The sequence below is a fragment of the Drosophila innubila genome, chromosome X, assembly GCF_004354385.1.
Source record: "Drosophila innubila isolate TH190305 chromosome X, UK_Dinn_1.0, whole genome shotgun sequence".
NCBI classification, from domain to species: Eukaryota; Metazoa; Arthropoda; class Insecta; order Diptera; family Drosophilidae; genus Drosophila; species Drosophila innubila.
Genome location: NC_047626.1, coordinates 16,903,773 through 17,159,683, shown reverse-complemented (window position 1 = coordinate 17,159,683; position 255,911 = coordinate 16,903,773). Strand labels below are relative to the sequence as shown.

Below are 255,911 nucleotides of genomic sequence, written 5' to 3'. Positions count from 1 at the left end.
TTTGCATTTCTCCCTCTCACACCTCCTCAGCAACTCCTGTTTCATGTATCTCTGTTAATATATGAAAAGCACCGCAAAATTAGTATTATTAGCATATTTACATTTGTCGCCCTTCAATCAAATGTTCATAATAAATTTTGATATTTTCGGATATCCGTAGAAACAAGTTTCAACTATATTCAACATGGTCAACTGCGGTTGGTCCATTAAATATGATCGCATCATATATTATGCAGACATTTAGCTGGCCCAAAATGCAATCAAAACTTTTGTCAAATCATTCCGAAATGATCAACTAATACTGGGACAAGTGGAAGCAGAGCTACCAATTGAAATGCAACCAAAACGGGTTAGAATGATGCATAATTAAAAGGACACTCTATGTAAAAAGTGCCAAAAGTGGGGTTGGGATAAGCGGGATGGTCAAAAGTGGCCACACTATGGCTGGCGGCAATTAAGACAACAATGACATTGGTAACAAAACTAAAATAATCAAATGCACACGGTGACAATTTAAATTGTTCTATCCTGTATGCAATTGCAAATATTGTATATTGACTTTGTGCAAGTTTATGTAGTCTTAAGAAAGGTTACACTTTTAAATTAATTCTATATTATGGTCGGGGTTGTTGTGAATATAGTTTTAGAATTTAAATTACTCAGTTTTACTTTACATATTCCGAATACTTTTTTAAAATCGGCTAATAAACACAAGAGTTACAGAAGAAATATAATAATAAATAAAATATTTTCGATATTTATAGTATGTATATAGAAATAGATACAGGGCATTGCGTAGTCCAATACTCTCACTTATCTCTTCTCGCTGGTTTATTATTTAGGGACAGTTTTGGGAGACAGGAGGAGCTGAAAGTGAGACCAGTCATGTTGAAAATGAACTCGAAACTGTTAAAAGCTGTAAGCATGCCACAAAACACACAATCTACACCACACTCGCATATGAAACAACAATTTGCAATAGTGCCACTGTCGATGGGAAATGCCAAAAAATATGCAATTAAAAAATTCATAACAGGAGGGCATAAAATACGCGTCGCGCAATTTAAGCTAGAATTCCCCTGTCAAAAACCGAGCGAAAACCAAAGCAACTAGTTGAATGGCAATCCCAAAAAGCAGTCAATGAAATGAAAAAAATAGAAAAGTTGGAAAAAATACAGCATTTGTGCAATGAATAGAGCATGAAAAGCGAATACGACTTACAAAAGGTTTACAACTGCCACCAGGACTTTGTCGAATGATATTTTTGCCAAATATTGTGTGAATGACTCACACATTTAAGTGCCGATGTCAGGCTGGTAAGACTGAATCGAATACGCATATTTGTAGCCGTTACTTAAAAAATAAGTGAGAGGGCATATTGTGCTCATTGGAATGTATTTAACAGGGAGAAGGAGGCATCTCCGACCCTATAAAGTATATATATTCTTGATCAGCATCAACAGCCGAGTAGATATAGCCATGTTCGTCTGTCCGTCCGGTGAGCGCTTCTATCTCATAGACTATAAGAGATAGAAATACCAAATATGGCACACAGATTCTTAAATTTTTGACACGCCCCCGCAAATCGCGAAAAACCACCACACGCACAGTTTTTAAGATAATACAGTTTTTATGGTAATTAACGGTATCAATTAATATTATCTATAATATCACTTAAACGCAGCAAAATCGGATAAGTAGAACGGGAGTAATAGCTAACCAAAGTTATTATTAAAGTTATTATTTCAATACAATCACCTAAGTGTGCAGTAGTTTTTATTAGGTAGTAATAATAAAAAGTAACGGGTATCCTAGGGTCGAGATGTCCACCATATCCCTTCCGACTTGTTTTCATTTAACATTAGCTTTACCTAACTGCACTACATACAAATAATATTGAATGCATTTTGTTTTAAGGTATTTAATAAATTCATATATCAAATTCAGCAACTCAAAATTAATTAAGTCCGCCAAATTTTGCAGCAAATTAAAATCGGAATAGAAAAGTGAAGTGAATTTCTAACTTCTAATAATGTTGTTAAAAGTAAGCTTGGAACAGTGTACTAATTAAATCAAATTGATTAACTTCCAAGACAAGAATGAATAAAATTAAAAAGCTCAAATAATGTCCTGATTTCTAGGAACTGGAGCTCAATAGTCTGCTGATGCTATATAATTTTCATGTGTTAAATTACTTTTTTAATTATTACAAAAAAACTTTCATATTTTTTGCACAGTATTCCAATACTATTCCTATTTTAACTCTGCTTTTTTAATACGGTTTCTTCACTTTAGCTCTTATTATTTGATCACAATGAAATTGCAGGTAAGATCAGGAAGGGAATAATATCTTTTAAATTAATTGTAGTCTTTGGAATAAAATAAAATAGTGATATTTAAAATTTTGAAATAAAATCAAGAATGCGAAGTACGCTTGCACAAAAATATAACAAATAATAACAAAGCTTTGCAAAACTGAGCACAGTTGATGGTTTCAGTAAAACTTTTACTGTCAATTGTCATGGAAATCAACTGTCTGAATTTAAGTAAAAAAAAAAAAACAATTCACTAAAATCAACTGATCAAGTGTTGATATTTAACAAAATAAATTTAAAATAATTGTAATAATATGTTATTTGTGAACTATTTATTGCGTTGATGGCATGTCTGAAGTAACACAAGTATTTGCGGTCTTATCATACAGAATTTTACCTGTTGGTATACGTGTTGGTGGCATGTTGTTATGTTGTTATGTTGTTGCTCTGACCGTTGTTAGAATTGCATAACTCAAATTAAAACGTGTAACTAACAGAGCAGTCAGCTTGACCGACAACAGCAACAACAACAACAACAGCAACTACAATAAAAATAAAGCAAACAGTTTGGCGACAATGTCGGACGGACCGTCAGAAACCGCAAATTGTTGTTGTACTCGTAGATACAGTTGCTGTTGCTGTTGCACAATCAATGCCAGCTGACAATGTCACGATGAGCTGCAGGAGCAAATGGAGCAGGAGAAGCAGGAGGAGCACGAAAAAGGAACACAACAGAAAAGGATGGCAATTGAGAAGCAAATGCGACCAAAACGAAACCAAACAACGAAACGCACGAATGATATTCGGACAATTTGTGGGATTTTTGCAAAAATACGCACGTACATTTTATTGTTATTATTTATACAACAAAATTGTATCCACGCTCTCGCGCCAAACCATCACAGTTACAACGACAACAAAAACCACAAGCGACGACGACAACAACAACAGCATGAAGAACTTCACAAAAAAAGGATAAAGATAAAGAATGGCCGCTTTTGGGCCAATGCTTAACATTGTTAAAGGCGATAACAACAGCAGCAACAACAACAACAACAACAACATCGTCAACAACATTGCTATGCATAGAAAGTTGTTGAAAATTTTATAAATCGAGTTAAAGCCCTCAACGTTCAAGCACTTGGCCATTTAAACATTTACCGTCGTTGCGTTTAAACTGTTTATGTGGTCGATTATGGCGGATGATAAAGTATTTGCCGCACGATAGGCTTAAAAATGAAAAGCTCATTGCTTTAAAAAATACACACTTTCTATACAAAAAATTTACAGATAGATAAGGTACTGATTTACTGTTAGATTCTCTAAAAAATAATGCAAAGATCAGCATTAAGAAATTATACAGTCTACAAGGATTTTGATATTTTCTGTATCGAAAAATGACACATAGATTATTTATAACATAATCTTTTTAAAAATAATTTAATAATACAATTTTAAAGCAAAAAATATAAATATGAATTCAGATATATTCTCACATATTTAGATTGAAATATTTTGTAAGTTAGAATAGCACACATTTGATAAAATCTTTTTGTAAAGATCAAGTTTTCACTTTCAATGGCTTAATTATCGAATGCTAGAAAACTTAAACTGGGATTTTGTTTATCAGTTATCACTGATATTTATCAGTTATCATTGGTATTTAACTACGAGATACTACAGCTTTCAAAATAAAAAGTTAAGAAATTTCCAAAGTAACCGTTTGTAGCAAGATTTGTCGATTTGTTGATCACACTTTATTAAGAACTACTATACATTCATGTATATAAATACATAAATATTTACGAGTACTTTACACTGTGTATTATATGCTACATATAACATATTCATAGATCTATCGAATCGTCACTTAATCACACGGGCGACTGCGGTTTGCAGCAACATTGTGACAAACGTACAAATGGACACATATATCATACTGAACTGAATAGTCGGCATTACATTAACCCTAACCCAGAGTCGAGTCAACTCCGTGCGTTTGTACAGGGTTTTCAATTTGCGGCTGCTCGAGCGGCTTTTGGTAGGCCGTGTAATTGTATGTAAAAATATTTTAATTGAATTGTCACCGCGATTTTTATTTTTATTGCAATATGCATGTGTATAATATGTATGTATGTTTCTGTATATTTTTTTTTGGATGTAGCCACGTGTCGTACAAACTCACACACCCAAACATATACTCTTTCCTTTGTTTTTACTTTTATATGTACATACAACAATTTTTGCTCATTTCATTATTTGTTAAGCTTTTAACTTTAATTTAATTTTTAAATACCTATTTGTTTTATTTGATGTTTAACGCTGTCATTGTCGTTGCCATTGTCATTGTTGCTGATGGTGGTGCCTTTGTCGCAGTGGTTGTTGTTGTCACCACGACAGTTGATGAAATATGCATGACATTGTTCGCCACCAGGCAGAGAATGGAAGACTGAGAGAAGAGGAAGTGATGCGTAAGGTAGCAAGGGCTGACAGTACCAATAATGACGTCCATAATAATGACAATGACACCGACAATGGCCAATTATGTAGCCTTCCCTTCCCCTCCCTTCCCTTCCCCACCCCACCCCAACCCATTCTGGCTCGCTAATTGGAAGAACCGCTAAAGCGTTTCCAGGCTTCCTCGTAACCATATGAGAAACTCATCTTAAAGGCTGCCTCGAGCTTAACTTGACAGTAAACGCAATTTTGTTTCATTTAATCAGCAAGACTACCGTTATAAAATAAACGTAACTTTAATAATATTTATGATTTCCTTGAAAAATGTTAATAATGAAAATAATGGCTAATATGTCAAGAATTATTCCACACATTTAAGGCGTGTATTAAATAAAGATCTTAAAAGCTTTTACATTTTAATTTTTAGCTTATCTCAGGACTTATATTTTAATTAATGTATTTAGCATTAGTCGTAGTCAAAGCATAAATTTGCAATCTATGTACATTGTTTAAATAAAGTCGCAGTTTCGTATACGCAATGTGGTACCATTTAGTTAAAAAAAGTTTATCTTTTTATTTTTAAAGTTACAAAAAATATTACTTTTAATTTTTGTATTTTTACAATTTTTTTTCTATATCAGCAACATTGAAAATTTTAGAGATTTGTAGCACAGTCTATTCAATAAATTTTTTGCTAAAGAATTTTCTTAGAAGGATAGTCTATGCGGCTGTATACAAATTAAAGAGTATTCGTGTGGTAATATTCAGATCAGTTTTTTGCTATGAATTTTCCGTGCATCACAAAACAGTCAAGAAATGTTTTGAAAATTCATAAGAAGCCGCAAGCAACATACAGACTGCAAAGCCGATAAACTAAAAAAACTGAAAAACTTCTTTAATACATATAGACACAGATGGAATAAACTACAGCTTGTTGTGTTGTGGGAAAATTCAAAGAAAAAAGAAAGGAGGAAGACAAAAATATGGAGCAGGGTAAAACCAAATCTAAAACCAGAGTTGAACCTGAATCCAAAACCAAAACCAAAACCATTTGCTTGAATGCAAATGAATGTTTCTGCACCTGCTCAATGAATAGAAGTACAGTTACTCGATGTGAATGATTATTCACAGTTCTACCAACATACGTACAATATGTGCTCTTACTTCTGGTCCTTAGTCCTTTCTGCGTTTTCGATTACCTAGCGGATATGACGGCATGATAAGTTAACTCAGATGCCACTCTTGACGCTCTTTCTTCTTTCTCCTACTTTGGGCGCCTGCTTCTTGTAGCCCTCAGCGGTTTTCAATTACCAGAAAGGTTTATGACATGGTTGCCGACAATACCGTACGCCATGCTTTAGCTGAGTGCCGGGTTTTGTGGTTGACAGGCACACAGAGTACGTTTATGCCATGAAATTCATGATATGCAACGATGAATTGCAGGGTATTTATCTAAAAGCTTACTATTCAAAGTTCATGCAATATAATTTATGAAATAAAAAGCACACATTAAGCTGCAGATTAGGTTGCCCCACTTAAGAATTTTATCTTGAAGGCTAACTAGTTAATCAGACTTTGATAAATAATCTAATATTAATTAATTTGATTAATGTAGTATGTAGTCCAGAAAGTTCAATAATTTTAATAACTGCCAAGCAATTTTCTTTATTTAAAAAATCATAAAATATAAATTTTTAATATGTACTATTTGTTAAAGGGTATGCAGATAGTCGCGCACACACCTTACTTGCATCTCTTTTTTTGTTGCCTGTAGCCGCATTTAAACTTTTAGCAAACACTGTGATATATTTTTTTTTTCTTTTTGTTCTTCTTTTTCCATTTTGGCGTTTATTTGTAATTGCAGCGAATACAATTCGTTTCAGTTTCAGCTTGAGGATTTTTTCTGTTTCTTGAAATGTAATTTCATTAAATCTTCACGCTAATCTGTAGCAGCCACAGCCAAATATGCAAATAAACAATTACAAAGGCAGCAGCGACAATAACAAAATTACACTAACAACTGTAGCGACAACAACAACAACAACAAACACAGCAACAACAACAACAATATGAGTAAAATACAAGTGCAGACAATCAACAGTCAGCCGCAGGTGGAAGGCACCCAAAAACCGCAGACATAATTTTCCCAGGCTTAGCACACACACACACACACACACACACACACACACACACACACACACATGCACTCACATACGCATATGAGCTGCCTTAAGATGTTAAGCCCATTTGGCATTTCTTTAATTTGAAGTTGAGAGGAATAGCATTTAGAGAATCGTGGCAAGGGAGGTTGCAGCATGATGAGCAAATAAAAACAACATTTTGAGCAACGACTGTAACAACAACAAGTGTGCACATACTCATACAAAACGCGTAATTACGTAGTCACATACCGGCAACAAGAAGAAGAAGAAGATAATGAACAAGAAGAAGAGGAAGAAGAAGAAGAAGAAAAAGACATTGTCATGCCTTTTGGCTTCAGTGCGTCTGAGTGGCGTGTTAAGCCCCAGCTCAGATCTCAGATCACAGTCCCTTGGTTTTGTGCCTCAAAACTTGGGGAGCTTACGATAATGCTGATATAACTACACACATACAAACATATTTCGTAATTTTTTTTTTTTTTTTTTTTTTAGAAGCCGTGTAATTCAATTTGCCGCCATGCCAAAAACTCAGTTACATGTGATGAAATGTCAACTTTTTTATGCCACAATAAACGATAGCGATAACGATAACGATTTCATTAAGTAACTCAAAAATAAAGACCTGACCGGACTTAACGGTTTTCCCCAATTTCGTGTCCTAGGAATCCAACTGCAGGAACTTTTTTTAAGTTTTGTATAAAGCTTTGATCTTTAAAATTTCTGGAAAAATCAAACACTGGTGACTGTGTCGAGTGAACTCGACTTTAGGATGTCCTGAGCCCAGGCTTTGAGATGCTGTTCGGCACACCGAAGATTTTATGACCTTGCATTGACAGCCACATATATGATATACTAAACCGATTTGAAACCAATTCGGTCACTATACGAGTACATGAAACAAACCCATATAAATTTGCTGTCAGATTGGTTAAGGTATCTATAAAAAAAAAAAAAGTTTTTTCATAATACAACTTGATTTTCAACCAATTGTTCATATGGCAAAAATATGCTAAAATGGTACTGTACTTTTTCTTAACAACGGGGTCAAAAAATATTGACAATCACAAGAATATTATTAAATACAAAATGTTAACTGCTCTTATGTGTTTATACATATATAAATAATCGTACGCATGTTACATGTTTAGACATGTTTTTACAACATTTTTAGATTTTAAAATAATTTACAGTTTTCTCACAATATGCACAGGGTCTTTCACAGTCGAGCTCGCTCCACTCTATCATTTCCAGCTAGGTAAAAATACAATTTGCATTCAATCAGTTTTACTTTTGTGTCCCCAAGATTTTCATTCAATTACTCAGTGCGTAAGTTAAGTTGATGATATGTGAGTTGTTCACGAGTTGTTTGCTTTAAGAATGGTGAGGAATGGCGATGGCGATGGGGAGGGGAGGGGGGTTGTGGGAAAAGCAACACTTAGTTTGCTTTTCAATCATTTGTCAGAGTTCCTTCACCCTCACAACTGCTGCCAGTTCCCATACTCAATTGATTCCCTCAGCTTACTTTCCCCATCGTCAGAGTTACGCGTGATTTAGTCATTTTTATGTACACTCTACACGGAAACACTTACACACGATTACATGTGTATATGTTTTAATATATTTTATTTTATTTTTCTTCATTTTGTTGCTGTTGGTTTTTTTTTATTTATTTTTTTTTTTTGTTCGGCTTATTCAGCCACAAAATTGTTGGGTAGGCGTGTGCAATTTTAAATATTGAATCTTTGATTCAATATAATCAGTCTTGTTACGGCCTTCACGCTCCGATGCCAAGTCAATGGCACGCCGTAACAGAGCACACGTGTAAGCTGCTTTTATAACTGTAGATGAATCTCTGTTTCACTGTGTGTGCGTGTGCGTGTGTGTGTGTGTGTGTGTGTGTCAAGTATGTGCAAACAGCTGTCGCGTGTCACCGGCTGCCGTTCGCTCAAACGGAAACGGAAATTACGTGCACGATGACAGTCTACAAACTGCGTCGACTGCGACAATTCATCGATGATGTTTTCGGTCTCAGTCGCCGTCGCAGCTTCAACCTTCCTTAAAAATGAAATAAAAACAAAAACAAAAACCAAAAATGTGCCCTAGCAGGACGACATGGCAAAGGCAATCAGGGAACGCCCTTACTCCGCCCCAGTTGCGCTTTAATTAAATCGCAAAAGACGCGTCGCACATAATGAAACTCATTATTTATATAAATGAGTGTATCTCTCTCTGTGTGTGTGTGTGTGTGTGTGTGTGTGTGTGTGTGTGTGTGTGGCCATGGTCAATTGGTCGAGCTGATAATTCGAATTCACGAGTCATTCCAAAATGCCAATTCAATAGCCGCCAATTCGCTCTGTGAACATTTTTGTAGCATACTTTTTGGAGCTCATCGGAAAGCGTGAAAAGTGTCCAAAGTAGCAAAGTTTCCCTTTTCTTCTTAAATTTTTAATAAATATTTGCATGCTTAAATTATGATTTTCAGCACGTGCCGCAAAGTGAGTTGAAAAAGAGAGAGTAGAGTTCGTTTTGCGAAGTGCATAAAAATATCAGTGCATGTGTTTGTGTGTGAGTGTGTGTGTGTGTGTATGCAAATGAGGCAGACACAAGTGCACAGCAAGTGGCAAGTGGCAACAAAGAGTAAATACACTTGTATTGTAATTTTCATTATTGGAGTAATTTACGAGCGTGAGCTTCCGCAGCGCCACCTGGCGGTAACTGTAAATGGACACAAACGGTTGGCATAAAGCATTCTTAAGAGTATCCTTAAGCTTCTCTCTACCTCCTCATTTAATCCACCTTCAGCTACGCATTCATTTTCCTTTCCCTATCCAAAACTCTTGTCGAAGCAACGCACCGGGGCGTATGAGTAATTTGACTGGGCGCACAATTAATTTAGCGTCGTTTCGCATGGCGGCCATTTAATTGTATCATAAAACACGCAATGGCATGCCACGCCCACTGCTCAATGGTAGGTGGGCGGTTGCGAGAGAAAGATTGAGGGGTTGATGAGAGAGAGTGAGAGAATCATCGTCAATTTGGATAAGCAATCAAGCAAGAACAAACAAGAAGCAAACTAAAGAGCGGACGGACAAAACAGAGCTGAAATAAGTAAGAAAGCTCAGTAAGTGAGTGGGCTAGATTACCGTATACCCTGTACTCAGTTACGTTACATAGATCTGTGCAAATGTAACACTGAACAGAATTACAACATAAATTATTGTACAAGAATACTATCGATAACTTTATCAATATTGTCTTTGATGCATTTTACATCACTTGGAACAAATATGAAATACTATCGATAGTAAGTAGCATTTATCTCATGAGGACGTATACGTGATATCTATAGACATATTCAACACAATTAAATGCAGTTTCAGTGACTCTATAAAACCTTAAAAGGATTTAATCGTTTTGAAATACGAAGAGATCCAATGACACAAACAATGATATAATGATTGGTCGAAAGGGTTTATTTCTGTTTCCTATAATGAGTCACAACTGCATTTTTTATTCAAACTGCAATTTCTTGCTTATGTTATGCTTATCGACGATACTATCGTGTCAGCCATTGTCATTTATTATTACTTTACGCTTTACATTTAATCCTTATAGGGTATTCACGATAATGCTGAGGAGTTACAGTTGAGTGAAGCTGCAAATCGCAGCTTGTTGGCAAATTGCGTTCATTTATTCAAGGCTTGAGTTTAATAAGCATTCAAATGAGATACAATAGATGCACATGAAATGCACTTCTCACAGGCATTCGAGCTGAAACAATCCAAAATACAATTCCAATCCAAATTAATGTGAATAATGGTCACTGACAGCATTTGAACAGCGGACTTATTAACAGTTTAATACCACACTCTCATATATTTAAGAGTGTGTATGCATTTATTTAAATCATTTAATCAGAGACAAAATGTCATAAACAATTTATTAGAAAATCTGTTTGGTTTATTGTTTAATTTTATTTATTTTGAATGCAAATGCAATTTTGTCAATTATTGGCATGTTGCATTAACAATCGCTGAATCAAAATCCATTAGAGTGATTTCAGCTGATTTGCATAACTAATTTCAATGAAAAATAATATAAATTACCAACGAGTCGCATTGAATTGTGTATTTGTTCTATAATACTGCAATAATTAAATAATTGCATCAAGTTGTTTTTGCATTAGCTGTACGAAAACGAACAATATATACATTACAGTAATATACCTAATTTTATTAAATACTGTTTCAAATTATATTCTATAATGAACAAACATTCATATTCACGGTATGTATAGAATATTTAAAACAAAGAATATACAAATGTATATCTATACTTACATATATGTATATATGAACACTATGAGGTCTAATAAAGAACATATTTTGATAAAAATAGCTTTTAGCTAAAATTTATTCAAATTTCCTGTTTATATTTGACAAGTAGAAATTTAAATATTTTTTAGTTGATTTTATTATTTCGTAGTATTGTATTATCCTAAAAAATTCAAATTGAACATCTGTTTATTTCTGATCACTTTTTCGGCCTTCATTAAAAACACTGTGAATATGATGTGCGACCAAGAGGAGCGACCTGGTTCCATCTCCCAGAACGAAGACCAAGAAAAGGCACGTGAAGACATCGAAGAAATGTTGGATATGATCTATAAGGAGAAGTCCGAACCGGGCTGCAGTGTCAACAAATGTCCAGAAGTCCCTGAAGATTTGAATATATACGGAACGAGTGAAGAGAATCCATTGATTTTCCCGGGTCGCTATGTGACAAAGGTGGTTTGCGTATTTCCCCTGGAGGTATCGAAGCGTTTTGTTCGACCCCATTTGACCAGCGATGGGAATCTGGAACCAAGTGCTGATTTCATTGTACACAAATTGTTTGGCATTAAAAAACTGGGTAATCTTTTACTGTTGATTACACCCACGCCAGTTGCATCGAGAAAAGTCGAGAAGTATATTGTGCATTGCTATGCTGTGGATACGCAGTGGCATCTGGGGGTAACCAGTTTGATTGGCTGCGAAAGGGATCTTATTAAGGACGAACAGCACCCGGAGAAGTATTCGCTGATATTCTGTTCGAGTTACATCGAACTGGAGGATGCCTTTATGCCCACTTCAATTAAAGGACAGCTCTTTGATGTGCTGCGAAAGAGATCGATTAATTCCACAATTACCTGGTACAAGGGCAACCAGATGACTCTTCAGTATTGGAGCAGCGATCCCCAACAATATCAGCTGGAGTTACCCGTCCAAATCAGCGCGTTTTCTCCGCTAACTCAAGGCAGAAGATCAGTCGCTGGCTGCGATAGGATGTGCGGGAGACGAGAGGGTGTCCTAACCACGAGATCAAAGCGCAAACCGACGGTCAGTGAAATGTCCAAGGTCAATGTGTCGAATGTCCGAAGTAGGATCAACAAGAAATCCCTAGCATGCAGCAGTCAGCCAAGTCGTTCCTCGAGTCAACAACAGCGCCATCCATTCACACATACTCCGATTCAGAAGAGGGGTCAAAGAAAGACAAAGAGTAACGACAATGTGAAGCACTCTCGTATTTCAGCAACAAAACTATCTCAGTCTACGCCCCATCCCAGCAGCATCCGTCATATCGCAGTCCCCACCAAAGGTAAAATCCTTGGCAGCTCGAACAAATCCGATACGCTGCTGCGACGTGAGCGGGAGTGGGTTAACTTTGTTGGACACAGTTCGAAGCGTCGACGTCTTCCAACTCGAAATAGGGAATAAATTTGGAGGATTAGCGATGCGTAAGAACAAATATATTGGGAAAGAGTTATGGTTAAAATGTCAACGAAAAAGTAGCAGAAGAAAGCAATACAAGTAATGCTATTATCGAAATTAAATAAAACAATAGCTCACAGACTATCTGAAGTATTTTCATTAGATTGCGACGAGAAAACAACAAATTACACGTATTTTTGAGCCTAGCAAAAGCAAACAACCACACACAGCAAATGCACTGCTTCGAGTCGAGATGCTGAACACAAATAACAACAACAAATTTACAAGCCTGATTAACATAGATTAGGATTATTAAATGCTACATAAATTTGATTAACGAATGACTGACTAACACTTCAAACTAAACTCCAAATCTAAACCCATAAGACAAGTATAATAATAAAATAAAATTCATAATTCTCAAAAGTAAAAAAACTTACTTTAACTTAATATATTTACCGGTCTTATTAAGCAAGTAAATGCAATAACATCGTTTACAAATTTGTTACTATTTATTTCCATCTTAAGATTAATACTCAATTTGAGCAGCAGATAATCAAAATGGCCCCACTGTGCAAGGCTTGGCACATTTCTTAATGTACTAAAAAGCTAGCACTGTAAATTAAGCTTAGCTATCAAAAAAATAAATAAAAATAAAAGGACTAGACTCGTTCAAGAAGAGAAACTGCCTGATAGAACCTTGAAACAGTGTAGAATGAAGAAGGAGCATAATTAGCCAAAGGGTCAATCCTTAAACCCCATTGCAGGTCATTTCGTAACTGGAATGAGCTTGTTCTATTGCCTGTTCTATTGCTTGTAATTTATGTTAAACTTTGCGGTTGCTCAGCGACTTGAGAGTGGGGAGTGTACAGTTAAACTGGCAGTTTGTCTGACCGTCTGGCACTGTTGGACTGTTTGTTATTGTTGTTTGGCTTGTTGTTGCCGGTTGGACGCCATGTTGTCAGTTGGTTTTTGTCTAGTTTTATCTGTTAACCAAGACTGCAACACAGTCAACATTAGCATTGTTGTTGCTCAGATTCTTGTCTATCTCCTTGTTGTTTTTGTTGTTGTTGTTGTTGTTGTCGCTGCTGCGCACACTAATTAACAGACTTGAAAAGTAATTAAGTCATTTGTCTGATCCCCAGACGGATTTGCCTTCAACCCAGCCACTGTCTCTGTCTCAGCAACCGTGTCTCTCTGTCTCAGCAAATGTCTCTCTCTGTCTCTCTCTCTCTCTTTCTCTCTCTCTCTCTGTCTCTGTCTCTTGTGCAGCAAAAGTGTTTGACTTGTTGTTTTGTATGCTTTTTGCGGTTGATATTGTTGTTGCTGTCGCTGTCGCCTCGCCTCGCCTCGTTTGGTAATTGTTGACCTGAAACCGTAGATAATCAAAAGTGGAAATCCATGTCTCCACGCGCCAAAACTTCCAGTTTCAGCTTCATCTCACAGTGCTAGGACTATTGCAAGTGCCACAATGAAGCTGACACTGCTCTATTTGTTTTGTCAACAACTTTTTGGCAATGCACACTGGTCCTAAATCAAACATTTTTTGCAAAAATTCTTAAAATATACAAATATTTTATATGCCTATACAAAATGCGGAAAACTTTAAGACCAGTTGATCATTATGCTATATTTATATATTTATAAATCGAGAATAATTCAAATGGTCTCCATCTACCCAGACGCTTTCATCGAGATCAGAATGGAAACATAGAAGTTATTCAAGAAACATGTGAATAACAGAATTGTATTATTAGAAACGACAATTTAAAAAAACCTTTTTATTTTTTTTAAGTACTGTTTATTGCATTTGACATTTTATTATCATTAAATAAAATAATGAATTTGTTTAAAAGTGTCTTTCGAATCGTAAAAAAAGTGAGTTTGTGACCAGTGTGCAATGTATGAGTGTGAGTGTGTGTGTGTGTTTGTGTGTGTCTGTGTTGTTGCAGTTGCTGAAAGAGTTTGCTCACTTTGACATGAAACTTTTACGTTAAGGCTATCAATTTACTGGCGCTCCTAATCCGACCGTTGAGATCAATTAGTGTGCAAAGGCATGAGCAGCAGTGAGTTAACTTCGTCTTCAGTTCATCCACCTGTCGACCCCTAATAAAAGAGCCCACGTGACACTTGTCGATGAAGTTTCGAGCAGGTCGCCGTTGCCACAGACGACACAGAAGACACAGACGACACAGAAGATGGCACAGAAGATGGCACAAAACGTGGCTAACATGTGGCAGCGCTATGGCTTATCTGGCAACAAGAAGTCATTGGCATTGACACACTGCCATAGATGGCATAGATGAGTTAAGAAGTTGTTGTTGCCTTGCCTTCAATACTTGCGTAATTCTCGTATATGCATCACTAAGCTCCTAGACAAATCCAATTACACCCAATAGAATGAATGGATATGGAGGTTAGTTGAGCTGACTTCTGATTTGGTGGGAATCAAACACATCATCGGCAATTTCTGAGCTCCTTACAAAGTATATCAGCTAATGCTGATAAATAAACACTTATTAAACAACCAACGGATACATAATAGTTTTGGTCTACATATTTTTAGATTTTCTTTAGATGGGAAAATTGTGCCAATAAAATAATGTTTAAATCATTCTTACAGGGTATGAAGATTTCGTTCTTGCATATAAATTTCTTATTAATAATAGTTGCATAATAAAAGTTCTCTACAAGTTTTTATCTTGGGGAATGCCAAAAGTAATCCTGAAATTAAATTAAGAAGAAATCTAATTCAGATTTGATTTGACTTGTTGGACAAGATAAATATGTGCCAAGTTTTATTAACTGGTGTTGATATTTTTACAATAATATTCAAAATAAATTATTAAAATCGTTAGTGAACAGAAAATATTTAAATTCAACATTACTTTAAAGAAAAATAAAAATGTTGAAAATCAGTTAAGAGCGGGAATCGATTAAGATTAAATCTATATATCGATCAAAGCAATCAATTTTTATTTAAAAATCATTAAATATCTCTTATTTTCAATTTGTATCGTTTAAAATTTAAAGTAATTTTCCCATTTTTATACAAATTACTTTTACATTTTTAGAAAGTATAAATTTTGATACACGAACGACTTATGACTTACAACTTATAAAACTTAAGCTGTGGACTGACTGAGTATTTTATGTATTTAATGATCATTATCAACAGGCAAACCAAATAACAGCATTCACCACATTAAAATCAACTTAATATTATTTCGTAAAATTCCGTTGAAAAGGAAGCAAACTAGTTAGAAATCTATTATATAATAAGTAGTACAAAGGTAAATAAATGCTAAGCGTAATTTAAAAAAAAAAATCCAAAAATTTCTGAATATTTATGACAGTAGTAAAAAACCTGCAATTTAGGTTCAAGTTAATTTTTAAGCTTTAAATTAACATTATGAAATGTACACCTACAGGTGAAAACTTAAGGCAATCTTACATTTCATTGGACCCATAATGATATCGAATAAAAGCACATTCAACAAAATTCAATATTCGACCAAAATATGTAACATTGACAATGAAATTGGTTAATTAGTTGAAAGCGTGCAATATGTTTAGAATAAACGAAGAAACTGTTGTCTGCTGCTCAGTATGAAAACTTAAATTTGTAGCCCAATTATTTGGCATTGTCCGAGAGACGGAGATTGTACTACTCGTACATTTTCAGCATGGCAAATTGCAATTAATATGTGCCGAAATTATGTGCCATACAAATTGGCAAGTGGCAGAGCGGTAAAATGGCAATGTGGCAAAGTGGCATGTGGCATGTGGCAGCAAAGCAAAGCGCATTATAACAAAAACAAAAAAATGGTAGGGAGAAAATCCCACAGCAGACAAAATGCTGGTCTGACTATGGCACTGTGGCACTATGCAACTATAGGGTGACGTTGCCACATAGGCCTCTAACTAGGGGGACCTAGAATTCATTCAGCTGCCCCATTGTTCAGCTAGACTGCAGTGGCAAACAAAGTAACAAAGTGCCGACGACGAGTGCCTGTTGATGCTGATGATGTTGCAGCTGGCCGAGCAGCAGCTAGTGCCACAAGCGGTGGCAGCCGCAAGCGCCATTGTTGACTTTGGACTCGACGGGCGCAAATTAACCGCAAAAGGGCCATGAAGGGATCGGGGTCAGAATCTGAGATGGAGTCGGAGTCAGTGTCGGACACTGACCGCCAACACACGTGACTTGAAGCGTTAAGCAATGTGTGTGTGTGTGTGTGTCAGTGTGCGTGTCTTGCCACAAATGCTGCTGTTTCATTGTACTTCATTACTTGTGCTTAAACAATCGAATTAGCCCCAAAAAAAAAAAAAAACAAACAAACAAAAGCAAGAGGCGTCAGCATCAAAGCAAGCCAAAAACAGGAATCAAAGCCATGGCCGGAAATGACCAAATGTAATTGCTATGCCTGACCTGATCCCATCAAGCAAAGTCCATCCATTCCCTCCTCAAGGAGTGGACAAACTGGCAAACTGTTTTCAAGTCTCTGGTTTTAGGTTGTCTGGTTGCGTGGTTGTCCTGCCCCATCCACTTCCTCCCTTGTCGTTTTCATTGAAATTTGCATTGTGTATCTACTTGATTAGAGTTACTTTTCAAGTTCCTTAAGTCTCCGGTCATTACATCAGACAGCAAACATCTGTGGCTGCCCTCAAAAGAGACGCACACAGATGGACCTGCTCAGTTTACGCTCTCATGCATTCAATTGCTCAATTGTTCAGTTCATCATTTGTTCTATTTACCACTCGGAAAGTCAAGTATAAGGAAAGAAACACTAATACGCCCCATTAGCCCTGAGGGGACCGACTACTTTATTGTTCTATTTCCCTTCAAGTTTCCCGTTGTAACTGCTTTAAGCCAACTTACACTTGTATCGACGTTGTAAACCAATGATAATGTAGCAGAACAGGTGTAAATTTCTCTTTTGTTCGTAGCTTAGATATTGCTGACATTTCTGTTGCATACTTTCTGGAAAAGTCTATAATAATGTCAAATATGGACAGTATTACTATGCGGACTTCTGATAGTTTCTTCACTAAGAACAGTTGCAAAGACGAATCATTTGGAACCAAAGCTTGCAAATTTTTTATAATCTACACTCGGAAAAATGACTGAAAAAATGCAAAACACAAGTGTTTGAAATTCTAGACCGACTCGTTCCATATTTTTTTTTTTTGTCAAATCAAATTTGAACAACTTGTAAATGAAGCATAACATTGACATGGCTCTGTGGTTAGAGTAGTCACTTTAGTTTGAAAATATCTGGGTTGGTTTCCCGCTATTGCCGGGGACAGGTTTTATGTTTTAAAATAAATATGTGAAAGTACACAATGTAATACAAATAATTTATTTATTTATACACAGTTAGGTACTATTTGCAACTATATGTTCGGGTCAACAGAAAGAATTATACACAAACCAATCTAGAAAAAAACAATATAAAAAACATTATTAATTTAAAGCCTGCCGCTTTTTTTTAATTGTTGTCTTCAGTACTTAAATCTTTTTGGTTTATATTTATATTAATTGTATGATTAAGTTCAAAGAACGACCGCTTAATGCTTATAGCCTACTACAACTCTGTAACGTAATTATACTAATTATGTTTCAGAATTATTCCAATGCGTTCAGTAACTACAAAAAACAGTGCTGTATTCACTTAAATATGTGACTTAATTTTAATTTTGTTGCTTAAACCCTAAAATTTAATTTCATAATAATTTATATCAATTTAGACTTTCTTTTACCCTTGATTATAGCGCATGGTAATCCTCTTTGTCCGAATTCTTTTATGCAGAGCTGACAGGCTTAGCTATGGGGTTTAGACATTGTTGGGGAAATTGATTGTGAATGGACTCGAGTAAATGATTATGAATTATCTAAAAGCGAAAAGCTAACGAAGCATTAACTTTCAATTTCATAATCACAATTTAAAATTAAAATGGCTTTTCACACAATTACTTATGTTGAACATTTATAGTTTTATTTTTAGAAAAGCATTTATTAATATTATCTCTTCGAGTTATTTTCAGAGGAAACAGAACGTGCTCACATTTAAAGACAACGGCAAACGGGGCGGCTACGTGACTTGTCGACCTGCTGACATATTGAGTCATCAACTTCAGGCTAAGAACGGCGAGAAGTCAAATTGGTAATGGTAATGACAATCGCCGAGAGCCCAAACCCAATGCCCAAACCACTGACCGGTTGCTGCTGCCAATGTCAATAAGCGGACACAACAAACACACAGACACACACACACACACAGGACTGAGAAAAGTGAACGCAGAGCGAAAAGCGCAATTTTTATGTTAATGAACATCATTTTTCTCCGTTTGCTTTCACTTGCGTTAAGTGTCGCAAATAAATTCATTAAAGTGGCATTTTTCAATTTTAATGATAAGAAGGTTTCTTCCTTTCTCTCTCTCTCTCTTTCTTTCTCTCTGTCTGTGTCTTTCATTGTAATGAACTTGTCGGTTCCATGGATAATATATATAAATACAAGTACAATGGGAAATGCGCATTCAACCATCGACATTGAACCACCACTCGCAATCCAAGTACTTGATACCACATCCAACCATTCTTCAACATTCAAAGCTGCTTAAATGCCGCATTATTAAATGAATTGCACTTTATTTATTACTTATTACTTGCCACTGTGATTTTCATTATTACTCCACCCCCCTCTCGACCACCCGGACACTAACTTTCTGCACAGTGGTAATAAACATTCTTATCAGTTCGTCAACTGTGAATTTCAGTGTAATGCGAGTTGAGATTTTATCACTTTGATGCTTCAAATGTTTAATGACCTTGCATTACAACTTGTGCATTACAATTTGTAAATTAACCCATTTCCATTAATCATGCAACTCATATTTTTCATACCCTGTACCTTAAAAACTGTCTAAAGTGGCTATTTTTAACTTGTTTAAAAAATAAGTTTGAACAGATACTGTATAATAGATGAAATTATTGAAATTGAAATAAAGAGACAGTTAGATATCAGGAGATCATTTTATTTATATAATTTATTAATATGTTTGTGTATCCATATAAAAAATGGTATATTTAAAAATATTTTTTTTTAAATAAAAAATTAGCTTTACCAAAAGAAAATAAAGGTTTCTTTTTGTTATCTGGTTCCCCTTCTATACCAAAATAAGTGTATTTGGTAATAGATAATTGAAAAAGCTCAAAGCTGTTACAGATTCAGATTTACTATATTACAAAATAAGTCTTATATGTTTAACATTTACTTTCTACATGATAATTAAATACAAAGCTTGTTTACAATTTGCATTTACACGGTATTCGAAGGAAAATGTTAAATTCTTAAATTTCTCAAATTATATAGTCGTTTGACTCTTATGCCAGACACTCGCTGAAAATGGAAGTTCATGTAGAAGGTGATAATTACAAACTTATTACTTCAGCTTTTGGTGTATCGACTTTCTCGCTTAACAGACAGCCCCCTCACAGGGGAGGCAGAGGGGGAGCATTGCCGCAGAGACATCGCAACTGGAGATACAAGAGTGGAAGCAGTGTAACCCTTAACCCGTAAGTCACAAAATGTAATCTGTAAGCCGTAAGCCATTTGCGGCAACGTAATTCGCATCTGCTTATCAACCTACATACGGTGGGCCATGCTCTTAGCCGGAGTCTGAGCCGTAACCGTATGCAGCGGCATTCTAGTGAGCTTATCCAATTATGAAACATTAAAAATACGCGCATATAAATCGCTTCATTTTTATGCGCAATTATAAAACGACTCTGACTACGGCCGTAGTCGTTAGTCGTTCATCTTTCATCGTTCATCGTTCATCTTGTACTGTTTACTTGACTGCGTCGTCGTTGCCGGAGTCGGAGTCGGACACGGAGATAGAGACAGACACAGAGAATCAGAGTTGGTTCCACTTCTCATGCTACTCAATTAAGTTAATTCCCTGTTGCATAAACCGGAGCCGGGCTGAAAGAGAGAGAGAGATAGAGAGAAAGATGCTGCTGCTCATTTAGCTCGACTCGCATTCCTCATGTATTTTTTATTTATTTTATATTTAAACGATTTTCAGCTCGCCCGCGCAAACTACTCAACCGTGTGCACTTTGGCCGAAGTGTCAAATGTAAGTGCGTTGTTGGACGACAGCGGAGCAGGTGAAAATGGAAAGCAGGAGCCAAAACGGGAAAAGGCAAAACGGTAAATGGACAAAAGAAGGAAAAAGAAAAATTAGCTGGCAACGTTCCCGCCCATTGTACAAGTACTTGGGGCAGTTGGGGCACAAAAAACGGCAAGAGAGGAGCACAACTGAAGACAAAGGAAAAAAGAGAAAGACAGAGAGAGAGAGAGAACGCGAAAGAGAGACAGGAATATACAGATATATTTATATATGTATGTATATTAGAGTGGGTCAATTTGTATGGAGTAAAAAAAATGCACAAAGCGGCTATGAAATTCGTAATCTGCGATAAATTCTAAGAAGAATTGCCCAAGAAACCATGGGTCTAAAATCAATATCTAGCATTCACTTTTTACAGAGAAGTTATAACTATTTCATATATTGGCAATTGTCTGTTAGGTAAAACTTACCTCTAAAACAAAAACAATTAAAAACCCACATAGAGGGCGATTTATGATGAATTTAGAGACAAGAATAAGTTGGCGGTTTCTTTTCAATTGAATTTTAAAATTAATGCAGAATTGACTTTTTTATTGAAACTTGAATGCTTAGGCTTAAAATTCAATTAAATAAAAACTAGTTAAGACCGCCAACTAATTCTTATCTTTAAATTCATTACAATTCGGCCTCTATCTGTGTTTTTTTTTTTTTTTAGTTAAGTTTTACCTAACAGACAGTTTCGCCAGACAAAACACATGAAAAAAGTGAAAGCTCGATATTGATTTTAGACATATGGGCAATTCTTCTTAGAATTCATGGTAGATAACGATATTTCTACTCCATTTTAGCGCCATACAAATTGATCCACTCTAATGTATATATATATATTTTTTTAAATGCTCTTACTATGGAAAATGTGTTCGTTTGGCTAATGCTATTTTAGACAACAGGCGCCTATCTGAGCTTGCAAGCTGAGCAAGTTTCAACTTCCAGTTTACAGTCCGCTTGGGCCTTCGTGTCCTGCTCTAATGGGATTACGATGCTGCCAGTAACAACAACAAGCCATAGAAGACGACGGTAAAGCAGCAGAAGAAGCAAAAGAAGCAGACGAAGTTGAAGTCCGACATCTTGACTTTGTAGCTGATTATCTGGCCACGCTGACAGTCAAATCAACGGTTAAATGGGAGGATGGGGGAAACAGAAACGGAAAGAGACTAGAGGCAACTGCAGACAGTGTAGGAGAAGGAGTCGCGGAGAAAGAGGAGATTAGGCTGAAAACGGTGGCAAGACAAGACGTTAATATTATTATACGCTTTGTAAACAAATTATGAATTATGTTGGATAAATAGAAAAACTTAATAATAACTTGATTGCGGCATTTGGCTGCCTTTTGGCCAACGCTGCTTCTGCTTCTGCCTCTGCTTTTACCTCTGACAGTTGGTCTCAACTTACTTCGTTGAAGCGCTGTTAAATGGGCGACAGAAAAACGTACACTTGGAGAAGTTTGGACAGTTTTAAAAATTCTTCAATTGAATTACACTACTTAAATATTACTGGCATGCACTCAATTATTTAGAGATATATTCAACTTTTGTTAGTCCAAATTAATTAAATAGTATTATAATTAAAAAAAACTTGAACAATTCATATTAAGTTACATATTAATTAAGAGAGTAAAGTGAAAAATGTATTTTAATAGCTTAAATAAAAGTAAAAAGATTAATGTGTATTTTTAAAACATTAGATAATTATTTATGTAAACTCATAGGTCTTTTTCGACCTACACTAAAATGTACTTTTAACTATTTGTGGCTAATAATTATAAATTATATATAAATTTTGATTTCACAGAATTTTCCCTAAAAAACCAAAGTCGGTTAATGCATTTTTACATACTTGTCATACAAAATGAGTAGGTCTTCAATTGCTTCTTCCGTTTTGTTTAAGAGAGTGGCGCCAGAGAGACGCACAAGCACTCAAACGCACAGGTGACGATCACGAGCAAGCTTACCAAATCGAATTATATATGTAAAGTATATCCTTTTTAAGAAACATCTATTAGCACTCATACTTATTTTTTTATTTTTGATTGTAATAATAATTTCGCTCAGTGTGCTTGTTCATATTTTTGTTGTGCTCGTAAACTAAGGGCATTTACTCGTAATGCTAGAGATTGGATCTAGGTATGGGCGTAGGGGTTGGCATTGCAGAGTGTGGGGGGAGTGTGGGAGAAAGGACGGCACGTCCTTGGATATCCGTGGGTCTCGGCCGCGGCCTCGGTCTATGTGGCAACTGTGGCAGCCGCGAGCGCTGGCTGCACGTTAATTATGGCACAAAAATGCCCAAATTGTGCAAGCAAAAATATAAAATGCTTACCGGCAGCGGCATGTTAGCAAGTGACGGGAATGCGAAAGCGGGAAGGGCGACGTGTCCGTCCGGCAACGGGATGTTGTACGGTACGTTCATTGCAGGTTGTTGTCGGCGGCGAATGAAAGAAAAAGTAAAAACAAATTGAAAAGTTTTCCACGATATAAATTTGCATTAATTTTGGGCGCTTTTTACTAGATTCCTTTCCCTCGGTTGCCGTCCGCTTCGAAAATGCCTGGACAGCGAGAGCTCTCAGCTCTCAGCTCAGCTCGTAGTTTTCAGTGCTGGTCTCACGTTTCGTCTTGGCTCTGGCATTAGCAGATATACTCGTAGTATGCATACATATTTTCCATACATATTGCAGCTACATACAGATAAACAAATTGCTTAAATCGAAAAAGTTTTCTCTTTTTGAATACCACGCAGAAACAAAATGAGAGGGTATAATACAAAAGGAAATAACTTCGATCTTATCTACTTATAAATCAAGTCAGCATACCAATTTTAGATTGTTTCTCTAAAAATTTGTTTAGTCCCATTTGATGCTTTTTTATAGAGATGGAATCTTTATTTTTGTAAAACTTATTCTTAAACATTACGCCTTTAATGCTTATACAAGTTTTATATTTAAAATATATTTAGGTTGTATAGGATTCTTCACAAAAAAAAATGTTAATGTATGTAGGGAATACCTGCTAGTCGAGTTGATGGCACTGCAATCACTGCTATAATTCTATATACCAGAATATACATATATTCTTTAGCGCGGATAACACCCACAAAGGCGATAACGAAGTCTGAGTTGAACTGAACTGAGCTAAGCTATGCGCTGAATAAGAAATCCTGTGCCTTGTAAGCACACCAAACTCCACAAAAGCCGTGAATAACAGTGTGAGCCAAAAAAAAAGGAGGAGAGTCCAACGACAACGACAACGACAACGTTAGCAACAACACCAACAACAGCAGCTGTTGTTGTGGCTCTTGTTGTCGCATTGTTGTAGTTGTTGTGCTACCTTTTTGAATATTTATGAAAAATTGAAACGTTTTAGCGCGCGGCCTCATGTCTGCCCGGATTTGTTCCCTTTTGTACCCTGTGCCATGGCAATGCCACACAATGGCTATACACAACTAAGGCGTGATCAAAGTAATTTCTATAAATAGATACTACATGTTAAGCAGAAGAAGAAAAGCTCGCCATATAAATAATAAGATAATAAATTATCAATATTTTCTATAGTATTTTATTTAAAATATTTCATCTATTTATCTGTTTGATTAACATTGACTTATACTATATAATTAAATATTCAAAACGTAGCTTAAAATTATGATTTAAGATTTCTAAAATAAATATAAATTATATATAATTTGAATTTATGACTGAAAGGATAAAATACAAAAATTTACGAACAAGAAAGTCAATGTTGCTAGCTTTCTTACAAAAGTTAATAGCAAATTATTTAAACTTAATTGTAAGGACTAGAAAATTGATTAAATAATAAATCACAAAACTTGTAGAAATATTTCAAATTGGGAAAAACAAAACTCTAGAGTCGCAATACACTTTTAAATTATGATAGCTGCTATCGAACAATGTTATCAATAATTCAACTGCTTCTTTTTATTACATGGTATCTGCTAGAAGATCATTTGGCATTTGTACTGTGTTTTTTTAAAGTCAGTTGGTGCCATTCCCGCTTGTTAGTTAACTAATTGTAATTTTTTTCTCAACTCCTGCTGCTGCTCGAATGGTTGCTGTTGTTGTTGTTGTTCCTCTGGCGGTTGCTGTTGTTGTTGTTGCGGTTGTAGTTGTTGTGGATGCTTTTGTTGCGTTTTGTGTTAGTGGCAACCGCCCACGCACAAAAATGATTTAAGTACGCCTTCATTAATTACGTTTTACCACAGAGCTTGGCAATGGTGTCGGGCAAAGGGATGTGCACAGACAGCGGCTGAATGTGTGCTTTGACGGGGGTGGAGGCGGGGCCAGGGCGATGACAGGGGGTGCCGTACCACCCGTGGTTGCTGAAACTTTAATAGACCGCATTTCAGCATAATTAACACGGCAAGCGTATGAATGATGCATGACAAATCGCTGTTGGGCCGATGATGCTGGCAACTCTGGCTGTCACCAGCCTCCCTCAGTCTCTCAGTCCCTCAGTCTCTCAGTCCCTCAGTTCCACAGTCTCCTTGCCAACATTTCTTCCTGCAATATTCACATTCTTCTCCATGAACGCTCAAATAATTGCAAACGGTTAAATGTAAATTGAGATTAAGTTAGGGAACCCTTCTCAATTCTCCTCAACCCCAACGATTTTTTTATTGCGTTTTTTTTTAAGGGTCAACATTTCCTTTTTTATTAACACCCCCATCAAATGAGCTGCGAATTGGCTGCGAGAAGAAGAGGAAACAGAAGAAGGGAAAGCAGAATCAGCTAATGGCAATTGTAAAAGGATAAGCGGGAGTTCAATTCCCTACAACAACCTTTAGTATTATAAAGAAACTTTCGTTTGCAACATTTCATAACCATTACAAATTCTCAGTCTGAGTTACAATTTAAAACACTTAAGATTATAAAGCTCAACTTGAATTTAACCTGATGCTGAATTATATTTTTTGTTCTGTTTACCAAACCCAACTTTTTCAATTTTTAAATTGTTCTCTGTGTTTGGACTTATTTTTATAAATTTTCAAAATTTTGTATTTCCTCTTAGTTCCTCTTAAAGTGCAATTGCATTTTTGATTATAGCCTATGATTGTCCAAATTCCAAATCTCTGACACATTGACATTTTGTTTAGTGCTTTTAAATGAAATTTTTCATTAGGTATTTAAAAATATCCTCAGTCAGCTTTTTTTTTTTTAATAAATTATAATTTTACTATTTAATAATTCCGAATATTTCCGGAACCGGTAATGAAATCGTTAACCAAAACGAATCGTTTGTACCGGTACGGTTTTGGAACATTTTTCCAAAAATAAAATAATTTTATATAATACAAAATAACAAAAACTTTGACTTGTAATAAGGACTAGGTCATAAGTTGGACCGACTTTAAACTTGATAACTTTGTGAAAACCAAACCGATTTTTAAGCGGATTGTCATTTTGATCATGGACTGAGTGGATGGATGGCCTCTAAATTTTTTCTTGAAAAAACTATAGGCTTCGATTTTAATGAATAGCTACGTTGGGAGTTTTGAAAATTGAAAATCTCAAGCTTTCACTATTAATCAAAATCTCATATCGTAATTATGTAGTATAAAATAACATTTTAAATTTTATTCTGAAACGTTTAATTTTTTTTTTAAATCATTACAAATTAGAAAAAAAAACTTTGACCTGTAATAATAATTTAATAATTTTATCAAAACTGAACTGATTTTAAAACGGCATGTCATTTTAATCTTGGTTTGACCTCTATTCATTCGATTTGTTTTGCATTCAAATTTATGCAAAGGGTCTCCCCTTATGTATTTGGAAATTTCAAAACAGATATTGAGTGAGATACAGCACTAGGAATACATTTTGTAGCTCTAGTGCAACTTTCAGCCTGAAAGTGTGCAACAGTTTAAGAGTATCTGACAACGCCTAAAAGTAAACCAAGTGGCAGAGTGAGAGGGAGTGAGAGAAAGAGAGAAAGAGAGGAGATTAAGAACCGGTCGATGGACTTCTGCTGACCCAATTAAGTGGCTAAGCTTACCGCATGGGAATGTTTATTAACGTGGTCCACACAATCGATTCTCAATCTTGATTTTGGCAACAGAACCAAGTACCAGTCCCATAATTTCTCGGCGGTGTCGGCGGTTGACGGTGGTTGCCGTACGCGATTTATCAGCCGAGGTGGTTGAACGTCATCGATGGCTCATCTGATGCGATGTCCGCGGTATTTAATCTCGCGGTAGCTGCAGCCGTAGCTGTAGATGTTTGGTTGATAATGGTATCTGGTAGATACTTGTTAAATAGTTTGCTTGCTGAATGACAATGCAAATTGGCATCACCGCAGTTGTCACTACCTGTCGAGGGGATGGATGGGGTGTTGATTTATATGGAGATTTATGTCTTTGCCCGACTGATTTGTTAACTTGTCGTGTTTAATCTTGCGTATAAAAGTGTTGCACACGTCGCAATGGAACGCATTTAACGCTGACCACAGCACAGGATTAGACACCTCATATTCACCCCACAATCCTTACCTCCCCCCCCTCCCCACAAGTAAGCATGGCCAACCAACTGCCAACTCCGTTGCTGCTGCTCTTCATTGGATTTAGCTGCATGGCCATCACAATTGGCCAGAGATTGCCGTTGCCAACACTTCGTCTGATGGCGCCAAGTTTCTCATATGCCGAGAGCTTCGAGCGCTTCGATTCCTTGGAGGATGATGTGGCAGATGTGGATGCCAACGAGATGCAGCGTGCGGGGCAACAGCTCAATGAGCTGGTGGGTCGACAGCTGACCAGTGCGGTGGCCCCGCTGTCAGCGGTTCCATTTCTGGGCTTAGCACGCCGCCAGCCGGGCATTGTGGCACCCCGATCTGGTGTGGAAGCGGCTCTGCGGTTTGCCGACTCCGGCAACTCGGAGGAGGAGGAGGAGTCCAGCGAAGAGGACAGTGAGGAGCCCCAGTCCGAGACGGATGCGGAGACCGAACCGGAGACGGATGCAGGCGCGGACACGGCACAGGAGCCGCACCCGCAGACGGAGTATAATCCGTATCGCGACAATTTCAATGACCAAAACGCGGATGGCAGTTATGTCTACGGGTGAGTCTCTGTCACAGCTCCTGCGGCTCCGCCACGTGACTGAACCACCCTTCCCCTTTCAGCTACTCGCTGCCAAATGGCGTCCGTCGCTGGGAACGTGGCTATCACTTGCAGCAACAAAATGGCCTCGTCGTTGAGGGATTTTATGCACAGCCTCGTCAAGTTGGCAATGGCAAGGGTGTTGAGTACGAGCTGCGTTGCTATCGGGCCGATTCCCATGGCTATCATCCATTAGCAGGTATGATGACGTCATCAGTCAGCGGTCACAAGTCTCCAGTTGATCTGGGCACACTAATCTTAATAATTTTCGTTGCAGTCGAGTATCTGGCACAGCCGCCACGTGTCCGTCGCTTTGAGTTACCCAATCTGCGTTGCTTTAATGCCAATCGATTGCGTCGATAACGATAAACGATTAACGATAGCAATAACAATAACGATAGACGTGAATGTGTATATTATGAGATACTCAACCTGGTACTTTTTTTTTGTGCACGTAATAAAATGAAATAATTTAAAACTAAATCTCAATTGAAACTCATCTTGATTTATCTTCTTACACCCCTTATTGAATTCAGCTTACAGTCACGATTTTGGTATGGATCACTTTTCTTTCATAATGTTACATGTTGGTAAAATTATGAATAGTAAATTTGTTTAGCTTTGTTTTGTTTTTGTTTTAACGTTTGGTACAAAAATGAAAGTTGTTTCCCATTAATAGCGATCAATTATAAATCTTGGAATCAATAAAATATATTAAATAATTAATAAATATTTCATGTTCGCTTTTAAAAATTAATTATAACAACTATTTAATAAATTTTGTGTTTAAAAAAAAAAATTTTATTTAATATTTATATCTGAACTAATACGGAACATGTTTTAGGGAATCTCTCAGTCTCTAAAAATCTAAAAATATTGGTACAAAGATTAAAATTAAATATTATATATAGAAGAGTTATGCAATAGCTTCTATACGAGATGTATAACATTTTAGAAATGTCAAGTCCATTTTTTAATACTGCCTTTGAAAAGTGAGCAAAATGAATCAGTTTTCCCTTGCCAATTCTGTTTAATTGTTGATGTTTATCTGTTTGACAGCTTCACGCGCGGAATATGCAAGTAGATGAGAATGGAACGGTACGAAACGGAACGGAACGAAATGGAATGATGCTGCTTCTGTGAAATAAATAAAATTTGCGGCGATACTCACCACAAAACTTGGTTTTCCTTTGTTGACTTAGGCAAATTTGTGTCTAAACAATGAAAACAACAATTGGAACAAAAAGGAGATGATGAAGGAGAGAAAGCACAACATGAATATTGACAATGGACGAACGGATGGGACTACCCCTTACGCTACCTAAAATCATCAAAAAAAAACAACAACAAATAGCAAGAAACAGAAGAAGAAGAAGCAGAGAAACAATTGCTTGGAATTTGCAGAGCGAGTTGTACTGCGGATGTTTGTGCGGATGCGGCTTCGGATGCAGATGCGGAGGCGGATGCGGATAGCACAAAAGGCGTCTCATCAACGCAACCAGCAACAATGACAGCTAACAAACCGTTAAGTGCCGCAACAAATCGCCAAAAATTGAAAACTGTGTGAATACCACACGACACCAGACGCTAGACGCTGGCCGCAAAGCCACAGAACCACAGAGCACGAGAATTCCCCCTCCGCCCCTTTTCGTACTCTAAATCTCTCTTCCAAAACAAAAAAAATCAAAAAGAACATTGAGAACACAATCAGCAAAGACAATAAAAGCAAATAAAAAGTATTTTGAAATGCCATTTGAATTAAACTTGAAACGACGCTGCAAACAGGGCTTCCAAAACAAGGAAGCGTCGTATTTTAACCAGGGCTGCCTTAAAACGAACGAGACAGTGATGACAAAACGGTGAAATGGACTATCACGATTATTAGTAGCGTGCTATGGACTTACAATTTTTGTGAATTTAAGTTAATTAAAGTCAAGTCATTTGTTGGCCATACAGAACTTTGAACACTCGCATTTCACCAAAAGTCTTTCATAATATAAAGCATATTTATTTTATAATTTTTTAATTGAAATTTGAGCAAATTTTAATAATATTAGAAACTCAGACTCGAGTTAAAACCCGAATTTGTTGAGCAAGAAACCAGTGCTAAGATTAACAATAAAATAGATATGCAGACTTTAATAGTAGATAGCAACTCTTTTAATATTGAATTTAGTTAATTGTTAAATTGTGTTTCGTGAAACGCTTGCGAATGCAGCACAAACAAGATTGCGAATCGGAATGTTCGCAAGAGATTAATTGCAAAAAATCGTAAAAAAAAAAAAAAAAAAGCGAGAGTATCTGCGTGACTTTCAACGTGATTATAAATTCTGTGACTTTCCGGCACTTCTGAGCTGTCACCAAACATTCGTCTAATGCTAACGGGAAACACGTTCAGGTAGAACGTCCAAAGACTGTGTGCTCGTCTCTCCCTCTCCCTGCGTCTATCTAACAGTAAATCCCAGAAAGCAGTAGAACAGCATAAACGCTTCTCAGTTCGCACTTGTTGTTGTCCATTGGCCAAGCCCAAAGCAAAGACCCCACATGCAATTTGCATAAGCTGTGCCGAAAGTTTTCGACTGAAACAAATTTGCCAGATGACTTTGGCCTAAACATCGGCATACCCGCTGCTGCCGCTGGCCTGCGTTAAAGCCGAAACAGCAACTCAAGCAACGTGAAGCGATTGTCAACTGACAAAACATGTCCCTGCTCATGTTCGTCACATTCCCATTGCCTACAGCCTATACTTTTCGTATGTCCTCTTGAAATACAGACATATATACAGAGTATATACTCATATTGCGTAGAGACACTGTTCAAAAAGTTGAACATTTTAAAGATCATCAAAATATAATAACATTTTTTCAAAACTTTCAAGGAGCACTTGCAATATGAAATTTAATATGAATAATATTTAAACTAAAAGTAATAATAACAAATTATTAATTATCAATAATTTGTGCCTCACTAATTTTAAAAGTCAAATACTAAAATACTTAAACATAAATTACTTGTCCACTATTTGAATTTATTTCAGTTATTCCAAAAGGGATTTTCAGAAAAATTTTGATATTTATATATTTAAAATATTTCTTAAATACCACAAATAGGAAGCCAAAGAAATCTTTAGGAAATTGTCGTGCCGAAGTATCCTTTACATAGCTTTAAGATATCCTAATCCGTTTTTACACACTCTTATATAATAAACAAATACACAATACATTTTATACACCATCAAGCACTAGATGGCGCCAGTGTTGTTTTCCCCAAAGAATTGCCGATTAACTCCTGTATTTATTATTCGTTTGTAATGAAATTCGTAGAATAAATGAATAACATTATAAAGTATTTTCTAAAGACCAATATGATTAAAATATAAACTATAAAATTGACATACAGATAAATGATATTACTTATCAAAAGATAATAAAAAGAGATAGTTCTATCAGATATTATCAGAGATATTATATTATTAATATTTATATTGCTTATAGAGTCGTAGTCTGCCTGTAATAAGGCTGCTTTTCAATGGAAAATAAAAGAAAAAACCGAAATGCATTGAATTGAAAGTGTTAGTTTTGAACTGTTTTGCTCAGTGAAGTAAGTTGCAAGTTTAGCATATTAAGTGTGGCAAGTGTGGCAAGTGTTGTATTGTCTTGCCCAAGTTGTTGGCTAAAAAGTGTTTGACTGATGCGCAAACAAGTATATAACTCAAGTTGCTGCAAACTGTTGAAGCAAAAATCATGCTAGTAATCAAGTTAAAGTGAAACTTCCCCATCAACAAACACACACACACACACACACACACACACACACACACACACACGCATACACACCATGCGTCGATAATTGAGCAATTTACACCACAAGACGATAGAGATTCCGAGAGTAGTCGGAACAGGAGTAGGAACAGTTGCGGGAACAGGAACTGGGGAACTGAAACTGACCCAAGTCGACACTCGTCCCAGGACCTTTGACTCTGTGCGTCGACATTGTTGGAATGCGATAAAAATGTTGAGATTATGTAACCGAAATACTTTCAAATCGAAATCGACCAATATAAATTCATGGCTTAGACACTTGCACATGCCAGCGTGCGGATCTGACATTGTGGAGTATTGGCTCTCGGTTTGAGGTCGGAGTTCTGAGGTCTGTTGGCAGAGAATTCTCATTCTCTATGCTGGATGTTGTATGTTGAATGTTAGATGTTGGCAGTTCGGTCTCGGCACGGAAATGCTGCCAAATGAAATATTGTACAAAATGCCAGCGCACAAACAAGCTGAGTTGCCATTTTGCTTTTTGTCCATTGTCCCTGACTATTGAACTGGGGGGAACTACGGATCTATCTAGACCTCAGGCCGCACAGTGCAAGCTTGAAACAATATTTTATGCTTATATGGTTAAAAATATTTATTAGTTTGTTGTTTACACTCAGTTCATCTCTCTCTCTCTCCTCTCTCTCTCCCTCTCTCTCTTCTCTGTCCCTTTTGGATTTGCAGTTGCAGTCAACATCCATTTGAATTCCTTTTTATGGCATTGCATTTCGCGACATGTGAAATGTTTTAGCCACGATCCCATTAAAAGGCCAACTGAGTGCCCGTCTTACCAACCTAACGGTGCCTCTCTGATGAGGGAGCCCAACTGTCAAAATGCCGCCGAATAAACGTTTAAATTTATTAATTGCGCTTTCAGTTTGACGCGCGGAATTTAATCTGACAAAGTGTCTGTCTGTCTGTCCGTCTGTCTGTCTGTCGGACAGTGTTCCCCGCGATAATTGCAGTCGTTAACTGACCAGACTTTAACCGGTATTCCTCAGAACCGATCAAAACACTTGGAACCTACGCAAATAAAGAGTCAGCCCAAAAAGAGATAGAAGTTAAATAAAGAAAGGTTGGGCGGGAGAGAAATGAACAAATATGGAGTCAATACTGAAGTTCTCAGTTCAATATCATCACATCAGTTATTTATGCGGAAATGCTTTTAAGAGTATAAATTTATTTTTAATTTTATTAAACAAAATTAGGCATTAATCAAGAGCTCTTCTTTTTTATGATAGGCAATAAAAAATTTCAAAAAAGGGAAAAAAAATAACAATTGCTAATCAGCTATGTTAATTATTATCCTAGCAGTCAATAAAACAATTCAATAACAAATATCACATGAAATTGAATATTTTTATGTTTATTATTTATTACATCAGCGGATAAAAAACACGTAAAAACATAAATAAAATTAGTCAAGCTATATGTATGTTTTTTTAGTCAAACAAAAAAGTGAACAACTTAATTAAATATTCAATTCACTTTAATTATCTATATATTGTTTCGCATTAATAAATCCTTTGTCTATACTCTAACGTTTAAACTGTGCGTACTTGAATTTAAAGGACATTAAGAAACATTAAGTTCTTTTAATGATGCATTTATATTTGTAAGTAACATTTAACTGACCATGACTCATTTCCATTTGGATTAAATGTTTTAATATGTAATATCTTTTCAATTTCAATTTTCAATTTTTCAATTAAAATATAACATTTTAATTGCTTTTTGTATACAATTGAAAGTGTGATGATCTTTAAGATGCTCTTAATAAAGTTCAATTATGCCAGGTTATCGGCATTTAAGCAATTTAATTATGAATAAAATTATTCAAATGTGGTCAAAATTCTAGCAAAATTATTAAGACAATTTATGAGAAATTCATGAATAGTAAAGCATTTCATTAGATTTGTGTTTATTAAAATTTAATTGACTTTATTGATTGATGAAGTTGAAAATACAAAGGCAGCTCGCAAATAATAATGGTACTCTTATTATTATTATTATTGTCCCGTTGACAAGTAATTGAAATGGATAAAATTTTTGGGCAGCTGGCAGACGCGTTGTTGTTCTGTCATCGAATAAATCGAATGCACAGCGTTAATAACAATGACGATGACTTTGATTGAGACCTCTCTCTATGGGCCGACTGGCATTTATCACCCATTGCAGTCATTGAGTAGCCGCTCCATTGTCAAGGACACACACAAGTGTTAAACATTACCAAAAGAAAAAAACAATGGCGAAAAAACAGCAAATAAATCAGCAAAACAAAAAGAAAAGAAAAGTAAAGTAAAGTAAAGAATGGCGCGAAATGAACGAGAAGCGTTGCACTCAACATGGACAGAGGCAGTTGTCCATATCGATGGCGATATCTCTGAGGCATCTCTGATGCTCTGGAAAAATGACACGACTCACTGCCCCGGTCAATGAACCGTAACACTGGCTTTTAATGAGCCTATCGAGGGGTGCAACTGTAGTTGCACTCACGGAAAAAAACGAAAAAAACTCCCACGAAAACGTGTATTTTGGATTTCAAGAATTGCTTGTATTTTTTGTAGCATCTTTCGTTTGCTTGTGCGTCTCTTTGGCGCCACTTACATAGTTAAGAGAACTGGGAGAATAAGAAGTTGTCTTAAGTAAGGTCTTTAGATTTAACTGTAATCTTATATAATTTTATATAAATAAATTGAATTTCAAATGCTTTTAGTTTCTTTTATGAGATTCACGAGAAATTTACATAGGCAGTAAATTATCCAGCTTAAACAAGTTTTGACAGCCTTTGAACTTGAGTTGTGTGCTCTTTTTGCTCAGTGTACAATGTACATATAGATGCATCTGCGGCCGACACACATTAGAGCCTTCGGCATCGGCATCATTGACGACACATCAAATGAATACAAAACAGAATGAAAATCAAATCGCGAGTTCGTTCAAAGTTTGCACTTTTGTTCCCCTCTAAATTGCTGTCAAAATCAAAAGACTGAACAAATTTGGAGTAAGAGATTTTTGGATTGAGGGATTGCGGATTGAGGGGCAGGGGTCTGATTTGGGTAGGAGTTTGCGAAATGCCAAATCATTGGCATTGACGTGCGAGCTCATTATTTGGCTTTCTTTAACTTTAGCACATTTCTCATCTTTTACTGACCGAAAGGCTTTATTCTGGGTATAAAAAGCCGACAGCAAGCTGCAAAAGGAATCAATTATTAAATTTGCAGTCAGGCATAAAGGTCTTGAGTGTCCAGAGATAGAGAGAATGTATCGTGTTGCAAGGATAATGTCGTGGTTGCAACTGTTGTTGCTGCTCCACGGTCTCAGCCTGTGGGTCGTTGAGGCACGCTGGACAGTGCGTCCCAGGCGAACCACTAGCACCACAAGCACAACAGCACAACCCGACCGACATCAACATGTGCATCATTGGCCTCCATTGATAGCTCCAAAGGCGCCAGCTCAGTCAACTCAGCCACCGACTCCGTCTTCGACTCCGACTCCGCCTCCAAATCCTGACTCATTCGACTCCATTCGCTTGATTGAAGACTTCGATCAACGTTCGCCGGATGGACAGCATGAATACAGGTTATATATACTGCTGGCAAATCCTTGAACTTTTCCATCTCACTTGTTGACTTCTCTCACAGATATCAGCTGAGCAATGGAGACACGCGATATGAGCGCACTTTTTGGATGCCCGTGGGCAAGAATTGGGTGCTGGCCCGTCGCGGCTACTACTCGGTGCCTTTGCCCAATGCACAATATTCGACAGTGTTCTATAGGGCGGATCATCATGGTTACCATGTGGATACGCGTAAGTATGGGGAGTTGTGCTGCGGGCGGTACAATTGACGCTTCAGTGTGTGACCGAGCGTAAAATTTTATGCCCAAAACGCAGACACATTATCCGGAGAGCAGCCGTTGTTGCCCCGCACTCTGGAGGTGCCCCACGACATGTTGCCAGTTACGAAGTCAACGCCAACAGCTAAGCGAAATTCAATAAGCGTGCTAGAGCGTAACGAGGATGCTCAGATGGCCGTGGGCAACGCAACCCAAACCCGGACTCGAACCCGAGCCCAAACCCAAACCCGAACCCGAAGCCAAAGTCCTACCGATGCCAAAGTTCAGGCTGAAGTCCAGATCCAGCAGCAGCAAAATGTAAGCTCTTCTCTACTTTCCTCTCCCTCTCCCTCTCGCAGCTATCTCTATCTTGACTGACAATATACGAAAACCATGTTACAATTGCAGAGGCAAAGCCAGAAACTGAAACAGAACAAAACCAAGCCATCAACTGTGGCCAAAGTCGACGACATTTTGGCAACTGAAGTTGGAATAGCAGCACTTGATGTTGCTGATGATGATGATGATGATGTTGTTGCTGATGATGGTGATATGACTGAAAGCCAGCAGAGTACAAGGATGTGAATGTGGATGTGTGGATGGATACTTGGTCGTAATCATGGTCGGTAAAGTGACATCAAATAGCTGCACGTGTGACTGGCAAAATGCTCCTGTTCCAACTGCTCCTTCTCCTGTTTCTGTTCCTGTTCCTGCTCCCACTTCTGCCATTGCCACTGTCCCAGCCAGTGGCTTTCCACATCACTCTGCTCAACTGCCAGGCTTCAGTTGCTCCAAATCAAATTGAAACAATTGCCGCATCCCCACTTGCAATTGAGCACAGCTGAGTTAGCCTGTCGAAAAGCATTTTGTCTGAGCTGCGTTGGTAACACAATTTACCACAGACCACCAAGAACTGACAGCTCCAAGGACCAGGAACCAAGCCAAGTCATCGACACCACATCATTATATCATCATCACTGTTCATGATCATATTGCCATCATACTTCAAATTCAATTTCAGTAAACAAATTCAATACAAATAATGTCAAATATATCCATAAATACGAGAATTTCGTAAAATAAAAAAATTTCTTTAATTCTGTAGCATATTCATGTTTCAATTCAATTAATCAAAGACAACCAAATCCATTTGAATTGTGTTTTATTCAAAAAAAAAGTTGTCTGATGGCAAAGCTATCAAGATATATCAGTGATAAGATATCAATATTTGAATGTAAGCGTTGAAACAACTTGTGAATTTATCAGGTCAACAAAAGGATACTCATTATACAGTTTAAAGTACATATTATCACGATGTCGACACTGAAAGTCGTTGAATAACCTCAGATGAATACACTTGATTGGAAAATTAATTTTTTTTAAATTAAAATATATCTTTTAAAAAATAAAAAGTTCTTTGCCAATTTTCCACTTGTCCACAACAATTTTGCACAACATCATCAGCAATATTTCAGCTTTAATTTGAATCAAACTGACTATGCTAATAAATTAAGTATACTATTTATTAATATTTTAATCAAAATATAATTAATTCAATTACAGTTCATGTTCGACATAAAAAATAAATAAGTAGAAAAGTTACTAGATATCCAACACAATTTCGTTCCTTCATCAACTACAACACACACACACACACACACACACACACACACATACACAGAGGAAAATTCACATAAAGTGTGGAAAGTTTAAAGAGAACTTTCGAGAGGTAAAGCTGTAGAAATGAGCGAATGTCTGTGTTGTCGTTAACTACATGGGGGATTTTATCCAAAGCTGGCAATTTGGGAGGCTCATCATTATCAACTTAATTATCAGCATCGTTATAAGTGTGCTCGACTCGGCATTATGCTCATGTCCAGTGCCAGCATACATATGACAACGGTTCGGTGCTTCAGGGAATTTCCAGTATCCTGAATATCAAAAGCCAAAAATCCAATAAGATGAATTGAGCGGGATGGAGAACGGGGATTGTGAGTGGCAATGCCAGTATTTGGCAAGTAGCTACGAGTATAAATTGAAAAAAAAAAAAAAAGAAAAGTGTATTGATGCTTCAATGGAAAACCAGATTGTCATTGCCATACCAAAAAATGTTCGAGTTCAGCAAGCACATCTCATAACTTAACCGCATTCTGAATCTGCGTCCGCCCCCATAATTTGTATTGCCCTGTGGGAGACTCAAACAATTTTGATGCATAGAGAGAACTGGAGAACATTTGGTCTTTAGTCCCAGGCGAATCCTTTGAAACTCTGCCATGTTCTCAGTTTCAGATGCTCCAAGTTGATGTGTAGGTCAGTCAATTTGTCAGCTGATTATTGAGTTGTTAAGTAATTGTAATTGTTTATTATAAATTAAATGATATTTTATATGAGAAATTAATTACACGTTGAATATAGAGTATAATTTTCAGCTATATATTCCCAACAAAAGATTACAAGGCATAACAGGCAAGTTCGAATTTTATTATTAAGTAACTCAATATACACATTCATATTTATTTATTTTATGCACTTAGATATATTGTTGTGCATTTATGATTGGTAATCAGAGTAAATAAAAAGTAATAATAAAGAGTAATAAAAAGTAATTTAAATGACAAATAATAATTAAAAGCTAAAAAAAATCATTTAAATAAATTTTTTTAAAGAAGTTTTAGATTAAGAAATGTACTCAGTAAACTTCACATTTATTAAGATTATTTTAATTACTATTAAATATTATTTTTGATAAATATTGCGAATATGTTATTCCCAATTTTACATATCTATTTCTATTAACAACTTCAAATTGTATTTATTGTATATTGTGAAATATTCATAATAATTAATTTTATAAAATTTTTGTTTTAATATTTCTAAATATTAGGAATATTAAATATATTATTAATTGCAGTTATTATTAGACCACATACTCCAATTAAATGTTTCAAAATGAAGTTTTCATTTGAAGTTGAATGTGGAACGTCAAAATGAGACTGTTTGGGAAATTATGTGTAATTATATTACTTTTGAAAGGAAGAGAGAACACAAAGAACTTAGAGTTGGGGCTGAGTGTGCTGCTTGTTAGATTTAAGTTGGGGTGGGGGTTGAGTTGTGGGTTGTGCTATAACCCGCACCCTGATTCGAGGCTGCTGCTAACTACCATAGCAACTGTGAAGCATAGCTGCTCCTGCTTGGATTCATTTGTGCAATTAGAATTCAAACTGTATAAGAACTAACTGCGCTTTTTATAGCACCAGACGTGGCCCATTCCCTTCAGTCCCCTCAGTCCCCTCAGTCCCTTCAATCTCTATACCCTGTGCGTTGCGCCATGTGCTTCAGCAGTTTCCAGTTAAGGCAACGGCTCGTGCATGAAAGCCAAAGATGCCTGGGGCAAACCATTCATTCCACCATTCGTTCATTCATTCGTTTAGTCATTCACACGCGTTGTGTCGCACTCGTTCCGGTTTTGCAGGGGGATTTCGGTTTCGGTTTTGGATTCGGATTCGGTTTCAGTTTCAGTTTCAGGCATCTTATTCATTAGATGGGCATGGACGACGACTCGTAAATAAACCGACGACGCCCGCATCGGATTAGTGGTAAAATGAATAGCTGCAGATACAGCATCGGCTTCGGCTTCAGCTTTAGCTCCCAGCATCATCTGCAGCTCCATCTCCAGCTTCAGTTTCCTCTGCAACTGCAGCTTCAGGTCGGTGTGCATTTAACGACCGTTTCCCTCATTTCTTCCATTATGGAAGGACCTAAAAGGATGACAAAGGTAGGCACTGCCTGTTTTATGAATGCACAACGATTTGCCGCTGACAAACTGTCCGCAACCAGACAAGTCTCCTCCTGTTCCCTGTTCCCTGTGCTCCCCTCTCCCATAGCCACAATTCAAGTGAGCAAACGTTACCAAATTTTGGATTTCTTCAACAGTTCTACCATTTAAATGCGAATGCACACAAGTTGCAGTTGCAACATTTGAAGTGCTGTTTTTGCCGTTGCCTCATAATGTCATGCTTAGGCCATCAAATGATGGCTTTATGCCTGCATCTCTGGCTGGCCTCATTCATTGAATGAGCCGCAATTGCTTTAGACTTGCCGTTGATTATGGCCCAATTGGACAAGGCCAAAAGGCAGCTGGGAACCATTTCAACTCAGTGATTACTTATCAATCAGTAGAGATTCAATGAAAATTATCATGATTATAATCAAATACATTTCCTATTATTATGACTTGATAAATGCATTCAAATGTATGCAGTAATATTTTGTTTCACCATATTAAACTTCAATCAGTGCTTGTTTCAATTTGCACCCTTTGGGAAAGCTCTTTGTTTATATGTATGTGTTAGTACTCAAAGACTCTCAAAGCTTACAGTGGGATGCGTAGGCTTTATTTATATTGAATACCGCACAAATACATTTTCTATTTTACTTCTTGTCTCACTTTTTTAGCCTCCGGTTTCACAGTAAACAAAACGCTATTTGTATATTTTATTTTCATTTTAGAAACTCCGTATCTGCAAAAATCTTTTTCTCCCGGGGGCAAACTTTGACAAACACTGATTTCAATAAAATTCATATTAAAGTGAAGTATAAAATATTTTAATTAAGCTCAAATCATAATTAAATGTCAAACTTAATATTTGAACTTAGTAAAATAAAAGCAAAAAAAACAATTTAAATCAAAATGCCATATTTACCTTAACTTCATATTTATTTTAACAATTCGCAAAAGCTAGTTAAATCGTATTCAACTTGAACATGTTGTATATTCAATTTTATTTCTTTGCGAACTTTTCAAATATTGAATGTGCATTTTGATTGGCTTGAGGTCTGGATGTATTTTTTATTATTACATTTGCTGATTTATCTGTACATCACGTTCACAAAACGCCAAAGGGGATTCCAAATCACGAGTAATAAAATCTGACTCAATGCATTTCCCAGAAATATATTAATTGGAAATATCCAAAGTTGTCGTTTAAAAAAAAAAAAAATTTGTTTAGCTTCAGCATTCTACATATGTGTAAACCATTATAAAGTGTTGGGAAGTGAGTGAATATGTATTATAGATGGGGTTTTTATTATATCCATGTATATACACATACAATAAGCAGGAAAAAAAAGTACATTACCAATTATACTTTATAAAAGAGATTTTTTGGTAGCGCCATTTATAATTCTCTTTGTTTTTTTTTTAAATACAAAAAGTATTATAAATTTGATTAAGAAATTGTTTTTCTATGGATACGTCTAAGCAAACATAAAATCCAATTTGAACTAAAATTTCTAGATAAATTAAATAGATTTGTTGAAAGGAACACAGTTAAGAAATAACGACTATTATAAAATGTAAACATAAATTGCTTAATATTTAATTGGGCATCAATCAAGGGAAACTCAGGTACCAAAAAAAAATAATAATCTAGTAATGATTGTACAACAAATTGTTCATCTAACAATATCAATATACTTATTTCTATGTATTTATTTAGAAATATATTTTGATATACTTATGCTAATCCAGAGAAACGAGTTTATTGCAACTCAATTCAATTCAATTCAATCGCAACAACAAAAGAAACCATTTGGGGGATCGATAAACTCGGCATTCAAGTCAACAAAACAATTTCAATTTGATTTAAATGCTGTCAGATAATAATTTCGTGTAGAAGGGTTGCCATTCTGTTGGCCGGGTCACTTGTGGCTATTTATAAGCGCAGATCCCAAGGGACAGCACCTCGGCAGGGCAGACTGGAAAAAAGGTCAGCAACAGGCAGAGATACACTTATGTATGCATACTCGTAGTTGTAAGCACATGATGAAATGTATTTCCAGATGGATGCTTAACCCCATCATTAATCTATCTTCAAGGGGGTTAAATGGGTCTGGATATTGACAGTGGATTCGGTAACATTGTGAATTCGATTCCCAAGCGTAACATTGGCTTTTAGCACGCCATTGTCTGGAGAGGGTAAAGGAGAAAGGTCAAACGCAGTGGAGTAATTCATAAATAAATAAACGGCCCACAAACAAATAAATAAATTGAGTAATTGCTATAATTGACATGGCCAAAACAAAATGCGCCAAACGTTGGCCAGGAGGTCAGCGGAGTGGGATTAACTCAAACACATGGACTTTGGCATTCTTCCATTTGGATTCTGACAACGTCATCGCTGCGTACGTGCGATTATCTCATGTTGCCGAAAAAAATAAGAAAATAAAAAGTAAAAAGTAAAACAAAATAAGTAAAACTGAAAACTGAAAACGTTGACCCGATTGTTGTAACTCCAGCCTCAGTTTCAGCTCGGAATATGTGAGTGACTTGTGCCTAATCTAAATTTATATCGGGTTATCAAGACGGAAAATCAAATAAAAGCGACTAAGCAATTGAGAGAGGGATGCAATTTTTTATGTTGCCTTTTTTTGTGGCTTTAAACACTCTTTATATTGGTATACTGGGCACATATCATTATCATCAGACACCCGCACAGAAGGCTGAGAGCGGGCATTAGAAACTAAGCGTCACGACTACACAGAAAAAAATTTGAAATAACTTTAAGCAATATTTCAGTTTTATTAAGCGAGATAAAAAAATAATGTATAATAGTTATGTACAACATATAACAATTTGATTACAAAACAAGGGGGCTCCGCCCCCTGCTCGCTTCGCTCGCCTACCCCCGGCTCGCTTCGCTCGCGGTGAGGTGCGGCTACAGTCGAGCACGCTCGACAGTAGGATACCCTGAGCCCATGTACTCTTTTATAAAAGTTGATTGTTGCCCATTTTCAATGGGCTCAGGGTATCAAAAATTACACACGCGAAACTATGAACAACTTTCGGTTTTCTGAAGTCACTGTGCTTATCACTGCAGACTACGTTATTAATGCCTCACTGAACTAATACATCACTCGATTACGATTACGACTTGCGATTTAATACTGTTGTAACTGCCTGTTACATACATTCTGCCAAACACATTATACCCTTTTTTGCCCATTTTCAATGGGCTCAGGGTATAAAAATTGGGTATAGACTTTTAATTAAAATAATTTTTAGGTTTATTAGGGCAGATCAATAAATAATATAATATGTGAATGTGAATCATTAAAAAAATATTTTTATTAGTTGTTTGTTAGCGGAACTTAAATTTAAGTATAGACTTTTTATTCAATTTCAAATTTAATGATTTAAGTGAAGTCTTATATATGTTAAGAATATTAAATGCCAAATTTTGATCATATAATCTAAAAATATATATATTTGAAATATTTTTAAACAATATTTCATATTTATTAAGCGAGATAAATAAATAATATATAATAATTATGTACAACACATAACAATTTGATTACAAAAAAATTGGATATAGACTTTAAATAAAATAATTTTTAGGTTTACTATGGCAGATCAATAAATAATATAATATGTGAATGTGAACCATTAAAAAAATATTTTTATTAGTTGTTTGTTAGCGGAACTTAAATTTAAGTATAGACTTTTTATTCAATTTCAAATTTAATGATTTGAGTGAAGTCAAATTTTGATCATATAATCTAAAAATTAATATTTAACATTTACAAATTTTAAAATTTTTATACTGTTACTCAGTACGAGCATATATACCATTTTCATAATTATTATTCGCTAAATATTCTCAGTGTTGGCAGGCCTTTATATAGTATGTACGTCTGGCAGATGTTTTGGACCGATGGCTGACACACGTCCTAGATATGTACAACAGATACGGGTGTGGTGCATAAACATTCGTATGCTTATCAAAAGCACACTCAATCTAATCTTGAGATTAATAATGTGGCTTTTTGTAAATTTCAATTGCTGCCAACTGGCCGAACTTTGCACAAAATGGCAATCAAGTTATTTTTGTTTTTGACTCCCCAAAAGCAGCCACAAAATGTTTATTTAATGAATGCGCCTGGCAGGTGAGATGAGAAATGGGAAAAAGGAGAGGGGAAAGGGGAAGGGAAAGGGAAAAGGGGGTTACGTGCCTGGGTCACAGCTGCAATTGGCCATGGCCAAAGCCCTGCCGCAGTCAGTAAGAGCCAGACTAAGGCCAAGCCAGAAAAAAAAACCTTTAATACTCGTAGTTAGAAATTTTATTGACTCGGATTAGTTTGCCATGTACTAAGTGTGTGTGTGTGTGTGTGTGCGTGTGAGTATGCAAGTGTGTATGCATATGTGTGCAGTTAAAGCTGACACCTAAATATAGAGCCCTTTGGCCATGCATAAATGTATCTGAAAGATGCAGCAGCATTGCCTGTGGCTTCATTGCCCAAATTGAGCATATATTGGTAATTGGCAATTGGCAATTGGCATTTGTGTTTTGGCTAACTGGTCGGCTACATAATAAATCTATGCCTGTTAAGGTACAAGTATATGTATCTATAACCATTTGTATACACATTTGTTGCCATAGATACTCGCCATGTATCTGCATGCGATACGAGTTGTACGAGTATCTGCAGTCCAGTAAATGTATCTGCGTGTGCTTGTGGCAAATTTGTGCTTACGCAGCAAGCCTGCAACAAGCATGCGGCTTTTATAATTTATGCAAGACACCAAACAAGACTCAACTTAAGTCTTACAAATTGTTTTCGAGATGCTCGGCATATCATAAAAATAAGCAAAACAAAAAAAAAAAAAAGATAAATAAAAATAAATAAAAAGAGAAACACAACTCTCTCACCAGAAATCTGAATCAGTTTTTGAAGAGTTCCGCAAGAGAGCGACGTGATTTGATGCGAATTATTCCGTGCCGAGCCCCAAAAACTCAAACTCAAACACAAACTCAAACTAAAGGAAGGCAACAGGCAACTTTGCCAGCTGGCAACCGGCAACTGGCAACTGGCAACCGGCAACTGGCAACTGGCAAAGCCACAAAAAGTGGGCAACAAGCAGAGCCGCAACCACAGTCACCGGTTGTAGGTGTTGGCCAAAAGGGAGGCAGGCAGGCAGGGATGTGGGCAATTCGAAGACGGAGACGACTTTGGCTGTGGCAAACAACAAGTTGAATCTCGAGACGTCATGTCACGTAGCACCGCTACATGGACCATTCATACAAATTTTGTTTTATAAGCTACTTTTATACATTATTTGTGTGTAACTTTGTCCATTCGTCTGTTCCGTGTGTTTATCTGTTCCGTTCCTCTTTATATGTATCTCTCTTTTTATACATATATGAATGTGTGTGCGTGTGTGTGTGTGTGTGTGTTTGCATGTGTGTATATACAAATATATGCATCTGTATCTAGCTCTGTGTGTTCTTTTATTTTGCGGGTGTCGTTTTTTGGTTGCCATTGTTCTTGTTCTTATTGCTGTTTTCGTGGCTTCTCGTGATTTACAGTGGTGCTAGACACGCAAACAAATTTGAATAAATATTTTGCATAATTTACTAATAATATTAATAATTTGCTAAATATTATTTATTCTTTATGAAGTAGAAATCAATTAAGTGCCAAACTGCTGTGCATAATTTGACATATTTTTGTTGTTAATTCTAAAATTCATGAAATTTCATTATAAGAGAAGCTTAAATAAATAAGCTTAAATTTAAGCTTCAGAGAAACTTGCACTTGATTTTTAAAAATTTATTTTTTTTTTGTGTATTTGATAGAGTTTGTAAAATTTGACTTTTCAATATCTTGCCTGCAAGCGGAATGCTTAAATGGCGTTATTCCAAGAAGACAGAGTTTAGCTTAGTAAATTAATTGTCGTTATTTTATTTTATTTATTTATTTATTGTCAGCAGACATGTGATTATTCATTTAAATATAATTCATAATACAAATTTAACAAAAAAATAAGCTAAATTTTTAATATGTATAAAAATGTAAATGTTCTTGTATAGTTGTCGTTTAAGCATTTCCTTAATGAAGACTTTTTGTAAATTTCATTTATTAATTAATATATTTTTTGTGTTCATACATACAACATATGATTCTTTTTAATGTTTTTATTATTTAAATTGAATTAATAAGATATTTATTATTTATTTTTATTTAATTGAATGTAACTTGTGAAAATGAGTTTTTATCAGAGTGTAAGAATCTCAATTACACTTGCCCCACTGTGCCAGCGACTTGAGCTGCCAAAGCTGTGGCACGTAGCACGCTGAATGCAGACGCTGGTGATGGGGCAACGACGACGACAATGGCGAAGACGAAGACGAAGACGAAGAGGAAGAGGGCAAGGACGACACTTTCAAAAGCATTGTAGCTGCTACTAGGCTAAACACGCAGCCAACAGCTAACTCGACAACAGCAACAGCAACCACAACAGCAACAGCAACTGTTGCAACTGTGCGCCCAAAAATAACTGCCGCCTGCAGGTAATGACAAACAGCGTTCTTATAACACAGGCGACACAAGACAGGCAAAGATACACAGCAGCAACAGCATCACCAACAGCAACAGCAGCAGCAACACTTCCTGTCACGCCGCCAACAACGCGATAACAACAACCACAACAACGTTGTCTTCGTTGTCCGCAGCAGCAGCTTTGTGATTTTTTGGGCCGTTGTCTTTGTCATCGACATCGGCCTCGGCATCGGCATCGGCATCGAAATCGACAACACAAATGACCTTGCCAGCAACTGTTGTCAGCAACGATTGGCGATTGCTGTTGGCGCTGCAACAAGTTTGGCAAACATTATGTGTATTTTTATTTTTGTTTTGTCTTTGTTCAAATGCGAAATGCAAGCAAATTGCCAGCGAATCGAATCGGAGTCAGAATCAGGAGTCAGAGATAAATTGCGTTTATAAATAAATCAGTTTACGAGTATGTCATTGCTTTTGGCCAGGATGTCGACGACAGTTGCTGATGTGCTTGTTGCCACTTTGCGCGCTTTTGTGGCCTCAACAATAGCAACAACATTAATAACAACAACTGCGACACTTACACACTGACTGACTGACTGACTCAGTGACTGACTGACTGACTCACTGACTGAGTGACAGCGAATGTCACTGTCAGAATTGGTGATGCTGTTGCTGTTGCCATCACTGTTGCTGTTGCTGTCACTGTCGTTGTCGCTTTAGCTGTCACTGCCACTGTCACCGATTCAGTGAACTGTGACTCTGACTGTTACTGTGACTGTTACTCTAACTGTGACTTTGACTCGCGCTGGCACGTTATAAATTTCGGGTCGCTGACAGCGACAGCAAAAAACCAACAGCAACAGTAGCAACAACAACTGAAAGCCAACAAATCAAAATCCGAACTTGCCACTTTATTCGCAATTCATATGGCAGCATTGATGCCACCGATCCCTTGCCCCAAAGCAATACAATGACCTTAGAGGTGTGTGCAAATTAATTCATCGACGATAAGAGCGCATCAAAGGGAAGGGAAGGGAGGGGAAGGCAAAAGCATCCACATCATTAACTTTGGCCGAGTGACCAAGTGCGGTTCATCCTCCAGGCGTCGAGTTGTCCATTTGTCCATTTGTCCACTTGTCCACTTCACCATCCTTTCGTTGAGTGGCCTGTTTGCTAAATCGTTGCACATTAAATGCAATTAAGAAATGATTGAAATCATAAATTATCCCTAATTGGCCATAGGAGGCGAACACTGTAGCTCTTCCTCTTGTTGCTGTTGCTGTTGCTGTTGCTGTTGCTGTGGCGGATGCAGGTGCTTGAATGCTTCACTGTGGCGGCTCCCTCTTTACCTGCCACATGCGGCACGTACTCAAACTCGTTGCACAAATTGTAGGGTGTACGGTAGGGTGTATTTTTAGCTACCGGCAACTACAGTGGAATATTTTACACAATTGATGCTGCGATCGCTCACTTAAAGAGGATTCTCAATGGTATTTACAGAAATGTTTAGCTAACATATATTAAAGTCAGATTTTAGTTAAGCTTTTTTACTAGCTTTAACAAACATTCTCATGTAGAAAGTGACAATAGTGGACAATTTAAAATATTATGAGAAATAGCCAAAATAAATATAAGTGTGCCTTGCTAGCGGTAACATTTTCACTTATATTACCCCACCCTATTACCAGGTTACCACGATTTACCTAAAGTACCTATTGATTTTGATCTCCTCCTTAATAACTTTTAATAAATTGTTCTTCTAATGCGTTTTATTTAAATTAAAAAACATACGTAGGATATAGTTGAACCCACATACCAAGTTTAGTACCTCTAGCTCTTATAGTCTAAATGTTCAGACCTGGCTACATCCAGTCGATTGTTAATGCTGAACACGATTTATACTCTAAGGGATCTGTTCATCCCCTTCTGCATGTTTATTTTTTAATTTTTTTACTCAAAAAACATTTAATATTTGTTCTATTCCATTCCATAATAATATCAAAATAAAAAATTTATTTTTCCAGTCAAATCAATGTACTGCCTTCTCACTTTGGGCGTTAAGTAACTTACTAAATAGCTATGATTAAGGGTAAGGAATTATGCTCGACTTATAAATAGATTATCAATTTGATGCTGAAGTTCAGCTGTGATTACTGGTTCATGTTCAACTTTTAAGTAGGTAATCCATTTGATGTTAAAGTTGTTTTATTTTTTTTTTGCCTCTCACGTCCATTGTCCATGCGAAAAAGCTGGAGATCAGTCTTAAGCGATTTGGCGCGAACAGATTCCAAAGCAAACATGCCGAAAGAGAGGCGCAGCCTAATTGCCCAGTTGGCAACCTGCCAGTGCTGCCTGATCCGCCCCAGGTACCGCCCTTGGTCACAGCATGGGTTGGGTAACAATAACAACAACTGTAAGTACATACAAACAACGTCGTATGTAAGTAGATGAAATTCTGATTTTTTTGTATTTTATTTTATTTTTATTTTATTTTTTTTTTTGTTTTTTTTTGATTAAACGTTGAGAATTTTTTGACGTTACCGACGTTGTCGCTGCCTCTGCTGCTGCGGCTGACCGCGGCAACAACTCATGAGACGGCGCAGTTGGTATGACAGCGTCAACAGCCGCAGCAGCAGCAGCAGCGGCAGCGGCAGAGGCAGCAGCTGAAGCAGAAGCAGAAGCAGCCGTCGCGGTTGGCATCGACGTAGCAGCTATAAAAAGGCAATGTTACGCAGTTTCCGAATTAAACAGTTAACACAGCAACGCGACGGCAGACAACGCACCGCCAACACCACCAATATCACCACCACCTACACCAACACCACCACCACCACCACCTTCACCATCAACACCACCAGTTACACCTACACAGCAGCACCTTTTCAGTTGTGGTTCCCCTCCAGCTTTATTCCCCGCACAACACACAACACACATTTGAGAATGTTTCAGAACTTCAGGTACTATCTAATACTGGGATTTGTCATGCTTCTCGAACTGAGCACAGCAGCGCCACCTGTCAGAGAGTCACACAAATCTGTGGAGGTGGAACCGGAGGGAAGGGGAGCACGATTATTGGATCATTTCAATAATCGATATCCGGATGGAAGTTACGAGTTTCGATTTGAACTGGACGATGGAACAGCGCGTTATGAACGCGGTTATTTTGCCTATATCGATGAGGTGAAGACCCTAATGGTCGTTGGATACTACTCTTATCGCATGCCCGATGGACGTTACATCACAGTCTTCTATAATGCGGATCAGTTCGGCTACAGACAGAACCAATGTGAGTAAATTTAAAGAATCTTAAAAAAAAATTAGATAGACTTTGAGATAGGTTCAACGATAATATTTTGAAACTCGCGATTGTATATCAGAAGTTTAATTTGTGAAAATTTATCTAATCATCTGAAATTTACATAGACTAAATTTTAGTAACTAAAATATATAGAAATTTCTTAACATCTAGATCGTTTAGAGGCAACAAATAATTATAACAATTATAATATTAGAGCAACTCGATCGAAGAAGGTCCTTCTGGATTTGTTTATGATATTTGTTGAATATACATATATATGAATACTTTTCGTTTTAACTGTCATATCAATCATATTTGAAGATCCGAAAAATCATAATTACACTTAAGTCATGTTACCAAGACTTCAGTTTTCCCTGTTGGTGACTCACTTGATACTTATTTTTCCAGATAATTCCTTAAATTTTATCCTCATGTTTAATGAATTTTCAAACAACCCATTAGAGACCGTAATAGCTAACTTTATTCTTATGTTATATCTATCAGCTTTTGTAATTTTAATTAACAAGAAAAATAAACTTATCTTGTGTTGAAGTTTATTTTAACCTTTAGATTTATTATATCATTTCGAAAACAAACTAAGGACTTTACTTTGATCTGATATTATACACTTTAAATCTTATTAATAGGTAGTTTACCTAATAATAAACATAATTTTTCCTCTTTCACACCTTCTATTCTAATCTCGAGCTCAAGTTAAAGCAAAACAATCATAAAAAGCCTTATAATTTTTATGATCAAGTATACAAAGTAATTTCTTTTGATTTTGTTTTTTGTTGCAACTGTTTCTTTTGCAGCCATAACACCTGAAACCTATCCCAATTTGCCGCGTTCCATTGAAGTGCCCGTGCTCAAGGAGACGACAACATCGGCAGCGGTGCGGCAGCCTCAACAACAACAGCAACAACAACAATTCCAGCAGGCAATCACAAGCAAATCCTCAACGTCATCCTCACTTGGACCAACGACATCCACATCGACGCCCAAGGCGCCCACTCGAAGGGGTCGCTACTGAGATCAGATTGCTCCATAATTACACACTCTCTCTCTATATTTTTTTTCTTTTATACTACTTATATTGCATTATTATGCTTTTAAAAAGTGATTTTCAATTTTTTTTTTTTTTTGCTCTTTTTTTATTGCAATGAAAAGGAATTAAAAAATAATAAAAATTTATTAAGGCAAAGCAGAAATTATGAATTTATTATTGACGACGCAGTTGTTATTATAATTGTTGTTGTTGTTGGTGTTGTTGCAACTCTTGCTTGACTTTTTATGGCCACTGGGCCACAGGGTCCGAACCCGTCCCGCTTTACATTGCACCAACCTGCCCCTTCCCACCCCGTATCCAAGCAAAGCCGCGATTTTGCGATATTTCGAAAGCCGCCGTCGACAATTTGGCAATAAATTCACCGCAAAGCGGCTCTGGCAATAAAACATACAAGTGCACAAATCTCTGTTTGTGTGCATGTGTGTGTGTGTGTGTGTGTGTGTGTGTGTAAGTGTAAGTGGCAATATCGATGGCATATATGTACATATAACGCAAATTACTAGTAAAATTTAGGGCAACATCGGAAGACAACCCAACGAAAGACAGAGAAATAGGAAGAGAGAGAGAGATGGAGCGGAAGAGAGCAAGCAAGAGAGGGGAAGAGTCAAACTTAAAAGCGAATCCCATGACCAAGTGTGAAGGTCCATCATAAATTTATAAGTGCAGACAGTTGCCAATTGGTTAACATGAGCCGCCAACTCACAATCTGTCTGTCTGTCTGTCTGTCTGTCTGTCTGTCTGTCCGTCTGTCTGTCTGTCTGTCCGTCTGTCTGTCCGTCTGTCGTATTTTGGGCCAAAAAGGATGTGGCAGAAAACTTCAACTTATTTCGCGCCTTAGCGAATGCTGCGATAAAGCCATAAAACAAAAATATGAGACCCTTATGCAGAGACAGATATTATGATTGCCGGTTTAATTGCAATCCGAAAACCACATTAAAGCCAACGAGCAATCGTTAAAACTGATATCATATCAGATTACACTCTGATAATTTATGTGTGCGAATATTGCCATGAAAAATGCTATGGCATTGTATGATATCATATGATATGATATATTATGATATTTCTAGCCAATCAATTCATGAAGCAGATCCCTAAATGCAGAGGAGGCACAATCTATACTATAAGTTTATATACTTGTATTCAAAGCTATAGCTATAACTAAGTATACTATCCTGTATACTTTACCTAATAGGTATTACCTATGAACTATATATCCTAGTATATCTATGTTTCTTCTACATCTAAATCTCTTTGCAAGCCTTTTTAGCTTTAATCCGTAGACTTGATTTGATTTTCTTTGCCATTCTGAATTACACAGAATGAGTTCATTAGAGAGTTAGTCATTTAAATTATTGTCTGAATTAACTAAAACGCAAAAGTGTGTCCCTTCGTACGAATTTGTTCCATTAAAACTCGCTTTGTTATTTAAAAAAAAAAAAAAAAAAAATAGATGTTAAGGCTAGTGAAGAGCGGCATGGAAATTCCAGCGGGACCCACAATAAAATTAAGAAATGAAGTGGACTAAAATGGCGCATTCCATGCGCAGATCTGCTCGGATTACCCTCTGCCGAGGGTGGTGCTGGTTATGCGAATGAGCACGGAATGGGGGAAGTTGGTTACATGAACAAGGATGTTGCAGTCAGAACGAGAGCCAAAAAATGTTCGCGCACAAAATAAACAAAAATGTCGCCGTCTACAGCAAAAAGACAAAACTGTAACCAGCCAAAATAAAAAGAATACAAAAAAAAAAAAATGAAAAGCATAAAGTGTAGCTAATCAAAAAAATAGAATTAAAATAAAAAACTTATTGGAGGAAGTGCTCAAAACTCGCTGCCATAAAAGCAACACTTGGTTCTTTTGTGACAACAGGGGAGCAGGAAGGGAAAGGAGCTGCCACGACAGAGTTGCATTGGTAAAATAATGAAAACTCAGTTTGAGCTATTGGTGCTGATGAATTTTAAGATACTACACAGTATCTTAAATAAATCAAAGCTGAAAATCACAAAGAAAATTTTTTTAAATTTAAAAAAAAAAAAACTTAAAACATATTGAACTAAATTAATTTTTTAATTGAGGCAATAAATACATTTTTATAAATTTATTTATAGCAAATACTGTCGAAATTTAGAATAAATTTACGTTTAATTTTAAGATTTGTGGCAAACATTTGACTGTAAGTGAACATACCCCATATCTGGTGTCCTTGGAGGGTATCCAAAGGCAAACTGTACAATAAAAGCAACTTTGAAAAGTGCTAAGTGTGCCTTTTGAGCTTAGCACGAACTCTAGATCCTGCGACAGGACAAAGGGAAGGGGAAGGGAACAGGAAGAGGAAGAGGAATAGGGTCGACGACCGGACGGACACATGTAGCTGCAGTAGTTAAAATTATCAATGAAACTTTACAATCACGACTTGAAAAGAATAGAATTGAAACTCAAAGTAACAGTTTTTTTTTTTTTTTTTTTTTTTTTGAGGGGTTGGAAACGGAAACGTGGAGAGTTTAAAACTGGCTAAAATGATCCAGCGCCAATGAGCTGAAAGTTAAAAGTGCAACTTTGTTTAACTTTCCCAAAGAGAAAATCCCGTCTAAACAAGCAAAACGGAAGGTGCCACGACATAGCCGAAGGCGCTTAAAGTGAGTGAGGGACAGGGAAAGGATACTAACGACTAAGGACAGCGACAAGTTTGGACTTTGGCAAGTTTTGTGCTCGACACACAATTAAAAAACTTGTGGCACTTAGTACTGAGGCCAGCGCCAATGTCAAGGCCTTATCTACATTCCCAATATTCACAATCCACATGCTTATTAAATGTGCATCAGCTGTGGAAGCGAAGGGAACTGGCAAAGGGGGGATTCTAAAATTGGTATAATCAAAACGCAATAAATATTGCAAATGCGACAAAGTAGCCAAAAGTTTAACGTGGACAACGTCCAAAGCCCATGAAAGTGAAAAAGGACCAAAAAAAAAAAAAAAAAAAGAAACCCAATGCCAGAGCCGAAAGGACGCCTACTTCCAGTCCCTGTCTGTCATAATACCCCAGACTCCTTCGTGGAAAACAACGCCAGGATATGGCTGCAAAATGTTTGCATGCTGCGGTAACACGACAGCAACAACAACAACAACATTAACAACAAAATTTAGCAAAGGATAAAGAATAAACAAAGCACACAAAAAAAGTGGCAAGCGCGTGGCATATGGAGGACCCTGCCAGGAGAAAAGGGAGTGGAAGGCACACCGCAAAAAAAAAAAATTAAATATAAAATGCAAAAATAGCTTTTAAGCAGCGAAAGTCGCGTTCACTGCTCGTTTTTTCATTTCTTTTTTTTTTTAGCTGCTGCGGATTGTGGCTGCTGTTTGGGGAGAAGGGGAAAGGTGACTGGTCGGTTTGGGGCGTATCAAGGGACAGAAAATACCGCCGACACCGTCAAGCGGCAGAACGTGCTAAAAGGACATTGCTGTTTGCCCCACTGTAAGCGTGTGTGTGAGTGTGTGCGCGTGTTGCGCTGTGTGGGTGTGTACACTTCATCAGCGACCGCAGCAAAAGGCAACTGCTATAAAACAAAAAAAAACATCAACAAAAAACAACAAGAATAGCAACAAAAAACAGCAGCAGCAAAAATGTATAAAAAATGCAAGCAAACTGAGCTGTAAACCATCAAAATTTATAGGGCTGAAATCCACCAAATAAGTAGTTTTTTAACCTTTAGCATAATCATAAATTTCTATGCTCAATATAGATTTTCATTAGAATGATATTAGAAATAATTTAAAAATTACAGAACTTTCAATGTATTTCTAATTAATACTACTAAAATTTACATGCGAGTATTGCATACTTTATGGAGTTCTCTAAGAGGTAATTTAAGTGTGGTCTAAGGTCTGACTTAAAACCAAATAAAAAGCCCCCTTGGGATAGTTGAAATATAAAGGCACATATAAACCAAAAAAATAAATAAAAATATTAAAAAAAAACCATATTCTTGTTCTCCCAAAAACGAATATTATTATTATCCGACTATAAAAAAATCAACAAACTTATGTAATTATTAAATGATTTTTTCAAACTCCCTCCACAAATATTACTCTGAGCAGAATATCGATTACACAAAAGAAATATGAAATAAATTTAAAAAATCCTTAAAAGCTAACTCGGGTAACATTATATCAGCTCTTCATAACGAAAGTCTCAGTTTCATTGAAATTCTCGCAAATAATAAAAACATATATATTATATACCTTATTATAGATCTGTAATGTATCTGCAAAAAATACGTATGCCAAAAATATATATATGTACTAGATTGGGATTCATAAATTGAGTTTGAAATGCATAAAGATTATTCTAAATTCCTTATTAAAATAAGTTTAACATTAATATCGACTTGTTAGAGTCAGAAAGTATATACTTTCTTTAAAATTTGTTATTATATTAATTTTAAATTATTATTAAATTTGATATACTTTAGTGGATTTAGATTTAAATTCATATACAATATATTTTTCATATTTGCACATATTAATTTAAACTGAATTTTTTAATTTATATTTAACGGACTGTTCACTTTATCAACTTGACAAACATTATTCGCCAGCCCTGGACAAATCACTGGCGAGCCTCGACAGTGTGCGACGCGCGAGAAACACGTGCCTCAACGGCGCCTTTTTCCCCGGATGCCGCTGCCCTTAGCAGCCGTAGCTGGAATGGAAACAGGGTCAATCCAAATGCTGTGCACACCCCTAACACCGTGGTCCACCGTTCTCCTCTGCAGTTCTCCTCCCCGTGCTGCCACGCTGCTTGCCTTGCTGACAACTTGTAATGAAATTTGCAATCCAAAGTTGTCCTAAGTCGCAGCTAAGCCGCGCTTCCCGAAAGAAGCTCGACCCCATGACCATGCCTCGTTCCGGGTTGCATGACAGTTGGTAGTCATAAGCGGGAGCCAACGGGTTGTGCCCCATGTGCCACACCATGCATATACACATGCATATATCGAAAGGAGAATGGAGAATGGAGATGGGAGAAGGGAGAAGACGGAATATTGCAACTTCAGCTAACTAACAGAGTAACTCACTTTGTTTACGGAAGCGGAAATTAATTATTTTACGTGCCCTGCGCAAATTATGCATTGCATTTCTACATTCCTGCTTTCTTTATGCAATTTTAATGCCACAGATGAAACTGACGCTGCCTTTAACTATTAACTGCAACACAATAACAGAAAGTCCACTTCAAAGCTAATTATTTTCGATAAAAAGTATTATTAAACATGCATGAACATATTATTCAGCTGGCATCTGGATTCTAAAGTGCTTATTCGATTACTATCGAATTATTAATCGATCGATTTATAATTATAATGAATAATTATAATTGATAATAAAAAAATTGTTTTTTATTTTTAGAAATTGAAATTTATTTATGATTACCCTGTGACGCATCACAATAGATAATGTGGCATTTGGACTCTATACAAATTCCAGAAATTATTATCAAATTTTCAATTATTAATGATGGTCTTATCTAATTGAAAATTATGTTAAGTTCTTCTAATATTTAAAGTCTTTTGAACTTTTACTCAAATTAAAATCACTTCCATGATTGTCATTAGAGCTTAGGATAATCTGGAATTTGGGACTCGATTCAAATGAATATTGTAAAGTTAAGAACTGTCTTTTCGAGTTCATGTATACCCTGCTGAAAAAAAGAAATCCAATATAATAGCTGAAAAACTATTTTCTTTACTTGTGAGTGTTTAAAGACAGTTAAGTTAAGACGGTCAAACAGAATTTGCTTTAGGTGAAAGTAAATTTAATATTAAGTACAGAAATATACATGTATTTGTACTTTACGATACAAGATGCATTATAAATGCAATCTGAAGAGGATAAGGAGGCTGGAAGGGGTAGACTTGTATTGCTTTGGGGCCGTTCAGGTCAGTTCTCTTTTTGGTCCGCCTTTTTTATGGCCTCTGTAATTATCACTTTAATGAACTTTGCTATTTTGATAGCACCCAGGAAGGCAAACAATGGCGATGAGCGGAAGGTCCACGAAAGAGTCAAAGTCCGAGTTTGGGAATGCGGATAGCCTGGGTGTTTGGTTTCACTGAGTCACAGCCGAGGGAATGCGGTAGGAGGCTAAGGATGGGGGAGTCCTTGGCTTACTACGTGCGCTAACTCCTTCATCCTTGCTGCTGACGGTGTCTCGGCTTTTATTAAGGAATAAAATTAGTAAGCGCGTGCCGAGCACGCCAAGTTGCAAGTTGCAAAAAAAAAGTTGCAAGTAGCAAGTTGCAAGTTGCCAGTTGCAAGCTATAGTTGTTGTTGCTGCCCACCAGCAGAAAGTAATGTGAAACGAATGTGCGCAAAATAGTACAAGATAAACGCGAAAATTTCCAACAACAAACAACAACTACAGCGAGGAGAAGATATTTACCTTCTCTCCAAGGAAGCGTCAAGGCAACGACAGCTAAATAGCCAAAGGCGCTGAATTTCTCTGCAACCAAAAGAAAAAAAAGCGACGAAAAAGAAGAAGAAGAATTACCAAATAGACCCCACCTCAAATGCCAGCGTAAATCCATCTATAGAGAGAGATTGCAAACTTAATAGATTATATATGTGGGTTCATTATAAAAAGAAACATACAAAAGTTATACGAACTTAAAAAATAAGGTATAGATACTTAGCAAATATGAGCTTAGTAGCTTTAAAATATTTAACTATTGGCATATTTTGCACAAGAACATAATTTATTTTTGGTCATATACTTGTATAATATTTGCAATAATTTTTAATTTACATTATAAAATTTCATATTTATTTTTTTAATTACTTTCACATTTTCTCAAATATTTTTCCAATGTCTTAAATGCATAAATTTGTATACAATTCAAAAGTAATATATTCATTCATATATAGTACTATCCAGGGAACAACAAACCGTTAACCAAAATCAACTGTCATAACTTCATGAAATCTGACCCGATTTTCAACCGGAATGCCATTTTGATTATGATTCGGTCTCTTAATTCATACTGCATTTAAATTTTTTGCATTTAGAAAATTTCATTATTTTTCGACCATCATAGCCATGGCTCCACGTTATTGGTAAGGGTCCCCCCTTTGAAATTTTAAAAATTCAAAATTTTAAATCTCAAATTTTTACTTTTAATCAACTCCTTATATCGTAATTAGTATAAAACGACACTTAAAACTTGATTCTGAGGCCTTTCATTTTCTTGTAAAAAATCATGTGAAAATTAAGAAATATTTTGACTTGTAAAGTTGCTAGATCAGAGGCTTGAGTAACTTTGAACTGTCATAACTTCGGCAATACTGTACCAATTTTTAAGCGGAATGCCATTTTGATCATTGTTTGGCCTGTATATTCATTCTGTATTCAAATTTTGTTAATTTAGAAAATTTTTTTATTTTTCGACTATCGAAGCTCTGGTTTATAGTGATGGTAAGGGTCCCCCCTTTGAAATTTTAAAAATTCAAAATTTTAAATCTCAAGTTTTTACTTTTAATCAACTCCTTATATCGTAATTAGTATAAATCGACACTTTAAACTTGATTCTAAGGCCTTTCATTTTCTTGTAAAAAATCATGTCAAAACTAAGAAATATTTTGACTTGTAAAGTTGCTAGATCAAAGGCTTGAGCAACTTCGGACTGTCATAGCTTTGGCAAAACTTTACCAATTTTCAAGTGGAATGTCATTTTGATCATTACCATTACCGGTTTTGATACCGAAACCGAAAGAAGAAAACTGAAATAGAACCTTCTGCCGAATATATCACGAAAATAAAGTTTAAATATTTTTAAGTTCGTCTGATTTAGCTGGAAACCCTGCTGTCAGGTGATTGATAATGCAATGCAGGATTGTACGAACATACCAAATAATTGATTTAACATACCCCATTAGCCGAATCTCAAATTTACAACGTATGCAAATCATTAGTTCATGCTCTCACCTGTAAAATCGAAACATCGCAAAGTCAAACAGAAAAATACGTAACCCAGAAGTGTGACAAACCTTTGCAATATGCATATAATATATATGTACAGTGTACACACTGAAGCGGGTATGACGGTTGACTCCCAACGGTTTTCATTTTAAAATGGCGACCAAATGAAATTGCTGCAAAATTAAAATGCACCCGGCGGCATTTTGTTTTTCACGCCACGAGGCGATTAATCATAAAAACAGATTTAAACATGGCACAGCCAGAGTGCCACCGACATTTGCATGAGTGTGTGTGAGTGTATGAGTGTGTGTGTGTGTGTGTGTGTGTGTGTGTTTCAGATACATATATCTGCTTGTTCTGTATTGTTGAGCTGAATTCAATTGAGTTGTGTTCTGTTCTTTTCTGTTCTGTTCTGTTCGGTTTGTTTCGATTCGGTTGGCCGAGCATATAAAATATGCAAAATATTTTGTAATGTGTTTATCAGTGTGTATATTTAGCTTACTTACCACACACGTACACACACACACACACAAACACACACACAGACGGACAGGAAGATGGAGTGAACATTGGCGGACAATGTTCCGTATATGAATGCATTTAAAGTGCTCTATCAAAAAATGAGCTTTAACTGCAGTGGGAAACTGCAAATAAATTCATTGAATTAACAAATAGCTTTATGCTCATTTTGCACAATTTTTCCCGACGCTTTTGCGGATTTCGTAACATTTACCCAATTTTACCAGCCTCCAAACGACCCTCTCCTTCTCCCCCTTTCCCCACTCCCTCTTTGCCACGCCCCGTTAACAAAGCAAACAAACAAACAAACAACGTGCCGAAGTTCAGTTCACAATGGGCCTATTTGTTGGTAAAGCTCTTAGTGGATTTTCGTTAAAAATTTATATAGACACAGACACATACGTATTCGCAATCAGTGCGCAAGAAAGAGCGAGAGAGAAATACGCATCCATATGTACGGCAGTTGTTTGCGGTTACATTTTTGCCACCATTACTTATGCACACATTTATATTTATCTACATACTATATGCACAAATAAGTGCTCATATGTATTTGTGTTGCACATACAAATGCAGTTAACTGTGTAACTGGAACTGACTTCATCGGGGATTCCGGAGAGGCACCGATGCCACCGGAAATGTCAGGCTCTTCGGCGATAAATTGTCCCTGGAGCTCAAGCAAAAATCAACCATGTACAAAATTATATTCCGAACGGAAATCACTTTAGTAGGGTCACAAATTGTTGAGGTCGTTGTTAAGCTTTCGATAGCATAATTCGATCAGCGACATTACCATTTCAATTATTAATAGTTGTGATAGTAAATTTAATCGTTTTTAATACTCGCGATAGTAAGTCCTCTCATTAGATCCGATTGCAATATATCTTACTAGTTATATCACTCACTATTTATGTTATACATCATTTAAATTTTCGTTATTTTCGATAGAACTGAAAATTCTATCACTCGAGTATTTAAACTATTAAAAAGCTTTAATAACTCAACATACTTCCATATTGTGAATCAAATATTGCGACTCTTAATTAAACGTTCAACAATGTCGTAATTTATGCATTTATTTTATTATATTAAAATTATTATTTAAATGCTAATCAACAAATTGTAATATTTAATATTGTTAAAATAATATAAAAAGCAAACATTTACCTTTTGAAAAGCTTAAGTAATTTTCAAAGTAAGGCTCAAAAGAAGTATAAATTACAGCTTTATATCGATCTATTATTATTATTAATTTGTGTTATTTGTTATAAAAAAAAAAATACAAATACAAATTCTAAATTTTCCTTTAAACGTATAATGTTGAGTACATTATTCTAACTTTAATATAATCAGGTAGTACAAGTATCCAAGTAAAATAAAACATGTTATAAAAACTATGTTGCCAACAATTACCAAGTCTTGTTGCAACCCTTTTAGAGACAATAATAAATGCGCTTACAGTCAAAGAGATATTTTAATTTCAACTCGTAGAACGTTAAGGAAATGTCGTTAAGAGTTTTGAAATGAATGTCCCATGAAAAGGCACTTAAGGACGGGCATTATGTATGAGAATAATATCTTTGCAGGAGAAATGCCTTAAATAATAAGTATAATAGAAGAGAAAACAAAGTTTCGATTGGTGCCAGCTGCCACGGGCTGACGAACAATGAAACTTTGTGGCGTAAACAACAAAAGAGGCAAAGATTTATACGTGAAAATGGCTAAGGAGGGTTGGGAGATGGCATGGATGGAAGAGGTAGAGGAAGAGGAAGAGGGAGAGGGAGAACGAAACCATAAACTACAATCGGAGCAAACAAAAGTAGAATCAAAGAGGAGAAAAACTAAATAAATAAATAAATATGCACACACTATACAGAAGAACATCCTTTCGATACATACATATGCAAAAATTGCAAAAGGATTGGCCAAAAGTGAAACACTTTGATATGCATCTAAATGGCATCATCAGCATTGACTGTGGCCCCAAATGCGACGACATGGCACAACAACAATAACAACAAAAACAAAAACAGCTACAACGGCAACTTTTAAGGATAACAACAAGGACACAAACTAGGAAAGCAATCAAGTGCCGTGCGATTGAGAGACAAACAAAGGCAAAATTCGAGATTCTTGAAGATGGCAGCAAAACAAAACCAAATAACACAACAAAAATAAAATCAAATACAGAAAAACAACTCAGAAAACTGCAAATCATTTTGCGGGCGTTAGATTTTATTTATTTTCCATCTAAACCAAAGTCAAGCCAACACCATTGAGCACGACCTACTGCGCACAGTGGGCTGATATCAGTGGCAAGGTGTAAAAATTGTATTCGATGAAATATGCTAGATACGACGTATAGTTAAAAGAGAATTTCCAGTACCTTATTTATTACCTAATATAAATAGAGTTTTAAATACTTCACAAACTAAAGACCATTCCATTTTGTTGATTTGTTAATTTACATTGATTATTATTGATAATATTGATTTACATTGGCGAAATCACAAGGTAATAAGAAATTATACATTAACTTAGCTTTTATTTAGTTTATCATAAATTTTAATTACCTTAAGTTTCTTATTAATTTTAAGCCATTTTAAAAACAAGTCCTAACCCAATTTTAGTTTCTCAGGGCCGGTTTTTCAATGTGTATTTAACGGTTTGATAACTATACAACAGATATTTTGACGTAAAATGTATAGAAATCAATGTCAAATTTGAATTTATCTATTATATAATTTAAGGAGACATTGAAAAAGCGGCTCTCAGTATCTCAGTTCGCTTTATAAATTTTGTGAAGTAATACTAATCTTTGTAGACAAAGTAAATGATGTGACAAACATTTATTTTCCATTTCTTTTATTATTAAAATTAAATAAACTCACATGTTTACGAAAGCAATTTACATTTTCATAAATTTAATGTAATGAAAATTCACACAAATGTAGTTTTGCTATTATCATGCCTGCTGTTACAAATATTATCATATAATAAATATCGATTACATAAATTTCGAAACGGCGTTTAAGAAGTATAACTTGGATTACTATAAAAAAAAAATTGTATTTACAGACATTTCAGATATTTATTTCATAATTAAGACTACATTATATGGGGTATAAAAAAAAATGAATAAATACAAAACACAATTCGTTTAAGCATGGTAAGGGGCTTCGTCCCACTGTGCGACACTAACAGTTAGTTCTGTATGCTCACATATGTGGCTTTATCGCTGGAACTTTTGTGGCTTTGTGATGGACTCGATTGGGCAACAGTGACGGCAAAGGACTTCGCTCAACTGTGGAAGGAAGTGCAACATTGATGATAATGTCAATTATGATGATGCTAATTTTTAGACTGTTAATGAAAGCTCACTTTTGTAGATATTATATCCACGCTCATCGGCTATATAGTGAAGGGTCTGGATCTGAGGGACAACTCCAGCGACGGGCACCGAACTGTAGCCCTCCTGCACATTGATCAATTTATTGTCCACACGCTTCCCGTAGAGCTTCATATAGTTGACCAGGCCATTACTGAGTATCAATCTGTGGAACAGATGGAGAAAAAAAACGTTAAGTCGCGTGATTTAGGGAGAGACAGATGTGTTATCTACTTATGCTCCTCGGTGCCATTCGGATGCTTCTTGCGGTAGTTCTCCACCACATATACTGGCTGTGATGGCTGCGCTGACGTTGTGGGTCTCGGCCTGGTTGTTGTCGACGTTGCCGCTGTTTCCAGCTCATCAAAGAAATAATCAAAATTTTCCTCTTGAAAATCCATTTGCGGAAATACGACCAATTGATCCTCATACAAAGGGAATTCTGAAGGTGTTTGTGTTGTCGCTTCGCTTGTGGTTGTTCTTGCTGTTGTTGTTGTTGTTGGTGGTGTTGTTGTTGGTGGTGTTGTTGGTAGTGTTGTTGTTGTTGTTCTGGGAGTTGTGGTGACTGCCACGTCCTCAATATCAGCCGGCCAAACAACCAATTGTAATTCATAGAGCGGCTGACTGCTGCCACCAGACATCGAGTGTCTCAGGACAGCCTCCTCCACCTGCTGCTGCTCCACATCCGTTGGCTTATTAGTGTTGCTGGTGTGCGGCACGTTGCAACCATTCGCCTGCAGCAGTTTCTGTTGCTCTAACGAGCCCATTGTTGCATCGAAAGTCAATTTACAGTCAATGCGCTTCGACTCCGGATGCGACTCCTTCTCAAGCACCATTTCGGTGGTCGTCAGCTCCTGTTCCTGTGGCATTGTTGTTGGCATTGGCGTGGCACATCGAGCACAAATCACGGACAGCAGGAGGATTAGTGTCAGCGACTGGGCGCCTTGCTGCCACATGTTTGATAACATTTCTGGCTTGGAATTGCGTCGGGGACTCACTCGCTTTTCGAATTGGACTTGGGCTTTGATTCTCCTTACGATGTCAACTCTTGTTGTTGTTCACTCAAATCGAGCATCTTATATTTATACCCAGAATACAAAGCGCAGCAGCAAAGCCAACAGCGGCAGCGACGCAAGCAGCGACGCTAGCAGCGACTTAATCAACAACTTTTTTTTTGAGAATTACAACCAAACACTTTATAACGTTACCGTTATGTGATAAATGCGAGAACAGCAATAACAACAACAACCATAAAAGCCAGTGAAGAGCGAAAGAGGAAGGGAGACAGACAGAATGCAGCTGAGGAAATGAGTGCGAGTGAAATGGTAAACGCAGCATTCTGTACGCATCTTTATGCATGCACAGTGGCTCACAACTTATTTGACCCACTACACTTTTAATTCTGATTTAACAAATATTAAAAAATATTTTGCTTAAGTTTATGCACTAATAGCAAATCTGAATTTCATTTACATCTTCTTAACGTTATTAAATATAAAATGTATTTAAAGTTTTTAAGAGTAGTGTGTTAAATATGTATATATGTATACATAAGTACGCAACTAAGCTACATATGTAGATCTGCAGTAAAAATATGCTAAAAATAAGCTTAAAATAAAATAAATATGCTGAAAACTAAGTTAAGTCTAAATGACCAATAATACACAAAATAAATTGTTTTAAATATTTAAATTTAATTTAAATATGCCGCTATAAAGTCAATTTCATCCTCATCTTCGTGCGATGTATTTTTGTCATTGAAAGAAACCATATTTAAATATTTTTGAGGCAAATCGTTAGTTTCACTTTTTTTTTGCACTCGTAAAATTTCGCGGCAAAGGGACTGGTTGCTTCATAATTTTTATCGATAGCAACTTACGCGATTATGTATGAACGATTTACGTAACCTTAGGCAAAAATGAACAAGTTTCGATTTTTGTGTGTTCGTAAAACATTTGTAACTCATAAAATACTTCATGTTGATGCAATATATTATTAAAGCTGAAGTCAGCTAAATGAAAAATAAAATTTGCTAGATTTCTGGCCATAAGCTATTCGTTAAATTTATAAGCTTATCCATTTTCAAAACTGCTAAAACTAGCCTGAAATATGCTAAACTGCCAGCACTGATGTATATTGATGCCATTACACTCTCGTTAATAAGTAAATTTGTTGGTATCCAAGCAATTAGTTATGTTTTTCTACCCTGCGCCTTAATGGAATATGATCAATAAAGGTTATAATGCCTATGCGCATATTTATGTAACAGGCCAAACAATTTTGTATTTCCAACTCTCGTAGTAGCTCGTATTTCAATAGAGTTTGCGCGTTTTAAGCAGCTTTTACTGTGAGAGTATTATAACTACAGAGGAACTTTTTAGTCTGCTTGATATTTACTTTTATGACTTTTCCGTCGTCAGCTTTAATCAAAGTTCAAATTCTCTAAGGAATTCACAGTATTTTTTTTCCTGAATAAATTATCTTAGTATCGTGTGCTTTTAAAAAGTTTTTTTTTAATACTTTCAAAGTATGACAAAAAAAATCCTTTAAACAAAAAAGTAGCATTATGTGTGTGATACATGTACACACGGTTGCTAAATTTGCTACATTTTTTAGTTCTCTTGTACGTTGTATTCCTTTTTTTTCAAAATTTGATTTACATGTGTAATATGAACAAACAATTCCATACTCAAATTGAGGGCTTTTAAGAGATATAAACGATTCATTAAAGCGGTCTTACTCATTTTCAGTCAGTCAAGTAATTGTTTGAACAAAATAAGAAATGCAATATTTTTCTCTATAATCGGGTTAAATGTTAATGTGTATGTGTAATGTGTATGTGCTTACTTATGCGCTTAACTGTTACATTGCTACAATTTTTATGGTTATTCATTAAAAGATGTGCAAGTCATACTGCAATATTCTGGCATACATATAGTACGTATGTATATATTTTAAGCACCCTATATCCTTTTATTCCTGTTGAACAGTTGGGTTAACTGTCATTTATCTGAACGATCTTTAGAACACAAACTCCCTCTCGCTTCCCTCTCTTTCCCCTCTTTCTGGCTTTTAACAACAATTTGCTGTTTTCTTTTCATCTTGCACTTGCCACTTTTTAGCGTTGTTCTTTACTTGCCGTTCTTTCGGTTATTTGGACAACATCATTTATAATAAGATTTTCATGCTGGACAGCGAGCTCAACTAACGCCAGCGTCGCAGCTGCAGTCAGCTGTCGGAGCAGAGACTGAGGCAGAGACTGAGGCAGAGACAGAGGCAGAGGCAGAGACAAAGTCGTCGGCGACCATTAACGAAGCGTTGCTGTTAACGTCGTGACGTCGCGTCGCTGCTGCTGGTATTGTTGTTGTGGTTGTTATTATTGCAGTTAGTCCCTGTTCTGTTGTGAGTAGTCATAAAATATATTTTATGTTGAAAATTATTTTTAAACTTTATTTTGTGCCGGTTTTTCGGTACATGTGCAATAATTGCATTTTTGACATCACTGACTGTCTTACTGACAAATCTAGAAGAAGAACGACAAACATTATTAATAGGAAAATCAACGAAAATTATACATATGTATGTACATATATGTAAATAAAAAAAATAAATCAATTAATTTAAATGCTGCTTGGTATAAAATGAATATTAACTTACAATGTGCATACATAAATCATTGCTAATGTTTTAGATTAGTTTAGTTTCGCAGTTTCAAGGACATGCTACTGTTTTGCATAATATTTGTGCATAGAAATTTAATTTTCTACAAGAACATAACACAATATGCGTCTTTAATGTGCAATTTGTCAAAACTTATTTGATTTATGAGCCTAGCAAGAAACAAGAACAACTTTGACCGCCCAACTGTCAAACGACAAACCAAAAACAACAACAAAGTTACGCCCTGTCCCCAATTGCGTTCCACGTTCCCTTCCCTTTCACTCCCCCCTCAAGCACAATCTCAACACCCCCTAGTTACAGTCGATATCTCAGCACGGCTGCTAATCGTCCATAGAAGAGAACTTTAAAGCACAACAAATTGAAATTCGCATCCACAAAAATGTTCAACGTCCAACGGTTCCTGTCCAGAAATATGTACATTTATCTACAGTTAGTCAAGTAATTGTTTTCACCGGGGTACAAAGCCGTAACGCATATTGGTTTTAGTTGGCGTTTTGGTTATGTTTGTATTTTGGTTTTCGGTTATTGGCTTGACAAAATCTTTGTATATCGGTTTTGTAACGGTTATGGTATGATTCACTTTCGAAATACCGACATGATTTTAAAAATATACTAATTTTTTGACAACAATTCTTTAATTTCAAAAAGAAGATCTGTTTACTGTGATAAATATTAAAATGAAAAAAAAAATCAAATTTAGTTTAAAAAACGATGGTTAACCGTAACATGAATCGGTTACGGCTATTTCGAATTGAATAATTTCGGTTTCGGTATAAAAAAAATATCAGTTAACCGTTATGGTTAACTGTTATGGTTCCAGTTACGGTTACGATTAAGGTTTTAAGCACTCAAATCACATATTTGTTATTTAATTCTCAAATTTGTCAAACAACAATCATTTTTAAATTATTTCCATTATTTTGGTCTAAGGCACTTTAATATAACAATAAAAAAAATGTTAGAAACCAAGAAAAGGTATTTTTTACAAAACGAAATAAGTTAATTTTATACTTTGTCAAAATAATTGCTTGCCCTACTGTTTGTGTTGAGCTCAGGGAAAAGCGTCGTTGTCGGGCGATAAACAAGGTGGTAGAAAATCAGAGTTTTAGTCCCTGTTCGTGGCACATGATTTTTGCCTAATCTAATTTGGCCTCTTTGGGGGCCCGAGTCGGGTTCCGGCTTTAATCATGTGACTGCTGGCGATTTGTCACAGCTGCTGGACAGCCTCAAAGGAAGCAAGGAGAGCAAAATCAGTGAGCACTTAATTTAATTTACATATTTCAATTTGATTGAATTTTAATTTAATTCAAGCCGACAAACAGTCTACAACATTTCTTGTGTTTTAACCAAGGCTGCAAACCGGTTCTGAACCGAGCCTCGCTGAACCGGTTCGGTGCGGGTTTTTAAGCAATCCGAGCCGGATCATGAGCTGAACCTTTGATATTATATACTCCGTGAACACGAACCGAACCGAACCAATTTATTAAATAAATGGTTCGCTTCGAAATAAAAATAACTACATACTTTTTGTTAGTGAAGTAAAAATACATCGTAATATCGACAACTTCATTTACGCGAAACCGATTATCGAGTACTTCGACTCGTAATCGTATATCGATTTCCATGAAAACATCGACAGTACACTGGAGTTTGGGTTCATCGTACTTCATTTGCAGAACTAAAGATCTGCAATTAAAACTTTTCTTGAAATTTAGTGCTTATCGAGAAGTGAAGTGAATTCATTCGCGCGGAAACAAAACAAGTTCACTTACAAAAATCACTTAAGCATAATAATATTAAAATTAATAAGTCATCTTAAAACAAATTTAGACTTTTAAAAAATTAGATTTTTATTTAAATTTACTTCGTTATAAAAGTCAAGAAATATTATATACAATAAAAATTTTTTTTTATTTTTTGCATAAAATTTAACCAGTTCTCGAACCCAAAGCGAACCTTTTCAAAAATGTTGGTGGTTTGCAGCCTTGGTTTTAACATTATAAGCCATAACTAATTACATATATATGTACATATATGTATATGGATGAAATACTTTTGAAAATTGAGGTAATTGTACAAATGCGTAAATACTAACAAGAAGTTTTCTCTGTAATTACTTGAATTCTTTGGATACATCAACTAAAAAACAATTGAATCCAATAATATCACTTTAGATGCCTTCCTTACAACTAAAATTTCGTGTCCAGAATCTTATTGAAGCTGGTACCTTCGATTTGACCCACTTTTTGGTGTAATGAAAATCGAAAATCAATAAAGAATAAATATATTGCAGGCTGACAACTGGTTTCAGAACCATTAAAATCATGAAACGTTGACCATAAAAGATGCTTAAATTCGAGAACACTAAGAAAGCAATCGTCATAACATTGGCATATAAAAGACCTGGAAGTTTTGGCCAATTGAACAGAGCTGGAAGAGCACTGCAAGAGAGATGAGAAGCTATCTGGGTTATATTTTGCTTATCAGTGCAGCTGCTGCAGTTGATATCTCAACGACCACAAAGCCGGAACAACGTAACAAAAGACAGCTGGCAAGTGAAGTTGGACCACAAAGGGGAATCAGCAATTGATTTTCAAATCTCTATTCCCAAACAGATTACCAGTTCCCTGGGCATTCCCATCTACTATGACAACTTCAATGCAAATCCCGGACTGGAGCCAGTGCAACCACTGCAGCCTGTGCAACCACTTCCACCACTGCAGCCCATTACGGTGGTTTCGCCCGTGGTTAGCAACACAGCGGGTGTGCAAACGCCTGGATTTTTGCCAGCATTTGCACAGAATCTGCCCATTGTGGGTCCGCTTTTAGCCAATCTGCAGCTCCAGAGTTTGCTTGGCGGCTTGGGTCTCAATCTGGGCAATTCGGGTCAGCCGGGTGCCTTGGGGAATCTTGGAAATCTGGGTAATTTGGGACAGCTTGGCAACTTGGCCAATCTGGGTGGACAGAAGCCACCTGGCGGTTCAACACCTCAGACATGTCCAATCACCCAGAAACTCACCTGTCGCTGTGATCCCCTTTTGCCATTGCAATTGCGTGAATCGGAATCCCATCTTATCAAGATCATCAAGCAGAATATCCGACACAATGATGATGGTTCCCGAGAGCTCCGTCTGGTGATCAGCAATGGCGTTATTCTCTATCATCGCAACGAGAAGGATGCCATTAAACAGCAGGGATATTACGCCCTTCCCTTTCAAAAGGAGCACTATTTAAACGTTCACTACAGCATTAACAAGACCAACTACACGGTCAAGGCCGATATCGGCAATTCTCCACCAAAATCTGATTTCGATTCCTGGACACCGAGTCAACTAGACATATTCTAGGACTACATCGTATTTATATATGTTTTCAGTTCTCTAAAGCGTAGCCTTTTTTTTTTTTGTATTTCTTTTTTAATTACATCTTTCTATTAGTAAGCTAACTTATGATTCGCTTGCAGCACAATATGTTATAAAATGTTTATGCTTACGATTACGTGTCCAAAAGCACACTATAATATATTGTTTTTATCCCATGTGATTGGGAAATACGCATTTTGAACACCAATGATTTTACAAAATACATTTAAAATGTTGGTATTCGAGAGTACTATCAAGTGTCATAAACAAATTTATCATATCTGGCTCTGGAAAAATAATATTTGAACAATTTTTTCGAAACTGTTATTATGTTATTATTAGCATATCTTTAGTAATTTTCGTCCGAACCGACAAGATTGGTATCAAAACTCTTCTCAGTACCAGAACTCTTAAAATTATATAGAATTATCCCAGAATTAAAGGACCAATTGTCCTTAAAACATAATTTTAATCTAAAAGCACAGCATTTTTTAGCTCAAAAACTCAAACGGAGACTCGGAATTGATTTTAGAACTACAGTTTCTTGGTGAAAACATCTAAGAATTGAACGCAGATTACGAATTTGGCTTACAATTTTTTTCGAAAAACTGGATGCACCCTAATGTGTATTCTCGTATAACATCTGCGTTTATTAGCTGATGGTTAGATGCTCTAACTTTTTTAATCTCTAAGACCTAAGCGCTTATACAGACGAGCAGATAGAGTCTCGAACCCAATAGCATTTTGAGTACTAGGCTAATAACTTTTGTCTCTTCTTTTCCTCTCTCTCTCTCTCTCTCTCTTTATCTCTATCTCGCTCTCATACTATCTCTATTATTTTGCCCTGCAGCTTAATTTCATTAATTGGACTTCCTAATTTGCATTACTTTGAATTTCTTGGTTTACGCTCGAAATTCAGGAATGCGAACAAGAATTTTCATAGAATAGAAGAAAACTGGTTGAATTTGGCATGCCAAAAATGCAACAGGAAAAACAGTTTCCCCGATGCACTCAATTTGCGAATGGCAAATGGAAATCAAGCTGCAATTGCAATGCCAAGTTCGAGTCAAGCGGAAGCAAAATAACGACGACAACGGAGCACAACGATGATGACAACTTTAGCAATAAGCAATTTTGACAGGATGCCCTCGAAACTCAGCTCGAATTGCCACCGTTGCTCAACAGTTGACGACATGACGATTTCCTTGCCATTTCCAGCCACGCCTCGTGTCGATTCCCGCCCACCGTTTCGCCCTGTGGCAACTGGGATACTAAACGTTTAACAAAAAATAAAAAATAATGTATTATAATAAAGAGATGTAAAAAGAGTTTTGAGTAAGGATATGCAAACATAGAGATAGACAAATTTATAGATGCAGATACGTGTATATCTGCATACATTTACTTTTACTTATTTTATTTATATACATATAAAGATATTTTCAAAACTATTAATTTTACTTGAGCTGTAGCTATTATTCGTTTTGATTGCTCTAATTTAATCTGAAATGAGACTAAAGTTTTTTATTTATTGAACCGCACCAAGTTTTTTTTTGTGAAGCTTTGATCGAGTTGAAATTTTCAGCTTTCGTAGTACACATTTCGGATCTTAAGCCATAAACAATTTTTTGTATACAAAAATGTGTATTAATTAAAATTTTACATTTAAATATTGTTTCTATTTCGATGTGCAAGTTAAAATTATTTAGTATTTTAAATATGATAAGGGTCAAATAAGCTGTGAGTCAGTTTAAAAAACAAACCCGGTCAGAATAATGTACAGAAAAATGTATGTTAACAAGGAGAAAATTATTCAATTTAATTTGGTTTGAAAATATTTCACAGCGGCGGTGTTTTGAAATTTTGAAGATTTGCTGGTCTGCTTACTATTATGGAATTTGGATTACCAGAATTAGCATCGGGCGACTGCAGCTATTGGCAATTAGAAACCTTTGGAAATTCAGAAGCCAATTCTATACTAATCCCCCACTCTCTTTATGCAAGGCAGAACCATAAATGTTGGCTATGCCTGGAGCAATAACTGTTAGCTGTGCTGCCAGTTATATCCTGCAGAGCAAACCGCATCGGTAACAATTGAAAGCGCATTTGAGTTGGCTTCAAACAGCTGCTGGGTGTGAGGAGTGAAGCGTAATTAACAGCTGACTGGCAGTAAATAGCCTTCCCATCCCCTTGACCATCTGTCCAGAACCTTTCACTCATACGTTGGTTGCTTTAAACCTGGTTTATAGAGAGCATCTTCAAGTATGGCGCTGCTGACTCGAAGTACGCATCATTAATTCGTCTGAATGCTTCACATTTTGTAGCTCTGCTAAAGTGTTGTTCCAATTTCAATTGCAATTGAATATGTTTTTGTTGTTGATGTTGTTGTTGTTGTTTTTTAATGTGTTGTTGCAGCTGGAGCAGCAGGTCCTGCATCCATTAGCAGATATGCCGTACAGCTGGCGCAACCGCAGGCCAATGTGAGTAACCAACGTTAGACCCTTTCATCCAGCAGAGCAACAAACAGTCTTCCCCTCTATCTCTCCCTTTCTCGCTCCCTCTATCTCTATGCAGAGAGAGTTACACCACAGTAAATGACCGAGAGACCGAGAGACCGACCAACCAACCAACCGGGACTCCAAAACTGCCACATTGTGTGGCCAAAGCAAAAACCGCGACTCAACTGAACCTGGCCATGACGTTCGTTCTGTCCGACGGATGTGAATTGAGAGCGGAAAAGCGTTACAGGTAGCCCCCGCTCACACGGACCCACTCCCGCACACTCCCGCACACTCCGCTCACTCACTGCCCACAGTGGTACGTCCATTATGTATGCACTTCCATTTCGAATGCGAGAACGTATTCCACACTTCAATTTACGGTTAACAGTTCATGGTTTAAATCAGCGTCAATCACTTAAGCTGTTTCACTTTACAATGCCGATTTTAAAATAGCTTGAACTTATGTTTGGTTAAACATAAATTTGTAAGACTTAGTTATATATTTTAGTTCTAAATATGTACTAAAATCACGTCTTTCTAAAAGTATGTTGGATTAAAGTTAAGCTCTTTAATATTTGATTTACCGCTTTCATTATATTTATTTATTCCAAATATGTACTTAAATAACATTTTTTTTATTATATATAAACTTAATTATATTATTCTTGACCCGAATGTATGTATTACTATGTATATGTATTTGTTTTGAATGTTATAGCTATTGTTTAGTTGATTGTATAATATAGAGTTGTCAGTTTTTGTTTTTTACTAAGAGTATTGCTAATATTTGTTAAGTCTTTATATTTATAATTAAACTTAAAACTTATCTTGGTATATCTTTAAATTTGCCTGTTTTGAATTGAGATATAGCCCTTTTTAATTTAAATTTAATTTTTCTAAATAATAATGTCGTACAACTTGGAGCACAATCAATTGTTATCTGAATCGGTTTGGATTACAATTTAGCTTGATTAGATAACACTAGGTAGTAGTCAGAATCTTAATTTAAAACCAAGAAAAAAAGCATTGGATGTTCGCGTATTAGTATTTGTAGAATATTTAACATTTTTAAATAGTAAACTCCTTAGAATTTTCTAAATTTAACTTATTGAGCTACAGATCTTTTATTTCAATTTAAAATTTTAGAGAAACTGAAAGCTTTTTATGATTCGTAACTACAACTGTTCGGCTTAAAATGTTTCTACATAATTCTCTAGCTGTTTCCCTTCAAAAGGAAAGTTGCCTCTGATAGATTAGCTTTGAGCCACTGTGCGCAGGTGCATCCTTCCGCTACGTCCTTCCAAACCGCCCAGAAATAGTTGTAAATTGTCGAAATCACAAACAAAAGGGACTGTACAAAAACAAAACGAAAACATAGTGAAAAATCAATGGACAGCCACAATAAGAAAATGAAGAAGAAGAAGCGTAAAAGCAGCGACCACTAAATAAGTGGAGTGCGTGGAAAAAGAAGTATACGAGAAACAAACGCAGCCAGCGAGTTTCAAACAAATAGAGGATCAACAGAGCTTTGCTTCTCACTAGGATTTTCGGTTGCAAAACTGCGCTACATTCAACTAGATGAGCATTCAAATTGGCTTAAGGTAGCGAATGTTTGAAAGTGTATTATTATTATTTTTTTAGAGAAAGTGTTAAAAAAAAATTTAAGACTAATACTTTGCATTTAAAAAATGTTGTAAAAAATAAATTTAAAATATACATGTATAAAAATTATAAATAAAGCAAAAAGTAGGAGATTTGGTAGTCACCTATGCCTGTAAACTAGATTTTAAGATAAAAATAAAAAGAAAACTTTGTTTTGTTTTCTTTTATGTTATGTGTTTATAAAGTTTGTCACATTCATTTTAGAGCAGAAGATTTCCTAGTCGCCTATGTCTGACTATCTCGTTCCCTGTACAGCAGCTTCCTTTTGGTGAATCCCCACCTTCCACGCACGTAGCAAACTTTTACCCTACTTTTCACTCAGCTTTCGCGCGCCAAATAAAATCAACAGCAAATAATTCATTTTCGCCAGATTGTCTCCGTCTTTTTTTATACGATTTCATTTCATTTTTTTTTTTTTTTTGTTGAAAGTTGAAAGGCTTAAGGCAATTTTTGTTGCGTTTTGTTTGAACTAATCGCTGTGAGTTGCCGACACAAAAAGGGCTTTGAATTGAACTATGTGTTAGTTGTGGGTCTGGTTTGGGTTCTTGTTCTGGTTGTGGGGTCTTATCCGTCGACATCGGTGTGATAAGAACGTAACCCTGTTATCGGTGATGCGGGTACACGGAATGACCATTAAAGGCGTTGGCATTGCAGTTGTCGGTTAGTCGGTTAGTCGCAGTCAGAACAACGGCAATGTCAGGTAAGTGACGCCCTATTCTTAATGGCAATGGCAAATGCAATGGCAATAGATTCCGTCTCTTCCTCCCTTTGTGTCAAACATACAAACAGAACACAATTGGAGTTACTTTAGTCATGGTAGTATACCACCCAATGCTGTGGTTGCTGGACACGATTCGGATGGGGATACGATATACATTGGACGCGCCTGCTATAACAACGACATGCTCCCAGCGAAGGTGATACCGAACAAGGGTAAGGCCTATGTCTCCTATGCCAGTCAGGAGGTGCAGCTGGAGAGCTATGAGGTGCTCAGTGGTGACAGCTACGAGCGGTTGACGGCTGAGAATGGGGAAGTACCGCCCGGTGCTGTTCCAGTGGGTCAGTGGTCGATGGTGAATATCTGTATGCCGGTCGTGGCTATCATGCTGGCAGCTTAACCGTCGGCAAGGCTCATCCCTCTCATGGTTGCCTCTATACCCTATGAGGTGCTATCGCAACCGGAACGTTGGATTGATACGGCCGCACAAAATATACCCGAGGCTGCTGTGTTCGGTGGTCACGATTCCAACGGAGATGCCATCTATGTGGGTCGCGTCCTTGTCGATGGAGTATATAATTTAATTTTTTGCTTTATTTCAAATATAAAAAATAATTTGGCCTGATTTCAGGTACGAATATCGCGTTCGACCTTAGAGAAATGCCCATTTTAAAATACCCTATACTATATATGGTTGTTTCATTTATATATTATCACAATTTATCGACACTTAAGGCTAAAAACTTTCGCCATCATATGGATACAATAATTATTCAATAAGTATAATGAACGGAAACATTTGGCAAATGTTTACTACCACAATTTGATAAGAGATGCTAAACTAAATTGGTGTGCATTTTACATAAACTAAATAAAAATTATCTGATAAGTTCAATTAAAAATTGAATTACGATAAATGTGATTATTATGCTTTACTTAGTTAACTTTTTATATTTGCTTCAAGTCAAAGCAGCAATTTAAAATTTTAACAGGGCCATCTGTTGGTATTACAGTTAACTTAAAACTACAGCGCCATCTGTGCCTACTAATGGAAAAATATTGCCAGACAACTTAGTTAGCAACGCTGCCGTCAGGCGTTGCCAGCTTAATCGCGAATATGTAATCGAGTATTTTTTCAACACAGCTGTTTTCAAAACAAAAGCGCGCAAAGCATAAAAGCTCGCTTCGTTGCCATCATTTGTGAAATCGTTGAATTTTTGCTTTTTATAATTAGTAAGAACAATAAATGCCATTAAATCACAGTGATGTCAGCAAGCAATGCAAATATAACAGCGGATAGTTGCCACCTGACAATAATTATTGCAAGGCAAACGGACTGTGGCTGCCACCTGACAGCACAGGCAAATCAGCTGTAGATGCTAACAAGTAGTCGATATGTAATCGATTATGTTCGCATTTGGCATGTTATCGAATAGCTCGATAGCTTGCGTATTTGTTCAGTAGATTTTTTGCGGCTCAAAAAGTCGGACGTGCTTGTGGTTATTTATTTTTATTTTTTTGGTAAATGCAAGCACTTGCACACATTAAATACGTGTGCTGCATTTATTTAAAAGTGCGCGTGTAATGAGTGTAATTACACATGTATTTGTGATTGAATCTAATTGAATTACCAAAGAGGGAGAACGCAACAACAACAACAAGTGCAAGTGACAACTCTTTTTACCAAACTCATTCAACTCCTGCGCCTTTTGACACGACAACAAAGCAGAAAGCAACATAATAACATAACACAACACGGCAACTGTTGTTATTGTTATTATTATTATTATTGAGCTGGCTAAGGATTCAGGGGAACCAGTCCACAAATTAATGAGCCAACAACCCGCACGAGTAAATACATATACATTTATTATATTAATTTTATGTCGAATTTGTTATGTTTACCTAAATATCTATTGGCAACAGCAGCGGCAAATACCAATAACATAAGCATTAACATATTACATTGTTTTAATTCAACAATAACAACAACAAGGAGTGAGGGGCAAGGGAATAAATACCAAATGATATGAATGTGGATGTCATGTGGTGATGGTTGGTGCTAGGGTGGGAGGGAGTTGGCTAGGCCAAATGCTTTCATGGCAGAGAGGCAAAAGCAACGTCATCTTGCAAAAGCTTTAACCACGTTTGCTGTTACGAATCGTTGCTGTTGTTGTTGTTGTTGATGTTGTTGCTACTACTTGTATTGTTGCTGCTGGTGTTATTGTTATTGTTGTTGATGTTGCTGATGTCGTCTTCAGCTGCCGCTCCTGCTGTGGTTTCGTCGTTGTTGTGTTTTACTCCCGCTGCTTGCAACAGTGCTGCCAATATTTGCTTTTTAACAGTTAGATCTAGCCTTTTTTCGAGAGCTGTAAGGCAAAAGAAGCCTTTTAATAGAAATGTAAATACAATCTTTAAATCAAGTTTTATATCGAAAAATCGACCAAAACATGATTCGAGTTGTCGATGTATCGGAAAATGTGCTAACGGTCATTTAACAAAAATTAAACATTTGAGCTTAATTCTGCAAATTAACTACGATCTGCTCTCTTCTGCTCGAAAAACGTGAAAAGCAAAATGAATTGTTTCAGTCTTTTAATCAATTCAATTCTATTGAAGAGCGACTTAGTTGTCCAATGGCTTTTCTATTTTTTTCCTGAAGAACTAGCTCTATTTTACATTTTTGTTTTAGTCTTACGAAGGTTGGCAACACTGGTGTGCCTGCAGCCGCATAATGAGAGTGCTTCAATTTCAATGCACTCGCCTCTCTCGCGCGAGCTCTTTTTTTGTATTTATACATGTGTATGTGTGTACCTTCAATGCATGTGTGTGTGTCCCAGTGTGCGGATGTGTGTGTGTTTGACGATTTGAAGTTGGTGCCGCTTCAACTTGGCGCACTTGCTGGCGCTTCATTTGCTCGCCACCCACGACCCTTTGGAAAACCCCCCTTCTAGGCGTACCCCCCGCTGTCATCTTTGGCTGCCTTTGGGGCACATTTTTGTTTTATTTTGTCAAAGTTTGTTGCACTTTTAGCAGTTGCACCAAAGTCACACATAAAGAGCTGGTCCTCCATTAAAACTCTTCAATAACCAGTCAACCTTGTTGTCATCATCATGATTGTTATCGTCATCATCATCAACAGCAACATCATCAGCAACAATTAGTCGCGCCGAAATGCAGACAAAAGCTTTCCCTGAAAGTGCAACTTTAACTTCAACTTTGGTTGCAAGTGCATCTTCAAACTGCAACTCGATTTCCATGCAGATGTCGTGCCACCAATAATGTCCATGTCCATGTCCATGTCCACATTCGTATTCACAACCATTCCGCAGCGTGTACATTTTATTTATGTACATATTTCACTTGGCACTTGTTATATTTATACTCGGTGGCATGCCGCATGCCGCATGCGGCATGTGCAACACGTCACTTCATCTTTGAAGAAGTGCGAAGCAGTCAGTCAAACACACACACAAATATTTTCCATCTCCCAAATGAAATTAGGCTGCAGCTCAACGGCCAACGGCCGACGAATAACTGAATAACTCAATAAGCCAACTCATTGCCATGCAAATTGAATGTCCAATTCAAAGTTTTGCCATTACATATACACACATATGTATCTGTACATATGTATGTAAACATACATATTAAAGATATATATCTGTAGCTCTGTTCAACTTGAACTCTAAATTAGCCAATAATCTTATCTCGATTTTCGAACGTATCGAATTTCCATTTCAGTTGCTATGACGTGCCTTTGACAATATTGTGTATGTACACGTATATAGATCTATACATATGCATATGTATATATCTTTCATGTTTCGTCTTTTAATGGGCATTGTAAAAGCGTTATTAGTTGTACTTCATATTGTGTTTCCATGCAAAGAGCACGTACTCATCCGGCTTGCATTTGAAATGGGTATTAGATACGTAACACATGACTAAATCTTTTGGGACTATTATTAAAGCCTTACTCTGTTTCCACTTCACTCACTTATCCCAATAAGTACTAATTTTAATTCACGTTTAGAACGCTTGCAAGTCACATTCTATATGCAATCACAATTATGAATAAAAAGTTGACGAATAGATTTATACGTTTTTTGGCAAGCGACATTTAAAAGTTTTTAATATATACTAGCAGGCAGTGTGCGTGTTTTTATAGACATACAAATTGGCAGGCAATTTTATACCTATTAAGGTCGGAGATGAACCGAAATTTAAAACATTTTAATATCAGTTCAATTCATCTATTCTTAAATTGAGCATTTTTAACCCAAAGTATTCAATTTCAGTTGAAATAAGCTTAAAGTTGTTCCAAATAGTTAAAATGATTTAATTTAATAACTTTATACACATCATCCCTTTGGGGAATTGAATTTTCCGAAAACACTATATCTAAATTTTGAATATGTTAACATTTGTTAAAAATGTAGTTACTTGGGTTCAGAAAAACTTGCAATTTTATTGGATTTGTTTAAAACTTCCAACATAATAATTTTTTCATTTTATAATTTTGTTTTTCTTGAATTCAAATGGCAAACATATTTTATCAAGTTTTGTATCTACTGGCCTGTAAAACATTCTTTAACGAGACAATTTTAATGAACTTTTACAAAAAGTTCTCAACTTTGTAGACCATTGTGAATGTGTTGGTTTTGTTGCTGTGGGATTGAGAGGCACCTAAACAAAAAGTATGTTGGAAATTAGTAAGCCAGAAAAGTAATTTCCGGTTTGTCATAATGACACGGGCCAGAGTCATCCCGTAGGTTGGTGTAGGAACCAAATGTTCGGCAGCTGACCACGATTTAAAAATTCGTTTTCTTAGCCAAATACATATTGAAGTAAGCTCGCTTTGATTGGTATATTTTTCGTTCGATTGTATTGCAAGTATTCTAATATATAGTATAAAGCACGTAGTTGAATATCCGCAAAACAATGTTTCACAATACCTTTTAGTTTTATTAGTTTTCCTTTTTCAATTACGAATTCAATTTATAAAGGCTCTGAAGTTAAACGACAGAGAAGCTTACGTATACTTTATAAGGTCAAAGATACTTTCTGTCTGCTTTTTAGATGCATTTACAAAATGTTATTATACAAAATCCTTTTTTATTCATCTCGCCCAATGGACAAAGGTTATAAAAATAATAATAATTATCCAGTTTCTATTTAAATGTAGATGTAAACATAATTATGTATAATCACATTTTAATCCTTTGCAAACGCAAAAGTTTCTTAAAAAGATAACTTCTGCAAAGTGTTGATATTACGTTCGGAAAATATCTCCAGAATCATAGCAGAAAAATTAAATCTGTTTTTGTAATTAGTTAAATTGTTTTCTGTCGGTTATTCCGAGTATTGTTTTTGTTTTGGTCCGCTTGCATTTTCCTCATTTATATGTTGTTGCAAATCTGTTGAAGTTCCTTTTGTGACTGGTTTGTTTATTACATTGTGTTGCCCCAAGGATTTATCAGCGCGAGTTTAACACTGAACCCGAAACGAACTGTTTATTCGCAGTTGCCATTTAACTTGAGTTTATTTCGTTGATTAATTATGAGAATTTTATGAAAAGAACTGTTGAAAAATAAAAAACTTAGTTGGTTGTCGTTGAGTCAATTCTTCCCACAATATACTAGATTAATATATACTACTTTAGACTCATTTCCATTTAAAATGGTTCCGTGACGAACTTGACCTTTCGGCCATTAAAATATAAAACCCTGAACTAGTTGCAAGTCACACATTATCATTCATAAATATGTACATTGTACACGTTCTGTCTGAACTCAGTTATCAGCAAATTTTTGATCAATGGGCCCCTCTTTTCAGAGGCCCATAAATAGGCCAGAAAACAAAAATTGTTGAATTGACCGAAATGTGCAAACGTCGGCGGCATTATAATCGCTGCCTCAGTTGGCCCAATTAACAATTCTGACTGACCGAAAAAAAAAATATATATATAAAAAGTGCAATTGCCAATGTACGAGAATGTGAGAATGTGAGTTGAAGAAGATAAAGAAGTTGTTGATGTGTTGTTTGCTAAATTTAAAATTGCTTCCAACATAGATTAAAGCAAATTGCAGAAATTCCTTTGCGCGTTGATCCAGCTGGTGATTGTGGTCCTAGCTCCTGTTCCTCCTAATGATCCAGCTCCCAGCTCCAGCTTTGTGGCCCAAAAGTTTTAATGGGCTCTCATGGCAACGCGCGCGCGTTTTGCTGCCAACAAAATGGGAACACGTAGCTCTTTAGCATTTCGATGTCATCAAAGCTGCTTCCTCTTTCTATCTACCTATCTGCCTCCCCCTCTATACATCTCTCAACAGCACGATGATAATGATGATGATGATGACGTAGTCGAGTTGAGCTGGTAAATGATAAGCGAACGAGCGCGAATCCAACGATTGAGAGCACATAACGCGAAAATGTTCAAATGAAATCAAAATCTAGCACGCTTATCAATTTTAGAGCTGCACCTTCCCTCTCTCTCTCTCACTCCCTGTCTCCCGCAGCCCTGCGACCTCTTACGCCTTCCGCTTCTCTCACAGTCCATTTGGATGCCCCTCAACTCTCTCTCTCTCTCTCTCTCTCTCTCATATTTCTCATCTCTTTGGTTTGGTTTGGTTTGGTTTGGCGTACACACAAAAGCCGTTGAATGCCAGCGGAAACTTTGTTGCCAATTTGCATACAATGCAGTTTGCAGTTTACAGTTCGCTGGTAGCTTGTGCAGTTGGTTTTAGCTTTTTAATACCCTATCAGAGAGTATTTAAATTCTGTGTCGAAATGTTCACACTTATAAAAAAAAAAATGTTCTAAAATCAAGATTTTGGTCTCAGAACTACGATTTTTGGTTTAAAAAATTCAAGAACATAATATTTTAATTAAGAGAACACATCTTGATTTTAAGAACATTTTAAATAAGACCAAGTTCTTACTTTAGGATTAAATGTTCTTAAAATTAAAATTAAAAAACAAAATAAAAATAATTATTTTTTATATTTATAATTTTTTTTAACTTTAAATTTTGATTTATTTGCATTTGGTTCTGTTTTAGTAATTTTGTAAATGTTATTTTAATTGGTTACGAGTGGGATTCGATTGAAGTGCTGATACGAAATAGTACCTGTTTATACTTTCCTAGCAGTTTAAGATTTTTATTCTTATATTAAGATTTTAAGATAATTGAGATTAATAATCTTAGTTTTAGTAATTTGGTCTTAAAATAATCTTATTTCAAGAACAAAATATCTAAGTTGAATGTTCTTAATTTTTAAAGTTGGTCTTTTTTTCAGTGTAACGCCTTAAAGGTGGTACATAATAAAAACACGATTTTTAAGTTAATGACACCGCATTGGATTTATTTTTGCCGGAATCGCGGATTTTTTTCCTGTGTGGTAGTCATCAAAATAATCAGTCGAAAATTAAATTAAGGGTTCGAATAAGGGTATCAAATCTTCGACGTGCCATAGAAAACTTTTCTTGTAGCTATATATATTTGTTACATATTTATTTATTGAGTTGTGTTGCACAATTTCAAAGTCACTTTAGGCCATTGTTAGTGTTTTTGTTGTGCGGGTGGTTGATTGGGCTTTCAATTTCCTATTCTTTTTAATATGTTTTTTTTTTGAAGCAATGCAATAAAATAGCTGACGCTGTTGTCGATGTCGAAGTCGATGTCGCCAATCGGTTGATCGATCCACCACATCCAACAGTTGTGCCATCCCGTGTTTTCGTTGGGTATTGTTGTTAATATTGTTGTCAGCGTTGTTTTTGTTATTGTTGTTGGTCGCTTGGTTGGTTGGGGTTCATTGACTTGAAGCATTTGTTTTCATGTTCTTTCCAATGCTCCGTTTGACGCTGCTGCTGCTGCTGCTGCTGGGGGCGTCGTCTGTTGCCAGTGTGTTAATTACTTTTTGTTTTAATTGTCAATTTATCCAGAAAGAGATCGAAGAACAACAACAAAAACCACATTACCAACATCTGATACTCGTAAAAGGCGTTGCGCATAACAGTACATTAAATAACATCTCAAGTCCTTGCGGCATCCTCATTCTTTGGCTAAAACTAACAGCAACATTTGTAGCTCAATAAAAGTCATTGGATGGCTAAAACTTACGACATTTTAACGCAATGAATGGCCAATACCCTGCAAATGTTATTCGATAGCTCAACTTAACTGCTATGCCACCCAATTCATTGCCAATCTCATCCCTTTTAGTTAACTTGTTACTATTTTAATGGCTTAAGCTTTCAGCTATGTGATTCAACCAGTTTTTATATTCCAAAATCTGTTCGCCAGTTAGCTCAAGCGAACCACTATAAAATTTTACCAATCTCCCTGTGCTGCAAATGGTTTTCTCTCCAGATTTTAATACAATCAAATGACAATTGCATTCGCCTAAAATCAATCAATTCATTGATAGAGAGGAACTCATCAATTTACAATCAATAACTGAAATAAATTTAGCTCAAACAACCATTAATATTAAAAACATATCAATGTTTTCAATTAAAAATTTAAACATTATATTTATCTTAGAGCATAGAGCAAGACATCGGTTTGGTTCGCGAATTGCTTTACATACCCCCTGAACCCCCTGAACCCAAAGTTTGGGTTCGAGCCTTGTTTTAATTTTATACAAAAAATATGTGTATTGTTATACATTTTTCTTAACATATTGAACTAATAAAATTTTTTTTTTAAAAGAAATAAAATTTTGATGATAATTATAATTTATTTGAAGATTTAATTATGACTTATTTTAATTCGAAGTCTGAAATAATTGCGTCATATTAGAAAACCATTAAATTTATGTAATTATTTTTTTTTTCGAACCGAATCTTTTATTTTAGAAAGCGGTTCGTCTTAAATTCGGGTTCGCAAAGTAAATAATTTTAAGGGTTCGGTTCATGATCCGGCTCAGGCTGCTTAAGAACCCGAACCGAACCGGTTCTACGAGGTTCGGTTCAGAACCAGCCTTGCTTTAAAATATTCTCAACGGGAATTGCTTAGCTTGAATTTTTACCATTCATCTTTTCTGGTGAGTCGTTGTTGGGCAAATGTATTGTATTTTTTACATTAATATCGTTTATCGGTATCGATATTATTTAATATCAACACCAGTAATCGAAACCCATACCTACTACCACTGAACAAATAACCTATAGAGAGTCATGATATGATATGACTTCACCATAGGTTATTTGCTTAGTGCTACTACTGAGTACTTACCAGCTAGCAAGCGCTTGCTCCACAACTCAGCAACCAAGAAAACTAAAAACTCTAATCTACTGCTCTCTCTCTCTCTCTCTCTCTCTCTCGGGAGATTAAGTTCATTGCACCTGCTAATTTTATAGCTTAATCAATTCGAATCCGTCGTTGACACAACAAATTGAATTGTAACATCTTTTGGCATAGGTTCGTGCTCGTGCTCGTGTTTCCTGTTCCCGTTCTTGATCCCATTCACATTCTTGTTCTTGTCTTTATACATATTATTATTCCCATTTTCCCATTTTTTTTTTTTTTAGCCGTTGTGTATGCGGTGAAACGTTAAGTTTTAATTAACACATTCGTGGTTCGAACTTTCGACTGATTCACTTTAAAAACTTGGCACGCTTCACTGTGCAAGCGTGGAGTACCGAGCACCGAGTACCGAGCATTGAGTACACTGTGTGTGGACTCAGTGGGTTCTGTGAGTACAAGAGTGTGGAGTTTTTGTTTGCTTGGGGCGTTCTGCGCTTCACTGCGTATTGAAGGGCGAATTCCCCGGCGGTCTGGCCACGTCAGATAACTTAGGGATTGTAGTTGAAGCTGTGGCAACGCCAACAATTCCAACAACAGCTGCTGCACGTCTCTCATATTGTCCAAGTAATTTATAATATGAGCGACGTGCTGATAAATGAGCTGTCGCTGTGCCAGTTGCTAAATATTAACCAACCAAATCCACCAACCAACCAGTCGCGTTTAGTTAGCCAATCTTAAACAGAAAAAAATCATAGATAAATTCGAGATTCAAGCTGCGGGGGAGACAGAGAGACAGAGAGAGAGAGAGAGCAAAGTGTAAATCGGAGAGTCCAAGCTGCGACTCGGTTCGTTGGGCCTGGTGAAGCCTTCAAAATGCTTATACCCTCTACCAACTGCAATTTAGAACAAGGTCTTTAGACTGCCATTAAGGCACTTTACGTTCCGGCTCAGCATTCCGTATTCGCCATCAAATCATCAACACTTCCCGACTGCAGCCCCTGAGCGTGTCGCAACATTATTTATGCAGATTTTTTTTGTTTAGTTTTTATTCTTTTTTGGAAACAAAAGCTTCCAACTTAAACTGTCGCAAACGTCGCCGTCAACGCACCAAGCGCAACAAGCGTGAGAACTAATGCCAGCCACCAGCTAGCACAGTGGTTCAAGATCTCAGCAAAACGGCAAAAGAAAAAAAAAAAAAAATATTCCTAATAAACATGATTGAAACTGTGTTGCAATATGACAGGTAAATTTCAAAATGATTCATATTATTCATTATTTAAATCAGTTTTTAAATAAAGGTTAAAATTTTTAGATGGATTTAATTTTTCAATCAAATGAGTTATAAAAATAAACTTAAGAAAAGTGAGTTTAATAGCAAAGGAATATGCCCAAAGAGATCGTTAAGATAATTCGATAGATAACAAAAGTGTCAAATATATAGTTTTACTTTATAGCTAGAAAGATAAAGAGTAGATATACGTACATACCCAAAGGTAAACAGCAAGAACCTAATGTACAATTGAGAGAAAAAAATGAAATAAAGAAGAAATTAAAAGAAAGAACTCATAAATATATGTAGAAAAACTTAATAACTATTCAAATAGTAACTATGGTAGACATATATACAGAGAAAAAGGTGTAAGCCAGAAATATAAATAGATAGATATAAAGATTGATAAATAGATAAAAGTAGTTAAATTGAAACATACGCATAAGTAGGTCAACAGATAAAGTATGAAATACAGATAAAATAATGCAAATGAAAATATAAAAACATTGATGGATGAATAAATAAATCACGTGATGAAAGAATAGTTACATTGAAATATATAAAGATACAAATAATGATTGATAAATATATAAATATTCGATAAATAGGTTGTATTGGTTAATAGTTAAAGTAAAAATAAATTAAGATAAGACTAAAATCAGCACAAATGCACATAAATAGATGAAACCATTTACCTATAGAAGAATACTTACAGAGTAAGAGAGAGTACAAGTAATTAATATTCAGATAACAGAAATTTAATGAAGACAGACACAAACTCAGATAGTTAAATACATAATAAGATGAATAGAAAGGGACAGCCAAAGTTTCAATACGCATTACATCCAAGACACTCGTTGTTAGAAAATCCTTTGGGAGTTTCTCGTTAAAGTGCATTTGGCCGTTATTACGTGTATATATGCTCGCTTTGGGGACACTGTGTAAAGGGCCAGAGCAGAATGTGATGCCATTAAGCTTAAGTTGGCGAAAAATATAAAAAAAAAATAGAAAAAAAAAAAACAAAAGCAGTGGGAGGAAGAAGAAAAAAACTGCTAGACGAAAACCCATCAAATAAAGCAAAACTCTTCACATGCATAAAACTTAATGTAAATGTGAGAGTCTGAGCTTGTGTGTATGTATGTGCGTGTGTATGTGCGCGCGTGTCTTTTAGTGTGTGTGTGTGTGTGTGTGTGAGCTTTGTGAGACTGGACTTGTGTTTGGCAATACAATAAAATTTACACGCTTATTAATTTTTACAAGACTTTGTCCGTCACTTGAGCGAACTGCCAGCAACATGAGCGATGAACAACAACAACAACAACGTCGCCTTTTGTATGTTACCATCGTGTTTACTATTCACCCACACATACACACACACACACACACACACCCGCACACTTGGGAAGTACCTATTGAAAAGCAGTTTGTACGTTGAGAGAGTGAGAGGAGAGGTTGTACCTCTTCAAACATAATTCAACTTATATTTTGTTTTTGTTGTTTTTTTTTTTAATTTATTTTGGTTTTTTTTTTTTGTCCTGCGGGAGAGAGTGAGAAAGGGAGGGAGAGGTGCTATTGCTCTAGTAACTTTACTCTAAAAAGTTTTAGGCCCTTTGGGCGTTGCTTTGGCTGAGGACTGAGCAGTAATAAGAAGAGCGCACAAAAAGGGGAAGAAGAGGAGGTCAGCGTTGCGGAGAAGCTATTGCTGCATTTTAGGTTTACATGTAAATACTATGTATAAGCCACATTTTAGTATGCAAAATATGGCGAATAGCAATTTTTTCTTTATTTCGAAACTTTCGAAAAACATAGAACACAAGCCAGAGACAGCCAAAAGAGATGCAGACAATGTGTAAGAGAGAGAATGAGAGGTGGGAGTATATGACCGAGGACCTGCTGTCATGTGTATTGTATGTCATGTGTGTGTGTGTGTGTGTGTGTGTGTGTGTGTGTTTGTGTATTCGCCTCATAACATTAAAAGGGCCGCACAGACAGTCGCACCGCATACTTGAGGTTTGTCCTACGGATGCCCATCATCCAGCTGCCCAACTGACCAACTGCCCTGGCCATCAGCAGGAGCCTTTCCATAGGCAGCTGCTCTTGTCGTGTGTCCAACAAGTAGACAGAAAACGTTGCTGGAAACCGAACGAAGCATATGTGTAATCGGAAATAAAAACATACCACAGATAAGGTGTACGAAAACGAAACAAATTGGATGCCTTCACTGTGTGCTTTTCAGTAAGGGGCAGAATATAGTTCAAAAGCTTTGAAAACAAGCAAAATACAGTAAGTTGAAAAAGAACGACTAAGATAAGCTGTAGACCGCTTTGGGAAATTCCTATCGTTATTATTTATTAAAAAAATATTCAATCCATATAAGATTGCGTTAAATTTGCAAGCGAATTCTCAGAATAATTTTTTTTTATTGTTATTAGGCTTTAACGTAACAAAAAAAATCACATAGAAATTCTCAAAAAGCCTATTTTTAAATGTGAAAATTATCAAAATAAAATCAAACAAAAGTAAAATATAAAAAATATGTTCAGAAAAATATAACACATAATGTATAAAAATGTATATTATAAACAGGAGTACCACAGAAATCGAAACCAACCGAAAATCCCCCAACAATATATGGAGTTTTGGGAAACTTTCGGTTGGGTTCGCTAACTGTGACACCCTTGAAATAAAAATTACATTATACTTATATGATTTACCCCATTAAATGAACTTATACAAATTCAATAAGCTCCTCTTTAATGTTAAGCGAGTATAAAGACAATGCTATTGAAAGGATTTCAATGTAAATATATAAGCCAACTTAAGCAAACTTCTGTGCATTAAATGCAAGTCTTAGCAGCTGAATACTAATTAAAAGATTAGATATAATACAAGTATTTACTTAGGCTGTGAGACTACATTTGCAAGTGCTAAGAAGTGCATACTTAAAAGTTTTACACACATTTTGACAGGCGGCAGTAAAAAAATTAGGTAATAAATAACTGGATATTTGAATTTTACAAAATTGTGGAATGCTCGTTAACCTAGATAAAACCTACTTGCCTATATAGTAAAGCTATAAATATCTTTTAAGTGTTAAAATACGAAACTCTAAAATTTTAAACAAATTGAATTATGTTAGTAAATTTACAAAGTTTGTTCTCTCGCATTCACTTTATTTGATTTTCATAGTGTTCTCGTCGCGTTAAATTAATGTGGCCAGTTATATATTTATTATGTAATCTTATTTTGCCTTTATAATCAACATTTAAATGACATTAAATAAAACGTCAAATTACGTTTAAAACAAACGTTTTTCATTCCGCTCAATTTAACAATCAAATAACATGTTTATTTAATCGGTTTATCGATTGTCAGCGTCTGTCACATGCTGCAATTATTTTATTATTTTTTCTGATATGTGAATTTTATAACAGTGACAAATAATATTTTGATCCCTTCAACCTTTTTTCTGCAACCTGTCAAATTAAAATTCTTTGACACTATATAAGGTTATGTGCCATAGTTTTCCACCCAGCACTTATCACTTGGGGGTAGAATTTTCAAAATACCTTTACTACATTAACAGAAACCAACTGTCAGAGCCTTAAGCTTCTCTAAGCTCTTGCGGTTTCGATTGCCAATCACTCAGTCAGTTAGCTAAACTAGAGTTCTATGTAGTATCTACACTGATAAAAAAGACCGGTTCCTAAAATCCAGAATATTCATCTTTTAAAATAAAACAACTTCAAGTGAAAAAAATACACACAATCAAAAATAAAGCGGTCTTACAATTAAAATGTATCGAAAGAATCAATTTTTCGATCAGTGTAGAGATACAGTTAGTTGATGGATTGAGAAACGTCTACGTAAAAGGCTAAAAATATCTTGACAAGAAACTTGGAAGCTACTTTCTACTGTATAACCGAAATCAATTGAAATTGTGTGTGAATATCAAAAAAAATAGAAAAAAGACTGCGACTGTCAGTAGAAAATATTGATTTGAAAAAAGAATAACTAAAGATAATTTGCCACAGTTAACTTGCTCTGGATAGTTAGTGTTTAATCCAGGTACGCTGCAGCTGCATGTGTGTGTAAGTTCAGAGTGCAACTAGCTTGTGTGTGGGTGTGTGTGGATGGGGTTAGATTAAGCGACAAAGGCGTAACATCTGATACGCAACTGGCCACTGAAGCTGAAGCTGCAACAAGATCTGCTCGTGATGTGTGGCAAGTGAGATGTGGTAAGCATTTGCCTTTCACCAGACAGAGGGGAAGGCAGGGAGGGAGTTAGACGCATGTGGCAGCAACATAATGCACTCAACTATATGGCCACTATACGACCGACACTTGAGCAGCAAATGGTGAGGGGAGAGCAGGAGGGAGGGAAGAGGGATGAGTGGTGTTTAAGCAGCTTAAGTTCTCGATGGGATGTACATAGATACTTGCCACAAGGCGGCACATTGAATGTGTCATATTGTGCACACATACATGTCAATTTATAGATGTTTCTAATCAAATATCCACAGCAAACATAATAAATATGTTTCTCTTTATTTACACACACACATGCACACACACGCACACACTCGCATAGTACATCATAATAATTCATTGTTGAAATATATTTCAAGTTGTTTCGGTTTTGTTTGCAGCTCTAACAACGACAATTGTTTTACATGTGAATGTGTGCGTGTCTGTGTGTGTGTGTGTGTGTGTGTGTGTATCTGTGTGTTGTATCCGCTGCCTGTCATCAAAGTTGTTGCCTTTTCCTACTATATTTCAATATTTTTGTTGGTTGTATTCGATTGTTTGCATGTTGGCAATTGTTCTAATAGTTCTTCATTTTCTTCATTTATATATATATATATATATCTTACTCTCTGCTTCTTTATTGTGTCATTCACAGCTATGACGGAGGAAATAACTGGGAATTGGAGCTATTATGTGTATATATCACTAACATTGGTTCCAGTCTATTTGGCATTTCAGCTCATTAAGTTTTTGGGCTGGCAGCTATTCGTGAACAACTGAGCAAACAACCAACAACAAACCAGAGACAAACAAGCAACAACCAAACAACCAAACAGACAACCAGACAACAGAAGGAGCTCAAGTTGGAATTATAATCACAATTTTGGAATTGAAATTGAATCTGCAGTTGCAGTTGCAGTTGTAGTTGCAGCTGAAGTTGAAGTTAAAGTTGAAGTTGCTGGAGTTGTAGTTTAGATTTTGAACTTGAAGCTGCTGTTGCTGTTGCTGTTCTAAAAGGTGCGTAGTCATTTCATGACAGTCGCTGCTGTCAGTCGAGCAACAGCTTCGAGTCTAGTCGAGTCGAGTGCTGAGTTGAGTTGAGTTGATGGCAAATAATTTGAAAACTATTTAAATATGCTTATGACTGAAGTTTTTCACTTGCAGACGCAGTCACTGACAAGGACCTGTTACCAAGACATAACCGGCTAAAAACTGGGCAAAGGCAGCAGAAGCAGTAATATAAGGAAGAAGACATTCTAAAGCGCATGTCCCTCCCATTACCGACACACACACACACAGCCGAGGTAATATAAAACATAATTTGCCTAAGTAAATATGTTTAAAATGCAATAAAAACAAACGCAGACCAAAAAACAACGAAAACGATAAGCGGCGCATAAAAATAATAAACGGAACTGCGAACTGCGAACTGTAAACTGCAAGTGGAACTAGAGTTGAAATTGAAAATTGCTGTTGATGTTGGTGTTGGTGTTGCTTTTGCCTTTGCTGATGGCCACGCTGACCGCAGTGAGTCACTGAAAATTGCGTTGGCTGCAAACAAAAGGCAAGGAAATGCAAAGCAATCAACGTCATAAACAGCAGGAACAGGAACAGGAACAGGAGCAGCAGAAGCAGGAGCAGCAGCTGCAGCTGCAGCAAGAACAACAACAACAACAACACGAACAAGAGCAAACGCAACTGAAAGGCAAAAGCATCTAAGTGTAAACTGGAGAAAAAAAGAAAAGCAGAAGAACAGCGGACAAGCAAACTAAAAATTTTATCGTTGCCGCAACTCAAGAAACCAATTTACATATTTAAGCTTGCAACGTCCGGTTGCACAAGTGGAGGCATCGTCAATCGATAGGACTAAACAAATAGACAGTCTCGAATTTGAATTCGAGTCCAAGTCTGAGTCTGAGTTTGATTGAAATCAAAAAACAGTTTAGCAGATTCACACCTCAGTTAACGCCAATAAACGAACTAAGCACAATCTGTAAAGATGCGTCTGCCTTATCGAAATAAGAAGGTCACCCTTTGGGTTCTATTCGCCATAATTGTTGTCACCATGTTCCTATTCAAATTTACGGAATTGCGACCCAACTGTCTCTTCAAATTGGATGCCACAAACGATTTGGCATCGCAAATGGTTCGCGTGGAGGTAAGTGGACAAACACCTGATACCACACATATATACTATACATACAGTCAAACTTCGCTACACGAAACTCACTTTATTGAATTCAATACTTTTTGCAACATAATACACCATATATCGAATTTGTTTTTGTAATTGTCTTTTTCATATTTATTAATTTCTTCATTCATTTTTGTCTTCATTTAAATAATCTTTTTATTCTCGTTATTAAATTGAGTATATTAGATTAAAACGAAATTACATTTTTTTGCAAATATTTAATTTCTTATTTTTTTCTGCGAATTCATCGTATGTTCTTTTCAAAAATGTTGACCTAGGACCAAAAAATATTTAATGTGAATACGAAATTATTAAATACCCTTAAAAGTACAAAAAATTTCTTAAAGTTAAAAAAAAAAAAAATGTAATATATTGTAATATACATGCAACTTAAAATAATTAATTATAGTTGACTCTTTGTTATATTTACATAAATATAAAAGTATACTTTAGAGAATTTTGTGTGTAAAACACCTTTAACCACATACATGTGTACACAAAGATTAACTCAAGTTTATTTACACTTGAGGGCATGTATTTAGAAACGAGCGCTGACCAGGCGACGATTGCAGTGATAAATCAAATTGTGGCAACAACAACAACAACAACAGTAACGATAACAACATCAGTAGCAGTCTTTCTCTCTTCCACACTCTTTATGCTCTCTGGAGATTCAGGATAACTAATTTCATGTTGACTGCACACGCTGACCTGACCGCAAGCCATGCAAAGTCATTGGGGGATTTGCTGGTTATCGGATGGCCGAACACCATTTTGTAAACATTAGTTGGCCAAATGCCATCGGGACTAACAGTTCTTATTATTTTCATTCTTGCTGTTCACGTTGTTGTTGTTGTTGTTGTGGTTGTGGTTGATTTTGCTGGCCCAGAGATTGTTAGTTGGATTTCGATTGCAATGGCAATCAGTCTGCATAAGAAAATCAAATCAATTTGCATAGTTACTCAGACTTGAGCTGCACTGTTAAGAACTTAATGGGAATTTAATTAATTTATAATATCAAAGCTATGACAATTAATATTGAAGCGTATTGATTCATTTTTTATCTTTATGTGTTATCAAATAAATTCAATAAGCAGTTATTTGTGTCCATTTCGATTAGCAATGTCACTGCGATTAAAAGTTCACTATCTATATACTATAACATCTAAGCTACACAAACATTCACAAATATTCAATACATAAGTTTTGAGTTTTACTACAATTTACAGTGTCAAGATCAGATGTGTTGTATTATTTTATATATATAATATAGATTTATATCTATTTCATGGAGCGTGCATCATATTTAATTTTAATTTCACATCTATTTATATAATACACATTATAATTTGTGAACAAAATCAGTTTTTTCCAGCCATTCACATCATGAAGATCTCTTTAAATGCTCTCGAGTGTTTGTCATACTTGTAGCGCACTGTACTCTACCATACTTTCCATTTTCTTTCGCAGTTGTTTACGTATGTCTACAACTTTTTAATTTTCGAGTGGCTTAGCACTGATCAATAATTTTTTGTTGGGTCACAGTTTGTTTGCGCCTTTTTTGCTTTGGGTGTTATCAGTTTATTTTTAGGTGTGCTTACGTGGAAAATGTACACATAGCTTAGTTATCGAATTGATTGATAAACGCTGACTAAAGAACTAGAGTTGGGGAATTCACCAGCTGGCAAACCTCTGACCAACAATAAACATTTTTCGCTTCAATCTTATTTTCCGATTAATTTTTCTCAATTTTTTTTTTTTTTTTTTTTTGCAATTTTCACGCAAATTTTGCCACAATAAGGCAGCATTTTAAGCGTCTCGTATTATGGGCTCAGATTCTCGAGTTTGAACGTAATTCCTTTTTACATTTATAACTGCGTAGGAAAATCCTTTTAAATTGACATTAATGCGACAGCCGCGCCAAAGGTTAAGGGGCAGCTCTTTCACACACAAATACACCTGTCTCTCTTACACACACTATGCACACGTGTGTTTTTTTTTTTTTTTGCTTTTTCCTACGCAAATTCAGTTGCCATCAGCGTCACCTTCCTGTGGCAACCGACATCCGTTATCCGTCACCTGCCACCTGCCACCTGCCACCCGCCACCCTCAATCCCATCTGCTTCTTCATAATTATCATCATTATCAACATCATCATCTGGCTGCCACGTAATTTTTGCCTACAACTTTTTCTCTAATTTAATTTTTTTTCTCTGCTCTACTCTGCTCTTCTTTTTCTTGCCACGCCCATGCAACCAGAAATACGTCACAGATGACAATCAACGCGTCTATTCATACAACCGTGAGATGCCATTAATATTCATAGGCGGTGTACCCAGATCTGGTACGACATTAATGCGCGCCATGCTGGATGCTCATCCCGATGTGCGGTAAGTCTTTCCATCGCATAACCTTCCCACATCAACTCTTCCATCACCAGCCCATCCAACTACATACATATATAAATCCCTGTAAAATATATACAAACAGTCCAGTTCCGTTCCAAATACAATTTCCCCAAGGAACTGTCCTTTAATTCAACATATTTGTAGCATAATTTAATACCACATGTATGGAGATAGTTAAAAAGAATACACTAAAGGCATCTGTCAACTGTATGCCTATGAAAGAACAGCTAAAGTATTACACAAAATATAAGATAAGCTTAAATTCAACTATTTATTCAATATATTTATTGAAAAAAAATTCTAAATATCGTACTTATCCATTTAGATGCATGGATAAAAAATACATAATAGGCAGGAATATTGGCCTGTCTAATATATACGTTATTTGAAATGATAGCGTATTATTCATCTTCGCTATTCTCTGAAACTTTTAAAACGTAGACGCAAGTCTTAACTGTTGAATATTTTGTACATTTGTTCGGAAATTCATCAATTATAAATATAATTTAAAAAAAAAGGTTATTGTTTCAAGTTAATTATTCATAATGGATCTTCCATTCGATAGGTAATACTTCCTGACAATGGTGCGCATAAATGGGATTACAAAGTTTTTTTTCGTTATTTTTGTAAATTGGCGCCAAAATATCAACTTGAGTTTGATGGAGACTTTTGATATTACAAATCGAATAATTATAATTAGTATGTATTTCGACTATGAGTTTTGTATTTAGTTTTAATTTTCTATTACTTTTCACTCCAGAAGTTGTAGTTGTTTTTGCTCATCTCTGCTTTAAAATAATTAAAAACTTTTCCGGAACAAACGTGCCAAATTGTCAACGATCTGTGGCGAGTTCGCTACAAAAAGGTTTCACTGCCGAAAGTAGGAGATAACATAGTTTAGATGAAATGTGACACCTTTGCTTATGTAATCGATAAGCAGATGTGGAAATGGACCATTCCATTTCGGTTTTATTGTAATTCGTAGGAAACTCAAACAAACACACGCATGTCTAAAGCAGAAAATAAAGGAAAATGAGCTGTTGGGGTTCGAAACTTTTGAAATAAATTGGTGATGGGGGAGAGGGAGTGTGTTGGCAGTAGAGATGTTTATTATATGACATGATGGATGGTTGGATTCATCGTTGGGCCAATTGGGTATCTCTCTCCTTCTGTATCTTTTGCTGTGTGTGTTGGTTCAGTCCCGTCTGTCAGGTTTTGAATTAGATTATTAAGTTTTCGTTACGCATGAGTAATTAGCCACGAATTTTTCGTCCTTTATGCTTCAACCAGATATGAGTGAGCAGACAGAGATAGACGGAGGGAAAAGAATGGGAGAGGTAGATAGAGATACGATAAAGCGTTGCCTGCTTATTTTATTAACAAATTTATTTCGTTTTTTATACCATATAGCATACATACTCGTATATTTTTTGCCAGCTTTGACTCATGGCTGCTGAGTTGTGGCTCCTAGCTAACTGGGCTCTGGGCTCGGAGTCCTCGATCCTGGGCTTTCAGGCTTTTCTGACTGTCGAGAGCATTCAGCGTCACTTTTTCTGATGGCTGCACAGCACAATTTCCGCTATTTAAAAACTTACTTCCGCCGCTGCAGCGTGGCAGCAACAATCTATTTAGTTAAATTTGTGCCACCATTTACGGAGATATATATTTACAGATAGGACGAGTATCTATGTATACTATACATATATGGTTGTACATATCTCTGTGTGTGCTTGTAGATAGCTTCAGTGCTTTTACTCTGGCCTCGTTAGCCTTTGTTCGGTCCGATTTGCATATAAAACACTCTCATGTAATAGCTCCAAAGATTATATATATTTGTAGAGTTATCCCTCTGACCCCGACTCGACGGCGACTTTGTGACTCATGTACTCAAAGGATTCGCAGCAGATGGCAGATTAGCAGGACACTCGAGGGCGAGAACGAATGAGAATTAGAGCGAGACAGAGCAGGAGCGAAAGAAGGCGCATGTGTCGCTATAAATGCATTCCTCGTAATATCAAAGACAACGTTTAATTCATTGTATCCATGGCAACTAAATAGCCCACTCATGTTTACTAATTGAAATGCTTATCTCTTCCCAATTTGACTTTCGTAAGAGTTATTTGTCACAGTGTGTTGCATTGAAAGATACTATTCTATTGTCTACTTCAATATTAAACTGTTCAGCTTGTGGTATTTGCTAATTTGCAAATGTTTTTTGTTTATTTTTAATAAAAAACAAAATTTTTTTGATTGTACACATGCTGTTATCTGTTTAAAATATTTTGTGTGTAATTTCAAGCCACTTCAAGAATATCTTAACACTTGACAGAATATGTTTGTAATTTAAAAGGGATCAGAATAAAAACTCAGAATAAAATGCACTGAAAAGTATGCTACCACTTTTGACACATACACACAGCTTTAAACCAGAGCTGATCGGGAAGAGAGAGCAAAAAGAATTAAACGTAGGCAAGCTATGAAAAAATTTTCTTTAGCTTGATAGGATTTTGATGAAATTGATTATCATATACTAAAAAAATATGTATTGTGGCCTCATATTAATGCTTGAAAATATTAAAAGTAAATAGTTTCTTTTTTTTTTTAAATATACAAATTTTAAAATTCATAGTTTTTTGTCGGCTGTGAATAACTTTACTCCTTTTGAGCATAGGTGGATCACCACTGCCTTAAACTTGTAATACTCTAACAAAGAGTAGGTTTTGCTTAGCTTAAAGTAAAAGGTTAAAAAAGAAATATGAAATACCATTTAAAAAGATTAAGTCCTGACCCATAATAAGCAACTTTCTAATTTCACAAAATGCACAAAAAAAAAATAGAAGAATATATGTAAGTTATATATACTCATCTTAATGTAAATCTCAGACTATTTCACTTAAATGCAAGCTCATAACAGATTAATCTATTTATTTGCCTAAACAAGCTGAAGTAAATCCCGCAAGTGCTTAATCAAAGAAACCAAATAAAAAAAAAATAAATGAGTTTAGTTGAATTTGCAGCTGTTAACTTGCAAATTAAATGACGTCGGCAAAGAAATCAACTGTGAACCAACATGGTTCACTGATTAAAGCCTTCACTTCAACTTGCCTCTTTGCTGTTCCTGCTCCTGCCCCTGGCCATGGCATTTAAGTGGTTAAAGGGGGTAAAGAGAGAGTGAGAGAGAGAGAAAATTGAGAACAAAAACGCGACAAGCGCTTTCGCAATTTCGATTTTATGCTCGCATGTTCGAGTTGTAGTTGGAATTGAAATTGAAATTGAGTTGGAACTGAAACTGAAGCTGCAGTTAAAGTTGGACTAGGAGCTGGAGTTGGAGTAACCGTTTCCATTTGGTCGATTGCATTAGCGAAAGGCCCAAAAACATCTGCGGCAGCAAAAGGCAACAGGCTGCATGCAGCGTTGTAGCGTTGCAACGTTGCGGGGCATGCAATGGTGCGGCATCCGTTTAAAAGCCAAAGCTCTGCTATGCGATATCAAACATCATTGTGTTGTTCACTACTTTGTAACATGACATCCCATGCACACATGCTCCACAGCAGTGATGCCAGCTACATGCCACAAATATAGGGGAAATTAGCCAGAAAATAGAAGGCAAAGCTACAGTGGAGAGAAGCCGACTGTGAAAGACCCTGCATCCATTTTTAAGAAATCTTAACACTCGATTTTCTGAAGCGTAAATTATAAAACACACTTTACGAGTACTGTCACTAAATTTCGTGACTCTAGCTCTTAAAGTCTCTGAGATTTAGATGTACATAGTACAGTCAGACAGATGTACACGACAGTTGATGATAATTAAAATTAAATATATACTTTATGGGGTACACTGATAAAAAAAAAATGTTCTAAAATCAAGATTTTGGTCTCAGCATAAATGTTCTTAAAATTAAAATAAAAAAATAAAATAAATAAAAATATTTTTGTATATTTATAATTCTTTTTATTTTTAAATTTTGATTTATTTACATTTTATTCTGTATTAGTTTAGTAATTTTATAAATGTTATTTTAATTTGTTACGAGTGGGATTCGAACCGCCGCCTACTGCTTCACAACTGAAGCGGCCTCTCTAACCAGAGCGCAACGTGCCACCATTTGTTTGATACGAAATAGTACATATTTATACTTTCCTAACAATTTAAGATTTATATTCTCGATTAAGAGTTTAAGATTTTTTAGATAAATAATCTAAGTTTTAGTAATTTGGTCTTAACATAATCTTATTTTAAGAACAAAATATTTTAGATGAATGTTCTTGATTTTAGAAGTTATTGATTTTCAGTGTACTTTCGATAAATTTAATGGACTAATAGAATAATAAACAGACTGCAAATTACTTTTATTGGCCTGAGTAAAAAACAATTAATATGGCACGTTTTTTTTTACCAATTTTGCACAATTTTGTTCAAATTGAAAATAATATGCAAAAGAATAGAAAATTTTCAATTTTGGCTTTCGGCTAGTTTTAATAAGGATAGATCTAGCTGGAAATAGCTAAATCGGCTACACTGCTACACAGCCGCATTCACATTCACATCCATGTCCACATTCATGTCCACATCCATGTCCTTCTCCACTTTATTCTTCTGCTGCTGTTTCTCATCGTCAGTTTACCTTCCTTTTCATGCTTCCGGCATTGTTTTGCCGTATATCTCATCCATTTAGCTGTGGGCAGGAGACGCGCGTCATTCCGCGCATTTTGCAGCTGCGCTCGCATTGGCTAAAGTCCGAGAAGGAATCGCTGCGCCTGCAGGAGGCGGGCATCACCAAAGAGGTCATGAATAGCGCCATCGCACAGTTCTGCTTGGAAATCATTGCGAAACATGGTGAACCGGCGCCGCGTTTATGTAACAAGGATCCGCTCACACTCAAAATGGGCTCCTATGTAATCGAGCTATTTCCAAATGTAAGTCGATATACATACACACACACACACCACATACATAGACAGACATGCATACAGACACTCGTGCTCTCTCTCCTCACACAGGCAAAATTCCTATTCATGGTGCGCGACGGACGGGCGACGGTTCATTCGATTATATCCCGCAAGGTGACAATAACCGGCTTCGATTTGGCGAGCTACCGTCAATGCATGCAGAAGTGGAACCACGCCATCGAGCTGATGCACGAACAGTGTCGGGACATTGGCAAGGAGCGATGCATGATGGTAAGTAGACTGACAGCCACACCTGGACACCTTTATTTAGGTGCATTCGATCAACGAGTGACGGCCCTTTATTAATAAATTGGAGTAATTGCATTATATAAAGAAGGCATTTTCAGACGCCTTACTTAAAAAAAGTACAGGATTCTATTAAGTTAAGTTGTTAAGTAAAAAGTGCATAACAGACAGAAGGAGGTGGGACAGACCCTATAAAGTATATATTTTCTTGATCAGCATTAATAGCCGAGTCGATATAGCCATGTAGGTCTGTCCTGACTTCCTGACGTCTGTATGAACACCAGGATCTCAGATACTATAAGAGCTAGAGGCACCAATCTTGGTTTGTTCCTCTATATTGCAAGCAGATCAGGTTTGTTTTAATTTTATTTTTTGGATCGGACCACTATATCAAATAGCTTCCATGTCAGTCGAAAATCAAGTTTTGGTATGAAAATTTGTTTTGTTCTTTGAAATATGTTAAGCAAACTAATAGAATATGCATATAAGCTAGTCTTTTATATTCTGACCAAAGTTGGTTATATATGATTATCATTGTTTTTATTAAACAAACTAATTAAATTTTGGTAGCATGAATTACTTATAGCCAAGAACTTCTTAAAATTTAAATATTTATTGAAAAATATATGGCAACCCTATGAATTTGATTGCACACTTTAAATTAAATAATAAGACTATAAGCATAACAAAACTTTGTAACTCAAGTGATTACACTTCAAGTATTTGTAAACTTAAAGGTAGAACGGATTAACTTACAGGCTTACTCAACTTTTTTAGTTTGGATAGTGATGTAAATTCAAACTGTGAATCGAGCTCAAAACCGAAAGTTGAGTTTTTAATTATTCAATGTATTTCTACATCACTAGATATGATTTAATGCTTTTTATAATATAGTTTAAATTTATAGTTCTATTAAAATTCGGAGTAATTTTATTCCTCTCTGTGGACTGTTTTTAGTCAACGTTAAGTTAATAAATAAGCTGGCTTAAAGTTGTTATACTTTAAGTTAAACCATACCCGAAATTTGTATCTAGAGCTATAAAACTTATATAGTACACTTACTCGAGAGCAAAGTCAGTAAAAGCTATAACCGTATTTTTTAATTTCATGTTAAAGGTTTACTACGAGCAGCTGGTGCTGCATCCAGAGGAATGGATGCGAAAAATCTTGAAATTCTTGGATGTGCCATGGAACGATGCGGTGCTGCATCATGAGGAATTTATTAATAAGCCCAACGGAGTGCCGCTATCCAAGTGAGTACACAAACATGCCCTATAGACATTGCAGTCGTCCCTCTTTCGAGCATTAACTAATTGGAATTGTGCACAGGGTGGAGAGGTCGTCAGATCAGGTCATCAAGCCGGTCAATCTTGAGGCGCTGTCCAAGTGGGTGGACCAAATACCCGGCGATGTGGTGCATGACATGGCCAACATAGCGCCCATGCTATCCGTGCTGGGCTACGATCCGTATGCGAACCCACCGGACTACGGTAAGCCAGATGCATGGGTGCAGGACAATACATCTAAGGTATGTGCAACAAACACTCAGACAGACAGACAGGCAGACGAGGCTAAAGAGAGGCTGAGGATAGGAAAGGAAAGGAGTCAGTCAGTCAGTCAGTCAGTCAGTCAGTTGGGCAGTTGGGCAGTCAGTCAATCGGGCAGACGTAATGCACACACAAAGGCAACAACCGCTCCACGCTTTTTCCAACTTCCCATTCTTCTCACTCATCCCCCATCCCCACTTTTCCAAACCGGATATCCCCAAAGCATTCAACATGGCGCCCATCCCTTTTGTTGTCGTTCCAGTTAACATTTTGTGTTGCCATCTTCATTGTCATTTTTGTGTGCTCCGGTTTTGTGCTTTACATTGTTGTTGCTTGTGTTGTTGTTGTTGCATTTGTAGTTGTTGCCGCTGTTGGCTTCTGTCATTGCCATATTTTGCACTTTTGCTTTGTGGCAACGCATTTCAACCATATTCGTAGATACATTTTTTGTCCAATTCCCCTATACCCAAAGGTTTCTGTGGAGTCCGTTTGTTACGTAGAAAGCAGGCACCGTAAACATTATAATTTTTAAATTTAAATTATTTGTTGATTTCTAGTAAAAAATTTTAAAATAACTTTTATTTTTTGATTTTAATAAAATTACAATATTATGAAGCAATTATTAAATTTGTATTTCAAAACTTATAATAAAAATTAAAAATATGTTTTTTTTAGGCTTGATCTTTTTTGAATTTAATTTTACAATTTTTATTTGAGTATTATAATCTGTTGGGTTTAAAAATTGTAATTTATCCTGTTAGTTTATTAAAATTTAAATGAATATATATGTATTTTATCTTTGTATGCTAAAATAAGTATTCTATAGGGTACCCGCTAGTCGAGTATGCTGCAGTTTATGAACTGATTCGTTCTATTGAGCTGAGAGATGTAACAAATATTGAATTGAGGTTTTGTGTATTGTACTTCAACTATAGAATTAATATGGTACGCTCATATGAATAATACCCTTTAAATGGAAAACAAACAAGCGAAATAAAAAGCATATAGTATTGTGTAGTTCAGAATGTCGGAATACTGTGGGGGTAAATGCTAGTGGGGTATATTTATAAATATATATTGAATATTTATAAAAAAAAATATACCCAATTAATTCGCTAACAAAGAAAATTATTTTTTAAATATAATCTGTATATACTAAATATTAATTAAATGAATTATTTTAAGTACTTAGAGGGTATTTGGTAGTCGAGCATGTTATGACTATTGCATACATTTTACACATGATTTTGTATATGGTTTTTATTATTTTTGTGTTTGTTTGTTTGTTTCTTGCACTCACCTTTTTTATTTTTTTTCTTTCTCTTTTTTTGTTTGTATTTTTCTCTTTTTCAGCCACTTTAGCATGCGTTGTGTTTTGTTATTGTTGTTGCTGTTATTGTTGTTGCTTTTGTTGGAGCCATGCTCCCAGGGCGCATATATATGAGGAGACTCGCATACATATGCATAGGGATACACAGTCATATCGATGACGATGATAATGATGTTGACTACAAGCACAAGTACAAAAGCCCAACCCTTCCCTAACCTCTGCTCGTCCTACTCCTTCCTTTCCTCCTCCCCCTTTGAAGTGGATTTTATGTAGATACATGGCTTGGGGCTTGTATATTTTGAAAACAATGGCGGCAAGCACTTAGTTTGGTTGCATGCTCATTTGCCTGTTGCAAAGTAGCTTCTGGGTCGCATGTACATTGTACATACATATATATAGTTTTCATTTTTCCATTAGAATGTGTGATAAACATATTGCCTCATTTAGCCTCCCCTCATCCTTTTAAAAAGTCCCTAACTAGCATCTCGACTTAGAAATCAAATCTATCTGTATGAAAATAAAATACTATCCGGGGCAACTTAGTAGAAACCATTTTTTTTAACTGTGGCAACTAAAGACTATGATAGTAGTCATAAGTACATATCATACTTATAAGTTCTATAAATTCAGACATAGCTTTTCCTAAAATTTCCCTGCTTACTTGCTTTAGTTTCGATGTCAAAGTTAACCAACAAAAAAATATTCTAAGTGTAACAATATTGACAAAATGAGGGAGCACTTATTTATTGATTTATTTACAAAGTATTAAATCTGGAGTTATAAGAGTACTATTAACGGGACCTTCGACTTGAGGAAGTATTTGTTTCTGGAACAATATAGAGTAGACCTGAAACTCAATCAATCCTATAAATTGTGTAATAATGTTGACTGAAAATCGTCCTGTAGATTTGCAATGTAAAAAATATATTTTTGTTCGTCAAAACCCGCACTTAAATATATATATATCTAAAGATCTAAAGAAATCGTCTTTCCTAAAAATATATTTTTTTAAATAAAGTTAAAATCCGTTAAGAATTATTCTATAGTTACGTCATTTAATAGTTATGGCTGTTATCCTTATAGAAATCCCAACAAAAGTTAAACTGTTTTGCACGAATTTAGGGAAAAGCAAAAAGAAATAACGCTATAGATAAAATCGTGGCTAAAAACATTTTGAATTATTGCATAGACGACAGTAAAGGCAAAGATGAAGAGGCTTTCTCTCAGTCTCTTAATTTACATTCTGGCCAATGGCAAAACGGAAATGGAATGCAGAAGGGAAGAAGAGGGAAATGAGGAAAAGGGTGAAGGGTAAGGGGTAAGGGGTAAAGGGAAACGCTACCATTGCACATCCTGTTGAGTTTTGCACAGCTGCTGCTTCACACGGCGCGTTAAATTAGCGGCTAATTAATTAGAGGCAGAGCTGAGAGCCCAGACTCGAGTTGAGTCAAGTCAAGTCGAGATGAGATGAGATGAGTGAGATGAGTGGTGTGCTGAGTGCTGGGCGGAGTGTATAGTAGTGCTTATGCGGTATCCTTTTGCCCCACTGCACCACCGACCTGTCGCATCATATCGCATTGCATTGCATCGCGTCTCATCCCGGCGACATTTGCTTGAGGACTGCTCATAAATTAAAATTGCAAGCAACTGCTGCTACTTCTGCTGCTGGCTCTGCTCTGCACGGTTGCCCTTAAGGTGGTGCGGTGGTGCAGTGGTGCGACGTCGCGTCGCGGCGGTTAAAAGCGCTGCTCTCAACTCCATTTGACTGCTACTTTGATTTTTCGATGCTGTCGTGTTGCTCCACGGCTGTCACAACTGCAATTTCTGTTTGTTCCGCAACCTGACAGTTGAAATCCTCCATACACACTACATACACTGAAAAAAAAGACCAACTTCTAAATACAAAGACATTTATCTTAAAATAAGGTAATTTTAAGACCAAATTACTTATGTTAACGAAGGCTGCAAACCGGTTCTGAACCGAACCTCGTAGAACCGGTTCGGTTCGGGCTTTTAAGCAGCCTGAACCGGACCGTGAACCGAACCCTTGAAATATTTTACTTTGCGAACCCGAACCTAAACCGAACCGCTTTCTAAAATAAAAGATTCGGTTCCTAAAAAAAAGATTAATTACATAAATTTTATGGTTTTCTAATAATACGTAATTATATGAGACTTCGGAATAAAATAAGTAATATTTAAATCTTCAAATAAATTTAAATTATCTTCAAAAATTTGATTTCTATTAAAAAAAAAATTTAATATGTTCAAAATGTAGAGAAAAATTTATAACAATAAATAATTTTTTTTGTATGAAATTGAACCAAGATTCGAACCCGAACCTTAGGTTCATTGGCGTATATAAACCAATTCGCGAACCGAACCGATGTCTTGCTCTATGGTTCGAACCGCCGAACCGAACCTTTAACAACATTTTGGAGGTTTTCAGCCTTGATGCTAACAGCATTAATCTAATAAATCAAATTTGTTTTTATAAAAACAAAAATAAATATTTCATATTTTATTTGAGCCCAATATAAATTTAAAGATCTTTCTCCTTTGTTTTTTATTTGTTGAATTAAATTTCAAGAACATTTATTCTTATAATAAGCACTTGGTTCTAATTGAAATATTCTCAAGATATGTGTTTTCTAACTTTAATAATAGTATGTTCTCGACACATTTTGTTGACCAAAATTCGCAGTTTTAAGACCAAAATCTTGATTTTAGAACACTTTTGTAACAGTGTATGTACGAGTATATCTTTGTGTATGTATAGGTGTCAGCATCTGTGTGTTGGGTGGTTGGTTGGGTGGCTAGTGGCATCGTGCCATAAATGCCAATTTAAGCTTCCAACAAACGAGAAACACGCCTGGCAAACACACAAGACACAAACTCGCATGTCGTGTACATACTCCGCAATTGAAATGCCAACAACAGGAGCAGCATACACACAAAGAGCCTCGAGTTGCATGCCCCCTATCCCCCCCCTCACCCCTCCCTCTCACACACATGTACAAACTCCATACGCGTATACACATACATATAAATGGCGCCCAACGTGTGTCGATTTGTCTATTTGCCGATCTGTTAAGGCATCAAAAGCAATTATAATCAATTGAAATGCCGGCAATTTTATTTTACGCGCGTAATTTATGTTAATTGCAAATATTTTAATAAATTGCCATTTTACGTCAGCTTCACTGACAGAGTGCGAAAAAGAGACAGGAAGCGAGGGGTGAGACAGGGAAAGTCACAACAACAGAGCGAAATTAATATAGTACAAATATAGTATTACCCGCGCTTTCGACATTTTAATATTATGCAGAAAGCGAACAAAAAAAATTTAGAAATGAAATAAAAAATTAATTGAGCCAGCAAATTTAATGGAACGAAAAGCCAACTTTTTCAATTGTTCGCAACTTGGAGTTGCCACCTGTATACACTATACTTGTATAGTGTGCATAAATGCTTAAGTAAAATAACTGTGTACATCAATTGGCTATCACTCAAACAATCAATAAATGTTTTTAACAACGATGTTCAATATTCCGCTGATTATTGAAATTTTTTATTTTATTTAATTTTGAAAAATTAAGTAGTAACCACCTTAATAGAAGTATGGATGTTTTGTTTTATATTAGACAGAAATTTCAAATTTTCTTAGTCCGCACTTTTATTTTTTATGAATGCTTTATAAATATTTTCTATCACATCGATTTGAAATAACTCTAGATTGACTCAGTTTTTTATAACATAGCAATATTATAAGACTTTGAGATATCAACCGAGTATTTCTAAATACTTTATTTAAACATAGTCTCGCTGAGAAATATAAAAGCCTTAAGTTCTATCTAAATTATATTTGAAATTTATATAGCATACTTTTCCGGGCAGTTTAAAAATGAAACTAGTTACTTTGCGATGTCTTCAATTTACTCTTAAATTACTCTTAAGTTAACTGTTTTTATTAAACATTATCAATTTTACTGCTGCAATAAAAATAAAATTTGAAACATTACTGAAATGTCATTGGAATGTGAAAGAATAAATTAAAAAATTACTTCAGTTCATTTTTTCTGGAAAGCTATCTAGTAATAATAATAATAATACACAATGCCAAAAATGTTGTTGAAATGAAGTTAAAAATCGCGAGCTGTTGCAAGCTGTTTGATTCTATACAAAGTGCTGCATTTTGTGGCAAGAGCATAATATAATTATGCCGAAATGCACGACGGGGTTGACGTTGCATTTACACTTAATGTGCAGCTGTTGTTTACGTACGTGATGTGGCTGTTGGGGGTGGCATGTGGGGCATGTGGCATGTGGGACATGGCGCTTGCATTGTTCAACGTTTAATATGCAAAAACAACAATAATAACAACAATAATAACAACAACAAGAACATCAACAAATAATGACAGCTTATAAATAATGCGACCAGCGGGCATTGGCAGCTAGAAGCTTGAATTACATGAATACATGTGCATATGGATTTTTATGAAATAAAGTAGCATAATAACGTGACTGAGAATATTTGTGTGTGTGTGTGTGTATTTTTGCCATAACTCATTTGTGTTTATATATTCTCTAAAATATATTGTAGCTAAAAGCCAACCGCATGCTGTGGGAAAGTAAAGCGAAGCAAGTGTTGCAGATGGATACTAATCCAGATGAGGATAACACTAACAACAACAACAACAACAATATTGAGGATAATGCCATTGACAACAACAACAACAATATCAATAAAATAATGCCACAACAGCAACAACATGAAGAACAACAAGAGGAACAGGAGCAGCAGGATTTGGAGCAGGTACGGGAACAGGAACAGGAGCAGGAGCGCAAAAAGTCACAGCTGTTGCAACCAAAACAAAAGCCAAAAGATGTCATAACGATAAAGCAGCTGACGTCTAACTCCAACAGCAACAACAACCACAACAACAACATTGACAACAACAGCAAAAAGAAGAGCAACAACAATGGCAAGCAATATGTCGGTGCAGTCGAGGACACATGATATCCGCATATACCCATCAGATTGCCACGCAGCAAACATTGAGATGACACACGACAGCAAAAGCAGCAACAACAACAACTACAAATTTGAAATGCTATATTTTCAACTGTGCTTTCGGCTCAATTGTCAGTCATTGTGTTGTAAACCAAACTAAATGTACCAAAACTTGAAGACAGGATATACAAATACATATAGATTCTATATACATAAATATGTATGTATACTATGTATGATGTATATGATAAGTTACAGATGTTTAGCATATACCACCAAAATAATTCTTTAACTAAAAACGAAATCTAAATTGAATAAGAAGTAAAAGCAAATTTTGCTAAAGCTCCACTTTAGTACAATATATATATATATATATATATAAATTCCCCCTCCTCTTATAAACCATTTACGCAACAAATCTATATAAACATCTTTTATATGGCCTTTGGCACATTTTTTTTTAAGTTTTTATACATATTTTACGATCTAATCTATATGATTTATTGCTTTTTTTTCTACTTCTAAGTCAAAATTATAATTAAGTTTTTGTGTACAGAGAAACTGTATAAAGAATGTTTTTTTTTTTAAATTAAAAACAAACTATATACTTGCGTACGTATTCAATTTTGTAAAGTAATTTTTGTTTTTGGGTGCATTATTATATAAAAGTCATCGCAAGAATCTCAAAAGTGGACCTTTGAAAAACTCTGCGAGCTCAAAGAATAGTTTTAAAAATATTCCCCCAATGTAAACTGATTTTAAAAAATCAAAAAAAAAAAAATAAAATAATAAAATAAAAAAAAAGACAAAAATATATAGAGGAAGAGTATGAAGGAGAGCTTTTAAACATGAAATATTTCGAAACGATTTACATATGGATGTTATACAAGGTGAATGTTCTGCTTGGGATTTTCGAAAGCCTTTAACTTCGTTTTTATAAACTGTTTTGTTGCAATAAATTGACTGAATGTATAATACATGGATATATCTAAATATATATATACATATACTACTATACTATATACACAATTATATAAATGTCTAATGTAAATTAATGTTGTATTGTTCAAGTATATGTGAGACACACACATTAAAGGAAAACAAAAACAGGACTAAGTATAAAAAAGGCGCCTAGGCTTAAAATCTAAGAGCTGTTGACATTGTAAGGCTTAGTTCAATTAACAATAATAATGAGAGTATTTTGTGTATGCATTGCTTTAGCAGACAGTGTGACGCACTCTCACTTGCCCCCGCGTTGAACAGACACACGCACACACACATACACACACAATGCACTGTCCGTCCACGCACACACACTGGTGTGCGTATGCGTGTGCTTTGCGTGTGTGTTTGTGTGTTAAGTAGAAGGAAAGCATGTAATGTACCGCTAGCTGTTAGCTTTAGCATCTTTTTTTTCTAAAAGTAAACATTTTCCGTTCCTTTGCGCATTGTTATAAAATAAAACAGAATTGCTGACAATAAATGAAAATAAAACATATAAAAATAATAATATTGAATGTTGACAGCAGAATGAAGAGGCAACTACTATCTAATATATACATGTATATGTACTATATGTAGACGTGTTGTCTAATATTCATTTGTATGTATAAATATGTATAAACTAAATGTGAACGTGAATGTAATCTATTTTTGTTAGCTTCCATGGGAAATTTTGTTTTAAATATTTACCCTACACTTACAAATTATTAACCATTTGTTAGCAATTGCTGCAGATAGCAGATATACATAAAAAAATATTTAAAAATATAAATTTAAGTTAATCATATAAGTAAATGTCTTAAAAAAAATTAAAAGTGGGCGAGGGGGCAGCGTGCTTGCAGCTGACAGACAATCAAAGCTCAAAGATACTAAAAGAAAGGAAAATAAGAATAAATTCAACATAAAATAATTCAAATGAATATTAGCAAATTTATAATATGTATGTTTATAACAATTAATAAACAATTTAAACTGTTTGCGCTGCAAGATCTAACGAAAATGGAAAATACAATTTAAATTAAACAATCACAAAAATTGTCATTAAATTTATTAAAAAAAAAATATTGTGTATTAGTTATACAACAATATTTATACATACATAAATTATATATGCATTATAATAGAATCGTAAGCAAATTGTACAATATTTATTAATGACAACAAATAATGGAACAAGACAAACCTAAAGAAAAAACACAAATAAACAACAGACAAAAAAATAAATAAAAACATATATTAAATATACTATAAAAAATTAAAATGCAAAATAAAATTTAAACAAGATAAACATGCATTTTTCAATTAAAACATTTCTTTCAACAGGATTAAATTGGAAACTACACGTAAGTAATTGAGGTACTTGCGTTTTTTATACTGTTTTGAATCATATTTCCATTAATTTGACACAGCATCATTATAAAATTTAACTAAAACAGTTCTCCAAGAATCATTGCAAACATGCTTTGATATAAAAGTTGCTGTAAAATGGCGCTGGCGATGTTTTTATGGTAAGTAATATATGTTTTTTTTTATCCAATTGAAGCACGATCGCAAAAAAACCATTCAATTTCCAACCTCTTGGATGGAACCGTCCAAAAACCCACTGCAATTGTTGAAAATATTTAAAGGTAAACACATTGTGGTTTCTTTTTATATGTCACTTTTCCGCGTTTATTATTTTTGCCTGTACGAGCACGTACTTCATTTTTGTATGTATTGAATCTGTATGTATGCATTGTATTTAATCGTATATGTATATTAACACCTTTAATGGCTAAACTTAAATTAGTTATTACAGCTAGAGGACCTTAATTACAAACTGCTTTTTGACTTTTCAATTTCAACTTAAAACTATGACGCAAAAAAAAATGCCTTAACTCGGTTTCATTACTAATCCTTTATTTTATTTTATTTTTTCATTCTTAGTTATGTTTTTATTTTGTTTTGTTTTTCCATCAACTATCAAAAGCTGCACGCTGCGCTGCAGCTTTACATTAAAAATTAAATGGGAACAAAAAGGGAGAAAAAAAATTAAAGAGGATTACGTACAAATACGTATGCACATTTCTGTGTCTGTGCTGGTGTGGGTGTGTGCGAGTGTGTGTATGTATGTAAGGGTTGTTTCTACTATCATTTATTTTAAAATTAATTAAATTAATTAAATTGTAAATCATTAAGAAGAAAAGTCCATATAATAAGCGTTTCCATTTGTTTTCACTATATCTTTTTTATGTCGTTTTTTATGTGTGTGTGTGTGTGTGCGGCTGTGTTAGTGTGAATGCATGTACTATACATGTGAGACGCAAAAAAATGAATATATATTTTTATATTTCTCCTATGATTTTTGGATGCATTTTCAAATACATTTTTAACTTATGTACGATTACAACTAATTAATATGCAATCTAAAAGGATACACTATTTAAAAAACTCAAAAAAATTAGTTAAAGTAAAGTCCTGAAATTGTATAACATTGTATCGGCTATAGCTATGTTTTCTCGTTGTTGTTGTGGTTGTTTATGTTGTATTTATTGTTAAATGTTGTCCATATGTGTTGTGTGTTGTCCTGTTTCCTGGATCGGAAGAGTCTGCGACAATATTCAATGAAATCAGCATGTGAATAAGTGAATGTTCTTGAATGAATGATTGGCCTAATAGTTGAATTCCTCTTTCTTCTCCGAATCGCTGCGCAAATCATTCATGAGGGGCTCAAAGCATGATTTCGGTATCATGGTGCCGACAATCTTTTCGCTCTCGGTTGTCTTCATGCGTATCACCTGCATCTTGCTATTGGATCGCGTATTCAATATGTGTTCCACGCGTCCCCAAACCGATAACACCGAACCGGCCAACACATGATACAAACGTTGACGTAAGCCAACCTATATAAAAAAAGGCAAATTTAATTAAAAAAGGTCGTGAAAAACATGTAGAGTGTCTTCAACGTACCTCACAATCATTGCCCAGACTGACATTGCGACAGTTGCCATTCCAATAGGCATGGGAACAAGTATGAACCGAGGCATCGTATTGCTCCGTCCAATGCGGTTCAGCCTCCTCGCTGCTCACCTTGCGATACTTCTTCTCCAGTTCGGCGAGTGATTCGTGGCGCACCTGTAGGCCTGTATTGGGCCTGTAGATCTGACACATGATCTCCTTTTTGCTGCGCGACTTCTTCTTCTGCGCCTTGCTGCTGTCCGCATCCGTCGAGCCAGAGGAGCCACGCGTCGACTGCTGTTCAATGACAACCACCAGAATTGCGGTGCGTTTCTGATTTCGCAGATGATGCGATGTATAGAAACCCTCGTGTTCATTAAACAGATCAGCATACCTGCAATTAATTATCAATATAATTAAAATAATTACCATCTTTTGTATCTGATTTTAATTCAACACTCACTTATCAATGGCTTCCTGCCATATCATGCCACGTTCCACACGGACTGTGTGCAGCTCTGTGGGTGCCACGCCTGTGGCATGCTTCCGCATGAAGCGCACCAAACGCACCCGAGTCACGTTTTCGCCAGCCGCACCCAAATCTGTGAAACAAGAGTTAAGGAATTCAATTGAGATTAGTTAATACAAGCAATTACAAATCAAGGAATATCCAATTTACCATAATGTCGCAATGTGCAAGTGTCCTAACATTATAATTTGTGTTGCAACTATTATAATTTGAGGCTTACAATTTTTTTTTTTAATCTTGCCAAAAATTTACATTTTTACTTTTAAAACAATTGGGAAAGGCTATAGTCGAGTTCCCGACCTTAGTATATCCGTTACATATTTCAATATATATAAAAGTACCTTAAAGAAATTACTACCAAATATAAAGTACTGCATACTTTTAGGTGATTGTATTGAAAAAATAACTTTATTAATAACTTTGGTTAGCTATTACTTCCGTTCTACTTGTCCGATCTTGCTGCAGTTAAGTGAGATTATAGATAATATTAATAGATAACGTTATGTTTGAGGATGAAAGTTTGTTATCTCTATCTCTTACAGTCGGATGGTCAAGAATATATAAACTTTATAGGGTCAGAGATGTCTCCTTCTCCCTGTTACATACACTTCAACGAACACAATATACCCTTTTACTTATTTATTACTAGTTCAAATTTTACTCAGACTTTAATCTTTCATAACTTATCCGAACTCGACTGATTTATATCTAACTCGATTCTATATTGAATTATAGTTATTTACTACAAATAAAATGGTTCTTTACAGTTTTTTAAGTATTAATTTCAGATCAGATCGATTTCAGCGACAATTAAAAAGAAAGAAATAAAAAGTTTTTGTTGATTAGCTTATCCATGAATTGATGAACTCACCCACAATGCCGAGATCGAATCGACCGCCACGTTTGGCCTGATTAATGATCGCTGTCATGGTGTCGGTGAAGTACTTGAAGAGACGATTCTGCAGATCGACGGGACAGCCGAGAATGCGATTGAGAAACTTGGATATGTTGTTGTAGTCCTTGTCCAGGCTGAGCACACCCGGATGACTCTCGCTGTTGACAATGATGCCCACACCGACCAAAGCGCCGGCAATGTCCTTGAAGAACTCACCACTGTAATCGGTGGGCGGCGGCACCAGAGGCGTCTCATAGCCCATTATTGTGCGCATGACCGTCTCGAGGGCCTGTCTGCCGTACTTGTTATCGATGTTGAACTGCGACAGATCACGAGTCTCGGTGGCGCGACGATCACCGTGCGTCAAGGCGCCAAGCGATTCGAGACGCTTGGCAACAGTGGATGCGAATCTCCGTTCACCGGCCAGATCCGATATGAGGAATATGTATTCGGGGGCATTCACTTGATTGGAACGATGTGTACGTCCAAATTGCTGTATGGCCCGATCGGCTGACCACGGCAACTCCAATGTGATGTGGACGCGTCGTCGCTGGTTGAAGACACGACGATCGCTCTGGAGCGAGATACCACTGGATGCAGCCTCCGAGATGATGGCCACATCCTTTTGTCCGTCCATGAAACGTTGCTTCTCCGTTATGTTGAGCGTCTCGAGCGGCACATCGGATTCGGTGCGTGATTCATATTGAATGGAACCATCATCATTTTGGACGACACGACCACGTCGTCCGGTCATCTCGGCCACGTTATCGGGTCCGCCCAGCTCATCGATCAGCTGATCGAGCGTATTGGGCGGCAATCGTGAGCCAATACGTTCAATTCTACGCAATAGCTCCTCCTTCATGGTGCACGCACGCTCGATGGCATCCTTTGGCGGTGGTCCATAGTTCAGCTTGACGCCATTGACGCCAATGGGCGTGACGGTGCCCTTCATTTCCTGTTTCTTTTGCAACAGATCCTGGATCTTGTCCTGTGTCGACAGCTGCTGCGACTTGCGACTTTTTGCGGCATTCAACGCAGCCGCCACTGTTGCTGACATGGACAGACTGCTGCTGCTGCTACTGGTCGCTATCGTTGCTGCTGTTGCTGTTGTTGTGGCCGTGGGTTCCTTCTTAACCTTTGACTCCTTCTTGACCGCCTTCTTTTTGGTCTTCTTTTGTGTCTTTTTGGTGCCACTGCTGCTCGACTTTTTGCTGCGCGCATTCACCCAGGGATCGATGTCGCTGTCGCTGCCACTGAAGAATGGATTGAAATCGGAGCTGGCATCGCTGGCAACACTGTGACGATCACTGTCCCCATCATGTTTGTCCTCATCGTCATCATCGTCATCATCATCGTTGTCATCGTCATCATCGTCATTATCCTCATTGGCATCATCGCTGTCAGCTGCATCATCGCTATTGCTGTTGTTATCGAAATCGCCGCCCGATGTGTGAGCTGCCTCCTCATCGCTGTCACTAAATTGCCACGATCCACTGCGTTTCATCTTCTTCTTCGATTTACCCCCACTGTTCGCTCCACCCTTACGCTTGCTGCGACTGTTGTTGTTGTTATTGTTGTTGTTGTTCAGCGATTGCGGCTCCGTCTTCACCGCCGGCGTCTCGTCGTAGAGTCCCAGAATGCGATTGATGCGATTCCGATCGGGCGCAGGAAAGTGACGCTCCACAAACGATTGGAAGACACCTCTGCAAAAGAAATACAAGATTAACAGATGTTTAGAAATTGAAAGTTATTTGGTATTTCGTATTCCCTCTCTTTCTAACGCATGCAACCCACAAGACATGAAAGTTTCTCACTTTAAATTGTGCAGGGAGAGTAAAGAAACTTTTTACGATGCCTTTGTTTTTTAAAAATCTATTCTCAATTTTAATATAAAATTTAAATAATATGTGAAATAAAAGTAACGATAATGCAACTAAGTTTGCATCTGAATTTTACATAGGCGGAAAAAGCTATTATATGAAATTGAAAATTGCCCTTGTGAATTTCGAAAATGGAAAATTTTAAGACTTAAGTTTTCACTTTTAATCAACTCCTTATATCGTAATTAGTATAAAACAACACTTTAAATTTGTTTCCGAGACCTTTCATTTTTCTGTAAAAAATCATGTCAAATCGGACAAAAATTTTGACTTGTAAAGTTGCTATGTCGAAGGCTCGACCAACTTCAAACTTTCATAACTTTGTCAAACCTGGACCGATTTTTAAGCGGAATGTCATTTTGATCTTGGTTTGGCCTCTTTAATCATTCTGCATTTAAATTTAATTAATTTTGTAAAAAAAATTATTTTCCTCTAGATCATGGGTTCGATGCTAAGGGTCCCCCCTTTGAAATTTCGAAAATTGAAAATTTTAAATCTCAAGTTTTTATTTTTAATCGACTCCTTATATCGTAATTAGTATAAAACAACACTTTAAATTTGTTTCCGAGACCTTTCATTTTTCTGTAAAAAATCATGTCAAATCGGACAAAAATTTTGACTTGTAAAGTTGCTATGTCGAAGGCTCGACCAACTTCAAACTTTCATAACTTTGTCAAACCTGGACCGATTTTCAAGCGGAATGTCATTTTGAGCTTGGTTTGGCCTCTTTTATCATTCTGCATTCAAATTTAATTAATTTTGTAAAAAAAATTATTTTTCTCTAGATCATGGGTTCGATGCTAAGGGTCCCCCCTTTGGAATTTTGAAAATTGAAAATTTTAAATCTCAAGTTTTTACTTTTAATCGACTCCTTATATCGTAATTAGTATAAAACAACACTTTAAATTTGTTTCCGAGACCTTTCATTTTTCTGTAAAAAATCATGTCAAATCGGACAAAAATTTTGACTTGTAAAGCTGCTAGGTCAGAGGTTCGACCAACTTCAAACTTTCATAACTTTGTCAAACCGGGACCAATCTTCAAACGGAATACCATTTTGATCTTGGTTTGGCCTCTTTAATCATTCTGCATTTAAATTTAATTAATATTGTAAAAAAAATTATTTTCCTCTAGATCATGGGTTCGATGCTAAGGGTCCCCCCTTTGAAATTTTGAAAATTGAAAATTTTAAATCTCAAGTTTTTACTTTAAATCGACTCCTTATATCGTAATTAGTATAAAACAACACTTTAAATTTGTTTCCGAGACCTTTCATTTTTCTGTAAAAAATCATGTCAAATCGGACAAAAATTTTAACTTGTAAAGTTGCTAAGTCGAAGGTACGACCAACTTCAAACTTTCATAATTTTGTCAAACCTGGACCGATCTTCAAACGGAATACCATTTTGATATTGATTTGGCCTTTATATTCATTCTACATAAAAGCTTAAATAATTTTGTTTAATATTTTTTTACTTTTGATCTTGATATCGAGTTATACTTAAATCCTCATTGAAAATTTTGAAAATTAACAATTTTATCCAATATCATTAATTTTATCACTATTGTTGAAACATAAAAATTTACGAAAACAAAGTTTTAAACTAAAAATCGATCGAAATATTTGCGAAACCTGATTATATCTCTATAAGAAACGAGTTACACTTGTATTATAAATAAAGCAATTCTTATCAAACTCACTTGGCTGTGGACACAAAGTCGGTGAGTTCGCCATCATCACGCTCGAGCTGATCGAGAGTTCGTGCCTCGCCGGTGGATTGCAGACCAATGACAACACATTTGCCATATTTGATAGACTCGCGGGCAACGAGCACCGCATGGTTGACCTTTGCAGCAATGCAAAGGTACTTGAAGAAACGCTGATGCGATGACCAAAACTGTCCCCACATTGTCTTCTTCATGCGACTCTCGGCATCGATGAGTTCAGCGGCCTCCGTGAACTTTTGCATGGCCTCCACCCAGAGTTCCACAGATTGATCGTAGATCTTGCGAAATTCCTTGGTCAGCGGAACCTCCTCGATTTTAAAGCTGACGCCCTTAAAGCTCAGCTGGCGGGCAATGTACATTCCTCGCAGTTTCATGTCCATCGCAACGATTTCCATGGCGCCAACGCCGCTGTAAAAAGTAAAGAAAAATGAATACAAATAAATACATACAGAGTTCTGCATGCGATTGTTTTGACCAAATTCAAACTTACCGTCTCTCCACAGCGGTGATAAAGTCCGCGAAACTGCCAAAAGCCGTACCCTGACCCCATAGGCCCAAACGCACCATATAGGCCATATTCTTTGGCTCAGATGCGCCCGTTGCAGAAGCATAAACAACACGCGCTTTGGGCAACTTCTGCTGCAGCTCGAGCACCGTTTGGCCAGTTTTAGTCGGTTTGCCGGAACCCACAGGGCACAGATTCTTCGCCTTGTGACACTCATCGAATATGATGAGACCCTCAAAGTCCTCGCCGCACCATTGCAACAGCTGACGGAACCTGGAGCGATACTTTCCCGTCTTGTTGTTCGATTCGCCAATCAATGCCGAGTATGTGCTGAAGATCACGCCACGTTTGCAGTTGTTATTCACATCTGAGCTGATCTTGGCATATTTGAACTGCAGCAAAAAGAAAGTTCCAAAAAATTATACTTGACTCGTTTTCCAGTGCTATTCGATATTTGATTCTTATGCCATTGAACATATTCAATCGAAACTTGCATATTCATTAACTGTAAGCAATTATCTATGTAATTTTTTGAACAATTAATTGTGTCAATATGATTATTGCCTAAGTAATGCATTCTAGACTATTTAATTTCAATTATTAAAGAAACTACAGAAGGAATTACCTTAACTATTTCAATATCAAACCTTAGTGTAATTAAATTAAAAAAAAAAATAATTTTCTGCAATGATTTTCATTTTTCTTGGTATTAAATTAATCATCATTTGAGGATTATTCATTTTTTAGAAGTAAAATATGCATAATTACTTGATCATAATCACTTAAATAATTGAACATGTCAAGCATAATTACTCGAATAATTTAAATTTAAATTATTTTCGCCGCCCTAATGAGTGACATATGTATCATTACTATATAGAATATAGTTACTCAAAGAATTAAGCTTGTCGAGTATAAATACTAAGGTAATTTAACTTGTCAAGTACAATTATTCAATTATTACAGTTCAATTATTAAGTTAAAATCAAAATGAACAATTAATTAAATAAAATCTACATTTCTTCAGAATTACTCAAGTAATTAAGCGTGTAAGGCACAATTACTTGATAAATTCAAGAGCTTTAAGATGTAGCGCACCTTATTGAGGGCATGGACATCGATGCGTGTTGCTCCAATGTCGCTGAGATCACGTTCGGCATCGTATTTGAGATCATTGGACACGGATATCCAGAGGGCCTTCTTGCGACCCTTTAGATAGTTCTCATAGATGATGCCCGCAATGGTGCGACCCTTGCCAACACCAGCGCCATCGCCAATGAGGAAGCCGGCACGACTGCCATCGGGCAGGAGATGATCATGCGCCTGCGATGCATACGTGATGGACTCCAATTGAAGAGCACTCAGCTGACCGCTGTTGATCGTTTCGGCGGGTATCGATAACTTGTAGTACACATCGCATGGCTCCACAGAACTGAGCGAGGCTGTCTCCACCACCGCATCTGGATGCTTCTTGCCCAGTTTTACTGTAAATGTAGAGACCAATAAAAAGATTTAAGAGAGTTCCGAGTTTGTCTTAAGGGGTGGAAGGAGTTAAGACTTACGCTTTGCTGGCCAATAATCGGCATATGTCTCGGCCACTCCCATCTCCTCGTAGTCAACCTCATCCTCCTCCTGTTGCACATAGACAGCCGCAGAGGCAGCTGCTGCAGCTGCCGCCGCCGCCGCTGCAGATGCTGCATTTCCACCAGCACCGGCAACATTTTGCAACTGCTGCTGCGGCTGTGGCATGCGAATCGGTTGCATAAAGAGCTGCGTCATCACATGATTGGGAATGCCGCTGGTTAAATACTCTGGATTCAAGGCAATCAACTTTTGCAATTTATCCAGCATCATTGTGTTCACCTTCATGCCACCACTACCGCCACCTCCGCCGCCTCCGCCGCCTCCACCGCCAGTGGCTGCTGCAGCTGGTGCGCCCATTCCTGCACCACCGACAGCTGCAGCTGCTGATGTGGTGCTGTTGGCCTTAAGCAAGTTGTTGGCGGTGCTAACGGCTGCGGGTGGCTTGTATTGTACCCTTAAGGGCGTGGCAGGTCGCGCATAGCCCACTGTAAGATAAGTTGTGTAGGTATTGTGATTTTGTTGTTGTATTGTGTTTATTGTGGTGGTGTGTGTAAATAGAGCGAAACAGTTGCAATGCAGAAAGACAGACGGAGAAGAGGCGAAAAAGAAATAGAAAATATTGATGTGATTAGTAGGTTTAAAAGCTAAATTTCAAATCAAAAAGGGCATCTAAGTAAAAAACAAATTCGAATCTAGAATCCTAAATAATAGTCAAGTTCCATAAAACTTGTAAACAAATTTTCGAATATATTTATGCATCATCCATATAGGAAAATATGGAGACTCTAAGAAACAGCATCAACAAAGGACTGAAAATATTGAAGACTGAAGCAAATGATACCAACAATAGTAGGTATCAATATAAATAGATCCAAAACGTTTTTATTTTATTTATAAAGACTCCAGCGATTTGAAATAAAATTATCAAACATATACATCATTGCGAATCGTCAGTGGATAGATAAAATGTCGGGACGGAGTAGCTTGAGGGACACCAAGAAACCACATCATAAATGGTGGAAATGAATCCCTACCAGAGTCGGTTTTCTAGGGCTTATAGATGCGCTTGTGTTTCTTCTTGTGATCAGAGTGATATTTCGAGTTGGAAGGAAATGCTAAACGCAACATCGAAATCAACGAATTCCGATCGTATTCGCTGAGTTCGTTTCGATGACTTTCGCGTCTTGACAGATTAGAAGTGCAGTCATCGCAGAAGATTTTATCATTCGGCGCTATCGCGATTTCGCTAATGGGCACAGGGGGAAATGTTTGATTTTGATAGATAAATCTGACGTCCTTGCCGTGAATTCCTTTTGAGTGCATCATCGTCCCCACACTGCTACTGGGATTAGAGCTATTGATGGATCGTAGCAGAGATGAGAGACGTTTGCGTAAAAATGTCACATCTACAGGGGAATCACGATATTCAGCGGGGTAGCACTCCCCTTCCTCCTTAATCAGTTCTTTCGGCCGTTTTTTATGCTTGCGTTGTGACTTTGCGCACTGTTTTTCCGAATCCTTGCTGCTCTTCTGCTCATCTTTGTTGACGTTATACTCTTGCTTCTTCTGCTTAGCCTGGTTTTTAACCGATTCACATTCCCAATCCTTAATAATCTGCTCAGACGAAGTCCTATGGGGACTCTGAGCAAATGGACGGAGTTTCTCCAAGCGACGCATAACCTTGTGCACCAGACGATCGTGTCCTTTCTTGGTGTAACGCAACCTTGGCATCAATTCCCCCATAATCGCATTCTCCAGTTTATCATACGCCCGTGAGTACATTGAATAAAATTGATCCATTACCATATTAACTTGATGGGATAACAAAAACTGCAAATCTGCGGTAGTCACGGTGACTTGATCCGGTGTACTCGCAGAAAAATCCATTTCACTATTGGAAGTGTTGCTCATCTTGAATTTACAATATTATATAATTTTGTTTTTTTATTTTTTTTTTAGCAGAAGTTTCTGTAAAACTTGTGTTGTGTTTGTGTTTCTGAGATATAATAAAATGGAAAATGCCAAGGTGTACAAATACACTCTGGAATGGCCTACTACAACTGTAGAAATGTCAAAACGACTTGGGATATATTTGAACGAATTTTCTAAGATTTTTGCGTCAGAAGAAACAACAGAAACAGTCGCTGTTAACTTAACACACACATGTTAATATAATCGGCGACTTACAAACTCACCAAATACTCGCACACCCACACACATACATACATACTTACAGTGGCTCTCAGCTCGTTTGACCCACTACAGTTTTTTTCTATCCAGAAATGTAATACAATAGAAAACCAAGCAAAAATTGTTTGTTGGTTTACAATGTAAACTTTACATTGCTGCGACAGCTCTGAATTATTTGTTATTGTTTAATTCAGTTAATGCATTTGTCAAAAATAAAATATAATAATTAGCTCAATTTTACACTTTAACAAATATGTTTTAATTTTATTTATATTTGATTTCCATAAGAAGAACAATTTTTGTATTTAGTAGTAAGGTCAAATTAGTTAAGAGCCACTGTACAGACACGCATTTACAGAGTGTTGCCAGACTGTCGCAGTCAGTGCAGTATAAGATTAGAAATAAACACACTCGCATACAATCACAGACACACCTCTACAACTATAGAAATGCACAGAGATTTATGGAGAGTGAGAGAATAAGAATTTTAACGGTTACTTAAAAGCATACTCTTGGTTGTTACCAACATTACAAGACTTACTCTGCGCCAATAAAGACGCGGCCATATTGAAATTGGCAGCAGAGGCGGCTGATGTTGAGGCGCCTCCACCAACTCCACCTCCACCGCCAGCAAAGAAGTTAATGTTGTTATTGTTATTATTGTTGCTGCTGCTGCTGTTGTTGCTGCTGCTGCTGGTGGTGGTGGCGGTGGCGGGATTGCTGGTGTTTGGTGCATTGCCCCCTTTGGAGGCGACATAGGCGGCAAGACTCATGAGGTCGTTGGTGCTCAGACTGTTGAGATAGTTGCCGGCACCGCTGCTCAAATAGGCGCTGGCAGCACTAAAACTGGCAGCGTTGCCAATGCCGCTGCTGATGCCACTTATGCTGCCAGGGTTACCACTAGTTGAGCTAATCCTTGATGTGGCGGTCGGCAAAGCTGTGTTTGTTGTTGTGCTCGCGTTGCCCAGAGCGGCAGCTGCAATCCCAAACGCCCATAGGGGGCAGTGGAAGAGGAAGTAAAGCAAACGAAACAAAACAAAACGAAAGAGCAAAGGAACAACAACAAAAATACAAAAGCAATATAGAGTATTTAAGAGATAGAGAGAGAGAGATTGGAGAGCAATTGGATTTCAATATTCAGACGATTAGAGAGAAGAAAGAGAAAGAAGAGAACAAGAACACAGCGGTATTAGTTAGAGTTGAGTTTTCTTTCATTTCTTCTGTCTGTCTGTCTGCCTGTCATATCTACGTGGGTGTGTGTGTTGCATGAGTGAGTATGCATGATAGGTTTTTTTTCCTTTGGTCTGGTCACACTTACCCGACAATTTCTTTGGCATGTTGTTTAAGCTTTTATCAACGATCACTTTTGTTGTTGTCGTGGTTGGCAACGCGGTGAATTTGCCACCGGCTGTTGTTGGTTTTGCTGTATGCGTTACAATTGTTGGCCTCAGTGTTGCAATTGTGTTGTTGCTGCGGCTAATAATGCTGATATTGTTGTTGTTATTATTATTATTATTATTGTTGTTGCTTATGTTGCTCGCATTGCCGTTGTTGCTAAGCAACAACGATGTTGGCTTGTTGCTATTTACTTTACTTATATTGTTGTTGCTATTTATATTATTGTTATTATTATTATTACTGTTGTTGTTATTCAATTTAATAAGCGTTTCGCTAATATTACTGCTGCTTGCCCCACTGTTCGCCTGTTTTGCGGTGTTGATGCCAACACCACTGCGTATGTTTTGAGCGTAGGTAACTGCAGTGTTCAGATCACGACCACCACCTGCACAAAAAAAAAATAAAAAACAAAATACATATATTAACAACACCAATATGCATACAAACTATATATTAACTGTAACATTTAGAATAAGTTAATAATAATTAACTTTTCGATTTTATAAATAAATCAAAATCTATCTATCCGAAGAATCCTGTATTCCTTAATTTGTCTATAAACTCAATATCGATACTAAAGATAACGATATACATATCAGAGAGCTGCATTGGGTATGTTCGAGTATGATCGAACATGTGTGCAGAAAATTCAACCAAATCAACTCAACCACTCGGGCGCAGCGTGTTCGATCAGGTTCCGCGCGTCTCTGTTTACGATCGAGTATCGAGCGTGATTGTTTGTTTACGAACTACTCAACCGGATTGAGGTTCGTTTGTGACGAAACCCAAAGCCACGTTTTGGTTTGGGTATGCTTCGAACTTGGGTAGGTATGGGTATGGGTGTGAAAACATGTGTCGGTTTTGGGTATCTAAATGGGTATGGGTATGGGTATGCGAATGAGTGTCGGCGTTTGGGCATGCAATCAGGTATGGGTATGGGTATGAGCATGGGTATCGGTTTTGGGTATCTAAATGGGTATGGGTATGGGTATGAGCTTGAGTGCCTGTGCTTAACAAGAGTGCGACAGAGCGCGCAATAGCGAGCACGCGCGGCGTTTACTTTTACACTAAAATGTGTATGTGAAAGAAATAGTATGTATTGTACAGGTCTAAGAAAAGATAAAATTTTACTTTTGCTTGAATAAGTATAACTTTTAGGATTAGGTAAATAAAATTTACAACTATAGTTTCGTCAATAATTTTAAATAAACCTTAAAATTAACTTCTAGAAATAAGTTAATAATTATTAGTTTCCTTCGTTTAATTTACTTAAAAAATGCAGTCAGTAAAATACTTTAAGCATAAGTTTATTTTAAAAAAGCAAAAATAATATTTATTAATAATAACACGTTTTTTTTTTTATTATTTTCAAAATAAAGCAGTTCATATATTTTCAATTATTATTTCTTTGTCATAAATTTATTTTGCCATTCAATAATAATTTTAATACCAACTAACTAACAAGAGTACAAAAAAAAAACATACGCGTATGTATTCGCTTGCAAGCCTGCATAACCAAACGCAGGCAACCATGCGCACGGCCATACTCATACCCATACCCATACCCATTTAGATACCCAAAACCAATACCCATGCTCACACCCATACCCATACCTGATTGCATACCCAAAAGCCGACACTCATTCGCATACCCATACCCATACCCATTTAGATACCCAAAACCAATACCCTTGCTCATACCCATACCCAAACCTGATCGTTTGAACAAAATGAGTAAGCATCAAATCAAGTCAGCCTGCCGGTTCGGTCAATGCTCGTGGTTGAACAAAAACAAACAAACACAAACGGTCATGAACACAAACTGGCAATGTGTTCGAACTGAGCGAACGAGCCGAGCGCTCAGTTCGAACGGTCCGCTCCTGTCGCTTAACCAAAGCAAAAAAATCATAACGGGTTCGAGTCAATGTTTGAGTATGATCGAACATTTCATACCCGTTGCAGTTCTCTGATACATATACTCCCAGAAATGTATTCATCTATGTTTGGATCAACCCTTCGAACCCTAATCCAATGGATCAGCTATGGATGGACGTTAAGAGAGAAGTCAGAGATGCTAGGGACAAAAACTGATAGACAATTACGTGTATAGCAAGAAGAAGAAAATATTTGGTAGAATATTTGAAAATCCATATGCCACGCTTTTATAGGATTTATAGACTCCAGATATGTCAAAATCCAGAAAACTGTTAGGGCTTCATCATATTAAATGTGCGGACCAAAAAATTGTTAAAACCATAAATTGTTAAAACTGATGTAGGAATCGGCGATCCATTATTTTCTATCTTTGTTCTTATTTTTTGGCACAGTTGAATTTCGACTTAACACAAGAAAGCTTATATTGTAAAGGATAAGGATATGCATTATTTTTGGATATAAATAAAATTCACTTTTAACCGAACAGAGTCTAATGAATATTATAGATGTATTTTTTTTTAAGTAACGGGTATGATGATATTAAGTGGAATATTTGTAACCAAGTGGAATCTAGTCAAGACATTATGTGTCAGCTAAGAGAATGCTATTTCAAAGATGTTGGGCTCAAGTTGTGTCTCCCTATTTGTATTATAATTTCTCAAGTTGCAATTTATGTCCAAAAGACAGTTGCACATGCCAACAAATCGATTCGTTTCCGTTGTTGTTTCAATTGCACTCCCGCCCCACTCCCACTCCTTCCACCAATTGCAACTGTTGTTTCAACTTGCTTGCTTGCAACGCTATCTACCTTATGTGTAGACCCAACTACCCCTCCCCACTGGCCCTTATTAAGTACATAATCAGTACATAATTAGCATATGCTTGTCGTAATGTGTATGCATAACTGCAAGCTCATGCATATGCAACAACAACAACAGGAAAGTCGGGGGAGAGGGGAAGATACCTGTCTTTTACCTACTGTCGAGGGTGCAGCTCAAGATGCCGCTTGTCGTGGGTTGGTCACCAAACAACCCCCACGGTTGACAAGTGGACAGCCCCTATTTGTCACTGCTTGTGACATTGAAATGAAAATTGAGTCGCATTGACTCCGCCGAGAACGGTTTATTATTTATATCTCAATTCCTTTAATGACTACATAAATAGAAGTTGTAAACTATACATACATAGTTGGACAGTTGTGGGAATAAACAATATCATTCTACTAATATTTGCAATTTTTATAACCATAAACAATGTTTCTAGATACAAAGCGGGCGACATAAGAGGAAGTTGTTGAAGTTGAGAATTTAAAATATTGATTTCACTTTGAAAAGAACAAATTTGTAGGAAAGTTATGCAGACATTTTCTGTATACATAAGTAAATTTGATTTTATTTGATTAGTTAATAAATTTCGAGCAAAAGGTTTTTATTCTGTACATTTCATTTTTCAAATTTGTATTTAAAAAATTTAGATGTTTTTGTTATACATGAAATACGCTTCATTTTAGCATCGATAGTAATTATTATTTTTATCTTTCATCAGTATCTCATTTCTATAAATAAATTTATCTTTAAACAGTAAATGTCACAGATAGTTCTTCCAGCGTAAAATAATGATTCCACTATCCAATTCTATTTTTTTTTTTAAATAAGTTATAAATGAATCAACCTTTATGATAAAGATGTTATATACACATAATAGAAACTATCGTCTGTATAGTTATCAAGTATTTAACTTTAAAGTTTAAAGCAGTTCAGCCACCAGAGATATTCGACTGTTAATATTGAGATTGAATTTGTGGAATTGTACACAAATAAGCTGTGTTGTTGTTGTTGTTGTTATGCTCATTTATAATAGATGGTTAATTAATGTTTCACAGGGCCTGTGGCAGCTGCCTCTTGGCCCTGCTTGATATGCATTGAGGAGAGCATCAATAATAATGCATTGAATCGAATTGCATTAAATTACAAACGACTTCGCTAATGATGACGCACTGGACGACGATACAATTCGACTGTACAATTACATATACAAATATATATATATATGTAAATGGATGAAATACAAGTACATATATTTGTATAGATACCTGCTATATTTGGGAGTATATCTAACACATATATACTACAACTGATGTGGCTTAAGGTGCATCTCGAATTTGCGTCACAGCTCGATTTCATTTATATATATCTATATATTATTTATATATATATATATATTTTCATATGTACTGTGTGGTCTTATAGATATGATAGATAGGCATATGTGCATGGATGGATAGTGTGCTGTGCGTACGAGTATTTTGTCTAAATGCACATAGACCATATCAAGCTCATCGAATGCAATCACAATGCAAATATGAACATCTACCTCTAATCTGCATCTCTCACTCTCCTCTGCCACAACCATATGTGTGCGTGTGTACTAATTCTTTGCATTCCCTCTTGTGTGGTTATGGTTCTTAAAGCCGAATATGGTATTTCATTATTGTTTCATTTGAATTTTCAAAATAACATGAGAATACCCTTACTATAAATCAACTAATTAATCAAAAACATATTCTTGTCAATAATTTTAATACAATACCAAATAAGTTCTAAAGAATTGTTTTCTAAATTTTATCTTTAAACTTCTAGTAGCAGTATATTGTAATACACTTTAAATACAGTTAATCTAAACTCTGTTTACAATATTTTTAAATTGTAGTACATGAAATCAAGACTCACTGATGTATTCATAATTAATTAACGAATTCGACTCAATTAACGTTTAGTGCACTCACAATATTCGTTTGAAGTTAAATTTGCAGTGTCTGTCGTACCCAACTGGACACAAGTTATTACAGGTCTTCAAAACTTTCGTTCTCTCTGGAGATTAAAAGCGGCAAGTGAATAAGTTTCGGACTCAAATGAACTTAGGGGGAGGAAATGTAGTTGCTATCTTTGCACATGCAACAGAAAAGTTGCAACAACAAAAAGTAGAAAGAAACCAGAAGGGAAAACTGACTGTATTCGACTAGCAGATACTCTTTCTAAACAAATCGGAAATTTAACTTTGAAATACGATAGTATCTAAATTCAAAAACCCATTAAGTCGATAAATTAGTCTCCACTCTATCGATAGTATACATATGTACATATTATCAATCAATAAGAGTAAACATTTTTACACATATAAGTAGATAATCATGTATCGATAGCTATCGATAGTAATGCTCTACTTTATATCACCACAAAATTTACTTAGCGTAAGCTTATTCGTCTAGCAAATAGTATTTCTCTACACACATAAAGAAATCCACTTAAAAATCTAATAGTATCTAAGGTCTAAAATCAATGTAGACGAATGTTTCGATAGTTTTTCTTAACAGTATCGACAGTATAAGGATACATACTATCGTAAAAAATAAGAGTAAAAACCTATCAGCATATTTTATAACTCTTGTGTAAGAAAAGCTAAACTATCGATGGTTATGTGTTACTTGATATTACCACAACTTTAATATACTCTCCTTTCGGATGAAAGAACTATTTAAGTTCGTAGTCAAACATTTTGTATGTGAGCTCCCAGTTTGGGTAGGACTTACAGTTAGTGCAAGTTTTGCGCTTCACAGTCAATGTATGTATGTACATAGATAGTATAAGTAGACTTACCGGGCACTTCTATTTGATCTGGATCTTCATCATCATCAAAATCAGAGCCAGAATCATCATCATCAAAGCCGGCGTCGTCGTCGCCGTCTAAAAAGGTTTTACGCTTTTTCGATGTCTGCAAATAAATTTGAACAAGTTGATTAATTGATGAATAAATAAATGCAAATTAATTATAAATCAATTAAGTAAACACAGTTTCTCACACTGTCAGGGAGACACAACCACGAGACTCTCACAGCTGTGACACAATATAATGCTCACAAAATAACGGGAAATACCCGCCAAAAAAAAAAAAAAAAAACAAATGAGGCACAACAAAAAAAATGTAGCACACTTTTGAGCGCTTTCAATTGCACACAAAGAGAGCACGACAGAGTCAGAAAGAGAGAAAGAGAGCGCATCGCAGTTGTTTAGAAAAAACGGCACAAAAAGCACGAGCCAAGAGAAAAAAAATTGCGATGAGAGCACAGAAAATGTGGGGAAAAAAACGCAGCGAAATGTTGAGAACAGTCAGAGAACTCACAGTCGACGTCGAGCTGGATCAGCTACGGTCAGTTCAGGTTGCACCACTTGACGCTTGACACTTTCCACCTTCCACAGTTTCACTATATCACTGCTGCTGTTGCAATTGCGACTGTTCCTGCGCTCGTGTTGGAGGCAACTACGCTGTGCCGACTCCGTACTCCGTGTCTCTGGCCAGGTCCGGGTCCGGGTCCGGGCACAACACAACGAAACGAAAATTTCGAGGCAAAAGCGCTTGCAGTTTTGTTTTTCGGTGGCGACGTGTGCACAACCCTATCCAAAACCCTAATTCCAAAAACAGCCCAACTTCTCTCTCCCTTTCTCACATTCTTCATCACCTTCCCCCTCACCACACCCTTTCTCCCATGCCACTGCTGTGTCAAACACCCCTTTTAGTCAAATTGTACGCTGGGGGGCCGTGGGTGGTTGGCCCAACTTTTGAACGGTCAGGAACGGGCAACCACCATTTGAATAACAACATTCAACTGGCACTGACTGCACAGTGGTTCAAGAAACACCTTTCCTTATTTAATCCAAATAACGATATTGATATTTCGACCAATTTTAATTATTATTTATGTTGAAAGTTCTATAAATATTTCAGGTACATAATAATAACTTTAATTGTTTATAATTTAATAAACTGAACGTTATTTTAGACAATGACTATGATGATCTCTCGTTAAATATTAAAATAAATCGCAATTAAAACTTATATCACAATTCGAAATACATTCAAAAAAACAGTATTAAATTTAATAATATTTAAAAGATATACTTACAGCGATACCGATTATTATGCTTATAATACAATTCAATAAAACGCGAATAATACTGTTCAATTTTTATGGTATTTTTAAGGATGATACAAAAAAAACTTTTCATACTTTTAGCATAGTGCTCATCACTGAAATATACTGCTTATCCATATAAAAAAAACAGTGTCAAACATGAAATTTATAACGATTTTTTTTATTGAAACTAAGAATTATCTGCATAAAATCGATAGTTTAACATGTTCGTTGTCATTATGTGTCCATATATAAGCTTTGACAACGGGTCAACGAACCTTGACCACTGTGCCACATAGCTCGAGAAAGGGTTGAATGTTATATTCCACCTTACAGTCACACACGGATACACACGCACACCAATAAAGCAAGTCAACGAAGCAGTCGAAAATGTTTGGCATGCAGAGATACCGAACACTACGAACGACGAACAGAAGAGAAACTACGTAGAATATGTGCAATGTGGCAACCCCCAGTGAACCATCCCCACCCCCACCCCCATCCCCATCCCCTTACCCAACACTCGCTACCCCCAAATGTGATGGTAAAACAAAAGGATTGCCTGGTTAACTAACAGCGGGCCTATATGATGGTAATGATGGTAGAGTGAGTGAGGGAGAGGGGTGCAAGCTCATGTTCCGATAAGAGGATGACAGGACGATGGGACGACAGGACGAGGCATATACAAAGCGGCAATTAGAGCAAGATAGCAAGCAGCAACAGCGTTAACTGGTTGCCTGCCTGAATGTCTGCCTGGTTGGTTGGTTGGTTGGAAATTCCCACTGCCGCCTGGCCCCATGGATAGAGATAAATCAATGACGGAACTTGGAACTTTCGGAGCCCAACAACGGAGGCACAACAACTACACATAGTTCTGCGCAGCACATTGAACCAAGCAGCAAATGTGCCAAATGTTTGCGTCAACCGACACATAATTGCACCTACCCCTCCTAGAGTTATCCACACACTTCTACCAGCTACAGTAAACGCATGCACTGTGCGCCGATTCTATAACGGGAAGAGCAACCATGGATCCCCAACAAAAACAACTTCAAACCGATCATCAGATTATATACCCAAAAAAAAATTGCGAAAAAAACTGAAAAGTCAATCATGTAAATCGAAGGCTCATTTAAAGCTCAATGATCTTGTAATTATGTACGTAGATAAATCGGTAACAATATCAATGATTCGTAACAACAAAGTTATAAATATCCAAAAGCTACAAAATATAAATATAATTTTTTTAGTGTATTTATAAGCATAAATTTATTCTTGCATTCAAATTATTTACCTGTTGTCGAATTATCGATAATGTATACGTTTTTCAAATCTATTTCAATTTACTTAAAGAGCTATTGCTTAAGAACAAAAGCTCAACTCCAATAGAAAAAGCTCAACAATATAAATTAGCTTGATTTCAAACAAATAAAAAAACTGTTTACATATAAAATAAATTTTTACAGGTTCCAGTGTCCTTAAAAGGTTGACCAATACTTGAAGTGTGACAGAATTGCATGATAAATATCAAGTGCTTCATAGGTGAAATAGTCGCGAAAATGTATTATAATTTTTATTTGTTTAGGAAATTTAAAGTCTAATCTCATAAAAAAAAATGATAAAATGTTTTACAACTAAAAAAATCAAAGGTTTTATGTTCTTGTAATACACGACTATTTACTCAGCACTAAAAATAATAACTATTTAATATTTAAATTTGCGCACGCTTAAACGGAATTCTGCAGATACATATATCACATGGGTGCATAAAGTGTTAAGTTGAGAGCTCATTTAAAGCTGAATGATCTCGGAGCTAAAGCTTTACAGTTTTTAAAAAAAATTGCTGAAAAAAGCTCTCTTTAAAGTTATTCTTTTATTGAATTACAGTTGAGTAGAGTGAGACTTTTCGCATTTCTAAAGAACAACTCCAATAAATGCTTGAAAAGAGCTTAACATTTCCCGAAAGCCAATTAACATATCCTGTTATCCTGCTATTATCCCTACTATTGTTGTCCACAGCCTCCCCCTCCCTCTCTCTCTCTCTCTCTCTGTTCCCCGCTCACTCTTTGCACCCACATTTTTGTGAGTTTCTGACACACAAAATAAAACCAAAACGAATGACCTTGCAAACCAAGCGAATGCTAAATATTTTGCACACAAAAACATATGTTTTTATCACATGTGGATGTGTTAATTTTTGCATGTGTATGTGTATGTGTGTGTGTGTGTGTGTTTTTATCTGTGTGAGTAAAGGAAATACATCAACACGTTGTTGCCTTTGCCAAAAATGGGAGAAAAAGTCCAAAAGAATGAGGACAATGGAGTGGAGGAGGAGGAGTAGGACAGAGAGAGAAGTCTTTTAAGGGTTGCAAGCCCAACTAAAACGAAAATAAAAACGAAAACAAAAAATGACGGATAAATGTGTAACAAAAACAAAGCCGAAAATTAAGCAAAAGTAAAAGACCCACAAAAAAAACCAAAAAGAAATAAAAAAGAAATGTATTATAAGCCAACGTGTTCAAATTGAAGTAGATATTGAAATGTAATGAAACAAACAGTGCAAAATGCAAGCGCTGTGTGTATGCACTGTGCGAAGCTGGAATGGGAATTGGAGTGAGGGAGATGGGGAATAAGGAGAAGATGGGGAATGCAGTATCAACGCATGCGCTCAAAGTCAGCGAATGCAGTGAAATGAGAAAGACGGCGATAAATAAGCTTAAGGAACTGGGGAAATTGCAACAGCCACGACCACGACAACAACAACAATAACAACAACGGCAAAAGTGTGTGGGAGTGGCATCAACTACTGCTGCTGACGCCTATGCCTCTGCCGACGCATCTGCCTCTGCCTCAGCTGACGCTGCAGTTGCAGTTGCCAAATGTCAAAATTATTGCTCTTCAATCTCAACTTCGAGTTGCCAGTAAATACAGTGAAAGCATGCCAAGGACGAACAGTGTGAATGGTCAGTTATGGTTTGTGCATTTGCTAACCAGAATATTGCCATCAATAAATTTATGTCTTTGCTAAATTCAGCAACTTTTTTGATCAAATTTATTTATTTTTACATTTTATAGAAAATATTCACTTCTTTTATTATTGCAGCTACCATATATGAAATCCCACAAAAAAAACCTCTACACGATATAAAAGTCTAGTGACGAAAGCAATTTCTAGCCCCAAAATTTCTGATATCCAATTTTGTGACGAATAAAATTAAGTTTAATATAAAAATTTTAAATAAAAATATAAATTAATAAAGCAAAAAAATACTCGAAAATAGGCATTCTGCAGTGTCACAAAAAGGGTAAGCTTCTTTGTACATAAAAATTACATTTAAATAATTTTTATTAAATTTAAATAAATATCCCGAGCTGAAATCTTTATGCATTAGGGGAGCTAAGCAGCGAGAACTAGGAATTTATTTAAGATACATAGTTTTCTGGTGAAATATTCTTAGATTTTATCATAGATTCCGATTTGAGTGCACGCTTTTTAATCAAAAAAAAATGTACCCGTCCCAATGTACATTCATATGTTTATAAAATATAATGAGCAGAATAGAAGTTTGTAATTTATTGATAAAAATTAAATGTTAAATACGAAATATGAATTCTCTGAAAAGAAACGGAAAGAAGGGCGGGGAAAGGGGGAACGGCGGGTGTTCGGCGTGGTTTCTATGGCAACGGTCGCATGGTCTTAACCCTAACCTAGCACAAATTTGTTAACGTTTTTTCTTATAATCTGTGATGAAATATAATATAAATCTAGAAACTAGATGAAGAGTGGTCAGTAAAACGTGCGATTATTTCATGTGTTTAATAAAATTTTATGATAAATTAACAAAAGCAGAGAGAGAGAGAGAATGAAATAACAAAAAAGTGGTCAAATATGTAAACAAACAATGCAAATTAATTGTATCGTTTCTATGGCACAGCTGAGCAAATCTGAATGGAACTCTCTATAGCGTGCTCAGAGACGCATCTCTTCTTCGTTTCCACTTCCACTTCCTCTCCATTTGCCAATCCTCGTTGTGCCTTGTCACATTGAAATGTTTTTGTTTTTGCTCAAATTTTTTTTTTTTCTTTTCGGCTGCGGCGGCTCCACCATGTGGCTGGCTACGCACTGTACGGGTGCGAGGGAGACGGCTAGCGTATGCACACTCAGCTGCTTATTCTGCTGCTGCTTGTTGTTGTTGTCACTGCTGCGGCAGGCAGGCGGCCACTGGCCATTGATATTTGGCCATCAAATGTGGCGATTTAGTAAGCAACAAAGGAAATTCAAAAGTCATCATAGTATGCACCATGCAACAACAACAACAACAAAACGGAGAAAAAAAGAAAGAAATGATTGCAATATTGTCAAACTTACCATTTTGTATTGCCAGTTGTTTTTGTTATCGTTGTTGCTCCTCGTATCGCAATTTACTGTTGCTGCTATTCTTGTTGTTCTTGTTGTTGTTGTTGTCGTTTGTTGCGAACTTCGCTGACGACTGGCCGGAAGAGGAAGATCAGAGAACGCGCGCGTTTAGAAAACCAGGGGACGAAACGGAATGACGATGTCGACGACGGACTGTCGGTCGGGCGCTCTGTCGGTCACCAAAATGAATGTGGCAACGCACGCAGAGCTGAGCCGCTATTGAACAATTGTTCGTCTTCAAGCAACAACTCGTTACTGAGCTCTCCGTCTTTTGCTTTGCCTTTGCTTGTAGCTCCGCGCTTCAGTTGCGGCTGCGGCAGCGGCTCTGAGGCCCAACACGCGTTTTTTTTCCTGCTTTTTGGATTATTTCTTTTGTTTGTTTAACTTTTCTGCACTGGCATTGCCGTAAATCGCTACGAATGTTATTTGGTGGGCAGAAAAAACGTTGAAATTCGTAGCTAGAATCGATTGAATTTGCGTTCTTTTTGATTTTTGTTACGGCTGCTTGGCTGCAGTCACGCACACGCACAATAACAACAAAAAAGAGGAAGGAAACAAAAAAAATTAACAAGCCGAAAACACACGTAACATACGTTCGCAGCGCACGTCGCACGCTAATAAAATTATATTTATCGATAGATGTGCAAATGTGGAATACTAGGCGAAAATACTAGTTTGGTATTTGCAAAAATATGACAAAAATACTAATTCTTAGTCATTGAAATTATTGAAACGCATTAATACAGCTTGTGAAATGAATGAATAAATTAATATTTTAAAATCCGGATAGTAAGCCTTTAATGTTTCCATTATTTAAATGGTAAGTTATGAAAAAGTATTTAATACCCGCGTATGTTCCATATCGATATAAAGTAAGACCGCCTTTTTGTGTTATCATTGCCAGATAACCACAAATTCAGACATCAATTCATTAAGTATTTACGAATAAATATTGTAAAAATATCTAAATCTTGTACTCCATGAAAGCAACGGACTTTTTCTAATTATTTTCGCAACATGTATAATTAGGCAGCAACTGATGCGACTGGAACCCAAGGCTGCTATTAGGGATGGCTGTATAGCGATATGGTGATTTTCTACTTAAATATCTCCAATCATTATCGATATATTGATATTGCATATCGAGACCCAATCAATACAACTCTATTAACGGCGCCATTTCAAATTAGAGCTGAATTTAGCAAAAAATAAAGATTTTTCAAGAAAATTTAAATTTTGAAATTAGACAAAATAAAGGTGTTGATTTTAGTGAAAGTTTAAAATACGTCACTCTCCGAAAAAAAAGTTACAAAACTAAATGTTAAGAAAAGTATAAGAAAAAAACGACAAATTTCTAACAAAAACTATGCAAAAAAATTTAAGAATTTTGGATTAAAAATTAAGAAAAATTAAAAAAGGTACATTTTTCAATGTACCTTTTTTTTTAAATATACCACTTTTTAGGTAAGAAAAATCGAGCCAGATCGGAAATTCGTACTGGGTGGCAACATCGGTTTATGACGCCCGATTTACTCAGAAAAAAAAACACAGTCACTGTTTTCGGTCTTAATTGACAAAATGTGCGCGCCAAGCAAATATTCAATAACATCGTCTGTACAATAAGCTACAGTTAAAAAGAAAAGCTCGCACAAAAAAATCAATTCGCAATATTCGTGCTGCCGCTCTGCCCGCCCGCCACCGCCGTCGCGCTCATCCCAAATAAACACACAACGCACAGCAAAAAAAGAAAAATCTACAAAGTAATCTGAAACAACTCGTGGTTTACTCTTGTTAAAAAAAAATCGATCGATATCCGTTGTTATTACTGCTTATTGTACCCAGGTTATTGTTTTAGCTTGTTTTTTTTTTTCTTTCGTTTCGTTATCGACAAGTGAAGAAGCTGAGAAGAGTTGAGAACCTAAAAGAGTGCATAAGTCGCATGCTCGTTGCCGGGTGTGGTGTGAGAAGAGAAGAGAGGAGTGGAAAAATTAGCAAGGCATATTTAAAAATATATATATGTATATGTATGTACACACATACTAATGTTGAAATGTATGTACATTGATTTCAATAAAAATCGCTAATATTAATGAATTTGTTGTTGCTGCACGCGAAGGAAACATTGAAACTCTTGAGTATAAAAATAAACCAAACAAATCGACGCCACCGTCGTTAGCACAGCTAGCAACAAGAGAGAGAGAGAGAGAGCATCGAAGCAGCATCGCATCATCGAAGCAAAAAGAGAGAGAGAGAGAGAGAGAGCAAGTACTTCAGCATCCGCCCCAAAGGCCCCCACAACAAACACACATCCTCTCTTCAGCCTTTGCTCTTTGGGCGTCGTCGATATTCACGTATACGTTTTGTTTACGCTAGGAACGACACACCCTGTGCTTAAAAAAAAAAGGAAAGGCCAGTCCTCAGCCATCCGCCTGCTTCCCGCCCCTCTCAGCCCTAAAGTTGCGTGTGCATTGCGTGAGCAAGTGCCCGCTTGTCTGGCGCCTTATCGTCCACAACAACAGCTACAAGAAAAACATCAACGATTATTGAGCGGGACCGCTCCTGCAACACATTCACAAGGCAACGACAACACGCTATTGCCATTGACATTGCCTGTTCCTCTTCCTTGTTTTTGACAGCAGCCATTAGCGTTTTATGTGACCAACAGCATGGTAAGTACAACAGAGAGAGCGAGTGAGAGAGAGACGGAGAGAGAGAGAGAGAGAGAGAGAGCTTTCTAATCAAACTGCACCTGCACCTGCGTGTATATTAGTATTAACACATTTTGCCATTTGTCTCTGCCCATCATTCGCTGAACACAAGGCCGCCGCCAACGCCGGCCCATTAGTACGTAATACAAACACACATATATATATATATATATATATATATATATATATATATATACACACACACATACATACATACAGCTGGTCAAGAAATTGTTTTGACAAAATCAAAAACTTCCACATTTTCTCTTCCAAAAAATATATATTTTTGTATATGTTTTGTTTTATTTCTTATTTAATTATTCTTTTTTATGGTTCTTAGACCAACTTAAGTAAAGGAAAACAATTTTTATTGAAATAAACAATTTTTAAAGATAAATATTTTAATTTGTATTCGGTCAAAATACGTTCTTGACTAACTGTATGCCTCTGTATGTCATGTATGTGTGTTTGTGTGCATGTGGGTGCCCTAGCGATGGGATTTTGAATTAATTGGATATTAGTGTGACAACATCAGACAAGGGAATAACATACATACATACATATCCAGGAATATGTCAAATAAGGTGTGACTCGAGAAAACACGTACAAATATTTGGGGGTTGCTCTAGCCTATAATTTATAGGAATAGTTGCATAAATATATACATAAATATTTAACTATATATATCTTTAGCGTAAACTGCCTCTTTGCCGCATTTAAACCGATTTTTGCTTACTATCGGTTTACATATGTACATATATATACACACATAAGCAAATAAAAACGCAACTGCAGCACAATTGTTTGAAGTAACGGAATTCGCGGGCTGGCATCGATACATTTTGCTTGAAACCGGCACGAATTTTTAATCGATAATTTAATCCGACAGGGACACACTGGCTAGTGCTGAGTACTTATTGTCGCATTTCGTTGTTGTTGTTGTTGGTTAAAAAGTTACTAACGCTTTATTTGTAGGCATAATTAACGTGCCTTGGTTGTGTACCCGCTGGCGCTTATCTAGTAACACACACATGCACACATACCCAAAATCCTAAGTGTGTTTGCACTTGTGTATGTGTGTGTGTTTGAACAACCTAGTGTGATAAGGGGGGCGGCCTCTTGTACTCGGTAAATGTACTCGCAGAGCATCGGTAGCGCGTGACAATGCCAACAACAACAACAAGAATATGAACAGTGCTCCGAGTGGCCCACAAGTGGACACCTGTTAAGCTCAGAAAGGAATGTCCAATAACGCAACTGAACACTCAGTCATATTTTCTGCAATACTCATTTTATAAGTCATAAATGCAGATATTTTAAACGCACACACACAAAAACATCGTACTTGTATGTATGTAAATGTAGCCGGCATTTCAGCGGCAATCAATGCAGAGTTTTAAATATATGTATAAATAAAAATAATAAGACTGGGGAGTTCGCGTAATCAGACGCTGCTAGCGTTGTGTTGTACTTTGATAACATATTTAATTTATTATTATGACTGCGTCTCACAAACACAAGCAAATTCTCGTGTATGCCTATTGTGTGTACACTGTACAATAAACCCGCATCACGCAAACACACACACACACACACACTCACACACACTCACTCACGCATACTAACTTCTCACACTCTCAGTTGGTAGTTGCTCGCCATTTTGTGTTTCTCTCTCTTCGTCTACGTCTCAGTGTAACGGCTGCCTTCGAAGTTCAAGCTTCGAAGCTCCCCACAAAAAACGAACGAACTTAAACGCTAAAAAAAAAAAAATAAAATTAATATAAAAAACAAATCTGAACGAAGCCCGCGAAAAGTAAACGAGACACAAACAGACAGGCAATGGATTGCTAACAACAACAACAATAACAATAACAACAACGGGTGTGTAACCGTAATAATTCGTAACTCGTAACTCGTATCTGGTAACTGGTAACATCTCAGTATGGATAGAGTATCAACCTAAAGTGGCCCTCTACTAAACAAAAATCTCACACTTTAAGTACAACACGTCACACTCACGGGGTCATCGAAATTGTCATGTGTGTGTGTGTGTGTGTGTATGAATGTACTCACAACACATATACCGACAAGTACACATGTATTGAATATGGACTCCAGTCTGGATTTCAATTACGATTCACACGCATTAACCAAATGGGCCTTGTGCCATCAAATATACACACACACATATATATATAAATATACATATATATTATATATGTATATATAATCTGGGAAGGTTTACAATCATTGTTAGGCTTTAAAAACGTCTCTCGTTTAATTGCCTGCCCAGTTCTTAATTGTAGGAGGGGAATTCCATAAACGGATTCAGTTGCAATTCTGCTTATGCAATATACAACTTACTACAGTCAAGTCAAGTAGTTGTTTTGACAAATGGAAAAGAACGCATATGTTATTTTCCAAAAATAAATACCTTTTTCTAATTTTGTTATTATAGTTGCATATGGTTCTTGTGTGAAGATAAAAAACAAATAAACAATACTCATTAGGTTTTGCTATTTTAAAAAATAAAAAACACGATGATTATTATTTTTTTGTGAAAACCGTAACTTAACATACTGCATATCTGTATCTACGAGTATATAGCACTTGAATCCTTTTGTCTAAACTAGTTAACTACCAGCTACTCGTATTGGTGCAATGTAACACTTTTTTTTTATATATTTGTTTTTAACAATGTGTTCCGATTTATTGCAAGTTTTGTTTGTTTTGTGCGAAACTCAAGTGAAAAGCAAAGTTTTTGTTTGTATTTTTTTGTATTGTTATTTGACAACAACAATAGACAATAACAATAAAAAACTGTTGGCCTGCAGTCAGTGAAGCGATACGATTTGGACTGTAACTGCTGCATTTACAGGGTATACGTGTGTATGCCCAAAGCAAAAACCCAAACACTTCATTCACAATCTTAACTAATCGTAACAAAAATATCTTAACGTTTCCTTAAATAACTCAACTCTTTTCGATTGGTAATCAGACATCATGAGTCAGTATAAGTCTTATATAATGAATCTTTCAACATAATACAATGAAACTTATCTATAACGAATGTCCCCATAGTGAGTTTCTTCATTCTTAATTGCTTTATATTGGGAATTGTTGTCACATCTCATTTATCAAATGTGACTTAATCATAAATTAATTAATGACTATATTATACTTGGGTTAATGGAAAAAGCCTAGCTATAAAGATTCATATACTATAATGTATAACTGCTTAATGAGATAACTTAAATAACCCTTAACAACTACAGCAACAACAACAACAGTAACTGTTGTTAATTAATCTCAACAATAACCTCGAGGGTATGCACCTAGTCGAGCTGACTCAAGAACTGATTAAAGCATGCACTTGTTGCTACTACTATTATTATTTTCATTGTTGTTGTTGTGGTTGTTTTTGCACCAATGCAAAGTCTATTGTTGAAACGATTCCACTTGGAATTGTACGAAATATATAGTATATATATACATGTATAACGAGAGTGCTTATCGCAAGTGATTCAGGTTCATTACGCCCCCCAACAGCACAGATTGAAAGTGTTGGGCGGTGCATTCAGATGAGGGGTTGAGGGTGAAAAGAAGGTGTCTATGAGACATTTTTCCAGTTATCTCGCCGGAACTTGCGTTCAACTCTGAGACGAATCATGTGAATCATCAACAGACGAGAATTTAATACGACCAACGACTGCAGCTGATAAACTTTGGCTGAAATTAAACAATCTTTTAAGAATAAAATTAGAATTCTGACACACAATATTCAAAATATCAAAATGTTATTAGGAAATTTTGATTGGAAAGTCAAAAATTGGGACAAGCTTTTTTATATACATAAATTAATATTATTGAGATCACGTTTCATGCTACCCAAACCATTTTCGGGTCTTATCAGTACCTAACTAGAGAGCTACTTGTCTTTAATTGGTTAGTTTTAGAAATATTTTTTTAAAGAGAAACCAGCAAAAAAAAAAAAATCGTGTCTTCATATAAATATCATATCTTTTTTAATTTTAATGCAATAAATTTTTCCAAATTTGTGTACTCTGCATTAATTGTAGTACCAAATTAATGCTTTATTTTTGTTGCGTCCTCATTTTGGATTCATAAATTTCTTTTTAATACTATTTAATCTGAATTCGTATGGGGTACCTTCTATAAATATATATTAAATGTTACAAATCTTAAACCCGAAAGAACAACGTCATCGCCATCGTCATCCGAGCTTATTAATCGTAAAATAATAAATACAGGTACATGCGTGCGTATATATACATAACTGATATATATGCTTGTATAGAGTCTATATATATAGGTACTTTATATCTCAATAGAAAGATGTAGTTCTTAGTCTCTAATGCCCGTTATCAATAGCGGGCTCTTGAGAGATATGAATACCAACGTAATCTTTAACAAAACGTGCCAATGAATTCAAAGTAATCGAGTGCCAAACCAAAGTTCCGGGATCGGTTTTACTGTGCTTCGGGATGGGATAGGGTTGGGTTGATATAGAGATTGGGGTATTACCGTGCAACCTTGTGCCATCAACCATAATTGATTAATATTAATATATTACTTAATTTCATGTGTCGAGCGATCAATGTTCACAGTTAAAAAATAATAATTATAAGTGGATAATTGAATTCCCCTATAGCTGGTGATACACAACAAGACAAATGTGCTATAATACAAATAAATGTGCTTTGTTTTTTTTATTTCTTAAAGGAAAATAGATTAAAAATATTTCTTAAAAATCTCAACAATATATTCATAATAAATTTATCTTAAACGATTAAGAAAATATTGATAGCTTAGATAAGAGAATTCCAACATTTAATTTTGATGAATTCATTTAATTGAATAAGCACCGACAATTGCTCAAAAACTTAATAAAAATATACGCATTTGATTAACATGATCAAATGATAATACTCAGCGCTATGTAGGGTATGACAATTGTGATATCTTGACAAGGACAAAGCCGACTAAAATCTGGGAAAGAAAGCACGAGTGGTAACAGAAATAGAATTAAATGGAAATCAAAACATTGACATTAATTCCAGTTAGTCATTGTCGATGAGTCGGACGAGTCTTAGGAATACTTGTATACCCATGTACCTATGTATATATCTATTTCTATTGTTTCTTTGATATCATAATGTACTTAATACTCGTATATCGATGCCTCAAAATATTAAAATAGAAGTAAAATTTCCGTGACAACGTTGATAAACTCTAAGTGCTTTTATTTTGTTTTTGTTCATATAATGGAGTGCGTAATGCTCGTTCCTAATTTATGCCGGTTTAATTGTATTTACTTAATTGTCCGAATACCCCTATACCCTGTACATGTTACCCTGGTAGCATATCAGACTCTTTGGTGCGGCATCTCTCAACTGGTTAAATGAAAAATGTTTATTTATTAACAGTTACAAAAAACCATATAGACAACGACAACAACTGCGACAATTAGAATCAAATCGATGGCATTTGAACTTTTATAATTATTGGGGGCAAATAGCGCTAGACCTCATGTAAATTGATATATATTAAGTATACGTATGTGAATTACGAGTGTGTGTGTGCGAGTGTGAGTATGTGTGTGAGTGTGTATGTGTATGCGTGTGTCCACTCATTCTACTCACAGCTCCACAATCTCGGTGCAAACAACAATAAAAACAATAGCCAAAATCGCTTGATGGTTGCTTCGAGAGCGTTTTCAAGCACATTGGTTATGGCTTGATACACACGCGATGCTTTTGATAAATAACCAAATACACACACACATATACACTTATTATCCATGTGGGTTTCACACTTTACAGTTGTAAATTCCGTCGTAAAACTCAAAGCTTTTCCAAAGCGTTTTTAGCTATTGTTTAGCTTAGTTTTTATTTTTTCCTTTTGGCATTTCTTAAACAATTTTCTGCGCTTTTTGGATGACTGACTAATTGACAATCAACACATCGCTCGCTACGTAGCTGCATTTTCTACAGAAATTTCCATTTATGATGTCAGTGAGGCAGTCCTAAGAGAGTAAAAGATGCGGCTGATAACTTGTTGTATGTAATTTATTTGTTTTTCATTCCATTACTTTTTAAGCATTCTTCAAGTGCCAAAAGTAAATCAAAATTAGTCTCATAAATAATTGAAATTGTTATTTTATGGTGTCTGGGCACAGAATTTTTATATATTTAGGTATGTTCAAGCTGTTCGAGATCAAACTTATTTGCGTATCTATTGTTGTTCCAAAGGTTTAAAACAAAAAAACTTGTACGCATAGAATTAGAATCTATGAATATGAGAGATATTTTATAATTTTAAACTGAAAAAAATGTAGGGATTTGTATTAGCTTTGATCGAAAAGGTAGAAATTGTAGTATTCTTTAATTATGTCATATGATATCAGTATAGACTTTCTGTGCTATCTAGCGAATAATAAAAGGTCATGAATATATTTTTTACTGATATAATTAAGGGTTGGCAACACAACATCCAAATTTGCTGTGAGATAAAGACGCAGGTTTGATACGTCAACTGTATTGGTATTGCCAAGTGAACCACATATATTTATATATTTATCTGGAACTATCTATTTTTATCTATATGAGGGAAAACCTTAATTGAATTATCTTTTATTTTTCAGAAATGACTGCCTCATCAGTGTCCGTGACGGTTTCGAATCCAAGCGAATTAACAACGGCAACAGCCAAGGGCAACAGTTGAAGAAGTCAACAATAACAACAACAAAAAACAACAACAACAACAACAATAAGTGGGTGTTGTTTTGCAACAAAACGAAAAGAAAAGAAACGAAACGAAATACCGCAAGAGTTTGCATTCTTTGAAGAGCATAGCTTAAGAAAACACACAAATAAAGAAAGATACAGTTCGAAACGATCTGAAGGATACAATCTATAAAACGGAAGATAGATAGAACTTCCGTTGAGCTGGCACAAAACTCTCTGATTCATTCAGGCACAAAGACACGAACAAACACAGCGTACGCCCTCCTACCCCCGCCCATGCCACCCCATTCATAAAAAGAAAAAGATAAGAAGTTAATGAATAAGGATCAGAACAAAATAAACCCAGTGAGAGAAGTTGAGGATTGAGAAAGTAGCAAGAAGTAAGAACAATAAGACAGATTAATAGATATATCTAAAGATATATATATATAATTATATATAGAAATATATATAGATAGAGGTAGACAGTGTGCACTCAATATGATGAACTCAACCACAAAACATTTGCTGCATTGCACGCTCCTCATCACTGTGATAGTTATCTGCGAAGTATTCTCCGGCGGTATTAAGATCGATGAGAACTCCTTTACCATTGTCGATCCATGGACTGAGTATGGCCAGGTGGCCACCGTATTGCTGTACTTATTGCGATTCCTTACGCTGCTCACGCTGCCCCAGGTGCTATTCAATTTCTGCGGCTTGGTCTTCTACAATGCCTTCCCCGAGAAGGTCGTACTCAAGGGTAGCCCCCTCTTGGCGCCCTTCATCTGCATACGGGTCGTCACACGCGGTGATTTTCCCGACCTAGTCAAGATGAATGTGCTAAGGAATATTAACACCTGCCTGGACACTGGCCTTGAGAATTTTCTCATCGAGGTCGTTACGGACAAGGCCGTACATTTGGCCCAGCATCGTCGCATCCGGGAGATTGTCGTACCAAAGGAATACAAGACACGCACTGGGGCACTCTTCAAGTCGCGGGCACTTCAGTATTGCCTCGAGGATACGGTGAATGTGCTAAATGACAACGACTGGATTGTCCATCTCGATGAGGAGACTCTGCTCACCGAGAACTCGGTGCGCGGCATCATCAATTTCGTGCTCGATGGCAAGCATCCATTTGGCCAAGGCCTCATCACCTATGCCAATGAGAATGTTGTCAATTGGTTGACCACGTTGGCCGACAGCTTTCGTGTGTCCGATGATATGGGCAAGCTGCGTCTACAGTTCAAGCTATTCCACAAGCCTCTCTTCAGCTGGAAGGGCAGCTATGTGGTCACCCAGGTGAGTGCACTCATGTGAACAAATATTTATCCGGTGATTTGATATCCTTGCAGTGCCCTGTATTCAGTCTTCGACCGATCGTTTCAATGGCAGCTACATAAAAATATGATATAGTATAATTTATACATTTTAACCTAATTTGATCATGATGTACAAATACACAATCTGTGAGTTTGGTTGAGAAATCGTAAGAAACAAAGTTTTTGATAACAAACTTTAATTTTGAACTGATCGTTCCTATGACAGCCATAAGGTATAGTGACCCGATTAGGCTGAACTCGACATATGTACTGCCTGCAGCAAAACCAACCAACCAAAACCAAGTCGAACCTTTACCAAGTTTCAGTAAGTTGGCTACAAAGCAGACAGACTAGGTTGCAAAGAAACAGACGGACAGACGGTCACAGACTGATCAAGAATATTAGGGAATAACACCGGAACCGGTACCGGAACCGTTAACCGAAACTAACCGTTTCATTTTAAAGTTGCTAGGTCAATGAGTTGACAAACTTCCAACTGTCATAACTTGATCAAAACTGAATAGATTTTCAAACGGAATATCATTTTGATCATGATTTGGCCTCTAAATTCATTCTGTATTAAATTTTTGTTCATTTAGAAAATTTAATTATTTTCGACCAAGATTCGATTTCGATGCTAAGGGTCCCCCCTTTGAAATTTTGAAAATTCAAAATTTTTAATCTCAAGTTTTCACTTTTAATCAACTCCTTATATCGTAATTAGTATAAAACAACACTTTAAACTTGATTCTGAGACCTTTTATTTTTTTGTAAAAAATCATGAGAAATTAACCAAAAATTTTGACTTGTAAAGTGGCTAAATCCGCAGTCTGACCAACTTCAAACTGTCATAACTTGATCAAAACTGAGCCGATTTTCAAGCGGAATGTCATTTTAATCATTATTTGGCATTTTAATCCATTCTGCATTTAAATTTTATTAAATTTAAAAAAAAAAATATTTTCCTCTAGATTCTACTAGATATTGATTTCGATGCTAAGGGTCCCCCCTTTGAAATTTTGAAAATTCAAAATTTTAAATCTCAAGTTTTTACTTTTAATCAACTCCTTATATCGTAATTGGTATAAAATAATACTTAAAACTTGATTCTAAGACCTTTCATTTTTTTGTAAAAAATCATGAGAAATTGAACAAAAATTTGGACTTGTAAAGTGGCTAAATCCGCAGTCTGACCAACTTCAAACTGTCATAACTTGATCAAAACTAAACCGATGTTCAAGCGGAGTGTCATTTTAATCATAGTATGGCCTCTTTATTCATTGCATTTAAATATTTTTAGATTCGTTCAAAACATTTTTTTAACTCTAGGTCTAGTTATTTGTTTTGATGTCATATTTATTATAAAACGACATCTTGAAACCGTAACCTATATTTGTTTCGGTTTGATTCCCTGAAGAATATATATACACTATGTGGAATCTGCAACGTCTTCTTTAATACAGACACACATTTCTTGACTGAATTATATTACCTTCTGCAAGGGTATCAAAAGAAAACAGGCTAAATTCTAAATTGCTTAAATATACAATAATAATATAATTCAATTGATTTTTTCAGGTCGGAGCTGAGCGGTCGGTCTCCTTTGACAACGGCATCGATGGATCTGTGGCGGAGGATTGTTTCTTTGCCATGCGGGCTTTCAGCCAGGGCTACACATTCAATTTCATTGAAGGCGAGATGTACGAGAAGTCGCCGTTCACATTATTGGATCTGTTGCAGCAACGCAAGCGTTGGCTACAGGGTATACTGCTTGTGGTGCACTCCAAGATGATACCTTTCAAGCACAAGCTGCTGCTGGGCATTAGCGTCTATTCGTGGGTAACCATGCCGCTCTCCACATCGAACATCATCTTTGCTGGGCTCTATCCCATACCCTGTCCCAATTTGGTGGACTTTGTGTGCGCATTTATAGCGGCCATCAATATCTATATGTATGTGTTTGGTGTCATCAAATCATTTTCGCTGTATCGCTTCGGTCTGCTCAAGTTTTTGGCGTGTGTCCTTGGCGCCGTTTGTACGATACCCGTCAATGTGGTCATCGAGAATGTGGCTGTCATTTGGGGACTTGTTGGCAAGAAGCATAAGTTCTATGTGGTGCAAAAGGATGTGCGTGTCCTAGAGACAGTCTAAAGCGACAGCAGCAGCAGCAGCAACAATTGCTTTGACAGTAATTAACTGTAATTAACACAAATCAATTAATCAAAACAGAAAACAAAATCGAAAAATGAAAAATTGAAATGCAAACCAAATGAAACAAAATAATCGCACAATCTGATGGCAACAGCAGCAGCAGCAACTTCATCATTATCAACAATTGCTCATCAGCATCTGATCTTCGTTATTTGTAAGCTTAAGTTGCACACACACACACACACACACACACTTGCACCTATTGTTGTTTCGTTTTATGAGAATCCTTTGGCTCGATGGAAAAATAATATAAATGAAACACAATTGCCAAAATCGCTAGAACAAATAGTTAAAGCATAGATATACGTATGTATGTTAATATGTATGTGCTATACAATTTATGAATGTATGCACCACACTCACACCTACACATTTACACACCAACACCATACACCCACACACCAAACACATCTATAGAATGCAAGAAGAAAAAGCGAAAGAAAATCAACAAAATTAAAAACACGTTCTAATCTTACAATATAAAAAGAAAACCTCTCCATTAAGTGTAATTTTTTTGATAGTCATTAGAAGAAGAAGCGAAAGCAAAAGCAGAAGCAGAAAAGTTGAAAAAAAGTTAATGAAACGCTATATATTTATATTGTATGTACTATATTATGTAGAATTATTATTATTATCATTATTATTATTATTATTATTATTTAAAGTTTACATTTAATCTGTGTACATTAATGTATTGTAAATTGATAAACTGTTAAATATCATTCACACCAAAATACCAAACAACCACCCACAAAAACAACAAGAAAAAAACAACAAACAAACAAACCTTAGACTTTTTGTGTACTTACATATATATATGTATGTTTTATGTATGACCTAATTGTATATGTATGTATAGATGTAAGCACACACACACACCCCTACACACACACACACATACGCCCACTCGACACGAATGAACATCGCCATAATAATAGCAACAAAAACAACAACAACATTATATAAAGGTCGTCCTTGCGTTGCTTGAGCAAAACCAAAAAAAAAAAAAATGGAGCAAAAATTGCTTTTCATTTGTTAAACATTTCGTATTTATTATTAACACACTCGCACACACACACACACACACTAACTTTAATGAAAACCGATCAAAGTTGGCTTTAACTTGACGCACACACACAAACACAAGTACACCTAGAAGCGCACGGTGTGAATGATATTTTATATCGTGTTTAAGATCTGTTCTGGTCGCGGCCTGTCGAATTTTGCATTCAGTTATTAACTTATGTACTTATATACATAACTGTATATATCTATTTTTTTTTTTTTATGTTACTGTTATTGGTGCTTTTGAGAGACAAACACACACACACACACACACACCCCACCCCACCACCCACACACTTGCATAGACAACAGCCCAAAGCCGCCGCCAGAAGTGAGTCGTGATCCCTTTCAAACACACATACACCCACCACCCACACACACACACACACACAACTACACTTCTTACATATAGAAATACAAAAACTGTTTGCAAATGGAAAAAAGAACCAAATACAAAACGATAATAAAATGAAAAATATATGAAAAACAAATAAAAATATTTTGTTTTGCATTTTTAATCTTGCCCGAAGTAGAAATCTCTAGAAATTTGAAGAAAAGTGAAACAATCGTGAACTGAGTATTTCAAAATTCCCAATTTACACTTGTCCCCCTTTAATTTTCTTTAAAATCAACATTCACTATATGATTTGGAATGTTCGATATGATCAAAGTATTCTGTCATTGGAAAGTCTTATATATATATCGTATCTTCTATTATTTATTGAAAATCATAATAAAAAGGTATTAATATTTTGTACAAAAATAATATTAAAAGACAGCTGAAAACATTTTTGAAACTGAGTTTTCCTATATAAAATATATAGATAGTTTACCTTGAAAATTTTCTAATCAAAATACGAATTAAAAGTTACTTTAAAATGTTGTGTAATGATTTTCAAACATTGGCAATATTTAATTTACTTATTTTAAAGTATTAAATAAATTATTATGTGCGTCTTTCTAACCTTTTGCCATCTCATTTCAGTTGTATCATGTGCTCTCTTTCATATTTGTGTGCACTGATCGAGAAATACAGAATAATAGACATACATATTAGTGATGTAAAAAATCTATTTTAAAATCGATTTTGTAACATGTAATAAATAAAAAAACATAAAATGGTTTTTGCAAAAGAAACATTTATGTATGTATATATATATATAGATTTTACAAATATCGAACCATCAATCTATCGATCTGTTTTACATCACTAATTCATAGCTATTCATATGGGGTAAATAGGAATTATGTTTATAAAAAATAGTTCAGTTCTTGAATAAAAAATAACATTACTATTCAAAGGCAATTTATAAAGAAAACACACGAAATAAAGAAATATGATATAAAAAAATAATCACTTAAACTAGACAATAACAATATGAATATATACTAAAATGACATATGATTATAATACGTATTAGTTAAAAGAACTTCTTTTTGGATGATGGCGTATCAAAGTTCAGTTGGGAGTGCCTGTAAAATGAAAGAAATAGATTTATAAATTGCTCGATTAGAAAGTTAAATCATTGTACTGACATGGGCAGTTTGGAGGCGGTCACCTCCATGATCGAGTTGACAGTTGAGAGAGGTCCACAGCTGCTATGAGTTGAAAGTTTCGTAGGCGTTTTCTCTATTGCTTCCATATCTGGATCCGATTTATTAGTGTCATTCTCATCAACTTCCGAAATGGTGCTTCTTTCCTTAGGCGAATGACTTTTCAGCGTAACTGTAACATTCTGAAGATTGGCAGGCGTCGAGTTCTCCTTATCGGCATTGTTGTCTGTATTGAAAGGATTCAGGCATTTTCCACTGCACTTGCAGGAGCTGGCACAAGTGTTGCCATTTGAAAAACAACCGCAACGTTTCGAATCGCATTTCGTGCGACATCTGCAACCCCGGAAAGTTTTACGCGTTTCATCTGCCACTGAGCTCGCATTCATGGTGACTTGCACGGAGTTGGAGGTGTTCTCGATGCTGGTGTTGCTGCTATCTGGATTTCTCTTAGCCTTTGAGGTGTTATTTGATTTCTATTTACGGGATAAGCAAATGAAGCAATTAATTTAAAAAAAAAAACAATGGTAAATAAAAATTTGCTCAAATAGTCTCCGACTAACAATCGGACTATTGGTATTTAGATTATAGACCAATTTTTTATAAAGATTGAAAATAACATGTATTAGATATTAGATAAAAAAAAAGTTGGGCGTTGTTACAGATTAAAATAGATACATGTTATATATGCATTTTAGCTCCAATTGCATAAAAATTCGTAGTTAAAAAATTTAATCAGATAACAGGAAAAAGGATTTCCTCAACTAAAGTGTATCTTGAGATCAATGTTAGTTTAAACTTTAAAGGATAATTACAAAGTTGACAAAGCGCCAGCTTAACTGGAAATAATGTCGATGAATAAAATGGAATTTGATGAATTATTTGCGTTTTCAGTGTTATGTCGGAAAACTTTTTCGAGCAAAGTTCAATGAGACTTACTCTGGAGCGTTTCTCCGGTATCCACTCGGTATCGCTGCCCAAAGTGTTGTTCATTTCATCATCGCCGTCAAAAGAGTTGTCCAACTCCTCGTCGTTGACCTCGATGGGGCTTGGTACTTGAACGGCGATGCGTTTTTGTGACTTGAGCTTCAGCTTATCGAGCTCTTGTTGGAGCTCTTCTTTTTTGCGAAGCATCTCCTCGACAATCTGCTGTCGCTCCAAGTCTTCAGCTGTGTCACCTTGATGGCCAGACTGGTGTGAGCTGCGCAATAGGACAGCCACCTTCTCCTCATAGTTGCGCTGTAGATTAACCATTAGCTCTTCATGCTTGCACTCTTCCAGTCGCAAGCGTTTGGTTAGCTCCTCGTGCCGTTGCCGTTCCTCATTCAACTGGCTGCGCTGCTCATCCAACAGCATCTTTTGCTCCATAATGCCCTGGGCCTGTTCACGCCGTTGCTGGACGAGACTCTTGAGCAGCTGTTTGGTGATCGCACGCGATTCCCCAATGCTTTGCACATTCTCGCATAGAGCACGCATCCGACTATCCAGATCGTTGGAGCAGACCTTCTGCTGCAGATCAGCGATTTGGGCATTGCGCATCTCCAGCTCCTCCTCGAGGCTGACCAGCAGCTGAGCCTGATCTTCGTCTGGGTTGGATTGCTGCTCTCTAATCTCATTGCAATGCGTATTGATGATAGCGCGATCCTCCATTAGCTGCTCCAGACTGTGCTCAGCATCGATCAACGATAATATCACCTCCAGTTCGCGATCTACCAAAGCATCCAGCTTGGCTGCTCCTGGTTGATCTTTGGCATGTCGTTGACGTTGCGCCTGCGCAGCTCTTTGACGCTCCAGGGCATCCTTTAAGCTAGAACAAGTTAAAATATATAAAACCGAATCATCATCTGCATCTTCATTAGTCATCAGTTTGCCTTACCGCTTGTTGGTGGCCATCGCCTCCTCGCACTTGCGCTTTAGCACCTGACGCTGCTTGGCATGCAACGTCTCCTGGCGCACCATTTCACTCTGCATCTTGCGATCCTTGCTCTTGAGCTGGGTCAGCTGCTTTTCGCTCATCAATTTCCACTGGCGGAATCGCTCCGATTCGCCGCGCATGGCCCGTATCAGTTTCACCTTGGACTCCTTCATGGCGCGTATCTCGCTGCTTAGATTCTGTATCTTTTCGCGCTCCTTTTCGCGCATCTTCAGCATGCTGGCCTGCTGAGTCATCTTGCGTCGCATATCGGTCACCTCTTGCTCCAGCGCCTGCAATCGCTTGCGACGCTCCTCGGCCAGCTTGGCGGATGTATCCTTTTGCTTTGTGGTACGCAGTTGTTCCATGAGCTCACGTCGCTCCGCTTCCAGCTGACCGATCTTCAGTTCGCATTGCTTGAACTTCTCATCAATGTCATCGTCCTGCAGTTGATCGAAGTTCCGGGCAACGCGATCGTGCAATTCCTGCTTCAGATTCAGCTGACGATTAATGTTGCGAAGTTCGCCGTTGAGATTGAGCTGCTTCATGGTATGCTCCTCGGTTCGTGACTGCAGCAGCTCGTGTGTCTCCTGGCAGCCCGAGTTGGACTCCTCATTGCCTGCGACGCCGCTGCCATTGAGGCACTCCTTGCGATGCGTCTGCAAAGCGCTTTCCGTTTGCTGCAGCTCCTCGTCCACGTTGGTGACGAGTTGCGTGATTTCGCGTAGTTGCTGTTGCCACAGGGCATCGCTCTGGGATTGCTCCACAAGCTCTTCAATCTTTGGCACAGCTGTCTCACTTAGTTTCGCCTTCAATTCGAGCACATGTGCCTTTAGTTTATCGTGCGTTACTTCCGCCATGTGAGCACGCATCTCATTCTCGGCCAGATCGATGAGTGCTTGCTGCAGTTCCTGCTGCAGCTTTCGATTCTTCTTCTCAATGAGCGCATTTGTCTTTTGCAGCTGCTGCAGTTGCTCGCTAATCCGCTGTCCCTCCACTGCCGCTGCTCCACTTCCACCTGCTTCAAAGGCAACTCCAACGTTACCTCCGCCGCCACCGGTGCCCAATAGCTCCATACGCAGCTTTTGTATGACATCTTTCAGCATCATCACTTCAGCCGCATGTGGATCCACATTCACGACCGGCTTGTTCTTGATCTGCAGCGCACGATCCGCATATCTCAGTGTACTGAGCGTTTCCGCCACGTTGTAGTCGGCGGGACTGACGCAGGCAATCATTAATGTTATGGAATTGCCACCCAGCGAGTCCTGCAGCAGGCGCGTCAACTTCGACTGTCGATAAGGCACATAAACCGCCGTTTGTCCAGCTGCAGAGAGAGTGAGAGAGAGAATGTGATGTGAACGAGTTGTAGTTGAAATGTGTTTTTTAATTAACTTACAACCAAGCACATTGATGACATTGCCCAGCGCCAGCAGACCCTTGTTGATATTAACGCCTTCCTTGAAGCGATCCCCACAAGCAAGCGTCTTGGAGCAGCGCTCCGAGCCAGCGAGATCCACCAAATTGAATTTCGACGTGGTCACCGATTTTCTGATACATCAAATTACATCATATTAGTAACTACATATGTATGTAGATGGCAAATAGAGATGACAACTTACTGGCCAGTCTTCATGGTGGCAATCACGGTCAGTGTGAATATCGCATGGGAACGGGATGAAGTCTCATTCATGGCGGTCGAGGCAACTGCTCGACCTGAGGAGCCGCGCATCAGCTGATCGGTCACTTGCTTGGCATCGGACACCTCCACCTCGGTGAGTCCCGGTATGACAATACGATTCTTATCCTCCCGTATGTCCACGGTGCTCTCCTCCCGTTTGTTCGGCGAGAATAGATCAAAGAACTGCTCCTGATACAGTTCCACAAATGAGCAGGTGATTTTGAAATTAAACTCATCCTCCATGGCAGCTGTCTCCTGGAATATTTCATGTACTGCGCGCGGTATAACGCCAACATTCTCATCCATGACCCCATCAAAAGCCGTTCCCATTGTGTACGTCTTGCCGGATCCTGTCTGGCCGTATGCCAATATCGTAATATTGTAACCGCGCAGCAGTTTCTTCAGCTTGCTGCGCACACAGCTCTCGTAGATGGCCTGCTGTGTGTCGCTGCTGTCAAAGACGTAGTTGTACGTGAAGGAATCACTGCGATTCACCGTCACCTGTGGCGTCCCGTCGACGGCGCGTTGCACGGCAATGCGGCAGCCTCGCTCCAGTTCCGACTTTACCAGCGGGCGCACGCGCAACGCAACTGTCACTGAATCCGACATTTCTTCTGCACACAATCTGCAATTACTGGACGGCCAAATAAGTCCAGTATAATCTGAAGTGTCGCCATTTTTTAAGCTTACCTGTATTTAACTAATAGAGGTGTTTTTAGCTGCTCCTACTGCACTTCTCAAACTGCAACACTCAGATGCCACAAATATCCTTACAAGTTAGCTAATTTAACACGAATCGACGCTTAAAATAACAAATAACAAACAACAAACGGCCGCCTTTTAATCACACTGCTTACAAAATTCGAAAAATGGTGGCATAATTCTTCGGCGGCGTCAGTAGACTGCAGCCCTGCACAGATCAGTGTGTACACACTTGCTCTCAAATAATAAGTACTGTAAAAAGCACTGTTGCCAGCTTAGCTATTTTATAGCTAGCTCCGGCTTTTTTCAGAGTTCAATTGCTAGAATTGTTTTAAAAATGGCTAAAAGTCAGATATATGGCTATTTCATAAATATATTTAGCTATGTTTTTTTTATCAATAAATTTTCCATAACTATGCAAAAGCGCACGCAAATACAAATATAGATGCTTTCCAGCCAGAAACAGCTATTTGTACTCTGAAGTTGGCAGTACTAGCTCCACGTAAGCTTTCGATAGTTCTCTCTCGGAACGTTGTTCACACTAAAGTTTTTGATCGCACTTTAAGGAAAGAATTCAGTACAATCTTTCATATAGTTCATTAGTTCATTTATTTTGTTCGTTCAGTGACAAAATCCCAACATAGTTCGTTCTGTGAATAGATCAGATAGATTGACAGAATCTTTTCTGCAAAGATGTTTCAAATGAACCGTCAACTGTCATGAAGATATCGATATATTTGACCTGAAACCTGTTTGCAAACCAGTTTGTAACTGCCAAATTCAAAGTAGTATCGAAACAGTTTATGATTCAGCGGCATTTTCTTAGCCGTTGAGGATTTAATTTGAAGTTGCTATTGGCGATAAACCAAAACAAAATCAAATATGTGCTATACTCGAGTATTGACAGTGTGATAAAACTGATCAGTTACTAGAATTAAAATGATATACTCGAGTTGCAATTCGATTTACTATATCAACAATTAACTGGATGAGGTAATACCACTATTATTCAGAACTAACACGATATACTTGAGATTTGCTGCAATTGATCACGCTTAATGTATACCTGTGGCATGGTTAGCATGCTTAAATCGCTATCGATCCGATCCAGTTCCTGTTCCAATTCGATTTTCAGATTGCGCACACGCAACGTTCCCATGGAGATGGGCAATCGATTGTACTGCCAGATGAGATCTTGATAACGAGCCTGTGCAGCTTGAAGCAATGCCACACGTTGTGCCTCCGTTAATAGCACTTGGTCCTGGCCCTTGTCACGTTTCCGTTCCCGTTCACGTTCCCTTTCTCGCTGCCTTTCCCGTTCCTCGTCTGATTTTTGTGTTCTTATTGCATCTGAAAGTGGCGTCTTGTCGCCTCGCTTGGATGTCTTAGAGCAGGCGGAGACATTGGTGCGGGCACTCAGCGATTGATCCAGTTGAGGATTCTGTTCCACATCAGTGATGTCTGGTATGGACAGCTGCACCACATGGGACGCTGAGTTGACTGAACTAACCGATAAACTATCCTCGTCCACCTTTGTGGGCTGTTCCTGCTCGGGCTCCAGTTCCAGTTGCTGGGACTCTGCACACGGTTTAGCCTCATCCAATCTACGGGGCAGAGTGGCCGGTACAGCGCCGAGCACCGTGTGGTAGCTGCTGCGCTTTGCGGCCATTCTGCCCAGTTCAAAATTGGATGCAGTGCGTCGTAGGCCACCGGTATCATCGTAGCCGCCGCTGCCCAGATTGGTCGTTATCATCGGCTCATCGCCTTCGCTGCAGCCGCGCAGCAATTGAGCCTGCCCCTGTCTCTGACCATGTCCATGTCCCTGCTCCGTGCACTTGAGCAGCGCCGCATTGAGGAACTGCTCATCGCTGATGTCCTCCGTTTGGATTTGCTTCTCCGAGCTTCTACGAGCTTCTGCATAATAGGCTCGCCCAATACGTCCCCCCTCGATGAGACGTCGCTGTGTCTCGATCAAAGGCGGCGTGATGGCCCGACGTCCCATGGATGCGGTTGTGGGCAGCTCATAGCTAGGAGATATCCGTTCCCGTTCGCGTTCGCGTTCCCGCTCTCGTTCCCGTTCCACTCGTCGCATTGTCAACGTGGGCGACTGACGCACCAGCAACCGATTCTCGCGCAGAAAGTTGCGCTGTGTTGTGAGCTCCTGGACTGGAGCCAGGACTGCAGATCGCTTCATCCACATGGGGAACAGAATGCGCTTTTAAATGGCAAATTACAAATGTCGCAATTGTACAAGAGAATTAAATGTATAAACAACAAAAGTGTAAAAATCAATGAACAAAATTATGCGAATACTGTCAAAATGAACTAACATACAGGGTGCTTTTTGTGTAACCCAATGTTAAATTCGAATACCTCTTACAACAGGTGTTTGACATTTAAATTTTGAATATTTTTAAGCAGATTTTTTAAAACAGACAAAGCTCATTTTGTGGCAGTATTAATAAGCAAAGTACTTGTTTCTAAGCCTGGGGTGGATTACAAATATATATATACCAAGGAATCAAACCGAAACCGAAATATAGGTTACGATCTCGGTTCCGGTACGTCCCGAAATAACTGTTTCGGTAAAATGTTCTATTCAATTTTTTTTCTTTCGGTTCCGGTGCCCTCCAACAGCAAATCAAATTTGAAACATTTTAAAATTTTTAGTAGATATTATAAAACATAAATATGGTCGAAATAATCAGACCTAGGACAAAAAAGTTTTGTTTAAAGATTTTAAAAATATTTGAATGCAGAATGTATTTTGAGGCCAAAACATGATCAAAATGAAAATCGGTTCAGTTTTGATCAAGTTATGACAGATTGAAGTTGGTCAGACTTCGGATTTAACCACTTTTCAAGTCAAAATTTTTGTTCAATTTCACATTATTTTTTACAAAAAAATGAAAGGTCTCGAAATCAAGTTTAATGTGTTGTTTTATACTAAATCCGATATAAGAAGTTGATTAAAAGTAAGAACTTGAGATTTAAAATTTAGAATTTTCAAAATTTCAAAGGGGGGACCCTTACCATCGAAATCGAATCTTGGTCGAAAATAATAAAATTTTCTAAATGAACAAAAATTGAACACAGAATGAATTTAGAGGCCAAATCATGATCAAAATGACATTCCATTTGAAAATCTATTGGACAACTCTTTGACCTAGCAACTTTACCGGTGTTATTCCCTGATATATATTCATTATCTTTAAAGAATTAGCTTTCTCGAGAAATCCTCGATATTGCAAGCTCACCAATAATGAAACACAAATGATTGCATATATTTAATTTGACGTTTTTATTAGAAAACACATTGGGTCGCACAAAAAAGGCACCCTGTAATTGGACGACTTTTATCTTATATTATATATTGGATTTGCGCTGAAGGAACTTGATATTAATGCCATCTCGAAAGCGTAGAACCATCTGTGCCTGCAACACGGGCTCCTCCAAGGGATCCGACAACTCCAGTTGGAAACTTTCCACAATGCGCACCGTGAGCATCTTCATCAAAAGCAGCGAGTATTTGCGTCCAATGCATACATGAGGTCCACCCGAAAACGGTATATAGCTATAAGGTGGTGCAGTCACCTTCTTCTCCAGCCAACGCTCTGGCCTAAACTCATAGGGATCTTTAAAGTAATCCGCGTCATGGGCCAATCCATACATGTTGATCCAGAGCGTTATGCCGGCACAGTAAGAGCGTCCGCCAATCTCTGTCGGTTGTGTCGTCTGGCGTCCAGTGCAGGGCACGATGGTGTACTGACGCAGTACCTCCTTGATTAGCGCATCTAGATAAAGCAGCTGATTGAGTGCATCCAAATCATCGGCACCGCCAGGTGTCAACACTGCCAGTTCAGCGTGCAGACGCTCCTGGACAGCTGTATGCTTGGCTAACGCGTAGAGCACAAAACCCATTGCTGCTGTTGTGGTGTCCACACCCTGTAAATAAATCAAACATGTAACGGACATACGCTCAGTTGAACTGCTTGCTACCGCAGTCTGCAGCTAATTTAGCTATTTAATTGCTCGAAAAATGTAATAATTATATTAACCAGAAATCTGACCATATTAAAAAGTGATTTGACTACATTCTTACATGCCAAATAACTGTAATATACCGAAGAAAAAATTATATTTGGGGCGAAAATAAATAGTTTAAATAAGGTATTGGAAAATTAAAATAAAATTTTTTTTTTTTTTTAACTTATTCTAGTTACCTTTGTTGATCATGTACTCACTGCAAAGACGAATGTGTTGACCTCATCGCGTATTTGTTGCCTGTCAAGCTGTGAAAAGAGCAGTGCATCAAGCAGTATATGTGGCTTGTGTTGCACCTCTTGCTTCTGTGCCAGCTGCAAGTGATTGGCACGCTGCTCTATGACCTGATCCATTAGCGTGTGAATAACCTCAAGCTGTACACACAGCTCACGCCATAAAGCAGTGCGTTTGAATATGAAATCAGATACCAAGATTGGATTAATCATGCGCTTAAAAAGTAGTTCTTGGCTGCGATGTAATGCAGCCACAATGGGCGAGTTCTCTGCTTGCTGTGTGTGCAGCTGGTAGCCCATGGAGGTATCTATTTAGAGACAGCATTGATTGCCAGAGCTTGCAGATAAGGCGCTTGTTCTTACCCATTATTGCATCCAGGAGGCAGGCGAATAGATAATTAGTTACCTCAATAGAAGCGCCTTCTCTTTGCCGTAATCTGGCCACAAGACGATCGGCATGTTTTGATATATTAGGCGCAAAGCAGCGTAGTAACTGCGGCTGAAACACTGGCGTCAACAGCCGACGCTGTGTGGCCCAATAATGACCATGGCTGATTAACAATCCGTTCCCAATAAGCGGCGCCAACTGCTGAAAAGTGTCTGCTTTGCGCAGTGTCGAATCAAGCAGTGCTTGTTTTGTCTCCTGTGCAGTGTGCAGAAACACCCACAGCTTAGGCCCCAGCCAGAGGCGGTAGGTGGCGCCAAAGCGTTCGCGCAGCTCTGTGAACACCAGAAATATGACTGCAACAACAAATTATCTTGGACTGCATGCTCCATCGTTAGCATCAACTTACACTCTGGCTTCAGTTTGCCAATCATCTGCGCATTGCCAAGCAGTGGTATAGCCCACGGACCGGCCAGACTGCATCCCAGAATTATCAGTTGCCGCTTGCTCCAGAGCAGCAGCAACAATATCAAAATCAGCAAGAACCACAAAAGCTCCATACGTTCGTCGCAATTGTTGCAAAATTGGTTAAAAACTGAAATGCGAATTGTCCAATCAGTTGCTGATTGCAGCTAATCAAAACACGGCATCGACGCATATTAATCCAATTTTCGATTAAGGTTGCAGTTCAACGTCTGCTTATCAGCGAGTCCAAAAATAACAAATTAAAGTCGCAACTATAGTATATGCACTTAATAAAAATGTGTTGTAAGTAAAAGCGATTTTGGGTTCATCAGATTATTAATATCAGTTATTAGCACAAATATTGCGTCTGACATCTCCCAGCATTTCCAGACCTCGAGGAAAAGTTGTGGAATTCATGTGGATTTGTCAATTATCTATAGGGAAACCTTGTGGACATTCTATAAAAAACGTTGTGAACTTTAACATTGTGAGTTCCTAGGAACGAAGACAGAGGAAAACCTCTAGGTATTCCCTAAGGTTGTCCTCACATAAAACATTAGGGACTCATCGTGGAACTCTGCCGAGAAATCCAAAAGCATTAAAGTGAAAAATAAAAATATTTTCGCTTTTTATATTTTTTATTTAAGAATTCAAACCTACATGTATGATACTTTGACGAAGGGCGTTGTTTTATTTCATTTTTTTTTATTCAGACTGTTTACAGCGGGACTCGAACCCGGGAACCCGAGCTGAATACTTCTGTTTGTGGCAAGTCGGCGACTCTAACCATTACGCCACTCGGCTTAAAATTTCTTGCCTAACAATAATGTACCAATTGACTCAAGTTTTAAAGAATGACAACAACATCATGGACAATTTAGTTCTGCAGGGTTAAGATTGACCCATGGCTAAATATACAAAGTACTTAAACATTAACAAACTTCAGTATCTAATCTTGCGATTAATGTAGCAATAGCCAGACATCACAGACATCATTTAACATGACCTTGGCCGCCTGTTATCTACTGGACTCTGTAAGCTTAGACGGCTTTAAGCGAAGTTTTTAAACTCACATAGTTCAAAATGAGTTGAACATTTCAAACCGCCAAAAATGTGGAAAAACATTTCAAATTGTTGAGTATATTTGTAATATTGTTTATTCAATAATATATGTATGTATGGATGTATATATATACCTTTTCGGTTTTTTTTGCCTTCTTGTTATTTGTTTGTTGTATGTTTTTCAAATATGCAAACACAAAAATTTGTAATAATTATAGTTATTATCATTTGTTTGGTTTTTAATAAGTTTTGTTTTTTTTTCGTTTCTTTTTTGTTTTTTTTAGCTATGCTCGTCGTGTATTTGTTTTTCGTTTGTCCTTCATTTAATAAACTTTTAGCTTCATTTTATTGTTGAGAACTGTTTCATTTGCTGTTTGCAATTTTATTAACACATATTTTAACATTTACAACGAATATAATTTGTATGTTCGATTTGATTTACCGTCACGTTATGTATATATATAAATATTTTTTATTAAAGCTACATTAACTCATGGGCTGACTTTTCATTATCGCTTCACTTTCTCTTCAATTCTTTTTTTGGTTTTTATATTATTATATTTTCTGTTGTGGGCTTGTTTACGTTGTTTTTGTTTAATTCGTTTCGTGTATTTAATCAGCAATATTTTAACAATACTTTGATAGTTATACAAAAGTTAAATATTTCTTGTAGATATACATACAATATAATTTCATATTTATTATTTCATATTCAATATGCGATAAGAGCTATTTGCAAAAGTAATTCATTTCATAATTATCAAACTTATTTAGTTTTATTTTTTTTTTTTAAATTTTTTTCTTGGAAATTAGCGTTGTTTTCTTTAGTGCGTTTGATGTTTTACATACATGGATTTATGTATGTAAATCTTACTAGATTATTTAATTAAATTTGTTATAATCGTTCCTAAAAAATAGTTTGAGATTTTGACAGCCATGAGATTCATTCGCTTTCGCTTTCACTGTCGCTTTTCGATTTCCGATTCCATTAATCGCATCAAATTTATCAATTATATCGATAATCGACAGACGCGCTCTCAATTGTGAAATGGAAATTGAGAACACGTCTGCGTGCTATATATACATGTACGTGTATATGTATATATATATATATATTTATTTCATGTATATACGTTTACCAACTTGGACTATCGCCCAATATAACATTTCTTTTCTTTTTTTTTAAATCTCATTTTTAACCGTTTTTGAAGTGAGTATTTGGAAATACGAAATCGAGTTTCGAGCAACAAATTGGTTATTAATTACAATTGAAAAAGGTCTAATTAAGTAATTAATAAAGCGTTTTGCCTACTTGGTGTTTGGGCTTGAATCATCGCATCTTGAGTTTGAGTTTGAGTTTTCGAATTCGTTTCTGAGTTTCTGTTGTAATTTCAAATCGAATTTAAAGACTTGGATTCCATTGCTAAGTATAACTATGTATTTCATTTTTTGTATTTATTATATTAGTTAGCTATTTGTATAAGCGTTTGGTAATTGGTGTTTTTGATTTGTTTAATGTTTTAAGTTTCCTATTCGCCATCAAATACTTGATATTATTTGTTGTGTTGCGTTTTTGCTTGTGCTTTTGGCATTCCTTACGTTCCAGTTTATCCAGTTGTATCCAGCGTTTAATCAGTTGTATCCGGTTGCGTACCTATTCCCATTTCCATATTCATAGCCATATCCATAAATTGAATATGAACTAGATCGTTCAAAAAGTATATGTATATCCGCATATCTAAAGGCTGTGCGATGGCCCATTAACAATTTGCACAATTTTCGATTATGTAGTATAGTATAGTTGTATATATATATACATATAGTATATAGAGTATAAGTAACTGTACATGTAAGTATATTGTATTTTCAAAAATGTTGTTACGGTGTTTTCTTTTTTTTTTAGGATCAGGGCAGTTGAGAACTTACACTAAAGCTACAAAGATTATTAACAAATATCTTTTCGATTGATTTGTGATTGAAGCCAGGCTTCACCATTACAATATACCTATACATATATACCTCGTATGTATATGTACATGTATATGTATAAGGTCGTACTAGCTATGACTGTGCGTAAAATATTTCAAGTAGCATTTTTCATAAATATATTTTATATAAATATATTATAGTATATTTTACAATTGTAAAAGGGACTTTTGACATTGCTTATGGAATATCGTAGAGGTCAGGAGCAGTTATAATATATTTAAAAATATACGTACTAAAAAAACAATTCGAAAACTGAAATTGAAAAAGAACCCAATGTGAATTTAAATTGAGATAAGGCATGCACTTTGTGTATTTTGTAATTGTTTTTGGAGTTAAAGTAAGTATAATATACATATATGAACTACACTTGTACATAGATTAAATGTAAGATCTATTGGAGTTTCTGAACACGTTCGTGTTTATTGTTATATTGTTGTCAGATCTATGATCCTTAGATGCCTTTGCTTATTATTATTTTATTTTAGTTTTTGGTGTTTTGCTCTCAGATTTATCATCTTTATATTGTTGTTGTTGTTGTTGCTATGGTTAGTCTGTTGTGTGTGTGTGTGTGTGTGGTGTTTGTCTCTTTGTTAATGTTTTTAATAAGGCCTAGCTTGAGGTCAAGTGCTAGATGATTGGTAACAACTTTCGTTGTTTTCAGGATTATACAAATTGAAGTCTGTGAAAATTGGCAGCGTCGCTTTTTGGTGTTCTTGGTGTGCAATACGGCAACAATGCCGCGCATGCTGCATCTTTCTATAAAATAAATAAATCATATTAATAAGCGTAAAAACATAAAAAAAAGAACGTTAATAATAAAAGAAAAATAATATTGCAATTGGTGTTCATTTGAAATGATCGCATATAAAATGTTTTATTTCATGTATAAATACAAATATAATTTGTGTTTGTTTCTTATTTCATTCTTTCTCCCATTCTTCTGTTTTTTTTTTCGTTTTGCAAAATCAATAACAATTTAAAGTACTTACGAAAAGCGTAAAATTAAAATTACAAAATTACAAATTAATTTACAATTGTTGTTTGTTATTGATTGTTTTGTTTTGCTTTTTCATTGATCAATTAATTAAGATTACGTAAAATGTTTGCTCTGTATGTGTGTGTGTGTGTGTGCATGTATTTGTGTATGTGGGGCAAATGTTAACAAAAATTACGACATATGCATGGAAATACATATGTGGCATGCCTTAAGGTACACTGCTTGTTTATTGCATTAAAAGTTGGATTACACTTCGATACATTTTTCGATAAAACAAAACTACACATACATGGAAAATAGAATAACAATTCACACACACACAAATAATATGAAATAGTAGAATTACAAATAAAAAAAACACACATGTTCACTAGTATAATGTAATATATATGTATAATAACTATAATTATAATAATAATAATAATTTCTAAATCGACAATCAATTAAAATGTAACACAATAAATTTGATAAGTTATATTCGTACGTCCATACATATAATATATAAAATTAAAGCAAATACATAAATCAATCAAAAAAAATGAGAGAAAAACAATATACAGAATACAGTTACAATTACAGTTATAGTTACAACTACACGTTACAGTTAGAATAACATTTAGTACAGTAAAGAGACAAATCGAAAACAGCATTAAATTAAGAATTTCACACAAAAATATAAAAGAAAAACGTGACATTTATGGGGGAGGAGGGGAGGTTGACAAGTTGATACAGTTTAAAAATGTAACAGTATAAACTTATGCACTTATAATCATCTTAAATTAATTGTTTTTGCTTATTTTCTAAAGACAAGGCAAATGTACATATAAGCTTGAATTATTATTAATTTTTCAATTTTTTTTTATGTTGCTGTTGTTGCTGTTTGCCTTGCCTGCTAATTAATTGATTTCTTATGCGCTTACCGCTATTCTGTTCTACGTTTTATCTGTTCGATTACACTGTTATACACTATGCTATTCTGTTCTGTTATATTCTGTTCTGTTCTGTTTTCAATCTGTTCCGTTTGACGCCGTTATTTGAATCACAATCAACGCTTTTTTTAAAAACTTTTTTTTGTTTCTTTTTTTTTATCTGCAACACTTACAACACTAAAACAATATGCTGCTCCTCATGCTGATGATGTTATCAAATCAAATCAGATCAGAGCCGATCATATACATACATACATATGTATGTATATATTGTATATCGTTTTTCTAACAACTAGGGGGCGGGGAGAGCAAGGAAACGATTACAAAAAAAAAGACAAAATTAAAAGAATGTGCATACAACAATTTACAATTAAAAAAAAAGAATTAATTATTAAAAAAAAAAGGAATTAGAAACTTGTTTTGCGCTCTCTTAGTTTGTTACAGTTGTAAGGTAAGTGCGTGCGTATTTGTGAGAGAGAGAGTGTGTGTGTGTGTATGTTATAAACTCTTAGAATAAACTCTACATAACCTCATCTCTTTTTCTTTCTCACTCTTTACATTTTTGCTCGCTCTCCTTAGCTGTCTGTCTGTCTGTGTGAGAGTAAGTGCGTCAACTGTGTGTGTATGGGTATGTGTATGTGCATGTGCATGTGTATGCGCTTGTTTTGGCTTATGATTTAGAAATTCATTTGTCATGTTTTGCGCGGCGGCGTCGGTGGCGGCGGCAGCGCAGGCGCAGCAGCATGGGCAGCGTGCGACACGTGTGGCACGTGCGGCTGCCTCAAAATGTTCATGTCTTTGGGAATGTTTTTGTATTTGGCTGAAAGATTATGGGACTGGTGAGCAACTTAAGTAATCCCGGCCGGCCCATGATCTGTTTCTGCTTACCTGCTGCTTGCGACACTGCTTGCGACGCTGCTTGCTCGTTGAGCTGCTGTTGCTGTTGTTGCTGTTGTTGCTGCTGTTGCTGCTTTAACGCTGCTAACGAATCACTATAAAAATTTGATTTGCGCATGTTGCCGCTGCCGCTGCTGCTGCTGCTGCCGTTGCCGAGAATGTTGCCGTTGCCATTGGCATTGCTGTTGCTGCTGCTGTTGCTGCCGTTGATGTTGTTGCAGTGATTGCTGCTGTTGCCACTGTTGTTATTGTTGTTGGCACCCAACGGCGGCAATGGTGGCTGCAGTTTCGAGACATGTTTGCCGCTAGCAGCATTTATTGCTGCCAATGGATCTGTTACCGCTCCCCCTCCCCCTGCTTGTGACGCCTTACTAGCTACATTTAGATTAGAAATTGCTGGTGGTAGTGGAGATCTTTGTGAATCATTGCCAATTTCGCCCGTGTACCTGTTACAAGCAAATAACAAATGCAACACTGTTAGTTCAATTCTATTGGAATTGTAATTGTAATTGTAATTGTTTCCAATATTCTACTCACTTGATGTTGGTGTATTCACGTCCCACCTGTATACTCTGCTCCTCGGCCCGCTTGCGTGCGATTAGCGTTTGTATATAATGCTGCACGGCGTAATAGACAAACTTATACTGCGCCTCTGTTTGGACCATGCCCGAGCGTTGAGAGCGCACCATTTGAATTGTCCGCTGAATATCGATTTCGGTATCCAAGCCTAACAAATTAATAGAAATTATTTTTCAATTAAATATGAATTTGTGTTTTTTTTCGTAACTGGCCAACTGTTCTCTGTTATGTTAAACAGTTAACAGAGTTTTGTGGTATGAACTGCTTAACATTAAGGTTCGTGGTGATAAAGCTCTGCAAACTTTTAGCACTGCTATATGATATGAACTGCTTGCCACAAGTCTTAGGTAAAGTTGTTATGTTATGTTTGGCAGTTAACAGTGCCAAGTTCTGTGAACAGCTCAGCACTGTTTGACAGTCGAATTTTAACTGCTTTACGCTGCTTACATTTTAAGTTGAATATATCAAAATATGCTATATAATGCTTACCATTGCGCACTATCTGATCCAGAATCATGTCAATGACAATAAATGTACCCGTGCGGCCAATGCCCGCCGAGCAGTGCACACAAATGGGACCCTTAAGAAAGAGAGAAAGAGAGAGATGAAGTGTTAGCAAAGAATGTATAGACTTGTTTGAAATGGGGATTATCTTACTGGTTTCTCGCCTGCCTGGGCCAGGGTGCTCTGTTTGGTGTTGACATCCTGCAGGAAGTTGAGAACGCAGCCAGGATCGGCGGGAACACCGTGATCGGGCCACACTTGGAAATGATAATGATAAATGCGACGTTCGGGTTTGTCGCGCCACGAGAATAGAAACTCTCTCAGTGTATAATCATTGGTGGAGTTCTCCTTGATGCACTGCACCTTGGCATGGCCAAACTGCTTGCACTGCCCCTCATCCGGCCAGTAGCGTTCGCATTTGGTCTTGCCGCGCTCAATCTCCTTCGTTGTCATGACAATGACCCGAGTGTTCTCCTGCCAGATCATGTTCCAAAAGTCCGTCTTTGTGTTGGCCAAACAGCCCTGTGTCGCAATGTATGTCTTGAACATATCCCGCTCCACACTCAGCAGCGAGCCGGACACTGTTGTTGTTGTGTTGGTGCTGGTGCTGCTGTTGGTGTTGGTGCTGGTGCTGGACAGGCCAGACGTTGGCGGGGGAGAGGCATCGCCGCAGTGCTTCTTCAGCAGGACGGCGAGACAGCCATTTAGGGAGGCGCTTGTCGATGTCGATGTCGAGCCACTCGCTGTGGGCGTGCCAGGACCTGTGCCAGATCCCGACGCGGATTCACTCCGCTTATGCTTGCTCAGCGAATCGGATTTGCGGCCACAGGTCGCACAGTTGCTGTAGGGCAACGTGGCCGACTTGACCGCACACTGGACACACGTCTTGTTCAGCAGCTGGCAGTTGGGACAGTTCCTTTGCGTCTGCGCCGCCGTGCACGCTGCACACGATTGCACCGAGTTGAGGCTCTCCGAGGAGCTGCTCATGTTGTACAGATCGCCATCGGTGGGTAAGCGTATATAGTTGGCATTTATGTACTCGGCACCTGGTGCACTCCTCTCCACATCCTGCAGCTTGACACGCGTGTGATCATCTGTTCAATTATAATCCAATACAATTCATTAAAGATTACATTTCTGTTACATAATTGCTTCTTCTTGTTATACCCGTTACTTAAAATAAGTTAAAGGGTACATTGTGTTCGTTAGAATGTATGTAACAGGGAGAAAGAGCATTTCCGACCCTTTAATGTACATATATTCTTGATCAGCGTCAATAGCCGAGTCGATATAGCCATGTCCGTCTGTCCGTCTGTCTATCTGTCTGTCTGTCTGTCTGTATGAACAAAAGAATCTCAGAGACTATAAGAGGTAGAGCAACCACACTTAGCATACAGATTTCTATATACCCCACGCAGATCAAGATTGTTTCAATTCTAAGCCAAGCCCCCCTCCGCCCGCGAAATCGCGAAAGACCACCACACGCACAGTTTTTAAGATAATACAGGTATATAAAAAATTTATGGTAAATAACGTTATCTATTAATATTATCTATAATCTCACTTAACCGCAGCAAGATCGGACAAGTAGAACGGGAGTAATAGCTAACCAAAGTTATGAATAAAGTTATTTTTTCAATACTGAATCACCTAAAAGTATGCACTAGTTTTTGTTGGGTTGTAATTTCTATAAAGTACTTTATATATATATATATATATATATATATATATATAAGTAACGGGTATCCTATGGTCGGGATTTGGACTATAGCCTTTCCGACTAGTTATGTTTATTTTAGAGTTGTTTTTTTTTTTTTGAATAAGTAGAAGAAAAGGTTTCCTTGAATTCTGTGTTCTGTTTTCTGCTGTCACTGCTCAAGCAAGACATTTTTTTTTTTAACTCATGGCTTATAATGTGTAATTTTTTTGGCTTAAAAGTTAAATTTCACTTCATTTTATTTTAAAGATAATTAACTTTGAAAATAATAAATTTTATTTTTATTATTTTGTTAGCTATGTTTAATAAGTGAAGTGATAAACCAAGCTAATATAAATTTGTTATACAAACATTAACTTACAGGGCAATATGTTGCGATAGCGATTCTTTAATCGGTTTTCATCTTTGTAGCCCTCATGACGTGAGAACGTATCTCGACTGTCCTGCTGCAGTGACTCGAACTCCTCCCAGAAACCACCCTTAAAGTAATTGTTGATAATTAGCATTGCTATTTGTCTATATATATATGAAGTAGAAGTACTCACTTTTACCAACTGATCCACTCGTGCATTTATTCCCGCTGCTGTTATCCGCGTCGCATTAAAGGGTTGGCGCAGATGCACCACTGTGCCACAGGTCTCCACCATTGGGTTGCGTTTGTAGTGCTCGATCAGTTCCGATAAAGTGGCAAACGATTCTCCACCGCCCACGTCGTACTTTTTATCCTGCAACATACAAAATTAGCACTTCTTGATCAACAAGTTTCTTCCACGCTCTGTACTGTTAAGCTTAAAGAGCTCTGTTAAGATTACAATTCAACAGGTCCCTTCTGCACTGTTAAGCTAACAGTGCTCTGTTATGCTTACAATTCAACAGGTTCCTTCTGATTGTGTACGGTTAAGCTGACAGAACTATGTTAACTGAATGCAATCGCTAATAATAGTCGATAACTAATAAATTACAACGAATAAGCACAATTTAAACAACAAATTGATATTTTTTATAGCAAGTCCCTTTATTTATTTTCTTTTTTAAATAGATTACGATTTAAAACTACTAAGCCATCAATTTTTATTTTAAATTTTAATCTTGCAACACAAAAAATGAAAGAAACTCTTAACTCTTAGGAAGTAAACAAAATTTGCATAACGATTTGGGATATTTAAAGACAATTATTTAGAATATTTATAATTTTCAGCTATTTAACTAACTTTGTAAAATACAATTAAAAACGGTCAACACTTTCTTAGTGCAAAAGTGCAGCATACCCCTTTGCTGTCAGCCCCTGAGCATAGGGTAGCACGCGTTAGCGTTAGCGTTGAACCGCAACAATAAAATTAATTGAAAAACGCTACACAATTAGCTAATAAAAGTGCAAACGTGACCGCAATGTCAAATCTAAATAAACACAGCAACAAAATGTTCAACTGGTCATGTAAATGACATTATTACAAAAAATGGCGTCAAAAAGCAACAACAGCAACAATACATAGTAACAATACTACAACTTTTTGTGGGGATTTACAGTGTCCGCTTTATATATTGGCAAAAATATGGGTTTGTCATGTTTAATAGCAAGAAACAAAACCACCCGTGTCTAAATCTGTTTTGTATAATGCATAATTGTTTGTAAATTATTATTTATTTATAGTTACTAGCTGAAAAAAATATGTGGGTTTGTACACAATGTGGGGAATGTACACAATATATTTAAATAGTTGAATATTATTTGTTATTGTTAATAAAATATTAAACAATGTCTGTTGCTATTTTGAATATTGGCTGTTAAGCAAGCAGTGCAGCAAGGAAGTACACTGTTAATCTGCATTCAGATATTCAAGCAGCGCCCTGCAGTTTGCGGTAACAGCTGTTAGCTCTAGAGCTCTGAGAACAGTCAACTAGTGTGACAAGCAGTGCATATATTACGCATACGCCACGAGTATGAAATGAGCAAAATATTGAATTAGCTCCTAAATGGGATGACAATAAACAAATATTTAAACACAATTGTGTTGAAATAAGCAGTACATATATGTATTTACTCGTTACCGACCCAAGTCGGTATGTATATATATATATATATGCATGTACATAGAGTATATAAGATTGCCATATATACCTATGTATGTATGTATGTATGTGCATACATACATACTACTAATTCAAGGTCAAATGATGAGGAACTTTACGGCCAGTCGTTTGCAATACTTGTCTCAGTTGCTGTTTTTGTTGTTATTGTTATTGTATTATTATTGCTTACAAGTTGCTGTCGACCACAAATCGATTTGCATTCATTCTACTCGTATGTACATATGTATAAGTCGCTGTTAGCAACAGCAACACCAAGAAGAGGTAGCATTTAAATAGTCATTTTGACACTTACCTGCCATCTAATCATGACATGCGTCACATTGTGTTCTGTGCGCACGGAAAGCACAAAATCACCAGGTTTACTTTGAGATTCACGCACAAGAAACGAACCATTCTTGCCACGCTCCAATATCAATTTTTCAGCTTCCTTGCCAGAAAGATTGCCATGAAACCATCTGCAAATAGATAATAGATAAATGATAAGAATAATTTTAATATTTTTTAATAATTGTTTTATCAGTTTGGCATTTGTGTCTTGTAGAATTAAACTGAAGTGTGGGGAGTTGTGACTGAATGACTGAATGACTCTATCTCTGACCGGTTGGTTAAATTGTCTCCGTCTCAGAGAATTGCTTGTGCTACGTGCGCGCTTGAAGTGCAACTATGAACTGCACAAAATGCAAACATGCGAGAAGCGCCAAATGACAACAACGACAACTAAAAACGATGCCGACGACAGCACGGCTAGGAAACTAACAGGCAAGCAGAGTGTAAATATAAAATACGAATACAAATACGAAAACGTAAACGAATACAAATCGAATTGAATCGTTTCGCAGCGCAACGAATATGCAACAACAGCAATAACACGAAGAAAACGGACAAATGCAAGGCAAACAACAACAACAACTACAGAGAGAGACGCGTGGAAAAGTGCAAGTTAGAATCCAATGTTGTTGTTGTACTTAATGTTGTTGTTATTGACTTGGACTCAACATACATACATATAAGGCTTTGTTGCTTTGTCGCCTGTTGTGGACAGGCCAGTTGTACATGGACATATACATATGGAAGTAGTCATAAATATATTTATATGTATATGTATGTATTTATCAATGCGTATATATATATATATTTGTAAAAAACAACAATTGGCAGCCAAGTGGCTGACACAAAAAGCAAAAGGCATCAAAACTTGTCAAGTCGCCGTTCGTCAAGCAGCTTATTTGAAATGTACACTGCTTGCAAAGAGTGCACAGCAGTGCAGTTCAGCTAGCAAGCAGTGCAAGCTAGTTTAATTGAATGCCACGCTTAAATGCAATTAACAGCTTAACTACTCGTTATTGTAATCACAATTAAAACAAGTACAAAATTATTGTTGCAGCTGTATTAAAAGGAAGCTGTTCGCTAGCAATTCAATGTTATAGGGTATTCATTCAGTTGTCACACTGAGCTTGTTTTGATTTTTTTAATGTTTGCCTAAAGCGGCTTTGAGATTTTTGCCCTGTTCTATTTAGCATAAATAACACTAACTTAAAAAACTTGCTTTGAATTTGAATACAAATGCAGACAGTTTCAGTTAGATGTGGCGTACATACTCGTAGTTATAGTTGGATATGTATAGATATAGATATAGATATGTGACAAACAAACGCAGAGTTCGTCGCCATCTGACTACAGACATAGAATAGAATCGTAAATCGAGCAGAATTCAGAATTCAGGCAACAACAACAACAAGAACTACTACTACTACTACAACAATAATATGCATAAACAAATCAATCGAATTGAGCCGAGTTCAGTTGTGTTGTCCTTAAGCCGGTTTCGATTTAACTGCTGTGCGTTAACGGCTTTGTATAGTTTGTTGCTGTTGTTTGTTGTTTGTTAGCTGTTGTTGTTGTTGCTGTTGGCTGTTGGATTTTGGGGTCATAGTTATCATAAAACATGCTCAAGTGACGAAACTCATGCGTTATGTATACGTAGTCGTTATGTATGTGATATGTGGCAATACGAGTCTAGATTTCTTCCCTCGCACTTCAACTTAATCGACTATCGATTTATCTTCCGTATATGGCAAGTATGTACTATTTTTAGATATTGACATTACATTATGGGATTCGTCAACTTAGCATGCATTTCAATTTCAACAACTAAATGCTGATCGTTACTTTGTTACATATTCAAGGTGAAATCAGCCGGAATTTATAGTTAATGATAAGAGTGAGTCTGTATTTTTAGCACCGGAAATGACATTGAAGCAAGTGTCGATAGTTTTCTGTTATCGATAGATCATTAGTTTGCAATCCAATTCACATTGATCTCTAGTTTATTTATGAAAATCATTTCATTCGTCTCACGCAAAAATATAAATAAATGATAAAAGCAAAAGTCATGTTCGAAATGCTTATAAGCATTGATAATATGTATAATTATGTTAATGAACTGTTAATAAAGATATAATAATAATACACTGTTGTTTGCGTATCAGTCAGCTTTTTGTCAGCTACAACTATTTCAATAAAAGAAGCCACAACCTCTACACACAATCGATCTCTACACAATTGCCACTCTCCACTCTTTCTTCTACCTCTTATTTGTTTTTCTGTTTCTACATATTCTTCTTGTTTGCTTTTTGTTGTATTGCAGAGTGATTCAATGCGATAATTGACTACTATTTGAGCAGTCGACAAAATTAGCACATTTCTCAGCGTCTAAATTTATTATATTATTTTTTTTGTCCCTTTTCCTTTTCTTCGCTTAACGGAAAAATGGTTATTTTTTTTGTCTCTTTTCCTTTTCTTCGCTTAACGGAAAAATGGTTAAATTTGGCAATCGCAATTACGTACTTAAATTATTCACTTTTTATTTTAATTGCCCCCATCAAAATGTATTTTTATATCTGACTACCGTTTGCGTCACTCATGTATCATGTCTATTGCAAATACAGGGTATTTGCATTACATTTGATTTATATTTAACAAATAAAACTAACTTTTAAGAACGGCATATTTTACAGAGAATTTAGAGCCAAATTTATGGGTTTTTTCAAAGTAAATCTGTTTAAGAAGTCAACAAATAATGGTAATATTTTTTTTTTTTAACAGGGTATCATTTTGCTTTAAGTGAATACAATTATTTACTGCTTGTTCAACAATGAAATGACAATGAAATTTGCAGTTTGCAGGGTATACCTCAGGTCAAGCAGTGTTTGCCAAAGGCGCGCTCAGTGCAGTTACAGTTACAGTTACAATTACAGTTACAGTTACACACACAGGAAGCAGTCGTTGTACCTGAACCTGTTGGCCATTCATGAATCCGACGAAAAGGTCAACAAACAGCTCAGCCTTAGTTTGGGTTTGGTTTTGAGCCTCAGTTCGAGTCTCAATCAAAATCTATATAATTATGCATATACGTGTATGTATATGTACGAGTATATTAAATATATGCATGTATATCGCATAAATTAACATTTGTCACAGCCTGACAATTTTGTGTGCCAACGCACCTGTGAAAAAAGTTAACAATTTTGAGGTGGAGGCTGGAGGCTGGAAGCTTGTGTCGTAAATACGAGTATCTTGAGCAATTGCTGAGAGGGCAATATTTTTCAGGTGCAAATTGTATAAGGTCTTATGCCTATTACAAATCAGTCAACATTTAAAAACTCTCTCATAGCTCATTTCACATGCTATATATATAACAAAATAATAACGAATCTCATTAATTTTGTTCAACTCTTTTCAAAGTTGTTCTTGATCGACTTGTTTTTTTTTTTAGCTGAATTTCACACCATCTAAAGCAGATATATTTATTTTGCTAAACCAATAACATTATCAGTAAAAATAACATTATAATTTGTTAAACGGAAATATGCAAAATGAAAGCATTAAATAAATATGCGACTAGTTGGCAAATCGAAAACAATTTACAGTTGACAGCTTGCCACTTGAAACTGTCAAGGAAAGCAGCGCATGATTCGCAAAGCAAAGCAGTGTAACACTGTGCCCAGTGCAGTGCGAACTGTTAATTGGAACGCTGTTAAACTGCAAATTGACCCACTGTGCTAACAAATCAACTGACAACTGACAAATCAACGAGGTGTCGACTGAGGCAGCCGGAAGTGCAGCAAACTGACCGTGGAGGTGACTATGCCAAATTTAATAGTAAATTTTAAGTTAAAAGTGTACATCTAATGAGATTCATCAGCATTTGTACAATCAAAAATTAAATAAAAGAAAATTTCCATAGACTTCCAAATATATGAAAAGAGATGGAAAAGAGGGGAAGAGAAAGAGAGAGCGCTGCCTGCGTGTCTGATAAAAATAAAAACAAAGACGACAATGCAAATAATCGAAAGAATCTGTAGAGTGGATGAGCAAACATAGATATATATTTATACACATATACTCTTTTTTAAATCCAGATAACAAGAGAGTTTATTTAGACTGATCACAGAGTGGGGAAGGGATCTGGGGAGACTTTGCGCCAGAAACAATTTCCAGGTATGCGCTGCTTTATCAGATACTCTTATGTATTTAGTTATTTATGAGCCTGGAATTTCGCTAGTCTCGCTAAATGGTGTAGATCATTTCATTAGAACTAATGTCGCAGTTTCCAGTTCTAAATACCAAAATCAATAATAAACAAAATATGAAAAACAACTTGAAAAAAATAACAACAAATAAAGTATATGCGTCTTTAAGATACTCTGTATAAAAATTGTTTGCGAAAATATGAAGATTATAATATAATGGTTAATTAAAATCATGAGTAAACAGTCAATCAGACTTGCCTCGTTGTTTAATTACGACTACAGGGTATACAGAAAGTGAAGCTTAATATGGTGCTGTTATTGTTATTGAAAGACGTCAACGTATCATAAATCAGAGTACAAACAAAACAAACAAAACAAGAAAGTACAAAAAAATCAAAGAAAATGAGACGTGCAGGCGTTTGCTTAACCATCTTGACCGTATAAATAAATACCGTATGCCAATATGTACACACACGCATACACACATGCTGATATATCATATGGAAATCTATTAGAATGTCACTAGCCTCACTGTGCTTCTTGTTGTTGTTGTTGTTGTTGTTATTATTAGTGATGTTTAACTTAAATATTTTTACTCATTTGCATGGCAATTTTGGGCACATGACAATTTGTAGATATTGTTGTTGTTGTTATTGTTTTTGTTGCTCTACCATTGACAACAATCTAATAAGCAAAACAACAACAACTACAACAACAGCAGCAATTTAATTTAAGTTGCGCACGCGCCACTAAAAAACAAATATATGAGAAATATCGCGAGCGATTATAAACGCACCCAATTAGATTTTTTTATACTTTTGCAGAGGGTATTATTACTTAGTCAAAAAATGGTGTGAGGCGTTAAATGAGGCGTGGCAGACACCATAAAATATACTCTCAATCAGCGTGACGAGTTGAGTCGATATATAGTCAATTATATATCTGTTAAATTTTAAACAAGTCTCTCAGTTGTGAAGCTATCTTGATGAGATTTACAACAGATTTGTCGTTTTGCTATATCATAAAGCTGTCATAGCAACGATCGGTTGAAAATCAACCTTAAATATGAAATAATTTGTTGTTGCTTGATGTATTCCCAACAATTCCATAGATTGTGTATTTTTGTAATGTTTTAAGCTTACTAACAAAATTTGGATATATTATATAACTGTCACCGAAACGATCTATTTTAAGTATGAAAAGCCTTTCTTATTTTCTGAGTTTTCTTAGTATTATCATAAGAATCCCGAATGCGAATATCATGCGATTTGTCGAAAAGGCTATTCAACTTTTGGGATGACAAAGATAACCTTACTTTCTTGTTCTTTGTTTTTTTTTTTTTTTAACCGCGTTTTTTGCAAAACTTACTTAAAGCCGTAAAGTTGTACACGCATCGCCGCTAGGAGCGCCAGTGTGCCGCTTGAGCCGCCAAAATTGCGTGTAAAACTTGGCGGCGATGCTGACCACGAGGTGGGCGTGACAGGATAGGAGGCGGCGGATGAATCGATGGCGCTGCTGAAGCTGCAGCTGCTGCTGCTGTTGCTGCCTCGTGGTGAGGCAGGTGCAGATGGCAGATGCAGTGACTCCGTTGAGGAGCTGCTAGAGGAAGCAGTCGTTGATAACGGGCGTCTTCTATTGTTGTTGCTGTTGCTGCTGTTGTTGTTGTTGTTGTTGTGGGCAACGCCTCTGATGATCATTGCCAGCTCATCATTGCTCATACAATTTTTGAGCTGGCGATCATCAATTGTTGTTGTTGTTGTTGTGTTTGTTGTTGCTGCTGTTGTTGACTTTGCCTTTTGACTCTTGCTGGATTTGGACTTTGGATGACTGTTGCTTCGTCCTTTTTTACCGCTGCCATAATGCGCTTGTATTGCGCGCTCATATTCAAAATTGCGCTGTTTGTTGTACTCATTGTTATTATTGTTGTTGTTGTCGTTAATACTGTTATTGTTATTGTTGTTGTTGTAGACCTGCTTCTCGTGCAGTTTGTGATTAACAACATTGCCCAGCGAGCTGGACAATTTCTCAAGGCACTTGTTGAAGAGCATTTTGTGTTACTGCTTGCTTGTGATTACGAGCACTGCTTGTGGTGGTTACTGCTTGTCGTGTGCAGTTGCACTTTTGTTTTATTGCTTGCTTTTAGTTTTAATTGCCTCACTTTCTAGCAAATTTTCCGTATTTGCATTGAAAACTTTCTCAACACTTGTTTAACCAACAAAAATAAACACAAAAAAAATACAAATAAAAAATATAAAATAAAACTTCCACAGTGGAAAAAACGCGTTTTTTTAATGTTGTTGCTGCTGCTGTTCTTATTGTTGTTATTCTTTATGTAACAACTTGTTCAGAAAAACAAACACAAACACACTTTAAATAGTAGCAACAAGTTGTTGGTGTTGTTGCTGTTGTTATTGTTTTTGCTATTGAACGGCAATAAATAGACAAACAATTTGTGGTCAATTTGTTATATCGTTCTGTTAATTATAATAACAAGAGTAATTGTTTTGCATTTGCATAAGTCTTCTTTACTACAATGTTATTGTTTTCTTATTGCACAATTTTCTTAAAAACCGACAAGAATTTCTTCTCTTTAAGTAGAGTTGTTGTTGCTACTGTTGTGGCTGTTGTTGTTGATATTGTTGTTGATGTTGTTGATTTCGTTGACAATTTAGCCGCTGCTTTTGCTGCTTCGTCGTCCAGTCGCGTTTGTGCCGCAATCAGATGCTCGAAAACGAATGCGGCCGAAGGCATAATAATTAAATCGCGATATTTAAATTAAGCGTACTAAATAGTTATTAATTATAAATTGTAATTCTTTGTTATTGTGAAAACGCAATTGCAATCGATATAATAATCGCAATTGTTGAAAAGCCGCTCACGCACTTGGACTGCTTGTTGCACTGCTTGGGCGCGCACTTGTCGTTCACTTTTATATTGTCTGCTTGTTGCGCCGTTGAATCGCAACTCGAGAATGAAGCTCCAGCAGCCAAGTGTTAAGCTTTTTGCTCAAGTCTCAGACTACTTCGTGTTCGCTTTGTTGTCGTCGTCGTCGTCGCTGTCGTCGTCGTCGTTGCTGCTGCTCTTGTTGCTGCCCTCGTCGTCGTCGTCGTCGGTGTTGTTGTTGTTGTTGGCGTTCTTGACTGGCGTTGTCTCTTTTGCTGCTGGTTTGCTGCTCTGCCGCTGTTCTAAGCGCTCAGATCGTGTGCTCGTGATTGAATGAATGTTGCCTGACTGCGTGCGCCGCTTTTTGTTTTAAATGCATCGAAAATCGAACGGGGCGGACTTTAATTTAAACTTCAACTCGAACTCGTCTTAATCTTGGTCATAACATGTCAACGTGAATGTAATCACAGACATTGCCTTGTTTGTGCAGCCGTTGGCGTCATTTCGTTACACTCATATTGCAACTGCTTTGGAGCTGCTGTGATGGTAACTGCTTACGCAGAGTAACTGCTTCTTGCACTGCTCTTGCAGTGGAGCTATTGGAAAGGTCAAGCCACAAACAGATCACATGAAAGCACTGCTTGGCCAAGAACCGTTTGAAAGTTGCCCATCATCCAGCGGGGGAACTTTTACTTTTACTTTTACTACATTGCTGTTGACAGAGACTAAGTTAATTGTGTTAAGTACGTGTGTAAACTGTACATAAATACATACTGCTTGCATGTGACATACAGTTAATCGGGTAATTGTTTTGCCAAAATACAAAATTTTTGTATAAAATAGTTATGATCAAAAGAATCAACTTGTCTTTAAACCATAAGCAACTTTATAAAAATTAAGTAAGCACAGAAAATCAAGAGATTTGAATCTATCCAATTTTGCAAAATATAAATTGTTAATACATTTCTTTGTTAAAACAATTACTTGACACACTGTATATATGTATGTATACATATATGTGTATAGTATGCACTTAGTTAACAGCTATTTAAATGCTAAACGTTCGACTTGAAACATGAATCAGAATCCGAATTCTCATTTATGTTTGTATGTAAGGAATATATACATACATACATATGTATGTAAGCAGCACAAATACAAATGAGTTTATGGTCATATTGTGGATGGGATGGTAAAGCAGCGTGTAAGCGCTGACTGTTACCTGCTACCGGAAATGAAATTGAAACCGAATAACAATGCGGGCAATTTTTCGTGTTGCTTCTCTTAGGGGGGGTACTTTTTTGTTGTTGCAAACAAAAAGAGATAGCTACAGACAGAGAGTGAGCAAGAGAAATACAAAACACTCTTCTATGGCGCAGGCGCAGACGTCAGAGGCAAACGTGCCCTGCATATTTGGCAGCCAATTTTGGGTTTGCGCTCAGATCTCGATGCCGACGTGCGCCACCGACAGTGCCAATTTCAATATCAATATCAAGACCCAAGACCCAAGACGCACAGCTGGACAGAATCTGAACAGACTGTGCTGTGGCGAATATTGGTGATGACAAACCGTTTGGCCCCGATAGTCGATAGCCAAGCCACATCATCAGATTTCGTTGGAACTGCGTCAAACGCCAAATGTCTCAAAGTCGAAAACAACAGCAATAACATAAATCAGCTTTAATAGGATGTAAGAATAAACAACAGCAACAAGATATGTAAAAAAAACACTCAATTTACAACTAAATAAACGTATGACAAAAACAATAACAAATCTTAGGAAAGCTTATAGGTACCATAAAAAAAAGAAATAATTTATTGGCTCCCTGCAGTGCATAATCACGAAATCTATGATCTTTTTATATATCAAGAATACTTACTAATAGTCAATATAATTTTGTAAAAATTTTTATTTTATAAATTTATTGTCATGTATTTACCAATGGTAATAGAAGCATTTGCCTTTCGTAATACATGACAGTAAATTTATAAAATAAAAATTTTTACAAGATTATATTGACTATTAGTAAGTATTCTTGATATATAAAATGATCACAGATTTAGATTTAGTGAGACAAAGTTTAAATATCCATATAATTTAAACAAAAAAATTACAATACTTCCTTAATTGATTTTCTATTTGCATTGCGTATTTAAGCGCTTGAAACTCTTCCATGCAAAGATTTCCAACTTGTTTCAAAAGTAGAAAAAGTATGAAATTTAAGTAAATATTTTGCTGCGAACCAAATCGTTGACAGCTTGATTCTGTCTAAAATTAACGATCTATGGTATTACAGAGATCTAAAAGTAATTACTCCATTTGAGTGTACGAATAGTTTGGTATGATTCGTATTCATTCACAGCCATTTCAAGAGCATTCAAGTGACAACCTTCGTCTAACCAAAGTGCTGCCCAAAACAGCCGCTATACTACCATACAATGACAACAATAACAAAAGTAATAAAAATGATAATAATAATAATAATAAGAAAAACCTCAGCGCGATCGCATTTGGGCACGACGAGCGACACCAACAACAGCAACAACAGCAACAACGACAACATGAAACCGAAAATGATCATATAAAAATAAACATAATTTATTGTTAATAACATTTTGTGTTGTGCGCAAATGTCGCAATTTAATATGCGAGGCGCGAAACTATGCGACGCATTCGGTTGTCCATTCCCCATTCCCCATTCCCAATCCCAATCCCCATTCCCGTTTCCACATTCCCCAATTCGCAGTCTCCAATTACCCTTTTCATATTATTGTTGTATATGTTATATTATACTCTGGACGCGCTGTTCACTGGGACTTGGCATTGAAGCGCCTTCAAGCCCCGTTGATGGGGTTATTAGCCGTAGTTTCCTCGGGTCTAATCAATCGACAGTCTAGTTCAAGGTTATCTCTGCAAACCCTTTTCAAATAAACATTGCTTGCACTTGACAGTGAATTAAATACTGCTTGCACTTGATGGTGATAGACATGCACTGCTTGTACTTAAGACTGAGCGCTATTGTTAGAGCAGGAGCGAGCGAATGAGTGAGCGGGCGCGATGATGAGTCACTCGTATTTACATACGAAGCATATTTAGCATAATTCTTATTAAGAACATACATACAAATACAGACGTACAAACATATGTGTGAATGTTTTTTGTCAGTGAGTCTTGTGACTCAACTGGTTTTGTACTAAAATGCATAAGCCATAACAGTTCAGAAGCCATAGTCGATAGAACAGATACCCTGTACTTATAACTTTATCACTTCTGCAATCTTTGTCTTGATTTAAAATATGTATATGAACATCGGAGTGAAAACATATCAATAAGACTATCGGCAATGAATACTCTTTTCAACTACGCGTATCTCCGTTAAGAAAGTATATTTAAAAATAAAGCAGATTTAAAAATTACGTTGAATTTACATAGTATTCAATCTAGTACTCCGAAAATACTACTCATTAATAGTTTCATTAAAAATTCTCGTACCTCGCATGTATTAATAACTATTATACTATGTATGCGTATAATGAAAATTTAAACGATAGTAATACTGCTAGTTTTGTGGGTTATATAATAAATAAAAGCTGATCAAGTAATGAGAGTACTATATTTCCATTAACAAAATTACAATATTTTGATAATAGTTTCGAAACTAAGGCAATTTTCATATTTATTATTTAACCGATAGTAAAACCGATAGTTTTGCTAGGTAATATAATAGAGAAAATTTGCTATATCTGGACAAATCCAATTCACAAACCAATAATGAATCTTTAGTTTATAGACTTTTTACTATTTCGTTTCTTTTATTGTCTTGCTTTTAAATTATGAGGCATTTCAAAAATGACTATTATTAACTTAGCAGCTGTTCGTATTATATACCAAGTATACTCGAATCTATAGAGTGGGAGGAACTTCTGTATTCATATTTTGGGTGTACGTGCGCTTTGCGGATTATACAATCAAGTAAAAGCAACAAGTGAATGTAAACCAGGTCAAAAAGTTAATTTTCTAGTGTAATTGTAATGTGGTTGAGTGTGGTTGCACAGATTTGCTTTCTCTTTGCGCAATGATCTTCCGGGTTCGATTATTAATATGTGTGTTCGATTTATTCTATGTGAAGGACAACCTTTCGCCGATGATTGCACGTTTTTCTGTTCTGTTCTGTTCCGAATTCGTGTGAGGGATTTACCAGAATCAATAATCACATCAATACACATGTCCGGGAATAAAGACGGACTTTGTCTACGTCCATTTGCTGTTTGCCTCACGTTCGTGCCGTGTGCTTTAAATCGTGTGGCGAGACCATTTAGGATATAATTTATACACGTCTCTCCACAATAACCATATGGCGATATAACCATATAACCCAATCGACTCAAAGCTAAACATCTAACTGTTCTGGGTTTTCGTGTGTACAGTGTACACATCGCATTTCGCATTTGATTAACTGCAACATGCAGGCACTTAAGGGAAGTACATCAACTTGCTTGAAATACAAATGATAACTTTAATTCTTATAGGAACAAACACACAAGTCAATCGCGTCAGATCTAACCAAGCTTTGTAGATCAGTCTGAAAAGTATTCTTTACAGCTTTTAAGCAGGGAATAAGACCGGAACCGCTACCGGAACCGTTAACGGAAACTAACCGTTCCATTTTTAGTACCAGAACTGAAACCGTAACCGAATAAAAACTCTTTGTCAAGAACCGAATACCGAAACGTTTGTACCGGTACGGTTGTGGAAAAGAGTTGTCCAACTTCCAACTGTCATAACTTGATCAAAACTGAACCGATTTTCAAGTGGAATGTCATTTTGATCATGTTTTGGCCTCTAAATTCATTGTGTATTCAATTTTTGTTCATTTAGAAAATTTAATTATTTTCGACCAAGATTCGATTTCGATGCTAATGGTCCCCCCTTTGAAATTTCGAAAATTCAAAATTTTAAATCTCAAGTTTTCACTTTTAATCAACTCCTTATATCGTAATTAGTATAAAACAACACTTTAAACTTGATTCTAAGACCTTTTATTTTTTTGTAAAAAATCATGTGAAATTGAACAAAAATTTGGACTTGTAAAGTGGTTAAGTCCGAGGTCTGACCAACTTCAAACTGACATAACTTGATCAAAACTGAACCGATTTTTAAGCGGAATGTCATTTTAATCATTATTTGGCATTTTAATTCATTCTGCATTTAAATTTTATTAAATTCTTAAAAAAAATATTTTTTTCTAGATTCTACTAGATATTGATTTCGATGTTAAGGGTCCCCCCTTTGAAATTTCGAAAATTCAAAATTTTAAATCTCAAGTTTTCACTTTTAATCAACTCCTTATATCGTAATTAGTATAGAACAACACTTTAAACTTGATTCTAAGACCTTTTATTTTTTTGTAAAAAATCATGTGAAATTGAACAAAAATTTGGACTTGTAAAGTGGTTAAGTCCGAGGTCTGACCAACTTCAAACTGACATAACTTGATCAAAACTGAACCGATTTTTAAGCGGAATGTCGTTTTAATCATTATTTGGCATTTTAATTCATTCTGCATTTAAATTTTATTAAATTCTTAAAAAAAAATATTTTTTTCTAGATTCTACTAGATATTGATTTCGATGTTAAGGGTCCCCCCTTTGAAATTTCGAAAATTCAAAATTTTAAATCTCAAGTTTTCACTTTTAATCAACTCCTTATATCGTAATTAGTATAAAACAACACTTTAAACTTGATTCTAAGACCTTTCATTTTTTTGTAAAAAATCATGAGAAATTGAACAAAAATTTGGACTTGTAAAGTGGCTAAATCCGCAGTCTGACCAACTTCAAACTGTCATAACTTGATCAAAACTGAACCGATTATAAGATATTTAAAGTAAGCGAATGTATTCCTTAAAAGGGATAGATCAGTTTACTTGAGATTTAATATCATACATCCTACTCGATTGATCATATAAGAAGAGAAACAATAGTTGATCATTTAAAGATTAGTTTAGATGATTTTGCTGCAGGTAATTATACGATCAATTAGAGATCAGAGCACATAATCTGATCACACCAGAGGATCGTTAGCAGATAATTTGTTTACAATAGTAAGCAACTGTACAGAGTAGATCCCTTGATGGATTGATCGTGTGATAGGTTAATCGTTTTCTTATACTAGTTAAGCTATAATCAGAGATCTTGTTGTGAATTTTGCCTTTTGGGGAACTACATAATCTGTACTGCGATGTTTTGGAGGCCATTATTTTGATTGGGTTTACGCTGGAGATCATGTGATCTTTACATCAACAGATGCTGTTATCTGATGCGAGGGAATGCGACAGGTAAATGGGCCAAATAAATAGGTGATAAAATTCTTATGGCCTGATCGCATCGTTATAGTTAGCTGCCTGCTCAGGATGTCAGTATGTCTATATGTCTACAGAGTGTTTCAACTGGCGTATGTGACTGATGACACGCACCACAAGTATAATTAGAGGGGCGGGAGGGGGCTGAAAATTATATATGCCATATATGAGCCACATAGACGGCACTTTGTAGTGCTACGACTCGAGCCACGGCTATAGATACAGATTTCAATTCTCCGTCTCAGATACGGATACACATTCGAGAAGCTGTCAACGTGCACGGCATAATTTATAAAGCATTTGTAGGCTTGTCTTAATGGCGAAAATTGTAAACATTTAACATTTCAAGCTACACTTCAAATGAGACGATCAGGCCCGTGAGGGGTCAGAGGGTCGAGGGGGGCTGTCGGTGGTGTTGCTGGTGTTTACGGTACGCGGCCCATTATCCAACACGCCAACACAAAACAAATTGAAAATTTAATTGATTATTGTCAGATTTGCTGTGAGTGTTTTGCACCCCAACCCTCATCCTCCATTTTCTACCATGCGTCAAGTAGATCTATAGAAATGTAAAAAACTATGGAACTGTAGAATGCCCGGAGAGGCTGGAGAACGCCTCGCACTAATCGAGAAGAAAGTAATGCAATTAACAATTATCAATTTTAATTGCAACTATTAAATGCCACGTTTTAGTTTCATAAACAGTGAATTAATAATACTTGCACTTAATATTGTTGTTGTTGTTGTTGTGGTCATAGCTTAAAGGTTAATGTATCGGCTGAAGGATATTGATTGGGGTGTGAGTTGATTTGAATCAAATTGGATTACATTGGATTTTATTGGATTATATTGGATTGCGTTTTATTGGATTATATTTAATAGCAATTACAATAGATTGCATTAGTGTGAATTGGTTCGCATATTATAATGTAATGAATAAGTTTGTAACTATTTTAATTGTATATTGTAGAAAACCGGATTCCCCGCTTAAGATATCCATAAATCTAAATTTAAGTATTTTTTCTCAGCTCATACATATTTGTTATATTTTTACAAAAAGCACATAAGATGGGATTTTTCAATACTCTCAATCCAAAACAATAATTAAAAAGATATATTTTATTCATTAAAATATGTGTAACAGGGAGAAGACTTCTCCGACCCTATAAAGTATATATATTCTTTAGCATAAGACTATAAGAAAATTTGGAAAACTTTATATTAAAAAAAAAGGATAAAAGTCTGCTTTGCAATAAGAATTATAAGAACATAATTTAGCTCAGTAAAGCATAAAGAAAGATTTCCGATCTTTTTCCAAATTAATGTTACACTTTTTTTAGGAGTGATTGCTCGAGTTCAGTGAGGGAATCCCATAGGCTGAAATTGTCTTTTATTGTGTTATTTTTTCTGCGAAATACGTTTAACAAATTACATAAAACACGTTACAAGCCCATACATAACAATAACACTAAAAATAACAAAAACAATAATAAGATGGCGGTCAGTGGCTGTACTATGCATACTGAGCAGAGCTTTTAAGGCGGAAGCTCAACTCCCACAAAGCTGATCAAAAACATTTACATATGTGGGAGCTTCAAGTCCAAACATACAAAAGAAGTGAGAGTTTTAAAGCTCTAGATTCTAGACTGTCTTGTGATTAAATAAACTCTAATAAGAAAGTAGGAGAAGGTGCGAGGGAGGGAAATCTAAACTGTGAATCGAATTTATAATCGAAAAATAAAAGAATCGAGAATCGTCAAATAATATAATAATAATAAAAAAGTGTCAAGAAAAAAGGACAATAATAAAAAAAAAAAAGAATTTTTAAATTTTAATGCCAAGTCATTTTTTATAAAAATCGATTTCATGAACTCGATCGATCGTCAAAATTAAATAATCGAGTTAAGGTATTTGAAAATCGCTTTCGCTCTAATCGTGTTTTCAATTTCTTTATGAATTTTTACATCATTACTTTCTTTTGTTCCTGTTTTTGGCTTTGGCTAATCTTATTTTAGAATCATTAAAAGCCGAAATCAAATAAATGCAGACGTCATCGTGCGATTGACGAAAGAGACCGGCAAATTACTCGTAAGATCAGTTAAGGGAACAAATCAAATTCGATTTATAAATACAAAAAAATTATTCGCTGGCAAAATTAAAAATAACCAAACAAGAACCAATCATTTCAATACTTCGACCCACAGAGCGTCATATTGCGAAATTCACAATTGGCACCCGTTGGGTAGGGTGTGGATTTCATTGTGGATTGTGGATTGCAAGAGAGGGTGGTGGGTGGGGGGGAATTAAAGATGCTGCTGCCGTTTAACGTCAGCGATGCACACTTAACACAGTTTAAAAGCTCGACGTCTTTTGATTATCGATTTGCAGTTCGATTTCAAGTTTGAATTTCAGTTGCGGATATTTTTAAGTGAGCGCCAAAATTAGCCAGAAAGGCAGACGGTCAAAGTCAGTGGGCGTGGCAACGTACCAAAGGTGGCTGACCGTTAGGATGCGGAAAACGCAACAACAATGCACGGCACACAAAACAAAACACAACAACAACGAATTGGAAACACATTAAACAAAGAGCGAGCGAGATGGGACGCTACAATATGAGTGGGAGTATAAGTGGGACAGAGAGAGGGAGAGAGAAGGTGCTTGGTTGAGTGAGTGGAGAAGCCATTGTAATAAAATATTTGACAGTCAGACAACAAAAATGTTAATAAGCAATAAATAACAAAAATACTTAAGCGTGTGCGTGTTTAGTACGTGTGTGTGTGTGTGCGTGTGTGTGGGTTGCAAAAGGCATTAACAGCGGCAGCAACAAAAGCAACAAACAGAAATCGCACAATGCATTGCTTGTATGGGCAACACATTGTGGGTGTATGTTTGCATTTGTATGTGTGTCGTTAACAGTCTACCTGTTATTGTGTGCATGTGTGTGTGTGTGTGTGCAAATTGCTGCGTTCAATCGAATTTAGAAATTATTCACACCGAATTTCATTTAATTTCGTTAACGTTCCACATACACACAGAAACATACAAACATGAGCTTATTAACAGCCGCTTTGATCTATTTTAACAGCGATCTGTTATTGTTACATATGTATGCACATGTGTTGGCACGTGTATGTTATTTTTTTTTTTGCTCGCGCTGTTAACGCTGCAAACAGGGTGTCGCGTTGCGTGCAATTATCCGCGTGATGCTTTCTTCTTAAGGTAATCTTTATACTAGCAGCATATTGCAAAATATATTTTAATGTTTCTGAACAACAAACAACATATTAGAGAATTGCGGCTTGTGGCACTTAAAATAATATTTTTATTTCGTTGAAAAAGGAAGAAAGTTCAAATGTTTATCAATATGTTCTTCGATAACACAGCCACACCAAAAAAAAGTGTCGGGGCTCGAAATAAGACTACCCTTTCCGAGGTCTACTTTCCTGCACGTGTGGATTTCTTCCTAACCTAAAAAAACGTAGCTGATTAATTTGATTGTCACGTTTTTTTAAGACTAAGATCCTGACGTGCTGGATCAAAATGGAAAAAGTATATACATATGTACATAAAAAAAGGGTAGTTTCATCTCCGTGCTCAGACACATTTTTATTGTTGTGGCTGTGTAAACTATCTAATTGGTTGTGTTTTTGATTTACAATGTAAATTTTTTAGTTACAATTTCACAAAAAAATGCTATAGATAACCCAAGGTAACAACTTTTTTTTTTTAATTATGCCCTAGATGAGAAAAATAATGCGTTTTATATTAGAACTTAGTTAAATAAATAATTTTAGATTTAACAAATAACAGAGTTTAATTTTTTTTTTAAATAAAAATTTTTAAAGTGTGTTTCTCTTATTAAATATGTATCAGAGCTCCCAAAAAAGTGTCGACCAAAATAATCAAAGCAATCCCCTCACAAAAATGACAGAAAACCAGTAATTTCGGTCTCTCTCTGAGCAAGATCCTTTTTTTCGTTTCACTCATGTTCTTAAGTTTTTACTGAGGAAATACACAAATCTTGCCATGTTAACTCGATCAGGAACCAATTTTAGGGCTCTCATGAAATAAGGGTCTACAGAAGAGCAAATCGTAAAAAGGTGCAAAAAAAATTGTCTTTTATAATTTAATTTTTTAATTTAAAATTAAATTTAGATTTTTTTTAAATGAAGGGATCTGTTTGCACTATGTACGGTATATTAGGTTCTATTCGTAGCTGGCAGCCTTGACCAAAATATCAATAAGAATTTCCTGATATACACTAAAGACCCTATTTTCGTATGAGTTCAGAAAATAGGTCTCTGAAAAACCTGAGCATTCCCTTACTGACATAAAACACAATTGAGGGTGTTTGCTCTCAACCTTTTCGGAATCTGTCCGAATGAAACAGAACAGTATGAAAGTGTTGACCCTTTTTTGCAAGCTCTGCATTAATGTAATCATATGTACATAATGTAATCATATTGTACAATCAAAAGTTCACACTGCCTGATTTTAAGTTTACAAAAAATTGCAACACTCTCGAAACAATAAAAAAACAAATCAGATTGGTAAAACACATGCATACATATAAATATGAATATGTATGTGAGCAGTGAAAAAACAAACAAAAAGGGAAAGCTATTTTTGAGGTGTCGTTAAGTATCTACCCTATAAACTTGCTAAAGAAGGTATTTTGGGCATAAAAAGATTTACATTGCATTAGTACGATTCTGATTATTATAATAATAGGTAATTACTTATTATAATCTGATTATAATCGGTATGTAGAACCAAGTAGACAGAGCAACATGGCAATAACAACGACTGAAAGTTCATTGTCCTGATCGCGAATATATAAACATGCATATATACTATGTACATACATATATACAACTGCATGCGATTGCAGTTGTTGTCATACGAGATGTGTAATATAATTAAAATACCCTTTGCAAGGGTATATAGAATTGGGTCAAGGAAATGGCATAGATATGCATATTACACACACGCGTGCACATTGCATTATGCATGTGTGATTGTGTGTGTGTGTTAAATGTATTTATTATAGACAGCATGGCGACATTGTTCAATGAGGCACTGTGTCCGATAACAATAACAAAAGCGTAATGTAAACATAACAACAGTAACAGCTGTTAGCACCGATTGCAGCTACATATTCTGATTGGAAGGATATTTAGCCGAGACACTCACCTTTCTGTTGTGGGCTCAGCGCATATGAGCGGCTGCTTCAGCTCAATTGCCTGGCCATTTTTCTCCTTCAGCTCCCCATTCTCCACATAATATTGTACCAGCTCCGGCAATGTAGCAAATTTCTCACCTACAATATTTTGGAAATTTGGAAGGGAAATAGTTGGTAATCCGTCTAAATGGTTGATTGTACGTGTGCTTATTAACATACCTCCATAGAGATCAAAGAAATCGCCATTATTTTGGATTTTAATGTGTGTTACTTCGTTGCCGCGACGTACGGAAAGCGTGAATGCGCCGGGATTTGATGATGATAGACGTGCTAGAAATGAACCGTCGAAACCTTGTTCCTGTAGTAATGTTTCAGCTTCGATGCCCGTTATCGTTGGGTGGAACCATCTGTAAATGTAAATAAATACATGTATCAATATATATGTATTACAGGGGCTGGAATGTGTCTATGTGTGAGTTAAAAGTAATCATATATTGTTGCATACACGTACTCGCAAAATGAATCTTTTTTTATTATACTCTTTCAGAGGCTAATATGATTTTGTTCAAAAATGTGTAACGCATTAAAGAAGGCGTGGCAGACCCCATAATAAAATATATAAATCTACGTATGTACATATATATTTAATATATCCACGTTCGTCTGTTTCAATTGCAAATAAATTTCTGTCTAAAAAAATATTGCATTAATATCGCAGATTTTGTATTCAATATTAACATAAACATTTTGAACAAATTTAGCTAAAACCCGACTACTATATCTACCTAAATTATCATAGACTCAATCACTCGACAATTGAAATATATTGAATTTTTAAAAAGTTTTAGAAATTCCGTTTGGAGGGTGCAAATGTCGTTAGTCGTGTTGGCCATCGCGATCGTGAGGGAAATTTAAATACGTGCCTAATTCACTAGTGCACATCTCCAGCATAGAAATTCACCATAGCCGCTGACCTGCCACCTGCCTGGCCAAGCCCCCCTTCGGTTTACCGATTGCCGCGACAGCAGCAGCAGCAGCAGCAGCAGAGGTGGCAGACAGCAACAGCAACAGCTGTAGTTGAAGCTGCAGCACGAGCGATATTGCAATCAAATTGGTGGGGCGAGGCTTAAGGAGGGGCCAACAACGTACGCGGCTGCTGCGAGGCAATTTACTTTCAGCACTTTGTTGCACTTTTTTATCTCAATGTTGTTGTTTCTTTTTCTTTGCTTTTTTTTGATTTTTGTATATGCTTATACATATGTAAATAGCCCCAGAGTGTATCTATGTGTATGTGCATGTGTATTTCGAGCGTGTGTGCGAGTGTGTGTGGGGGAATGTGTGCGTGTGTGAGTGTGTATGGTGCATATGTATTTGAACTGTGTGTGTGTATGAATCTTGTGTGTGTGTACATTGTCGTTTTTCCTATTGGATTTACCTTCGCGATGACATTTTCTTATTGAACGCGCACTTAAAAAATAAATAAGTTTTACACTTAACGAAAAAAAAATTAACTATATGTATATGCTTTTGTTTTAACTTATTTTTACTGTTTGGATACAAAAAAAAAAACTATGGATAGGCAAGGCTAGTTAGAGTTGTATTGAATCGTTCGGACTAAGATCTATTGAACTAATTCCCTAAAGTGAACGAACGAACTAAATCCCTGATTGTAGGTCATTTAGTTCAGTGAATAGATACCAAAAGAGTTCGTTCAGTAAATAGATCCCAAGACCAGTTCGTTCAATGAGCGAAATGTGCTGCCACTCCAGTAAAAATGTCCGATCTGATTTAATTTTTTTTCTTAAAAAAATTAAAAAGTACATTTTGCAAAATAAAAGGTATTCTGAATTTCTTTCCCCTTTTTCAAATTTTTTTTAAGCTAGACTTTTTTTAAATTTTTTAAAAATTTTTGTTTGAATTTTGCTCGATTTTTTTATTTATATTTTTTTTTAGAGTTAAATTTTTTAACTTCTTATTTCGAGGGCTGACGAACTTCAAACCTTCCCTAAAATGCTTACCTTAATTTTGTCTAGTTTCGAATTTTAGATTTTCATCAAATTGATTCATTTTTTATTAAGTTTTTTGCGTTTTTAAATTGAAGCTATCGAGCACGACTGCTATCGATTGCAAGCAACCAACAATCGATGTTTAATACAAACTCTCAAAAGTGTGTCCGCACTGGTAACGTTTAATGAGCGATTAATTTGAATATCTGTTACGTAAATTCTGGGCAACGGGAATTCAATCAAAACAAATCAATTTAAGCTGTATAATAATATTGCTGCATACAATATGTGGGTTTTCTATTGACTACTATTGATATATACTTATTATCAAATCATTGCACCAAATTTTTCCGCGAATCTGGCATCTCAAATACTACTTTTCATCGATCTGGCAACATTTATATACAATGTCCTACAAAAATGATGTACTATCGTTACTTTATTCGGCGCATAATTCAAATTAACTTTGATCTGTAATTTTTCTGTGCAATAAGACTCATTAATTTTACAATTTGAATTACAATAAACGTGTTCATATTAATGAATGTTGGGCACTCGTCCTGCTGTACAATTATTCCAATCGGAATATTGCAATAAAGAATAAAAAACACAAGGTTTTTGGCTTTTGTATTTTTTGTTTTTATTTAAGCAATTTAAAAGTTTTTCCCTTTTTGAATATAGAGCATTGCATTGTATGTATACATATATTTTTATATATATTATATGCATCTTATTTGTGTTTTTGTTCTTTACTAATTTATCAAATAAATATAATTTCCATACTTTGCTCGCCTACGTTTTCGACATTAGCCTGGACTCTTTGAATAAATGTACAAATTCACTCAAATTTTACGTGTCGTTTTTATTCATATAGCATTTTATTTGTTGCCCTTTTAAGACATAAAAAAAGTTTGTTGTTTTTTTTCAATGGAATTTGCATTTTAGTAAATTTCAAGTATTCATTTTTCTTTTTTATTTGTTTATAAAGCGCGATCATATATATTAGATATATCTGTATATATATGTGTATATATATTTATATGAATCGTAAACATTTATGCAGTTATTCTTTCTTTATATGTCTTTTGTTTAAGACTTAGGTAAGTTAATGAATGCATATTGTGTGTTATTAAAGGTACCTAAGATTTGCATTAAATTTGGTGTGTACTCGTAAATAGAAATTTTCCAAAATGTTCGCTTCAATTTTGGAAATTTGTATATGCAAGCTTCGGTTAGCCGAAGTTAACAAACTTTCATTGATTTGATTTATGTATTTGAAATGTGAAACATGATATAAATGTTGTATTTTTGTTGTTGGACTGTCCGATGCAACGTTTAATTCGTTAGCTATATATTTTTAAGCAAATGCAGCTTAAATAATGAGTAAATAAAATAATAAATAAAAGAACTGTGCGTCTGACTGAATTTTAAACTATTTATTTGTAATTTTTTTCTTTATTTTTCTGGTATTTTTATGTTGTATATATCTTATATTGATGTAGTTGTAGTTAAATGTATACATTTTAATTGTAATTGTATTTGTATTTATGCATGTTTGGTAAAAGTAAATAACACAGCGTTTTGCATGCAAATTAAAATTACATTTTAAATCAAATTGTTTTGAACAAAACAAAAAGCATTTTATGGCCACGCACACAACTCGCTACGCCTCGAGCTTAAAACATGATCAATTATTTAATTAATAATAAAGGTAATGCATTATAATAATAATATAAATTTATCTTTTTATGCGTAATCTTAATGCAAAAATGGGGAGCATAAAAAATAGGATCGAAATCAAAATAAAAAAAATTGTAATAAATTGAAAACAATTACTATATAGTACATAAACGAATGCATACAATATACAATAATATTATTAATAATAATAATCATAAAAATATGTTGAATATAATATATTAAACCTGATGTTCAGTTGAGATGATGATAGCAAAATGCAAACTCGTTGGGAGTACATCTTGAAGCGAATGGAGAGCAAGAGCCAAAAGCAAATTACATATATATATTTATATATATATGGTTTATATATATATATTTGTATATATAAAGTACGTACAACATACAGGTATATATACTGGAGCTTAAATTAAATCTCTTTTTTCTATTCTTTTCTTTTATTTTCATTTCGTTTCGCTCTTCATTTTCTTTACATACAATTTACGAATATATATGTAAAGTGTATGTACGTTTGAATATAGTTATATAGCAGATCTATTGGATACCCTGCACACTTATGTATATAATATGCTAAATGGCCCAAATCAATTGGGCTTTCAGCTGAAAAGCAGCGACAAACACACATTACAATGAGGCAAGAAGAGAAGTCAAAAAATTGAGAAAAATTTGAATCAATTCTCTATTGGTTTATCGTATGGCATTATTATTCTAGATATTACATATATCGTTTTCATTGCTGAAGCATTTAGAGTGAGTGCTGTTTAAGGGGGGGAGGGAGGGAGGTATAGGGTTACATTCGACTATGCCATTCTGTGATATATTATATATAAATATGGTAATTGTTTTAGCGTATAGTTAAGAATTTCATTAGATTGAGTATTACGTGCAATGTGTTTAAGCTTAAGCATTCACAATATCTCTATCTCTTTCTCTCAATTTCTTTCTTCTCTCTCCCTCTCTCTCTCTCTTTCCCTGTCTATGTATCATTCTCTCTTTATTGAGTACTCGGAATCTGCAGCTTTAGACCATCTCTATTGTTTAGCTCTTTTTTTTAAGTGGGAGCATTATTATTGCAGAGAGAAATAGAGATAAAGGGTAAGGATATTGGTAAGGTGGTAAGGTGGAAAGGGGATAGGGTGTATAGGGTGCTGGATAACTAGTTGCTTTCATTTCTACATTTATAATTTTGTTCATGTAGTACATAGATTGTAAGCAATATAACTAGTTTTAATGTATATACTCGTATAAACATAGACAGAGAGATAGAGGGTATATTATTGTTGTTGTTCTTGCTGTGGTTGTTGTATTTGTTATTGCAGCTTGTCATTCATTTATGTGGGGCACAGCACCTTCAGGATGTAATCCGTTAGAAGCGTCGGCACCGTCGGACTGTCCTCATTAATAGCCTTGAGTACTGCAAGAAAGATAATCAAATTGTAAATTTATTCAGAAGACATTAAAGAGTGGTAAATTTTTTTAATTAACTTGCAATATATATATATACATATAATATAATACTATAAATAGAGTATAACTTGTCTATAAAGAATTTGCATAAAAACAGAAAATACTTTCATAAAAAATCAATTTAATTTCCCATTTAGAACACATTTATTAATCTATTTGTATTAGTCCTTTATGTATTTAAGTTCTGGTTATAAGTGATTTTGGTAAGATATTTACAATAAACTTTGAAGTTTGATTTTTAAGATAAAATTCAATCTTTCAATTTTTGTTTTAAGATCAGAAAAATGCTCTTATATTAAAATTAAAAAATAAAATCATAAAAATATCTCGATGAAAGACAGTACAATATTCTAATCTTGAACTTTAAAGTTATTAGGTGTCTCTTTAAATGCCTGGTGTCTTTAGTTTTGTTATCTATATATATTATAGCTCGCAGACTTTCTCAGTCTTCTTTTCAATTAATCTCACAAGATTTGCTCACTTACTTTTGATCAGCACCTGCAGCGACTGATTATTGGGTGTGCCGTTCTCCAAATGATACGGTATGACAGTGGTCAAATATTTGGGCTCCGGACCTGTAATTGATTTTGTTTTAAAATGTTAAGAGACTGGTTTCTTTCGTAATCATCAAATCATATTGACGTACCTTGGAACTTGCCACGTTTCTTCTCGACGTGATATTGTCGACGCTTGTTTTGCACGGCCAAAAGCAGCGAGATGAAGGAGTTCTTCAGTTCCTTTTCATATTCAAGCTCATCGCGCAGCGCCAGCTCATTAATCAGTGTCTCGCTTAGCTCCTGGATGAGCATCTCCATCTCCATGTACAGTTCATTCAGCTGTGTGCTGCTCAAATATTGTAGCTCTAAATTAAAAAAAAGAAAGTTAACACATGGTTTTACCAATTCTTAACGATTCAAACTTACTCTCAGCGTAGAGAGGCGCACCGAGAACTTCGCGCGCCTTTTCAATGACCTCGGAATCGCAGTTGTCGGGTTCATCGAGCGGACTCTCTGCCTCATCCATAATATCATCAATCTCCTTGATCACCTCCTCCACTGTTTTAATGGGCTCATCCACATCACCATTGAGGCCATTCAATATCAAGGCATGCATATCCAAATCATTGGCTACCGCTTCATCCTCGCTGGTCAAGTCGTTGAACTCGTCTCCAGGTGTTTGTGCATCCAGTTGTTGTTGTTGTTGTTGCTGTTGATTTTGTTGATGTTGGTTTTGTTGCTGCTGTTGCTGTTGTTGGTTGCGTTGCTGTTGCTGTTGCTTTGTACGGTTCTGTCCCAAATTTAAGGTCGGCATGTGCATCTGTCGTGTGTACGACTTGGACCAATCGATGGGTAGAATGTTGCCAAAGTTACCAGTTATAGTCCACCACATTCTGCAATGCAAGTTTAAAGTAGATTAGATTCACCAATGATAATGATCTTTATCCTACTCGTATGCTCTAATTCCACAATATCCTTAAATTATTTGCTATATTGCATAAAATATTTTAAGTTTGTTAAATCTACAATCTTTAATTTTACAAAGAACCAATGGAATCACATTAAAAGTAGTTTGTTAATTTGTTCTTCTTCACGTTGACTTCAAGAAGTAGACAAAGAAAACTATTTTAAATATATTTAGAAAATACGATTTTAAATAAATCCTTAGATAAATAAATAAATAATTAAAAAGTTTACTTTAGATTTTATTTATTTTAGATTTAATTTTATTTGTTTCTAGCTCAACTATTCCACTATTCACAATAAAGTGAAATGTGCTTTTGGAAGTCCGACCCAAAGAGTTTTAAGCAGGGAATAACACCGCAACCTTTAACGGAAACTAACCGTTTCATTTTTAGTACCGTAACCGAATGAAAATTCTCTGTCAAGAACCGAATACCGAAGCGTTTGTACCGGTACGGTTGTGGTAAAGTTGCTAGGTCAAAGAGTTGTCCAACTTTCAACTGTCATTACTTGATCAAAACTGAACCGATTTTCAAGTGGAATGTCATTTTGATCATGATTTGGCCTCTAAATTCATTCTGTATTCAATTTAGGTTTATTTAGAAAATTTTATTGTTTTTGACCAAGATTCGATTTCGATGCTAAGGGTCCCCCCTTTGAAATTTTGAAAATTCAAAATTTTAAATCTCAAGTTTTCACTTTTTATCAACTCCTTGTATCGTAATTAGTATAAAACAACACTTTAAACTTGATTCTGAGACCTTTTATTTTTTTGTAAAAAATCATGTGAAATTAACCAAAAATTTTGACTTGTAAAGTGACTAAGTCCGCAGTCTGACCAACTTAAATTTGCCATAACTTGATCAAAACTGAGCCGATTTTCAATCGGAATGTCATTTTGATCATTATTTGGCATTTGAATTCATTCCGCATTTAAATTTTATTAAATTCTTAAAAAAAAATATTTTTCTCTAGATTCTACTAGATATTGATTTCGATGCTAAGGGTCCCCCCTTTGAAATTTTGAAAATTCAAAATTTTAAATCTCAAGTTTTCACTTTTTATCAACTCCTTGTATCGTAATTAGTATAAAACAACACTTTAAACTTGATTCTGAGACCTTTTATTTTTTTGTAAAAAATCATGTGAAATTAACCAAAAATTTTGACTTGTAAAGTGACTAAGTCCGCAGTCTGACCAACTTTAATTTGCCATAACTTGATCAAAACTGAGCCGATTTTCAATCGGAATGTCATTTTGATCATGATTTGGCCTCTAAATACATTCAGCATTCAAAATATTTTTAAATTCGTTCAAAAAAATTTTTTTGGCCTAGGTCTGTTTATTTCGATGTCATATTCATGATAAAACGACATCTTCAAATTTAAAAATTTTTCAAAACTTGATTGTTGTACCGTTACGTACCGGTACTGATACCGGAACCGAAATAAAAAAAACTGAAATAGAACTCTCAGGTTTTAACTAAACCAAAAAAATTAATTGTTTTAATTTAGTTCCAACAACACATCTACAAACTGTTTTTCATAGATTTACAGATACTATAAAAATCTTATGAAAACTGATCGTAAAGTGTATATCTATATCTCCGACAATATATTCAAGTATATATCTTTAAAGAATTTTTTGTTAAACGTGTAAATTTGTTGCACAAAGACTCATAATTCGCATGTGAGCAGAGAGGAGGATAGGGGAGGTCAGTCAGGCTAGTAAAGAAAATAAATAAGTATTTTCCATAAGCGCCGACAATATTTGTTGGCAGTTCTATAATTTACACAGCAACTTTTTATGGCCGCTTTCAGCGCATTGCGCCCAGCGAATGCACTAAGAATTTTTTCTTGGATTTTCATTTTGGATCAGCAGCAAATGTTTCATGTTCCACCCTCCTCAAGAGCAACAAAAACAAGCGGCAAGAAACAAGTAGGAATGCGGCTAAGCGAAAGATATATACCACTGGCAAATACTCTGCAATCGAGACTAAACCTATTTACTAAATTATCAATTGGTTAAGAATCTCTTATCGGTGATTTTAATAGAAAAAAAAATACCTTTTATATATGTTCTACAAGCGATAATCGATAATACCGATTGCTGGAATTTTTCTTGTGGGTTTTATATATTTTTTAATCAATATTCGACCAACATATACTCTGCAAACATGTTTAATGATGACAAAAATAACATTTACATTAATATTTTTCCGACAGCAGTTAATAAATAGTATAATAATTTAATTCAAAATCAAGTTTATTTAATTCACGGGTTTATTTTGTCTACCTCTGGTTTTAATAAAATACCATATGGATAAATCTATCTCTCAATGCTATTGTTTCTGACTATAGGAATACCTTTCTTCCGGCTCTGTCCGTTTACAGGGTATAACAAGAGACGACGAGTGGCACTCGTTATGCGATTTTTGTGTGCTGCAATGCATTCTACTTACAAATAAAGCGAAAGAAAAATGAAATATGTAAAAACTGGCACAATAAACTGGCAAGTGCCTGGTGATGACTAGTTATACAAGTATACGTAGTATGTAATGTATGTATGGATCTAAACGGGGTTCTTTGGTAGGGAGTTGCAACAGATTGATAGGAAATAGGGGAAACTGCAACGTACCACGTCACTAGCAGATAAAATGCCTCATTAGCTTGCCACAGCACGAGGCATGCAAATGAGATGCAATTAAGATTAAGATTGGAGCAACAGCAGCAACAGCAACAACAGAATGTCAAATGGCTTAGCTAATTTGTATCTTTTGCTTGTCATTTACATTTTATTTTTTCTTCTGTAGATTTTCAACCCAAAGAAAACAAGAGGAAGCCAAATTGCAAAGAGTAGCTCAAGTTGCAATTGGCATTTTGCCAGTTGCCAGTTGACAATTGCCCAGATTCATGCAGAGTTTGTCAGACAATTTGTCTGGGGCAAGTATGTAAATTTGCTGTGGCACAATTGCTATCAAATTTCACGATCAATGCCAATCATTTAATTGCCAGCATTTGTAGACGTTTCGGTTTTGTCTTACATTTGTTGTTTTTCCCATAATTATTCATGCTCTACATTTGAGCAATTGAATGATGCTGCCGCCCTTGTTATTGTAGTTGTTGTTGTTATAGTTGTTGCTCTTTTTATTGCTGATGCTTATGTTGTTGTTGCTGTTGTTGTTGTTAATTTGCTGATGATGTTCGCTGTTAATGTTGTTGATGATGATGATGAGCATTTTGCACTTGAGTGCTTTAACAGCACACTCTTAAAATGACTCCAGAAAACGAATCGCTGCGCTCTGAATCTTGCTCAAAGCAACAGCGAGTAACTTATAACGAATAGTTTGTGCAAGCACAGAATTTTCTAGCGAGTGATTTAAAGATTTTTAATTCTCGCTCACATTTTAACGAGTATTTCCAAAAATCATAGTATCTTTCAGTTGTCACGCTAAAGCTCTCGCTCAAATGGCAACGAGTATAACAAGCTGAATTCTAAGCAATCAATTTTGCAACATAGCGAGTATCTTATAACGAGTATAATCAAAGAGTCTTTTAAATGACATGCTTCGCTTAAATATTAAAAAGTTTTTTTAAAAATCTTTAAGTTGGTCTCGTTCAAATGGCAACGAGTATAACAAGCAAACTTGTCTTTATAGTTTTTTTCACCTAGTATTTCAAAAAGAATCTTCTACATATATTGCTCTAAAAACAACGAGTGAAGAGCATTTTAAACCAATTATAATATACATTGATCATTATGACAATTGAGCTCTACAACTCGCTTAAATAATAACGAGTACTACTTAAAAAATATTAAATTGACATAGAGTTGAAAAATTAGCAATAATTATAATCAAGTTGCTTTCAAATCAATTTCTCTAGAAATTAATTAGTTTCTATAGTATAGAACCGGAAATGTAAAATGACAAAATATATAAAAGGAACTGAAGGAAATGCTAAAATTGAACTCAGAAAAAGATAAAATCTTATATCGTAGCTGACAGTCGCAGCTGTATAGTGAACGAGAGATCTTTATTCTGGTGCCAGTTCTGTCTGTGTAGAACATTTCGTATATTTATGACGTTTGTGTAAGGAATTTATGGTATTTCCTTATATATCGTTTAAATTTTATTTTGTATTTCAATTTGTTTGGTGGCGTTTTATTTCGCTGGAAATGAATAATGTATTTGCATTTCAATTTGTATTTGTATTTGTTTTTGCCATTTTGCCATGTGTAAATACAAATCAAAAAATAAAGCAGAAAATGTGAAAAAGAAGACAATCAAATATGAAATCCGCTTTTCCGTATTGTTAAACTTATTGATGTGCGATTAAAACTAATCTGAATTCTGACAAGAAATGATGTAGAAAGGATGAAAATGCAAATTTAACAAATTGATAGAAAAACTGTATCTCATTTCTAAGTTTATCTGATTAGATCATGATCGAAACAAAAATATATGGACATCTCCCAATGCCTTTAACAAATTGTTACAAATTAATAATACCCTCTAAAAAACGCACAAAGCAGAAAATTATGAAATCAAAACTTTAAAAAATAAAAAAAAAACAAGAAAAACCATAGTGTGTACGACTAGAACATACTCTGTAGCTAATGCAAACTTTAAGAAGCATCAATGGGCGTCTAGAGCTGTATCTGAATTGTAAATAAAAGCAATCTATATAGTTTAACTAAAGAAAACGTCCTCTGTTTAAACCAAATGTTAAGTTTATAAGATTGCACTAATAGATACCCACTAATAGATACCCAATATACAACTAAACCGCAAAGCTTCAAGGCTTTGACTTTGATTTTTACTTGTTGATATTTATATATCTTCAAAAGTATCTCAACTGTCTATTATTTGAGCATGCCCGCCTAAGATGTGTTTTCTAAATACAGGGTATGCAACAAACAACAACAATCAAAGGCCAAAAATGAAAAATGTGCGAAACAAGCGAAGCGCGCAAATCGTTTGCGACACTCGGAAAATGCGTCAGGTAAATAAATATCTACACATACACACACACACACCTACACACTGATGTATCTATGTGTGTGTATAGTTATATTTTTATATGCACACGTACATATGTAAATGGTGCACGGTATGTGTCGAGGCCGAAATACATATAAATCTTTATTTATGTAGGTCTTTAAAGCTGCAGATACATAACAAAATATATACTAGATATATGTGCATTTATATATTTATTGTTGTATTTGTGGGCTACGTTTTTGGAGCGACAAGATCAGTGGGCGCTAGTTGACTTGACGCACAAATCGAATGAATTATTTTCTATGAATTGAACTGATGTAATTAGCTGATTAACTGCCAAGTAAAATGCTTAAGATATTTGTCAGATCTTTGGCATTAAATTTACAAGGTAAATTCAGGTATGCAACTAATAAGAACTAATAACAAGTTTTGCATATACAAAAAATGTCACAAATATGTTAAATGTTTGCACAAAAAATATGAAGAAGGTGTGACATGTTTCCATTACATAACTTTAAAGTTGACAGTCTTTTGGCAAAGAAATATGGCCTACAATTAATATAGTATAAGCTACACACATGGTCATCTTGTTTAAATAAATGAATGTTAAATAGAATATATCTTAGTGGCTAAAATATTATTTACAATGTATTATTAAATGTTACACTTGCTCTAAATAGTTTTTTAGTAATGTTAGTTAGTTATTGAGGAATATATAATTTATATTTGTAACTTTCTAGTATCAATATGAACAATCAAATTGATAGTTTTGTTGATCGATTGAAAATTTATTATAAATCTATAATAGATCTGTGTAATCTTGTAAGCTTTGACTTTAGAAAGTATAGACAAATTTTTAGCTGCATCGAAAAAGTTTTTAACATTAATTAAAACTTGTATAAGTTTACAGAATGTTATGAGGCCTCTAGCTGTCTATTAATTAACTATGTCAACTATGACATCATTATAGAACTAAAACATTAAACAAAATCAACAAGACGGATAAGCGAGTCACAATTTCTATACAAATTCCAGACAATATTTTCCCATCACACACACGCACACACATGTAAAATTTTTGAATATAAATTTCCATCATCGAATGGAGCAATTAAGAGATTCTCTGGCATCACAATAATTCTTAATTATTTGAGGAATGAAACATCTTCTGTAGCACTTATCATAAGCGTGAAATCAACGCAATAAGCGATGAATGAACCCTGAACTCTCTTACGACATGCTGATGATCGATCGAACGGACGATCGGATGCGTTATCTGTTGCCCATTTCGGTTGTCTTTAACCCTGACCGATATCACGCTCTCTCTCTCTCTTTCTGCTGGCATGTTGATGAGATGCATGGCGCATATGTTTGAGCGACAATTAGCAGCTCAATTTCAATGGCGATTACCGAGTAACGCCCACGAAATGAGCTCATCCCCAACTCTATTTCTACATTCCTTCATTCCTTCCCTTTCCTTCTCCATTCCATTTTCCATATGAAAATTAATGCGTAAATATTTTAATGAATTTTAATTGCGGTACTTAGATAACGCAATCAATTTGTGCCCAACTGATGAATCAGTCCGTCTGACCAAACGACATGACATATTTAGTTGATCATCATTACGATCACAATGTTAATTATGATGACGACTATTAGCATGATAATGATGAATATTCATTCGCCAACGCAAGTGGCATTTCATTCACTTGACTTCACTTCATTTCGCCCACGTAGCATTTGACTTTTATTTTATTTTCTATATTTTAATTGTGCTTGGTATTTTTTACGTTTCTTTTTTTTTGTGATTTTTTTTCGTTTTAATTTGATATTTTTTGTTCATCCCCCATTTACTCATGGGTCTTTAACATTATAATTATTACTATTATTATAATTTTGTTGTTATTTTTGTCGCTCACAAGCAAACAACTTTCTAATGCGCTTATTTATTGCGATGCTACCAAAGATAGGCGCAGTTACTTGCAGAAGATACTCGTAGTACTAGTTGTAGGTTCAGCTTTCTAATCTATGTATATGACCACTCTCTGATGCTCTATCTATTTGTATCAATTGAAGATTGGGCTAGGTTCCGATACTAGGAGTGAATTTCATTTAAAATTTAAGCATAGATTTGTTAAACCCTTTTTACTCTATACCAGCCCTATTTTTTCTATCTCTTTCTCTCCCTTATTGGCTTTTTTTTTTTGACAGAGTGATATGAACTGAGATGCCATGAAAATAAGACTTTTATTTATTATCTCTCTTGCATTGCATCTGTTCTTTGTCATCTTAATCTTTCAAGAGAGTATGTGTTTTATTAATCCTCTTTGGCGCCTTATTCTTAAACGTTCCCCTTGTTAGCTCTGAATTCAATTTAAAATCATTCACGCACCTTAAAAGCTTGAAAATCCATAATTGCAGCTTTAACAAATTTCCAATTTGATCATTAATTATTAATCAACATTCCAGTTTTATTGGTACGCCCAATAGTGTATATTATTTTCTTAAATTATGTGCAGCACTTTGTCTGCTTGAATGTTGTTTGTGATTTTAGCTGGGACAATCGGTTGAGGATTGGCTTTAAAGCTCTCTGCCTGCGGTTCGTTCACACGTCTTTTCACTCAAGCGCAGCGTAACATTCACAAGAAAACAAAATTAAAAGAGATGGAAATCAGCACAATAAACATTAAATGCCCTTTGTTTGAATGGGTAAACTAACTATGCAATGTGAATCAAGCTAGTAAAATGATTAAATCGGCTTTGGAAATAACTTTTTAAAGATTTTAATAAAAAAAAATATTTATTAATAAACGACAAATATTTATAGTGACAATTAATTATACTCTATTATCCTACAGATGTTTATTTCACAGTGTAGGTAAAAAAAATTGTGTACTATTAATGTTGAAATCATGTACGGGTAAATATTAAAAAAATATAAAAATAAAGTTGTATAAAATATTTTTTTAGATAACATAAACTTTACAAAACAAAAATATAATATTAATCTAAATTAAAAAGTTGAATAGTTCATGCTCAAATCTTGCACCATTTCAGATTTAACATAGAAAAAAAAAAATATTCTTTTGGAAATTAAGAGGAACTAGTGGGCGGTTACAGTCGAGCACGCTCAACAGTAGGATACCCTGTGCCCAGGTAGTCTGTACTGAAAGTTTATTTTCGACCGATTGTTGCTATGGCAGCTATATGATATATGGAACCGAATTAAACCAAATTTCGTCAGAATGTACAAAACCAACTTCAAGACATATTCTAACAGTTTGGTTAAGATATCTCAAAAAACAAAAAACATTTTCATACTAAAAGTTGATTTTAGACCGATCGGTCCTATGACAGCTATATGATATAGTCGCCCGATTTGAACTAACTTCGGACAGGATGGGCAAAACCAAGTTAAATGCATATTATATCAGTTTGCTTAAGATATCTCAAAAAACAAAAAACTTTTTCATACTAAGACTTATTTTTTGATTTACCGTCTCTATTGCAGCTATATGATATAACAGACCGATTTTAACCAAAGTTGGTCAGAATGTAGTAGCCCAGGTGCATATTCTATTAGTTTTGTTCCTTTATCACAACAAATAAAAAACTTCATTTTCGATGTATATATGGCAGCTTAATGATATAATGGTCCGTTCCAAAAATAAAAACAAATTTGATCTGCCTATGGTATCCAGGAATCTACATACCAAGTTTGAAGTCTCTAGCTCTTATGGTTTCTGAGATCGACGCGTTCAAACAGACGGACAGATGGACGGACAGACGGACGGACGGACAGACGGACAGACAGACGGACGGACGGATAGACAGACGGACATAGCTCAATCGACTCGGCTATTACCTGTTACATACATTCTGCCAAACATATTATACCCTTTTTTGCCCATTTTCAGGGTATAAAAATATAAATAAATGTTATTTTTAAATACATGCAATACTAGATGACATAGAGAGTTGTGATGCCCTCTCACAGCAAGAGTGCAGAGAGTAGGAAGATAGGAAGGAGGGAAGCTACATTTCGTTTTATTGTGCATTGTGCGAGTGTGAAAGTTTTCGCTCGGTCCAAAGATGATAATACACAAACAGTCTTTAAAATAAGTATCTATGTATGTATATGTATTTGTGTAAATGTAGGCTTAAAAGAGTCAGTGACTGTAACTTAAACCGAAACCTTAACTAGAAACTGAACTAAACACAAAGTGCTTGCTGCAAACACTTCAAAGCATTCTAAATTTAGTTGTTCACACTTTGCGTTGGCACACAAATTTCAGATACAGATACATTTACAGAATACATAGATAGACAAATGGGGACAGAAGCGTTGACAATTGTTCTTGTTCCTGATGCTCTGTTTTTGATAATTATAATCCCTAAGGGGTGACTTTCAAGGCTGATTATAATGATCTCGTTTTGATTTGTGTTGTTTTATTATTATTATTAAATTACTGCATAAAAGTGTGGCTTCAATTAGCCTCAATTTATAGTTGACTATATTTATTTTTCTCAAATAAATAGGCCATAAGCGAAAGAAGACGGTGAGGAAGAAGGAAAAAAAGACTACGTGTATTCTATGGCTTCCATGGCAGCGTTAACAACGTCAACGAATTGCTTGTTGTCAGTTATGTGGCCCATAAATAACAACCAAAACAGCAATGCGGCTAAAATAGACAAAAAGCAATCAATGTAACGTATCTGAAAATGAACAACTAATGATCATTACGAACCAAACCAAACCAAGCCATCGTCGTCATCATCATCATCATTATCGCACACACACTTCAACTTCAAAGTGCCAAAGCTGTCAAAAGGTTTCTGCATTTGAAATAATAGACAAGTACTAATTGAATGTGAATCTATTGGAAGGCTTTGCAGTTTTCAATTGTACCACTTTCTTTTTACATATTTTCATTTGCAACATCTGCATATACTCGTCATCCATGTTCACTTTGTTGCTCTGAAACATTTTAATTTATCTTCCCATATTATACAACCGTATAATTGTATCTATCTGTATTATTTTCCTTTTTAAACACTTTTAATCGCTTGTCATGTTCACTATAACTTACAGTCCAGGTTGTCCGGTCATCCATGTTCACTTTGTATCTATACATTGTTTTTTTTATATATTTTCATTTCGTAAATTACCATATTATACAATCGTACTTGCATCTATCTGTATTATTTCCTATTTAAATTGCTTGTCATCTATGTTCATTTTATTTTCAAATTCCTTCCTCAATCAAATGTTATAACAATTACCGCTTTTCTTATGATTTTACATTCACGTCGTTAGGTCTTTCTACGATTTTTCCCATTTCTTCATGTTCACTTTATTTCTCAGTTTTCTCTTCATGATCTGACTATCCTGTTAAGTATATCGAGTAATTAAACTCACTTAACACCGTCTAAAACTATTAACTATATACAAATACTATTAACTAAATACAGTTGCAATTTATCTTTTTTTTCATGTGTTTGCAATTTTTCATCAGTTTTTTATTGGCAGTTGCTGAATCACCGCTGATTTGATTGCAGCGCTGACAAATTGTTTTTTTTTTCCAGAAGAGTCTGATGATTGACCTCGATTGGCATTTCAAGGACTTGCTGTGGTGTGTGTGCAGGATGCGACAGGGCCAATTGGAAATTGGTGTGAAACCTGGGGCGTGCCACATGAAGAGCGTGCCAATTCAATTTGACTGAAAACCCCTATTCAATTTATTCAATTTTTATTCATATTCCAACATTCAACACAAAATTTTAACGTTGGCTCCGTTTGTTGCCGCCGGCTTGGCGTTGTCCTTGACTCTTTTATTATTTGTTTTATTTCTTTCCCCTATTTCTCCATCTCATCAAATGCTCAAATGTTGTTTACCGTTGTTTTTGTTGTTGTTCTTGTTGCTGCTTCTGATGATGATGATGTAATAGCCAACGGCAGCAAAGTTGTTCAATTTGCAGTCGATTCGCAGTTGTTTTCTTCCTCTAGATATTAGTCATTTGTATCTGTATCTGTATCTGTATCTTTAGCTGTAAATATATCTTTCAAGGCTGCAAACTGGTTTTGAGCCTAGCGTGCCTTAAATTATCTACTCCCCGAACCCAAAATGGATAGCTTACTATAAAAAAAAAGGTAGGGTTGGAAATATCAAGATAAAACGTCGATTTAATAAACATAAGTGTATTAAATGTATGTTTTTATGAACATATTAACAATGACGTATTTTAAAAAAGTGAAAAGTATAATTACTTGCATATTTTTTAATTAAAATTTTAGCAACTTAAATAGTTTCCAAATTTTATCTTTAGATTTTATAGTCTAAATATCAAGAATAAATTTTAAAAAAATTGTAGCTGTATCTACGTCAGCTTAAAATGTATTTGCAATTGTTGAGGTTAGCACAGACATCCAACGGATCCTCGAGGGGTGCCTGTGGGCAATTAGCTGGTGCTTTCTGTACAAAAGGTTAATGTCCTTTTGCAGTTTTGGTGCAGGAAATGACATTCAAGCAACCCCAATGGCGGCAACAAAAACAACAACAACGACAACAAGAACAACAACAAGTCAACCCCATAACAATTAAGGGTCTAACCGGGAGTCCTGTCAACCATATGCATTCGCACATGTCAGTTGGCTTCCTCTTCCACATTCTCCACCCTTTCTACCACTCAATCGCTCAGTTGCCTTCTGTGTGGCGTAACACGCATACGCCATGTTGTTCAACCTCGAGCATGACTCATACGGCCCGGGGGGATGTTATTAGATGCGAAACTACCCCCGGTCTATATTTATATACATATATGTACTTCTACAATTTGATTATTGCTTTAGTTGTTGTTCCTGTCACAATATATATCGATGTTGCTGCACATTTTCAAGGATAAATCAACAGCAACTTCCCCTTCGAACCTCCCAATGACTCTCTTTCTTTGTAATACGAGCACTCAATTGATTATTTATAGTTAAGAGCACAAAGCCGACGCCTTTCATAATTGATTAAACCGAACGCAACCGTCATTTGAAACCCCTTATCCGAGTCGGCCATCTGAGTGTTTGACTTTAAAAGGGCTTAAAAACTGGGCCTGAACTAATGCTTAAAAAAGCTTATATTTTTGTCAGTTAAATGCGGATAAGCAAAATCAAATCTAAGATGAAATAGTTTTTCATTTCAGATATTTTTTAATTCAATTTATTTTTAGGACAGTCGACAATCAGAAGTATGTTTAGCAAAAACAATTTCGAGTACTTGTAAATAAATTTTAAAATAAAACTTTTAAATTATTTAATGTTCCATAAAAATATAAAATGTTTGTTTGAATCAAATTTACGTTTTATATTATATAAGTATAACAGATTTAAACATCAAATTAGATAGAATACAACACACACTCATGGGTAAAATAATCATTTGATTTTAAATTAAAATAATTGATTTCTGTTTCAGCTGATGTGACAAATAAAAATTCACAGGTTTCTATTTAATAGTGATGAGCTAAAAAGAGACAATTTCAATTTAATGAGAAAGTGGTGGCAAGTTAACATGTGACTGTTTTTGTAGATATTTAATAGCAAAATTGGCCTAAGCTTCTTCGAAGGGATTTCGCTAAAACAGTTCGATTCCCCTAATAAAAAAAGGTCAGCCTAATCTGACAAAAGCTTCACAATTAATGAACGAGTCTTTTGGTTGTCAAAAATAAAATGTGCCACACATCAAGTGGCATGAAGAGCGGCAGGGAAATACAAGCAAAAAAGCGACTGCCACAAGCGGCAAGTTAAATTTACTGCGCATCTTGAAACGAGTTTTCATTTGGTTTGGTGGCAACTTGAGCTGCATTCCGGTGGCAGGATCTGGCGACAGGACATTGAACTTAAGTGCAAAGTAGGTCGCAGTTTGTGGCATGTGCCAACTAAAGTTCCACTTCCAGCTGTAAGTCCAGCCAATTGTTTAGCTGCATCTTCAACTCCAATAGCTGTCAATTATTACAAGACTTGCCGCATTTTGCTGCCCCATCTACTGCTGTTGCATCACTGAAAGACAATTGCGGGCCAAAGAAGAAATTGAAAGAAAAGAAAGAAATGCAATTGAAATCAAAAGTTGTGTTGCGCCAGCTGGCTAAATCAAACTCTTAAATCAGTTATGTCAACGCGGGGAATATGGCGAGCTGAAAGGAAGGAGGAGGAAGAGGGGAAAACTACGGGGCAAAATGCGGTTGACAGCGTCGCGTGTCCCACGCGTTCCTCATGCAAATGGCTGCAAATGACAGTTGGTAAAGAAAAGTATACAACAAAACACAAGTAAGAACGAGTACAATATACTCGTTCCTCAATTTTAATATCTATGAGTTTTGAAATCCAAAGAAATAAAAATTACTGCTGCTCACGTTACTCAAAACAGTCATATCGACCGATATTTTTAACCGATCTTGACTAATTTATTTATTTATTTATTCAACGTCGACTAAAATCAGTCGACAGAAAGAAATAATACAGATTATCATTTATAAGTAAAACTAGTCGAAAAGACTATAGTCAAGAACCCGACTAAATGAATACCCGTTACATACTTATAGAAAATTTTATTTCATTAAAAATTAAAACAGATGCTTCTATCTCCCTGTTACATAGATTGCAACGAATACCTTTTTATTTATTTCTTAAGTAATGTGTTTAGTAATGAAATAAAAGTGTTACATACACTGCAATGAATATAGTATACCCTTGTACTCATATGTAACGGGTATACAAACCGGAAAGCGGGTCCACAACAGCTTACCAACTGCCTGTCTGACTGTCTGGCCATATATGCAGTGGACAGTGGACGTCGCGACGTTGCATGGCACATATGGTCAGTCTTTAAGTGGCACAAATGCGGTTGTTTTTATGTCGCCGCCACATGCAACAAAACAACAACAGCAAACATTATATTACACTACAACAAAATTAAGTGTCAATAAAAGCTCAATCTAGCTTATATTTATACCAATAAGTAATCTCACAAATCGTTCAAATTAAATGACAATCACAGTTGGACTTTACTAAAACGAACAATTTGGCTTGAAACTTTATCAATTTATAAGATGTCTTATTACAGAAGAAAGCACGTAAAACGAGTTTTTTTTCTAAGCTGTTTATTATTGACAAACTTTTTGTTAATTTGAATAATATTATTATATTTAAATTAGTTATAATAAATTTAAATTTAAACCATTTATCCCTCACATTTTAAGCTACATTTTGAAAGCAACTAACAGAAATACAAATTATAGAAAATACACAAAAATGTTAACCTTGATATAGTGAAAAAGAAACATAAGTTCACTATACTCAGACTCGACTATATTTAATATTTAAATTATTACAAATTTTGTTTTCTTGTAAGTATTCCAGCGTTTCTCATATGCGAATGATCACCGTAGATATTTGAATTTACAGTGTGCAGTGTAGTCTTCTAGAAAAGAGGGTATGTTGTGAGACAAAAATGTCGCAAAAAAAACTGCATTTGCTGCTGTTTTGTGTTGTTGTAGTTGGCAATGCATTAAACGTGTTCTTGCAGCACCAAAGATGGAAACACAGAACACGTATTAATCTGGAATCAAAAGCTACTACAGTCTGTGAACAAAAGTCGCAGCTGAAAAGCTCTCTATGTATGCAGCGCTTAACTAACTTTCGAGTGCAGACCTTTGTCGAATGCGGCTGCTGGAAGCCATACACTCACTCACTCACGCACATACACACACACACACATACATAGTTCGAAAAACATACAATAGTGTGTCGACCTTCGTCCAGAAAGAGTGAGATACAGATAGAGATAGAGAATGTTAGTAATGGGTAACGTAAATATTGACAAGTGTTGGCTCAAGACGCACTTTGCATTCAACGCGCAGGTAAAGAAGAACAAAAACAAAAGAATCACGACGCGTCGTTGACAATTACCGTTAGGCAGCGGGAGCAAAATGCATCAGCGGTTGCAGTGCGTAACGGTGAGAGCGAAACAGGCGGAAGAGCAAGCAGTTCACAATGGATGCTAGAAGACGTGGGGAGAGCGCAAAAGGGCAGACGCTGGCTGAGTGTCTCTCTGCACTTCAATGCTAACCTGGCAGACGACGGGCGTGGGAAGCTTGCAAAAACAAGCAAACAGACAGACAGAGAGTGAGACAACATTTAGATAGGGGGAGTGCGTTATTTACTCACGCTACGTAGTTGCCATATGGTGAAAAAAAAGAGATGATGAACATGATTGCATTGCAATGAATTTGGATTTTACTTTCAAAGGAAGATTCATTTATGTTTGTGTACATATTTAAGAGAGTGAATTGCCAAACGTATGTTTGGTTAATTAGCACTCCTTTGTATTCATATTGGCGTGACTGTACTCGCACTGATGATACGAATACTCACACTCGCTATGAATACTAATTCAAATCCAAATATGAATATGAATATGCTATGCGATGTACTTTGCAGCAGCGCATTAAATATCACGGCATTTATGAATACAATATGAATGTAGTGCATTCAAAATAATTGTTTATTTGCTCGTCAACACACACATACAAACGCAGCACGCGATTATCAAATTTATTAGCTGATGTCAGCAGTGGCGACACAGCATTGTCCGAAAAAAAAAAACGAAAAGAGAACAAAACCGAAAACCGAAAAACAAAAACAAATTCGTTTTGCTCAATTTGCATTGTGCAAGCAGTGTCAAAGCTCGCTCTCTTACTCTAACTGCACCGCTTCCTTTTACGGCTCTCTTGCTGGACAAGCAGGAAAATGCACTCACAAGTGCTTTTTAATCAGCGGTCAATTCACTCTCTCTCTTTCCCTCTTTTTTTCTTCTCGTTGTTATACTTGTTGTTATTATTTATGATTTACGCACCGCAAAACGCATCCAATTGTAGTTTTTGAAATTGCTTTGCTTGACAAACGCCACTTGCGCTGATTGTGACTTCCCTATTGCGTACACACACACACACACAAGTGGGACATATATAGTCTACTCGTATCATCATTGATTGCATTGTGGAGAGGACTGCTGAGGGGTGGAGGGTTGGACGGGGTGAAGGGTGCGTTTCCGCTAGTTGCTGGTCAAGGGTTACTTTAACTGCGATGCTGCGATGTTGCAAGTAATGCAGCTAAACTCCAAGATAAGCCAGAGTCTGAGAAAGCCGTCCACTTTTATCGATCCAACAAATGCCAACAACATTCCCTCCCCTCCTCTCTCTTCCGCCGCTCGACTCCCCTAACTTTAGCCAACGACAGGATTACGTCGTTATATGGCGCCAGGGTTGGCAAAGCTACCGTCGGGAGGGGGATGAGACTGAGGGTGGCATAACTGACGCATGCGCCTTGCCCGTATACAGTCAGCCGAGTAATTGTTTTGACAACAATTTGACAATTTTAAAGTTATATGTATTATTACACTTAGATCAATTTAAAAAAATATATAATAATAATCAGATTTATCGGGTTACATTATTAATAATATTTATTTTTGTTTTCAGCTGGTTCTAAGAATACAACATTTTAAATAAAAAGATACGAGAAAATATTTTCAAATGTCAAAACACTTGCTTGACAAACTGTATGAATAGAAGAGAAAACAACGCGCAATAACTTTACATAACTAATGTTGCAAACCGGTTCGAACCAGTTGAACCGCTCCTAGAGGAAGCTTTAGAATGTTGTAGTTACATACTCTCAGTATTTTATACTCACTGGCATTCATTCATAATCTCCTCCTGACTGCGCACCTGAACCGGTGCTAGCTCCTCCACATTCTCCTCGTAATTGCCAAAGCATTTGGTGATTTTCTCATCGAAGGTATTGACCAAATCCTCCAAACTGCCACCGAATGTCTCCGTAAAGTTGTCCACATTATCGCCGCCACGCTTATCGATAGCATCGGTAGCCAAGCTGCCGTTGAGACCCAATTCCGTGAGATTGTGCGTATTGCAATTGGGACTTGTGTTGCCGGCAGCAAAATCGACTCCTACTCCTGCTCCACCTGCAGCTCCCACTCCCGCTCCGTTTTTGCTCATGTGTGCATCACGCACAGCATCCTCGAGCAGACGGAGTTTGTCCTGCTGCTGTTGCTTGGCGTTGCCATCCTTTAGATTCCGATTGGAGTTCAAATTCAGATTGAGCGTATCGTTCAAAACATTCTGATTGGAGATAAAGTCACAGCCTCCCCACTCGTCAGTCTCCTCAAATTTCGCTAATGGAGCCTCGAATTTAAGCTCGGCCATTTTGGTGCCGAGGTCACGCATGGCACGCGGGACACGCAGAGGGGGTGGCGGTGGCGGGGGGTGCTGTCAATGGAGTTTTGCGACCTGCTGCGGTTTTTATTTGTTTAAAATAATGCACACTCTCTGGCAGTGCTGTGATTTGTTTTTGTTGTTACTCTCCTTTTTCAACACTCTCCACTCTCTTTACCTCTCACTCACTCTCACACCTGTGCTGAAAATTTTGCAACCCCTATTTTATACCGCACTTGTCACCCACCGTCTTCGTTGGTCTAGTATTTGTATTTGTTTTATTTTTTCTGTATTTTGATTTTCAAATTCGCTTTTCTTTCACTTTAACTGTGTGTCTTGTTCGCAGTTCACCATAAACAAAAACAATGGAAAAAAAACGTTGTTCGCTGTATGTCGTGCGTTGGAAACTGTTTTATTATGTTAATACGATTTAATAACGAGCGTTGTTTTAGGTGCACGCAAACGCAAATTTAATAAACAGAGCGCTACTGACGAAACGCGCAACACGACGGCAACTACGAAACTGTTGCCGACACAGCTCACGCGTCGGAGTTGCCACCCGGCCCAAAAGGTTGGTCCCAGTAAATATTTGCGATCTGGCTCAATTTCTTTACTTTATAAAAAATACGTACATTTTCGAAAAAGGTATTCTGAATTTTTTACATTTTTCAAGATTTTGTTTTTTTAAGCTAGAATTTTGTTTAATTTTTGCAGAACATTTGTTAGAATTTTCTCGATTTTGATATTTTTTTTATTTAGAATTACATTTTCTAACTTCTCTCCCCGAGAGCTGATGAACTTTAAACCTTCTTAAGAATGTTAACCTTAATTGTATCTAATGTCGAATTTTCATTAAATTATTTCATTTGTATTAATTCATTTTGTATTGATTTTCTTGCATTTTTAGCATTTTTAAATTTGCAATTTTTATCAGTGCTGGCAGTTTGGATGTCAGTGTTGAGACGCCACAGCTGATTTTAAAATGTAGCAGTGCTGCCAGTTTGTTTTAATAGCCATGTCGCAAAAAAAGACCAGCTGAAAGGATTTATGCCTATTTTTATTCTTTTTTTTTTGCAAAATGTGATTAAATCTAAAACTCCTATAATTTTAATACTATAATTTTGAGAATTTTTAAAGACACCTTGTTTGAATTGTATCAAATGCTTAAATTCAACCAAATTAATCTTTGTCTGCAGATAAGAATACAAAAAAATACCAAAATGTTATTTTTCTCACTAGTGCTGCCAACTTTTGTGAAAAAAATAGCTACATATGGCAGGAAATCAACAGCAACACTTGAAATCGATAAGTATTTTTAGCAATTTCCAGCACTCTAACTTAGAATACGTGACCGCCTATTTTGAAATTCGTATTAATGAATATCCTATTGGAAGCATAATGGTCATAAAAAAAACGAAGAATTTGTTTATATTCAGTTTTATTACAATATAAATTAATATTTATATTTAATAATACATTATTAGATTCCGAGTTCTAACAATTTATTTTCATTTTTTGTATTATACTGTGTAATATCGAAGCACTCTGTCCAGTGGCATTATTAATATTATAATTATTTTGTCGTTTCATTGTTTTTAACATGTTTTTTTTTCTTGTTTAATTAGGATTTGGGTCAAAAAATATGGTTAAATTTATATATACTATATGTACGTAGTAAGTAGGACTTATTTTTGCCCATTTTCTGTGGGTTATCATTTTAGTGCTCTTGAGAAATGCAATCAAATAACAGAATTGTTAAACATTTTTTTTGGATTGGTTAAGTATCTTAAGAGAAGCACATACATATGTACATGCATGTGTGATAATGCAAATTAACACTCACACACACACACATACACATATGTATTATAAGGCTAAGCTACAACATTTTATTTACCATTTTGTTTTTGCTTTCATTTTCATTATTATGCATTTTTTTTTTTTTGTGTTTCTTATAAAAAGAATTTTGTATTCTTTGTGTGTGTGTTTTGTCTTTGCTGTTAGGTAAGAATTAAGTGTAAAATAAATATTAGTATATAATTTATATGCTAAACGAAATGCAAAAACAAATCTCCAATCTCAACTGCACTTAAATTGTTTGTCAAAAGTCGTTGCTCAAACATGTTAAACAAAATAATACAAAATCAAAAAATTTAAAATAAAGAAAAAGAAAAAAATCAACTGGAAAATGGCGGTTTTTTTAAATTCATTCAGCCCTTTTGGTTGTGTTTATGTTTATATATATATGTATGTTTTTATATATGTTAAATATGTAAAAATTATAAAGCAATACGTAAATTGGTTTTGGTGAGAGTAGTAATTTTCAATTAATTAATACAAATTAAATACAGTTTTTGTGGCCTTTCAAAATAAATACAATGTGTAATTATCAAATAGTTGTAAAATGTAATCAGAGGAGCGAAAAATAATGGAATCTCACATTATGTAAAATATGTGTTAAGAATTATGTAAGTAAAATATTATAATATGTATAAAATAAATGTCTTTTTCTTTCTATCTTTTCTTCCTTTTTTTTTTCTATCGTTCACACAAACAAACATGACTCTTGTTGCATTTTCTAATGGAACAGGTTTTTTGTTTAACTTTATATTATTATAAATATTTAAACGTCTTTTAGTTTTAGTATTTTTGTTTTAGGCAATTTGTCCATTTAATTTTCTTGCTATTTGTTTTTTGTTTTTAAGCTTGACTCAGTTTGCATGCGAATGTGTGTGAGAGAGAGTTAATAAGAAACAGAGAGAGAGAGAGAGAGAGAGTGCACGAAAAGAGACAAACGTGTGAATGAGTGAATGAGCAAGTGTAACTGTCGCAAGCTGTCCCTTTTTTCTACAGTTAACTTGTGATTTTTATAGTCTTTTTTTTTAAATAATGAAAAAATTCGAAATTTATATGAAAAACACTTATGAATTTTATTATTGTGCAACTTGAGATGATTTAAAATTATTTAATTAAAAAAAAAACACACAACTTGTGATTTGGGATGGAAGGGATTTTCAGGATGAGTGTATGTGTGTGTTAGTGTGAGTGTGTATTTACCGTAAGTCAACTACATACAAATGTCAGCTATAGGATAAGAAATGTATTTTTTTTCTTTTTATTTGATACTGTTAGTAATTGTAGTTTGTTTCTTTTTTCCTTCATTATTCTATCAAAGGGAAGGATATTCAAAATTTAAAATAACTTAGAACAAAAAATCAATGCACTATGCAAAATTATTGAATAGCTGACATAGTTGTTGTTGTTGTTGTTTTTGCTGTTCATTTTATATTATTGTTAATGCTGTTATTGTTACTGTTATTGGTTGTTGTTGTTGTTATTATTATTGTTGCTGGGCTTCTGGAACTTGCCTAACGCTTGTTATTTGTTGGCTTAAAATTGCAAGACAACATCTCCTCCTTGGCCAATTTGGTGCGATATTCGGTCATCATATCACGACATTGTATGGCGATATCCAAAAGCGTTGAGAACATTGTCTCGCCCCTCTTACAATACGCATCCTGATCATAATCAACATAGTTCGTTAGATCATATAGGGCCTTCGATTCGGCTAGGAAACTCTCCAGAGTGGCATTAACACTACGATGATAATCAACGACCATCTCCTCAGTCTGCTGCAGATCATCAATCGCCTGATGTTGCACAATCAGCTCTTCCGACATATCGTGTTCCTGCAAGCAGTCGAAAAAACAATAATTTGATCAATTCTTTTTATCTTAAATATCAAAATCGTATATTATAAGTTTACTTAACATTTATTTTGATATATACTATATGATAATATTCTAGAGACCCAAAGCATCTGCTTGCGACTGAATTCGACTTTCATTCAGCACATTTCGTTATATACATTTTATGGTTTTTATTTATTCAGGTAGTAAAAAAAAGTGCGTTCACTTAATATAATTTATCCAGAATTTAGAACATCATTTGGACCAAATAGCAATAAAAATACACCCATTGAATTTATTTCTGTAGATGAGTGTATGTATACGAGGATATCAACGTCGTTTTGGATTGACAGGATTTCGAATTCCAACACACAGGTTTTCATTTGGTTTGTCTTGAATCTAGCGATAGAAAGGACAGTTTACAAATTGCAATCGAATACAGTACGAGGTGCAAAAATAGTAATAATTATAAGGACAGCTAAGTGAAATCTAGTCGAAACTATACCGACATGGTGGATAGAGCTCACTTGCAGAATTTGGCTGCCCATCCCTGGTTTAAAGAATTGTTCAACTCTACAGGGTATTTAGAAAAAGCACCTAGTTATTGTTCCGTTGCCTGTGTAAAGGGTGTAAAGAGAGAGATAGACACTAAACCTACGTAAATTAAGTTTTCCCCGACACTTGTCTTTTGGCGGATGACTGTCAGGTTTTTGTAATTTTGGAATATGATAAAGGGTAACGGTATTTTTGCGATCCATACGCCATTTCCAAAACTTCTCATCGTCCTTAAGGTCAGCAAATTGAAGTGGCGGTGGCAACAATGTCTCCAACAAATTGGCATCACATTTGGGTAAATATTTGTTTGCTATTTCCGTTTCCTTCATTTTCCGCGCTATAATCGCATTCCGATAACGTTCAGCGGCAGTTAACATCTGCTGAAAATCATGTGGAACACAACGTTTGCTCCCAATGTCATCATTATCAATAGCTACATAGAAAAGTCTTTTGGTATTGTACGACTTTTTGGCTTTGGTAAGCACAGGTAAAACATTTGAGGGCAATAGTTTTTTAATCAGTTGTTCACTTGTCGCCTTGCAATCATTTTTATAGTTGGTTGTGGTGCTCGGAATGCTTTTCTTTTCGCTTGATTTATAGCTCTGAATGGTCAAAAGTCTAGGCTTCAACTTTGGCTTATTTGCAGCAACAACTTTTGTTAATTTTGTTTGTACAATATATGAGATGGCTATAACGCGGCAACTAAATGGTGGCTTGTGTACTTTTGCTTCAGTTCTTAGCATTTCTTTGGTTACATTTGTTTCAGAGCCTTTTAGCTTTAGTTTAGACGTTGTCTGTTCTACTACCACTTTAGATAACTTTGTTGTTGACGCAGTCTTCTTATAGTTGTTGATGTTATTTGCCTTCATTTGTGCCTCGCTTAACACACGATTCATTTTCTTAGACATTACTAAATATATACTATCTATTACTAAATAAGAATTCTTAAATTGTTAAATTCATAAATATAAATATGATTAACTGATGTAATGCTAACGCTTGCTTGATTATTAATATATAAATTGAAAAAAAATGTACAAAGAAGTGCTGTCAACATTAAGATTCCATGGCCAACTAAGTGTATTTATAATGTTATAATTAAATACTTACGCTCAGCGAACTAAGCATGGCTAAATCCATGTGGGCGGCATTTCCATTCTTGCTATTGTTGTTATTATTGTTATGGCCGCGCTGCAGCGATTGATGGTGATGATGATGATGATGCTGAGTAGATTGATGTGTGGACATGCCAACGCCTTGTTCATCCAATTGTTGCTCCTCCTCGTCATCATCCATTATCTCAATGGGATCGGCATCGCCATGGCCAATTTCGGCAATATCCTTAACGACCAGCTCCTTGACACGATCCGCATAGCGTAGCGTATTTAATGTATGCTCGCAACTGCTTAATCCCGGCGATATCATGGCAATCATACAGGTCTTGCTCTTCTCACCAATGAATGAGTCACGCAACACTTGCGTCAACTTGGACACACGGAATGGCAAATGCGCCGACTGTTTGCCCAAGGCACGAATGCACTCCTTTAATGCCAGCAGAGATTTATTGATCTCAGCACCTTCCATGCGTGTTTGTCTGTCCGCCGATGAGGTGTCCACACCACGCTCATTGCCCGCCAAATCAATGAACGAGAATTTGCCATGGATTTTACTGCTGCCCATTGGACGTAAGACAATTTGGAATACGGCATGTGAGCGTGATGAATTCGAATTAGCCGATGTTTGACCAGACGTTCGAGCTGCATTGCCATGCTGTATAAGTTTCAGCACTTCCTCAACGCTGTCCACCACCTTCTCGGTGAGGCCAACAACTTGCACCTGTTGCTTGCCATCCTCGAGGACGCGCAGCTTTTGCTTATCGGCCAGCAAATCAAAGACCTACAAATCAAAAATTCATAATTATTAATCATAATTTTATACAAATGTTAATACACTTTACACTCACCTTACCGCTGTAGATCTCAAAGAAACTGGCCGAGACGACCAGGTTAAGGGATCGATATCGCTGACCATTCAATGTGACAAACACATCCTTGGCAGCCATGGCATAAATACCATTTTTACAGTCCTGCACCTTGCCGTTGAACTCACCGCCCATGGTATGTGTCTTACCAGATCCCGTCTGGCCATAAGCAAAGCATGTCGCCATGCCGCCCTCAAAGATGGTCTTCACCAGCGGCTTTGCTGTGTATCTGTGTGTATATAAATAGATTGACTATTTAGTTATAGTTGCAAGTATTAGCTACAAAAAAAAATAGCAACGTATTAATGCGCTTTCTATTCTAATTATATTCTTATCTTATATTCTTCAAATGATATAATAAAGTTCATTTTCTAAAATAAACATGTGGGCGGTTACAGTCGAGCATGTTCGACAGTAGGATACCCTGAGCCAACTTCAAAACATGTTCTAACAGTTTGGTTAAGATATCTAAGAAAAAATAAAAACTTTTTCATACTAAAAGGTGATTTTTGACCGATCGGTCTTATGACAGCTATATGATATAGTCGCCCGATTTGAACGAACTTCGGCCAGGATGGACAAAACCAAGTTAAATGCAAGTTCTATTAGTTTGGTTAAGATATCTCAAAAAACAAAAAAGTTTTTCATACTACTTATGGTCTCTGAGATCGACGCGCTCAAACAGACGGACAGACGGACAGACAGACAGACAGACGGACATAGCTCAATCGACTCGGCTGTTGATCCTGATCATGAATATATATACTTTGGTGGGTCTGCCACGCCCCCTTCTGCCTGTTACATACATTTTGCCAAACTCATTATTATACCCTTTTTGCCATTTTCAATGGGCTCAGGTTATAAAAAATGTGTGTCTATTTGGTTGATCAGCTGTGTATCTTATTCATAGAAAGAGGGCTTGTTATAGTTAAGTTTTTAAAAAGAAGGTAAACAAACATTTATGTTATATTTAAAAACAAGACAGATGCAAAAATAAAACAAAACCCCGGAGTAGATAAAAGTTTGAGAAATCAAAGAAATACATACAAGAAGTTGTTACAATCAATTTTAAGAAAGGTAAACAATTGACTTGAATCACAATCGTTTCTTGCGTATATTGATTAACGTCATTTATTGCCAATTTCTTGAATGCATTAAGTTGATTGCGGTTTGTGGCTATAATTAAATAAAGAACACACACACGCACACACACTCATCACGATGAGTGTGCTTATCAGTGTAAAGATTAGGTTTCACCGTTTCTTAAGTACGTGGCGCAGCAGTTTTTATGCCATTGACTCATGTGCGAAACCGGAAGGAAAAAGATTAAAAAGAAACACATTTGTGTATTTCTATATAGGCCAAACAAGTGCGGCAAGAGGCGAAAACCTGAAAGCTTGTTATTAAACCCAAAAAAAAAAAAGAAAACAAAAAAAGCAGAAGCAGAATTTGCTTGAATTCCCAGCCAAGAATATAATGTAAGACAAATGCTAAGAAACGACGGTTATTTTTGAAAATACTCTGCAGTACAAAAGGTAAAAGGCAATAGCGAGCCAAAACAAAATGAAGACAACTAATAAAGTGGCAAAAAAAAATGTAAAAAAGAAAAAATATAAATAAACAAAATTTTGTTTTAGAGAGTTCGATGAAAATTCAAAGCTGGACTCTGAAAGTTCATTGAGGCGAACACAGAAACCAAACCAAACGAGCCGAAACACACAAAACAAGCAGAGAAACAGACAAACGGACAGATGGACGGACAGAGAGACAGACGGACGGAACAACTTTTGTGTTTAGTCATACAACGAAACTTGGCTATTTCGGGAGCGAACGCTTTGAGTTTGCCAGCCTCTAAGCATGTGTGTGTGTGTGTGTGTGTTGTTTAAGTGTGTGTAGTGTGTGTTGTTTATGTGTGTGTGTGTGAGTCAGTTGCTGTTGCTATTGAGCGCAACTTGTGCGCATTTTATATGTCGCCAACGCAACAACGACAACAAACTACATCAACAACAACAACAGCATCCAAGTAGACTAAAAACAATAACAAACAGCTGTTTCATTGGGCGCTGGTCACGTGACAAGGACAGCTTAAGGATACAATCACAAGTTAACATAAATTTAATGACTGAAACAAAGATCGTGTTAGTCAAGAAAACCAAACATTAAGCCACAAAACAAATTGACAAAAGTTCTCATTAAAAACTCTCTAAAAACATTTAGAACTTCAGCTGCTTTCATTTAATAAGAAAGTAAATTAAAAATAACATTAAATACAGAATCATTTATTATGAGTTTTTCATTCAAATCTATTAAAAATAGAAATACGATTTTTTTTTGTTGCTTTCACACTTTTTAAGTGTTTCTAATAGTATACGGTTGTCAACATTTAAATGTTCACTGTATTTAAACCCAACTGTATATAGCTTCTATATATTATATTCTTAATAAAGTCAAATCTATAGCTGTTGTATATCTGACTTATTCCAAAGCATCTTTCAAATTTAACATAATCATTCAGAAAAGTTATTTAACTAATCATGACAATAGATCTTTAATTATTTTTGCTTTAAATGAAACGAGAAATCTGTCACCGAAATCGAAACCAACCGAAAATCTCCCAAAACTTCATAAAGGTCTTATCAAGATAAATTTGAAATTCTTCATGTTACAATAGATCTTAAATTTGTTCATCTTAAGATAAGCAAACTCTACACTGTACAATCTACACTATTTTACTATACTTTTATGAACTAACTATATGAAAAAAGGTCTGACTACATTTAACTGAATACTTCAAGTTTCCTTACTATAAACTAGAAATGATCACAACACTTTAATTAAAGTTAATCACAATTAATGAATTCAACCTCTAAGAAGCACATAAAATTGTAATATAAAAAAAGATTAATGGTCATCTTTAAACTATTTATATGCAGTTTATCAGATATATCTGTTGGATCTACTCACTTGTATACCATTGCATTGTCGCATGTATCGTTGAATGCATAATCGAAGCGAAATTTGTGATTCTCGAGAAATTTGGTTAGATCGACTTTGGCGCGTGGTTCATGCACCATAAGGACATCCTTGCGAGGCACGGATATGACATCAATCTCTTTGCGATTCAACTCCTTGCGGCTAAGTGGACGCTTGCGTACACAAACGGTAATTTGATGATCATCCACCGCCTGACCATCGAGAAGTGGAACAAATTCGAGAGTATTCTGATATTCGCGTATCATTTGCGCTGTCTCCCAATTGGGATTGCCGGGATCCTGATTCATCAGCGCCACCTTCTCCTCCTTCATTTCAGCTTGACGTGCGCGACGCTTTTCGCGATTCTCCTTTAAGCGTTCCACCTCCTTGAGAGCATGAGAACGACGTGCTCCGGCTGCGGCGGCGGGAATTGTTGAATTATTTGAATTGTTTGTGATGGATGAATTGACACCGCCACCGGCACCGGCGCCGCCAGCACCTCCAACACCACCACCACCGCCACCAGCTCGATCATTGTGGACATTGTTGCTAATGCTGGCGGATGCGATGCGAGTCTGTGCATTGCTATTGGGTTGACTGAGATACCGTTGTCGCAACATGCCAGTAGCTGCTGTGGCACCACCACCGGCCTGGTGGGTGTTGTTCGCCGTGGACATGTTGCCATAGCTTTGACTTTGGCCCAGATGTGTCGGTCCCGTAGTGTTGCTCGATTCGGTGATTTTGTTGAGCTGGTTACCGGTCATGGTCAAGCGTGCGGTTAAACTGCCTAAACCACTACTAACATTACTACTTACTCCAACACTACCACCACCACCACCTCCAGCACCACCGCCACCTCCACCACCAGATCCAATTGTCGATTGTGTGGGATTTCGTGATAGATTCATTGGTGCTGTTGCCTGTTTTTTTGGTTCGGGCGCTGTATGCTGTATTTCAACAGCATCAGGCAGCGATAGCTCCGGATTGAGTGATAGTATGGCCTCCAGTTCGACCTCTTTGCCTTTGGTCTCGCCACGCTCATACCATTCAACGGTGATGCATCGTGCCGATGGATTCAGTTTAGATACAACCGCTCCATGGACACGGCCATCGGTGCGTTTGATCTTAACGCTTTGACCAATGTTAATCATTTCCATGATTCAAATGATGAGATGATCCTCCCCACTTGTATCCTTTTTCTTCTCAGTGTATTTCTTTATTTGCCTACTGTATGTGTGAATGTATAGATGTGTGTGTGTGTGTGTGTGTGTGTGTGAGTGCGCGTGTATATATATGTGTGTGTGGTGTAGTTTATTGCCTTCCTTGAAATGGCCAACTGCTTGGTTACATGCGTCGATTTCTGTAATGGAATATATGTATATAAAATTAATATAAACAAATAAATACAATTGTATATATCACACATGTGGGTGGGTGTATGTGTGTGTGTGTGTTCTCACAAATTATCAAGCTAAACAGTTGCAGTGTCCCGCTAGTGGCCGCTTATTACTCACATCACAAACTCTTGTTGGTTTCCAACAACAACAACAACACAAATAACAACAAATATATATATGTATGTATGTAAGCGAGACAACAACACATAAAAATGGCTGCGCTCACTGCTGACTGCTGCTGCCGCTGCTTGTTACTGTCACTGTTTCTCTTACTGCTACTGCTGTTGCTGCTGCTAAGGAATGACGATGACGACGACGACGCCGACTGCTGTGCTTTGGCTTTGGCTTCTTCTATGTCGAGGTCGCAAATTCACGGCGTCTCTCACAGCTCTTTTTTGTATGCGAGCGTGTGCGAGTGCGTTTGTGTGCGTTTGTGTGTGTCTGTGAGTGTATGGAATTCACACAAATTTCAAATGCTTAACCGTCACTTATTCGTTTGTTATCGATAACACAATTATTAAACAAATGCATTCATGTATATACATATATATATATACATACTTATGAGTACATGAATGTTAATAAAAAAAAACCGCCAGCAACGACGCGCCGCTAAGCATTGGCCAATTGTGATTTGTGCGCCGTTTTTCTTCTTTTTCTTTTTTTACATGCATCGGCTACGGCGTTGTGCAACACTATTCGCATATGCGGCACATAGCGACAGTCAAACAAGCACACACACACACACGTACTACTGCACACATTTATGCATGTTTCTATGCATGTGCATATGCATATAAGGCATGTGTTAGTACCAAAAAAAAAAAAAACACAAAAAACAGCAGTTAATCAATGCCAGCGAGCTTACGTTGTTAATTACATACACATAAACGTATGTGCAAACGTATGTTCGTTACGCTGTTGTATCGGCCACAGCAGCAGCTTTACGTCATGCAGTGACCGACGGCTGCGGCTCCCACATAGAAAACACACACATACACACATACAAAGCTGCACGCAGGCGAAGTTATTGGCATATTGGCATCGGAGGCATCAGGGCTTTCATGTACTACAGACTACACAGACACGCACTCTCTCATCTCTCTTATACGCGGAAGTGTAATTGAAATTTTGCAACTTTTGAAAGCAAAACTTTTTGCCGTCGTTGGTTGCAGCCAACGCAGCTTGTAATTTACGCTCACCTCGACACAGTCATTTATTTGAACACACGCGATGTTAACCCTGTAACTATTAAATAGCACAAATCCATAAAATTACTAAAAGGTTCCTTTTATATTTTTGGAATAGATCACAACTAGATATCACAAGAGTGTGTTCGAAATAAAAATTATAAAGCGACCAGATGTCAACAACAGAGTTTTAGTTCACAGTTTGCTTCGCCCAGTGTTGTCAACTTTTTAGAGGAAAAAAATAGCTGTTTCTGACTGGATAGCATTCGAAACATAGTTGAAATAGCAAAGCAAAATAGCTAAAACACCAGCCAACTTTTTCAATTTATCTAATATATTTATTAAAAATCCATTTATTTTGTGTAATTCTAAATAATAAATTCCTCTGAAAGTTGGCTGCATGAAAATAATACTTTGCATTACGTTATTCAATTTGCGCTTAGCTGTAGAAAAAATATTAATAAGAATAATATTTAAATATACATTTTAAGCAAGCAGATTTCCGGCTAATAGAACTTTTCAAATTTGTCTACCGATTGCAGATCGATCATCGAATTTTTAAAAATGTCCAGAACTAGCTATAAAATAGCTTAGTTGGCAACAGTGTCTTGGCCATTCTTTCTTCTGCGTCTTGATCTGCGTTTTACAGCACTGACCAATGACTTTGTTATCCGTTAAAATTAAACGTATTTAAAAATGCGCATGCATAAGTGGCTGATTTATTAACGCATTAATTTTGCAATTCCCAAGCAAAATCTGTATAAATCGATTTTTTAATAACTTTCATTTAGACCACAACTCTTCAAATTTACAACAGCTGCTTGAAACCGGCCTCGGCAAATTATTGCCAAAAAAAAATACTGAAAAATTTAAACTGCGCGAGTTTGCAGATAAGTGAGGAGCAAATTGCAATTTAGAAGTAACGTCGTTAAATTTTATATCTAAAATATACCAGAACATCTCGTAATGCAAATTTCAAAATGCAATAACTGCAATAAATAAAAATTATGATGAATATGTAAAATTAGAAATTAAGGAAAACATTTTAATGAAGGGTTTAAAGTTCGTCACCCCAAAAGGAGAGAAGTTACAAATTTAGTTCTAAAAAAAAATCAAAAAATCAATCTAACAAAAGTTACCATTTTTGGCATTAATCCCTAAATGGTACGTGCTGCCAGATCGGCAAGTGTTGCAGGGTGGCAGCCTTTGGGCCAAAACGGTGCTTTCACACAAGTGCTGCCAAGTTTGTAGGGGGAACAATAGCTCTTTCTGACTTGAAAGCATCTAAATTTGTTTTTGTGGGCACTTTTTCGCAGTCCTACCATAAAAATACATAGCAAAACTGAGCTGAAAATATATATAAAATAGCCATATTTCCAGCTAACAGTAATTTTGAAATTTTTCTAGCGAACAAACTCTGAAAATAGTCAGAACTAGCTATAAAATAGCTAAGCTGGCAACAGTGCACTGTGTACGTGTTTGTTTGTTTGTGGTGGTTGGTTGCAAATAGATTTGTTTGTGCGTAGAAAGCGTAAATTATTGCAACGAAAAACGCAAAAATCAAGAAAGGAAGAACATAAGCAGCTTGCAAACACAAAACACAAATTGGTAAGTGAACACAATCGGCCAATCAGTGTCATAATATATGTAAATGATAAATATACAGCACTAGCAATAAATAGCAGCAGGCAGAATGGACATCATGGACATACAAGCTGTCGAATCGAAGCTAAGTGACGTCACAGTGACACCAATACCACGCTCGCAAGTACAAAACTTCTACAACTACCAACAGCAGCGAGAACAGCGCGAGCAGCAGCCCCAAATCCAAATATCCGCAATACATCATTCACGAACTGGCGCCGGTGGCAGCAGCAACAACAGCTCCAATAGCAACAACAATAATATGGGCGCCACCGATTACGCGAGCAGCAGCAGCAACAGCGGCAGCAGCAAACGGGATCGTAACAGTGCCCAGAGCAGTGCAGCTGCGACGGCAGCGGCAGCAGCAGCGGTTGCTGCCCTGCAGTATTCGCCACAATTTCTACAAGCACAGTTGGCACTGCTGCAGCAACAATCAAACACCACTGCCACACCGTCAGCATCTTCAGCAGCAGCGGCAGCAGCAGCAGCAGCGGCAGCAGCAGCAGCAGCGGCTGCGTTATCGTTGGCCAACATTGCAGCTGCCTCGAATGGTCGCAACATGACAACGTCTGGCAGTTCGGGCGGCAACACTGGCAATGGCAACAACAGCGTCAACATCAGCAGCAGCAGCAACAGCAACATGAACGTTAACAATCTTGGCTTGAATCTCACACAATCACAGCTCAAGTACCCGCCTCCATCAACATCGCCGGCCGTTGTGACCACACAGACATCGGCGAACATAACAACGCCCCTGACCTCCACTGCCAATCTGCCGACGGTGGGCAGCCTATCCGGCGGCAATGGCTTGAGTAAGTACGCCCAGCTGCTTGCAGTCATCGAAGAAATGGGTCGTGATATACGGCCAACATACACGGGATCGCGTAGCTCCACGGAGCGCCTCAAGAGGGGAATTGTCCATGCACGCATCCTGGTGCGTGAGTGCCTCATGGAAACGGAGCGTGCGGCGCGCCAATGAGAGGAGGAATGCGGCACGCCGCATTTAACAACGCCGGATTAAGCACTACACTATACTGCATAAGCTTGGCATTACTAGGCATGGGCATGGTGAAAAATTTAGCATTTAAGTGGGTCCAGATTCTCCAAATCCGAAAACAGTGTTTCCAATTATTTTGCTTATCTAATTTTGTGGCTTTTTATTTTTTTTTATTTGCTTGCTTCCATCTAGAATTTATGTAGATCTAAGTTGAAAGATGTCAAAAAAAATTCATATATTCCGTTAAACACATTTTCAGTCAAAGATATATGTTAAACTTTTTCCAAAAACGAAATGTATACACTTACTGCCCATTTGCAATCAAAGATCTAAGTGAAACAAATTCAAAAAATTTTCTTTTTTTTCTATCAAAGATCTAAAGACAATTTTATTTGTTTAGCCCATTTTCATACAAAGATCTAAGTTAAAAAAGTTTAAAAGAGTAAAGATATCCTGTTCAGCTCATTTACAATCGACAACTGTCAATCAAAGTTCAACTCAAAAATTTCGTTTGCCTTTTTTCAATCAAAGATCTAAGCTCTAAGAACTCTACAAAAGTTATAAAAGTTTAAAACCATTCAGTTTACATATTTAACTATGCTTATTTTCGCTATGCCTACTTAAGTAACGAGTAAATGTAACAAGTGTCGAAATATTTAATTAGTCACTTTACGTTATCGTTCACTTTTACTTAATACGCCGTCATTTTATTATTTAAGCTCATACTTTTAATATAAAATATTACATAAATGTCATAATTAAACAATAGTAAAATTGTATGAATATGTTTTGTTTTTGTTAGTTTCTTTTGTTTCCTTTAAATAAAAAATATATATATATGGATATTTATATATATATATTCTACAAAACAGGCAAATTGTGCCGCCGGACCATAGTTAAAAATGTTTAGACTAGCTCAGGTTATACAAGTTATATGTATATTGTATACGAGTATGTATGTATGTATACAAAAATATGAAGTGAAAGCGAGATAGCTTCAACTTTTACACACAACAAAAATATACATGCATATATAATTATATATATATATATATATATATATTTGAATTTATGTAGAACTCTATATATATATATATAAGTATAGGTCTAAGTTTGCACCTGCTAAATGACGCTTATACGCGTTTATTTCAATGTGTGTGTGTGTGTCTGTATTGATGTTGTACAGCTTTAAGTAGCATACTGCTCCCAATTACTCAATATGTATACTAAAGCTCTTTATATGTATATAGAGTTATATACCTAGATCATTGTGTACAACTAATCACAACACTGGACAAGTTCAGTTCAGTTACGTGAAGTGTATAGAAATCTTAAAAGTTATTTTAGAGAACTATACAAACATATGAAAAAATATATATATTCAAAACGTCTGGCTAATACATAAAACGAGAGGCATACCTAAATATATATACATATACATATATATTTTAGTTATATGTCTAAGTTCAAACATGTATGTATACCAAACCAAAATCGAATAAAGAGATATATTGGTTTTATTTATGATACTTGTATATCTACTTTCGTTTATGAACAATCGAGGCGAGGACAACATTCTGGAAAGGGCTTGCTTACATCACCTTTCAACTTTCTACAGGGCAGCGCACGAACAACCGAAGGACAGCTGTCAATGGATTTTAATTGAATTACAATATTTTTGAAATGATATTCTATAATTTAAATTAATTACCTTAAAGTTGAAGATAGCACGGGACTGTGACACGTAAACAGCGCACATTCATCCTGCAAATGAAGATTTTCACCTGCCATGAACTTTTGACCCTTATACTCGCAGTCAACTGAAAGAATTTCATTATATCTAATTATTCAAGATCGCGTTATCGAAACCTTAAAATACATACAGCCCAGCACAAGCATCAGGTGAGCACCCAGAACCAGAGTACAGAGCACAAATGTCACCGGCAGCATTGTAACTCTACTAATGATCTTTCAGCCAGACAATCTGTGTTTAACTGAGCTCTTCTTCTCAAAGTCAATCCAATTTATGAGAGCCTTATTACAGATAACCTTTTCATAGCAGAAACTATAACAAATTTATTAGACACCACTCAGCTAAGTTTTCTACTATTAGCATTATTATTTTCAATTCCAATACAGATTATAATCAACCAAAAAAGTATATTGACTATATTAGTTTTTGTTAGACGTATAGGTTATCATATCATCTTGCTATTCTGAAAATTTCATTGCCATCGCATCCGAGTATTAATAAAAACAAAAAGTTATACAAGTACGTAGTAGCTGTGGGGTAGGGTGTCTGTTAGTGCATCAGTAACAGTTATATAGACATATTTTAACGAAAATATTTTAGATTTTTACAACTATTTACAACTTTTATCTGATAGTTATTTAGGATTTATATATCTTTAGTACAAAGGAAACTGTCGTACGTTTAAAATTGTGGAATTTATCCATTTTGTAGAATTTATCCATTTTTCAGAACTCTTTATTCGAAATTAAAATTGTTCTGTGCATGAAATGTTTTTATATAAAATTAAAATTCGCTAAGCTTAAAAACACATTGGAAAAGGATATTATCTACTTCAGTATTTTAGATAGTTTATTTAAGTAAATCGTAACGAATATGCATTTTTAACAATTTCCTGCATATTTTCAAACAGTATAAGGAATATCGAAACTCAATTTGGGCAAACAAGTTGGGCACAGCAATCCGGATAGGGTAGTGTATAGTTGTAGGGTGTAAATTGACAATCATTCCGCAACTGCATGCGATCACAGCTACAAATCGGGGGAAAATATTATATATGTATATAGATTGTATAATTGTATAGTTAAATGGTAGAGTACTTACTGCTTGATCATGAGCACATAATCCTCCCGACAATAGACTTTGGCGCAGAAGTATGACTCATTTACCGGAAAGACGGTATCGTTCAACGGTACGGCAAGTTGCAGTTCATCATAGTAACAATGATCGGGTAACGCTAATTGCATTTAAATATAAAATTGTTACTTTCATTTTTAAATGTTTCTTAATATTATTTTTGCAAATAAAAATTAAATGTTTGTTCCGGCTGTCTATGGTTTAACAATAAATAAATAAATAAGAATCTGAATTCAATATAAGTTTGTCTTCAAATCGTCTAACATATAGACTTACTGGGATGTTTGGTATTCCCACGATATTGTAAACTGAAACCAACTGAATGAGGTATCAGCATTGAGCAGGGAATAATCAACAAAGCTAACAAAATATCCAGGTTCCACAGTCGCATCGTGAGTTCCGTCTGAGTAACTCAGTCAAAATGCTTCAACTTATATGGCAACGATTCTCACAATTATCAGCTCTTGAAATTCTCCGATTTTTTAAAGTCTCTCAACAGTATATTCCGTATATTTTTAGGAGCATCTTGGGTACTCTTAAGTATTTGATTTGATTTTTTTACTGTGGGTATAAGTTCACACATCTTATCACTTGTGGGCCATTAGCCATTAACTTTTGAATTCGTAGTGCTCTAGGCATTATCAATATTGTTATTATCAGACTTCCTATTCATATGCCTACTTAAATTCATTTTCTACAGAGCATAGAATTTTCGGTTACATTAAATTATTATGTAAATTAACGCGACAAACAAACTCTCACGATACCAAAATATATAATAAGTATTTTTTTTTATTATAATCATAGTGCCGAAAGCACAAGCTGGAGAAAAATAACGACTGTTACAGTCATACATCATTTAAAGATTCATCTTACGAGGGCTTCCTTGACATCCGAGTATTTCAACAACAGTTTGTTGACCTGTAACTTTATTCTATTTATAATATTTTTTTTCGGAAATTTTAAAAACCCTTTTTTCAGTAGAATTTAAAAGGTTAAAAAATGTGGTTATTGTGTTTTGTTTTTCAAGTTTTAGCAAATATTTATGCGTTTATTAAAACAAAGTATATTTAAATTGTTTTTAAAATTCCAAGAACAGTTAATTAAAGCAAACTGGAGTATTTGCATTTGTTAATCTCAGTCAAGTAACTTGAAGTTCAAAAAACATTTCAGTTGTTTTAAAGTCGTATAGAATTGTAGCAATGCAACCTTGCCACAGTTTCCTAAACCAGGTCAGCAGTGATGCACTTTTATTTTACGCTTATATATATATTAAATTTCATGAATGTATTTGTAGTGGTTAAAAAAATACATGTAGAGAAATTTTCAAGAAAACTTTAAGCTTAAAGTAACATAAATTAAATTGTTTTATTGCTAGTAATAAATAAGGAAATCAACTTCCAAAGTTTTTTTTTTTTTTTGCACATTGATTATATTTTGAATTTTCTCGGCATCACTGATCACGAGTTCGCGACGCCTCGCGGCAATGGACTCTCGCTTTCATGGGCCTAAGGGGCCAAGGAGGGGGGTTAAAGGGGGCGATTGTTGGTGGTGGATTGTTTAATGGTTTAATTAATTCAAACTAGAGCTAAAGCAGACACTATAACGGAGGCATTCGTTTAAAGTCATCGTCAAACAAAAGTCTCGACGCACATGCCCCATATTCAGCAACAGATACAGATATCAGCGAGTATCTTGTAGATACAAATACCCAGATACACAAAGAGAGAGAGAGAGAGAGAGAGAGAGAAAGAGAGAGCGAGCGTATAAGCTTAATAATGTTTATTATTAATTTTATATAAAAGCAACAACAATTAATTGCAATTGTTTCAGTCGCACGTTCGACGCTCAAGCAAAAAGTTCAGATTTTGGAAAATATAATCACCATTATGATAATACCCATAAGAACTGGAGTCGGTTATGGATTCGGTGTACCAATGTTGCTAGTAGTGGGTCTCCTTTTTACAGGAGTCGCTGCTGATTTAGCTTATCGGGCCAATGCCATCCATCCAGGTGAGAGGATATCACAGAAGCTAAATTTACAATTAAGTTACCTAATTTAATTGCCTGAGTAGAATATCCCGGACAGTGTTACTTTGAGGAACTAAAGCAGCCTATACCCAAGCATCAGTCATATAAACCCATCAATCGGGAGGGACACTGCCAGTCCATATATTGTCGACCCGACTTTGTCCTAGAGATCGGCTAGTAAGTTTTGATATTGTAGCTCTTGTAAGCATTCCAATCAAATTCCAACTCAAATGCATTCAATATTTCCAGCTGCGGTCGACACAATCTCATTCCTACTAAGAACTGTAAGATCTATTCGGATATGCGTCGCACTTTTCCCCACTGCTGCCCGAAACTCCTGTGCCAGGAGTCAGATACCAATAATATCTAGAAATAATTTTATACCTTACCTCAAAATTGTAATACTGTTTCCTATATGTTATGCATTATTCTCTTAAAAATAATAATCATCTTCAATGCGTGAAAATGACGAGTATTTTATTTACAAGTTCTTTTCACATCTTTATTATAACAGCTGTATCTGAAGTGTCTAAAAAGTCGGGACAAAACAATAGCTTTACTTACCTTTCAATGTGCAACAATGCTGCAGCTGGACTTTTATGTTATCCAGGGAATTAAGATTTAGCTATATATATAGATATAATTTAATTATAGCATACACTCGTAACTGTGTTTATTTCTATACAATGAATAAATAAAAATGTACACCAGTTCTTTACAAGGTGTAAGATATGCCTCTTTTGCTTGAGCAGGTGGACTTGCTAATTTAAATTTTCGCCCGAGTGCTTGTGCGCCTCTCTGGCGCCACTTACCAAAACATAACACTGAGAGCAGCAGCTGGTATTCCATACAACCTACCGACATCCCTTTCCACACTGGGGAGTGCAGATTCCGTCAAAATGAAACATTTCTAGATTTATTTTAAGTTGTTTCACAAAGAGTTGGAAACTAATTTTGCCCACTTGGGCTGAAATTGCTATAATAACTAAAAGTTGTTTCATAACCAAAATAATTATTTAATTTCCACTTTAACCCCTTCGAAATAAATCCGTAGCATAAGAAATTATTGTAAGACTTTGACAAAGAATATGAAATACTGAATACTGCTAACTGTATAAATATAAAATTAAAATATGTATGAATGTAAAACTTATTTACTATGTTAATGATGCTGAATAATTCTATATTATGTACAACTTTCATATAAATATCTTGCATACTTTTCATGTGAGAATCGAAAGATTTATTCTTTTTTGTGTTAAATGCTTACTGAATGTGCTCAACTTTAAAAGCGCTTTCTGAACAATCATGCATTTTTTCTATTATATTCTATATTTTGTAATATCCTATTATATCGCAAAAGCAATATTTATTTAATTGATACTCTCCGAATGAAATATAGAGTATCAGAATAGAGCAATCTGGTGAAATCAGACGCTGAGAATAAACAATTCTCTTCTACATGAGTCTGCCCATCTATACATAACTCTGCATTAACATTTTGTTATGTAACACTATCCATTGAAAACTGATCTAAACTGTAATCAGTTACTTTAAGATTTGGCGTATTGACAATAACAGTTTTTTAACACATGAATGCACTTTTCGAGGGTTTTTAGAGCTTGATACTATACTGGATAATAGCGAGGACAAATTGATGAGCTTTGATGCAATTAATTTAATCCCAACTTGTTGAAGGGAAAGACCACAGACGTAGAACAGTTAGGGGTTGCTAAATACACATATTCCGACAATTATACAATTAAAATGCAAATTGTGGGCATACAGACTACATAGCTAAACCGATCGGACCTATAAGAATCACGTATGCTCTACGTAAAAAATATTATTCATAGCGAATGTCAAGTGTGTGGCGCATGTTCCTAAGTCGTGATGATCTGATCACAAGTTTGAATTAGAAATTCAGATTTGCGCATCACAAAGTGGATAGATACTTGGGTATATATAGCAAACAGGTTCAGTTGACGACTTTCAGTCGACAGTCTGCAGTCTACAGTCTACAATCTACAATCAACGTTTTACAGAACTCCTAGAAGATGTTGAACGTGTCGACATTGTTGGGGGCAACAATTGCTCTGACGATGCTGCTGCTGATGATGTCCAAATCCTGTGAGAGCGGTATGTATAATTAAGACCATTTAAAAACTAAGGATTCCTGGAATTTATTAGCTCGTACACAGTCAGCGAACCAGTTTGCACATATCGCAATTCCGAAGATGAGACCATATTTCTCAAGTATTTGCCGCTGCTGAGGAAGGGACAGGATTATGTGGATTTTGGCAAGGAAGGCAAATGCCTGAAACGCGCCATCTGCACCGACACTTTCAAGACCACTGTGGAAGAGTAAGTGATCCAAAAATGATGATCCATTCATGTAGATATCTCAACTTTATCCCTATTTAATCCAGCTGTGCCCAGCATAAAGTCACATGCTTGAACAAGCAACGTTTTACGGGCGTCTTTCCCGCCTGCTGTGTCAAATGCCCCTAATGTGGAAAGGATGTGACACATATATGGGTATTCATACATATTATAACAAAAGTTTATAAAAATGATTTTCTTAACTCTCTTACTCGTAATGAATAACAATTTTCTTCGTATTCCACATTCATATTCATGTTTTTTTTTTTAGTTCTTAATGTTTTTTCTCTTTTTTTTATTATTTGTCTTAGCTATTTATTGTGTTTTATCCATTTAAATCGCCATAATTGTTTTGTTTCTTTTGTTGTTGTTACTTTCCTTAGAGCTTTTCTCTTAATTTCACTTACTTTAAGACATTTTCTCTGGTAATGTGTGTTGTTGATTTTGTTGTTGTTCTTACTATCATTTTCAAATGTATGTATTATTAAAATTGTTGAACGCCTGACAACAAAATATAGGATTAAAGCAAAAAAAAAAAAAACAAAAAATTAATTACGTTTACATAATAGTTAAATAATAATGTGGGCCACAGTGTTGCAAGATGAAGATGTTGTGTAGTGTAGGGGGTGTGTGAGTGTTCTGTGTGTGTGCTCATCTTCTTCTTCGTCTTGAATATAGTTGAATTTCAATGCATAAATTGTTTCTTGTTCACCCTGTGTTTTGTTTATTTCAGTTATGTATTTGCTTCTTTTAGTGTTTTCTTTTCATTTTGTATTTGTTTTTATTTATTTTGTTTGTTTGTTTGTTGTTGTTGTTGTTGTTAACTAATGCTTATAGATCCTCATCCTCATCGGGCAAAGCGGTCGCCTGCGCCTCCTGCAAATCGCGCTCAATTTGAATCTGCCAGTCTTTGTCCATTTTGACCTCTGGTGGCAGCAGCGCCGGCATTGCCACAAACTCTAAATTGGGATCGCCAACCAGTTTGCGGGCCAGCCAAAGGAATGGTTTCTCGAAATTGTAATTCGATTTAGCGGAGATATCGTAGTACTAGAAATATAATGAAAAAACATAACTGCATTAATAACAATTTCAAATACATTCAATTACATCTCAAGGCATGTAAAAAGCATCAACATTGAGTATCTCATAAAGATAACTTGAGCTGCTTCCCTTAAATCTTCAATCTATCCTTATTTTATTTTTAGATCTAGCAATCTTAAAAATGTTTAGGTCTTTTTAATTAAAGAAATACACTACAACAACAATATTGTAATATATAATATACAGATATATTTCTATTTATTTCTACCTATTTTCTTTACCTTCCATTTCTTCAAATCCAACTATTTGCCCCGGAAATACGTTATTCCCCATTATTCTTTTATTTCCCCATATGCCTGTCTCAGCTTTACTTCTCTCTCTCTCTCTCTGACTCTCTCTTTCCATTTGTTTATCTTTGTCTAATTCAATGTTGATGCTATACTTTTGCACGCATTTTTTCGTTAAATTATAAATATATATAAATAAAAAGTAAGCAACTCACCTGCAAGTTTTTCTTTCGGTGAAACACAATGCTTTTGGCCTTGACCTTTCGATCCTTGATGTCGACTTTGTTGCCACAGAGAACAATGGGTATATTCTCACAGACACGGACCAGATCTCTGTGCCAGTTGGGCACATTCTTGTACGTGACACGCGATGTGACATCGAACATGATGACGGCACATTGTCCCTGAATGTAATAGCCATCGCGTAGTCCGCCAAATTTCTCTTGGCCAGCTGTGTCCCAGACATTGAAACGGATGGCGCCGCGATTGGTGTGAAAGATCAACGGATGCACCTCAACGCCGAGTGTGGCAACATATTTCTTCTCAAATTCGCCGGTCATATGGCGTTTAACGAATGTTGTTTTACCGGTGCCACCATCGCCGACCAGCACGCACTTGAACGTTGGCATATCCTGTCCCTCCTGAGTCATGATTGATTATTTATTCTTCTTCTTGGATTTCGAATAAAAATAATCTATACACAAGTCACCAAATCACGTTATTTCCTTCCGATGCTGTTGCTGCAAGTATGTTTATCGATTAGTTTTCGTTTATTTAGCTTTATATATATTTTATTTGAAAAACTATTGTAGTGTTGTGGTGTTGTGTGAGCGGCGAGCGCAATGCGAATGCGAATAGCGAAGGGCAGAAACGGCTAAAGGTAAAGGTTGAACTAAAGAATAAGCAAAGGTGGCTGCAAAGCGCGCCAAAGGACAACAGCTGTTGTCATCTCTAGACACTCTCTCTCACTCACTCCTCTCTCTGTCACACTCAGAGTGAAGACAAGAGTAAAGCGAAATGCAAGAGACCCTAACAAAATTGCAGCTGCTGTGTATATGTGTGCTTATATGTTTATGTGTGCAGGTAGCATGCGACGATGCCGTGAGAGAGGAAACAGACACATTCCTTTGGCTGCTGTTGTTGTTGTTGTCGTCATCTTTATGTAAGCATAATAGTAGAATGATACTTTCAACTAAATAACACATTTTAGTTATCGACACTTGCAATTCTACAGCATAAACAAAAGTTTTAACACAAAGTCAGCAAACGATATACCCTGTAATTTTAAACTTTTACACCTACATATGTACATATAATACATTTTTAAAAGAAGCCCGCCAAATCGTAATTTGCCAATATTTAAAAGTGTCATTCCATCACAGAATGTTTGAGAATCTTTTTGCCCAAATTATTGAAATGCGTTAATGCTGCTGAATCAGCAGCAAAACACACACACGCAAAACGACAAACAACCCTGGCAGTGCGAGCGAGCAAGCAAACCACCGAAAAGACAGAGAGAGCGAGAGAGAGAGAGAACAAGCGGCTGCTGTTGCTGCAGCAGCGGCAGAAGACGCATTTAAAGCGCGCCAAAATGTAAGCCAGGCAAACAAAGAATATAATGGGCCAAGTGCAGTTGCAGTAGTATTTCGCACGAATTGCAGAATACAAATGCAACAGTTGTATTAATAAAACACAATCAAATAACAAATGCTAACGCATAGACACACTCACACACACACACACAGAAACATTGCGATTTATATGTATGCATGTATATGTACACATGCCCCGACGCCAATACACGCGCCGCTGTCTGAAACATGACGCAAATTTTTTTTTCTTTTTCAACTGCATGTTCATGTTTAACCTCACAAAATTTGTCGAGTGCCCGTTTATGGGCAAAGTTTTTCGGCCATTCCACAAATGTAAACGGCGCAAAATATTGAATGTGGCTTAAGATTGAATGTAAGTGCCTAGGTCAGAAGTAACCATGTTGACATGGCCCCAAATAATCGCCAATGGCAGACAACACGCGGCAGCGGCAGCGAAACCACGTCGTGCGACGCCGGCCTTAGACCGCACAGTGGGCACAATAATAACGCTGGCAAATCAAGTTGCAAGTTGTTGCTGTTGAATATATTGGTAATAAATACACAATTTATATAGTTTAATTGAGTGGAAATTCGCACATTTTAACCAACAGCAGATTTACTAGACGTAGACCACCCACCGATGACCGAATAGCGACGCCGTCGTCGTCATCATCGCGATTTCTAGACGTTTATTTTGCAAATCTTGACAACCTTGTTGATGTTAGCAGAGCGTACAGTAATTTCATTTTACTTACATGCTGGCTTTGTTTTCGTTTCAACAATTAGCGAGATCACACTGGCTAAACGTTTCTTTCAACAGCACGGACACAGAAATGACCACTGTACTGGGTTCTCTTGGTTTTTCTACTGGTAATATAATTCGCAGTGTGGCCAATGTACACAGCTCAAGCGTCGGAGCTGCCACCCGGCCCAAAAGGTTGGTCCCGGTAAAAATTTCCGATCTGGCTCAATTTTTTTGCACTTAAAAAAATTCGTACATTTCTGAATTTTTGTATCTTTTCCAAAAAAAAAAAAAAATATACATATCAAAATCTAAAGATCTTATAATTTTTAAGCTAGCATTTTACCCTGGAATTTTTGATTAAATGGAATTAAATTAAGTTACACAACATTTACCCCCGAGGAGTGGGGAACTTCCAACCTTGATAAATATTTATTTTATCTAATTTGTATCAAATTTAATAAATTATTGCTAAATGAACTTAAAATAAATTTATATTAGAATTGCGCGCCGGCCATTTTTAGAGCCGGATCCAGACTTGTATTAGATCGATCCGATTAGATTCGATTGGACTTTTTAACGCCAACTGAATAATGACAGTTTCCAATTAGCTTTTTAAGGTGGCGTTTTCAAGAAATAAAACCTAAATTTCCTCAAAATAAGGAAGAGATGAGAGTATTTTCCGATATATAGCACAAAATATCATATCGTAAATTACTTAACTATCGTTTAAATATATCGATACCGTATCGATGCCCATCTCTTTTGGGCAATCGATACTTTTGTTTCGTTTCATATTATTTGTTAACATCACTAAATTGGACGGTTGAACCAAAATAATCAACAGGATTATTATCAATTAAAATCAGCGTTAAATTATATATTTGCCTTGCTGTCCGCACATAATAGATACAAAGATGTCGACACGTCGCCAGGCCATCACATTATATAGGAATATGTTGCGTGAATCCGAGAAGTTGCCTTCATACAATTTTAGGTGCGTTGTGAACTGTGAATTGTGAAATAACACCACAATAATACTGCATTTTTCTAACATACGATGATTTTACTTTATTGACAGAATGTATGCGATGCGTAAAATACGCGACTCATTTCGTGCCAATAAAATCTTAAGTGATTTTAAGGAAATCGATCGGCAAGTGGCCAGTGCCAAACAAAATCTGGAAATGATTCGACGACAGGTGAGTTAGCTTTTAATCAGCTGTACTTGTGTATGAATATAGTACATACATATGTATGTATGCATCTATGTGCATGTGAACCGCGTGCGTGCTTCACATTTCCAATTGTTATCGCATCGTGCGATAATTGACAACAATAATAATTACCAAGTTTATAGGTCAACTAATCCTGATTTAAGCAAAATCAGTTTGAATTACACTTTTCATGTGTTAATAGCTGCCACTTAATTATGTTTTTATACAATGTTGTATATGAAAAATCAGCTGATTTTCTAATAAACAGCAATTAAAGTCGATTTAAATAAGAAAGGAATGCGTTTAGTACAAGAACTGTAAATATTGGTGTTTTTTTTTTAAATTGTAAAAATCATTTACTTAAAAAATTACAACTTCGCTAGAAATCAAGTAACAGAAAAATAAAGCTTTTATGAATATTTAAAAGCGAGTTTAGCTGTCGTATAAACCTAACATGCTTGCTTGTTTTGTGTTTAATTCAAATGTTCCTATTGTAATTGCAGGTAATCATCGGCCATCTCTACACAACGGATAAGCTGGTCATCGAGCCAAAGAAGACATTGCGGCCATCAGACGACTGAAAGTTGTGACTGTTGCATCACTAGCATCCACACAGACACGGATAGACACACACATACACTCGAACTCGCACACCCATACTCACATACCAAGGCAAATGGTAGCTGATCAATAGAAGACTTGTTGTTGTAAATGAAATGTTGCTTTTTGCTCATCTTGTTATGTTATGATAAATAGTTGCTTCGTCCTATTGTCGCCAGATTGCCGCCAAAATCGAAAAACAAGCAAATCAATGGGAGTAATAGCATATAAAATGAAGAACACCAGTTTAATAATATATTAATGATTACAATGAATTTATATGTATACTCGTATACATTTTAATTATGTATATATTCTGCTTACTCTAAAAAGTACACGATAAAACCAAACAAACAAAAAGAAAAGAAAGGATTCACATGGAATGTGAGTTGAGTTGTGGTGAGTTGAATCCTATGCCTGGTAGGTGCTGGCAGAGACATTGCCGCCGGTACCCGTCCAGTTGGTGTGCTGGAATTTGCCCTCCTCCCCCAACAGTTCGTAGGTGTGGGCGCCAAAGTAATCGCGCTGTGCCTGCAACAGATTTGCCGGCAACTTGGCCGTCCGATAGCCATCGTAGAAGCTGAGAGCCGTCGATAGAGCGGGCACAGGGATGCCCCAGCAGAAGGCATTGGCCACCACATGACGCCACGACTCCTGTCCCTGTTCAATGGCCCGCTTGAAAAAGTCATCCAGCAGGAGATTGGAGAGCGTCGGCTGACGGGTGTACGCATCCTTGATGTTGCCCAGGAACACACTGCGAATGATGCAACCGCCGCGCCACATCAATGCAATGCCGCCATAATTTAAACGCCACTTGTTCTCTTTGGCCGCCTCGCGCATCAGCATGAATCCCTGGGCATAGCTGACAATCTTGGCACAGTACAGGGCATGTTTGATGTCATTGAGGAACTTGGTGGTGTCGGTGATGCGTGGTTTGCAGCCGGGTCCCTTCAGCACACTGTTGGCATGGACGCGTTCATCCTTGAGGGCGGACAGGCAGCGGGAGAAGACGGCCTCGCCAATGAGCGTGACGGGAACGCCATATTGCAGTGCCGCAATTGCCGTCCATTTGCCGGTGCCCTTTTGTCCCGCCGTGTCGCGTATGCGCTCCAGCAGATGTCCCTTGTTATCCTTGTACTTGAGAATATCACGTGTGATCTCGATGAGGAACGAGTCCAGCTCGGCACCGTTCCACTGGCCAAACACATCGGACATTTGTGGCGGCGTCAGACCCAAAGTCTGCATTATATGATATGCCTCACAGATCAACTGCATGTCTCCGTACTCGATGCCATTGTGCACCATCTTGACAAAGTGACCGGCGCCTCCATCGCCCACCCACTCGCAGCATGGCTCGCCATCGGCCTTGGCACAGATGGCCTGAAAGATGGGCTGGATAATTGGCCAAGCGGCCGCATGTCCGCCCGGCATCAGTGATGGTCCATGGCGAGCTCCCTCCTCGCCGCCGCTCACGCCGGAGCCAACAAAGAGAAGACCCAGCTTCTCCAGCTCATCGCAGCGACGACTTGTGTCCTGATACTCTGAGTTGCCACCATCGATAATGACGTCGCCCGGCGATAACAGCGGCACCAGCTGTTCTATGAAATCATCGACTGCACTGCCAGCTGCAAAGAGAGAGAGGAGGGAGGAAACAAGGTCAGTTGCAGAGAAAGGCATTGATAGTGATGGACGCGTGCTAAATGGCGAGCAGTGTTGCCAGAAAAAAGTCGCTAAAAATTGCTTTAAATGATGTGAAAATTGGCAAAATGAAAAAAAAATGCTAAATCATTAAAATGATCGTTTTCAACAAATATATGTATGAACTTAAGAAAAAAAAAATCTAAATTGAAAATACTTTAATTAATAAGGAGCATGATTTCTTATCTTAAGCAAATATATTAATTATTATATTATAATATACATATATTTGTGAACCATTAATAATCAGAATTTGTGCTATCAATTTCAAAAAGCCAAAAATGCTAGTTTTGTAATAAAGTTGCTAAAATTGCTAAAGTAAAATTAAAAATTGCTAGATTTGTATTTAATAACATTTTCGAAAAAAAAGTTGCAAATTTTTGTTAAAGTTGCTAGTTAAGCAACTAAATTTCTAAACTGGCAGCACTGATGGCAAGTATGCTGACACTGATCACAAAAAGCGAGGCCAAACAAAAAAAGTTCGTGCTTCGGCGGTGATTTAATAATTTATCTACTATGGCTCACAAAGTTGACCTTGAACTAAGGTCGGTTCAAAGTCGTCAGCTTCTGCGCTTTAACGAGATAACGGCAGTAACTTTAATAGCATTTGATAACTTGACAACGATTGGACCTTATCGGATGCACAGATCTCGACCCAAGTGCCAAGTAATACCTGTTGAATTGTAGTTCTTTTTTTTATATATTATGTTTGACCTATTGTGAATGTCACTAGCTTGAGTGTTGCCAAAACAGCTTTCGCCAGTCAAGTTTGGCTTAGTTGTTTAAAGTCTAATAATGGCGGGCAAATAACGGCAGAGAGCGGCAATTTTGGCTTATTCATAATGTGCTTTGTATTTTTACACGCTAATACTCTTGACAATTAAACTTTATTTAACAGTTTTCAAATAAAATTAAAGCAAAACACTAAAAACATAATTTTTTTGTGTTGTATTGTTAAGACGTTCAAATTTTATTTTTACCTCTTTTCTACATATTTCTTTTTCAAATCTAGCTTTTTAGCGTTTAACTTATTAGTTTAAGCTTGTAACTATTTTATCAACTCAATTTTGGCAGCAAAGAGCTGCGTATCCAGCTTAATCGATAACAGCCCTAAAGGAAGAACGATAACTGGCATATTGTTGTGTGCAGGTAAACAATATGTAAACAATTATTGTTCAAAAAATTCATTCACGCTCTCTCTCAATTGTTACTCTCTCCTGTACAGATTGCTCTCTTTGCTGTGAATTGTTGTTGGTTGTCGCCGCAAATGCATTGAACTTGCTAAGCAAAAACAAATGCTTAGCAAATATTTGTGTGCATGACTTTGCTTTGACTTCCACACACACACACAAACGCACACTCACACTACAGACATACATACACGAAAACATGAGGCGATCGCTTTACACGCCACTCACTCCACGATTTGCAATAACAACAACAAAAACACTTCTACACTTACCCTTGACTAGCATCATTACTTTGCGTGGCGATTTCAGCTTGTCGACCATGTCCTTCAATGAATCGGCACCAATCACTTTTGTGCCTTTGGCCTCGTTGCTTAGAAAATCGTTGACCTTCGACACAGTGCGATTATATGCACAGACCACAAAGCCCTTCTCGTCCATATTGAGAATTAGATTTTGGCCCATTACGGCCAGGCCAATGAGTGCGATATCAGCTTTTCTGCATTTAACAAATTACAAACAAAAATCAGTTCATCTCAAAATAATAAAATCGTTGCAAATGTCAAATTTGCTTACCCGCTCATTTTTGTTGTATTTGATTATTTAAGTATGGGGAACGTAATGAGTTTGTTAATTTCACACAACAAAACTCGATTTGTTTCGCTTTCACAGAAAAAAAAACACGCTCAGCCCGTTGTTGACGTCTTCTGGCTCGTCACGTTCGCCGACTTAAACTGCCGCCCGCTTTGTACAAAACCACGGAGCAAACGATAAATGCAAAATGTCGAAAGAGCTTTTTTTGTTTTTAGATCTGCGCGCGTTTCGTGCTTCCATCGTGTAACGATACAATCGGTGCCTGGCAGAAAAGCTTTCGAATATTAGTGGGTTTCCTGAAACTGATTAAGTTTTAATTTATTGAGCCGATCAGCTGTTTAACGATTAAAGAAAATAAATATTTTACGAAATCTGCTCCGAAGTTTGTTGTTTTTTGTAGTAAATAACTTCTATTTTATGCATTTAAATATATAGATGTAAGGGCAATAGAGCTGAAACTTAAATTTTAATTGTAGCTAAAACATAATTAACAAGCTCCAAAATTTAAGCAAGCTTCGAAAAATTTTTTTTACACATTCTTTTTACATTTTTATAAATAAATTTTTTTATTTTGAAATTTTGTCCCTTTGCGCCTTTTATTTATTATTGTTTTATTTGTCAATCAGCTGTTCTTTCGGACTTTCAACTGCTCACAAAACAATAAAAAATAAATCCGTGAGCAAACTTAGATTTGTTTTAACGACATTTTATGTGATCTAAATCAGTTTCGGGAAATCCATTACTATATTCCGTACCGTATGTGTATTAGTGTATTAGTATTTATTTCGTCAAATTTTCAGACGTGAGTTAAGTACTGAAAAAGCACATCTGTAACGCCACTGAGCTTTCGCGCGATCAAAGCAAATAACTAATGAAAGCAGCAATCAAAAGCAAAACACAAACAAACAGAAAAACTGGCGTCACCTTAAGCCGCCCTCTCGTCTAGGGCGCAGCGATAAATCAATTGATATCGATAGCTTAGCAAACAAATGTGCGGCTTTATGTCTTTTGCATTTTTTTTTCGTAATTAATTTTAGTTTCTTATGGTTAAAGTAATAATGAGATTCATTTGCTTCAACTATTTTTAAAAATTTAATTATAATTAAATTGTAAAGTAAAATATGCGAAAATATTAAATTTGTTAAAACTATTTCTTTGTACGCAAAGTGTTGGAAGAAAACTTGTACGTTTGGTACTAACATACATACATATGTACAAACTTTTGAATGAAATTAAGCTATTTCATTTTTGCATCAGTAACTTTACTTTTTTAAGAGAATGAATATAATGATTTATATGTTTCAATTCTCATATTTGTTTGTTTTACTAGAAGCAAGCGAAAATCTATTTCACTTCCTAGATATTATATTATTTTTACTTTTATTTTTTTCTTTTTTTCATGAAAGTTCATACAATATACATATGTACATTTGATTTTATTTAAACCAATTAATATACTGGTTATTTTATACTTTACAAATTTATCTTAACAAATGCGGCAAAAATTAAGGGAATATAATTGAATTAATTTGGAAATCATGCAAGCATTTTATAGGGATTTAGAATGCCATTGGGATCGAACATCTTTTTCATGTCACGCATCCAATCGATGGCCACAGGATTTTTCGAATAATGCAGATAGTCCTTCTTTAGGAAACCGATGCCATGCTCGGCACTAATGCTGCCCTTCAGCTTGGATGTGTACTCATAGACAAAGGGTTCCACACGCTTATAGATGTCATCGTTAAACCGCTCACAGTTGACATTCAGATGGAGATTCGAGTCACCGAGATGACCATAACCACAGACAACTGTTGCCAAGGGACCGCAACGTTCCCGCATTACATCGACAATGCTATAGAAGTCTCGCAGGGGCAGCGAGATGTCGTATTTGAAGCAGAAGCTATTCTCGATGAGGCCCAGCGGAACCATTTCACGCAGTTTCCAGATTTCCTGCATCTTTCCAGGATCACCGGTAACGGTACCGTCCAAGATCTCCTCCCGTTCCATGCCCAAGCTAATAAACTTGTTGAGCTTCTCCTCATCGTGTGTTGCATTGCTGCCCGATGTCTCGATCAGCATATAGAACGGATAGCCAGAGATCGGGGAGCTATCATAGAATTATTGAAACCATTTATAGAGTTCTTGAGGGTTCGTTGATTACTCTACTCACTTGAGGAACTTGAATTGCGATAGCGCCATGTTGAGAGCTCGCTCATCAATCAGCTCACAGGAGCTAAGAATTTCGCCCAGATTCCTCTTTGCACTGACAAAGGTCTTTAGCACATCATCAAAGGAGTTCAGGCCAATGAAAGCAACATTCACCGCCTTCGATTCATGCGGACATAGCATCGATAGCTTGGTGATAATACCGAGTGTGCCCTCGGAACCAATAAATAGATTCTTCATATGATAGCCGGTGTTATCCTTTTTGAAATTGGACATCAGATCGAGCACTTGACCATTGGCCAAGACAGCCTCGACGCCCAGCACAGTGCCGTGTAGATTGCCATAACGCAGCACACGTATTCCTCCGGCATTTGTGGACACATTGCCACCAATATGACAGCTAGCCTTGGCACCCAAATCCAGTGGAACCGTCAAACCCACATCATGCGCCCGCTGGCTAAAGTTCTCCAAAATGCAGCCAGCTTCCACAACCGCAATGCCCGTCACCTCATCCACGGATAACACTTTGTTCATGCGTTGCAGCGATATAACAATTTCATCGCAAATGGGCACCGATCCACCGACCAATCCGGTATTGCCACCCTGCGGCACCACCGCCAACTTACGTTGATTACAGTGCTTCATTATCGCGGCAAGCTCCTCCGTGTTTCCCGGTTTCAACACGAGTTTACTGTTGCCTGTAATCGATAGCGATTGCTCAGATTAACACATTGACAGAAGAGGAGGAGAGCTGAATTTTAACCTTACCGCGTATGCGCTTGAGGAAGCAAATATTGTAGCCATCAAGATCATCAGTAAGCACATGATTCTTGCCCAGAAGCTGCGTAAAGTGCGACACATCCTTGTCATTGAGCTGGGCGTAATTTCCGCGTTGCACATTGTCCGTAATCTGAGAATAAATTTGCCAAAGGTCTGAATAACTTCATATATTGGAATTCCACTAAAATGTCAACCGCAGCCAAAAACTTTAAATTGATCTAAGACTCACATTTTGTGAAATTAAATAAATTAACAAGTCTGTTTGGGTTTTTACTTCCTATTTTATCGGATTTCAACAGTTTTATCGGATTTCATTTGGGCTTAACATTTTAAAATTATAATTAATCACTTAAGTGGACTTAAATTCACCAACTCAAAGTGAATTCAATACGCAAAATATTTCCAGACTGATATAAAAACAGTCAAAGATTTTCACCTTCGACAAATCTTGCCGAAAGTGAAAACCGAAACAGACCTGTTTGTTATTTCTATATTTTTTGCCTGTTTTCTTAAAAATAATGTTCCAAAATAGAATGTTGTATTAAAATGATTTTTTGCCGAAATCTCTCTTCTCTTCTAAAAAAAAAAACACTTCAATTCTGATAATGTAATTCGGTAATGATTAGAGAAGTTAAAATAAATTTCAAACGAAGTAAACAAAAAATATAAAAAGTATGATGAAACAAAAGATCGCATGCGACAGTGACTAAAATTAAATATAAAATAAACTACTTAACATCATTAAAATCAATGCATTAAAATAAGTCGCATTAAAATGTTACCTCAAGTTTTCGAATATTTCCCATGTTATTTACTGGTAAACTGACATCAAGCACATCATATTAAGGGTTCGATTTCGATTCTTTTTATTTTAAGGCATTCGTCTTTTTTATATCGAAGAAAGTATTCAAATTTTGATAATTTCTTTTATATGGAAAGCCCTATCTTTTTTGGGAATCGATCTATACATAGTCTGCAAAGTCTCTACTTTTTAATTCAAATCGCAGAGGACTTCAACAGAGCGTTTTTATTTGTACCCCATTTTTCTCTAATCTATTCAAAATGAATGGGATTATCAGACTTTGTATTTAATTTGCGAATAAAACAGTTAGTTTTAAAGTTAAGTAACTTTTAGTTATAAAGAATGAAATTACTGTTATTCGTGTTTTGCCATTCACATTGCTGTGCACAACTGTACATAGCGGTATTTGAATCAACCACCATTTGCAAAGCATTGCATAGACAACTGCGATTGGACCAAAAGGGGACAAAAGTCAACTCACCACAGAGTCAACTCTCACACTCTTTTATACACACTCATTTGCTCTCCCTCGCTCTCTGTCTTTTACCATGCATCTCACTAATCACTTTCATACGCTCTCTCCCTCTTACCTGTGTCAGTTCCGGCAGAGGCGATGTGCTGCTTGCCAGAGTGCGCACCATTGTCGGCGTGTGTGCATGTGTGTGTGTGCGTATGTGTGTGCTTTGCCTCAGGGTAGCTACGGTCGCATATTTGCGCAATTGCAAGAGACGCTGAAAACGCATGGTGGTAACACTGGCAACTGGGATTGGGATCAAGCTAAGGTTGTAAATGAACTTGCAGTTGCATTCAATGGAGTCAACTCAAAAAAGTCCGTCCCTGAAAAGGATGCAAGCATATAAATTATAATTATCATTAGCAGATTTCTTATACTTTATTTAAAAAGTAATAATAATAGAAAACAAACAAGTTATCATTGCCAACCCTAACATTTAATAGCCATGCTGAAAAATAGTGTTTTTTTTTAAATTATGTAATTTTTTTAAATTTAATAGAAGCAAACTATCTTCAATAAAGGAAAGACTTTCTAAGCAAATATTATATTTTTGACCATACATTCTTTTGGTCAAGGCTGCTAACCGGTTCCAAACCGAGTCTCGTAGACCCGGTACAAACCCAAACCGGATCATGAACCGAACCCTTGAAATTATTTACTTTGCAAACCTGAACCTAAACCGAACCGCTTTCTAAAATAAAACGTTCGGTTCGAAAAAAAAATAATTACATAAATTTTATGGTTTTCTAATATTACGCAATTGTTTGAGACGTCGGATTAAAATAAGTCATATTTAAATCTTCAAATAAATTTAATGTATCATCAAAATTTGATTTCTTTTTTAAAAAAAATTTATTTACTTCAAAATGTATAACAATAGAAATATTTTTTTGTATAAAAGTTAACCAAGGTTCGAACCCAAACCTTGGGTTCAGGGGGTATGCAAACCAATTCGCGAACCGAGCCGGTGTCTTGCTCTATGGTTCGAACCGCCGAACAGAACCTTTAACAAAATTTTGCCGGTTTGCAGCCTTGCTTATGATATAATAGTCCAATTTTCGATTTTCACCAAACTTTGACTAGGTTCTATAGAATACTACCAGATACGTAGTTGAAGGGTTTTGAGTTGATATATATTAATGCCTGTCACAAAAAGACAGATAAAGAGTTTATAAACTGTATTTAAGTAGAACCCCTGCCAATAAGCGAAATTACTTGGGGGGGATAATAGCTAATGAACTTCAAGTTTATAAAATAGAAGTTCTAAAGAAAAGATTGGAAAGATCTCATGATAACCATACATCTATTTATCAACAATCTATACTAGTTACCATCTATCTATTCTTACCAGTTCAATATCAACACAGATCCAGTCAATTTGTGTTTTTTGTTTTTTTTTTTTAGATTGTAGTCTTTAATGGCAAATAGCTCAGACGGTACTGATAGCGTCAGGGGAAAGCAATGTTGTTCACAATCTGCTTACCTACGTTTATAATACGAGTAAGTATATCAACTCGAGCCGTGAGCTTTCAAGCGCTTTCAAACGGCACTATCAGTTCTAAGTTTGTGGCTATTTGTCGCTGTCTAACAAAATAATTAGCATACTTGAATTTACTTTGACCGTGTGGGACAAACTTCTCAAACAATGAGAGTCTTGATCTTGATCTTAATCTCGACCAGATTCAGGCCAAAAACTAAACTGAGTGCTGTTTGTCAAAGTCAATATCTTTATGACCGAGACTTGGGTTTACTTTGTCAATTTCCAGGTACAGAGAGGTAAAAGGCAACTGAAAAACTGCATAATCATAAACTCATTTATGACTATCTATTCTTCGTGTGCTTCCTCTTCTTACCTGGAGCTACCTGCGGTGTCTGCGGGTAGAAACGCGTAAAATCGACAACCAAAAACCGCCTAAAACTGTATTGATGTGAAGGTAAACGAAATGACAGGCATGGGAATTACTATCAAGACCGAAGTTTACCGATCTTTAAAAGTAAATCCATTAAGAAATTCTTGTACACTGTGAAAATGTTTGCTTTTCCCTTGTATGTTCAAGGCAAAGAGCTTTTCAAACAACACAGTCTAAACATCAACAATAACTTTTGACAAAATTTCAAATCAGCTGATCATTTTGCATGAATACATCAATAAAAGCAAATAAAGCTTATATTGCAGTTGCAACTACTATTTTAAAAAGGGAGCTTTAAGCTCTCTCTCTCTCTATCTTTAAGATAATGGACGCGTTTCCAACGAATGTTTTTTCTACTTGGTTTTGTTTACAAACGAGCATGTTGTCATTCATATGCCCTGTCCCTATGTGAGTGTGTATGTTTGTTTGTGTTTGGTGATCGTCAAATATGTATGTGTTTGTGTTAGTGCACGTGTCGTCAAGTGCTTAACAGCTGATAAGTGACAATCGAAACCCAAATAAAAATCAAATGTAAATATCAACTTAAAGATTTTAAATATAATAAAATATAATTAGTTTCAAATTTTTAATAATCCGTTTATAATCAGATTGTATTTAATCATTTGCATATTTTGTTGTTTAATTGTATCCTCAACATATGTTCACACACACACACACACACATGCATTTGTGACAATGTCGTCATTTGCGTCTGCTCGCACACGCGCCTTGCACGCAGTCAAAACAGAGACACAGCTAGACAAGCGAGTGACTACACACACACGCATGGACGCACGCAACCACACAATTACACAAACACACACACTCACACACGTACACGAAGGTGAACCGCACGCGCAAAGCATTTTGCATAGCTTTGTCTGTATGGAATCTAACCGAAATCATTCACACCAACACCGGACTTTGAGCAGCTTTATATGCACCTGCGATGCTTTTATGAAATCTGATATTGCACTCTCGGTCTTTCATTTTATATCTTACTTTTGTATGCATGTATGTTTGGTAAATGTTCTTTGACGCGTAATTTTCTTTCTTCACTCGTGTAAATCGTAAACACAACAAATCAAAGCTAAAACTGTAACGCAAACCGGACGACGAATGAACAAGAATGCCGACATAAGAGCGAACGAAGTATAAGTCACAAAGAAGAGCGCCAGCAAAAGCTCCTGAGCGAAAAAGCTTTTCTCTCTCTTTCTCCTTCTCTTTCAGATCAGCTGTTGTGTTTTCAGTTTGTTTTGCAGCAAATAATGCGTTAAAGCAAAACAGAAAAAAATAATTGTAGCAATTTTAACATTATTATATTCCTTAAAAATTTGACTTTTAATCCACTCCTTTTGTCGTAGTTAGTATAAAACAACTTTAAATTTAATTCTGAGACGCTAAATTTTCAGTACAAAATCAAAATTCAAAATTTTAAATCCCAAGCTTTTACTTTTAATCAACGTTTTATATCGTAATTAGTATAAAACAACACTTTAAATTTGATTCTGAGACCTTTAATTTTTCTGTAAAAAATCATGTCGAATCGGACAAAAATTTTGACTTGTAAAGTTGCTAGGTTTAGGGTTCGACCAACTTGAAACTTTCATAACTTTGTCAAACCTGAACCGATTTTCAAGCGGAATGTCATTTTGATCTTAGTTTGGCATCTTTATTCATTCTGCATTCAAATTTAATTAATTTTGTAAAAAAAATTATTTTCCTCTAGATCATGGGTTCGATGCTAAGGGTCCCCCCTTTAAAATTTTGAAAATTCAAAATTTTAAATCTCAAGATTTAATTTTTAATCAACTCCTTATATCGTAATTAGTATAAAACCACACTTTAAACTTGATTTTGAGACCTTTCATTTTTCTGTAAAAAATCATGTCAAATCGGACAAAAATTTTGACTTGTAAAGTTGCTAGGTTAAAGGTTCGACCAACTTAAAACTTTCATAACTTTGTCAAACCTGAACCAATTTTCAAGCGGAATGTCATTTTGATCTTAGTTTGGCGTCTTTATTCATTCTGCATTCAAATTTAATTAATTTTGTAAAAAAAATTATTTTCCTCTAGATCATGGGTTCGATGCTAAGGGTCCCCCCTTTGGAATTTTGAAAATTCAAAATTTTAAATCTCAAGATTTCATTTTTAATCAACTCCTTATATCGTAATTAGTATAAAACCACACTTTAAACTTGATTTTGAGACCTTTCATTTTTCTGTAAAAAATCATGTCAAATCTGACAAAAATTTTGACTTGTAAAGTTGCTAGGTTAAAGGTTCGACCAACTTGAAACTTTCATAACTTTGTCAAACCTGAACCGATTTTCAAGCGGAATGTCATTTTGATCTTAGTTTGGCCTCTTTATTCATTCTGCATTCAAATTTAATTAATTTTGTAAAAAAAATTATTTTCCTCTAGATCATGGGTTCGATGCTAAGGGTCCCCCCTTTGGAATTTTGAAAATTCAAAATTTTAAATCTCAAGATTTCATTTTTAATCAACTCCTTATATCGTAATTAGTATAAAACCACACTTTAAACTTGATTTTGAGACCTTTCATTTTTCTGTAAAAAATCATATCAAATCGGACAAAAATTTTGACTTGTAAAGTTGCTAGGTTAAAGGTTCGACCAACTTGAAACTTTCATAACTTTGTCAAACCTGAACCGATTTTCAAGCGGAATGTCATTTTGGCCTTAGTTTGTCCTCTAAATGCATTCTGCATTCACATTTAATTAATTTTGTAAAAAAATTATTTTCTCATTGATCATGGGTTCGGTGCTAAGGGTTCATGTTAAAATGAACAAAATTGTTGGCTTGTAAAGTTGCTAGCTCAAAAGTCAGACGAACTTCAAACTTCTATAACTTTGTCAAAACTGAATTGATTTTCAAAAGCAATGCCATTTTGATCATGATTTGTCCTCTAATATCATTTTGCATTTAAGTTCAGTTGATTAATTTCGTTAAAAAAATATAATTATTATTTTGAAGTATGTAAATAAAATTTAAAACCAACATAAATGATTTATTTTTAAATAAACTATAAACTTTTTACGGATTTCGATAGTTAAGAATAAAATAGAATCATTAATGTAATACATATTTACATATGTAAACATATTTCCTAAATTTGTACAAAATCATCACTTAATTAACCAATCAATCGTGCAAGCAAAAAAATTTATTAAGAAATTCAACTGTTATACGCGCTCACCATGCTGAGGTCGTTACTCACCACGGACCGCCCACTTGATGCCAGCGCGCCACCAGCAAAATATAGCTATATAGAGTCATCTCGCTCGCACTGCACGAGAAGCAATACGGCTGTTGCTGTAGTACAAGGCATGTGACTTTGGTGCACACCCACCCCAAAACGGGCGAGCAGCGCGCCCATTTTTTGCCGTCGGCATTTTGTATTGGACGCAGTCGCGATACCAACTGACTGCAATTAGGCAGCGACAGCGCGGCGAGCACTTAAATCAAAATGGCGAACGCTTCTAGCTGTTCACTGATGACGCGTCGCCTATAACGGTTATCTAATCTTTATCGAATACAAACTGACAAGATAACTGTAAGGTGCACAACAATTCTTGGAATAAGTTTAAAGATAACGAAGTATAAAACGAACAGAATTGCGATTTCTAAAGAATACCATGAAATTCAATAAATAATTATGTACTTTAATTACAACTAAATAAAATTAAAGAAATTTAAATTTATCCTACATTTAGTAATGCCAAGTTTATAAGGCAACTAAACCCGAATTGAGAAAAGTCGGGTCGACATACAAGATTTTATTTGTAAAGAGTTTTAACAAGCTGCTACCAAAGAGATTTTTTTTTTTATTTTAGTCGATCGTTAAAATAATTTTAATTAGCTAAAAACTTATTCATATCAATTATTTTTTCCACATTATTTCCTCGTTCACTTATATACATACATATAAAGAGACTATTATTTAAAAGCTATTATTAAGTAGGATTATAGAAATTTTGTAGGGTCTATTATTATATAAAAATTACATGGTAATGAATCATTACTAATGATTAGATTTCCATTTTTAATATGTTTCTTCAATGATAATTAATTCAATAAAACTTAGTCCATAATCATTGAATTTAAAATAAAAAAAAGCAAACAACTCAAAAATAATGATTTTTCCTTGAGTTTTATTTTTTGTTTAAAAGAATGATTATTTTTATAAAAAATAAAGATCAAATTACTTCGGATAAAAATAATTCATATTTAAATCTTCGAATAAATGTAGATTATTATCATAGCTCAAAATTTTCCCAATAAAAAATTTAAATCTACAAAGTTAAGAAAAAAATAAAACAATCAAAATATTTTGTTATTTAATTGAACAAAAGTTCAAAACCAAACCTTGGGTTCAGGGGGTATATAAACCGGATCGCGAATTGAACCTTAGTCTTAGTCTATGGTTCAAACCGCCGAAGTAAACCATTACTTAATGATAAAAACTGATTATGATTATCATTGAAGAAAAATTTAAAAAATCAGATATTTTAAAATCAAGGCGGAAAGATATTAGTTGAAGGACTGACACGATCGGACGGACATACTTTATAGGGTCAGAAATGACTTCTTCTCCCTGTAACATACATTTCAACGAATACATACACTCTTTTACTTATTTTTTAAGTAACGGGTATAAAACGATTTGTTTCTGTAAGATACATATCTTAACCAAACTCATAGATTGTGTATTTGGTATATAACGATCAGATCAAAGTTGAATACATTGCTTTGCAAGGGTATCAAATTATCGATTATTATACCCTGTGCCCATTAAAAATGGGCAAAAAAAAAGGGTATAATGTGCTTGGCAAAATGTAGGTAACAGGGAGAAGGAGACTTGGCAGACCACCTATAGTATATATATTCTTGATCAGCATGTCCTTCCGTTTAAGCGCGTCGATCTCAGAGGCTATAAGGGCTATAGACTTCAAAATTGGCATGTAGGCTCCTAGATACCGTACGCAGATCGAGTTTGGTTTTATTGTTGCATCGGACCTCTATATAATATCGCTGCCATAGCAAAGAAAGGCCGAAAATCAAGTTTTAGTATGAAACACTTTTTGGTTTTTTAAGATATCTCAACCAATCTGACACAATATGCATCTGGACTAGTATTATACACCCTGACCCGATTTAGTTCAAATCGGTTCACTATATCAAATAGCTGCCTTAGAGACGATTAGTCGAATACCAAGTTTTAGTATGGTAAAGTTCTATGTTTTTTGGAGCCCTCTTGTTTTATTAATTCTTTACTAATGATGGACTAATGATAACATTGTTACATCAAATATAGATAGCAAGGACTAGATGGCCTACAAATTACAATTAATCAAAAACGTACATTGCACTATGGGCGGTTTTTCGATTTAGGCGGCATAATCTCTAAATATGAAGCTATAGACTTGAAATTTTTGCTGTACGTTAGTTAGATAAAAATAAAATAAAAGATTTTTTTTTTTAAATTGGACCACCTCCTTCCCACTCGGCTCTGGGCAAAAAATTCGACATATTGGCAAAAGCTGTAAAGCTATGCACTTGAAATTTTGTACAAATATTGCCTATATTAAACAAGATTTTTGGAAAAAAAAATTTGTCATTTGGGCCCACGCCTTAACTTCCCGCCCCTGAATTTGTACAAGCAAAATCACATTTTGTGATTTATTCAAAAAGGAGCAAAAATGAGCAAAAAAGGGTAATTACACTATACTCTATAGACCTTAACAAAAAAACTAGTCATCTTTAGTTGTTTGCACTGGCGTGCACCACAAAAGTAATAGTCCACGGAACACAACTTCATTGGTTAGATTTTTGATAATAAAATATAATAACAATAACAGTGGACAACAACAACACAACACATATAAGTTTACTTTTGACAGCAGATATATATTTTAAATACCTCAAGAATATTTATCCATATCAAACTTATTTTACTTTTAACAGTTTTTCTTATTTATTAGCTTTTAAAAGTCACCATACATTGGGCGCCAAATTTCACAAGCACGTTATATGAAAAATTAGCTGACTTTGCAGAGCTACCACAATAAAAGGGTTGCCACCCAACCGAAAAAAAAATATTTTTTAATCTACCATAATTTTGCTACCATAAATTTTGGACTTTATGCAGCCTAAACCGAAAAAATTGCCGATTGTGCATTGTAAAGTTCTTTTCATAATTAAATTTAAGTTAAATATTTGAATTTAAAAATAAAATTATTTATTTTCACAAATGCAGGTTTCCTATATTTTTGTCTAATTTCATTATTATACGCATTAATTAACAAAATGTCTCATCCAGCATCTAAAAGCCTATCAAAATGTAAAGAAAACACTTTAACTATGTTAAATATTATTGTTAATAACTATAGTGTCATGAAAAGCTAACACAAAAAAAAGAACAAGAATAGGTTTAATCCAAATCAAACTAAATATAGTTTTTAAAAAAAATATTGCTAAAGCTCAACATTTGTAAATTTAACATCAACTTTTTATTTAAGCGTTTTATCATAAAAGCCGATTGTGTTCATCTTTTCTGTACATAGGATAAATTCTAGTAATTAGATTCTAATTTAATAGATATGGCTGCAAGTTTTTGGTTCGAGCCCTGGTTCATTTTATAATAAGAAAAAAATATGTTTAATGCTTTTATTTTTTTCTTGATTTTTTAAGCCAACTAAACTTGTTGGTAAATATTTGGAAATTTTTCAATTAATTTAACATAATTTTATGATTAAATTATGAAATCTTATTTAACGATTGTAACCGGTTCTGCGAGGTTCGGTTCCAAACCGCTTTGTAGTCTTGGTAAGAACTATTATCATAATATTATTAAAATCTTAAGTACTAAAACTAGTATGGTATCTGAAATTGATTACAAAAAGTGGGTCACTAATCAATATTTTATTTAAGTTATTACTGAAAATTTGATTGGCCTTCATTTCATGATAGGTATTTACTGCTTGATGCTCCATCGAAGGTATTTATTAATTCAACCAGGGAATCAAACCGAAACAAATAAAGGTTACGGTTTTGGTTCCGGTACGTCCCGAAATAACTATTTCGGTAAAAGGTTCTATTTCAGTTTTTTTCTTTCGGTTCCGGTATCAGTACCGATACGTAACGGTACAACAAATCAATTTTGAAACATTTTAAAATTTTAAGATGTCGTTTTATAATAAATATGACATCGAAATAAACAGACCTAGGGCAAAAAACTATTTTGAACGAGCTTAAAAATATTTGAATGCTGAATGTATTAAGAGGCCAAATCATGAGCAAATCATTATGACAGTTCGAAGTTGGTCAGACTGCGGATTTAGCCACTTTACAAGTCCAAATTTTTATCAATTTCACATGATTTTTTACAAAAAAAAAGGAAAGGTCTCAGAATCAAGTTTAAAGTATTGTTTTATACAAATTACGATATAAGGAGTTGATTAAAAGTGAAAACTTGAGATTTAAAATTTTTAATTTTCAATATTTCAAAGGGGGGACCCTCGGCATCGAAATCGAATCTTGGGCGAAAGTAATTAATTTTTTTAAATGAACAAAAATTGAAGAATAAATTTAGAGGCCAAATCATGATCAAAATGACATTCCGTTTGAAAATCTATTCAGTTTTGATCAAGTTATGACAGTATAAAATTGAACAACTCTTTGCCCTAGCAACTTTACCACAACCGTACCGGTACAAACGCTTCGGTATTCGGCTCTTGACAGAGAATTTTCATTCGGTTACGGTTTCAGTTCCGGTACTAAAAATGAAACGGT

The 255,911-nt window shown here is 36.0% G+C and overlaps 26 protein-coding genes and 2 long non-coding RNA genes across 38 annotated transcripts; 14 read left to right on the top strand and 14 right to left on the bottom strand.

The window, feature by feature from the left end:
* Positions 1-27,391: 27,391 nt before the first annotated feature.
* LOC117793412 lies at positions 27,392-28,458 on the top strand. Its single transcript, XM_034633721.1, has 3 exons — positions 27,392-27,936; positions 27,999-28,174; positions 28,253-28,458. Exons 1-3 carry the CDS (start codon positions 27,398-27,400, stop codon positions 28,336-28,338), a joined length of 801 nt encoding a protein of 266 aa, XP_034489612.1. The 5' UTR covers positions 27,392-27,397; the 3' UTR covers positions 28,339-28,458.
* Positions 28,459-35,073: 6,615 nt separating this feature from the next.
* LOC117787569 lies at positions 35,074-36,736 on the top strand. Its single transcript, XM_034626123.1, has 4 exons — positions 35,074-35,372; positions 35,435-35,601; positions 35,686-35,945; positions 36,036-36,736. The coding sequence occupies exons 1-4, from the start codon at positions 35,074-35,076 to the stop codon at positions 36,210-36,212; spliced, it is 903 nt and encodes a 300-aa protein (XP_034482014.1). The 3' UTR covers positions 36,213-36,736.
* A 12,034-nt stretch (positions 36,737-48,770) lies between these two features.
* LOC117793406 lies at positions 48,771-50,381 on the top strand. Its single transcript, XM_034633717.1, has 2 exons — positions 48,771-49,254; positions 50,082-50,381. Exons 1-2 carry the CDS (start codon positions 48,909-48,911, stop codon positions 50,297-50,299), a joined length of 564 nt encoding a protein of 187 aa, XP_034489608.1. The 5' UTR covers positions 48,771-48,908; the 3' UTR covers positions 50,300-50,381.
* Positions 50,382-61,717: 11,336 nt separating this feature from the next.
* LOC117789772 (probable splicing factor 3A subunit 1) lies at positions 61,718-63,222 on the bottom strand. Its single transcript, XM_034628908.1, has 3 exons — positions 62,446-63,222; positions 62,205-62,377; positions 61,718-62,127 (listed from the first exon to the last, which is right to left on the bottom strand). Exons 1-3 carry the CDS (start codon positions 63,177-63,179, stop codon positions 62,042-62,044), a joined length of 993 nt encoding a protein of 330 aa, XP_034484799.1. The 5' UTR covers positions 63,180-63,222; the 3' UTR covers positions 61,718-62,041.
* A 5,106-nt stretch (positions 63,223-68,328) lies between these two features.
* LOC117790201 lies at positions 68,329-69,575 on the top strand. Its single transcript, XM_034629544.1, has 2 exons — positions 68,329-68,443; positions 68,508-69,575. Exons 1-2 carry the CDS (start codon positions 68,345-68,347, stop codon positions 69,237-69,239), a joined length of 831 nt encoding a protein of 276 aa, XP_034485435.1. The 5' UTR covers positions 68,329-68,344; the 3' UTR covers positions 69,240-69,575.
* Positions 69,576-74,043: 4,468 nt separating this feature from the next.
* Positions 74,044-80,329, top strand: LOC117787542. The gene is given in 5 exon segments (XM_034626091.1): positions 74,044-74,073; positions 74,167-74,479; positions 74,482-74,572; positions 74,574-74,706; positions 80,228-80,329. Coding segments are annotated over 5 exon segments (669 nt in total).
* A 9,230-nt stretch (positions 80,330-89,559) lies between these two features.
* Positions 89,560-90,532, top strand: LOC117785648. The gene is made up of 2 exons (XM_034623784.1): positions 89,560-90,207; positions 90,269-90,532. Exon 1 carries the CDS (start codon positions 89,561-89,563, stop codon positions 89,681-89,683), a length of 123 nt encoding a protein of 40 aa, XP_034479675.1. The 5' UTR covers position 89,560; the 3' UTR covers positions 89,684-90,207; positions 90,269-90,532.
* A 251-nt stretch (positions 90,533-90,783) lies between these two features.
* Positions 90,784-106,916, top strand: LOC117785644 (protein-tyrosine sulfotransferase). 2 transcript variants are annotated; one of them, XM_034623759.1, is made up of 7 exons: positions 90,784-91,061; positions 93,357-93,487; positions 98,185-98,425; positions 98,510-98,689; positions 99,821-99,957; positions 100,034-100,232; positions 106,188-106,916. In XM_034623759.1, exons 1-7 carry the CDS (start codon positions 90,903-90,905, stop codon positions 106,602-106,604), a joined length of 1,464 nt encoding a protein of 487 aa, XP_034479650.1. In that variant the 5' UTR covers positions 90,784-90,902; the 3' UTR covers positions 106,605-106,916. The 2 variants fall into 2 exon arrangements, with proteins under 2 accessions (XP_034479650.1, XP_034479661.1); XM_034623770.1 differs by having other exon boundaries at positions 100,034-100,194; positions 106,188-106,372.
* Positions 106,917-109,247: 2,331 nt separating this feature from the next.
* LOC117793759 (protein strawberry notch) lies at positions 109,248-133,179 on the bottom strand. Its single transcript, XM_034634150.1, has 12 exons — positions 133,161-133,179; positions 132,520-132,980; positions 126,838-126,952; positions 121,167-121,631; positions 117,637-118,143; positions 117,173-117,558; positions 116,060-116,466; positions 115,543-115,977; positions 111,938-113,664; positions 111,001-111,139; positions 110,550-110,931; positions 109,248-110,482 (listed from the first exon to the last, which is right to left on the bottom strand). The coding sequence occupies exons 2-12, from the start codon at positions 132,520-132,522 to the stop codon at positions 110,252-110,254; spliced, it is 4,797 nt and encodes a 1,598-aa protein (XP_034490041.1). The 5' UTR covers positions 132,523-132,980; positions 133,161-133,179; the 3' UTR covers positions 109,248-110,251.
* Positions 118,513-119,590, bottom strand: LOC117793761. The gene is made up of 2 exons (XM_034634152.1): positions 118,589-119,590; positions 118,513-118,558 (listed from the first exon to the last, which is right to left on the bottom strand). The coding sequence occupies exon 1, from the start codon at positions 119,567-119,569 to the stop codon at positions 118,706-118,708; it is 864 nt and encodes a 287-aa protein (XP_034490043.1). The 5' UTR covers positions 119,570-119,590; the 3' UTR covers positions 118,513-118,558; positions 118,589-118,705.
* An 874-nt stretch (positions 133,180-134,053) lies between the features above and the next one.
* LOC117793763 lies at positions 134,054-146,099 on the top strand. The gene is made up of 2 exons (XR_004618311.1): positions 134,054-134,327; positions 146,089-146,099. It is a non-coding gene; the product is annotated as an uncharacterized LOC117793763 (long non-coding RNA).
* Positions 134,365-142,298, top strand: LOC117793762. Its single transcript, XR_004618310.1, has 2 exons — positions 134,365-135,236; positions 141,940-142,298. It is a non-coding gene; the product is annotated as an uncharacterized LOC117793762 (long non-coding RNA).
* On the top strand, positions 142,339-145,591 carry LOC117793760 (beta-1,4-mannosyltransferase egh). Its single transcript, XM_034634151.1, has 2 exons — positions 142,339-143,326; positions 144,925-145,591. Exons 1-2 carry the CDS (start codon positions 142,523-142,525, stop codon positions 145,495-145,497), a joined length of 1,377 nt encoding a protein of 458 aa, XP_034490042.1. The 5' UTR covers positions 142,339-142,522; the 3' UTR covers positions 145,498-145,591.
* A 1,829-nt stretch (positions 146,100-147,928) lies between the features above and the next one.
* LOC117793722 (chromosome-associated kinesin KIF4) lies at positions 147,929-152,635 on the bottom strand. Its single transcript, XM_034634101.1, has 7 exons — positions 152,457-152,635; positions 151,708-152,391; positions 151,485-151,636; positions 150,050-151,412; positions 149,113-149,980; positions 148,159-148,649; positions 147,929-148,095 (listed from the first exon to the last, which is right to left on the bottom strand). The coding sequence occupies exons 2-7, from the start codon at positions 152,373-152,375 to the stop codon at positions 148,044-148,046; spliced, it is 3,594 nt and encodes a 1,197-aa protein (XP_034489992.1). The 5' UTR covers positions 152,376-152,391; positions 152,457-152,635; the 3' UTR covers positions 147,929-148,043.
* Positions 152,636-153,402: 767 nt separating this feature from the next.
* LOC117787952 lies at positions 153,403-154,764 on the bottom strand. Its single transcript, XM_034626594.1, has one exon. The coding sequence runs from the start codon at positions 154,666-154,668 to the stop codon at positions 153,484-153,486; it is 1,185 nt and encodes a 394-aa protein (XP_034482485.1). The 5' UTR covers positions 154,669-154,764; the 3' UTR covers positions 153,403-153,483.
* A 981-nt stretch (positions 154,765-155,745) lies between these two features.
* On the bottom strand, positions 155,746-157,762 carry LOC117783675 (probable cytochrome P450 311a1). Its single transcript, XM_034621204.1, has 4 exons — positions 157,540-157,762; positions 157,109-157,486; positions 156,713-157,053; positions 155,746-156,413 (listed from the first exon to the last, which is right to left on the bottom strand). The coding sequence occupies exons 1-4, from the start codon at positions 157,688-157,690 to the stop codon at positions 155,835-155,837; spliced, it is 1,449 nt and encodes a 482-aa protein (XP_034477095.1). The 5' UTR covers positions 157,691-157,762; the 3' UTR covers positions 155,746-155,834.
* A 4,855-nt stretch (positions 157,763-162,617) lies between these two features.
* Positions 162,618-188,932, bottom strand: LOC117782649 (tyrosine-protein phosphatase corkscrew). 3 transcript variants are annotated; one of them, XM_034619682.1, is made up of 10 exons: positions 188,755-188,932; positions 187,539-187,726; positions 187,331-187,457; positions 168,653-168,815; positions 166,815-166,994; positions 166,631-166,748; positions 164,706-165,646; positions 164,538-164,628; positions 164,007-164,196; positions 162,618-163,915 (listed from the first exon to the last, which is right to left on the bottom strand). In XM_034619682.1, the coding sequence occupies exons 1-10, from the start codon at positions 188,766-188,768 to the stop codon at positions 163,363-163,365; spliced, it is 2,565 nt and encodes an 854-aa protein (XP_034475573.1). In that variant the 5' UTR covers positions 188,769-188,932; the 3' UTR covers positions 162,618-163,362. The 3 variants fall into 3 exon arrangements, with proteins under 3 accessions (XP_034475573.1, XP_034475564.1, XP_034475580.1); XM_034619673.1 differs by lacking the exons at positions 187,331-187,457; positions 187,539-187,726; positions 188,755-188,932 and adding an exon at positions 174,261-175,172; XM_034619689.1 differs by lacking the exons at positions 187,331-187,457; positions 187,539-187,726; positions 188,755-188,932 and adding an exon at positions 168,959-169,026.
* A 2,777-nt stretch (positions 188,933-191,709) lies between these two features.
* Positions 191,710-211,811, bottom strand: LOC117785734 (fasciculation and elongation protein zeta-2). The gene is made up of 5 exons (XM_034623947.1): positions 210,696-211,811; positions 193,414-193,880; positions 193,137-193,352; positions 192,976-193,065; positions 191,710-192,437 (listed from the first exon to the last, which is right to left on the bottom strand). Exons 1-5 carry the CDS (start codon positions 211,244-211,246, stop codon positions 192,355-192,357), a joined length of 1,407 nt encoding a protein of 468 aa, XP_034479838.1. The 5' UTR covers positions 211,247-211,811; the 3' UTR covers positions 191,710-192,354.
* A 2,114-nt stretch (positions 211,812-213,925) lies between these two features.
* On the bottom strand, positions 213,926-235,832 carry LOC117794261 (kinesin-like protein Klp10A). 6 transcript variants are annotated; one of them, XM_034634847.1, is made up of 6 exons: positions 223,032-223,224; positions 221,248-221,792; positions 220,424-221,181; positions 217,442-217,688; positions 216,589-217,374; positions 213,926-214,923 (listed from the first exon to the last, which is right to left on the bottom strand). In XM_034634847.1, exons 2-6 carry the CDS (start codon positions 221,587-221,589, stop codon positions 214,603-214,605), a joined length of 2,454 nt encoding a protein of 817 aa, XP_034490738.1. In that variant the 5' UTR covers positions 221,590-221,792; positions 223,032-223,224; the 3' UTR covers positions 213,926-214,602. The 6 variants fall into 6 exon arrangements, with proteins under 6 accessions (XP_034490738.1, XP_034490740.1, XP_034490741.1 ...); XM_034634849.1 differs by having other exon boundaries at positions 220,424-220,931; positions 221,259-221,792; positions 223,032-223,223; XM_034634850.1 differs by lacking the exons at positions 221,248-221,792; positions 223,032-223,224 and adding an exon at positions 235,826-235,832 and having other exon boundaries at positions 220,424-221,060.
* LOC117794265 (trithorax group protein osa) lies at positions 224,487-227,180 on the top strand. 3 transcript variants are annotated; one of them, XM_034634855.1, is made up of 2 exons: positions 224,487-224,627; positions 224,705-227,180. In XM_034634855.1, the coding sequence occupies exon 2, from the start codon at positions 224,713-224,715 to the stop codon at positions 225,640-225,642; it is 930 nt and encodes a 309-aa protein (XP_034490746.1). In that variant the 5' UTR covers positions 224,487-224,627; positions 224,705-224,712; the 3' UTR covers positions 225,643-227,180. The 3 variants fall into 3 exon arrangements, with proteins under 3 accessions (XP_034490746.1, XP_034490745.1, XP_034490744.1); XM_034634854.1 differs by having other exon boundaries at positions 224,702-227,180; XM_034634853.1 differs by having other exon boundaries at positions 224,686-227,180.
* LOC117794271 (venom peptide HsVx1) lies at positions 227,160-227,657 on the bottom strand. The gene is made up of 3 exons (XM_034634862.1): positions 227,544-227,657; positions 227,372-227,480; positions 227,160-227,305 (listed from the first exon to the last, which is right to left on the bottom strand). Exons 1-3 carry the CDS (start codon positions 227,608-227,610, stop codon positions 227,209-227,211), a joined length of 273 nt encoding a protein of 90 aa, XP_034490753.1. The 5' UTR covers positions 227,611-227,657; the 3' UTR covers positions 227,160-227,208.
* On the bottom strand, positions 228,227-228,978 carry LOC117794268. The gene is made up of 3 exons (XM_034634859.1): positions 228,824-228,978; positions 228,515-228,647; positions 228,227-228,441 (listed from the first exon to the last, which is right to left on the bottom strand). The coding sequence occupies exons 1-3, from the start codon at positions 228,936-228,938 to the stop codon at positions 228,342-228,344; spliced, it is 348 nt and encodes a 115-aa protein (XP_034490750.1). The 5' UTR covers positions 228,939-228,978; the 3' UTR covers positions 228,227-228,341.
* On the top strand, positions 230,418-231,044 carry LOC117794267. The gene is made up of 3 exons (XM_034634858.1): positions 230,418-230,560; positions 230,623-230,755; positions 230,828-231,044. The coding sequence occupies exons 1-3, from the start codon at positions 230,437-230,439 to the stop codon at positions 230,946-230,948; spliced, it is 378 nt and encodes a 125-aa protein (XP_034490749.1). The 5' UTR covers positions 230,418-230,436; the 3' UTR covers positions 230,949-231,044.
* On the top strand, positions 232,566-233,206 carry LOC117794269. Its single transcript, XM_034634860.1, has 3 exons — positions 232,566-232,717; positions 232,780-232,942; positions 233,008-233,206. Exons 1-3 carry the CDS (start codon positions 232,636-232,638, stop codon positions 233,087-233,089), a joined length of 327 nt encoding a protein of 108 aa, XP_034490751.1. The 5' UTR covers positions 232,566-232,635; the 3' UTR covers positions 233,090-233,206.
* LOC117794266 (GTP-binding nuclear protein Ran) lies at positions 233,512-236,788 on the bottom strand. Its single transcript, XM_034634856.1, has 3 exons — positions 236,636-236,788; positions 234,504-235,028; positions 233,512-234,007 (listed from the first exon to the last, which is right to left on the bottom strand). Exons 2-3 carry the CDS (start codon positions 234,936-234,938, stop codon positions 233,792-233,794), a joined length of 651 nt encoding a protein of 216 aa, XP_034490747.1. The 5' UTR covers positions 234,939-235,028; positions 236,636-236,788; the 3' UTR covers positions 233,512-233,791.
* A 629-nt stretch (positions 236,789-237,417) lies between these two features.
* On the top strand, positions 237,418-238,711 carry LOC117794270 (protein bcn92). The gene is made up of 3 exons (XM_034634861.1): positions 237,418-237,619; positions 237,704-237,824; positions 238,343-238,711. Exons 1-3 carry the CDS (start codon positions 237,540-237,542, stop codon positions 238,418-238,420), a joined length of 279 nt encoding a protein of 92 aa, XP_034490752.1. The 5' UTR covers positions 237,418-237,539; the 3' UTR covers positions 238,421-238,711.
* LOC117794263 (6-phosphogluconate dehydrogenase, decarboxylating) lies at positions 238,691-242,118 on the bottom strand. Its single transcript, XM_034634852.1, has 3 exons — positions 241,901-242,118; positions 241,600-241,823; positions 238,691-240,064 (listed from the first exon to the last, which is right to left on the bottom strand). The coding sequence occupies exons 1-3, from the start codon at positions 241,906-241,908 to the stop codon at positions 238,851-238,853; spliced, it is 1,446 nt and encodes a 481-aa protein (XP_034490743.1). The 5' UTR covers positions 241,909-242,118; the 3' UTR covers positions 238,691-238,850.
* Positions 242,119-243,335: 1,217 nt separating this feature from the next.
* LOC117794262 (D-2-hydroxyglutarate dehydrogenase, mitochondrial) lies at positions 243,336-246,506 on the bottom strand. Its single transcript, XM_034634851.1, has 4 exons — positions 246,260-246,506; positions 244,856-244,997; positions 244,092-244,785; positions 243,336-244,028 (listed from the first exon to the last, which is right to left on the bottom strand). Exons 1-4 carry the CDS (start codon positions 246,410-246,412, stop codon positions 243,455-243,457), a joined length of 1,563 nt encoding a protein of 520 aa, XP_034490742.1. The 5' UTR covers positions 246,413-246,506; the 3' UTR covers positions 243,336-243,454.
* Positions 246,507-255,911: the final 9,405 nt, after the last annotated feature.

What these genes read in the sequence shown, in the direction of transcription:
- LOC117793412 (XM_034633721.1), top strand. Translation starts at nt 27,398, where the DNA reads ATGGCCAACCAACTGCCAACTCCGTTGCTGCTGCTCTTCATTGGATTT. An exon ending in GATGGCAGTTATGTCTACGG is followed by an intron (nt 27,937 to 27,998) that starts GTGAGTCTCTGT and finishes TTCCCCTTTCAG; the next exon opens with CTACTCGCTGCCAAATGGCG. An exon ending in TGGCTATCATCCATTAGCAG is followed by an intron (nt 28,175 to 28,252) that starts GTATGATGACGT and finishes TTTTCGTTGCAG; the next exon opens with TCGAGTATCTGGCACAGCCG.
- LOC117787569 (XM_034626123.1), top strand. Translation starts at nt 35,074, where the DNA reads ATGTCGTGGTTGCAACTGTTGTTGCTGCTCCACGGTCTCAGCCTGTGG. An exon ending in GATGGACAGCATGAATACAG is followed by an intron (nt 35,373 to 35,434) that starts GTTATATATACT and finishes CTTCTCTCACAG; the next exon opens with ATATCAGCTGAGCAATGGAG. An exon ending in AGATCCAGCAGCAGCAAAAT is followed by an intron (nt 35,946 to 36,035) that starts GTAAGCTCTTCT and finishes TTACAATTGCAG; the next exon opens with AGGCAAAGCCAGAAACTGAA.
- LOC117793406 (XM_034633717.1), top strand. Translation starts at nt 48,909, where the DNA reads ATGTTTCAGAACTTCAGGTACTATCTAATACTGGGATTTGTCATGCTT. An exon ending in CGGCTACAGACAGAACCAAT is followed by an intron (nt 49,255 to 50,081) that starts GTGAGTAAATTT and finishes TTTCTTTTGCAG; the next exon opens with CCATAACACCTGAAACCTAT.
- LOC117789772 (XM_034628908.1), bottom strand. Translation starts at nt 63,179, where the DNA reads ATGTTATCAAACATGTGGCAGCAAGGCGCCCAGTCGCTGACACTAATC. An exon ending in AATGGCACCGAGGAGCATAA is followed by an intron (nt 62,378 to 62,445) that starts GTAGATAACACA and finishes TCTGTTCCACAG; the next exon opens with ATTGATACTCAGTAATGGCC. An exon ending in TGGATATAATATCTACAAAA is followed by an intron (nt 62,128 to 62,204) that starts GTGAGCTTTCAT and finishes TTCCTTCCACAG; the next exon opens with TTGAGCGAAGTCCTTTGCCG.
- LOC117790201 (XM_034629544.1), top strand. Translation starts at nt 68,345, where the DNA reads ATGAGAAGCTATCTGGGTTATATTTTGCTTATCAGTGCAGCTGCTGCA. An exon ending in AACGTAACAAAAGACAGCTG is followed by an intron (nt 68,444 to 68,507) that starts GCAAGTGAAGTT and finishes ATTCCCAAACAG; the next exon opens with ATTACCAGTTCCCTGGGCAT.
- LOC117785648 (XM_034623784.1), top strand. Translation starts at nt 89,561, where the DNA reads ATGACGGAGGAAATAACTGGGAATTGGAGCTATTATGTGTATATATCA.
- LOC117785644 (XM_034623759.1), top strand. Translation starts at nt 90,903, where the DNA reads ATGCGTCTGCCTTATCGAAATAAGAAGGTCACCCTTTGGGTTCTATTC. An exon ending in CGCAAATGGTTCGCGTGGAG is followed by an intron (nt 91,062 to 93,356) that starts GTAAGTGGACAA and finishes CCATGCAACCAG; the next exon opens with AAATACGTCACAGATGACAA. An exon ending in AACGGAGTGCCGCTATCCAA is followed by an intron (nt 99,958 to 100,033) that starts GTGAGTACACAA and finishes AATTGTGCACAG; the next exon opens with GGTGGAGAGGTCGTCAGATC.
- LOC117793761 (XM_034634152.1), bottom strand. Translation starts at nt 119,569, where the DNA reads ATGAGCAACACTTCCAATAGTGAAATGGATTTTTCTGCGAGTACACCG.
- LOC117793759 (XM_034634150.1), bottom strand. An exon ending in CGATTATTGGCCAGCAAAGC is followed by an intron (nt 117,559 to 117,636) that starts GTAAGTCTTAAC and finishes CTACATTTACAG; the next exon opens with TAAAACTGGGCAAGAAGCAT. An exon ending in GACTTTGTGTCCACAGCCAA is followed by an intron (nt 113,665 to 115,542) that starts GTGAGTTTGATA and finishes TTTCTTTTGCAG; the next exon opens with AGGTGTCTTCCAATCGTTTG.
- LOC117793760 (XM_034634151.1), top strand. Translation starts at nt 142,523, where the DNA reads ATGATGAACTCAACCACAAAACATTTGCTGCATTGCACGCTCCTCATC. An exon ending in GCAGCTATGTGGTCACCCAG is followed by an intron (nt 143,327 to 144,924) that starts GTGAGTGCACTC and finishes TGATTTTTTCAG; the next exon opens with GTCGGAGCTGAGCGGTCGGT.
- LOC117793722 (XM_034634101.1), bottom strand. Translation starts at nt 152,375, where the DNA reads ATGTCGGATTCAGTGACAGTTGCGTTGCGCGTGCGCCCGCTGGTAAAG. An exon ending in GCCACCATGAAGACTGGCCA is followed by an intron (nt 151,637 to 151,707) that starts GTAAGTTGTCAT and finishes TTGATGTATCAG; the next exon opens with AAAATCGGTGACCACGTCGA. An exon ending in GCGATGGCCACCAACAAGCG is followed by an intron (nt 149,981 to 150,049) that starts GTAAGGCAAACT and finishes AACTTGTTCTAG; the next exon opens with CTTAAAGGATGCCCTGGAGC.
- LOC117787952 (XM_034626594.1), bottom strand. Translation starts at nt 154,668, where the DNA reads ATGTGGATGAAGCGATCTGCAGTCCTGGCTCCAGTCCAGGAGCTCACA.
- LOC117783675 (XM_034621204.1), bottom strand. Translation starts at nt 157,690, where the DNA reads ATGGAGCTTTTGTGGTTCTTGCTGATTTTGATATTGTTGCTGCTGCTC. An exon ending in TGGCAAACTGAAGCCAGAGT is followed by an intron (nt 157,487 to 157,539) that starts GTAAGTTGATGC and finishes TTGTTGTTGCAG; the next exon opens with TCATATTTCTGGTGTTCACA. An exon ending in TCAACACATTCGTCTTTGCA is followed by an intron (nt 156,414 to 156,712) that starts GTGAGTACATGA and finishes ATTTATTTACAG; the next exon opens with GGTGTGGACACCACAACAGC.
- LOC117782649 (XM_034619673.1), bottom strand. Translation starts at nt 174,940, where the DNA reads ATGCTCTTCAACAAGTGCCTTGAGAAATTGTCCAGCTCGCTGGGCAAT. An exon ending in GAGTGGATCAGTTGGTAAAA is followed by an intron (nt 166,749 to 166,814) that starts GTGAGTACTTCT and finishes AATTACTTTAAG; the next exon opens with GGTGGTTTCTGGGAGGAGTT. An exon ending in CTATCGCAACATATTGCCCT is followed by an intron (nt 165,647 to 166,630) that starts GTAAGTTAATGT and finishes ATAATTGAACAG; the next exon opens with ATGATCACACGCGTGTCAAG.
- LOC117785734 (XM_034623947.1), bottom strand. Translation starts at nt 211,246, where the DNA reads ATGCGTGACCTCGGCACCAAAATGGCCGAGCTTAAATTCGAGGCTCCA. An exon ending in TGCGCCTCTCTACGCTGAGA is followed by an intron (nt 193,353 to 193,413) that starts GTAAGTTTGAAT and finishes TTTTTAATTTAG; the next exon opens with AGCTACAATATTTGAGCAGC. An exon ending in GAAACGTGGCAAGTTCCAAG is followed by an intron (nt 193,066 to 193,136) that starts GTACGTCAATAT and finishes AATCAATTACAG; the next exon opens with GTCCGGAGCCCAAATATTTG.
- LOC117794261 (XM_034634845.1), bottom strand. Translation starts at nt 221,589, where the DNA reads ATGGAAATGATTAACATTGGTCAAAGCGTTAAGATCAAACGCACCGAT. An exon ending in TTGAGATCTACAGCGGTAAG is followed by an intron (nt 217,375 to 217,441) that starts GTGAGTGTAAAG and finishes TTTGATTTGTAG; the next exon opens with GTCTTTGATTTGCTGGCCGA. An exon ending in CCATGCTTAGTTCGCTGAGC is followed by an intron (nt 214,924 to 216,588) that starts GTAAGTATTTAA and finishes GACTGCTTGCAG; the next exon opens with GAACACGATATGTCGGAAGA.
- LOC117794265 (XM_034634855.1), top strand. Translation starts at nt 224,713, where the DNA reads ATGGACATCATGGACATACAAGCTGTCGAATCGAAGCTAAGTGACGTC.
- LOC117794271 (XM_034634862.1), bottom strand. Translation starts at nt 227,610, where the DNA reads ATGCTGCCGGTGACATTTGTGCTCTGTACTCTGGTTCTGGGTGCTCAC. An exon ending in CCTGATGCTTGTGCTGGGCT is followed by an intron (nt 227,481 to 227,543) that starts GTATGTATTTTA and finishes AAATTCTTTCAG; the next exon opens with TTGACTGCGAGTATAAGGGT. An exon ending in GTGCTATCTTCAACTTTAAG is followed by an intron (nt 227,306 to 227,371) that starts GTAATTAATTTA and finishes ATCCATTGACAG; the next exon opens with CTGTCCTTCGGTTGTTCGTG.
- LOC117794268 (XM_034634859.1), bottom strand. Translation starts at nt 228,938, where the DNA reads ATGCGACTGTGGAACCTGGATATTTTGTTAGCTTTGTTGATTATTCCC. An exon ending in TGGGAATACCAAACATCCCA is followed by an intron (nt 228,648 to 228,823) that starts GTAAGTCTATAT and finishes AAATGCAATTAG; the next exon opens with CGTTACCCGATCATTGTTAC. An exon ending in TATGTGCTCATGATCAAGCA is followed by an intron (nt 228,442 to 228,514) that starts GTAAGTACTCTA and finishes CCCGATTTGTAG; the next exon opens with CTGTGATCGCATGCAGTTGC.
- LOC117794267 (XM_034634858.1), top strand. Translation starts at nt 230,437, where the DNA reads ATGATAATACCCATAAGAACTGGAGTCGGTTATGGATTCGGTGTACCA. An exon ending in GGCCAATGCCATCCATCCAG is followed by an intron (nt 230,561 to 230,622) that starts GTGAGAGGATAT and finishes TTGCCTGAGTAG; the next exon opens with AATATCCCGGACAGTGTTAC. An exon ending in TTTGTCCTAGAGATCGGCTA is followed by an intron (nt 230,756 to 230,827) that starts GTAAGTTTTGAT and finishes CAATATTTCCAG; the next exon opens with CTGCGGTCGACACAATCTCA.
- LOC117794269 (XM_034634860.1), top strand. Translation starts at nt 232,636, where the DNA reads ATGTTGAACGTGTCGACATTGTTGGGGGCAACAATTGCTCTGACGATG. An exon ending in GTCCAAATCCTGTGAGAGCG is followed by an intron (nt 232,718 to 232,779) that starts GTATGTATAATT and finishes GCTCGTACACAG; the next exon opens with TCAGCGAACCAGTTTGCACA. An exon ending in TTCAAGACCACTGTGGAAGA is followed by an intron (nt 232,943 to 233,007) that starts GTAAGTGATCCA and finishes TATTTAATCCAG; the next exon opens with CTGTGCCCAGCATAAAGTCA.
- LOC117794266 (XM_034634856.1), bottom strand. Translation starts at nt 234,938, where the DNA reads ATGACTCAGGAGGGACAGGATATGCCAACGTTCAAGTGCGTGCTGGTC. An exon ending in ACCGAAAGAAAAACTTGCAG is followed by an intron (nt 234,008 to 234,503) that starts GTGAGTTGCTTA and finishes TTATATTTCTAG; the next exon opens with TACTACGATATCTCCGCTAA.
- LOC117794270 (XM_034634861.1), top strand. Translation starts at nt 237,540, where the DNA reads ATGTCGACACGTCGCCAGGCCATCACATTATATAGGAATATGTTGCGT. An exon ending in TTGCCTTCATACAATTTTAG is followed by an intron (nt 237,620 to 237,703) that starts GTGCGTTGTGAA and finishes CTTTATTGACAG; the next exon opens with AATGTATGCGATGCGTAAAA. An exon ending in TGGAAATGATTCGACGACAG is followed by an intron (nt 237,825 to 238,342) that starts GTGAGTTAGCTT and finishes TTGTAATTGCAG; the next exon opens with GTAATCATCGGCCATCTCTA.
- LOC117794263 (XM_034634852.1), bottom strand. An exon ending in AGTAATGATGCTAGTCAAGG is followed by an intron (nt 240,065 to 241,599) that starts GTAAGTGTAGAA and finishes CTCTCTTTGCAG; the next exon opens with CTGGCAGTGCAGTCGATGAT.
- LOC117794262 (XM_034634851.1), bottom strand. Translation starts at nt 246,412, where the DNA reads ATGCGTTTTCAGCGTCTCTTGCAATTGCGCAAATATGCGACCGTAGCT. An exon ending in CTCTGCCGGAACTGACACAG is followed by an intron (nt 244,998 to 246,259) that starts GTAAGAGGGAGA and finishes ATTTATTCTCAG; the next exon opens with ATTACGGACAATGTGCAACG. An exon ending in CTTCCTCAAGCGCATACGCG is followed by an intron (nt 244,786 to 244,855) that starts GTAAGGTTAAAA and finishes TATCGATTACAG; the next exon opens with GCAACAGTAAACTCGTGTTG.